Source organism: Tachyglossus aculeatus, chromosome 7, assembly GCF_015852505.1.
Source record: "Tachyglossus aculeatus isolate mTacAcu1 chromosome 7, mTacAcu1.pri, whole genome shotgun sequence".
NCBI lineage: Eukaryota > Metazoa > Chordata > Mammalia > Monotremata > Tachyglossidae > Tachyglossus > Tachyglossus aculeatus.
In genome coordinates this window covers 10,918,043-11,206,400 of record NC_052072.1, presented here as the reverse complement: position 1 = coordinate 11,206,400, position 288,358 = coordinate 10,918,043, and the positions used below count along the sequence as shown (strand labels likewise).

General features: G+C 45.8%; 1 protein-coding gene and 4 non-coding genes across 9 annotated transcripts; 3 read left to right on the top strand and 2 right to left on the bottom strand.

Annotated features, from left to right (window-relative positions):
• Positions 1 to 108,701: 108,701 nt before the first annotated feature.
• Positions 108,702 to 253,117, bottom strand: NRP2 (neuropilin 2). 5 transcript variants are annotated; one of them, XM_038748683.1, is made up of 17 exons: positions 252,377 to 253,117; positions 231,955 to 232,132; positions 204,545 to 204,726; positions 195,792 to 196,022; positions 194,438 to 194,593; positions 193,932 to 194,101; positions 191,110 to 191,265; positions 177,023 to 177,167; positions 173,802 to 174,151; positions 169,401 to 169,545; positions 166,296 to 166,412; positions 163,237 to 163,359; positions 152,365 to 152,627; positions 150,773 to 150,869; positions 148,671 to 148,691; positions 114,645 to 114,704; positions 108,702 to 112,133 (listed from the first exon to the last, which is right to left on the bottom strand). In XM_038748683.1, the coding sequence occupies exons 1-17, from the start codon at positions 252,447 to 252,449 to the stop codon at positions 111,832 to 111,834; spliced, it is 2,769 nt and encodes a 922-aa protein (XP_038604611.1). In that variant the 5' UTR covers positions 252,450 to 253,117; the 3' UTR covers positions 108,702 to 111,831. The 5 variants fall into 5 exon arrangements, with proteins under 5 accessions (XP_038604611.1, XP_038604612.1, XP_038604613.1 ...); XM_038748684.1 differs by having other exon boundaries at positions 114,645 to 114,701; XM_038748685.1 differs by having other exon boundaries at positions 166,320 to 166,412.
• LOC119931023 lies at positions 135,036 to 135,173 on the bottom strand. Its single transcript, XR_005451893.1, has one exon. It is a non-coding gene; the product is annotated as a small nucleolar RNA SNORA7 (small nucleolar RNA).
• Positions 253,118 to 261,662: 8,545 nt separating the features above from the next.
• Positions 261,663 to 261,793, top strand: LOC119931257. The gene has a single exon (XR_005452107.1). It is a non-coding gene; the product is annotated as a small nucleolar RNA SNORA24 (small nucleolar RNA).
• A 4,542-nt stretch (positions 261,794 to 266,335) lies between these two features.
• On the top strand, positions 266,336 to 266,437 carry LOC119931241. The gene has a single exon (XR_005452093.1). It is a non-coding gene; the product is annotated as a U6 spliceosomal RNA (small nuclear RNA).
• A 13,691-nt stretch (positions 266,438 to 280,128) lies between these two features.
• LOC119931111 lies at positions 280,129 to 280,266 on the top strand. The gene has a single exon (XR_005451973.1). It is a non-coding gene; the product is annotated as a small nucleolar RNA SNORA7 (small nucleolar RNA).
• The last annotated feature ends 8,092 nt before the right edge of the window (positions 280,267 to 288,358 follow it).

Here is a 288,358-nt window from a genome sequence, read left to right as displayed (position 1 = left end):
AGGGGAATGGCAGGAATGGAAGTTTAAAATGCTGCTGGAAGGTGGGTAGATAGGGATGGCAGGCGGAGAATGTGTGATCGACAGTTGGGCCAGAGCAGGGCATGGAATACAGGGTGACGCATCATAGTTTCACCCAGAAGTGAAGTTCATAATGCTGTCAGGGAATGCAGGGTATAGTGGACAGAGCACAGGCCTGGGTGTCAGAGGGTCATAGGTTCCAAACCCGGCTCTGCCACTTGTCTGCTGTGTGATCTTGGGCAAGTCACTTCACTTCTCTGTGCCTCAGTTACCTCATCTGTAAACTGGGGATTGAGACTGTGAGTCCCATGTGGGACACAGACTGTGTCCAACCCGATTCACTTGTATCCACCCCAGGCCTAATACAGCGCCTGGCACATAGTAAGCATTTAACGAATTCCAGAATTACTCTTATTGCCAGCTGAAGGAGTAATGCTCTCCCCTCCCCACCACTGTCCGTCACCCTCCATATAGAGTGGTGGGTACCCGCTGCTGCCGCCTCCCCCCTGGCCCCAGGGAGACTCTGCGGTGATGACTCAGTTGAACAGTTTTGAAAAATGGAAAATTGATTTGCTCTTAACCCCTGTTGGCGCCTGCCAGAGTCCCGGGCAGCAGGGCCACAATGACAAACGTCCACGCTCCCTGTGAGCCGCCGCTCCGATCAACTTCCCACCCCCATCCCTGGCCAATGGGAAAACAACAGGATGGGCTGACTGGGCGACTTGTCACAGGCGAGACCGATGCCTCTGTCCGCCCGGCCTCTTCTCTCGAACCTGACGATTTCACAGCAGCTGCCTGCCAATGCTCCAAACCCCAAATTTGCCAGTAAGCAAAATAAATAAAGAAAAAAAGAAAATCCATGATCAGCTCATGGCCTGCTGACCCATCTTTAAAAATGTGCTGCAGATACGCTGACATTGGCGTTGCTGGTTGGTGATAGCTGCCCGCATCCAATTCTTGTGGGCCCTGGCCCATGCCTGTCTCCTCATTAATGCTCCTTCTTTCTTCACCAGGCCCCCAATCCCATGCCCAGACATTGGCAGCAAAAACCGACGTGAAGCCACCTCTCCCTTTCCCGTCGCCCTGCCGTCTTACTACAAAACCAGCCTTGACTCCGGGCTGCGGTGCTAATGATGGCAAGAAGAATATCCCTCTTTACCTGAGGATCTCAAAGGGGCTTCCAGTTGTGATTAGATCATTAATCATTCCGAAGTGATGGCAGAGAGGTGGGTGGCAAATATTATTATCCTTAATTTACAAGGGGAGAAGTCAAGGCGTAGAGAGGAGAAATGACTTCATTCGGGATGCTGAACGAGATCATTAGCTCGGGTTTAGATTTTATTACAGCCTTGCAGGTAAATTAAAACCATTTGACCAGCCCCGCCCTGCCCCCAATATTTATGGTGCTCCACCGCACTTAACTCCAGAGATGCCAATTTTTCCATTTGATCAGGGGGCAGGGCACTCAATGATCTATTCTGATTTATCCCAGTGTTTCATCCTGGAATATTTGCTTCTATTAATCAATCAATCAATCAATTGTTTTTATTGAGTGCTTACTGTGTGCAGAGCACTGTACTAAGCACTTGGGAAGTACAAGTTGGCAACATATAGAGACAGTCCCTACCCAACAGTGGGCTCACAGTCTAGAAAGGGGAGACAGAGAACAAAACCAAACATATTAACAAAATAAAATAAATAGAATAGATATGTACAAGTAAAATAAATAAATAAATAGAGTAATAAATATGTACAAACATATATACATATATACAGGTGCTGTGGGGAAGGGAAGGAGGTAAGACGGGGGGATGGAGAGGGGGACGAGGGGGAGAGGAAGGAAGGGGCTCAGTCTGGGAAGGCCTCCTGGAGGAGGTGAGCTCTCAGTAGGGCCTTGAAGGGAGGAAGAGAGCTAGCTTGGCGGATGGGCAGAGGGAGGGGCATTCCAGGCCCGGGGGATGACGTGGGCCAGGGGGTCGATGGCGGGACAGGCGAGAGCGAGGTACAGTGAGGAGATTAGTGGTGGAGGAGCGGAGGGTGCGGGCTGGGCTGGAGAAGGAGAGAAGGGAGGTGAGGTAGGAGGGGGCGAGGTGATGGACAGCCTTGAAGCCCAGGGTGAGGAGTTTCTGCCTGATGCGCAGATTGATCGGTAGCCATTGGAGGTTTTTGAGGAGGGGAGTAATATGTCCAGAGCGTTTCTGGACAAAGATAATCCGGGCAGCAGCATGAAGTATGGATTGAAGTGGAGAGAGACACGAGGATGGGAGATCCGAGAGAAGGCTAGTGCAGTAGTCCAGACGGGATAGGATGAGAGCTTGAATGAGCAGGGTAGCAGTTTGGATGGAGAGGAAAGGGCGGATCTTGGCAATGTTGCGGAGATCAGGTGATCAGGTTGTCCCATGTGGGGCTCACAGCATTAATCCCTATTTTACAGATGGGGTAACTGAGGCCCAGAGAAGTTAAGTGACTTGCCCAAAGTCACACAGCTGACAATTGGTGGAGCAGGGATTTGAACCCATGACCTCTGACTCCAAAGCCCAGGCTCTTTCCAATGAGCCACGCTGCTTCTCTGGAAGGGTATAGGTAGAGTTGAGGGTGTGTGCACAGGAAGGAAATTACCTGGTGAGAGGGAAAATGACCATCCTGAAATTGGCACACTCTCTCCAACGCCATGGTGGTGGGGCATATTGAGCTTCAGGAGCTGGAAGCAGTGTGGTCTAGTGGATAGCGCACGGGCCTAAACGTCTACAGACCACTACTCTCCCCCATGACAAAGATTACTAATAATTATGGAATTTGTAAAGTGCTTACTATGTGCCAGTTGGATACAAGGAAATCGGGTTGGTCACAGTCCCTGTCCTACATGGGGCTCACAGTCTCAATCCCCACTGTATAGATGAGGTAACTGAGGCGCAGAGAAGTGATGTGACTTGGCCAAGGTCACACAGCAGACAAGTGGTGGAGCCAGGATTAGAAGCCAGCTCCAGCATGCTCTATCCACTACGCCATGCTGCTTCACGTTATTGAATAAGCAATAAGATGTGCTTATTGAAGGCTCATCTCCGCCGAGAGGCCTTCCCTGATTAAGCCCTCCTTTCCTCTTCTCCCACTCCCTTCTTCATTCCCCTGGCTTGCTCCCTTTATTCACCCTCCCTCCCAGCCCCATAGTACTTATGTACATATCTGTAATTTATTTATATCAATGTCTGTCTCCCCCTCTAGACTGTAAACTCATTATGGGCTGGGAATGTATCTATTTATCATTGTATGGTACTCTCCCAAGCGCTTAGTACAGTGCTCTGCACACAGTACGCGCTAAATAAATACAATTGACTGACTGACTGCTCCCCCGGAGCTTGGCTCTCCTTGGATAAATTGGATCATTGCTCTCCCTGTTGGCCCAGAAGACCACCAAGTGACTTGGCCAAGGTCACACAGCAGACAAGTGGTGGAGCCAGGATTAGAAGCCAGCTCCTTCTGAATCCTGGGTCCACGCTCTATCCACTACGCCATGCTGCTTCACGTTATTGAATAAGCAATAAGATGTGCTTATTGAAGGCTCATCTCCTCCTCAGAGAAGCAGCGTGGCTCAGTGGAAAGAGCACAGGCTTTGAAGACAGAGGTCATGGGTTCAAATCCCGGCTCTGGCAATTGTCTGCTGTGTGACCTGGGGCAGGTCACTTCACTTCTCTGTGCCTCAGTTACCTCATCTGTAAAATAGGGGTTAAGACTGTGAGCCCCCTGTGGGACAACCTGATCGCCTTGTAAACTCCCCAGCACTTAGAACAGTGCTTTGCACATAGTAAGCGCTTAATAAATGTCGTCATCATCATCACCATCTAAAGAGCATTCCTGGCTCTCTTTCAAAGGGTCACAGAATCAGGGGAGCTGAGCTGCAAGGGGAAGGGGTTACTGCCCCCACCCAGTTTTCATTACCAGACCATCCCTCCTCAGGTCAGCTCAACTGGGCTGGGACTAAGTGAAGCATCTACACTCTACACTCTACACTCTAAATCTACACTCCACGAAGCAGCGTGGCTCAGTGGAAAGAGCCCGGGCTTTGGAGTCAGAGGTCATGGGTTCGAATCCCGGCTCCGCCACAGGTCTGCTGTGTGACCTTGGGCAAGTCACTTAACTTCTCTGAGCCTCAGTTACCTCATCTGTAAAATGGGGATTAAGACTGTGAGCCCCACATGGGACAACCTCATCACCTTGTATCTCCCCCAGCGCTTAGAACAGTGCTTTGCAAATAGTAAGCACTTAACAAATACCATCATCATCTACACTCCTCTGGGTGGGGCAGAGAATGACTGGCCCCCAAACTCCCTGGAAACCCAAGGTGGCTCTGCCTCCCCCAGTTCCTCTGAGAGAGCTGAGGTAAATTGGCCCCAGTTTTTAGCCTTAAATATAACTGGGTTCCTACAATGTCCCCGGTTCATGCAGAAGGCCCCAGGTACTGCCCTGGAGCCAAGAAGGAAGTTCAAAAGAAACAGGATTTCCGGAGCACTCAGGCCCAGGGTTCATGCAAATGGCCAATATCAGTGACAGACCCTGCGGGCACTGTGACAGACATGTGGCAGAAATGTACTTCTTAGTGTTCCTGGTTCAACTCCTGGTTCAACTGTCCCCCTTCTAGACTGTGAGCCCGTTGTTGGGTAGGGACTGTCTCTATATGTTGCCACCTTGTACTTCCCAAGCGCTTATTACAGTGCTCTGCACACAGTAAGCGCTCAATGAATATGACTGAAGGACTGAATGAACTCCTAATGGATGGGAAGGATTAAGTCCGTCAGCCAATTGTCAGTCAATCGTATTCATTGAGCGGTTACTGTGTACAGAGCATTGTACTATGCATTTGGGAGAGTACGATCCAACAATATAACAGACACTCTCCCTGCCCACAACGAACGTACAGTCTAAAGGGTGAAACAGACATTAATATAAATAAACAAATTAATAATACTACCGGAGTTTGGAGAGGACCTTGAAAAATTTCAGATTCCAGCCCCACCCAGCCTCCCAGCTGAGAGACGATGATCATTCTCTGAGAATGAAACCATTTCTGAAAGTGGAATTTCCCTGAAAAAATGCTCAAACAGAGGGAGGGTCTGGGTGAGGCGGTCTCCCAAGGAAGGAGCGGGCAGGCTTCCCATTGTGTTCTGCTGAGAGAAGCAGCCTCTGTTGAGCTATGAGCTCTGACAATATGTAATTAATGGTGACTTTCTCTGTAACAGATGATAGTCACAACATCTTGAAACCCATTCACAGGGACGACTTTGTAAGAAGCCTCTCCTGTCCACACACACACACTGAATATTGTCATTAAGCCTTCTTTGGGTGACAGCCTCTGTAATGCATTATCCCTGTTTTTTTTTTTTTTTTTTTTTTTTTGTGTGTGTGTGTGTGTGTGTTGGGGGGTGAGGGTGGGGGCTCCTGGATTATTTTAAAGCTTTTCATAATATTCATTTTCAAGTGAATTTTCAGCAGAGTCCAAGCAAATATGAAGGAGGGGAAGTAGTCGAGGGATTTGCGCAGAGAATGGAAGTGTCTGCTTTCCTGGACCTGATTCCCTGGATAAATCCTGGAAAATCCTGTGAACTCTTCCCTCACTATGTGCTTCCTCCTAATCGTGGAATCATCACGGCCTAGTGGAAAGAACATAGACCTGGGAGTTGGAGGACCTGGGTTCTAATTTCTGCTCTGACAATAACTTCCTGTGTGAACTTGGGCAAGTCAATGAACTTTTCGGTGACTCAGTTTTCTCATCTATCAAATGGGGATTAAATCCTTCTCCCTCTAATTTAGAGTGTGAGTCCCATGTGGGACAGGGATTGTGTAGGGTGGAGAACAGGTTATTGGATCTCCATTTTACTGTTGAGAAAACTGAGGCACAGAGAAGTTGTGGCTTTCTCAAAGTCACACAACAGGAAAGTGGCAGAGCCAGGATTAAAACTCAGGTCCTCTGACTCCCAGGACCAAGCTCTTTCCGCTAGACCACTCTGCTTCCCAGTAATACCATATGACACAGCTTTAGTATGGAAACTGATCTCCCGAAGGTCAAGGTGACCAGAGTGATTTTCTCAGTTGGAACCCCTAGCTCTGATCTGTTACCTCCTCTCCAATACTGGGGCAGCTGAGCCATCTTTGGCAGAGATCCAACTCCTGCTGATAACCATTTCCTCCTTCATGCTACAACCCTGCCTTTCACTAGCTAAAACAAGAGTCTTATTTCTCCCTGGTTGCTGAAACTCTAGGAATGCTTCACTCCAAATCCTGCCTTTGCAGAGGGAAAGTAATCAGACCAAGGACCCACCTCAGCTGACCAGGAGAAAGCAGTAGGAGTTGAGGACTGCCTTGTTCAGTTGGGTCTCAGACACAGCATTCCCAAAGGGGCTATGGTAGGGAAGCAGGACATGGCTCGTCCTGGACCCTGAGCCTGATGTCTGTGCACAAATTTTTTGTTTTGTTTAGTTTTGTTTCTTCTTTTGGTATTTGTTAAGCACTTACTATGTGCCAGGCACCGTATACATGCCGGAGTAGATACAAGCTAATCAGATGGACACGATCCCTGACCCACATGGGACTCACAGTCTTAATCCCCATTTTACAGATGAATTAACCAAGGTGTAGAGAATAAGAGTAAGAATAATAATGGTGGTATTTGTCGAGCGCTTACTATGTGCCAGGCACTGTACTAAGCTCTGGTAGATACAAGTAAATCGGGTTGGACACAGCTCCTGTCCCACTTGGGGCTCACAGTCTCAATCCCCATTTTACGGATGAATTAACCAAGGTGTAGAGAATAAGAATAAGAATAATAACGGTAGTATTTGTTGAGCGCATACTATGTGCCAGGTACTGTACTAAGCTCTGGTGAATACAAGTAAATCGAGTTGGACACAGTTCCTCTCCCACCTGGGGCTCACAGTCTCAATCCCCATTTTACGGATGAGGTAACTGAGGCACAGAGAAGTGAAGTGACTTGCCCAGGGTCACACAGCAGAGAAGTGGTGAAGCGGGATTAGAATGAGTGAGTTGAAGTGCGCCATTCTTTGAGAGAGAGCTCAAATTCCTGATCGCCCGTCAACCGTGGTGGTTGCTCAGTAAAATGTGGATTGTGTCCTGGTCTAACCCAAAGATGGTTGTAGCTTAGTCACCCCATCCTGCAGGGCCTGGCATGATAAAGGAATCCTTCCCAACCCTCCTTCTTCATTTTCTTTTTTTGTTTTTTCATTCCCAGAATCCTCCTAGGGGTGGAGTTTGGGGAAAGGGATCACAGCCAGGCATCCCAAAGGAATGACCAGGGGGCTCCTGTCTCAGGCATATTGTCACATGTTCAAACTGCTGCCTGCCTGGTTCGGGCCTCACTGCCGGAGTCTCGCCTCAACCTCCCCCACCCAGTCTTGCACCTCCAGAGCCGCCAGTGGGCCGGGTCCTTTGTGGGTTCCCCTGCTCTGCCAGGCCCCTCAGGGGCCGACGAAAAGAACAAGTAACCGGTAGCCCCAAACAATTCCTTTCCTTTGAGGAGACACTTCCTGCTGTGTCACCCTGGTTGGCAGGCCTCCACTGCTCTCTTCCGATGGGTGTTTCTGAAAGGTGTCTCGCTGCCGGGCAGAGCTGAATCACTTAACTGCTGGCATTACACTTTTCTAATAATGGTAATTAGGGTACTTGTTAAGTGCTTACCATGTGCCAAGCACTTACATCGTGTAATTTATTTTAGTGGCCGTCTCCCCAGGTAAACTATGAGCTCCTTAAATCAATGATATAAGTTAATCAGGTTGGACGTGGTCCTTGTCCCACATGGGATTCACACCCTTACCCCCATTTTACAGATGGGGTAAGTGAGGCACAGAGAAGTTGAGTGACTTGTCCACGGTCACACGGCAGAACTGTGGGAGAGTCAGGATTCCTTCTGATTCCCAGGCCCATGTGCTGCTGCTACTGCTGTTGGTGGAACTGTTGGTTCTGTGCTCCTTCCCCCCCACCCCCCACCTGTCCTCCCCTCCCTCTGAGATAACTGACCAGTCCTAGTCCAGGACATTCCCCCGGCTCCTTCCCTTGCATCCTCACCCTTTCCTCCCTCTCCCCCCACTCCCTCCCACCTCTCCTCCCTCACCCCTTCTGACTCACAGAAAGGCTTCCTGAAACCCCAGGGGCTTTTTTCCACTTCCTATTTGGAAAATGGCCCCAGGAAAAGCAGGGCAGTGGGGTGATCTGAACAGCTCTTGGGACCCGTGTAAGCGATGGGTATTTGAAGATTTGGCCCTTGACCTTGGATTTTTCCAAAATAGCAACGCTTGATGTCCTCATGCATTATCTAGGATATAATTCTCCAAGCAAGTACATATTATGTGTTTTAAACAAATTCCTCAGCGTTCCATTAACTCTTTCAGCCACAAATGCAACACAGCACTACAAAGTGCAGGGATATTGTCCATCTCACTTGTTGGATTGTTAGCTTCATGAGGGGAGGAAACATGTTTTGTAACTGTTTAAATACTCTGTCATTTAAGCAGTTACTCATGCACATATCCATCCGTCTATGCTCTTCTTTCTTCTCTGTGTAATTTATTTTAGTGGCTGTCTCCCCAGGTAAACTATGAGCTCCTTAAATCAATCAATCAATCAATCGTATTTATTGAGCACTTACTGTGTGCAGAGCACTGTACTAAGCGCTTGGGAAGTACAAGTTGGCAACATATAGAGACAGTCCCTACCCAACAGTGGGCTCACAGTCTAGAAGGCAGGGCTTAGGTCTTCAATCAGTAAATCAATCATATTTACTGAGTGCTTACTCTGTGCAGAGCACTGTACTACATGCTTGGGAGAATACAACAGAATTAGCAGACTCGTTCCCTGCCAACGCTATTATAGTTTCCCAAGGGTTTAGTCCAGTGTCCTGCACTCAGAATGTTGATTAATTGTTGATTAATTATATGTTGCCAACTTGTACTTCCCAAGTGCTTAGTACAGTGCTCTGCACACAGTAAGTGCTCAATAAATACAATTGATTGATTGATTAATTGACCTCATCATAAAGATATCTTCCTACGGTGTTGGGGGAGAGGAGAGGTGACTTTGAGAAGCAGCGTGGCCAGTGATAAGAGCATGGCATCAGAGAACTTGGATTCTAATTCCTGCTCCATCTTGTACCTCCTGTGTGACTTTTGTAAGTCACTTAACTTCTCTGGGGCTCATTTCCCTCCTCTGCAAAATGGGATCCAATACCCATTCTCCCTCCCTTAAGGTCAGTGCTTAGAACAGTGCTTCACACATAGTAAGCACTTGACAAATACCATTATAATAATAATAATGGGGAAGGAGATGAGGAGAGGGTATCCAGAACAAGCAGGAGACTGACAAATGGAACATCTGCTCCATATTTCCTCAACCTGTCAGAACCAATGTGCTCTGGAAGCACTTTAGAGAAACATAGCACTTCCTCCTTTGCCATCATTCGCCTCAGCTGTCTTACTATGAGCTCCACATCTGCCACATGGCAGAGCCTCTTTTAAATCTTCTTTTTCTTTGCCTTAATCACATCTCCCCGAGGAGGCCTTCCCTGATTAATTTCTCTTCTACCCACCTTATATCCCCCACAACTGCCACTTCAACACTTCCACACCACCTAATCACTTAAATACTCACAACCCCCTCCCAGCCTGCCATAGCATTTATGTGCATGTCTTGTAATCTTTACTACTTCCTAAATCTATATGAATTTAGCATCTGTCTCCCCTGAGAGACTATAAACTACCTGTGGGCAGGGATTGTGATTACTAATTCTATCATACAGTCTGTGCATGCAATGGATACGCGGCATTATTGATTGATTGAAGAAGTTTCAATCAGCTTGGAGTACTTTTCATTCATTGAATCATATTTATTGAGCACTTACTGTGTGCAGAGCACTGTACTAAGCACTTGGGAAGTACAAGTCGGCAACATATAGAGATGGTCCCTACCCAACAACGGGCTCACAGTCTAGAAGGGGATTTGAGCCTGTGGAGGTCTCCCACTGGAAATCCAGCCTCCGGTACCTCCCATGATCAGCTGCAAGCAAAGCGAGCAGCAAAAAAATGTCCCCCAGTAGAAAGAGCACAGGAATGGGAGTCAGAAGACCTGGGTTTTAATCCTGGCCCTTCCATTTTTCTCCTATGTGACTTTGGATAAGTCACTTAACTTACCTGTGCTTATCCTCATCTGTAAAACTGGGATGACATATCGCTTCTCCCCCTTCCTCTTAGACTGGAAGCCTTATTTGGCTAGTGTCTGTGCCTGATCTGATTGAATTGTAACTAGTGAGCCCAGTACTTGGCCCAAAATAAATTCTAAATATTGACCGCAATTATGATTATAATACGGCCCAAGAGCTGTAATCTCTTCCTGTTTTTTTCTGGAGGGATTTGAAGCCTTCAGCTTATCTGTCCCTATGATCAATCAGTCAACTGTATTTACTGAGCGTTCACCCTTACTGCGTGCAGAACACTGTACGAAGTGCTTGGGAGAGTACAATATAACAGAGTTGGCAAACACATTCCGTGCCCACAAGGAGCTTACAGTCCAGAGGGGGAGCCTATAGTCTAGAGGGAAAACTTACAGCCTAGAGGGGGTTCAAGCCCAAGGTTCATGCCCCAGCACTGGATTAGTTCAGGCCAGGGGCTGGGAGTGCTGTTTATTACTATTACTATTAATAATAATAATTGCATATTTGTTAAGTACTTACTATGTGAAAAGCACTGTTCTAAGCCCTGGGGTAGATGCAAGGTAATCAGGCTGGACACAGTCCCTGTCCCACACATGGGGCTCACAGTTGAAGCAGCGTGGCTCAGTGGAAAGAGCCCGGGCTTTGGAGTCAGAGGTCAGGTGTTCAAATCCCAGCTCTGCCAATTGTCAGCTGTGTGACTTTGGGCAAGTCACTTAACTTCTCTGGGCCTCAGTTACCTCATCTGTAAAATGGGGATTAAAACTGTGAGTCCCATATGGGACAACCTGATCACCTTGTAGCCTCCCCAGTGCTTAGAACAGTACTTGGCACATAGTAAGCGCTTAACAAATACCAACATTATTATTATTATTATGTGGGGGAGGCAGTAACCTGTGGCAGGATTCAGTAAGGGAGCTGTGTGTGGGGCACGCACGTCTCTCCCACTCATCGGAAGAGGCACAATCAGGCCCGACGGGTCTCCCAGAAAGACCTCCCGGAAGCCAGAACAGAGGCAGAAGCATCTCTGGAGGAAGAAGGAGCTACCCCTGCCTACTCAGACCAAGGTCTAGATTTACAGCTCAAATCAATCACCCAATCCTTAGTGCTTATTGTGTGCTGACTGGGTGCAGAGCCCAGTATTAAAGCACTTGAGGGAGTACAATAGAGTTAGTAGACCAGAACTTTGCCCTCAAGGAGTTTACCTCGAGGGGGAGGTGGAAGGATCTCCTGAGCTCAGCTGTGGCTTCTTTAGGGAACCAGGCTGGCGAGGGTGGGCAAGACAAACCCCTGAGTGATGTGGAAGAAGCATGTGTCTGTTTACTGTCATACTGTAATAATAATAATAATAATTTTGGCATTTGTTAAGCACTTACTATGTTCCAGGCACTGTTCTAAGCACTGGGGGAGGTACCAGGTAATCAGGTTGTCCCACATGGGGCTCACAGTCTTAATCCCCATTTTCCAGATGAAGTAACTGAGGCCCAGAGAAGTGAAGTGACTTGCCCTAAGTCACACAGCTGATAAATGGCAGGGCCGGGATTAGAACCTACGACCTCTGTCTCCCAAGCCCGTGCTCTTTCCACTGAGCCACACTGTACTCTCCCAAAAGTGTAGTACAGTGCTTTTCACATAGTAAGGTCTCAATAAATACAACTGAATGAATGAATGAATGAATGAATGAATGAATGAATGAATGAATGAATGAATTCCTTCTGGGCCAAGGGAGGGACCTGAGCAATTTTTCCAGGCCTGCGGATGCCAGGATTAAAATTCATCCTGCCGTTTGCATGTCACAGTGCAGACCCTGAGCCTCCTCCCACTCTCTTTCATTGACAGGCATGGCATTCTGGCAACCTTTACCCCTCTCCTCCCTCTCTTTTTCATTTTATTATTATTATTGTTGTATTTGTTAAGTGTTTACTATGTGACACCCACTGTGCTATGCACTGCGGTGGATACAAGTAAATCGGGTTGAACACAGTCCCTGTCCCTTATGGGTCTCACTGTAAAATTAAAATGTAAATTCCCATTTTACAGATGAGGTAACTGAGGCCCAGAGAAGTGAAGTGACTTGCTCTAGGTTACTCAGCAGACAAGTGGCAGAGCTGGGATTAGAACCCATGACCTTCTTACTCCCAGGCCATGCTGTATATATCTGGAATTTATCTGTTATTTATTTATACAGATGAATATCTCTCTCCCCCTCTAGACTGTAAGCTCACTGTGGGCAGAGAATATGTCTGTCTATTGTGATATTGTACTCTCCCAAGTGCTTAGTATAGTGCTTTACACGCAAAGTAAGCGCTCAACAAATATGGTTGAATTGAACCAAATTGAATTTTTTTGCCAGTTCTTCTTACACCCCCAGAGTATATGTTCACAACTGAGTACCCATTTCACACATGGCAGTTGGTCTGCCCAGCACACTGGCAGCATGGTCTCGGCTCTTTGATCCTGTCACAGACTCTGGATTTTGGGATGTCTCCCTCCCTTCCTAGACAAAACCCGGTGACTTGGTTGAACTGCAGCGGGTGAAAAGTGGAGAAGAAATGCATCTCCGATCAAGTATCTCTGAACTGAAGGCTCAGGTTAATACAGTTCACGCAGCCTCAGTCAGTCAATCAGTTGTATTCATTGAGCGTTTACTGTGTGCAGAGCACTCTACTACGGGATTGAGAGAGTACAATACAGCAATTAATGGAAGGGTTCAGGATTTCTGATTGTACTGAATCTATCCCAGCACTTTGCACAGTGCTTGGTATACAGTAAGCACTGGAGAAGCAGCTAGGCATAGTGGGTAGAGCAGTGGCTTGGGAATCAGCAGGTCATGGATTCTAATCTTGTCTCCACCACTTGTCTGCTATGTGACCTTGAGCAAGTCACTTCACTTCTCTGTGCCTCATCTGTAAAATGGGGATTGAGAATGTGAGCCCCATGCGGGACAGGGACTGTGTGTCCAACCTGATTAGCTTGTATCCACCCCTGTGCTTGGTACAGTGCCTGGAACATAGTAAGTGCTTAATAAATACCATCATTATTATTGCTAACAAATGCCATTATTACTATTATCATTATTATTTGTCTCCCTTAAAAACAAAGGGATAGGGATCTTGCTATGAGTCAGTGGCCAGGACCTCTCGGATGCTGTACAAATATCTTCTCTTCGCAGGATTCTTAGAACAACAGCAGTGAAGTCAACATCAGCTTGTATCCCCAAAGGGGCCTTATCATGATTCACCACATTCAATCCAGCTCCAGTCTGGAAACACACAGTTCGGCTGCTTATTATCAGATTGACCAAACAACGGGACTTCTACACCAGTCCCTGATTTGCTGTGCCAAGAAAATAGAAGAGCAAGGGCTTGGGTACGAAATGTGGGTTCTTATCCCAGCTTTGTCACATACCTGCTGTGTGACCTCGGGTAAATCGCTAAGTGCCCCAGGCCTCTGTTTCCTCAGTGGCAAAATGGGGATTAAATTCCTTTTTCTCCCTCCAATTTAGACTGTGAGCCCCATGTGGGACAGGGACTATATTGGATCTGATTTTCTTGTATTTACCTCAGTGCTTAGTATGGTGCTTGGCACCTAGTAGGAGCTAAACAGATACTACAGTTATTACTGTTAAATCTCCAAAGAGAATATGCTTCTTGGGAATTGGGCCTGCAGTGTTTTAGGATGTTACAATGACTAGCCCAGATTCACTACTGCTACTACTGCTGCTGCCACTACTGCTCTGTGGAAAGAGCCCGGGCTTGGGAGTCGGGGGTTGGGGGTTCTAATCCTGACCCCGCCACTTGTCAGCTGTGTGACCTTGGGCAAATCACTTCACTTCTCTGTGCCTCATTTACCTCATCTGTAAAATGGAGTTTAAGACTGTGAGCCCCACCTGATCACCTTGTAACCTCCCCAGCGCTTAGAACAGTGCTTGGCACATAGTAAGTGCTTAACAAATGCCATCATTATTATTACTGCTGCTGCGGCTACTGCTACTACTACAGATCTTGGGGCTCCCTCTTCCCACCCTAATGGGAACCTCTGGAGGCTACATGGGACAGGGTTAGGAAAAAACCCTAATATTCCTGACTTTCCTCTTTGATGCAGGTGTAGTGGTAGTAGTAATAGCATAGAAAGGAATAGAAGAGAAGCAGCATGGCTCAGTGGAAAGAGCCTGGGCTTTGGAGTCAGAGGTCATGGGTTCTAATCCTGCCTCTGCCACCTGTCAGCTGCGTGACTTTGGGTGAGTCACTTAATTTCTCTGTGCCTCAGTTACCTCATCTGTAAAATGGGGATTAAGACTGTGAGCCCCATGTGGAACAACCTGGTGACCTTGTACCTACCCCACACTTAGAACAGTGTTTCGCACATAGTAAGTGCTTAATAAATACCAGTATTATTATTGTTATTCATAAAGAGAAGCAGCCTGTATAGTGGATAAAGCACGGGCCTGGGAGTTAGAAGGTCATGTGTTCTAATCCCAGTTTTGCCACTTGTCTGCTGTGTGACCTTGGGCAAGTCATTTTACTTCTCTGTGCCTCAGTTACCTCATCTTTAAAATGGGGATTAAGATTGTGAACCCCATGTGGGACAGGGATTGTGTCCAACCCATCTTGATTGTATCTACCCCAGGTACAATGCCTGGCACATAGTAAGCGCATAACAAATACCATAAATATCTTTATGAAGTGCTTACTGTGTACAGAGCACTGTACTGAGCACTGGGAGAGATTAAACAGGTTGGAATTAGACACTGTCCCTTTCCCTTTGGGGGCTCACAATGAGAAGAATGGACACTCAAATTACTCCCAAATTCTTCAATTTATTAGGGAAATGAGGAGTGGAAGGATCTCTCTCTCTCTCTCTCTCTCTCTCTCTAGCATACAACTATGGAAATCTGCTAAAGGGTAACGGACGCTTGCTAATCAGAATTCTTAGCCCATATACTTATTGAGCATCTACTCTGCAGATCTCTGTTAACTGGTGCTTGGGGAACATATAAAGTATCAGATGTGACCTGTACCCTCGTCGAACTTATGATTGATGAATATAAAATAATTAAAATAACATGAACGACATCAATGATAAACTCACGTGGATAAATCAATCAACAACAGATAAATCAACTGATGTCCAGGTGAAATAACAGACAGACAAATGGCTGAGGGCTTGAGTAGATTATTTTTTATTTCTATCTTTACAAAGAAGATCAAAAGTGAATAGTTGACCAGGGCAAACCCCCTGAGGGACTGAAGGTTGGATAATCAAACCCGGAGAGAGGGGAGATCCTTTAAAGGGAATTTAAAAAAAAACCCTCTAGATGCATTTAAATCAGCAGAGCTTGAGGGAATGAATCTTGGGTCCCGGGGGAATTTGCTAGTTGTTATTGCAGAGCAATGAGCTGGTATTTCTGAGAACTCCTGGAGGGCAGAAAGTCTCTGAGGATCAGAAAAGGGCAAATGTTTTAGCTGTTTTTAAAGAGGAGAAAAAGATGACCCCCAGTAATTACAGATCAGTCAGGTTAACACCGCTACCTGGGAAGATTCTAGAACAAATTATCTAGCAATCGATTTGCAGCCACTTAGAAGAGCGTGAGGTTTGAGGAAGCCACCAATTTGGCTTTGTAAATGCCAGACCGATTTAATCCCTTTCAATGAGACAGTGAAAGACCATGAAGGCAGGAAACAAGCCTCAGATGGAATTTTATCTAGACTTTGGACAGGCTTGGGATTCCATTCTACAACACCTTGTCTTTGACATTTGGGAAAAGTCTTGTTCCATCCACACTAATTTGAGGTGGGTGTCCATCTAACATGAGGTTGGCACCCAAAGAGGTGTCATCTTGGGGCTGATGCTATTTAGAAATTTTGGGGTCTCAGGGCACTCCTGGAAAGCAGCGATCATGCTTTTGTTTTGCTCTTCCCAAATGCTTAGTACAGTGCTTTGCACTCAATAGGCATGGAATAAATACCGTTGACAATATTCAATAATTCTGTTCAGGGAAGCAGTGTTGCCTAGTGGAGAGAACATAAGGGCTGGGAGTCAGCAGGACCTGGTTTCTAATCCCGGGTCTGCCACTTGTCTGCTGTGTGATCTTTGGGCAAGTCATTTCACTTCTCTGTGCATCAGTTGCCTCATCTGTAAAATGGGGATGGAGACTGTGAGCCCCATGTGGGACAGGGACTGTGTCCAACCTGATTATCTTTTATCTACCCCAGGACTTAGTACAGTGCCTGGTACATAGTAAGCAATTAACAAATACCACAATTATTATAATTTAACATTACTCTATTGGTGACTTGTGTGACCCATAAGCTCACTTCTTCCAGGAAGCTTTCCCTGATTCCTTCAAGGTGGGTTATCCAAGTAGCCACCCTTGACACTTATGTATGTATATACAACCTTCTAAGCACTTATGTATGGAATAATCAGTGTATGCTACTTATTTCTAACTAGTCATAATTAAATATTATTCAATCAATCAATTTTTCGGAACACCTACTAAGTGCAGAGCCATATACTGTTTGGAAGAATATGCTAAAAATGAAACATATATTCCCTGTCCTCAATGAGTTTATGCTCTAAATGGGGAGTCAGAAAGGCATAAGTTCTGTCGGTCCCACCTTCACAACATCGCTAAAATCCACCTTTCTTCTCCAACCAAACTGCTAGCGTGTTAATACAATCACTCATCCTATCCCGCCTGGATTGTTGCATCAGCCACCTTACTGACCTTCCAGCCTCCTGCCTCTCCTCACTCCGGTCCATACTTCACGCTGCTGCCTGGATCAGTTTCCTTCAAAAATGTTCGGACAGTGTTTCCCCACTCATCAAGAACCTCCCTCCAGTGGTTGCTCACCCACCTCCGCATCAAACAAAAACTCTTCACCATTGGCTTTAAAGCACTCCATCACTTTGCCCTCCTCCTACCTCACCTCGCTACTCTCCTACTCCAACCCAGCCCACAGACTTCACTCCTCTGGTGCTAACCTTCCCACTGTGACTTTATCTCACCTATCTCATCGCTGACCCCTCACTCACGCTCTTCCTCTGGCCTGGAACACCCTCCCTCCTCAAATACGACAGACAATTATTCTCCCCTGTTTCAAAGCCTTATTGAAGGCACATCTCCTCCAAGAAGTCTTCCCAGATTAAGCCCCGCTTTTCCTCATCTCCCGCACCCTTCTGCATTGCCCCAATTTGCTCCCTTTGCTCTCCTCTGCCCCCACCCCAGCCCATACATTCCGATATACATATCTGTAATTTGTTTATTTACATTGATGTCTGTCTCTCCCCGCTAGACTGTGAGCTCACTGTGGGCAGAGAATGTGTGTTTATTATTGTATTGCCCTCTCCCAAGTGCTCAGTACAGTGATCTGCACACAGTAAGCACTCATTAAATACGATCGATTGAAGAACAAGGATATCATAGGTAATAGTATGAATGTGTCATGATCAAATAGCTTTTGAGGTCATTTAATACACAGCTGAGTAGCCAAAGGATGCGGGTAACTATAAATGCATAGTGCTTCGGGGGCTTATGAGTTAATAGACTCATTCATTCATTCAGTTGTATTTACTGCGAGGTTACAGTGTGCAAGGCACTGTACTAAGCACTTGGGAGAGTACACTATAACAACAAACAGATACTTTCCCTGCCCACAATGAGTTCACAGTCTAATGCAACTTGGGGGTTGGAAATAAATCAAAGAATCCTTTCTGGAGGAGGAGGGGCTTTTTGAAAGCTTTGAAGATGGGGAGATATATGGTCTGGTAGATTTAAAGGGTGAGGGAGTACGGGCAAGGATATATAAGTATAACCAACGTGTTGAAGTAAGGAACAGTAGGTGAGCTTGGGAGGAGTGAAACATGGGAGCAGGCATTGAAGAGAGCTAATACGTAAATTGAAACAGGCTGATGGGTGTAGAGCCTTGAAGTCAATGGTAAGGAGCTTTATAATAATAATAATGTTGGCATTTGTTAAGCGCTTACTATGTGCAAAGCACTGTTCTAGGCGCTGGGGGGGATACAAAGTGATCAGGTTGCCCCATGTGGGGTTCACAGTCTTAATCCCCATTTGACAGATGAGGGAACTGAGGCTCAGAGAAGTTAAGTGACTTGCCCAAGGTCACACAGCAGACATGTGGCAGAGTCGGGATTCGAACCCATGACCTCTGACTCCAAAGCCCGTGCTCTTTCCACTGAGCCACGCTGCTTCTTATCTTGATGTGAAGAGAAATGAGTAGCCTTTAATGAAAATAATAATGATGATGGCATTTGTTAAGTGCTTACTATGTGCAAAGCACTGTTCTAAGCGCTGGGGGGATACAAGGTGATCAGGTTGTCCCACGTGGGACTCACAGTCTTAGAGAAGCAGCGTGGCTCAGTGGAAAGAGCACAGGCTGTGGAATCAGAAGTCATGGGTTCAAATCCCGGCTCTGCCAATTGTCAGCTGTGTGACTTTGGGCAACTCACTTAACTTCTCTGTGCCTCAGTTCCCTAGTTCCCTCATTTATTCATTCATTCATTCAATCGTATTTATTGAGTGCTTACTGTGTGCAGAGTACTGTACTAAGCGCTTGGGAAGTCCAAGTTGGCAACATATAGAGACAGTCCCTACCCAACAGCGGGCTCACAGTCTAGAATGGGGAGAATAAAATGGGGATGAAGACTGTGAGCCCCCTGGGGGACAACCTGATCACCTTGTAACCTCCCCAGTGCTTAGAACAATGCTTTGCACATAGTAAATTCTTAATAAATGCCATTATTATTATTAATCTCCATTTTACAGATGAGGTAACTGAGGCCCAGTGAAGTTAAGTGACTGGCCCAAAGTCACACAGCTAAGTGACAGAGCCGGGATTAGAACCCATGACCTCTGGCTCCCAAGCCCGGGTTCTTTCCACTGAACCACACTGCTTCTGGAGCTCTTCTGTGGGCAGAGAACGAGTCTACCACCTCTGACTCTCCCACGCACTTAGTACAGGGCTCATAAAATAAGCACTCAATAAATACCATCGATGGATTGATTGAATGGAGAGACATGTGCCAATTGATAGTTCAGGAAGATGATCCAGGCAGCAGCATGTTGTGTAGATGAAGGTTTCACTCCCAATAATATCCGAATAATTTTTGAAAACAAGGGGCAGTTCTCTCTTTCTCCCCCCCACCCCCAATCTCTGTCTCTCTCTTTCTCACTCTTCAGTGCCTCTCTGTAATGACTACCATCCTTGAGCTTAGGTGATCAACTAGTATTGCATATATGGGAAGATTTGGAGGGGTCAGTCCCAAGCCCACAGGTTTTCGCTGAGGCGGGATGCCAGGTGGCATTTATCCCTGAAGGCAGGATGCAGAGCTTTGTGAGGAGTGACTGGGTACTTACTGTAACATAGTAAAAATTCCCTCTCTGCACAGTCTGTCTGAAACAGGATGGCGTTAGAGCTGGCTACCACTGAAAGAGACAGCAGAGTGAGGAAATCAGAAGCCTTTTAGGCTTCTGGGGCTAAATTCCAGTGGATGAGGTACTAATTTTGGGATTGGAGACAGAAAATATGGTTGCTTGGAGTACTGATGACAGGGAAAAGAGGCATATGAGAGGCGTGTAAGACTTTGTAGGGATAGAGGAGAGAGGGTTTATGTCAAACTGATCACATGGAATAGTGGATAGAGCAAGGGCCTGAGAGTCAGAAGGTCATGGGTTCTAATCCCTGCTCTGCCACTTGTCTGCTTTGTGACCTTGGACAAGTCACTTCACTTCTCTGTGCCTCAGTTACCACATGTGTTATATGGGGATTGAGACTGTGAGTTCCATGTGGGACAAGGATCTCTGTCCAACCAGTTTGCTTGTTTCCACCCCAGTGTTTGGTACAGTGCCTGACACATAGTCAGTGCTTAACAAATACCACAACTGGTATTTACTGAGCTGTTTGTGCAGAACACTGTACTAAGCACTAGAGAGACTATAATAGAGTTGGTAGATTCGCTCTCTGCCCACAAGGAGCTTATAATCTAGTATATTGTACCATATATGCTTTTATATTTTATGCATTATACGTTACATACAACTTATTCATTCATTCAATTGTATTTATTGAGCACTTACTGTGTGCTGAGCACTGTGCTAAGTGTTTGGAAAGTACAATTCAGTATTTACATTAATGTCTGTCTCCCCCTCTAGATTGTAAGCTTGTTGTGGGCAAGGAATGTGTAGTGTTGTGTAGTCATACTCTCCCAAGCAATTATAAAGTGTTCTGCATCCAGTAAGTGCTTAATAAATACCACCAGTTAATGGATTGATGTGTTGAAATTCTATTTTGTGATCTCACTGAGTTGAGACTGGAGTCAAAACAGCTTTAACTCTGCAAAGGTTTCCTTTTGGCTGCCAATTCTAATTAGGGATTAATTAGAATTTTTGGAGCCCCCAACAGTGAATATAAGCCACATATGCCTCTCCGTGGCACCTGGGAAATCCTTGGCTTCAGCTGGGGCATTATTGCATAGGACTCTACTCTGGGACCTAACCTCTACTAGTGAAGTGGGGAATTCAGGTCATTATCCATATAAATTCCCCTTTGGCCCAAACACCTGGGTGATTCAGGCAGCTGTATTTTTTCAATCTGAATTGTAAGTGCCTACTCTCCCACGGGATTAGTACAGTGCTCTGCATACAGTAAATACTCAATAAACTAAACAGGCTTGATTGATCTTATTTACTTACTCTATTGTAATGCTTCCAAGTGCTTAGTACCAAGCTCTACACATGGTAAGTGATCAATTAATATCACTGATTGATTGAATTTTGTGTATGATTACACAATTATGAAGAATTGTGAAACAGTGTGGCTCAGTGGAAAGAGCACAGGCTTTGAAGACAGAGGTCATGGGTTCAAATCCCTGCTCCGCCATTTGTCAGCTGTATGATTTTGGGCAAGTCACTTAACTTCTCTGTGTTTCAGTTACTTCATCTGTAAAATGGGGATTAAGACTGTGAGCCCCCCGTGGGACAACCTGATCACCTTGTAACCTCCCCAGTGCTTAGAACAGTGCTTTGCACATAGTAAGCACTTAATAAATGCCATCATTATTATCAATTTACCCTCCTTGAAATAGACTGGTCCTGAGCATGCCAGTTTACAACAATCTTAATAAATACCCATGCCAACCTTTAGTATTCCTAATACTATGTCATTTTATGGCTACCTTAATAAATATGCATGCCACCCTATAGCAGACTTATAGTAGAAGCAGCGTGGCTCAGTGGAAAAAGCCCGGGTTTTGGAGTCAGAGGTCATGGGTTTGAATCCTGACTCCACCACACATCTGCTGTGTGACTTTGGGCAAGTCACTTAACTCCTCTGGGCCTCAATTCCCTCATCTGTAAAATGGGGATTAAGACTGTGAGCCCCACGTGGGACAACCTGATAACCTTGTAGCCCCCCAGTGCTTAGAACAGTGCTTTGCACATAGTAAGTGCTTAACAAATGCCATCATTATTATTGTTATTATTATATGCATGTCCACCTAAGACATTCCCATTGGTTTTCCATTAATTCTATATATGGAATCTTGCTTGTTCAGTAACATGGAGTAAGAGAGCTTGCTTTTTTCTCACCTGTCTAAATCTGACAGTCTCCCAATCTGTTATCTCAGAGATAATTAACCATAGAAGACATAAAGTCCTATATGTCCTGAAGGCACACCTCCTCCAAGAAGACTTCCCTGACTAAGCCCTCCTCTCCTCTTCTGCCACTCCCTTCTGCACCACTCTTACCTGCTCCTTCATTCTTTCTCCCTCCCATCCCCACAGCACATATGTATATATCTGCATATAGCTGTAATTCATTTATTTAATCTATTTATTTATATTAATGTCTGTCTCCCCCTCTAGACTGTGAGCTCATTGTGGGCAGAGATGTGTCTGTTTGTTGCTCTGTTTTATTCTCCCAAGTGCTCAGTACAGTGCTTTGCACACAGCGCTCAAGAAATACAACTGAATGAATGAGTATGCCAGTTTATGATTACCTTGATAAATATAATAATAATGTTGGTATTTGTTAAGCACTTACTATGTGCCAAGCACTGTTCTAAGCGCAGGGGGGATACAAGGTAATCAGGTTGTCCCACAAGGGGCTCACAGTTTTAATCCCTGTTTTACAGATGAGGTAACTGAGGCACAGAGAAGTTAAGTGACTTGTCCAAAGTCACACAGCTGAAACGCCAACCTAGAACATCCCTCTGGTAAGCTAGTTTATGGCTACCTTAATAATAATGATGGTATTTGTTAAGCACTTACTATCTACCAAGCACTGTTCTAAGTACTGACCTTAATAAATACACTTGCCATCCTATGGTTTTGTTTTACCTCTCCGTGAATTGTAGGTACGGAATTTTGCTCATTCCATAACATGGACTAAGAGAGCTTGCTTCTGCCTCACCTGACTAAGCCTGCCATTGAGGCTTCCAATCTGTTATCTCAGAGGTAACTAACCATATAGGACATAAAGTGGATGACTGCACACTGCACCACCTGAATTTTATAGTGCAGTATTGACTTCCCTACTGATACCACTGACAGTGAACTAGTCAGTAAAGAGTAACAACTCCCCTTCGCATACACTCAGGGCCAGCTGTAGTCCAATTAAACTCAACAGTGAACAGGTGTTCACAGTAATGATTTCCACACAAAAGCTCGCTTTCATTTAATACTCTTTACATCCAGTATGCTAGCCCTACCAAATGAAAACAGGAAGCAGTAGAAGAGGCGATAAAACTCAACGGAGGGAGAAAGAAAAAAAAACCTTCACAATCAGCATTTGATGTCCCAATTAACCTCAACAGTTCTCAGGTGTCCACAGGAGAACGTTTAACTCAGAATCTTCCTAAATCAATTCTCTTTTAAGAACTTCCCGGAGAAATCTCCGCCGTAACCGCAAACCTAGCAGACAGGCCATTTTCCTACTATTTTTATCGCTGTCCATTAGCCTTAAAGGACCTACCCCTCAATTCAGTCCAGATTCTCATGAACAATTAAAGGCATTTAAGAGGACTCCCACATAAAAGCAAGGCAATTCTCTGAGTTTAGTGAATTTTTCCCTTAAATTCTTTAAATTTACTACAGTACAACCAACTTCTCAGAGAAGAGTCCAAGCTGACTCCGGTAGCTGAGCAGAGAGCTGGTCTTTGTTGTACTGAGAGTATATTATTTGATGTGCATTAATGGCTGAGGAGGAGTTGAGCATTGGAAATAGGGTGGTTGGCAGCACATGCTCTTCTGGAGTGATTGACTGGGTTGAAGGCATTATTCATTGTCACTGACAGCCTACCTGCTGGCTGGGATTATACCTAGCCGCTATCTGAATTCACCCTTAGGCAGAGCGAAAAATGCTTAATGTTCAACTGTTCCGAGTGGAAATGAGTTGGTGGCACTCTGATTTCTTGTTCTCTGGGGGTGGGCATTCACCTCTCTGGAGTTTCCATGGCAGCTGGTACTAGTGGCACCGTCCTGCCTAGCAATCCCTTCAACCCAGCCTTAGGTTATCATGATCATCATTACTATTAACAACTTACTATGTGCCAAGCACTGGGGTACAATCAATTTAATCAGCTCACATATTATCCCTACCCTACATAGTGCTCCCAGTATAAGAGGGAGAATGAGGATTTTACCCCCATTTCACAGCTTCATTCATTCACCAACTTGTGCTTCCCGAGTGCTTAGTACAGTGCTCTGCACACAGTAAGTGCTCAATAAATATGATTGAATGAATTAATTCAATCATTCAATCATATTTATTGAGCACTTACTGTGTGCAGAGCACTGTACTAAGTGCTTGGGAAGTACAAGTCAGCAGCATATAGAGATGTTCCCTACCCAACAACGGCTTTACAGTCTAGAAGGGAGAGACAGACAACAAAACAAAACAAGTAGACAGGTGTCATACCATCAGATGGGAAACTGAGGTAAGGATGATTAAATGACTTGTCCAAGGTCACCCAGCAGGCTAAGGAGACTAGAGCTTGAGACTCAACACTCCCAGTTCCATGCTGTTTCCCCCAGTCTGTTTGGATCATTCCTGTCAGAGGGCGTCAGGTAAACCCCAAAGGGCGGAACAGAGAGAGAGGAGCCGGGAAGTTGGGACTGAAACATCCTGCAGACTAATAGGTCTTAGATACAGACACATTAACAAGGCTGCGGTTGCCCCTGGAGTCTTACCCAGAATACAGTCCTGAAGAAGATTGCTGTGTGGCCAGTTTGAGGACTTTTGCCAAGTGAGAGAATCCTTTTAAAAAGCAACAAGTAGACCAAAAAGAATCCAGGCTTCCCGGTGCGGTGAGGAGACAAACATTTTGTGTTTTCAAAAATCTCGGGACAAAGCTAAGAGGCTGGGATGGTAAATTGAAGTAGGTCACTAAAATCAATCAATCAATCAATCGTATTTATTGAGCACTTACTGTGTGCAGAGCACTGTACTAAGTGCTTGGGAAGTACAAGTTGACAACACATAGAGACGGTCCCTACCCGACAGTGGGCTCACAGTCTAGAAGGGGGAGACAGAGAACAAAACGAAACATATTAACAAAATAAAATAAATAGAATAGATATGTACAAGTAAAATAGAGTAATAAATATGTACAAACATATATACATATATACAGGTTCTGTGGGGAAGGTAAGGAGGTAAGGCAGGGGGGATGGAAAGAGGGAGGAGGGGGAGAGGAAGGAGGGGGCTCAGTCTGGGAAGGCCTCCTGGAGGAGGTGAGCTCTCAGTAGGGCCTTGAGGGGAGGAAGAGAGCTAGCTTGGCAGATGTGTGGAGGGAGGGCATTCCAGGCCAGGGGGAGGACGTGGGCCAAGGGTCGACGGCGGGACAGGCGAGAACGAGGCCCGGTGAGGAGATTAGCGGGCAGAGGAGCGGAGGGTGCGGGCTGGGCTGGAGAAGGAGAGAAGGGAGGTGAGGTAAGAGGGGGCGAGGTGATGGACAGCCTTGAAGTCGAAGGTGCGTATCTTTCCCCTGGCCTGGAATCCCCTCCCTCCACACATCCACCAAGCTAGCTCTCTTCCTCCCTGCAAAGCCCTACTGAGAGCTCACCTCCTCCAGGAGGCCTTCCCACACTGAGCCCCCTCCTTTCTCTCCTCCTCCCCATCCCCCCACCCTACCTCCTTCCTCTCTCCACAGAACTTGTATATATTTGTACAGTTTTATTACTCTATTTATTTTACTTGTACATATTTACTATTCTATTTTGTTAATGATGTGCATATAGCTTTAATTCTATTTGTTCTGACGATTTTGACACCTGTCTACATGTTTTGTTTTGTTGTCTGTCTCCCCCTTCTAGACTGTGAGCCCATTGTTGGGTAGGGACCGTCTCAATATATTGCCGACTTGTACTTCCCAAGCGCTTAGTATAGTGCTCTGCACACAGTAAGCGCTCAGTGCTTACGATTGAATGAATGAATAAAACATACCCCAAACTGGGACCTGTTTTAAACCAATTTTTCCCTCAGTCTGCACTTAAAAACAGCATACGAAGAGTTGAACTTCTCTTTCTCAGCAACAAATCTCCACCAGCAATCAGTTGTGGGCTGCAAAATCCTGCTCTAGGGCTGCCTCCATTCAGTCACTTGTTAATCATATTTATTGAATGCTTACTGTGTGCAAAGCACTGTACTAATCGCTTGGGAAAGTACAATACAACAAACAGAACCATTCCTGCCCACAATGAGCTTACAGTCTAGAGGGGGAGACAGACATTAATATAAATAAATAATTAAAAAATAGATAAATAAATAAATTACATCCATTCATTCAATCGTATTTATTGAGCCCTTACTGTGTGCAGAGCACTGTACTAAGCCCTTGGGAAGTATTTATACAGATGTATACATATGTGCTATGGGGATGGGAGGGAGGATGAACGAAGTATTAAAGACTGTCCTCGGAGGATATTAATGATTGTGCCCCAAACTCCTTGAGGGCAGGGATGGTATCTAACTCTATTGTACTCCACCAAGTGCTTAGTACATTTCTCTGCACACGGTAAATGCTCAATAAATACCAGTGATTTATTGGATTCTGATTGCATTACACTTACCTCAGTTCCCAGCACAGAGCTGGATACCTAGCTCTTAACAAATGCATTTATTATCATTATTATTATTATTATTGTTATCATTTGACTGAAAAGGGCCTCGCTCAAGGAAAATCCACAAGCCATAACCCCACCCCTTTGAGGGTTACTCTGTTTATCACCGCACTTCTCCAGGGAGGTGGACTCAAAGAGAGGGAGAGGAATCAATCAGTGGTATTTGGTGAGTGCTTACTGTGTGCAGAGCACTGTACTAAGTGCTTGGGTCATTCATTCATTCATTTGCATTTACTGAGCACTTACTGTGTGCAGAGCACTGTACTAAGTGCTTGGGTCATTCATTCATTCATTTGCATTTACTGAGCACTTACTGTGTGCAGAGCACTGTACTAAGCACTTGGGAGAGTACAATATAATAATAAACTGACACATTCCCTTCCCACAATGAGCTTACAGTCTAGTGGGGGAGACAGACATAAGAGCTGGGGGGCTAGGAGGGGGGATGAATAAAGAGAGCAAGTCAGGGTGATGTAGGAGGGAGAAGGAAAGAGGAAAGGAGGGCTTAGTCAGGGAAGGCCTCTTGGAGGAGAGGGTGAGTATAATACAACCAAATTTATTTTTTAAATGGCATTTGTTAAGCACTTACTATGTACCAAACATTGTACTAAGCTCTGGGTTAGTTATAAGATCAAATTGAGTTAGTTCAAATCCCGGCCCTGCCACTTGTCAGCTGTGTGACTTTGGGCAAGTCACTTAACTTCTCTGGGCCTCAGTTACCTCATCTGTAAAATGGGGATTAAGACTGTGAGCCCCACGTGGGGCAATCTGTTCACCTTGTAACCTCCCCAGCGCTTAGAACAGTGCTTTGCACATAGTAAGCGCTTAATAAATGCTATTATTAAGATATTCAGGGGGGACAAAGTTCTTGACCCATGTGGGGCTTACAGTCTTACTCCCCATTTTCCAGATGAGGTAGCTGAGGCACAGAGAAGTAAAGGGACACGGCAGACAAGTGGCCGAGGCAGGCCACTCTGTGCTCTGTCGACTGGGCCAGGCTGCGGCCTAGAGAGGGAGGCAGACATTACGGATATGTACAGGAACACTTGTAAGAATCAGGGTGTTTAGAGTCAGGGTATCCCTCAAAGCTCAGACAGATGAGGCACACGTGTTCCTGTCACCGAAAGCCCTTGCTCGTTTCTCTTTCCCCGTTCTCCCCATGGAGGTCGGGCCTCCTGACTGTTCTGCCAGCTCGAGCTGTCATACAGATTCTCTCCCAGGCTTCACTGGCAATGGCAGCCTCTCTCAGCCATCATCAGATCTTCCTTCCCACAGTCTCTCAGCAGGAAGCCGAGCAAGCCCAGCAGGTGGCTGATTAGACTTTCATGTCATTTTGGTTCCATCATGCCCTGGCTCCACACAAATTGGTAGGGGAAAAAAAAAAACAACAGAGTGGAGAGTTCATTTTTCCAAAGTGTTTTCTTTTTGACAATGGGAGGATGAGGGAGGAGGAACGCCGACTCCCCCAGCGGGCTGTTTTCCCTTTATTTTGGCCGAAATGTTGTGAGAGACTGTCGGCGATTTTGATCCTTCTGCAGGACGGCACTGCCAAAGGGGTGAAGGGATTCTGGTGGTTTCTGGGAAAAGAAGCGGTGGGCGGAGGACCTCGTGCTGATAGATATGGTGTCTGGCTGCCTGCTAGCTCCCTTGATTAAGGATGTTTCCCATCCACCATTCCAAATAAATAATAATTACAGTATTTATTAAGCACTTGCTAGATGCCGATTACTGTCCTAGATGCTGGGGGAGGTACAAAGTAATCAGACTGGGCCTGGTTCCTATCCCACACAGGGCTCTCCATTTAAGAGATAAGTAGAGTGAGTATTTTACCCCCGTTATACAGCTGAGGAACTGAGGCCCAGCGAGGTTAAATAACTTACCCCAGGTCACACAGCAGGACCATTAGGACCAGATCTCCCATCTTCTCTCTGCTCTGGAGTTCTTTCCTTGAGGCCACAAGACCTTCTCATTGAGAGGAATGGGGATAGTTCATTTTGTCCCTTTGTTTGGTGCTGATATGGGCTGATTCACTGCACGATTGTCTTAAAGAGGTTTTGGGCCAAGAATCCCGTGATAGAGAGAAGGGTCACCATGGGGAGGGCTGAAAACATATGATTAGTTAAGGAAAACTTTGACTTTGCAGAAAACCAAAATAGTAGGAGGGTGGCAGCTGCCCGGCTGAGCTAAAGCCCCAGGAAAACCCTAAAGTTGTGGACTCCGCATGTTTTCGCTACCCCTGCTTTCAGGCCCAGCTCGGAGAAGTCATTACAGGCCTGTCCTTTAGGGCCTGCAGGCCTCAGGAAACTCCGCATGGTGATTTCTTTACATTTTTGCCAAATAGTTCAGAGGCTGCCAAACTGCACAGGCAGCTGTAGTTAGTTTTTTGTTTGCTTGTTTTTGTGGAATTTGTTAAACATTTACCATGCGTCAAACACTGTCTTAAGCGCTGGAGCAGGTACAAGTTAATTAGATCGGACCCAGTCCCTGTCCCAAATGGGGCTCACAGTCTAAGTAATAATAATAATAATTATGGGGATGGGAGGGAGGCAGAGAAGCAGCGTGGCTCAGTGGAAAGAGCCTGGGCTTTGGAGTCAGAGGTCATGGGTTCGTATCCCGACTCCGCCACATGTCTGCTGTGTGATCTTGGGCAAGTCACTTAGCTTCTCTGGGCCTCAGTTACCTCATCTATAAAATGGGGATTAAGACTGTGAGCCCCATGTGGGACAACCTGATCGCCTTGTAACCTCCCCAGAGCTTAGAACAGTGCTTTGCACATAGTAAGCACTTAACAAATGCCAATTATTATTATTAATATTATTATTATTATGGTATTTGTTAAGCACTTACTATGTGCCAGGCATTGTTCTAAGCACTGGGGTAGATCCCAGCTCTGCCAATTGTCAACTCTGTGACTTTGGGCAAGTCACTTAACTTCTCTGGGCCTCAGTTCCCTCATCTGTAAAATGGGGATGAAGACTGTGAGCCCCCCATGGGACAACTTGATCACCTCGTAAACTCCCCAGCGCTTAGAACAGTGCTTTGCACATAGTAAGTGCTTAATAAATGCCATTATTATTATTATACAAGACAATCAGGTTGGACACAGTCCCTGTCCCACATAAGGTCTGCCGTCTTAATCCCCATTTTACAGATGAGGGAACTGAGGCCCAGGGAAGTTAAATGACTTGGCCAAGGTAACACAGCAGACAAGTGGTGGAGCTGGGATTAGAACCCATGACCTTCTGATTCATTCGTTCATTCAATCATATTTATTGAGCGCTTACTGTGTGCAGAGCACTGTACTAAGCACTTGGGAAGTACAAGTTGGCAACATATAGAGACGGTCCCTACCCAACAATGGGCTCACAGTCTAGAAGACTCCCAGGCCCTTGCTCTATCTACTAAGTCATGCTGCTTCTAAGTAGAAGGAAGAACAGTTATTTCATTCCCATTTTACAGTTGAAGAAGCTGAGGTACAGAGAATCAAGTAACTTGCCCAAGGTCACACAGCAAGCAATTACGAGTCACGATTAGAGCCCAGGTCCTTCTGAATCCCAGGCCTGTGCTCTCTCCACTAATAATGATAATAATACTGGTATTTGTTAAGTGCTTACTATGTGCCAAGCACTGTTCTAAGCGCTGGGGGTGATACAAGGTAATTAGGTTGTCCCCCATGGGGCTCACAGTCTTAATCCCCATTTTACAGATGAGGTAACTGAGGCTCAGAGAAGCTAAATGACTTGCCCAAGGTCACACAGCTGACATACAAAGTAATCAGGTTGTCCCAAGTGGGGCTCACAGTCTTAATCCCCATTTTACAGATGAGGTAACTGAGGCACAGAGAAGTTAATTGACTGGCCCAAGACCCAGCAGACAAGTGGCGGAGCCAGGAGTAGAATCCACGTCCCCAGACTCCCAAGCCCGTGCTCTGCTTCTTTTCTCAGTTGCGCTGCTCAAGGTGCCTGGTCCAAGCCGAGCATTTTATCAGCCTTTTCTGGCCCCACCTTGCACGTCCTGGGGAAATTGTCATAACTTATTCCAGAGCCCAAGTCCTGCCTTCCTTCCATTCCTGCATTTGGGCTTTATATTTCTTTCCCAACAGTATCATTCTCCAAAGGCAAAGGGATTTACTATTTATTTCAGAAACCCTCCAGAACAATGGGCTATCTGCGGAGTTCTGCTCACTTCAAAATTGCCCCTCCCCGGGGAACTCGTAATCATCAGTGTGATGAAAAGAGCTCTGGTCATGTGATTGAAATCCTCCTGGAGATGGGGGTTGGAGGAGAAAGGTTTAAGAGGAACTGGAGGAAGATTAGCCTTGGCAATTTTTTTAGGAAACTCACGAGGCAGCTCCTCCACCATTTACTTCCCTATACAAGTAGCTCAGAATTAAATAGCTGAAGCATCGTGACCTAGGAGAAAGAAAATATACCTCGGAGTCAGAGGCCCTGACTTCTAATCCCTGCTCTGCCACTTGCCTGCTGGGGGACTTCTGTGTGCCTCAGTTTCCTCATTTGTAAAATGGGAATTCAATACCTATTCTCCTTCCTATTAGTGAGGTAAACCTCATATGGGACAGGGACTATCTGTGACCTGATTATCTTGGTTCTACTCCAGCACAGAGCACAGTGCTTGGCACATAGTAAATATTTAACAAATGCCAGTTATTATTATTGTCCCCCCTCCCTGCTTAGACTGTGAGCACCATGTGGGACTTGTAATATTTGTCTCACCTGATTCTCTCGTATTCACCTCACTGCTCAGTATAGTGCTTGGCACATAGTAAGTGCTTAACAAATACCATTATTATTATTAATGGTAATGACTAAGCCTCTCTTTCCTTTTCTCCCACTTCCTCCATCTGCATCAAACTGACTGGCTTCCTTTGTTCATGCCCCCTCCAAGCCCCACAACACTTGTGCACATACCTATAAATTATTTATTTATCTTAATGTCTGTCTCACCCCCTCTAGACTGTAAGTTCATTGTGGGCAGAGAATGTTTCTGTATATTGTAGTATTGTACTCTCCTAAGTGCACATAGTGAGCACTTAATAAATGTGATTGAATGAATGAAATAATAATAATTATTATTATTACTGTTGCCTCCTTTTGGAGGTTTGAGGAAGTTTACCTAGGACAGTTGATAGGGAGAACTTTGTCCTTGGGAAGTGGCAGAAACTGGTTGGGGGGAAGATGCCGGCTTGCCAGGGTTGGTAGAGGTCAGGATGGGGGCTCTCCCCCTGCAGAACTGCAATCTTTTCCTTTTTGGACTCATCTGCTCCCAGCCCCTCTTTGATGCGGTCAACCCCCCCCCAAACCTGTGTGGCCTTCATTTTGCTCTCCCAAGCCCTTAATGCAGTGTATTGAACCTGTTGAGAAGCAGCCTGGCAGATAAAGCACGATCCTGAGAGTCAGAAGGACCTGGGTTCTAATTCTGCCTCCACCACTTGTCTTCTCTGTGACCTTGGGCAAGTCATTTTAATTCTCTGGGCCTCATAGAGAAGCAGCGTGGCTCAGTGGAAAGAGCATGGGCTTTGGAGTCAGAGATCATGGGTTCAAATCCTGCTCCACCAATTGTCAGCTGTGTGGCTTTGGGCAAGTCACTCCACTTCTCTGGGCCTCAGTTCCCTCATCTGTAAAATGGGGATTAAGACTGTGAGCCCCCCAGTGGGACAAACTGATCACCTTGTAACCTCCCCAGAGCTTAGAACAGTGCTTTGCACATAGTAAGTGCTTAATAAATGCCATCATTATTATTATTTATTTACCTCATCTGTAAAATGGGGATTAAGACTGTGAGCCCCATATGGGACAGGGACTATGTTCAACCTGATTATTTTGTATCTACGCTAATTCTTAGAACAGCGCTTGACAATGAAGCAATGAACAAATATCATCATCATCATTATTATTATTCAGTGAATACCATTATTGCTACTACTGCTTCTACCCCCACCACCACTCTGGCATGATAGGGGGACATTGCAGCTTTCTGCAACTGGGTCAGTACTGACCAAGAAGTATGGTCCAGCTGCATGCCCTGGCCCACACCCTGTCATTCATTCATTCATTCATTTAATCTTATTTATTGAGTCCTTATGGTGTGCAGAGCACTGTACTAAGCACTTGGGAGAGTACACTACAACAATAAGCAGACACATTCCATGCCCATAACGAGCTTGCAGTCTAGCAGGGGAGACCCTTGAAGGGGTAAGCTCACCTGGGCACTAAGTGATGACATTAGCGGGACGTGGGCCAATTACAGGCAAAGTGGACGAAGGGGAGGGAAGAAAAAATTAAGGATTGACAGGCAACCACATTTCTCTCTCTCTTCCTGTTGGCCTCTGGACCTCTTTCTAGTTGTGCTTTGAAACTGAAGGTTATACCATGATCTCGTGGAGAGGTTGGAGGTAGTGGTGTGTTGTTGGAGGAATCTGCGCTGGAAAAAAAGGTAAGCGGGATGTTGTTAACTTTGGGGATAGCCCAAGTTAAGTTAAGGTTTAGAGCCAGAGTCAGGAGAGTCCGTGGTTAAACCTGGATTTTATTTTAAGTATCTTCTAATTGCTGTTGCTGAATTGTCTACTCTTCCCTGGCTAGGGAAGGCTAAAGATTGTACCTAAGTGGTTTCTGTATGTGGATTGAATTTTGGCTTATTTCATTTTCTCTAAAGAAAGGAGACTGTATTGTCTATGTGAACTCATGAACTCTGGGGAAGGGTGGAAGAAGGGCTGAGATCTTTGGCTACCTTTTCCAGCAGTTATTGAGTCTACAGGGGTGCAGAGCAGCAACTAAGCCCCCCCCAAAATCATCCAGACCACTTGGAGAAGGCAGAGATTATGTCTTTTAAATGTATGGTTCTCTCCCACATGTTTGGTAATAATAATAATGATGGTATTTAAGTGCTTACTATGTGCAAAGCACTGTTCTAAGCACTGGGAAGATACAAGGTGATCAGGTTATCCCATGGGGGGCTCACAGTCTTAATCCCCATTTTACAGATGCGGGAACTGAGGCACAGAGAAATCAAGTGACGTGCCCAAAGTCACACAGCTGACAATTGGAGTAGTGGGGATTTGAACCCATGACCTCTGACTCCAAAGCCCATGCTCTTTCCACTGAGCCACGCTGCTTCTCTTCCAGGTGTTTAGTACAGTGTTTTGCATGCAGTAGGCACTTAAATACCACTGATTGATTTGGAGTTCAAATCCATTAAGCCACACTGAGTGGCAGCTAATTATCCAGAAAATTTTTGGGGGGTGGGGGATTACCTGCAACTATTTGGAAGTTGAAAGTGAAGGAGTCACATCCTAACACACAGGGCAGATCTGGTCAGGGAAGGTTGCCTTAGGAGATATTTTCCAGACTGCCTCAGGTAAGTAATCAATCATTTATTGAGGGCATATTGTGCATGGATCACTGTATTAAGTGCTTGGGAGAGTACAATATCACTGAGTTGGTTGACTTGTTCAGGTAAGAGTCCAGGGAATTTGGGGGATCAAGCCCAGGTTTGCCCTGATTGAGCTCTGTACAAGCCTGGGACTGAAAGCAGCTTTGTCCTAGCGCTCCTCCTGCAATGTATGTAAAATGTCAGTTAAAGGCACCTCAGATTCATGTCCAGGGCTAATTCCCCTTTAAAAGGGATGGGGATGGTCTCCGCCTGGGTTCTTCACTCAGATTTCTAAAGGGGTTTAGAGTTCAACCAACAGACAGAAAATTTATGAGTCCGTTGCTTTGGCATCAAAAAGGAGTAGAGTCTGATTTAAAAAAAAAAAAAAAGCCAGGGGCTGGAAGTCAGAAGTCCTGGATTCTATTCATAGATCTGGACATGGCCTGCTGGGTGACTTCAGGCCAGCCACTTAACCTCTCAATATTATTTTCTTAATCTGTAAAATGGAAATAATAGTACTTGATTCTTCCTACATCCGGTGCTGTTGTGAGGATAAAAGGAGAAAGGAGAGGTGAAAGCTCTTTGGAGGGGGAAAAAAAAAGCACTCTACAAATTCAAACCACAATTATTATTGACTAGCTGAGGGAAGGCAATTGAGTTCCTTTGCATTTGTTGTGCCGGTGTGTTAAAAGGGGGTTTGTAATGGCCCTTTGAGATTTGGAGCATCACTAAGTTACCCAATGGTGAATCTGCTCAAGAGGGGGTAATGGCAGTGTGAGCCACAGCTGCTCCATCCCTCCTGCCCCTTCTTCTCCCTCTTCTGACTGGTTTCTCTCCAGGGGCTTCAATACGTGGGGTGCTTGTTCTGGGGCTGAGCCCACAGGGCAAATGAGTTGAAGACCTCTGACTGCTTCAACCCCACCCACCCAGCCCATATGCTAAACCATAATAATAATAATAATGATGGCATTTATTAAACACTTACTGTATGCAAAGCACTGTTCTAAGCACTGGGGAGGTTACAAGGTGATCAGGTTGTCCCACGGGGGGCTCACAGTCTTAATCTTCATTTTACAGATGAGGTAACTGAGGCCCAGAGAAGTTAAGTAACTTGCCCAAAGTCACACAGCTGACAACTGGCAGAGCTGGGATTTGAACCCATGATCTCTGACTCCAAAGCCCAGGCTCTTTCCACTGAGCCACGCTGCTTCTCTGGAAGTGAAACCATGGAAGCGATTGGTATGTGGCCTCGCCACAGTATTGAACCACCTTTTTTGAGGCTGGACACAAACTCAATTCCGCTATGTCATTCATTCAATCATATTTATTTAGCACTTACTGTGTGCAGAGCACTGTACCAAGTGCTTGGGAAGTACAAATTGGCAACATATAGAGACGGTCCCTACCCAACAACAGGCTCACAGTCTGGAAGGGGGAGACAGACCACAAAACAAGTAGTGTCAGTGGCAGGGGCTGGCACCCATGGCCTGGCTGGGATTTTTTGCCACAGCCGGCTGATCTCAGCCACAAAACATCATTCATTCAGTTGTGTTCATTGAGCACCATCTGTGTGTGCAGCATTGTACTAAGCACTTAGGAGAGTACAGTGCAACAATAAATAGGCAAATTCCCTGCCCACAACCAGCTTACAGTCTAACTCAAGACACAGGGCAATACATCAGCAAAACTCAACAATTGTTGGTTGTAGTAGAGATAGTAATATTAAGCCCTTAATGTTTGCAGAGCACTGTACTAAGCACTGGAGTTAGACATGGACCCTATGCCTTGAGGACTCACAAATGATGTGACTGTTTATTGGTATAGTGTACTCTCCTGAGTGCTTACTGTGTGCTCTGCTCACGGTAAGCACTCAATAAATAATAAATGAATGAATGATTGAAAAAAAGTGGGGGAGAGGATTGGAGACACACATTGGGACTAATGAAACAAACAAGATCAATCAGTCAATTAGAGAGAGGCTGCGTGGCTCAGTGGAAAAGAGCATGGGCTTTGGAGTCAGAGGTCATGGGTTCAAATCCCAGCTCCGCCAATTGTCAACTGTGTGACTTTGGGCAAGCCACTTCTCTTCTCTGTGCCTCAGTTCCCTCATCTGTAAAATGGGGATTAAGACTGTGAGCCCCCTGTGGGACAACCTGATCACCTTGTAACCTCCCCAGCACTTAGAACAGTACTTTGCACATAGTAAGTGCTAAATAAATGCCATTAAAAAAAAGGACAAATACACTCAGTGAAAACAAAAGTCAATAGTGCACTGTGGTTAGAGGAGCAGAATTTCTGGCTCCCTATGGTCCAAGGCATACCTTAGACATTGCAAGGGCTACCATGACCACTAGCTTTCCCAAGGTTATATGGGGCCTCATTCTGCAGGTGCTGTTCTCTTTCCCTTTGGGGTATTGGAAAGCTGGACAGGATAGGGTCTCCTTAATAGTGCAGAGGGGTGATCCGTGCAGGTCCTTGGCAGCCAATGGGGCTGGAGCAGGGATGCCAAAAGTTGTGTCTTTGTGAGGTGAATGAAGAGGTCAAAGTCTCTTTTCTCTCAGGTCATTTTCTGGTCCTTGTGCAGTATCAAAGGTGGACTCCCCCAAAGACAGGGGTAGTTAATCAACTTTGCCCCTGACCTTCCTGGGAGACAAACATTTATCTGCCATCTCAGTGGCATAGGTGACCGCCTTTTTTTTCTCACAGTCAAGTTGTTCAACTGGGATTTTTGCCCTGGACTAGCCACTTGCCAAATGTATCGGGAGATGGGTCAGGAGAGGCCAGTGACTGCCCTCTCTAGCTGCAGGATAACACTGCCTCTCCATGGGAGTCCCTGCCTAGCCTGGATCAATCAATCAGTCAATTAGTGGTAGTTGCTGAGGGCTTACTGTGTGCAGAGGACTATACTATGCTTTTGGGAAAATATAATACAATAGAGTTGGCAGGCATGATCCCTGCCCACAAGCGTTCTACAGATTACAATTTACCAGGGAGAGGGAGGAGGGATCATGATCCCCATTTTACAGTTGAGGACACTGAGGCTCAGAGAGGTTGAAGAAAGTCTGAGCGATCACATCTCCTTCCTTGGAACTAAGTTCTTTTCGGTGCTAACTCTGAAGTTGAACTCTTCTTCCCCTTTCAGAGGCATGTGAGTCTGATGATTTTCCATCAAGATGAAGCAGCGTGGCTCAGTGGAAAGAGCCCGGGCTTTGGAGTCAGAGGTCATGGGTTCAAATCCCTGCTCCGCCACCTGTCAGCTGTGTGACTTTGGGCAAGTCACTTAACTTCTCTCGGCCTTAGTTCCCTCATCTGTAAAATGGGGATTAAGACTGTGAGGACCCTGTGGGACAATCTGATCACCTTGTAACCTCCCCAGTGCTTAGAACAGTGCTTTGCACATAGTAAGCACTTAATAAATGCCATTAAAACAAAACAAAAAACAAAACAGGGAGTGCTGAATATAATTCTGGTGTCCAGCCTGGAGTATTGGAACACACTACAAAATACTAGAGGATACACTGAAGGAAGAAGGGAGGCATGGGAGTTCATGGGGGCTCTAATTTGCAGGGAATTTTATTTTTATCCCCGATCCCAACCACGTGGGTAGGTGTGCCCCCCGACCCCCAGCAGGTTTGCAGGTGAAACTCATTTGTTCTTTTCTGTTGCTTTTCTTTGGTTCTGAGTACTGCTTGATGCAGGGATAACAGAAAATCCTAATGTAGACAGAATACCAACTTTAACTTAAAGACCCGTGGGTCATGTCACTGCTGTTATTTGACCATTCCTATCTGAGCCACTGCAGCTGGGAAGGGAATTTTCAGAGCTCATAATAATAATTACTATGGTATTGGTTAAGTGCTTACTATGTGCCAGGCACTGTACTAAGCGCTGGGGTGAATACGAGCAAATCGGGTTGGACACAGTTCCTTACAGTCTCAATCCCCAGTTTACAGATGAGGTAACTGAGACCCAGAGAGGTGAAGTTCATTCAATCATATTCAGCTGTATTTATTGAGCACTTACTGTCTGCAAAGCACTATACTAAGTGACATACCCAAGGCCACATGGCAGACAAGTGGCGGAGCAGGGATTAGAACCCATGACCTTCTGACTCCAAGGCCTGTGCTATATCCACTATGCTATGCTGCATTTCATAATTTCTAGACTGTGAGCCCGTTGTTGGGTAGGGACCATCTCTATATGTTGCCAGCTTGTACTTCCAAGCACTTAGTACAGTGCTCAGCACACAGTAAGCGCTCAATAAATATGATTGAATGAATAATGGCAATGTGGGCTCATTGTGGACAGGGAACATGCCCTCAAACTGTTATCCTGAACTCTTCCAAATGCTTTGTACAGTGTTCTCCATGCAGTAAGTGCTCAATAAATACCAATGATTGACTACTAGAGAAGCAGCGTGGCTCAGTGGAAAGAGCGTGGGCTTGGGAGTCAGAGGTCATGGGTTCAAATCCTGCCTCTGCCACTTATCAGCTCTGTGACTTTGGGCAAGTCATTTAACTTCTCTGTGCCTCAGTTTCCTCATCTGGAAAATGGGGATTAAGACTGTGAGCCCTACGTGGGACAACCTAATTACCTTGTATATCCCCCAGTGCTTAGAACAGTGCTTGGCACATAGTAAGTGCTTAACAAATACTAAAATTATTGTTATTATTACTCCCAGTAAAATCTTGCAGTTCTCACCCATTCTTCTTGTTCTAGTTTGGGCAAGGAGCAAGACTCAGTTGTCTGTCACAACGTGAGCTGAGCGGCTCTTCCGTTGAGTGGGGTCTTCTGGGAGTGCCAGAAGCCTGATTATGCCAAAGCACGTCATCCCCTTGATCTATCTGAACCACCACAGATGCATCGGCTGCTCTCGTGTTCCCTCGAGTCCAATGTCTTTGAGGCAGAATTCCTCAAACTGACTCACCTGGTTTCAGAGGAAGAAATCTGTGGACTCTTTCGTCAAAGTGCCATTTTGATTTTTCATTTCTGGGGGCCTTTCATCCTCCTGATGGTCTCTCTTTTCCATTAACTGTGGGGCAGCCTGTCAACGACTAGTAAATTTAGAGTATTTCTCTTCTCCCCATTAGCAGCTGGCCTGGGAACCAACCATGGCCCAGCACTGGGCTAGGGCAAAGCCAGTAAAGCACAACACAAACACCCCACTCCCCTCCGTCTCATGCCAACTGCTCTCTTCACTGGGATCTTAATTGTCTGAATCCATCTTTCTACCCATCCATTTCATGGTGAATAATTAGGATGAGCTGTGCTCTGATGATAAGTCCCCAGACTGGCAAACTGTCTAAACTCTGAACTGGAAAACAGGTCTATTGTCACTGAAGGCGGCAGACTCTCTCTCCATCTCTCCCTCACTGACTTTCTGTTTGTACTGTGCGATATGCTCACTTATGGATTCAGAAAAAATTAAACTGAGATCCATCTTTGGGTTCCCAGCTTCTCCTATCCCCTGACTGGAACTGGTTGAAGTCTCAGTGGCCCCACCTGAGTGTGGAGTGGAAATTTCAAGCAGATGGAACTGTTTGAGGCTGAGTTGACAATGCCATGGTTGATCTGTGGTGATTAAATTTCATCTGGGATTTTTTTCTTGGTAATTTTTGAATCCTAATCAGCCATTTTTCATGGTATTTGTAAAACTCCTACTATGTGTCAAGCACTGTACTACATCCTGGATTAGCAATAAATTAATCAGATTGGACACAGTCCCTGTCCCACATGGTGTTCACAGTCTATGTGGTCCTTGTGGATCATTTCTTTGGAAAAGCTTCTCAGAATCTTTCTTCCTTGGAGAGTCACTCCTTTATCCAGTGTGGCTCAGTGGAAAGAGCCCGGGCTTGAAAGTCAGAGGTTATGGGTTCTAATCCCGTCTCTGCCACTTAGCTGCTATCGCATTCCCCTTCAAGATCCATATGATCAAATATGTCACTTCTGAGCCATGGAACTCAATGGCAGGAGCAGAACTAGAAGGCAGTTACACACCGCAACATGGGGAGGTTACAGGGTGATCAGGTTGTCCCACAGGGAGCTCACAGTTTTAATCCCCATTTTACAGATGAGGTAACAGGCACAGTGAAGTTAAGTGATTTGCCCAAAGTCATGCAGCTGACAATTGGCGGAGCTGGGATTGGAATCCATGACCTCTGACTCCAAAGCCCGGGCTCTTTCCACTGAGCCATGTTGCTTCTCATTCAGAAAGTCTGTGAAGGCTGGAGAGGGATTGTCTGTCAAATATGAGAAGAGAGGGTGTTCAAACAAGGGAACTGAGGAGCAGAGAATTTAAGTGACTTGTCCAGGGTCCTAAAGAAGGTACGTGGTGGAGCCAGGATTAGAACCCAGGTTTTCCAAGTCCCAGACCTGTCCACTTTCCACTAGTCCACACTGCTTCCCCATGTCAGCATCAGGCCCTGTCAGAGCCCTACTGAGAGCTCATCTCCTCCAGGAGGCCTTCCCAGACTGAGCCCCCCTTTTCTCCTCCTCCTCCCCACCCCCCCACCCTACCTCCTTCCCCTCCCCAAAGCACCTGTATATGTTTGTACAGATTTATTACTCTATTTTACTTGTACATATTTACTGTTCTACTTATTTTGTTAATGATTTGCATCTAGCTTTATTTCTATTTATTGTGATGACTTGACACCTGTCCACATGTTTTGTTTTATTGTCTGTGTTCCCCCTTCTAGACTGTGAGCCCATTGTTGGGTAGGGACCATCTCTGTATGTTGTCAACTTGTACTTCCCAAGCACTTAGTACAGTGCTCTGCACACAGTAAGCGCTCAGTAAGTATGATTGAATGAATGAATGAGCCCACTCAGGGCCATGGTAAGCCTGCCCCTCACCCTCCCCTTCGGTAATTGAGGCCCCAACATCACTTCCTTCACCTCCCCAGCAACAGACCCAAGGTGAGCATCTCTATTTGGTTCTTTTTTCCTCCTTCTTCTCTTTAGTTCCCTGTCTCTTTGCTGCTTCCCCTGTTGCCCCTCAGGTCTCTTCTCTCCTGTCCCTTCTCTCTTATTTAGTTCCTTCTTTATGTTTCTCCTTTCTGATTCTACCTTTTCAATGGTATTTGTCAAGCACTTATTATTTGCCACCTCTTATTATTTTCAACTCTCAGACCCATTTTCTATCTACTACTAGAGAAGCAGCATGGCTTCATGGAAAGAGCATGGGCTTGGGAATCAGAGGTCGTTGGTTCTAATCCCGCCTCTGCCACTTACCAGCTGTGTGACTTTGGGCACGCCACTTAACTTCTCTGTGCCTCAGTTACCTCATCTGGAAAATGGGGATTAAGATTGTGAGCCCCACATGGGACAAACTGATTATCTTGTATTTACCCCAGTGCTTAGAACAGTGCTTGGCACATAGTAAGCACTTAACAAATACCAACATTATTATTATTATTAATAAGCCATACTACTTCTTGGATCACCTCTGACCTTATCTCTTTCTGGTTTTTATTGCCCTTCCCCCTGGAAGCAGCTGCTCAAAAAATGAGTAATTGGCATCTATGACCGGGGCTTGTGTTCTGTTCCCATACAGATTTTCTGGTCATACTCAGTGGTTAATTTTGCACAGCAAACAAGATTCCCATTAGCGCCCTGGCAGTTTCCAATCTGATTTCTTCCTCAGCCGCTGATTTGGATGCATGAACCACAGGTTGCCAGAGATTATCGTGACTCTGTAAAATCACTGGTCCAAGCACAAACGTGCTGCTTCTGAAAACATTTTGGTGAACTTATTGGGGTCAAAGAATTTTGGTTCTGCTTCTGGCATCCACACTTGCTTCAAGGCATGTCATGTTTCTAATTACTCTTCACTAGAAGTCTCCTTTGGAGAATGCATTGGTGCATCTTAGAGGAGCAGCAGCGTTTACTGGGTACCTACTCTGGGCAGAGCATTATACGATATGGTTGGGGAACATTTAGAAAGATTCAATATTCTGATTGTTTGTAAATATCTTTTTTGTCTGCCCTTCCCCCTCCTGTCCATTAGAGTGTAAATTCATCGTGGTTAGGAAACACGTTTCATGCTTCTGTTGGGCACATAGTACAGACACTGCACTCACTGGATGCTCTATAAATACCATTATTACTACCACTACTACTACTATTACCCCTCTCAGGGTTGCACTCGGGGAGTTTCCAGTACTCCACCAGTCTCGACTATGGGAGGGAGAGTCAAGTGTTGGCCTACCCATTCCTAGCTTGGGCAGTGGCTAGCGAGTGGAAGGCAATCTGCTACAAGTCAAAACTCACCCTGCGGGGCAACAGCTGTATGGGGAGAGTTGAGGGCAGACACTCACATTTACTGGGCAGAAGGAGGCAGTGGTAAACCACTTCCATATTTTTACCAAGACAACTCTATGGATTCACTACCAGAACGATTGCAGATGGAGGTGGGGGGTTCTGGGAGAGATGTGTCCATGCCATCACTATGGGTCAGATATGACTCAACAGCAAAAGACAGACCAACTACTACTACTACTACTATTGTTACTATTACTATTAGTACTGTTACTATTACTGCTATTATTGCTACTATTATTACTGCTACTACTATTCCTACTACTATTATTACTCCAAGATGCCTGCCCTCCAGGAGTTTACAATCTAAGCACTTGGAGAATCATATCAGTGGCATGAACCACTTAACATCGTGGACATATTTGCTGCAAACATCACCTCAGCTACTTGGCAATCTAGGATTTGCTGCCTAATTTCAGCTTTGTAGTTCTTCCAGTACTTTCCTAGATCCCAGTCATGCCACCTTTTATTATTATCACCATATGATAATAGTGTTTTTTAAGCATTTACTAGTGCCAGACTGTAACTATGACAGGCGGGGTCAGTCGCGGGTCTCACCAGCTCAGAGGCCGAGTTCCACTAGCTAGGGCTATGGGTGGAGGACTCCCTCCATTCTACCCCACCCGAGAGATGTCCTCAGGAATCACGGATATGATTTTACAGTACCCTCAGGCAGCCTTGCAAACGGCAATCTCTCAAACAAGGCATCAGAGATTCCCGGTTTTGAGCTGTCAGCCGGGGCAGTTAAAAGTTTCAGCAAATGAGCTGCCTCTTTGGGATTTTATGTTTCAACTTGAGACATGACCTGTTCTCTAGAGACCGGTTTGAAATGCCGCTCTGTGATTGCCCGGTTGAGGTCTTTAGGAGTCGCCCACGTAAGCAGCTGGACATCGGACTGCCCCAGAGACCAGAGACAGCAAACGAACCTGCCGCTTCTGTCTGCTTGCTGGCTCAGCCTCACGTTTGTCATGGACAGCAGAAGGGAATTCTCGCCCAGGGACTTCATCACGGATGAGGATTTGTGCTCCCCCGAACAACGGCTCAATCCTGGACATAAATCCTGGTTTTTGGAAATGATTGCTTTGTATTCTAGGGCCTTCAGACCTTAGAGTGAGAATTCACCAGGCCCACCCACCCCTTCCCTCCTCCCATTGCTGGGGCACTGGCCCACAGGATCACTTTGATATTACCCCCTCCCCCCCAGCCCCACAAAACTTACATACATAGCCATCTAAAATTTATTTTAATGTTTGTCCTTGCCTCTGGTCTGTAAGCTCTTGGTGGACAAGGATCATCTATATCTACTCTTTTGTAAACTACTCTCCCAAAAACTTAGTACAGTGCTCTGCACATTAAGGGCTCAATGAATATCAATCAATAAGTGGTATTTTATCAATTAATGATATTTATTGAATGCTTACTGTATGCAGAGCACTGTGATAAGAGCTTGGGTGAGTGCAACAGAATGGGCAGACACATTCTTGTCCACCTTTTGCTTGATATAATAATAATAATAATGATTATGGTACTTGTTTATTCAGTCATTCATTCAATCATATTTATTGAGCGCTTACTGTGTGCAGAGCACTGTACTAAGCATTTAGGTAGTACAAGTTGGCAACATATAGAGACAGTCCCTACCCAACAGTGGGCTCACAGTCTAGAAGGGGGAGACAGATGACAAAACATGTGAACGTGTCAAAATCATCAGAACAAATAGAATTAAAGCTATATGCACCTCATTAACAAAATAAATAGAATAGTAAATATGTACAAGTAAAATAGAGTAATCTGTACAAATATATACGAGTGCTGTGGGGAGGGGAAGGAGGTAGGGCGGGGGGGATGGGGAGGAGGAGAGGAAAAGGGGGACTTAGTCTGGGAAGGCCTCCTGAAGGGTATATATTAAGTATATATATTAAGCGCTTACTGTGTCCAAAGCACTGTAATAAGCACTTGAGAGAGTACAATACAACAACAAAGTCCTGCCCACAACAAGTTCATAGTCTAAATGGGGAGAGCTTGTTAAGCTCTTACCATGTGCCAAGCACTGTTCTAAGTGCTGGGGTAGAAGCGAGTTAATTAGGTTGGACACAGTCTCTGTCCCACATGGGGCTCACCCTCTAAATCCCCATTTTAAAGATGAGGTAACTGAGGTGCAGAGAACTGAAGTGACTTGCCCGCAGTCACACAGCAGACAAATGATGATGATGATGATGACATTTATTAAGCGCTTACTATGTGCAAAGAACTGTTCTAAGCATTGGGGAGGCTACAAGGTGATCAGGTTGTCCCACATAGGGCTCACCGTCTTAATCCCCATTTTACAGATGAGGTAACTGAGACCCAGAGAAGTTAAGTGACTTGCCCAAAATCACACAGCTGACAATTGGCGAAGCCGGGATTTGAAACCCTGACCTCTGACTCCAAAGCCCGGGCTCTTTCCAGTAGGCCATGCTGCTTGATTGACTGGCCCACTGGGACAGTAGAGCATTGGAATGCTGGCCCATGTTGGCCACTAGCCTGACATCACTCTGGGGCACTGGTCTGCCCCAGTGGAGCAGAGCAAAATACTGGAGCACTGAGCACTGGCCTGATGGAAGCACTAGTGCACTGAAACCCCAACAAACTTCATATAATAATGATGACATTTGTTAAGCACTTACTATGTGTCAAGCACTCTTCTAAACATTGGGGTAAATAAACACTAATCAGGTTGGGTACAGTCCCTGTCCTCCATGGGGCTCACAGTCTTAATCCCCATTTTATAGATGAGGTGACTGAGGCACAGAGAAGTGAAGTGACTTGCTCAAGGTCACACAGTAAGCAAGTGGCAGAGCTGGGATCATTCATTCATTCAATCATTTTATTCATTCATTCAATCATATTTATTCATTCATTCAATTGTATTTATTGAGCGCTTACTGTGTGCAGAGCGCTGTACTAAGTTCTTGGGAAGTCCAAGTTGGCAACATATAGAGATGGTCCCTACCCAACAATGGGCTCACAGTCTAGAAGGGGGAGACAGACAACAAAACATGTGGACAGGTGTCAAGTTGTCAGAACAAATAGAATTAAAGCTAAAGGAACATCATTAACAAAATAAATAGAATAGTAAATATGTAAAAGTAAAATAGAGTGATAAATCTGTAGAAACATATATATAGGTGCTGTGGGGAGGGGGAGGAGGTAGGGCGGGGGGATGGGGAGGAGGCGAGGAAAAAGGGGGCTCAGTTTGGGTGCTTACTCTGTGCAGAGCACTGTAGTAAGCATTTGGGAGAGTACAATATGACAATAAGCAGACAGTCTCTGTACAGATTAGAACCCAGATCCTCTGACTCCCAGGCTTGTGCTCTATCCATTAAGCTACATTGTCTCATCGGTGGCACACTGGTGCACTAGAACCAGGTGGCATACTGATGATGATGATATTTGTTAAGTGCTTACTATGTGCCAAGCCCTGGGATAGATACAAGGTAATCCGGTTGGCCCATGTGGGGCTCACAGTCTTAATCTCCAATTTACAGATGAGGTAACTGAGGCACAGAGAATAATAATAATGATGGCATTTATTAAGTGCTTACTATGTGCTAAGAACTACTGTAAGTGCTGGGGAGGTTACAAGTTGATCAGGTTGTCCCGCAGGGGGCTCACAGTCTTAATCCCCATTTTACAGATAAAGTAACTGGGGCACAGAGAAGTTAAGTGACTTTCTCAAAGTCACACAGATAACAACTGGCGGAGACCGGATTAGACCCGACAGCCTCTGACTCCCAAGCCAGTGTTCTTTCCACTAAGCCACGCTGGAGTATTGACACATTAACACACAACTAACATACTGGGGCCCTGGAGCGCTGGTTTCCTGGGACACTCACCGACTCAAAAAGACAAGGCACCCCTTTCCCAGCCCTTCCCCCACCCCCCACCTACCTACCCATTTTTATTTAAATGATTTTCCTTGTTTTTAGTCCCTATTGTTTTAAAAGGCTTATAATAATAATAATAATAATGGCATTTATTAAGCGCTTACTATGTGCAAAGCACTGTTCTAAGCGCTAGGAAGGTTACAAGGTGATCAGGTTGTTCCACGGGGGGCTCACAGTCTTAATCCCCATTTTTCAGATGAGGTAACTGAGGCCCAGAGAAGTGAAGTGACTTGCCCAAAATCACACAGCTGACAATTGGCGGAGCCGGGATTTGAACCCATGAACTCTGACTCCAAAGCCCGGGCTCTTTCCATTGAGCCACGCTGCTTCTCTCTGAGCCTTATAAGGACTGTGAGCCCACTGTTGGGTAGGGACTGTCTCTATATGTTGCCAATTTGTACTTCCCAAGCGCTTAGTACAGTGCTCTGCACATAGTAAGCACTCAATAAATACGATTGATGATGATGACTCAGACCCCTTCAACAGGTAATAATAGTAACAACAATACTAATGATAACAATAATCACCCCTTCGGTAACATTTAATGCTTAGTGCAGGGTCTAGACTACAATAATTATTATATTTATTCTAACATTATTAATCAAGGACATTTACTGTGTGCAGAGCACTGTACTAAGGGGTTGGAAAAGTACCATATAACAGAGTTAGTAGATGTGATCCCTGCCCACAAGGGGTTTACAGTCTATTTTGGGACAGAGACATTAAAATAGGGGAAGCAGTAGCGTAAAAAGATAGGTATAGAAGTACCGTTGGAGGTGGGGTGAGTATAAAAATAGATTAAGGGGTACACAGCTGAGTGATGAGACGGAGGGGAGGGAAGATAGGGGAGTTGAGGGTTTAGCCCCGGAAGGCCTCTTGGAGGAAATGTGATTTTGAAGAGTGTGAAAGTGGTGGAGGGTGAGAGAGTTCCAGGATAATGCCACAGTTCCAGGTTTGTGAGGTAGGAAGGTTCGTGGTGCTGTCTACAGTGATGGGAAAATTGGGGGAGGACAGGTTTTGCATGGGATGTTTTGGACAAGTCAAGTTTGAGGTATCCACGGGATATCCAAGTAGACATGTCTTAAATAATAACAGTAATAATGATGGCATTTTTTAAGTGCTTACAGTGTGCCAGGAACTGTACTAAGAGCTGGGATGGATAACAAATAGGGTTGCATACAGTCCCTGTCCCGCACGGGGCTCACAGTCTCAATCCCCATTTTACAGATGAGGTAACAGAGGGCCGGGGAAGGGAAGTGACTTGCCCAAGATCACACAGCAGACAAGTGGCAGAGCCTGGATGAGAACTTTCTGACTCCCAGAACCTTCTGACTCCTGTGCTCTAAGCCACTACCTCAAAATGCAGGCGGAAATATGAGACTTCAGAAAAGGGGAGAGATCAGAGCTGGAGAGGTAGATTTGAGAATCATCCACGTAGTTGAAGCCATATAACTGAATGAGTTCTCCAAAGGAGTGGGTGTAGATGGAGAAGAGAAGGGGACCCATATCTGAACCTCGAGGCAGAGGGTGGGAGGCATAGGAGGAGTGTGTGAAGGAGACTGAACAGGAGCAGTCAGATTATTATGAGGATTATACAGTAACGATACTATTAAAATATATATAAAAAATGAAAACCAGCTTGAATTTTCCACATCGGCAAATCCACAGACTGGGGACTGGGCAAATTTGTTTGGAGACTGAGGGTGGTGGGGAGGGAGAATCCCATCTTCCTGATCTCCAGCTACTCAACATGGTCACGGGAAAGTCTGTTTGGTGAGAGCCCCCCACCCTCCTGTGGAGAGAGTAGTGGTCTGCTGGCTGGAAGAGGAAGGGAGTCTTGGATGGTTGGAGTCTGCAGCGTTTGCAAAGCATCCATTATGGCCACAGAGGGAACAGTGGTACTGAACTGCAGGCCGTTGTTTCATTTATTTATGTATTCATTTATTTATTCCACAGTATTTACTAAGTATCAGCTGTGTGGAGACCAGTGCAGTCAGCACTTGGGAGACTACAACCCAAGTAGAAATCCCTGTCCTACCCTAGCCTAACGGACATTGTTCTAGATGAGGGGTGGCCAAACCTCATGAACTCATGAAATTGGCAAATTATGTTGCCAATTTGTACTTCCCAAGCGCTTGGTACAGTGCTCTGCACATAGTAAGCGCTCAATAAAATACGATTGATAAATACGATTGATGAAGAGCTACAGACCAAAAACAAATAGAGCCGGAGACACAGTAGACAGGAGGAAGAGCTGAGTTCCAGGTGTGTGGGTGATAGAAAGGAGCAGATATCCCCTTGGGTGGGAAGGGGAGATCATGGATATGAAACCACCAGAGTAGAGTCTGGGGGTGAAGGTGGGCATCACACTTCTCCCTGGCCCAGGTTCACATGGGTGGGGGCACAGCCACTGCCAAAAGAGCAGGAACAGCCGGAGTGAGATACCTATGTGAGAAGGAGCTCAGCATAGTGGATAGAGCACAGACTTGGAAGTCAGATGGTCACGGATCTAATACCAGCTCTCCCACTTGTCTTCTGTGTGACCTTGGGCAAGTCACTTCACTTCTCTGAGCCTCAGTTACCTCATCTGTAAAATGGGGATTGAGACTTGAGTCCAATGTAGGACAGGGACTGCATCGAATCCAGTTTGCTTGTATCTACCCCAGTGCTTGGTTCAGTGCCTGGCACATAGTAAGTGCTTAACAAATACCACAATTATTATATGGGACGGCCCAGCTGGTGAAGCTGTTTGGCCACTCGGCCTAGGCCATGATGTATTCCACACCTGTTGCATTCTCATCTCTAAATGCTCCCTCCCTCCAGGCATTTGGGTATTTGTTAAGTGCTTACTATGTGCCAAGCATTCTACTAAGTGCTGGGGTAGATACCAGATAATCAGGTCAGGCATGATTCCTGACCCATTCTAGGCTTATAGTGCAAGTGGGAGGGAGAACGGATATCGAATCCCTATTTTACCTCTGAGAAAACTGAGGCACAGAAAAGTTAAGTGATTTGCCCAAGGTCACACAGCAGGCAAGAGGCAGAGCCAAGTGGAGTACCTAGGTCCCCTGACTCTTAGGCCCCTGATCTTTCCACTAGGCAACGCTGTCTCCGTGTTAGACTTTGTTGTTCCGACCTCTCCAGGTGGGCTCTTAGGTCCATATTCAATCAATCGGTCAATTGATGTTATTTATTGAGCTCTTACTCTGTGCAAAGCACTGTCTAAGTGCTTGCGAGAGTAGAGTAAAACAGAGTTGGCGAACGTATTCCCTGCTCACCAGGAACTTACAGTCTAGAAGGGGTGACAGACATTAAGTGCTGTGCTCTAAATCCTCTGGTCAGGTCTATTTAAGTCACAATCCAGCGACCCTGTGCATTTGTCGTTCTGCAGCTGTATTGGACATTAAGGAAGGTTGTGCCCTCTTCAGGCAGTTGCCTCTTTGTAGTGGCCCCTGTGATTTCACAAACAATCCTGCTGCTGCCGAGAGTCTGTAAAGCCCCAGAAGCATGGGCATTGCTCAACGTTTTCATTCTGATGCATATTATTATGGGCTTTCCCCTGGCTTTTGTACAAACATCATTACTTTATAATAATGATAATAATAACGGTATTTGTTGAGCACTGTTCTAAGCCCTGGGGTAGATACAGCAAATCAGGGTGGACACAGTCCCTGTTCCAGTCAAGTGGCTTCTTTTTTTGAGTGATTAACAAATACCATAAAAAAGTACTAATAATAATAATAATGGCATTTATTAAGCGCTTTCTATGTGCAGAGCACTGTTCTAAGCGCTGGGGAAGGTACAAGGTGATCAGGTTGTCCCACAGGGGCTCATAGTCAATCCCCATTTTACAGATGAGGTAACTGAGGCACAGAGAAGTTAAGTGACTTGCCCAAAGTCACACAGCTGGCAATTGGCAGAGCCGGGATTTGAACCCCTGAGCACTGATTCCAAAGCCCATGCTCTTTCCATTGAGCCATGCTGCTTCTAACTACTATACTTCTAGTAGTATTTATTGGACACCCACTTCATGTAGTACACTGTTCTAGGTACTTGAAGTACAGAATACAGAATTGACATGTCCCCTGACCATATATAGTTTATACTCTCACAGGAGAGACAAGCTGAATGTACAATTTTGATGTACAATTAATCCTTCATTGTGGGCAATATTTTCTTGAAGTCCATTATGCTTTCCTTGGTTTGAAACGTTTGTGCATGTCCTCATGACATTGAAAAAGATGGGGGATTTTACCTCCTCACTCAGATCTTGTCTGTGGTTATGAGGAATAGCTGGTTTTAATAATAATAATTGTAGTATTTAAGTGCTTACTATGTGCCAGGCACTGTAGTAAGCTCTGTGGTGGATACAAGCAAATAGGGCACAGTCCCTGTTCCACGTGGGGCTTACAGTCTCAAACCCCATTTTAATTGAGGCCCAGAGAAGTGAAGTGGCTTGCCAGCAGACAAGTGGTCACACAGCAGACAAGTGGCGGAGCGGAGATTAGAACCCATGACCTCCCGACTCTCAGGCCTGTGCTCTATTCATTATGCCATCTTAGAGTTGGGCAAACTGGGCAGAGGGCTTGGGTCACAATTTAGGGGTTGGAGCCTCCCTAGAGGAGCAGATTGGGGGGGTCTTGGAGCCCATCCTTTATGTCTTTGTATTGAAGTAGTGAGAAGTATGTGGTTTAGTGGCTAGAGCCCAAGCCTAGGAGTCAGAAGAACCTGGGTTCTAGTCCTGGCTCTGCCTCTTGTCAGCTTGTGTGACCTTGGAGAAGTCACTTAATTTCTCTGCACCTCAGTTACCTCATCTGTGAAATGGGGATTAAAACTGTGACCCCCCTGTGAGACATGGACTGTGTCTTCCTGATTACCTTGTATCTACCCCCAGGCTTAGAACAGTGCTTGGAACATAGTGAGCGAATAACAAATACCATAAGAAAGTAGTAGTATTTATTGGGCACCCACTTTGTGTAGTACACTGTTCTAGGTACTTGGGAAGTACAGAATAGAGAATTGACATGTTTCCTGACCACATATAGTTTACACTGTAACAGGAGAGACAAGCTGAATATTTAGTTGTCCAAATAAAAACTGAATGTACAGTTGGAAAAAAAAACCAGGAGTGCTGAGAATTGATATAAAGAAATTACTAAGGGCCTAGAGGTGGTTGAAGTGTTTATACAGCTTAAGATGCTGGAAAATTTATTGGGGAAAGCTTGGTGGCGGAGGAAGGATTTTAGGAGAGCTTTGAATGCAGAGAGAACTGTGGTCTGTCTGATGTGGGAAGGGAGTGAGTTCCAACTGAGAGAACAGGGTGAGTAGAGGATAATGCTAAGGTTATGAGCTTGTGAGACAAGGATGATAGTGGTGGTGTCTTCAGTGATGGGAAAGATGGGGGTGGACAGGTTTTGGGTGGGGCGTTTGGGTGTTATTTAGATGGCAATAATAGTAATAATTAAGGTATTTGTTTAGTGTTTACTACGCGCAGACACTTTACTAAATACTGGGGTTGGATACGAGGAAATCGGGATGGACCCAATGCGTGTCCCACGTGGGGCTCACAGTCTCGATCCCCATTTGATGAAGAGTTCTGTTTTGGACATGGAACTGAAGGCACTATAAGAGGCACTGAACAGCGCTTAGCCAAACCACAAGCAACTGGCATTGTTCTATAGATTACGTAGTATCACGGGGTCATATATAGGGCCTAGTGTGAAGAACATAGGGCCTGGGAATCAGGACACCTGAGTTCTAATCCCAGATCTTTCACTTACCTGCTATGTGATCTCAATTTCCTCATCTATAAATGGGGGGACTCAATACCTGTTTTCCCTCCCCCTTAGTCTATGAGCCCCATGTGGGACAGGGATTGTGGCTGATCTGATTGTATGATATCTACCCTAGGCCTTAACACAGTGCTTACCACATAGTAAGCAGTTAACAAATGCCTTAGTTAGTTTTATTAGTATAAGGACACACCAAGGGTTCTCTGTGGAAATTCTCAAGTAATAGACCAGATGTGAACCAGACAGAGTTTCATCTTATTCTCTAGACTACAAGCCACAAGTGATGCAGGGACTGTGTCCAACCCAATTAACTTTTATCTGCCTCAGCACTTAGTACACATTCAGTCTGCAGTTTTTTTTCAGAGGTCACTCTAGCTTTTCAAGTAATTCAGTGCTTCTGACTCGAGGCAATGATTATTGGGGTTCAGGAGTCACTCTCCCAAATATAAGAAAGAACCCCAGCCTTTATTATAGAAAGCAGAAGCAGTGTGGCCTATTGGCTACAGCATGGCGCTGGGAGTCAGAAGGGCCTGGGTTCTAATCCCAGGTCTGCCGCTTGTTTGCTATGTGACCTTGGGGAAGTCACTTCACTTCTCCGTGCCTCAGTTCCCTCATCTGTAAAATGGGGATTATGACTGTGTGTCCCATGTAGGACAGGGACTGTGTCCAACCTGATTAGAGGTGCATCTGCCCCAGCACTTAGTATAGGGCCTGGCACAGAGTAAGTGCTTAACAAATACCACACACAAAAAAAGAGCTACAGGAAAGGGGTCCTCATTCATTCAACCATATTTATTGAGCACTTCTTGTGTGCAGAGCACTGTACAAAGCGTTTGGGAAGTACAAATTGACCATTATAAGCAGATTGGAGGTGCCTCTCTAGTTAGGGACTGTCTCCCAGTTCCATGACAGGAAGTGTCTGCAAATATCAGGTCGCTCCTGGGAAGGGTGAGGAAGGGCCAAAGAGGGAGCGGCTGAATGAAAACAAGATGGAGAGCAGGTGAAGGGACTGGATAGGGCAGGGTTTGGGGAAGACACTGGAGTGAAAGAAAACCTATAGGGTCTGGCCCTAACCCCCAGCCCACATCTAGATTCTGGGGAGGGGTTAGTTGTTCTCAGTGTACTTTTGTACAGATCCTTAATTTATGTATTTATATTAATGTCTGTCTCCCCTTCTAGTCTGTAAGCTTGTTGTGGGCAGGGAATGTGTCTACCAACTCTGTTATATAGTACTCTCCCAAGCGCTTAAATAGCATAGCCCAGTGGCAAGAGTATGGACTTGAGAGTCAGAGGCTGTGGGTTCTAATTCCAGCTCTGCCACTTGTCTACTTTGTGACCTTGGGCAAGCCACTTAACGTCTTTTTGCCTCAGTTACCTCATCTGTAAAAATGTAAGACTGTGAGCCCCACATGGGACAAATTGATTACCTTGTATTTACCCCAGTGCTTAGTACAGTGCTTGGCGTATAATAACTGCTTAACAAATACCACTAATCATTCTTCTTCTTATTATTTTTACAGTGCTCTAGCTCCTCCTTTAGACCATAAGCTCGTTGTGGTCAGGGAATGTAACTGTTTATTGTTGTATTGTACTCTCCCAAGTGATTAGTTCAGTGCTCTGCACACAGTAAGCACTCAGTAAATATAATTGATGAACAAATGAATGCTCTGCACACAGTACCTACTCAAAAGATACCAATGATTGATGGATTGATTGTCCAGAGGGTTTGACAGCCACTCTCTTCCTCTACTTGGGCTATCTTTTCGCTGGGGCTTGCTTGTGAAGTTCTCCCTTGGTTTGCATGCTGAGACAAGGGAACATTCGGGGGAGGAGAATGTAGACTGGAAACGCAAAAACATCCAGACTTTTGGTGGGTGGTTTGTACCATTTTGCATCTCTCCTTCAAGAGGCTCTTGGGTCCAAACCATTCAAGCAGAGACAGTTTAATGGAGTTCAGAGGGGTGAAGGTTATTTCAAAGGGCTTTTGGGACTCCTGGCTATTAGCGATTCCCGGAACAGCCCAACTGAAAGGCAAAATGAGTTTGGCCCAGATGTGCAGACATTAGCACATCTGCCTGGCTAAGTACATGGTCGAACCACATCAAGGGTGGGGCGGGGGAGAGAGGAGTGACCACCCAAAGTGCCAGCCTACAGGGGCTGCGAGGAGCAGAGATCAAAGATCACATCCGAGATCAGAGACCTGCCCATGTGTTTGCTGCCCGCCGGCCATAAGCTCTCCGAAAGTCTCTGCTTTTGGTTAATAAAACTGGGTTAGCTTTGCTCTTATTTGTTCTTGCCTGTCACTACATGAGGAGTGCCAAATGCCAGGGAGGTTAGTCGGAGATTTACACATCCCTTAAGACTGCCGTAGCCCATCCGGTCATGAATGCCGAGAATCAATCACAGAGTTTCTGCTTGTCATTACCAAGCCCTGCTTCAGTGGGCTGGCTGCTCGCCGATGGCTCGCTCTCACTGCCGCCTGGAGGGGTAATGATTGGAGAAGAGGAAAATTCCACAAAATGAACTCGAAAGCGAGACTTCACCTGGTTTGGAAAGCCCCAGAGGGCAGAGGTCAATCAGTCGTTCAGTGGTACGTATTGAGCGCTTTATGCATGCAGAGCACTGTACTAGATGCTTGAGAGAGTACAATACAGTAGAGTTTATCAACAGGATCCCTGCTCTCAAGGGAAGCAGCTTAAGCGGCTAGAGCACAGGCATGGGAATCAGAAGGACCTGGGTTCTAATCCCTGCTGTGCCGCTTGTCTGCTATGTGGGACCTTGGGCAAGTCACTTCACTTCTCTGGGCCTCAATTACCTTTAGACTGTGAGCCCACTGTTGGGTAGGGACTGTCTATGTTGCCAACTTGTACTTACCAAGCACTTAGTACAGTGCTCTGCACACAGTAAGCGCTCAATTAATACGATTGATTGATTGATTCTCTGGAAAAGGGAGATTAAGACTGTGAGCCCTATATGAGACAGGAATTGTGTCCAACTTGATTAGTTTGTATCTATCCTAGCATGTAGTACTGTTTCTGGCCCATAGTAAGAGCTTGACTGATGCCATAGTCGTATTTAGTCAATATTTTGTAGCGTCCGGCACAGGACAAAGGGGCTCAAAAAATGGTCCTGGGTGACCAGAATTGTGAAATTTTACTACCCACTACGGGCCCAGTCTGGGCTGTTTTGTAAACCACTATAATCCACTAATTCTGGAGCCCTCCACTCTGGAATGGCATCATCAGGACTCAGGGGAGAGTTGCTTATTGTGCTGACTTTTCCCTTATCCCGGCACCTAACCTGATGTCTCCTCACCTCCCTTCTCGGGAGTGGCAGATCTTGAAGGATGAATCAGTGTCTCTTCAGCATCTCCCAGTCCCAGAGGCCTGTGTTAGACACTTGGGAGGTATAGAACTGACGTAGAAACTTGGTCCCTGTTCTTGAGTAACTTCCTAGTAGGGCTCTCTAGAAGTATGGAAAAGTTTATAAATTCCAGGTGGAATAATAGAGAAGCAGCATGGCTCAGTGGAAAGAGCATGGGCTTTGGAATCAGATGTCATGGGTTCAAATCCCAGCTCCGCCAATTGTCAGCTGTGTGACTTTGGACAAGTCACTTAACTTCTCTGGGCCTCAGTTACCTCATCTATAAAATGGGGATTAAGACTGAGAGCCCTCCATGGGACAACCTGATCACCTTGTAATCTCCCCAGTGCTTAGAACAGTGCTTTGCACATTGTAAGAGGTTAATACCATCATCATTATTATCATTATTATTGATAAAAAAGGCTCTCAGGGGTGACTCTTTTTTATTTTACACCTGGCAAATTTTAGGGGAAAGGAGCCCAGAAATTGTCTCCCTGCTGGCATGATGATGAGAGGGCAATTGAATTCCTTCCCCTTTTTATCATTAATTATAAGTGATAATTACAATATTTGTTAAACACTTACTTCGTGCCAAACACTGTGGAAGATACAATATAAACAGACCCTGTCCCTCAAGGGACTCACAGTCTAAGGGGGATGGAGAACAGCCATTTCATCCCCATTTTACCGATGAGGAAACTGAGGAACAGAGAAGTGAAGTGATTTCCTCACAGCAGGAAAGGGACAGAGCTGGGGTTAGAACCCGGGTCTCCTTACTCCCAGCCATGTTCACTTTCCATTAGGGCCTTGTTGCCTCTCATTAAAACCTGCCAGCCATTCAGCAGCCAGCCAGCCTAACAACTCTGCTAAATAGAGTCATTTAGCTGAATTTTGGACACGGAAGCAGCATGGCCTAGTGGAAAGTACATGGGCCTTGGAGTCCTGGGACCTGGGTTCTAATCCCAGCTCCACCTATGTGCCCGCAGTATGACCTTGGGCAAGTGACTTCACTTACATCCTCAACTGTAAAATGGGGATGAAATAACCGTTTTCCCTCCTATTTAGACCGGAAGTCCCATGTGGGACAGGCTCTTTGTCTGACAAGATTAATTTGTATCTACCCCAGCACTTAGAACGGTGCTTCACACATAGTAAGTGCTTAACAAATACCAGAAAAATAACTAAACCCCCTCAAGCCACCAACTCTTGTTAGAAGCTGTGCATGGAACATTCAGGGTGGCTCTGCACATGTTCTCAGCTCCCAAGAGGCTGCCCTGTGCTCGGAGCTGTGTCAGCTGCAGGATGCAATGCTTGCACTTGTTTTTGATTTTTAACTCATTGAAAGCCAGAGGCCTGGGGAGGGGCATCCAGAAAGCAGGGCATGTCACTCTAGACTGGGTAATTTTCATTTCCAAATAAACAATAATGGCTAGATGGCCCGGCGGGAGCCAGAAGGAGCTGCCCTTGGCTAGTGCCCTCCCTTTCTTCGGGGGTTTTTCTGCCAGCCTTGACAGACAGGATGGACTGGGAGGGAAATGGTCAGTGCCCAACATCTGTGACCTGTGGCCCCCAATCATTGACCCAACTGCTGCTCTGACCCACGCAGCCACCTCCGCATTGCACAAGAACTAGTCTCCAATTAGGGCATCAGACGAATGGAAAGCAGATGGCTCGAATCCCGGCAAGAAAACAAAACAAGAATGTCTCTGTCTCCTCACCCCCAGCTGCCTCTCATTTTCCAGCAGTGGGCATGGACACTGGCAAGAAGGCAGGCTGGGAAATAGGGAGAGAGGCGGCAAGAAAACAGACAGGTGGCAAAGGAAAGGGAGGCAGGAAAGTAGGCTAGGAGGCAGGAATGCGAGCAGGAAGGGAGGCAGGAAGACGGGCAGGGAGGCAGGAAGGGAAGTGGAAAGACAGACAGAGAACAGGAAGACAGGCAGGACTCACTCTCCTATCTATCCTCACCCTCTCCCACCACGTTCCAGCCCTCACACTTTCCTCCTTTAATACCAGCTTACTCTGCCTGCTTCACCAAATCATATAAAATTAGAACAAGAGGTTATCCAGTGAAACTTAAAGGTGGTAGATAAAATAAAAAAAAAAAACAAATTTTAAAGCACATTGTTTAGTGATGCGAGCCATTGCCACAGAACATATCACTAGGCTCAGGAAGGGTTTGCGTAGTTGGGAGGCCCAGAGTGGGTTGTTAGAGGGAAAGGTTTGGGATGGAACAGTAGACACAACCCCATGTGGTGGATGGCTCATGGAGGGACACCTACAACCCTTTTCTACATGCGTCTGGCAGAAACAGAATTCTACAGAGGTTTGCTGGTGATCTGCAGTGTGGCTTAGTGGAAAGAGCACAGGCTTGGAAGTCAGAGGGCATGGGTTCTAATCCTGACTCCGCCACTTGTCAGCTGTGTGACTTTGGGCAAGTCACTTAACTTCTCTGTGCCTCAGTTATCTCATCTGTAAAATGGGGATTAGGACTGTGAGCCCCACTTGGGATGACCTGATAATCTTGTACCTACCCCAGCGTTTAGAACAGTGCTTGGCACATAGTAAGCACTTAACAAATACCATCATCATCATTATTATTATTATCTGGCCCAAGAGGGCATTCGTTATGCTTAGACTTAAATGCTTCTTCAGCAAAATTCAGTAAAACTAAAACACAAACAGAAAATGACCTGGCAGCACTGACTGTTGCTAGAAAAAGTGGAGCGCAACGGATTTCCTTCACTCATTCATTCTTTCCTCTATCTGTAATTTATTGAATGTCTGTCTCCCCCTATAGACTACAAGCTTCTTGTGGGCAGGGATCAGTTTTATCAATTCTATTGTATTGTTCTCTCCCTAGCACTTAGTACAGAGCTCTGTACATAGTAAGTACTCAATAAATCCCATTGCTTGTGTGTCTGTGTATACTTACATGCAATAGAGTGTTTGAGAAAGGGAAGAGCAACCAACTATAGGCTGTTAGCTCACTGTGGACAAGGAACATGTCTACCAGCTGTTATATTGTTCTCTCCCAAGCACTTAGTATAGTGCACATGTTGTTGATGGCTTACACTAGGCCAGATTGTCAGCTCCTTGAGGGCAGGGACTAATAATAATAATTATGGTATTTGTTAAGTGCTTACTCTGTGCCAGGAACTGCGCTAAGTGACTATTAACTCTATTGTCCTCTGCTAACGAAATGCTATTGGTTGATTTACTGGGTGGCCTGAGAGGGCCTGGGGCTTGGAGGAACTAGATGCCAAATGGGAAAGCGTGCACAAAAGATGAGTTCTGCCTTCCAGAACCCCTTACTTCCTGTGGGCAAAGACTCTACTGCCAATGCTTTGTTGAGAAGATATTGTGAGGGCATTATGAGGCATGAATACAGTGCCCCACCCTGCCAGAGATGACACAGTGGAACTTAGAGATCTTCTCCTCACCATGCCTCGTTTTCGCATGTCCCACCCGTCGACCCCCGTCCCACGTCCTCCCCCTGGCCTGGAATGCCCTCCCTCCCCACATCCGCCAAGCTAGCGCTCTTCCTCCCTTCAAGGCCTTACTGAGAGCTCACCTCCTCCAGGAGGCCTTCCCACACTGAGCCCCCTCCTTCCTCTCCCCCTCGTCCCCTTTTCCATCCCCCCCGTCTTACCTCCTTCCCTTCCCCACAGCACCTGTATATATGTATATATGTTTGTACATATTTATTACTCTATTTATTTATTTATTTTACTAGTACATTTCTATTCTATTTATTTTATTTTGTTACTATGTTTTGTTTTGTTCTCTGTCTCCCCCTTCTAGTCTGTGAGCCCATGGTTGGGTAGGGACTGTCTCTATATGTTGCCAACTTGTATTCCCAAGCGCTTAGTATAGTGCTCTGCACACAGTAAGCACTCAACAAATACAATTGATTGATTGATTCTCCTTCAAGCGTTTGGAAATCCAGGCCCAGGAGGGTTGAACATGTGAGGCTACGCTTTTTCTGAGACACAGCAGCACATAGCATTGTCACGTTCTCATTAATCCCCTCACTCCTGTGCCCCGATCCCCTGGCAGCTAGCAAACTGGGCTAAGATAGCTGCTTCGAGTTAGACCTCCCCTCCTCCCTGGTGGAGACAAGAACCGGTGTTTTGCGAGGGGCAGATTTGGAGATCTGCAGGCACATTTCTGTCTCCAGGACTCTGCTGACTTCTCCAGTGATGGGGCCACTTCTCCTCAGCCCTGACACCCTGGGACCATAGCCTCTAGAGTAGACAGTTTCTGCAGGTAACATGCGTTTTCATCATTCCCCAAATCCACTGGGTGAATGTCAGGACCCAGAAGGAGGCCGGTGGCCACTGAACAGATCATTTGCATTGCTCATTAATTCAGGCTAGACGTTTGTTCAAGTGCCTGCCCTAATCTAGTCCAAGCCATTCCAAAATTTGACTTTGTTTTGGTTGAGTTTAATGTGGTTTCTGCATAGCTCTCTCTTTGCTGGTAATCAAATGTTCTGCCAACATTTCTTCTGCTATGTACACCAGCTCAGGGGACCAGATGCTTCTTGTTTGCCTTTTAAAAGTATCAGACTGTTGTTTTTGTTTAGCATTTCAGGGGGCTGGAGATGAGGCAATGTTTCGCAAACCTGAACCTTGGCGGGTTCCACCTTCCCGTGTTGGAAAAAATCGAGTTGGCTGCTGCTTTACACCTCCTCCTCCTCCTCCTCTCCCTCCCTCTCTCTTTCCCTCCCCCATTCATGGAAAGACAGACCTGCTTCATTTATCTTGGTTGATTTCCTTAATTGTCCTCTAGAGTCATTTATTCCATTTTAAAGGGCAAAGAGGTGGAGGAGGGAAAGGGAGGGGCAGGGGGACAGTTAACGCTCCAGGCCTGCCATCACACCCTTTATTGTCGCTCAACCAATCCACTCTGTGGGTGGAACATATTTTGATGTGGTTTCCCCCCTCACGCCCTCAGTGTGGGAAGGAAACTAGCCAACCTTCGTGGGAGAGTTGGCATGTAATATCAGACTGCAGCATTGCAAAAAAACAAAACAAAAAAAACCCTAAAAACAATCCCCAAGCCCTCCAAATTGGCATCTCATCAAGCCAGTAAATGGGGCAGTTTGTTTATAGGATGCGAAGAAGCCTTGCTAAAACCTGAAGAATGTGTTTGTGAGGGAGATGAAAAGGAAGAGGAGGAAGAGAGAGGGCTGGTGTGAAAAAACAATCACGGAAGGCAAGTCTGGAGAATGGGAAGCTTACCTAGGAAGGGCCTGCAGGAGGGGAGACTCTGGAGGCAAAAGGAAGGGGATAATAATAATAATAATGATGGTATTTGTTAAGCACTTACTATGTTCAAAGCACTGTTCTAAGTGCTGGGGAGGTTACAAGGTGATCAAGTTGTCCCATGGGGGGCTCACAGTTTTAATCCCCATTTTACAGAGGAGGTAACTGAGGCCCGGAGAAGTGAAGTGACTTGCCCAAAGTCACACAGCTGGCAATTGGAAGAGCCAGAATTTGAACCCCTGACCTCTGACTCCAAAGCCCATGCTCTTTCCACCGAGCCACGCTGCTTCCTAATCAATCAACTGATCAATCAGTGGATTTATGGAGCACTTACTGTGTGCCAAGCACTGTACTAAATGCTTGGGTGGGTACAATACAATAGAGTTGGTAGACATGATCCCCGTCCACAAGGAGCCTACAATCTAGATAGAGGGGAGATTCCAGCTAAGGTGACCAAGACATCCTGATTTTAGTGGGACAACCCCAGAAAGGAGAGAAAAAATAGGGGTCACAGAGAGCAGGAGGTGCATGCTTGCTGTATAGAGAAGCAGTGTGGTCTAGGGCCTAGAGCCCGGTCCTGGAAGTCAGAAGGACCTGAGTTCTAATCCTGACTCCTCCACTTGTCTGCTGTGTGACCTTGGGTAAGTCACTTCTCTGTGCCTCAGTTCTCTCATCTGTAAAGTGGGGATTAAGACTGAGTCCCATGAGGGACAGGGACTGTGTTCAACTCAATTTGCTTGTATCCACCCAGCACTTATTACAGTGCCTGGCACATTGTAAGTGCTTAGCAGATATCATAATTATTATTATTATCATTACTAGAGAGCATGTAAAAGCAGTAGTAATCTTCTTTATTGAGCACCCATTGGGTGGGCTGCACTGTATTCAGTACTTGGGAAAATACAGCAGAAGAATAAGACGTGTCCCTTGCCCTCAAGGAACTTGCACGCCTAATGGGAGAAATAGCTATTAAAATGTTTACAAATAGAGGAATCAGAATGAATGATTGACCGGACCATTAAGTAGATATATACACAAGTGCTGAGGATGGGGTTAAATGAATATATAGTGCTAGAAGTGGCAGTCCACTGGGGAAAGCTTGTTGGAATAGGGAGGAGGAATTGAATGGAAAAACAGGGGAGGGACTGCAACTTCCTGGACCCATGGAGTTTGGGACTCCTGGAGTCGGTGGGAACCTAGCGCCGTGGCTCTCTGACTGATGGAGGCCCTGGGCCTGTGGTCCAGAGCCCCTGGACAGGACCTCCGCTGCCCAGACTATGGCAACCCATCTCAACTGCTGGGAAAAGAGTAAGAGAACCTGTGTTCTAATCCCTTGCCTGCTGTGGGATCTTCTCTGTGCCTCAGGGAAGGCTAGCTATGAAGACCCTGGAAAAAGTCATGAAATGTGCTGATGTAACGATTGCCACAACAATACATATTGTCAACTCTGTGGTATTTCCAGTGACAATGTATGGATCCTGAAGCTGGGCTGTGAAAAAGCAGGCTAGAAAGTACTTCGATTCATTTGAAATGTGGTGTTGGAGAAGACTTTTGTGAATACCATGGACTGCTCGAAAGGCAAACAAATGGATTTTAGAGCAAATTAAACCAAAGTGGTTTTAGGAAGGCCAAATGACTCGACTTAGATTAGCATACTTTGGACACATAATCAGGAGGACTAATTCTCTGGAGAAGACACTAATGCTAGGAAAAAGTCCAGGGAAAATATGGAAGAGGCAGACCAGTAGCTAGATGGTTAGAGACCATACAACCATTAATGGAAGAACCATCAGAAAGGTTGTGGATTATGGCAGAGGACAGGACATTCTGGAGAAGTAAATCCAATGAGTCACTATGAATTGGAAATGACTAGACAGCACTTAATAATAATAACAATGAGGGTGAAATACCTATTCTCCCTCCCACTTAGACTCTGAGCCCTCTGTGGGACAGGGACTGTGTCCAATCTAGTTATCTTGTATCTATCCTGATCCGTTTTTTTTAAGGTATTTGTTAAGCACCTACTATGTGCCAGGCACTGAACTCAGCACTGGGCTACAAGCAAGTTAATCAAGTTGGACACAGTCCCTGTCCCACATGGGGCTCAGAATCTTAATCCCCATTTTACAGATGAGGGAACTCAGACACAGAGAAGTGAAGTGACTTGCCCAAGCTCACACAGCAGACAAGTGGCGGAGCCGGGATTAGAACCCAGGTCCTTCTGACTCCTAGGCCCCTGCTCTATCCACTAGACCACCCTGCTTCTCTTCATACAGTGCTTGGCACACAGTAAGTGCTTAACAAATAATAATAATAATAATAATGATGGCATTTATTAAGCACTTACTATGTGCAAAGCACTGTTCTAAGCGCTGGGAAGGTTACAAGGTGATCAGGTTGTCCCACGGGGGGCTCACAGTCTTAATCCCCATTTTACAGATGAGGTAACTGAGGCACAGAGAAGTGAAGTGACTTGCCCAAAGTCACACAGCCGACAATTGGCAGAGCCGGGATCTGAACCCATGACCTCTGACTCCAAAGCCCAGGCTCTTTCCACTGAGCCATGCTGCTTCTCTAAATAAATAAATAGCACAATTATTATTATTATTTATCATTCCTGAAAGGTGGTAATAGGACTGGACAATGGGAGATGAACACATTCCTTTAGACTGTAAGCTTGTTGTAGGCAGGCAAAGTGTCTGTTTATTGTTATATTGTACTCTCCCAAGAGCTTAGTACAGTTCATTCATTCATTAAATCATATTTTTTGAGTGGTTACTGTGTGCAGAGCACTGTACTAAGCGCTTGGGAGAGTACAATTCAACAAACAGACTCATTCTTTGCCCACAGTGAGTATAGAATTCGAGGGGTGGGGGGCAATACAGATACTAATATAAATAAATTAGATATGTATGCACCTGCTGTGGGGCTTCCTCTGGCAACACAAAGTAAGCCAGTTGATCTCACTTGTGAAATGTGGTTGATCGATGATTCCATCCTTTGTAGTGGAACACCTGCATGTCCAGCATCTGGAGAACAATGTTGGCCAAGGTATTGATCAGATAGGCTACACTTACTAAGGACTGTGTCATATAAGCTTTGGTTTCTTCAAGGGCTGGCTGCTTATCCGCTGACTGGACAGTGCTCTGCACACAGTAAGTGCTCAATAAATATGAGTGAATGAATGAACAGAGCATCAGTGGGTCTCCCATTGCCCCACCCCCATTTTCTTTCCCCCTTTGCTCCTCTATTCCTTTTTCTGTCTCTCCCCTTTTTCCTTCTCCCCCCTCAGTTTCCTTTCCTCTCATCTCTGGACTTTAAGCTCATTGTGGGCAGGGACTGGGTCTGTTAATTGTTGTATTGCACTCTTCCAAGCACTTAGTACAGTGCTCTGGACACTGTAATTGCTCACTAAATACAATTGAATGAATGACGATTGAGTGAATCCCTTTCCACCTTTTCCCTCTCCTTCCTCTTTGCTTTCCCTTCCTGCTCTTTTCTATCCCATTTTTCCTTCTACCCCTTCCTCCCCTCTCTCCCACTCTCCTTTTTGGCCTCAGTTTCCCACTTCCTTTCGACTTTTACTGGCTCAGTGCTTGATGTTGGGGCTGGGTGTCTGGGTGTCAAGGTCTGAGCTGTTAGAAAAGAGGCTAGGGACAGGTTCCCTTGCATGTAAATGGGAAAGATGACATGGCTGGGGAAAGCATAGAAGAGAGGCATTCTAAGCTCAGAGGCAGGGAAAGGGAGCTCTCTCTGCTCCAGAATCTGCATCCCTTTCATGTCTGCCCTGATAGCAGAAAATTCAGCATTACAGAGCCACTGCCATGTGGGAGCTAGAGAAGGACCTGACAGAGAAGGGAGGCAATTGCTAGTGCTCCATGGAGAATTACAGACTAGGAGCAGAAGGAGCAGCAGACTTCAATTCTGAGGAACAATAGCTGTAGCCTCACACAAACAAAATCAAAAGCTCAAACAAATGTCCAGGAAACCATCCTCAGTCCAGAGTCTCGACAGTTATTCCAGATGTTTAAAAAAGAGCCCAGTAAATTCACTCCCAGAGGGTACGTCTTTGGGAAGACAGTTAGCAAAGGGGTGGTCCGTTTCAAATGGCACCAGATTTTCAGAATAAACAATTTCTCTTGGGCACCCCTGGGCTAGGCACTATGGAGGGGGAAGGCCACAGAATACAAAGGGTGCAATCTAAATGGGAGTCAATAAAGACAGACTGAGAGAACTGACCAAGATTCAGGTAGAGTGAAAACAGATGGGGTCTGGCAGTTCTTAAGTAAGTTTGCCTGCCCCTGAAGGTTCTTCAAGACCCTGAGGTTACTCCATGGTGGGTTGGCATGCAAAAAATTCAGATAAATATACTATCTTCTGTCACCCTCATCACTAAGATGCTCACTGTCACCCCTTGCCGATACTGGACACAGGTGAAGTCCAACATGTTATGCTGGGCATGCAGCAAAATAATATTAATGATGGTATTTGTTAACCTCTATGTTTTGAGCACTGAGGTAGGCAATTCAGACACAGTCCCTTGAGTATTCAAACCTAGGACATTCCTCTTGGGGGTCTCCTGACCCTCTCCATTGCTGGAGAGCTATTGAACTCCTCCAAGACCCCCATGCAGACAATACCACTTCTGATCCTGGAACTTGATGTCAGAACCCAAGGCAGGGAATCATAAAATACCAGGCACACAAGCCTGTATATCTGTGCTGGACTGGGGACAGACATGCTGAGAACAGGATTGTTGGACAAATGGTTATCCTATTTCCCCTACAATGGCTTAGTTGACTCTCCTAAGGAACTCTTTCACCCACTATTCATGGTTCTGTCAGAACTTTTTTTTTTTTAATGATCTGGCAACAGAGTGAAATAAAGACTGGAGTTGGGAGAGACAGGTGGCAGGGAGGTCAGCAAGGAGGTAGATGTGGTAGTTGAGGTGAGATATCAGTACTTAGATCAGCATAGTAGCAGTCTAGATGGAGAGGAGAGGGAAGATTTTAGCGGTTTTGTGAAAGTAGAACCAACAGGATTTGGTGACAGATGATTGAATATGTGGGTTGAATGAGATAAATGAGTTGAGGATAATGCCCAGATTACAGTCTAAAGAAAGAGAGGATAGTGTTGTTGTCTACAGGGATGGGAAATACAGGGGAATGACAGGGTTTGGGTAGGAAGATGAGGAGTTCTGTTTTGGAACATCCTCCTGTCTCTCCCCACTTCAATCCATACTTCACACCGTTGCCCGGATTATCTTTGTCCAGAAATGCTCTGGGCATGTTACTCCCCTCCTCAAAAATCTCCAGTGGCTACCAATCAACCTAGGCATCAGGTAGAAACTCTTCACCCTCGGCTTTAAGGCTGTCCATCGCCTCGCCCCCTCCTATATCTCACCTCCCTTCTCTCCTTCTACAGCCCAGCTCGAACCCTCCGCTCCTCTGCCGCTAATCTCCTCACCGTGCCTCATTCTCACCTGTCCTGCCATCGACCCCTGGGCCACGTCATCCCCCTGGCCTGAAATGCCCTCCCTCCACACATCCGCCAAGCTAACTCTCTTCCTCCCTTCAAGGCCCTACTGAGAGCTCACCTCCTCCAGGAGGCCTTCCCAGACTGAACGCCCTCCTTCCTCTCCCCCTCTTTCACCTCTTCATCCCCCACCGCCTTACCTCCTTCCCTTCCCCACAGCACCTGTATATATGTATATATGTTTGTACGTATTTATTGCTCTATTTATTTTACTTGTACATATTCTATTTATTTTATTTTGTTAATATGTTTTGTTTTGTTCTCCATCTCCCCCTTCTAGACTGTGAGCCCACTGTTGGGTAGGGACCGTCTCTATATGCTGCCGACTTGTACTTCCCAAGCGCTTAGTACAGTGCTCTGCACACAGTAAGCACTCAATAAATATGATTGAATGAATGAATGAATGAATGGAAATTTGAGGTATCGGTGGGACATCTAAGTTGTTATGTTCTGAACGCAGGAGGAAATGCTAGACTGCTGAGAAGGAGCAAGGCCAGGGCTGGAGATGTAGATTTAGGAATCATCTGTGTAGAGGTGGTAGTTGCAGCCAAGGGAGTGAATGAGTTCTCCCAGAGAGTGGGTGTAGATGGGGAATAGAAGGGGATCCAGAACTTGAGGGGCTCCCACAGTTAGAGGGTGGGAGGTAGAGAAGAAGTCCACCAAAGAGACTGAGTGGCCAGAGAGATAGGAGGAGAACCAGAAGAGGACAGTGTCAGTGAAATCAAGGTTTGAGAATGTTTCCAGGAGAAGCAGGTGGTCCAAAGTGTCATAGACAAGTGAGAGGTGGAGGAGGATTAGGATGGAGTAGGGGCTTTTGGATTTGGCAAGAAGGAGATCATTGGTGACCTTTCAGAGGGTAGTTTCTATGGAGTGGAAGCTAGATTGGAGGGGTTCAAGGAGAGAATTGGAGGAGAGACAGGATTAGGATCATTTGTTTCCTAGGCAACATGTCTTCCATTTCTTTTCTCTCCAGTTTTCCAGAAATTTTATCTTCTGGCTACCCAGTTTTTAAGTTTTGTGGGGGATGAAAATGGAGGGAGAGAGAGGGAACTTACTCTGTCTGGACCAGTCATTGGAACTGGTCATCTTCACTTCCTCCCTGTAAAAAAAAAAAAAATGGAGATCGCCTTCATTCAGGAAGAACTTCTCTGTCTTTAATTCCCCAGGCCAACTCTCAAATCACTGTGATTTCTTTTTTCCTGTCAGTAACCTTCTTGGACATAACCAATGCTTGCCATGAAGAAGAAAAGGGAAATGGGATGATTTCTGTAGCAATTTAATTGGTGAAACAAGGAGATGCATTCATTCATTCATTGTCATATTTATTGAGTGCTCACTGTGTGCAGAGCACAGTGAAGATGTTAGCACCAGAGGAGTGGAGTGTGCATGTTGGGATGTAGAAGGAGAGAAAGGAGGTGAGGTAGGAGGGGGCGAGGTTCGGGAGAGCTTTAAAGGCATTAGTAGTATGCAGCAGTAGAGAGAGAAAATCCCTGCCCACAATGGGCTCACAGCCTGGGGGGTTGGGGGAGATAGACAACAATATAAGTAAGCAGAAGTCAATCTAAATAAACAGAATTATAGATATATACATATATACATAAGTGCCGAGGGGCGGGGAGAAGGGGGAAGAGCAAAGGGAGTGATTCATGGTGATGCGGAAGGGAGTGGGGGCTGAGGAAAAGTGGGGCTTAGGCTGGGAAGGCTTCTTGGAAGAGGTGCACCTTCAGTAGGGCTTTGAAGGAGGGGGAAGAATGTTTGGTGGATTTGAAGAGGGAGGGCGTTCCAGGCCAGAGGTAGGACACGGGCCAGGGGTTGGCGGTGAGACAGGTGAGATCGAGGCACAGTGAAGATGTTAGCACCAGAGGAGTGGAGTGTGCATGTTGGGATGTAGAAGGAGAGAAAGGAGGTGACGTAGGAGGGGGCGAGGTTCGGGAGAGCTTTAAAGCCATTAGTGAGGCTTCAGAGAGGCCATGGTTTATCCCTGGGAACTGATTAACCCTCCCCCCAAGCCCCCTCCTCCCCTCCCCTCCTCACCTGTTGCCCAAAAGTTGCAAGATCAGTAAGGGCCTGAACTGTCCCAGCTTTGAGAGGGAGGACAGGGACCACTTGTCTGCTGTGGGAATTTGGGCAAGTCAAGTCACTTCTCTGTGTCTGTTATCTGCAAAATGGGAATTAAGACTGTGAGCCCCCTGTGGGACATGGACTGTGTCCAACCTGATTAGCTTGTAACTACACCAGCACTTAGTACAGTACCTGGCACTTAGTGAGCACTTAAACACCGTAAAATGTAAAAAAAAAAAACCAAACAGAAAGAGAAGAAAGGAGAGGTTGGCAGGGGTGGGGTGAGGTATGAAGGAAGAAGTGTGAAAAAGAAGTGTGGTGGACACTGTACTAAACCCTGGGGTGGATACAAGCAAATCACATCATCGTCCTCCACCACAGCATTGATTGGGCACCTGTTGTTCACTGAAAACTGTATTGGTGTTTGGGGATATCCAACAGCAGTCGGTCTTAGACTGTGAGTTCCATATGGGACAGAAACTGAGCCCAACTTAATTATCTTGTATCAATCCCCATACTTGGCACATAGTAAGCACTTAAATATTATTATTATTATTGGTAATGATAATATCATTAATATTAATAATAAAGTCATGGTTTCTGCCCTCCCGGGACTGACAGAGACTCGGGCAAAGACTGCTTTGTGCAACTTGATCTCGGCATTTTAACGTGATTTTATGATATGTGGTTCTCAGCTGCAGCAGGTTTATGTAGTTTAATTAGTGTTTTAGGTGATTTGACTCGGGTCCTGAGGGCATCATTTGAAGACAGGGAGTGGAATGAATGAAACCAAAAATAAACAAACTCAGGAGTTCTTGGCTGCCAGTCCTCTGCCCCAGCCATTAAGCGATCATACCTGTGCCACTGCTGTGGCCCTGGGCTCTTTTCGCTCACAAGTTTGTTCTGGTCGATTTCAAGGTTACTTTGCATTCCACCTCAAACCTCAGTGCAAAGCAACCGTACTCTCTTCTTTCAACTCAGGATCGGTTTCAAAGCCTCCATGGGCTTCCTCACTCCTTCCCCCACCGCAGTCCCCTCTTCACCTCCCCGTCCCTGCAAGTCAAACCTATGGTGGTCCGATGAGGGAAACCTCACTTGATCTTTTCCTCCCCGTCCCCACTCGTCTCGGCCCTTCTGCTTTCTATTTTCCATGAGATATCTGGCATCTTCTGCCAAGCGCTGTTCTTCACTTTCTTTGCTTCACTTTCAACTTCAGGTTGAACGTTTCATCATCCGGCCTTGGTCTGATTGGCTTCCAATGCATTCCTCCCGTTCCAGATTGATAGCCCTTGTCGGGCGTTCCTGCCGGGGCCTCTTCCCGCCTCTGCCTTCCCCGGTGGGAGATTCATGGCCATTCCTAAGGTCCGCTAAGAATTTAATGCTCGGTCCGTAAATCTAGTTTCCTTTCTGCGTTAACCTTTCCCTGGACCTTCCCCGGGCACTGTTTCGATGTTCCTCCATCGCCTCTGCAGGGAGCGGGTTGGCAGTGGTGAATGGGGATGTGGAAAAAAATCAAGAGCATTGGTGATGGATTTAGTTCCGTTGGCTAAAACGATTCTTCAGGGTGTGATGGGGATTGACGGTTTTCCTTCCGAGCCATGATTTACTGTGGACTTGAAGGGGCTTTTCATTAATATAGTTTCTGAGCACTGTGAAGGTTGGGTTGTACAGATACCAACTCACCTCCTTTATAAATGCACCCTGGCCCTAGCTTTCTTCCTCTACTAGTGTACTGGGGGATGGCGGATAAGAGGCAGGGGGAACAGGGGAGGTCATCCAGCTCCCAGAATTGTGGATACCACCGCTTCAATCATTCTGCTTCCTTCTGCCATAGGAACTCCATCATCTGACAGAGATAAAGCCGCCAACTGAGAAGGGTACAAATGCCGTCTTACTTTAAATTTCAGGGGAGAGTGCAGAATCCAGCCAGAGAAATAAAGAACTCACCCGCTCAGTGGGGAACACAGAAAGTCTTTTGGAAAAGTGTGGCCTAGTGGAAAGAGCACAGGATTGGGAATCAGGAATCCCAAGTGACAGCGACGTCACTGGCCTATTGCGTTATCTTGGCCAAGCCGCTTCACTCCACTTTCCTCATCTGTACAATGGGGAGAGAAGAGATCCTGAACCCTGTATTATGGGATAATAATAATAAAAATAATAATGATAGCATTTATTAAGTGCTTACTATGTGCAAAGCACTGTTCTAAGTGCTGAATAGGGACTGTGTCCAATCTTGTAGCTACTTCAATCAATCAATCAATCAATCGCATTTATTGAGCGCTTACTATGTGCAGAGCACTGTACTAAGCGCTTGGGAAGTACAAATTGGCAACACATAGAGGCAGTCCCTACCCAACAGTGGGCTCACAGTCTAAAAGGGGGAGACAGAGAACAGAACCAAACATACCAACAAAATAAAATAAATAGGATAGAAATGTACAAGTAAAATAAATAAATAAATAAATAAATAAATAGAGTAATAAATATGTACAACCATATATACATATATACAGGTGCTGTGGGGAAGGGAAGGAGGTAAGATGGGGGGATGGAGAGGGGGACGAGGTGGAGAGGAGGGAAGGGGCTCAGTCTGGGAAGGCCTCCTGGAGGAGGTGAGCTCTCAGCAGGGCCTTGAAGGGAGGAAGAGAGCTAGCTTGGCAGAGGGGCAGAGGGAGGGCATTCCAGGCCCGGGGGATGACGTGGGCCGGGGGTCGACGGCGGGACAGGCGAGAACGAGGTACAGTGAGGAGATTAGCGGTGGAGGAGCGGAGGTTGCGGGCTGGGCAGTAGAAGGAGAGAAGGGAGGTGAGGTAGGAGGGGGCGAGGTGATGGAGAGCCTTGAAGCCCAGGGTGAGGAGTTTCTGCCTGATGCGCAGATTGATTGGTAGCCACTGGAGATTTTTGAGGAGGGGAGTAATATGCCCAGAGCGTTTCTGGACAAAGATAATCCGGGCAGCAGCATGAAGTATGGATTGCACTTAGCATAAAATAAATCCTTAATAAATGTCTTCATTGCAATTAATAATAATTATGGTATTTGTTAAGCACTTACTATGTGCCAAACACTGTACTCACTGTACTAAGCACGGGGATAGGTACAAGGTTATCAGGTTATCCCACATGGGGCTCGCAGTCTTAATCCCCATTTTACTGATGAGGTAACTGACACAGAGAAGTTAAGTGGCTTGCCCAAGGTGAGACATCAGACAAGTGGAGGATCCAGCATTAGAACCCATTTCCTCTGACTCCAAAGCCTGTGTTCTTTCCACTGGGTCACACTGTTTCTCATGCTGCTGCTGGGAAGAGGGATGGAATTGATGAGAGCTTCCCTCCCTGTCCTCTCCCTGTCCAAATAAACCTGCCTGCTGAGACTTGTTAGGGGTTGGGTGAGTACTTTTGAGTGGCCTCTTCCACAGCAAGTTTGAGGGAGTCACAAATGGGCAGGATCAGGAGCAAAGCATGTTCTCACAGTAATGAGACTGGAGACTGTAAGCTCCTTGCAGGCAGGGATGGTGTCATCTACCAACTAGATTGTATTGTACTCTCCTAAGCGCTCTGCACAGGTGAGCACTGAATAAATACCATCGATTGATTGAGAAGGACCATGGAAAAGGCATCAGCTGGCCTGAGGTGGGGGAGACCACGAGATGCTTTAGAGGAATATCGTGGCTTAGCGGATAGAGCATGGGCCTCAGAGTCAGAACAACCTGGGTTCTAATTCTGACTCATGTCTGCTGTGCGACCTGGGGTAAGTCGCTTCACTTCTCTGTGCCTCAGTTACCTCATCTGTAAAATGTGGATGAGTGTGAGCCCCATGTGGGGTAGGGACTGTGTCCAACCTGATTAACTTGTATCTACCCCAGTGCTTAGAACAGTGTCACTAATCTATAGGATTCTCCGATTCAGTGTTTGATACCAGTAAGTAGTAGGACCACCAAAACTCGTTGTGGGCAGGGAATGTGTCTGTTTACTGTTGTATTGTACTCTCCCAAGCACTTAGTATAGTGCTCCGCACATAGTAAGTGCTCAAAAAATACAACTGAATGAATGTGTGCTTGGAACATAGTAAGTGCTTAACAAGTACCATTAGTATTATTAATATTGTTATTGTTTAGGAATCCTTCTCGTAAGGGAAAGGTGGGAAAGTCTTTCGCAAGATATCAGATGAAGTCAATGTGCAACTGGCTCATTACGTAGTCTGGTCAAAGTGCCACCGGGAAGGAAAACAAATGTTTCATCCCCTCTTTTTTCCATTCAGTTTTATCGTTGAAGTTTAATACAGCTACTTTGCTTTCCTATTCTAGCGTTGGCATCTGATAACGGCTCAGCTGATTTATGGAGGGAGAGTCTAAAGGTGAATTATTCATTTTCTCGGGTTACGGATTAGCTCTTCTCCTTTTTAATGGATTTTAGTTGCTGTGTGTTTATGTTTTCTGAGATGGATGTGAAGTCACCCAAACCCTAATATCCTCACACACCAAGCCATGAGCAAATCACATTAAATGTCTGGCTTGAAACCTAGAGAAGCCCAGAAATCATCATTGTCATCATTTATTGAACAACTACTGGGTAGAGGCCACAGTACTAGGCACTTGGGATTATGCAATAGGAAAATGGACTGTCCTTGCCCTTGAGGAGCTTATGAAGAGCTTATAATACTGAGCTCCTAACCCAATAAATGCCTCCTGAAGCATCCCAATACGGTATGGTGGATTTCAAGCTAGTCCAGCATCTCAGAGACTAGAGATGTCTCGGAGAATGCAGCCAGATGGGGGAAACCCAGCCTAAGCCTGATCGTCGAGGTCAGAGGAATAGGGGACGGGATGATGGTGGTGACGGCAATGCAGTCATATTTATTGAGTGCTTACCGTGTGCAAAGCACTGTCCTAAGCGGTGAGAGTACAATACGAAAATAAACAGACACATTCGGGTGGGGAGATCTGGCATAGTGGGAGGGGGAGAAATGAGGAGCCCTAGGGTAGGACTGTCCTCTCAAAGCAGGCCAGGAAAAATTTTAGAATGTCATTCAAAGATATTAATCGAGCACTGCTGTGTGTGTGTATAGTTCAATAGAGTTGGTAGACATGCTCCCTGCCCACAAGGAGCTCACAGTTAAGCTCCTTCAGCTGAACGTTGAGAGGTGGGAGCTTCACAAATCCAACCTTGTCATTCTTCCTGGAATGCCCTCCCTCCGCACGTGTGCCAAGCTAGCTCTCTTCCTCCCTTCAAGGCCCTACTGAGGGCTCACCTCCTCCAGGAGGCCTTCCCAGACTGAGCCCTCTCCTTCCTCTCCCCCTCCTCCCCCTCTCCATCCCCCCCGCCTTACCTCCTTCCCTTCCCCACAGCACCTGTATATATGTATATATGTTTGTACGTATTTATTACTCTATTTTACTTGTACATATTTATTCTACTTATTTTATTTTGTTAATATGTTTGGTTTTGTTCTCTGTCTCCCCCTTCTAGACTGTGAGCCCACTGCTGGGTAGGGACCATCTCTATATGTTGCCAACTTGTACTTCCCAAGCACTTAGTACAGTGCTCTGCACACAGTAAGCGCTCAATAAATATGATTGAATGAATGAATTCTTCCTAAACATCCTTCCCTCTTGCAGTCCTTCTTAACTAACATTAGTCCTTCCAGAGTGTAATATAAACTGGTATTTGTTAAGCACTTACCAAGCTCTGGGGTAGATCCAATAATCAGGATGGAGTCAGTACCTGTCCAACACAGGTTGGCTCACAGTTTAAGAGGGAGGAAGAACAGCTGTTTGATCACCTTTATAAACTGAAGTTGTGGCACAGAGAAGTTGAGTGACTTGCCCAAGATAATAATAATAATAATTGTGGTATTTGTTCAGTGCTTCCTATGTCCAGGCCCTATACTAAGCCCTGGGGTAGATACAAGGTAATTGGGTTGGGCACAGTCCCTGCCCCACACTCACAGTCTTAATCCCCATTTTCCAAGTGAGGTAACTGAGGCACAGAGAAGTGAAGTGACTGCCCAAGGTCACACAACAGACAAATGGTGGAGGCTAGATTAGAACCCAGGTCCTTCTGACTCTGAGGTCCATGCTCTATTCACTAGGCCACACTGATGACACAGCAGGAAAATGGCAGAGCCGGGATTAGAACCTGGGTCCTTGGACTCTCAGGCCTGTGCTCTTTCCAGTAGGCCATGCTCCCTCCCAGTTGTAGTGTGAAACCATGGCCCACATCTAATTCTCCCTGTGTATTTTTCTCAACTCTTAGCACAGTGCTCTGCACACAGTAAGTGCTTAATAAATACTATTACTACTAGTATTTCTGCTCTCCTTCAACATCTCTCCCGTACTTCTACCTAATCACACAAATGAACATCGTTTTGTTTTTAATGGTATTTGTCGAGGGCTTACTATGTGCTAGGCACTGTACTGAGTTCTGGGGTAGATACATGGTAATCAGAATGGACACAGTCTCTGTCCCACCTAGGGCTCCCAGTCTTAATCCCCATTTTCCAGGTGAAGTAACTGAGGTATAGAGAAGAGAAGTTACTTACCCCAGGTCACACAGCATACAAATGGTTGAGCTGGATTAGAACTTAGGTCCTTCTGACTCCCAAGCCTGTGCTCTAGCCACTGGGCCATGTTGCTTCCCAGCTTGATACCAGGTAAGGAGATCCATCATAGTCCCTGCCCCATGCAGCTCACCATCTAATTTAGCCCCATTTTACGGATGAGAAAGCTAGGACCCGAACAAGTTAAGTGACTTGCCTAAGGTCACATAGCAGACCAGTGGTAGAGCTGAGCCTCAACTTCAGGTTGCCTGATTTCCGATTCCTTCCTCTTTGACTAGACCATACTGCTTCACCAGTGACTCCTCAAAGTGGGGCCCTATAGCCCTTCCCTAAGGAGTTGTGGGATGACTCATTGTTTTCCCCACATTTTCAATTTCCTCAACCAGGGTCCTCCTGGGAGAACTGGTACCTTCCAGGATGCCGGCTCCTGGACTGGAAGCCGAGGATGCCTTTTAGCTCCTTGAGATACGTAGAGGACAGGAACTATCCTCGTTTGTGATGATCTATGAGCATGATTTCTGTGCTTGGCTGAAGTTTGCTGAACCTGAGCTCCGACGGGAATTTTGGAGACAAGATCCTACCTCTGGTAGGTTTCAGCGGAAAACAGTGCCAGACTTTCAACTCCAAACTGTTGCAGGTGTTAGTGATGTAGTGCCCCCTCACAGGGTGATACCTTGCTGGGCAGAAGAAGTGGCATGCTCTGAGTTATCACAGCACAGTCAGAGGTGGGAGGAAACCCAAGTTGCCACGGGGTTCATTTCATCCCATTTGAGGATGCTATTAGATGGGGAAAAACATGTTGCTTTCTGTGGGAGAGAACAGCTAGAAAATAAATCCATCTTAAAGAAGGGAAAGAAACATTCCATTCTGTTGATAAGTAGCTGTTGGTGTGAAGCATTAATGAAGAGAAATGACAAACAGGCAAAAAGATGGCTTGAAAGGAAATGAAGCCGCTGACAGAGCTCAGATGTAAAAATCACTGGGCAGAGGGTGAGACTGTCAGGTGGAGGTTTTTCCCCTGTCCCTGCCCCTCTGGCCTATTCAATCAGTCATTCACACCGTCTGCACACAGTAAGTGCTCAATTAATACGATTGATTGATTGATTCAAACAACTGTCTTTATTGAATGCCTAGTGTGAGCAGAATACTGCAGTAAGCACTCTGGAGAGGTACAATAGAGTCAATAATGATGGCATTTACTAAGTGCTTATTATGTACAAAGCACTGTTCTAAGTGCTGGGGAGGTTACAAGGAGATCAGGTTGTCCCACATGGGGCTCATGGTCTTAATCCCCATTTTACAGATGAGGGAACTGAGGCACAGATAAGTGAAGTGACTTGCCCAAAGTCACATAGCTGACAATTGGCAGAGCTGGGATTTGAACCCATAACCCCTGACTCCAAAGCCCATGCTCTTTCCACTGAGCCATGCGTGATCCCTGCCCTCAGGGAGCTAAACACTAGATTGGGAAGCAGCACGGCCTAGAGGAAAATTCAATTCAATCGTATTTATTGAGTGTCCACTACTACTACTAATAATAATAGTGGTATTTGTTAAGCACTTACTATGTGCCCAACACTGTTCTAAGTGCAAGGGTAGATACAAGGTAATCAGGTTGTCCAACGTGGGGCTCACAGTCTTAATCCCCATTTTACAGATGAGGGAACTGAGGCCCAGAGAAGTTAAGCGACTTGCCCAAAGTCACACAGCTGACAAGTGGTGAAGCTGGGATTAGAACCCATGACCTCTGACTCCCAAGCCTGGGCTTTTTCCTCTAAGCCATGCTGCTTACTGTGCACAGAGCACTGTACTAAGCACTTTGCCAGTGTCTGGAAGTTAGAGGACATGAGTTCTGATCCTGGCTCTACCATTTGCTTGCTCTGTAGCCTTGGACAAGTCATTTAATTTCTCTGTGCCTCAGGTTCCTCATCTGCAAAATGGGGGTTCAATACCCGTTCTCCCTTTCCACTTAGACTGTGAGACTCAGGGACTCTGTCTGAACTGATTAATTTGTATCTACCCCAGTACTTAGAACAGTGCTTGATACATAGTTAGTGATTAACAGATATTCATTCATTCATTCAATCGTATTTATTGAGCACTTACGGTGTGCAGAGCACTGTACTAAGAGCTTGGGAAGTACAAGTTGGTAACATGTAGAGACGGTCCCTACCCAACAGCGGGCTCACAGTCTAGAAGGGGGAGACGGACAACAAAATAAAATAAATAGAATAGTAAATATGTACAAGTAAAATAAATAGAGTAATAAATATGTGCAAACGTATATACAGGTGCTGTGGGGAGGGGAATACCATAATTATTATTACCAGCTCCTTGAGGGTAAAAACTCCTCACCCTCGGCTTCAAGGCTGTCCATCACCTCGCCCCCTCCTACCTCACCTCCCTTCTCTCCTTCTACAGCCCACCCCGCACCCTCCGCTCCTCTGCCGCTAATCTCCTCACCATGCCTCGTTCTCACCTGTCCCGCCGTCGACCCCCAGCCCACGTCATCCCCCTGGCCTGGAATGCCCTCCCTCTGCCCATCCACCAAGCTAGCTCTCTTCCTCCCTTCAAAGCCCTACTGAGAGCTCACCACCTCCAGGAGGCCTTCCCATACTGAACCCCCTTCTTCCTCTTCCCCTCCTCCCCCTCCCCATCCCCCCGCCTTACCTCCTTCCCCTCCCCACAGCACCTGTATTTATGTATATATGTTTGCACATATTTATTACTCTATTTTATTTGCACATATTTATTCTATTTATTTTACTTTGTTAATGTTTTGTTTTGTTCTCTGTCTCCCCCTTCTAGACTGTGAGCCTATTGTTGGGTAGGGACCATCTCTATATGTTGCCAACTTGTACCTCCCAAGCGCTTAGTACAGTGCTCTGCACACAGTAAGCACTCAATAAATACGATTGAATGAATGAATGAATGAGGGCATGGACCATGTCTACCAACTCTGTTATACTCTCCCAAGCACTTAGTGAAGTGCTCTACACCCATTAAGTGCTCAATAAGTACCATTGGTTGACTGATTGACTGCTGTCTTTCAGGAGAGACAGGCACTAAAATCCCCTAGTCCCCTTCCCACAGGCCATGGAACCGCCCAAAGATGGCCTAGTGGTGTTTGTGTCTGTCAACACTGAGCCTCAATCATGTTTGCTCTGCGCTCCTCCTCACTGCAGCAAGGCCTGGGGTCTCAAAGGCTCTCTTCGCCTTCACGGATCCTCCTTTGTCTCTCATTTCTATCCCATATTGAAATAGCTAAGACAATTGAGGGAGAGAATGGGAGCTCACAGGGACTGGAAATTATTGGGGGATATTTTTCTTTCCCCATAAATCTTGTCAGGCAATGAAAGATGAATCACGCTTGGTTAGTTTTAGAGCCTTGGGAGGTCGAGTGTGGGAATCGACATTACATAGCTAGAAACCGTCCCGTTAGCAGTGCATTTAGGCCTCAGAAGGCAGTTTGGAGGTTGATGCCACTAGAAGCGTTGTGTGTGTGGAAGGTGTAGGAGGATCAGGTTAAGATAGGGAAGGAAGACAGGTGACCGTGAAAATGGGAGGGAAAACTGCTCTGTGTTTGGACCATTTGAAATAATAAGTTGTGTTTCACTGCACTAGTTTCATGGCTGATTGAGGGATGTTTGCGTTGTTGGTCAGAATCACTTTGGAATGAATGTCGTGATGTTTTGTTTTTCAGTGGTTTGATCATTGCTAGCAATAATGATGAAGATAAAAATAATGACTGTGGCATTTAAGCACTTACCTATGCTAAGCCATTTATTCCCCCTCTCTACCCTCCCCCTGCATTGACTATGCATTTGGTTATGTACCCCTTAAGCACTTTGATACTCACCCCAATCCCACAATACTTATATAAATATTCTTATATTCGACTATTTCCCCTATCCTTAATCTACTTTAATGTCTCTCCCCCTGTACACTGTAAACTCCTTGTGAGCAGGGACCACACCTTCCCTGATTAAGGCCTCCTCTCATCTCACTCCCTTCTGCGCTGCTCTTACTTGCTCCTTCATTCATCCCCCTCCCAGCCCCATAGCACATGTGTATATATTAATAATAATGGTATTTGTTAAGCGCTTACTGTGTGACAAGCACTGGGGTAGATACAGGATAATCAGGTTGTTCCACGTGGGGCTCACACTTTTAAACTCCATTTTACAGATGAGGTAACTGAGGCACAGAGAAGTTAAGTGATTTGCCCAAGGTCACACGGCAGACAAGTGGTGGAGCTGGGATTAGAACCCACATCCCTCGGACTCCAAAGCCCCTGCTCTTTTCCACTAAGCCATGGCTTATTTATTAATCTATCTATTTATTTATATTAATGTTTGCCTCCCCCTCTAGACTGTGAGCTCACCATGGGCAAGAACGTGTCTATTGTTATATTGTACTCTACCAAGCACTTAGTACAGTGCTTTGCACACAGTAAGCGCTCAATAAATACGATTGAATGAATGAATGAATCATGTCTACCAAATCGTTTGTATTGTACTCACCCAACAGCTTTGTACAATGCTCTGGACACATAATAAATACCGTTGATTGACAATGGAATAGATACAGTGAAATCAGATCATTGAGATCTAATTTCAAGCCTCTATAGTAGCATATCCTGTTGGCTTGATCTCTGAACAAACGAACAGAAGTCAGGTATTTGGTCCCATCTGACCTTCAGGGGAAAGAAGGGAGAAATTTACAAAGAAGTGATCTGGGTAAATCTTCTTAACTCAGTTTGCAGGCCTGAAGGGTCTCAAGTGGGACCAGAGCAGAAATAGGTTCAACTGAGGGATCAGAGCCAGGGAATGGGCTGGGAATCTCAAAAGCTGTCTTCTGTCTTGTGGTTTTGCTGCTCACCTGGCTTTGTTCCTCAGCAGTGTTGGGCCTTAGTTTACCCAGCTGCAAAATGGATCTATTATCTTGCTGTCCTTGCATTCATTCATTCAATCGCAGAGCACTGTACTAAACACTTGAAAAATCCTATGAGATTCTAAGACTGAATTGTTAGTCATTCAAATTTATTTGAGTGATTACTGTGTGCAGAGCACTGTACTAAGCACTTGGGAGAGTACGATATAACGGACACATTCCCTGCTTGCTTTTTGCCTGCTGGACACATCCTGCGATGTGGTCTCAAATCGATGCCTTCTCATGAAAAGACCAAGGATCCAGACCTTGAAGAGTATCCCAGATTCAGCATGGGAAGTGGCTGGTTTACAGCGGAAACCACTACAGAGGAGTTTTCCCTGCTGTTCTTCCTGCTCCTGTTGGGGCGGGAGGAGAGTAAAATATGCAGGGAGGGTAATGTGCATAATAAGTCACAACGTGGGAGCTTATTATATTGGCTGCTTGCTCAGCAGGGGCCCTCCTTGGCTAATCACAGCCCTCTTCTGCACAGCTCATTTGTTGGTTCTGCTAATACGGCCCGAGCCCAGGTATGTGGCGAGGCAAGAGGGCTGAGGATGAGACAGCTGATAATCACCATTTACCCAGGCACTGTTCCATGAAAAGCATTACATGATAGGTATGAATCCCTTTTCTATCACCCCAGGGGACCTCCGATTGTCTCCACCTAGGAGCCTCATTACATTCTGCTACGTCCCGTTCTTATTTATAGGAAGGTTTCTTCGGGTCCTCCCGCTCTCGTGCCTCACAGCCAGCTCTCTCATGCCATCCTCAAACAGTCCCTGCTTCTCCTCCCCCATTAATATGCCACCGCCTCTTTAATTCCCCTATTGCTTGCTCTCTCTCCCTCCCCCAACCACCTGATTCCTCCTCCATCCCTACATACTCTGAAGCGTTGGATGTATACACACATATCAGTAGACCACTGCTCTCTCCACCTTCAGTCAATCAATCATATTTATTGAGCACTTACTCTGGACAGAATCAGTCAGTTGTATTTACTGAGCCCTTACTGTGTGCAGAGCACTGTACTAAGCCCTTGGGAGAGTACAATATAACAGACACATTCCCTGCTACACACTTGGGTGAGTGCAGTAGAATTCATAGAGGACAATCTTTGCCCTCAAGGAGTTTGGAATCTAGCAGGGGAGGCAGACACTGAAACATGTTACAGAGTGTGAAGATTTGTACATAAATGCTGTGGGGAGAGGGGTCTGAGTGAGTAACTAAGCATAAAGGGGGTAAGGATTCAAGTGTCAAAGTGATGCTGTGGAGAGGTAAATAGGGAGGGGAAGGTGAGTTTAGTCAGGGAAGGCTTCCTGGAAGAGAAAATGTGTCACTCATAATGCTTAGGGCCATATTCAGGGTTTCCTGTATATCCTAAATCTTTTGTTCTTATGTTGGGGAGGTAAAGGGAAAGGTTAGGGATGTTAGATGGTACATACCTGACCATTAGGCTAGCGGTCCAGGTGGACTGCCAATTATCACACTGCTCACCAAATCACCTCTTGTTGCCTCTATCTGACTCTATGTGCTTTTATATTTCATGTTCTTGCTCTGGATAATAATAATTATAACAATAAATATGGTGTTCATTAAGCACTTGCTATGTACCAGGCACTGTATTAAGTACTGGGGTGGATTCAAGCCAATCTGGTTGGTCACAGTCCCTGTCCCATGTGGGGCTCACAGTCTCAACCCCCATTTTTCAGATGAGGAAACTGAGGCAAAGAGAAGTGAAGCAACTTGCCCAAGGTCACACAGCGGACAAGTGGTGGAGATGCAATAGCCGGTCAACATGGATTTGGGGAGCATTCTTGGGGTGCAGAACACTGTAGTAGATGATTGGTAAATAGAAAGATTAGGCAAGATTTTTGTCCTGAGGGAGTTTATAATCTAAAAGGGAAGCAAATGATGGAAAGGGGAAGAGAAGACAGACTCCAAATTAAGTCTGGATAAACACAGTATTAACTAAAGTGCAGTAACAGGAAGGTTGGGCCAGTGAAAGATATGGGATGGAGAACAGATGGCCTTAGCTGGAGAAAACTTCCTCAAGGCAGTGAGATTTGAGTAATGTCACTCCTCTCCATTGACCTCATAGGTAGAATAAGGCACTCCCCATCTTCAAAGGCCTTCTGAAAACATACCTTCTCCAGGAGGCCTCCCTATTTACAATAATAATAATAATAATAGCATTTATTAAGCGCTTACTATGCACAAAGCACTGTTCTAAGCACTGGGGAGGTTATAAGGTGATCAGATTGTCCCACCAGGGGCTCACAGTCTTAATCCCCATTTTACAGATGAAGTAACTGAGGCAAAGAGAAGTTAAGTGACTTGCCCAAAGTCGCACAGCTGACAATTGGCGGAGCCGGGATTTGAACCCATGACTTCTGACTCCAAAGTCCGTGCTCTTTCCACTGAGCCACTCTGCTTTTCTAATCTTTAATTTCCTCTTTCCCAGCCTGATTGAACCCCCCAACCTTCCTGCCCAAACACTTATATTTATATACTTATCCCTAGGACTTAAGCATTTTTCATTCATTTATTTAAACTTGTGGATTTTTTAAAAATTCTGTCATTGTTTTGCCACCAACAGTTTCAGCATTATTCTTTCTCCTGCTTCACACTATTTGGAAATTATTCGTACCTTATGTCTCCTCCACTAGATTGTAAGCTCCCTAAGGACAGGAACCTTGCCTTCTATTCTGATTTTACTCTCATCCACTCAATTATCATCATCATCATCAATCGCATTTATTGAGCGCTTACTGTGTGCAGAGCACTGTACTAAGCGCTTGGGAAGTTCAAGTTGGCAACATATAGAGACAGTCCCTACCCAATAGTGGGCTCACAGTCTAAAAGGGGGAGACAGAGAACAAAACCAAACATACTAACAAAATAAAATAAATGGAATAGATATGTACAAGTAAAATAAATAAATAAATAGAGTAATAAATATGTACAAACATATATACATATATACAGGTGCTGTGGGGAAGGGAAGGAGGTAAGATGGGGGATGGAGAGGGGGACGAGGGGGAGAGGAAGGAAGGGGCTCAGTCTGGGAAGGCCTCCTGGAGGAGGTGAGCTCTCAGTAGGGCCTTGAAGGGAGGAAGAGAGCTAGCTTGGCAAATGGGCAGAGGGAGGGCATTCCAGGCCCGGGGGATGACGTAAATCATCGTAAATATGATGTAAATCATATTTATCGAACTCTTACTGTTTGCAGAGCACTGTACTAAGTGGTTGGAAAGTACAACTCAGCAACAAAGAGAGACAGTCCCTGCCCACAACGGGCTCACAGTCTAGAAGGGGGAAGACAGACATCAAAACAAGTAAACAGGCATCAACAGCATCAATATAAATAAATATAATTATATATATATATGTGTATATATATATATACACATACACACATCGGAACAAGTAAACAGGCACTAATATAAATACATAGAATTATAGATATGTACATATATGCAAAAGTGCTGTGGGATGGGGAGCGGGGCATAGAGCAAAGGGGGCTAGTTGAGGTGATGGGGAGTGGAGGGGGAGCTGAGGAAAAGGGGGGGCTCTCCCAGACACCTAATTAATGCAACAGATGTTCAATAACTACCACTGATTGATGGATTGATTTTCCTGTAAAATCATCATCATCACTACTTTTATTTACTGAGCACTCTGCTAAGTAATAATAGTAATTATGGTATTTGTTAAGCACTTACTATGAGCCAGGCACCATACTAACCTCTAAGTGTTTAGGAGAATACAACAGAGTTGATAAAATCCCTGTCCACAATATGCTTACAGTCTAGAGGGGGAGACAGACATTAACATAAAGAAATAATTTATAAATCCCCCCACATAAACTCTTGGGTTATGAAAGCAATGTTCTCTCAGTAAAGTTGAAAAACAACACAAGGATATCTCAGTATCGAAATAGGTGCACATTTCTAAGATGCATAGTGAGCTCCAGCTACCAGACTGACATTATACAAATAGTGTGGAGAGAGCAGGATGGGGAATAATTTAGGCAGATCCAATCAACTCCACTGAAACAAAATTCATTTTATGACAATCTTGAGAAAAGCGCTTTTGGAGCGGCTGAGTTCAAAGCGGCTCCAGGAGTCCCAAACTCGGCATTATTTTCAGGGTAGAACCTAACCCCGAAGGCATCGCTTGCTGACCCGCCTTTCAGAGCTCTTCCACGCACATCCTGAACATAATGATGATGGGTAGGGTGGGGAGGATAACCCAGTCTACTGATTTTTTCCACTTCGGATGATGAATCCACTGTCGGTACCACCTAAATTAAGCTGTGAACGAAAGGTCGCGTCGAATCTTCCCCTTTCATTTGTCCCAGTTATTAACGATCAAAGGCTCCCGCGCGCCTCGGGTGACAGTTCGTGTCCCCAGCCAGTCTCATCCAGAGCTGTGGGCACTAGGAAATTGTGGCTAGTTTAGCTACGGTTGGGCATAGGGCCAGGAGAAGCAGTGTGGCTCTATGGAAAGAGCCCGGGCTTTGGAGTCAGAGGTCATGGGTTCAAATCACGGCTCCTCCAATTGTCAGCTGTGTGACTTCGGGCAAGTCCCTTCACTTCTCCGGGCCTCAGTTCCCTCATCTGTAAAATGGGGATGAACCCTGTGAGCCCGCCGTGGGACAACCTGATTACCTTGTACCCCCTCCCCAGCGCTTAGAACGGTGCTTTGCACATAGTAAGTGCTTAATAAATGCCATTGTTATTATTATTACTGGCCACTTCCGATGTGGGGCAGAATAAGGCAGAAGTCAGAAAGAAGGGGTTTTAATAATGATGATGATAACAATAATGGTGATATTTAAGTGCTTACCATGTGCCAAGTAATAATAATGATGGCATTTGTTAAACGCTTACTATGTGCCCAGCACTGTTCTAAGCACTGGGGTGGATAAAGGCAAATCAGCTGGAAACGGTCCCTGTCCCACGTGGGGCTCACAGTCTCAGTCCCCATTTTCCAGCTGAGGTAACTGAGGCCCAGAGAAGTGAAGTGATTTGCCCAAGGTCACCCAGCAGACAAGTGGCTGAGACAGGATTAGAATCCATGACCTTCTGACTCACAGGCCCGTGCTCTATGCGCTACTTTCATTCATTCAGTCGTATTTATTGAGCACTTACTGTGTGCAGAGCACTGTACTAAGTGTTTGGGAAGTACAAGTTGGCAACATATATAGTCCCTACCCGACAGTGGGCTCACAGTTTAGAAGGAGGAGACTTATGAGAAGTAGCGTGGCTCAGTGGAAAAAGCCCAGGCTTTGGAGTCAGAGGTCATGGGTTCAAATCCTGGCTCTGCTGACTGTCAGCTATGTGATCTTGGGCAAGTCACTTAACTTCTCTGGGCCTCAGTTACCTTATCTGTAAAATGGGGATGAAGACTGTGAGCCCCATGTGGGACAACCTGATCACCTTGTATTTACCCCAGCACTTAGAACAGTGCTTTGCACATAGTAAGTGCTTAACAAATGCCATTATTATTATTATTATTATTATGCCATGCTGCTTCTCATAAGTACTGTACTGAGTGCTGGGTTAGATACAAGTTAATCAGGTTGGACATAGTCCCTGTTCCACATGGTGTTCACAGTCTAAGTGGGAGGGAAGATAGGTATTAAATCCCCATTTACACTTGAGGAAACTGAGGCCCAGAGAACTGAAGTGACTTGCCCAAGGTCACACAGAAGGAAAATGGCTGAGCTGGGGTTAGAACCCAGGTCCTCTGACTCCTAGGCCTATCCTCTTTCCACTAGGTCATGCTGGCTCTCAGCTTTAGCCAAGAGGAAGCAGAGTGGTGCAACTGAAGGAGCATGAGCCTTCTAGACTGTGAGCCCACTGTTGGGTAGGGACCGTCTGTGTATATGTTGCCAACTTGTACTTCCCAAGCGCTTAGTACAGTGCTCTGCACACAGTAAGAGCTCAATAAATATGATTGATTCTTTGGGCCTCAGCTCACTCATCTGTAAAATAATAATAATAATGATGGCATTTGGTAAGCACTTACTACATGCAAAGCACTGTTCTAAGCACTGGAGGGAATACAAGGTGATCAGGTTGTCCCATGTGGGGCTCACAGTCTTCATCCCCATTTTACAGATGAGGTAACTGAGGCCCAGAGAAGTGAAGTGAAGACATTGCCAAGATCCGCCCTTTCCTCTCCATCCCAACCGCTACCCTGCTCATTCAAGCTCTCATCCTATCCCGTCTGGACTACTGCATCAGCCTTCTCTCTGATCTCCCATCCTCGTGTCTCTCTCCACTCCAATCCATACTTCATGCTGCTGCCCGGATTATCTTTGTCCAGAAACGCTCTGGGCATATCACTCCCCTCCTCAAAAACCTCCAGTGGCTACCAATCAATCTGCGCATCAGGCAGAAACTCCTCACCCTGGGCTTCAAGGCTGTCCATCCCCTCGCCCCCTCCTAACTCACCTCCCTCCTCTCCTTCTACAGCCCAGTCCGCACCCTCCGCTCCTCCACCGCTGATCTCCTCACCGTACCTCGCTCTCGCCTGTCCCGCCATCGACCCCCGGCCCACGTCATCCCCCGGGCCTGGAATGCCCTCCCTCTGCCCATCCGCCAAGCTAGCTCTCTTCCTCCCTTCAAGGCCCTGCTGAGAGCTCACCTCCTCCAGGAGGCCTTCCCAGACTGAGCCCCTTCCTTCCTCTCCCCCTCGTCCCCCTCTCCATCCCCCCCATCTTACCTCCTTCCCTTCCCCACAGCACCTGTATATATGTATATATGTTTGTACATATTTTTTTTACTCTATTTATTTATTTTATTTGTACATATCTATTCTATTTATTTTATTTTGTTAGTATGTTTTGTTTTGTTCTCTGTCTCCCCCTTTTAGACTGTGAGCCCACTGTTGGGTAGGGACTGTCTCTATATGTTGCCAATTTGTACTTCCCAAGCGCTTAGTACAGTGCTCTGCACATAGTAAGTGCTCAATAAATACGATTGATGATGATGATGATGATGAAGGGACTTGCCCAAAGTCTCATAGCTGACAAGTAATAATAATCATAATAATAATATTGATAGCATTTATTAAGTGCTTACTATGTGCAAAGCACTGTTCTAAGCGCTGGGGGGATACAAGGTGATCAGGTTGTCCCACGGGGGGCTCACAGTCTTAATCCTCATTTTACAGATGAGGTAACTGAGGCCCAGAGAAGTGAAGTGACTTGCCCAAGGTCACACAACTGACAAGTGGCAGAGCAGGGATTAGAACCCATGACCTCTGACTCCCAAGCCCGTGCTCTTTCCACAGAGCCATGCTGCTTCTCATAAGTACTGGACTGAGTACAGTACAGTTAAATAGGGATTTAACACTGTGAGCCCCATGTGGAACAGGGACCGTGACCAACTTGATTTGCTTACATTCACCCCAGCACTTGGTATAGTTTCTGGCTTACAGTAAGCACTTAACAAATACCATAAAGACAAAAAAAAAATCTTTGCTGGTTCTGGGAGTTCATGGGGGTTTGACTTCACCCAAGACAGACCTGGGGAATTGAGAGAGAATCCAGAGAGGAACAGCAGAGGAAAAGAAAAACAAGATTTGGGGAAAGAGGCCCGAAGAATAAAGATGAAAAGAAATGTTTGAGAAAGGAGAAGGCAGATGAGGGGAGAGCAGGGAGAAGAGGATGTGGTTGGGAAGGAGGAACAGGAATAGACAATTACTCTCCCCAACTTCAAAGCTTTATTGAAGGCGCATCTCCTCCAAGAGGCCATCCCTGACTTAATAATAATGATAGCATTTATTAAGCTCTTACTATGTGCAAAGCACTGTTCTAAGTGCTGGAGAGGTTACAAGGTGATCAGGTTGTCCCACGTGGGGCTCACAGTCTCAATCCCCATTTTACAGATGAGGTAACAGGCCCAGAGAAGTTGTGACTTGCCCAAAGTCACACAGCTGACAATTGGCAGAGCTGGGATTCGAACCCATGACCTCTGACTCCAAAGCCCGTGCTCTTTCCACTGAGTCACTCCTTTCCTCTTCTCCCAATCCCTTTTTGTCATCACCCTGATTTAGTCCCTTTATTAATCCCCCTCTCAGCCCCACAGCACTTAGGTACGTATCTGACATTTATTTACTTATGTTAATGTCTGTCTCATCAATCGTCATCATCAATCGTATTTATTGAGTGCTTACTGTGTGCAGAGCACTGTACTAAGCGCTTGGGAACTACAAGTTGGCAACATATAGAGACAGTCCCTACCCAGCAGTGGGCTCACAGTCTAAAAGGGGGAGACAGAGAACAAAACCAAACATACTAACAAAATAAAATAAATAGAATAGATATGTACAAGTAAAATAAACAAAAAAAATAAATAGAGTAATAAATATGTACAAACATATATACATATACACAGGTGCTTTGGGGAAGGGAAGCAGGTAAGATGGGGGGGATGGAGAGGGGGACGAGGGGGAGAGGAAGGAAGGGAGTCTCCCCACTCTGGGCAGGGACTGTGTCTGTTTATTGTTGTATTCTCCCAAGTACCTAGTTCAGTGCTCTGCACAGAGTAAGTGCTCAGTAAATATGATTGACCTACTGACTGAATTGGAAGCTTTAACTGAGTTATCTCTGCCTTCTGTGACCTGAAGAGGGACTGTGTGAAAGGAAGCTGAACCTGGAGACCTATGTGTGAGAGAGTGGGATTGGCTGGCAGGGCGAGAAGGATAGATTGAGTGGTGAATACCCTGGGCTATCAACATGCTGCCAAACGATCAATCAGTAAATCCAACTGAAAATGCTCCTTCGCGATCATGATTGAGATGGACTCAGTCTGGGCTGCTTTCTAGACCAGTTTGACCAGCCAGTTCCAGTGGCCCCTTGCCTCTCGGCCTCCATTCTGGAATGACGCCATCAGGACTCAGGGGAGAGATGCTTACTGTGGTGATTTTTTTTCCCTTGTACCAGCGCCTTATCCGTTATCCCCTTGTCATTCATTCATTCATTCGTATTTATTGAGTGCTTACTGTGTGCAGACCACTCTACTAAGTGCTTGGGAAGTACAAATCAGCAACATATAGAGACGGTCCCTACCCAACAACGGGCTCACAGTCTAGAAGGCGGGAGACAGACAAAAGAAACCAAGAAGTAGACAGGTGTCAATACCATTCGAATAAATAGAATTATAGCTATATACACATCATTAATAAAATAAATTTAGTAAATATGTACAAATAAAATAGAGTAATAAATATGTGCAAATATATACAAGTGCTGTGAGGAGGGGAAGGGGGCAGGGCAGAGGGAGGGATTGTTGTTGTCAATCAAACAAGAGTATTGAGTTCAGAGCACTATGATAATAATAATTGCAATCGTGATGGTATTTGTTAAGCGCTTGCTGTGCATCAAGCACTGTTCTAAGTGCTGCGGTAGATCCCAGCTCCGCCACTTGTCTGCTGTGTGTCCTTGGGTGAGTCATGTAACTTCTCTGGGCCTCAGTTTCCTCACCTGTAAAATAGGGATTAAGACTGTGGTTAGTGCTAACCTTCTCACTGTGACTCGATCTCACCACTGATCCCTAGCCCACAACCTGCCTCTGGCCTGGAATATCTTCCCTCTTCTAATCAGACAGACAACCACTCTCCCTCACTTCAAAGGCTTATTGAAGACACATCTCCTCCAAGAAGCCTTCCCAGACTAAGCCCCACTTTTCCTCATCCCCAACTCCTTGACTTGCTTTCTTTGCTCTTCCCCCCTCCCAGCCCCATAGCACTTATGTACATTTCTGTAATTTTATTTACTTGTATTGATGTCTTTCTCTCCAACTCTAGACTGTGAACTCATTGCGGGCAGGGAATGTCGCTATTCATTGTTGTATTGTGCTTTCCCAAGCACTTAGTATAGTGCTCTGCACAATAGTAAGCTCTCAGTAAATACGATTGAATGAATGAATGACTGTGAGCCCCACATGGGCCAGGGACTGTATCCAACCCAATTCACTTTTATCTACCCCAGCACTTAGTACAGTGCCAGGTACATAGTAAGCGCTTAACAAACACTATTCATTCATTCATTCAGTCATATTTATTGAGCAGTTACTGTGTGCAGAGCACTTTACTAAGCGCTTGGGAAGTACAAGTTGGCAAGATATAGAGACAGTCCCTACCCAACAGCAGGGTCACAGTCTAGAAGGGGGAGACAGACAACAAAACATATTAACAAAATAAAATAGAATAAATATGTACAAGTAAAATGAATAGAGTAATAAATATGTACAAACATATATACAGGTGCTGTGGGGAGGGGAAGGTGGTAAGGCGGGGGGAATGGTGAGGGGGAGGAGGGGGAGAGGAAGGAGGGGCTCAGTCTGGGAAGGCCTCCTGGAGGAGGTGAGCTCTCAGTAGGGCTTTGAAGGGAGGAAGAGAGCGAGCTTGGCGGATGTGTGGAGGGAGGGCATTCCAGGCCAGGGGGAGGACGTGGGCCGGGGGTCGACGGCGGGACAGACGAGAACGAGGCACAGTGAGGAGATGGCACAGTGAGGAGATTAGTGGTAGAGGAGCTGAGGGTGCGGGCTGGGCTAGAGAAGGAGAGAAGGGAGGTGAGGTAGGAGGGGGCGAGGTGATGGACAGCCTTGAAGCTGAGGGTGAGGAGTTTTTGCCTGATGCATTGGTTGATTGGTAGCCACTGGAGATTTTTGAGAAGGGGAGTAACATGCCCAGAGTGTTTCTGGACAAAGAGGATCTGGACAGCGGCGTGAAGTATGGATTGAAGTGGGGAGAGACAGGAGGATGGGAGATCGGAGAGGAGGCTGATGCAGTAATCCAGTTGGGATATGATGAGAGATACTATTACTACTATTACTATTATTACTACTACTATTACTATATTACTAATATTACTAATTACTATTACTATATTACTACTATTACTACTACTATCACTATTACTGATACTACTATTATTATTATTAGAATGTCCAGTGAAATATAACTCCAGAGGAATTCTAGAAGCCTGGAGGGCCAAACTCAGTGTTTTTGTTGGTTCAGAGGAGGAGAAGCAGAAGGAAAAGAAGAGAAGGAGCATGGGCCTGGGAGTTAGAGGACCTGGGTTCTAATCCTGCCTCTGACAATTGTTCTGCCAATTTCTCCTCTGTGGGACCTTGGGCAAGTCACATAACGTCTCTGTGTCTCAGTTTCCTCAACTATAAAATGGGGATTCAGTACCTGTTCTCCCTCCGACTTAAGACTGTGAGCACCCCTGTGCAAGACAGGGACTGTTTCTGACTTAACTTGTACCTACCCCAGGGTTTAGAACAGTGTTTGACACATAGTAAGCACTTAACATGTACCATAAAACAAAAAAACAAATCAGCACCTCACCATCCATACCAATGATGCATGGATGGGAAGAGAAGAATTGCCCGGTATAGAATGCCTTCTGCCTCTATCTAGCCATGGTCTTTGTCATCCTATTGTTTAGCAAAAAATAGCTGGGTCCTACATTTAATAAATGAGATGAATGAGAATCTAACCCTTATTCCTGTTGAATCCACACTAGCTGTCTGGGCTCAGAATACAATAAAACCACATTAATTCAGACCCCATTAATCCAGAAATTGGGGTAATCCAGGTCAGCAGAAATCACCTCATTTCCCTCTTTGCCTTCTCTACTTTGATAAATACATTTTTCCCCAATTCAGACCGATTCATCCGCATTTTAGCCTAATCTAGTGAGGTTTCACTGTTCTTTGTGCACCAACATCTGCAAGGCACTCTATTAGATGCTCTGACAAATAAAAAGTATATATCAATTGAAGACAGTCCTTTCCCACAAGATTTTACAGGGGACAGAAAGGCTTCAAAAACAGAAACATAACTATGTTTTAAAGATCAAAACTGACCCTTTCTACAACTTCAATCTTTGGAATACCATTCCTCTCTCTTCCTCTCCCACTCACCTCCCAACTCCCATTCATTAAAATCCTTGACAAGGAATAATCCAGGCTCAGTCCCAGAAAAATAATTTAGCTTTTACTTCAACACAGGGAAAATATTTTTGGCTGAATACATAGTGGCCACAAGAGACAAGATTTCAAAACTCCATTTAGGTTTTCCTCCAACTCCTCCCTAAATGCTTCTCAGGTTCAATTTATGGCCCCTGACCTGCTTTTCAGCTCTTTTTCAGAAGATGGCATGGGTCTGTCATCTCTCAGAGCCTCAGACTACAAGAAATCAACAAAGAAAGGTCCCATAGCCAATAATTCTTTTTTTTTTTTTCAGATAGCCTGTGACACTTCCCCTCTACATGTACAAGTCCCCAAAGCTCTATCTGAGTTGCATGGGAATGTAAATTCATCCCAAACTCGGCCCCACCTATAAATGAGCTCATTGGATGACAGTAATCCCTGAGCAGCTGTCCCACTGGCAACAAATGAACTAAATCTAAACTCCAGTGAGAGTTTTGTTCTGGTCCTCCCAAATATAAGAATATTTTATGCCTACCAACCCTTCCTTAGCTTCTAGGTGGGTTGTAGAAGTGGAGCACTCAGCAGAATGATAGCTGCCAAACAGAAAGGCCCTGTCAGCAGGAGGCATGTATTTCCCTGCAGACTGGAGACTGATGAAATGGGGAACAGGAACTATTTCTTACTACAGAGGAGATGCTCATGAAGTGCATGAGAAGCAGAATAGCCTAGTGGATAGAGCACGGGCCCGGTAGTAGGAAGGATCTGCGTTCTAATCACATTTCGGCCACCTCTCTGCTTTGTGATCTTGGGCAAGTCCCTTCACTTCTCTGGGCCTCAGTTACGTCAGCTGTAAAATGGGGATTAAGATTGTGAGCCCCATGTGGGAAAGCCCCATGTATCTGACCTGATTAATTTGTATCTATCCCAGCACTTAGAACAGTGCTTGGCACATTGTCAGTGCTTAACAAATACCATAAATTTAAAAAATACAAGGAGGAAAATGCCCAGTTTACAAAGCCTCTTCTTGATTGGGAAGAGTCAGGTCTGGACACTCTCTCTGCTTATTCCTGGGTGGAGGTTTTAGTTAGTAAGTCAGTTGTATTTATTGAGTGCTTACTTTGTGCAGAGAACTGTACTAAGCCCTAGGGAGAGTACGATATAACAATATAACAGGCACATTCCCTGCCCAAAATGAAGTTACAGTCTAGAGGGGGAGACAGACATTCATATAAATAAGCATATTACAATAAACAAATCACATCATCAGAGAACTGGTTCATATTCAATTGAATTTATTGAGTGCTTACTATGTGCAGAGTACTGTACTAAGCACTTGTACAATTCAGCAACAGAGACAATAATAATAATAATGGTGGTATTTAAGTGCTTACTACGTGCCAAGTACTGTTCTAAGTGCTGGGATAGATACAAGGTAATCAGGTTGTCCCATATGGGGCTCACAGTCTTAATCCCCATTTTACAGATGAAGTAACTGAGGCACGGAAAACTTAAGTGACTTGCCCAAAGTCACATAGCAGACAAGTGGTGGAGGTAGAATTAGAACCCACAACCTCTGACTCCCAAGCCTGTACTCTTTCCACTGAGCCATGCTGCTTCTTGTAGCTCTGCCTACAATGGGCTCACAGTTTAGAAAGGGGGAGACAGACATCGAAAACAAGTAAACTGGCATCAATAGCATCAATGTAAATAAATAGGATTATAGACATATGCACATCATTAATGAAATACATAGAATTATGAATATGTACATATATACTCACAAGTGCTGTGAGGCAGGGAGGGGGGTAGAACAGAGGGAGGGAGTGGGGTTGATAGAGAGGAGAGGGGAGTAGAGGAAAAGGGGGGCTTAGTCTGGGAAGGCCTCCTGGAGGAGGCGAGCTTTCAGTAAGGCTTTGAAGGGGGGAAGTGTGCCAGTTTGGTGGATTTGAAGAGGTTGGGCATTCCAGGCCAGAGGTAGGACGTGGGCTAGGGGTCGACAGCAGGACAGGAGAGAATGAGGCACAGTGAGAAGATTGGCACCAGCTCGGTGTGGGCAGGGAACGTGCCTACCAACTCTCTTATATTGTACTGTCCCAAGCACTGAGTACATTGCTCTGCAAACAGTAAGTGCTCAATAAATACCATTGGTTGATTGTTTAGTCAGAGGGCTCTGATGGTTGGAGAGCTTTCCTCACCCTCTCAGATCTTGGGCCAAAAGAATTGTTGCCATTGCTGTTGCCAGCATCTTTTCTGCGATAGCTCTGGATGGGGAGGTGTGGATTGAGTGGGGGTGTGATGGGGTGCAGTGGGGTGAGGTGGTACTACTACTAATAATAATATAATGATGGTATTAAGCGCTTACTATGTGCAAAGCACTGTTCTAAATTCTGGGGAGGATGCAAGGTGAGCAGGTTGTCCCACGTGGGGCTCATCATTTTAATCCCCATTTTCCAGATCAGGTAGCTGAGGCACAGAGAAGTCGTGACTTGCCGAAAGTCACACAGCTGACAAGTGGCGGAGCTGTGATTTGAAACCATGACCTCTGACTCCCAAGCCCATGTTCTTTCCACTGAGCCACGCTGCTTGGTGCTGTGACCAAACAGTAGCCATCGAGGTTTCAATGCTTTAAAGATAAAGTTTTCCCTCCCTGAGCCTGGGAAGCTAAATCCAGCAATTCTACATGGCAGATAGGGTTACCGATCATCTCGAAGCAGCATGGCCTAGTGGATAGAGCATGGTCCTGGGAGTTAGGAGGTCATGGGTTCTAATTCTGGTTCTGCTGCTTGTCTTCTGTGGGGTGTTGGGCAAGTCACTTCACTTCTCTGTGCCTCAGTTACCTCATCTATAAAATGGGGATGAAGACTGTGATCCCTACGCAGATTGCGTCCAATCCAATTTGCTTGTATCCATCCTAGCACTTAGTACAGTGCCTGGCACAGAGTAAGTGCTTAACAATACCACAGTTATTATTATTATTATCATTACTGAACACCAAACCCATTTCTGAGGTTGCTTTTGAATATGGTTCTAATAGGCATTAAAAAATATCGATCTGTTTACTCCCCACCCCCCACTGCCCGGGGCTGGAGGGGAATGTGCTTATGTTGGAAATAAGGAATGGATTAGTAATTAATTAATTGCAGGCAGGTGTAGGTAGAGCTGCCTCTTGTTCCTTGCTCCCTTTCCTTCCCCCTCTGAAGATCTCTTTCCTATTTTAATTAATGTCTTGTCACCCTGGCTCTTCTCTTTATCAATCACTCAACTAAATTAAATATAGAGTGCACACCCAGTTCAAAGGGCCCAATGAGAGGCTTGATTGGAAGTCCAGGCCTGCCTTTGCCCAAGGGACTTTCCAGGTGGCTTCTTCCCAAACTTTTCACTGTGCCTGGCTCTTCCCACTCCCACTTCCAACTACCAGACTCCCAGCTCCCTCCCCTTCCAATCCACCAAACCAGGGCACTTCCCAACTTCAAAGACCTCCTGAAAACCACCTCCTCCTGGAGGCTTTTGAATCGGAGTAATGGCTTTCTTTGATCATCCACTGGGAGCCATGCTCACGTGGGGCTCACAGTCTTAAGGAAGAAGGACAACAGGTTTTGGATCCCCATTTTACAGTTGAAGAAACTGAGGCGCAATGAACTTATACGATTTGCCCAGGGTCACATACAGCAGGCAAGTAGCAGAGTCAGGATTAGAACTCAGTTCCTCTGATTCCCAGGTCCCTGATCTTTCCAGGAGGCCACGCTGCTTCTGTGAGTCACAGGGTCACAAGCCCATCTATTAAGCTGTAAATGGGGCCAGCTGCTTTCCTTCCCGTTTTTCTATTACCCGTTTCCCCACCCCCTCTACTCCCGCAGTCCGGAATCTCTAACCAAAGTGATTTGCAGGTGGTTATGGCAGGACAGGTCTGACACTGATTGAGTCGCTTATCTCCCTTCCTGGTCCTGCTTGCTGACAGCCTCTCCCGCAGGTATCCATCAGGGCATCGGCTCTTTATTCCTAGGTGAGAGAGGAGCTGTCAGGGAAGCATCCAGACTGTCATCTTCATCTAAACTGCCACCTGCCCTTCATGGTTTAAAGAGCCTCTTTAACCCATGCTGGGGAGAAGGGGCTCTTAAAAATGTCAGAATTTCAGGTAAATTCCAGAAGCAGCAGGGCCTAGTGGAAAGAGCCCCGCTCTGGGAGTCTGAGGACCTGGGTTCTAATCACAGCTCCTCTAATTGCCTGCTGTGTGAGCTTGGGCAAGTCATTTTGCTTTTCAGGGACTCAGTTACCTCTTCTGTAAAATGGGGATCGACTACCTGCCCCCTTCTATTCGAACTGGGAGCCTCATGGGGGACAGGGATTGTGTTCCAACTGATTGACTTGTATCGTCCCCAGTGCTTGGGACACCGCTTGACACGTAGTAAGCGCTTAACAAATACCATAAAAATAAAGTGGAAGATGCCTGGGACTTGTGAGTTCTATTTCTGGATACTACTGGGAGGAAGCGAATGGGTGGTTTAGTAAACTGCAGCTCCTTTGGCACAGCTCAAATTCTCTGGGCAGTGCAAGGAAAATCAATGCGGCATCATTATCATGGGGATGCGGGCCACCAAGAAAGCTCCAGTGGGCATGGAAACATCTTGGAAAGGGACAGAAAGACCCTCTGGGGCTGGGGATGATTTACAAGTGCCAAAAGGAAGAGCAGACAAGGTTTTCCATCACCGAAGAGGCCAGATGAGATAAAAGCACCGGCGAGGAAAAAAAAAAACCCACCAGCTCTGTCTAAGCCAGGTTTCTGAGTTGGCCCCAGTTGCGGTGACATTTTCATTTTGCTGCTTTGAAAAGCAAGAAGAGAAGAAAATGTAGACTATGGCATTAAAGACGGATGGGATTTAGACAAACCGAACAGGTTTGCAGGCTTCCTTCGTGCTGGAGAGGTTGATCGCAAATCTCTGCAGTTCGCTTCTCAAACAGATACGATCTCTTTCTTTCAAACCCAGAGAAAAGTGCATCATGAAACGGCTGAATCCCATGTAGGCAGGTGGCTGAAAAGTTTAATATTTAACGTTATATTGACTGACAGTGTGTGCAGGGTGAGTTTATCCTCCATTTGGATTTGAAAGCAAGAGCTTAGTGGGCAGAGTGTCTCTCAGGAAAGGACTGGGGCTGGTTGGGTTGATGGAAGTGGGCCAGGATTTTGGGGAAAGGGCAGTAAGCACCTGGGAAAGACTCTCCTTGGTTGCTGAAAGAGTCCTGATGTCAATAAAGCTTGCCCTCCAACTGGGATTTGCATTTCACTTTAAAAGCAGATTCAGCTGACTGACCCCCCAGCGTGTGAATGGCATCTTGAAGGAGCTGAGAGTGAAAGAAATCCCATTAAGCGAGAACTATTGACCCATCTGTCTGTACACTGTTGACTCGCTGCTAACCTTCCATTTAGGGCGAGTGATTCTTTAATGTGGGAAGCAGTAATTGGGGAAGAAAGATGAGAGACCAAAAAAACCCAACAAAATCCAACCCATAATCACCTAAAACGTTAAAGAGCAGGAAAGTGAAGGCTTCTGGGCCAGGGGTAGAATTCTCCATCACCAAAAAGAGCCATCTCAACGAGAAGTTGGTGATCCCTCTACCTCCCCAAACATTATGAACAAGGAGGGCTGTGCTGTATTTGGTGGAAATTCAGTGGGCTTTCAATCCCAAAGTGAGGGACTCAGAACTTGTTGTTGTTTGACGGTTGCTAATTTGAGGGAGATGAGAGAAAAGAGGAATTCACTTTTTAAAAGAAGTATGAGACCTCAAGTGATTGATATAGAATTAATCAATTAAGGGTATTTGTTGAGTGCTCACCATGTGCAGAGCACTGTAGAGAAGCAGCGTGGCTCAGTGGAAAGAGCACGGGCTTGGGAGTCAGAGGTCATATGTTCTAATCCCAGCTCCGCCACATGTCTACTGTGTGACCTTGGGCAAGTCACTTAACTTCTCTGAGCCTGTTACCTCATCTGTAAAATGGGGATTAAGACTGTGAGCCCCATGTGGGACAACCTGATCACCTTGTATCTCCCCCAGTGCTTAGAACAGTGCTTCGCACATAGTCAGCACTTAACAAATGCCATCATTATGATTATTATTATTATTATTGAGTGCTAGGGAGAGTACTATACAACAGAAGCAGCAGACTTGTTCCCTGCCCACAGCGAGCTCAGAGTCTAGAGGGGGAGACAGGCACCAATATGAATAAGTAATTTGTAATGGGGTTGGGGCAAATATTAAATAATAATGATGGTATTTAAGTGCTTACTATGTGCCAAGCACCGTTCTAAGCACTGAGTCCTAAGGTCACAGATCCAAGTGTATAGATGAGATGGGACCTCGGGCTCAGGTGAGCTTGGGAACAAAAATCCTCACCTGTGGCTTTGAAGCACTCTACCACCTTGCCCCTTCCTACCTTACCCCACAACTCTCCTTCTACAACCCAACCCTCATACTTCGCTCCTCTACTGCTAACCTTCTCTCTGTGCCTCAATCTCACCTATTTCGCCCCCGCCCCCCACTCCACATCCTGCTTCTGGCCTGAAAATATCCTCCCTCCTCAAATCCGACAGACAATTACTCTCCCCTGCCTTCAAAGCCTTATTGAAGGCACATCTCTTCCAAGAGGCCTTCCCTTTCATTCATTCATTCAATCATACTTATTGAGCGCTTACTGTGTGCAGAACACTGTACTAAGCTCTTGAGGAGTACAAGTTGGCAACATATAGAGACGGTCCCTATCATTGACATTGACAAAATAAATAGTAAATATGTACAAGTAAAATAAATAGAGTAATCTGTACAAACGTATTCATTAATTCAATCGTATTTATTGAGCGCTTACTGTGTGCACAGAACTGTACTAAGCGCTTGGGAAGTACAAGTTGGCAACATATAGAGACAGTCCGTACCCAATAGCGGGTTCACAGTCTAGAAGGGGAAGACAGACAACAAAACAAAACATGTGGTCAGGTGTCAAGTCATCAGGATAAATAGAAGTAAAGCTAGAAGCACATCATTGACAAAATAAATAGTAAATATGTACAAGTAAAATAGAGTAATTAATCTGTACAAAATGCAAGGATGATGCAGGACGGGGTGGGAGAACAGAAAATGAGGGCTGAAGCGGGGAAGTGCAAAGAAGAAACAACAAGATTCAGAATAATAGACCTAACAAAAGCATTTGACAATATCAGTAGACTTGTAATAATAATAATGGCATTTATTGCCCTGATTAAGCCCTTCCTTTCCTTTTCTCCCAGTCTCTTCTGCATTGCCCTGACTTGCTCCCTTTGTTCCCCCTCCCAGCCCCACAGCACCTAGGAGGTACATATCTGCAATTTATTTATTTGTGTTGATGTCTTTCACCCCCTCTCTAGACTGGAAGCTCACTGTGGGCAGGGAATGTGTCTGTTTTTTGTTGTATTGTTCTCTCCCAAGCGCTTAGTACAGTACTCTGCACAAAGTAAGCACTCAATAAATACGATTGAATGAATGAACGAGAGCCTGTCTCCAGCACTTAGAACAGTGCTTCGCACATAGTAAGTGCTTAACAAATGCCATTATCATTTATTATATTTATTTACCCCTGAAATGAGTGCCAGAAATGTTTGCAAGTGACAACTTTTTTGCCCACAGCAGAGGAAAACTGTCTCATTTTAGTTTATTAAATATTAGTATCAAATCAATATCAATATTTGACAGCTTTTAACATCAAATTCTGGTGTCCAAATACTGGCAGTGAGGTAAATGGGCACTAGTAATGGACAGGTTAGTAGGCATGGTATTTAGAGAAGCAGCATGACCTAGTGGATGGCATATGGGTCTAGGAGCCAGGAGGACCTGGTTTCTAATCCCAGCTCCACCACTTGTCTGCTGCGTGACCTTGGGCAAGTCACTTCATTTCTCTGTGCCTCAGTTACCTCTTCTGTAAATTGGGGATTAAGACTGCGGGTTCCATGTGGGACAGGGACTGGGTCCAACCTGATTTACTTGCATCCACCCTAGCACTTAGTACAGTGCCCGGCACTTAGTAAGCACTTAACGGATACCACAATTATTATTATTATTATTATTATTGTTAAGCACCTCCTGAGTGCAATGCATTTATTAAGTTGCCACTAGATTGTAAACTCCCTGTGGGCAGGTGATTGCCAACTCTATTGTACTCTGCCAAGTTTTCAATGCAGTGTCTTGTACACAGTAAGTGCCCAGTAAATGCTATTGATTGGTTGGTTGGTGAACTGACTAAGCACTGGAGAAAGTATAGCACAAGCACAAAGTATGTTCCCCGCCGGCAAGAATTTTACAATCGACTAGGGGAGGCAGTCATAAAAATCACTCAAGCAGAATTAGCAAGGAAGAACTTTGTGCAAAGTTTTACCCTTCAATTGCTGCCAAGTCGTTCTGCTGCTACATCTCCTTTTTGTATAAAAATTTGGAAGTCTCTGTCGGGACTACTTTGCATTGGCCCCAGATCACTGTTATTATTTTTATTATACTTGTTAAGCACTTACTATGTGCCGAACGCTGTACTAAGTGCTGGGTTAGAAACAAGATCACCAGGTTGGATACAGTCCCTGGTCCACATGGGGCTTTCAGCCCAAGTAGTAGGGAGTAGGCTTTGATTCTACCAGTGCTTAGAACAGTGCCTGGCGCATAGTAAGTGCTTAATAAATGCTATTATTATTATTATTATTCGCATTTTACAGATGAGGTAACTGAGAACCAAAGAACTTGAGTGACTTGCCCAAGGTCACATAACAGTGTCATGGCAGATCTGAGACTAGAATCCAGATCATCTGAGCAGCATGGCTCAATGGAAAGAACCCGGGCTTGGGAGTCAGAGGTTACAGGTTCAAATCCCAGCTCCGCCAATTGTCAGCTGTGTGACTTTGGGCAAGTCACTTCTCTGTGCCTCAGTTCCCTCATCTGTAAAATGGGGATTAAGACTGCGAGCTCCATTTGGGACAACCTGATCACCTTGTATCCTCCAGAGAGCTTAGAACAGTGCTTTGCACATAGTAAGTGCTTAACAAATGCCATTATTATTATTATTATTTTCCACTAGGCCACGCTGCTTCTCCAGATTGGTTGATTGACCTATGCAGGCCCTGAGAATACTGGACCTCTGGAAAAAGGCAGTTTACCTGGGAGGGTGAAGCCCTCTGAGATTATGACTTAATAATAATAATAATGGTGGTTTTTGTTAAGCGCTTACTATGTGCAAAGCACTGTTCAAAGCGCTGGGGAGGATACAAGGTGATTAGGTTGTCCCATGTGGGGGCTCACACTTTTAATCCCCATTTTACAGATGCAATAACTGAGGCACAGAGAAATTAAGTGCCTTGCCCAAGGTCACACAGCTGACAAGAGGCAGAGCCAGGATTTGAGCCCATGACCTCTGACTCCCAAGCCCATGGTCTTTCCACTGAGCCATGCTGCTTCCCCCCACCAGCTTCATGTTCCTAAAGCCAGTGCTGATGCACGAGGAGAAGTTTCCTTTGCTTACAGTGCCGTGAAAACCCAACTTCCATACAACTTTGGGGCACACACCTGGAACCCATGGCTTCCTGCCACAGGAGAGAAGCCTGTCCTATAATGTCTGCCTGTTGTAGCCTGTCTGCTTTAGGCTGTTGGCTAAAGTCAATCTGCTCTAGACTGCCTGCTAACATCTGTCTGCTGTAGCCTGTCTGTTGTAGCCTGCCAGCCAACGGCGGTCTACAGTAGCCCGTCGGCTAATGTCTGCCTCCTAAAGCCTATTTGCTGTAGTCTGTCCACTGATCATCATCATCAATCATATTTATTGAGCGCTTACTATGTGCAGAGCACTGTACTAAGCGCTTAGCACTGATGTCTGCCTGCCATGGCCTGTCTGCTGTAGTTTGTTATAGTGTGCCTAACAATGGCTTGGGGCAGAGTAAAAGAGTAAAACAGGAAAGTGAGGCATGTCTGGGGCATTCCTGCCTCCCCTCACTAACCTCAACTGTGACCTTCACTGCTAGCTCCCTAACCCCTGAGGGCAGGATGTAAAATAACCAGGAAGCAGCAGCTCCCTGAGGGCAGAGAATGTGTCAGGTTATTGTTATTGTGTACTCTCCCAAGCACTTAGTACAGTGCTTTGCACACAGTAGGTGCTCAATAAATATGACTGATTGACTGACAGCCCAGGGTAGCCAGAAAAATAGAAGTGGGATCCTCACCAGTTTGGAGAGAAACAGCAACTTGAAAAGAAGTCCCACCAGCCCACAGAAAGAACTCTTGTAAACCCCAGGAGAAAAAGAGAAGCAGCGTGGCTCAGTGGAAAGAGCACAGGCTTTGGAGGTCAGGGGTTCAAATCCCGGCTCTGCCACTTGTCAGCTGTGTGACTTTGGGCAAGTCACTTACCTTCTCTGGGCCTCTGTTCCCTCATCTGTAAAATGGGGATTAAGACTGTGAGCCCCACGTGGGACAACATGATCACCTTGTAACCTCCCCAGTGCTTAGAACAGTGCTTTGCACATAGTAAGTGCTTAATAAATGCCATTATTATTATTATTATTAAAAAGAGGGGAGGGGGATCTATGGAAAATGATGGCTGAGGAGAAAGTTCTCATGGAAGGTTTAAAAAAGGCTGAGATTCAGAGTAAGAAAACATCCCCCTCACACATAAACACAGATGGTTGGGTCCAGCCCAGGGCCCAATGCTGGCAGGGACAATCGTGTCCACCACCGCAGGCCCTTCCAATGGGCAGGCCTAGAACAGGAATGTGAGGAGTCCAGTCAGCTTTGGGCTCTTAGGTTTCATCTAGGGAACCAATGGCTGCTCACCAGTAGCGATGAGGATGCCACATCCACAGGAAAGGACATATGGATGCTGAACTTGGGTGTCCCTGAGAGCTCTCTTCAACGTTGGGACTTTGAGGTCTTCCTTTGGTTGGACAATGACCAGATAGGAAGAGGTACCCTCTGTTAATAATAACTGGTAATTGTGGTATTTTTTAAGAGCTTATTGTGTGCCAGGCATTGCACTAAGCATTGAAGCGGATACAAGCAAATTCGGTTGGACACAGTCCCTGTCCCTCATAATAATAATGATTGCATTTGTTAAGTGCATACTATGTGCGAAGCACTGTTCTAAGCTCTGGGGGGATACAAGGTGATCAGGTTGTCCCACGTGGGCTCACAGTCTTAATCCCCATTTTACAGATGAGGTAACTGAGGCACAGAGAACTTGTGACTTGCCCAAAGTCACACAGCAGACAAGTGGCGGAGCCGGGATCAGAACCCATGACCTCTGACTCCCAAGCCCGTGCTCTTTCCACTGAGCCATGCTGCTCATGGGGCTCAGAGTTTCATTCCCCCTTTTACAGATGAGGTAACTGAGGCACAGAGAGTGAAGTGACTTTCCTAAGTTCACACAGCAGACAAGTCGTGGAGCCGGGACGACCAGATAGAAAGAGGTATACTCTTTAGATTCCTCTACCTGTCTGTCCCCAGCACTGTTTTGTAAACTCCTTGAGGGAAAGGATTGTAGTTAAGCAACTAAACCACTTAATACAATATCGGGCACATAGTGTTCAGTAAACACCTTTGATTGATTGGCAGAATGAAAGTATGGAAAAGGATGATAGGTGCAGGGGAAGAGGGATAAGAAAGAGAAGATTCAAGGCAGGTTATAGAACAAAAGAGAAGAGAATCACAGAGAGAGAGATACTGGCAGGTACAGAGGAACAGAAAGAGAAGGAATTAGAGTGCAAAGAAAAACGAAGAGAGAGACAGCTAAACAAAAAGTCAAATTAGTCAAACCAAGATCTGATGGACAAAGTGAGACAGGAGGAGAATGGCAAGGGAAAAGAGCATAATGGGAAAGAATCCAGGAAGAAAGAAAAGGAGAAGGGTCTCAGAGAGGGGAAAGCTCAGAGCCGGTCTCACCTGGGAAAGATAGGGCATTCTGCTAGTCATGAATAAAATTGCGTTAATTCCCCCCATATTTTTTCTCGGCTCTCACTATACCACACAAATTGAAATAGCGTGGAGGCTGGCAGCCCTGGTGACCTTCCATCTTGCTAATATAACACTTCCTTTATGTGAGAAGGGCTGGGAGCCAGTCTGTAATGAATTCCTTCTCCGGTAATCATTTACAGGCGCATTGTGATCTGGGCTACTGGGGCAATGCTACACATTTCCGGATTCTAACAATCACCTGTCAGTGCCTGGTCAGATTGACTCGGAGCACCAATCATGTCATCATCTGAGGCCTGATTTTTTCCTCCTACCTTGACTTCAGGGGAGGAGGCTGTGGGAGCCATCTCTTTTTCTGTGCAGAAGAGGTTAATCCGATAAACTAATAATCAGGGAAGGTTCAGAACACCAACCAAAATGTTTGGTGTCGCCACTATAAGAAAGCATGCTATGCCTCAGCTGAAACTCTGAGGGCAGTTGTGGTCATTATACCTCAGGAAGGACTTGAGAAAACTGGAGAAGGTACAGAGAAGGACAAGGACAAGCAAGCTGATCAATGGATGGAGGATAGATCATCATCAATCATATTTATTGAGCGCTTACTGTGTGCAGAGCACTGTACTAAGCGCTTGGGAAGTACAAGTTTGCAACATATAGAGACAGTCCCTACCCAACAGTGGGCTCACAGTCTAAAAGGGGGAGACAGAGAACAAAACCAAACATACCAACAAAATAAAATAAATAGAATAGATATGTACACATAAAATAAATGAATAGAGCAATAAATATGTACAAATATATATACATATATACAGGTGCTGTGGGGAAGGGAAGGAGGTAAGATGGGGGGATGGAGAGGGGAACGAGGGGGAGAGGAAGGAAGGGGCTCAGTCTGGGAAGGCTTCCTGGAGGAGGTGAGCTCTCAGTAGGGCCTTGAAGGGAGGAAGAGAGCTAGCTTGGCGGATGGGCAGAGGGAGGGCATTCCAGGCCAGGGGGATGATGTGGGCTTGGGGTCGATGGCAGGACAGGTGAGAACGAGGCCCGGTGAGGAGATTAAGCAGTTAGTACATGTTACTGAACACTAAAGGTGCTCAATACATGCAGTTGCTTGAGGGGGCACCCACTGAAGCATAAAGGAGGCAGGTAAAAAAAATCTTCAGGAAACACTTCCTTACAAAGCTAGTTTTGTCTCACCCTCTATAATATAAACTCACTGTGGACAAGGAACATGTCTACCAACTCTTTTAGATTGCGCTCTTCCAAATGCTTAGTACAGCATTCTGCACACTGTAAACATTCCATAAATATAAAATCAGTCATATTTATTGACTGATTAAAATTAGAGGGGAAAAATAGTTGGTTCAAGATGGGTGGGGATTCGTTCTTGGCTGAGTGATCCACCTTGGGCGATTTCAGGGAAAGTTCGAGGTGTCAGGAGATGTACCCCTTACCATTGTTGGAGGCAGAATCGTACAAGGGATAGATCATTGCTCTTTCCAGGTAATAGCCCCGCTTCCCACTTTTTGTTTGTAATTGTGAGGTTTAGAGGCACTCCCAGTTCTGCTTAAAGGAAGATCAAGTTTGAAGAAGGCCTGTTTCCTGACATTGTTCAATTGAATGATATCTTTTGGCTCTTATACTTCAAGAGTAGCCTCTAAATTTTACAGCTGCCGTCTCTGCTTGTACAATGAGTTGAAGATTCAATGTTTCCTGGGGAAATGTGTGGGTGCCAAGCCTTAAGAGGATGGCTTCGGCAATCACAAACACCCACCCGCAAGCACTGAATTTTCATAGATGACAATGCTTAAGTAAGTGACCGGAAACTTAGATCAGGAGTTCTGATCTCTGCTTCCCCGCCTATTGGTCAGTCATTTGTTCAAGTAGGCGATGGGCCGCAGAGCACAGAAGCTGGATGACCAGCGTGGTCGAGCTGGCAGGCAGGAGCCCCGAAGCGGCAGTTTCCTCTGACAGGGAGAGATTTGTTCTTGAATCTTTTTCCCTACTCCAACTGCAACAGCCATGAAATTAAAAAATAAGGCCCCCTAGGAATCCATGCCAAGTGACTCCCACAGGGTCAAGGCCAGGCGGGCTTGTCAGGAGGGAGGGAAAATTCAGACACTCAGATGAGGAGGATGATAGGGGAGGTTAGGGGTTGGGCAGTTTGGCAGGGATGTGAAGAGGATTTTCTGTGCTTTGTTCAGCCTGTTGGTTTATGTAACTGTTCTCTCAGAGGAAATTGAACAATCACACCGATGGGAAGAAGGGACTGGGTAGAGACATGTGCCCTCAACTTCCTCAGGTTGCTAAGACCCCGCTGTGACCCAGACCTCTCCTGTGCTGCTGGAAACCAGGATAGCAACCACATGATAATGTGTTCGTCTGCAAAGTGCAAACGTAGGAGCCAGCAGGGATTATGTGCACAGGGAGGAGGCCCTCTGGTTCCGAATGGGGGTGGTCCAGGGCCCCAGAGTGAGGGGAGTTTATTAGCCGAGGGTCTTCTCCACACCACCTCACACTGGCTTAGCTGGCCACTGCTCTGAGCCAGAGGAGTTGTTGAGGAGAGGCGCGAACTGCAGAGAACTACTACCTTGCTAATATAACGGTCCCTTCTGGGATGATAACAGCTGGAACGGTCCGGCCCTAAATAGTTTCTCCCGGAGCTGTCGCTGAGGCAGATCCGCAGCTGTGGAATGTTCCCCTAGCTCTTGTATGGAAGAGGCCTCTGTCAATCGGAACCAGGCTTCACCCAGAGGTCGGGCAGAGTGATTGGAGGAGATCCCTGGTATGGGGCTGAGGGGAGGCTTAAATGAATGATAATAATTATGGAATTTCTTAAGCACCAACAAGGTGGCAAGCACCGGACTAAGCGCTGAAGTAGATACTAGATAATCAGGTCAGACACAGTCCCCAGCCCACTTGGGACTCACAGAAAACAGCAGCAGCAGAACAAGTATTTAAACCCCGTTTTACAGATGAGGAATTTTACGGATGAAGAAACTAACTGAGGTGCAGAGTAGTTAAGTGACTTGTTGAAGGTCGCACATCAGGCAAATGGGGGAAGTGGGAGTAGAATGATGTCCTCTGACTCCCGGGGCTGTGCTTTATTCACTAGGCCATGCGGCTTCTCAGTTGAGGATTGCTCTTCCTGGGTATCCTCACACTTCGCCGATGGGAAGGGACATTCCTGTCAGAATGGCTGGGCAGGAATAGCAGGCTCATGGTTGGAGAACTCTGCTTCTTTAGTGAGTCCCTGTTTGCGAAAGGGGAGTGGGCCACCATCAGGCAACTGCAGTGCAGATGCAGGGTCAGAAGGCAGCGAAGGGTAAATGTATCAGAACAATGTGGAAGGACTTCCAAGTTTGGCCCAATCCCAGGAACTGGGGGCCATTTCCAACTCTGGAAAAGTCTCCCACAATTCTGTGCAAGGCGCTGCTCAAAATGAGCCACCTGCTCTGAGAAGAAGCCACAGGAGAAAGGTCACAGAAGCACAACCCTGGGCTTGAGACTCCACATAACTATGCCCCTAAACTCCACTTCACTCCCCTGACCTCAAAGGGTGTTAATGGGAGAGTATCATCTTTGCGGGGTCATTGGCAGGAGGAGAAGGATGAAGACCAGCAGGTGTTAGGAGGGCGCTGAGGTATTCTATCATGGCTTGGCCTGGTTTCACAGGACCCCAGTCTCTCTGCTTACAAAATAGATGCCAAATCCCAATTCAGAAAATGCTTTAGCTTGCAGAGGTGAAAGGGAATGGACCCCGGCCTAAAAAATACTTCCCATCAGAGATGTAAGCTCTCTTCTGTTTTGTTTAGCCCTGGCTGAGAGAAGCAGCCTGAAATATGTGAGAACAGAAAGCCAGTATCACCTTGAGTTGTTCATTGAGGGCCATCTCTGCGTCCCCACGGCCGGCCCCAGGGTCAAACTGGCCCCCCAATCCAGATGCGCTCTGTTTTCCTCAGGGAGACTCCTGCTCTAGCTTCAAATCCTGGTCCTTCCCCTCAACTGGCTTGGACTGTAGCCCAGGATCCCATAAACACTTCCAGAGAATGCAGATAAGAGAAGAAAGAACCCAGTAAACACTGCGTGGGAGATATTGTGTGTGAATTAAAAATGCCAGAAGGCCTGAACTAGGACAATAATAAGAATAATAAGTGTCGTATCTGTTAAGCGCTATGTGCTAAGGACTGTACTCAGTGCTGGAAAAGATACAGGATAGTCGGGGTGGACATAGTGCCTGTCCCATAAGGGGGTCAGAGCCCACTTGCCCTTACTGTGTATAGAGCACTGCACTAAACGCTTGGAAGAGTACAATATGACAGAGTTGGTAGACATGTTCCCTGATGACAGTGAGCTTACAAGGGGCTCACAGTCTTAATCCCCATTTGACAGAGGAATGAACTGAGGCCCAGAGAAGTTAAGTGACTTGTTCAGGGTCACACACAGCGGACATTTGGCAGAGTCGGGATGAGAACCCGGGTCTTTCTGACTCCCGGGCCTGTGTTCTATCCACTACACCATGCTGCTTAATAATAATAATAATGGTGGCATGTGCTAAGTGCTTACTATGTGCAGAGCACTGTTCTAAGCACTGGGGAGGTTACAAGGTAACCATGGTTGTCCCACGGGGGGCTCACAGTTTTAATCCCCATTTTACAGATGAGGTAACTGAAGCACAGAGAAGTTAGGTGACTTGCCCAAAGTCACACAGCTGACAGTTGGCGGGGCTGGGATTTGAACCCATGACCTCTGACTCCAAAGCCCCGTCCTCTTTCCACTGAGCCACACCGTTTCTCTAAGTAGATTACAGACTGCTGGTGTGAGGACTTTGAAGGCAATAGTAGGAATTCGACTTCAACCGAAGGATTGTGGGGGAACCCTGGGCCCTCTTAGCAGGGCCTGGACTTTGATGACCAATGATCTAGCAACTAATTAAAAAATGTTCCAGCATGGCGTAGTGGACAGAGCACAGGCCTGGAAACCAGAAGGTCATGGGTTCTAATCCTGCCTTCACCACTTGTCTGCTTTGTGACCTTGGGCAAGTCGCTTCACTTCTCTGTGCCTCAGTTACCTCATCTGATAGAGACTGTGAGCCCCATGTGGGACAGGGACTGTGTCCAACCCGATTTGTTTGTATCCACCCCAGCACTTAGTACAGTGCTTGGCACATAGTAAGCGCTTAACAGATACGATTATTATTATTATGGGTCATCACTAGCTCTCCTTCTTGCACCCCATCCCACCTGCACTTCACCCTCTCGGAAATAACAACAGCGGGAAAGAAACTTCTGGTATAATGTTTATTAAATAGTAATTTAAAAATGTTTTATACAAATCATATAAACACAGTCTTGTTTGTCTTTACATTAGGGAAATCACAGTAAAAGCTCTCAAGCCCGCATGATCTGGCTCAGCCAGTGAAAGATCGAATACCTTGAACAGCAAACCTCGGGAAAGTTAAGCTTCCGTATTACGGTTTCTTACCTGTTTCTTTTCCTTTGCTCACCCCTCCCTTGCCCTCCCACCCCCTCCCCATGAAAGAGAGAAAGCAACAGCAGGACACTTCCGACAATCAGTCTGAGAGCGCGTGGAGGTAATGTGTCATTCGTTAAAAGGCATAAAATCGTATCAATACTGCGGTTGGGTTTCACAGAGGGAAATGCTCACCAGCACAGAAAAGCAAGTGTAACTACAGATAAAGAGAACGATGAATTGAATGCCCCAATGTTCTGGGATTTTCGTTTTTCTTTGACTGTTTCCTGTTTTTTTGTTTTGTTTTGTTTTGTTTTTTCTTTCTTTCCAGAATAGGACAGCAAAGCACCCAGCAGAGGGGAGGATTCAGCCATGTAAGCCCACTCGGTCTGCTTTCGCTTAGTACACTTGGCTTGCTTTGGCTCAGCATCACAAGCACAGTTAGGGCCCGGTCCTAGCTGACATGGAATAGGAATGTGGGATTCTAAAGGAGGGGGTGTTCTACTGATTCCAAGCTGGAGGTGATCTGTAAGTCGGAATGTTCCTAGAGCTTCATGAGTTACCTAATGCCCCATTAACCAGGGCCTGGGGGAGGAGGGTGGGCAGTTGGAGGGAAACCCGTTTGTAAACTCAACTTGGAAAAGGCTCCAGGAAGATCCTATGGGCCCCCGCCCGCAAGGAGAGCATAATGCCAAAAGCTTCAGGACTCACCCGTGATTACCTAGGCTCTGTGCTGTCTCCACGGAGCGTGGGAGAGGTGCCAGGAAGCGACGGAGAAGGGGAAGCGGAAGAAGAATCGAAGTTTGACTTCCTCCCACGTTATCTAATGAGTGGCATTCCGCTCTGCCTTGTTGAGTTCCCGGTTTTACATTCACTACGAATGCACTCTGTGCTAAAATAGGGCCAAGACCAGCAGTGCTCTCCTGCCTTCGATCAGAGTCACAATAACACAATTTAGTCCCACGTGACCTTCACAAACACGATAACATACAGAGAACTCACATGCGCACGCAGACACACACACCCACACGCACACGCGCACACACACACACATATATAAATATATGCACTGTATACAGGAACTCTCACTCTCTGTATGCGGACAACACACCGTCACATTACCATTTTCACTAGCACTTCCATAAGTTAACATTTGTAGGAATGGTCAGTTCACTTTCACCCTTCCCCTTTCATCCGGTTATGAGACAATGAAAGCGTAGATGACAGTAGCAGCAAAAATGGTCTGATGAGTCTTACTATTCATAGGAGATGTGATAGACTGGATACGGTGTCAGGTTTGGTTCGAGACGAGTTATATCGGCCTACTGGTGATCCATACGCAAGTCGACAGGCTTTGCTTTTGGCGCTCGATAGGGACGATCATTTCCATCCCACGTTGTAGTCCTGGTCCCAACATCCCTCCTTGGTGGCCAGGAGAGAAGCAACTAGGGTTCAGACTGAGTATCGATTCCTATTTCGACAGGGCCGAGTCCAACGATCAAGACTCAATGGAGGATCTGGAAGAGGAGGAGGGGTGGAGGCAGGAGAGTATGGAACACTGCTATTGAGCTAGAAGAAAAATACTTGCTTTCTTTTTTCAAGGCACTTGATAACAAAGATTCATAAATCACTGCTGGGGAGATGAGGTGACAATGGGGAACCTCCAGTCAGAGGGTGAGAGGAGGAAGTTTGATCCTGTTGGTCCTCCCTGCTTGCTGACCTCCAGCTGAGGCCGAGGATCTACGTGCTCCTTGTCGGCAATGCCGTGAGCAAAGGAGTTGGCTGCGATCCAAAGAGGAAGCCCAGGTTTCCTCGCCTTTTAGAGAAACTCATGAATCAAAATGTCCCCCTCTCAAATTTGCCACTTGACATGGGGACCTCAGGGGCTGCACTTTTACTTTGCTTTCTTCTCCACTTCATCCAGGGGTCACCAGAGAAGATACTTCAGCAATGGAGGAGATTCAGTAATGGCCTGTATTCTCCCCCTAGCCTTCCTCCAAGAATATCAAACAAAGATCTCTCCCCTCCTCTTAGAACCCTTAGACACTGTCTTTTGTTGGGGGGAGAGGATTTTATTTTGACAAGAACAAGGGAGGAGAATGGAAAGAAAACAAAAAGAAAAAACAACCCAGTGAATGGGGCCTCCTCGTCGGGCAGGCCTCTGCTGCCTCCAACCAAACTCACGATCTGGATTTCACAAATGGCTCCAATTCACAAGCACTTTAAGGCTCTTCAGTGTCACACAAAGAGAGGTTTCTAAGTGAAGTTTCCTTTTGAATCTCACATTCGAAAGAGCTGTTTCCATTGACCCTAAACCAGCATCTTTTCCCCCTGGATAAGAAAAGTTAAAGGTGACAACATCCTCCTTTCATCGCAGGAAGAAATCGCAGGTGGGGAGTGGGTGGGAGGGGTGGCAGCCAATCACAAATCCCTTATACACAAGACTATCTGAGAAGGGGTTAATAAGGATGGGCTTTAGGTGTATCTTTCTTAAGGTGGGCTGCAAACGCTTCAGCTCCTTAACCATTGTTGGGGGAAAGGAGGTGGAGAATAATGATCAACATTCTGCTTCTCACACCCTATAGGTCATTTTCTTCTACGCCGTCAAGTCTCTCAAGGACAAAAACCACCCCCCTCAAAACGACAACAACAACAACAAAAATCCCAAAGCAGTTGAGCTCCAGTCCCAGCAGAGAGCGAGGTTTCATTCAAGCAACCATCCGTTCACCTCAGTCCTTGGCAGTTCGAAATCTTCTTCACGGGTGGCCGAAGCCAGGGCCGCTCCGCCCTCTCCCCATCCTCCTCCCCGGTCCATCACGCCCACATCTTCACGATTCTGGATTGGTTTGTTGGAGATTATGGCATTCAGTTCCCAGAGCGAAAAAAGTAATCTTCACCAGCCACTCCTGCTGGAATGAAATGTCGAATGTGATCCTGGGGCAATCAGTCACGCCTCCGAGCAGCACTTCTGGTGGTTCATTTTGACCTTGTGTTTGATGCCGTCGTAGAGCTCGAAGTTGTAGTTCTCCAGCGTGGTGCAGCTGCGGGAAGACAGTCCCGTGTAGGAGCACGTGCAGTAGAGAAGCAGGCCGGCGCAGATGGCCCCTAAGAGGACACCCAGGGAGCTCATGGCGATAATGGTGACCAGGATGGGGTCCAGCGTGTACAGCCAGCTCTTCTCCTTGTCCTCCTTCGGGGAGGCGGGGGCGGTGGTCGGAAAGGTGCTGTTCCAATCCCCGTCATACTCATCTACGACAGGAAAGACCCATCGCGTCATTTTACTACTGTGGGGAATTGAGAGCGATTGAGAGCATCCCCCTCCCCCTCAGGCGATGGTTTTCAACAGCTTCCAGATCATGGATCTCATGTGGAGATGGCCCTAACGTCTGTAACGAGGAAGCAGTGTGGCCTAGTGGATACAGCAGTTGTACATATTTATTACTCTATTTATTTATTTTACTTGTACATATCTATCCTATTTATTTTATTTTGTTAGTATGTTTGGTTTTGTTCTCTGTCTCCCCCTTTTAGACTGTGAGCCCACTGTTGGGTAGGGACTGTCTCTATATGTTGCCAATTTGTACTTCCCAAGCGCTTAGTACAGCGCTCTGCACATAGTAAGCGCTCAATAAATACGATTGATGATGATGATGATGATACAGCACAGGCCTGGGAGTCAGAAGGATCTGGGTTCTAATCCTGGCTCTACCCCTCACCTGCAGTGTGACCTTGGGCAGGCCACTTCACTTCTCTGTGGCCTCAGTTACCTCATCTAATGGAGATTAAGACTGAGACACCCATGTGGGGCAGGGACTGTGTCCAACCTGGTCAGCTTGGATCTGAGAAGCAGATCCAAGAAGCAGCATGGCTAAGTGGAAAGAGCCCGTGCTCTGGAGTCAGAGGTCATGGGTTCAAATCCCGGCTCTGCCAATTGTCAGCTGTGTGACTTTGGGCAAGTCACTTCACTTCTCTAGGCCTCAATTCCCTCATCTGTAAAATGGGAATTAAGACTGTGAGCCCCCCCATGAGACAACCTGATCACTTTGTAACCTCCCCAGTGCTTAGAACAGCGCTTTGCACATAGTAAGCTCTTAAATGCCATTATTATTATTATCTACCCCTAGTGCTTAGTACAGTGCCTGGTACATAGTAAGCGCTTAACAATTTGTTTTGGTGGTATTTGTTAAGTGCTTACTACGTGCCAGACACTTTTTTTTAAAAAAAGCAAGAAAACGAATACACCCCCATCCTCTTCTCCTTCCAGAAGTCCAGTTGTCTCCCTCCTCTTCAACATTATTATTATGGTATTTGTTAAGCGCTTACTATTTGTTAAGCACTAAGTCATGGAAGTAGCATGGCCTAATGAAAGGAACATGGGTCTGGGAATCAGACTAGTCCCGACTCCACCACTTACCTGCTGTGTGACCTTGGGCTAGTCACTTAACTTCTCCGTGCAACAGTTTCCTCATCCGCAAAAATGGGGATTCAATACCTGTTCTCCCTCTGGCTTTGACTGTGATCCCCATGTGGGACTGATTATCTTGTATCTACCCCAGTGCTTAGTTGAGTGCATAGCACATGGAAAGCAGTGCACAAATTCCACTATTATTGCTATTGTTGTTATTATTGCTATAAGATAATCAGGTCAGACAGAGTGCCTGTCCCACCTGAGGCTCACAGTCTACATAGGAGAGAGAACAGGTACTGAATTCCCAATTTACAGATGAGAAAATTGAGGCACAGAGACTTTAAGCAACTTCCTCAAGGTCACACCAAAGGCAAGGGGCAGAGGCAGGATTCCAGATTCACCCAAGGGAAACCAGAAGACAGGTATCCGCCCGGAAGGTAGTTGCCTAAAGAGACTTTGTGTTCCTGATGGAGGCACTTTTGGTTAGAAACACAGGGTCCTCGGGGAACTAGCCTTACCTTGGAAGAACCCAAGACTAAATCTCTACTAGACATCCCTGTTGGAAGCACTAGAAGTTTTGCTTAAACAAGGAATGCTGAACTGGGTTTAGAGTAAGAATCAGTCTTCCGCTCTCCAGTGAAATTTCTGGTAAGCACTCATTTCTAAAACCGTGCTTGAAATCATCTAACAGGGTTAGGTTCGGAGCAGCTGCTCTGTAAACTACTCTTCTTGAGTAAGAAAATCAATCATGGTCAAAAGCTATTTCTGCCACATAAATATAAGTGCTGAGTTTCTTGGACATTGAGGTTGGGACCCAAAGGACTACAGGGATACCTGTGATTCCCCTACTCTAGTGTGAAAAAATAGTCACACATACGTTTGCTCAACTCTCCACACTTAAACTTAGCGGCGGGCTCTAGAAATGTGTCTGAAGTGGAAATACTGGCAAAAAAAACCATGGAAAAGAAGTTCCTTGTTATACATGCATGCTCTGCCTACAGTAGGTGTTCAAATGATACCATTGATTAATAATAATAATAATAATAATAATAAGACTATGGTATTTATTAAGTGCTTGCTATGCAACAAGCACTGTTCTAAGAACTGGGTTAGATACAAGGTAATCAGGTTGTTCCACATGGGGCTCACAGTCTTCATCACCATTTTACAGATGAGGTAATGGAGGCACAGAGAAGTTAAGTGACTTGCCCAAGATCACACAGCAGACAAGTGATGGAGCCGGGATTAGAACCTACATCCTCTGACTCCCAAGCCCATCCTCTTTCCACTAAGCCACGCTCCAGGCCAATTTACCATCAGAAAGTTGAAACACAAATTACATGAGTACTCACCATCATCTTCATCATCTTCATCTCCCATTTTTGGAATTCTGGGTATTTCTGGGATGCCTACTTGAAAAAAAAAGAGATGATTTTATAAAAAGTCCTGGAAATTATTGTTTGAAAGATGGATGAAGCCCCTGCAAGGTTTGCTCCATAGATATTTTCCTTCAGAGTGGCTTGGCAAATCATGTGTCACTTGTGTCTACATAATGGTTGTCATTGACTATCAACACCATCCTGGACCTCATCCTTAGAGCTTTCAGTAGCATCTTAGTGCTCATTACTCATCTCCATTATAACAGGCCCCACTTAGTCCAGGGCATTTCATCACCCCACATGTCTATGTCTTAGTGGATGTCAAGCATAAAGGCCTCCTTTCATTTGGATTTCAGACCAATTTAACCTAATTTAAGGAAGTTGTGCATCATCATTGTATGCTTTAATGTAAGAACTGACTTGGGAAGAAACTCTTATTGTCCATCCCTACCCACTCATTTCAGACTTACAGCTCTCATGTCTCTTGCTCAAGCTTGATTGGGGTTGATTTAATTCCCCCCAAGTAGAACCTATCTTTTTCATTTTAATGATAGCTTTTGAGTCTTTCTATTTACCATGCTACCTCTCATGTAAAGCATCACCCAGGAAAAGAAAGAGATCCAATGAAAATGACCTGCCCCAAATGGTGAAATGTTAAGAGTTTAAATCTGAGCCAGAAAAGAACACAACCCTATTTTCTCCAAATCTGGCAAGCTAATTACCTGAGCACTGGTGTTTCATTGGTGTCACCTCTGGGGATAAATGTTTGTGTGCACCTTTAAGAATTCAGTTCCATTTAGAATGTTTTTTTAGAATTTCTGCTTAGCTTTGTGAATGAGTGCCAGAGATTCAGGATTCCTTTTCTCTCAAAAAAGTTCAATTTCCCACAAGAGGAAAGAACACCACAGTTCCCCAGAGGAGCCTAAACTTCTATCGCCTCTTCACTATCAACAGAGAAAAATCTTAGCCACAAAAAAGCCAAATCGATGTTCAGTCCATCACTGCTGCAGCCCACAGCCTGGTCTTATCTCACAAGCTGTCCGGTTTATTACCAGTGCAAGACCATCTGTGTCTCTCACAGAAACTCCAAAAATTCCACCAAACTGTTTTTTCTGTTGGAGAGAGAGTAACGACCATCATCTTATCACTCAAGGGATCTCTCTTCTGAATCTCTATGACCACAAGTCAGTGAGTCCTTGCCACACCAATTCAAACCAATGGTCTATCCAGTTCGGTACTCTAACAGTGGCATCAAGGAACAGTTCAAAGAACAGTGTAATAACTGCCCTCGTGGCTGGAGATCTAACTTTTCCCTCTAATAATCCATCACTGAACCACTGTCCATGACTAGCTAGCCTTTTTGAGCATCTGAGATTTCCTAACTTCCCCCTGGTTGGCAGGGATTTGTTAGGAAAAGCAGGAAATTGTTTAAACCTTAAGGGGAACGAGCATCCATCTAGCACCTGTTGTGTGCAGAGCACTGTACTGTGCGCGCAGGAGAGTACAATAGATGGTAGACATGATCTCTGTCTTCAAGGAGCTTACAATCTAGCAAGAGAGAGAGAAGCTAAAATAATTTACATAGAGGACACAGGAAAAGGAATACGTACATAAGTGTTTTAACTGTAGGAGAGGTAAGTTGGTTTGCACGGAAGTATCACAGATGATTGGGCGTGCACAGGTCTATATGTTGTTTAGGAAGCAGTGTTTTCAGCAACACACTATTACTATTGTTTCATTAATTAAATGCTTACTATGTGTCAAACATTGTTTCCTGAAGTAGATACAAGTTAAGCAGGTCGAAAACAATCCCTGCTCCAGATGGGGCTCACGATCTAAGTAGGAGGGAGAACAGACATTGAACCTCCATTTTACAGATGAGGAAGTTGAGGCTCAGAAGTTAAATGACTTGCCCAAGGTGATCAGCAGACAAGTGGCAGACTCAGGGTTAGAACTCAGGTCCTCTGACTCCCAGGTTCGGTGCTCTTCCCATTAGGTCATGCTGCTTCTACTGCTTGGGGATCATGATGCCAGGAAACAGGACTTTTCTACTACCGTCCCCGAGCCCAAGAATCACTTTACAAATGGCCGGTCAGTCAGTCAACCACAGTTGTTGAGCACTTGCTGTGTGCTCGTTGTGGGCAGGGATTGTTTCTCTCTTTATATTACTGTACTGTACTTTCCCCAGTGCTTAGTACAGTGCTGTGCACACAGTAAGTGCTCAATAAATATGACTGAATGAATCATCACAGCCAATTTCCAACCCTGATGACCTGCATCTCCTGACTGTTTCAGGTAGATTGATAACCAAGGTTCCAACACTTCCTGTAGTAAACCAAAACCCTCCACTGCAGTGCCCTTCACCTTCATAATTCTTCATTCGGTTGCAAAGCAGATTGTTTACTTGGAATGAAGACATGAATGCAAGCAGACAAGAGGCAGGTGGTGTCTGTCATAAGACTCATAAACTGAATCGTGGGATCCAGTTTTCGAATCTGTTTTCATGCTAAATGATCAAACAGCTCTTTAGTTTGGAAAAAAAAAGGGAAAAGGAAAAAAACACAGCACAAAACATTTTCAGTAATCATTTTGGTAAAATATTCCCATTTCCTAATGCCTTCAGGGCTGACAGACATAGAACCCTGGCTGGGAATATGGACAGGAGTTGAACGATGAATGTCTTGCCAATGTAGTCTGGGCCAAATTCTGCTCCAGGTACTAAGCAGGCATTCACCATCAAAGTAAATGTGGGAGAAGGGAGATTGCTGGATTGCTGGACAATCAGGATTCCAGCAATAATAAATGATAAATGAACAACATTTATTAAGTGCTACTGTGTGTAGAGCACTGTACCTTAGTACCTTAGCACTGGGAAAGAATGAACAGGTGGGAATTAGACACAGTCCCTGTCCCACGGGGAGGCTCACAATCTAAAAATGAAATGGGGGAGACAGGACTAGTGACAGATACATAAGGATAGTGAATTAGATAATGTTATTGGAAGACTGCTCATTAAATCTGCTGGTTATGCAAAGTCACTGTTGGCCAGATACTTGGGAAAACTGGATTAAATTCAAAATTATTATTATTTTGGTTTTTGTTAAGCACTTACTATGTGCCAAGCACTGTTCTAAGCTCTGGGGTAAATACAAGGTAATAAGGTTGTCCCACATGGGGCTCACAGTCTTAATCCCCATTTTACAGATGAGGTAACGGAGGCACAGAGAAGTTGAGTTGCTTGCCCAAGGTTACACAGCATGCAAGTGGATGAGCCGGGATTAGAACCTTTGACCCCCTTTGACTCCCAAGTCCATGCTCTCTCCACTAAGCCACGCTGCTTCTCCTTGGCTAGAGAATAGATATTCAATAAGGAAAAGTTCCAATCACTTAGTAAAACAAACTGTGAATATTAGATAGAGCAGAACCGCCTTTGGGTAAGCGTGGCATAAAGGAACCTGGGGGAGTCATAGTCAACCTCGGGTTAAATAATGTTATCAACGGTAGCAGCAGAACATGTTTTGGAGATGGAGGCTCTTAAGGAGGGCTTTGAAGGGAACACCAGCAATGAATAATGGTTTTAAAAGTTACTGAAAAAAGCAGCACACCTAAAATCAGGGTGCATAAATAAAAGATTGAAAGCTCCTGAAAATAGGGATCATACCTCCCACCTCTACTGCACTCTCCCAATCACTTACCACAGTGTTCTGCGCAGAACAGGTGCTAAATAGATAATATTGACTGACTGAAAATATATTAGAGCTGTTGGATAATGTTCCTTAGGGGCCTGTACTGCTCCTACCTCAGTGAGAGCTCAGGATTCCATATGAGATCATGAGGTTGGAAGTGGGCTATAGAGAAGGTAGGTCAGTCCAAGGAAGAGTCACCAAAATAGCTCAAGAGTTTGGGATCTCAGCCCCATGAAGAAGGTCCCGCAGGCTTAGCGGAGACCAGAGAGGCCTGAAGGCCCTCTAAACAAGAGTCTTCTCAATGGTAAGGAGCAATGTTGCTCAATTTCCACTGAGAGACAATGGGTGGGACTGGTTTTTTCATTCATTCATTCATTCATTCATTCAATCGTATTTTTTGAGCGCTTACTGTGTACTAAGCGCTTGGGAAGTACAAGTTGGCAACATATAGAGACGGTCCCTACCCAACAACGGGCTCACAGTCTAGAAGGGGGAGACGGACAACAAAACAAAACCTATTAACAAAATAAAATAAATAGAATAGTAAATATGTACAAGTTAAATAGAGTAATAAATCTGTACAAACATATATACAGGTGCTGTAGGCAGGGGAAGGAGGTAGGGCGGGGGGGATGGGGAGGGGGAGAGGAAGGAGGGGGTTCATTCTAGGAAGGTCTCCTGGAGGAGGTGAGCTCTCAGTAGGGCTTTGAAGGGAGGAAGAGAGCTAGCTTGGCAGATGTGCAGAGGGAGGCCATTCCAGGCCCAGGAGATGACGTGGGCCGGGGGTCAATGGTGGGACAGGCGAGAACGAGGCACGGTGAGGAGGTGAGTGGTGGCAGAGGAGCAGAGGGTGCGGGCTGGGCTGTAGAAGGAAAGAAGGGAGGTGAGGTAGGAGGGGGCGAGGTGATGGACAGCCTTGAAGCCGAGAGTGAGGAGTTTTTGCCTGATGCGTAGGTTGACTGGTAGCCACTGGAGATTTTTGAGGAGGAGAGTAACATTTCTGTGGTAGGAGGACGGATTAATGAGGATGGGTCATCCCAGACACACACACAATCTCAATATCCAGCTGTTTTAAAGAAAAGAAGAGATGGATCTCCTTTTGGGTTGTCTAGGGGCAGGGAGATGGACAAATTGACCTTCTGAGGCCCCCTTAGTGAGTAGTGGCTCAATGGAAAGAGCACGGGCTTTGGAGTCAGAAGTCATGGGTTCAAATCCTGGCTCCGCCACTTGTCAGCTGTGTGACTGTGGGCAAGTCAGTTCACTTCTCTGGGCCTCAGTGACCTCATCTGGAAAATGGGGATTCGGACTGTGAGCCCCATGTGGGACAACCTGATTACCTTGTATCTACCCTAGCGCTTAGAACAGTGCTTGGCACATAGTAAGTGCTTAATAAATACCACTATTATTATTATTATTAAAGAGAGTCAACGCTCTGTTGTGTTGGGTGTGAGCGGTGCCACTAAGATTCTTGCTCTGGAGAAAGTCAAAGGCCATTTTCAGGGAAAGAAGTAAGAGCTAAAATCTTGACTTTGTTTTTCTCATAATCTCTTATCCCAGTAGTTTTGTTTCAATGAGTGAGAAGAGGAATAAAAAAGTATCAGTCTATCAACATTTTCAAAAGAGCACCTGTTCACTAAACCTTGAAGAAAGAATTGAAAACTGGAGGAGCCTTGCAAAAGAGAACTGTTATGCAGAAAGCAATTTACTAACCTTTTTCTCATTTCCCCTTGTTTGTTCAAGAGCTCTCTCATTCAATAGCCACTTGGCTGTATTTTCTATCAATCCTTAATACGTATTAAGAATCTTCTGGTGTGTTTCTAGTGGCTTCTAGTTGAAGCCACTGGAGTGAATGAGTTCTCCAAGGGAATGGGTGTAGACGAAGAATAGAAGGGGACTCAGAACTGAGCCTTGAAGGACCCCCAAAGTTAGGGGGTGGGAGGCAGAGGAGGGGCCTGCTGCGTGAACTTGGGCGAGTCATTTAATTTATCTGGGCCTCAGTAGCTTAATCTCTAAAACAGGGATTCAGTACCTGTTCTCCCCGCTACTTAACCTGTGAACTCCATGTGGGGTAATCTGTCTGTCAGATCTGATTAACTTGTATCTATCATAGCACCTAGAAATCACTTAAAAAATACCATAATGATGTTAATACCATATGCAGAGCACTGAACTAAGGCTGGGATTATACACAGACCCTGTACCTCAATGGGATCACAAACTATGAATGTAAGTGGTAGGGGAGGGGAGACCGGAGATGGAAACATTGGGAGCAGTAAAACACTAAAACATTAAAACAGCATAAGGGACAAGGACAAATACACAATACATAAGATAAAAACAAAAGTCAGGAGGAAGCTATGTTTGGAGGAGCAGAATTTCTCCTTGTGTTTCTGGGTCCATAGCGATTACTACACAGCCACTACCTAGATCAAGCTTGGGACCTGTTGCTGCTAGGGGCCCTGTGACTGGATCTGCTTGCTGTTTCTTCACACACACACACACACACACACACTCACACATGCTTTATCCCTTCCATCACCGTGACTGAGTGGTGATTATGACCACCGTGGTAGCCACATAATAATAATGATGGCATTTATTAAGCACTTACTATGTGCAAAGCACTGTTCTAAGCACTGGGGAGGTTACAAGGTGATCAGGTTGTCCCACGGGGGGCTCACAGTCTTCATCCCCATTTTACAGATGAGGGAACTGAGGCCCAGAGAAGTGAAGTGACTTGCCCAAAGTCACACAGCTGACAAGTGCAGAGCTGGGATTTGAACCCATTACCTCTGACTCCAAAGCCCGGGCTCTTTCCACTGAGCCACCTCATACTCATTCTGTGCCATAGTGGGGTCAGCAACAGAGGCAGCAGTAGTAGCCACATGGACTGAGCATGTATCATCATCAATCGTATTTATTGAGTGCTTACTGTGTGCAGAGCACTGTACTAAGCACTTGAACATGTACTACTTGCAGAGCACCATACTTGGGCACTCGAGAATATGCAAGACAAGTCAAAGATGCCATCCCTGCCCTCTAGGGGCTTCCAATCAAATGAAGCCCATACAGGGCAGCAAACCTGCCAACCCCGCCATCCTCATCACAGGAACTGTGGCTGTACCAGGGGCCCACTGGTCTTTGATTGTGACAGTATCCTGAAGCCTCAGTCAATCAATCTCTCAGCGTGAGAGTGTGGGAGCAGAAAAATTGACACCATGTCAAATTATTAAGAGTTTGAGTCCCATGTGGGACAGGGACTGTGTCCAACCTGATTAACTTGTATCTACCCCAATACTTAGAACAGTTCTTGGCACATAGTAAGTGTTTAACAAGTATCACAAGTATTATTTATTGAGAGCTTCCTGTGGGCAGAGCATTGTACTAAACATTTGGGAAACTACAATACAATTGAGTTGGTAGATGTGCCCTCCACCCCACAAGTCAGACTATCTTCCACTTATGTAACTGGGAACCAGTCAATCAATCAGGTTTCTGTCTGGAGCAAAGGGAAATCCAGAAAATCAATCAAAATCAAAATCAATCGATTCCAATCAATCAATAAAATCGATTAAGTGCTTAAACCATGCAGGATGCTGCACTAAGTGCTTGGTAGAGTATGCGAGTTAGTAGATAAAATACCATCCCTTAAGCATTTTATAATCTGGTTCTCTATTCTCTGTTTCATGAAGGTTGACTTTTCCTCCACTGGTCTTTCACTGTCAGGGGTTTGAACAGAAGAATAATAACTTGAGTCTACATCATTTTGTTTTGGCTTGTAGCATCAGTCTTTGTGGACTTGCCCTGACACTGTTTCATTTCCTTTCAGCGCTGTGATGTCTCCAAAGACATCATCACAAAATCGTCAGGAGAGTGGGAAGCCCCAGTACGAGTAAAGGGGAAAGCAAATTTACCACAAAATAGTATTTTTTTAAAAAAGTCCCCAGAAAGGTTATGATCAGTAGCAGTTTCAAACCCAGATGACTGGCTCATTTCAAAACATGAGGCAGGTTTGTTTACATTAAAGCATCACTTCCCTGCCAACTTGGGATCTTTCAATCAAAGGTGTGCTTTGGACAAGGAAAGGATAAAGAAGAAAAGACTCTAGCAGCCTGACAGTCAGGAATGGCAGGAACATCCAGGGAGCAGACTGTTTTTCCAGGAATGGCCCAGAATACTCAGGCAAGGGGATCAAGATGTAAACTGTAGGGCTTTTTCCAGAAAAAAACCCCCCAAAACTAAGCTCCTTGAGGGCAGGGTTCTTATCTACCAACTCTGTTGTATTATATTCTCCTAAGTACTTAGTACAGTGCTCTACACACAATAAGCAAATAACAGTAATAATAAATTGTGGTATTTGTTAAGTGCTTATTATATGTCAAGCACTGGGGAAAATACAAGATAATCATGTCAGACATAGTCTCTGTCTCCATAGGACTCACAATTTAATTAAGAAGGAGAATAGGTATTGAATCCCCATTTTACAGATGAGGTAAGAGGCACAGAGAAATTAAAAGTAGCTTGCCAAGGTCACATACGAGGCATATGGCAGTCCTGGGATTAGCAGAGAAGCAGCGTGGTTTAGCAGCAAGAGCACAGATTTAGGAGTCAGAGGACGTGGGTTCTAGTCCCGGCTCCACCTCTTGTCTGCTGTGTGATCTTGGGCAAGCCACTTAACTTCTCTGTGCATCAGTGACTTCATCTGTAAAGTGGGGATTAAGACTGTGAACCCCATGTGGGACAACCTGATTACCTTGTATCTACCCCAGTGCTTAGAACAGTGCTTGGCACATAGCACTTAACAAATACCATTATTACTGTTATTATCATTAGAACACAGGTCCTCTGACCCCAAGCTCACCTCACACTCTTTTGCTTTACCATGCTGCTTCTAAAAATACCACTGACTGACAGACTGATTGATTGTCTCCCCTAGACTTTAGGGGAAACAATTCTATAATGCTTAGGGCAGAGCTGACATTATCATCAGGGTTGAAAATAGCCAAAGCATTAGTATATGCATGTGCAGCAAACCTCTCCCCACCACCCTCCAAAAAAGCTGAAACATCAACCCTAACCAGTCCATTTAACACCAAGGACAAGAATGTCAAAGAGGGAAAACACCACACCATTCCACTCAGCATCCTCTGGGAATGTAAAAGCCTAAAAATTTCTGCCTGTCCATCTTCCCTTTTAGACCAAAAGTTCCTTTCAGGCAGGATCTGTGTCTTTTCATTCTATTATAGTCCCTCAAGTGTCTTGTAATAAAATAAATTTAAATTTGGTATTTGTCAAGGGCTTACTATGTGCAAAGCACTGTTCTAAGTGCTGGGGAGGATACAAGGTGATCAGGTTGTCCCATGTGGGGCTCACAATCTTAATTCCCATTTTACAGATGAGGTAACTGGGGCACAGAGAAATTAAGTGACTTGCCCAAAGTCACACAGCTGACAAACAGCAGATTCAGGATTTGAACCCATGACCTCTGACTCCCAAGCCCGGGCTCTTTCCACACTGCTTCTCAATGCCAGTGTTCTTGATATAGTAGGCTCTCAATCAATACTACTAAATGAGTGAATGAAATTGCCCATTTTAAAGATGTCAACCAAGACAAAGGGAGGTTCAGTGTCCTGTCAGCAAAATACACCAAAAATCAGAACCCAAATGTCCTAGATGTCTTTGCAGAATGCACTAATCAATACAGGAAATAATTAGCCAGTGATTTGAGTGGTGGGACGAGCCCTCGACCATCTGGTTACATTAATGAACTATTCGAAGAAAATTTTCCAGAATATATCCAGAGAAGCAGCATGGCTTAGTGGAAAGAGCATGGGCTTGGGAGGTGGAGAATGTGGGTTCTAATCCCAGTTCCGTCACTTGTCTGCCATGTGACCTTGGAGAGTCACTTAACTTCTCTGGGCCTCAGTTCCCTCCTCTGTAAAATGAGGATTAAGACTGTGAGCCCCACGTGGGACAACCTGATTACTTTGTATCTACCCCAGTGCTTAGAACAGCGCTTGGCACATAGTAAGCACTTAACAAATACCATTATTATTATCATTATATCTTTTTTTCTGAATTTCCCTTTGCTCCAGAAAGCAACCTGATGGATTTCAGTGCTGTTTTATCTGCCCTCTGCTCCTGTTGATGCCAGCTGCCTGTGCCTGGAGTGAAAGACATGGCATCCAAAGGTACTTGATGGCTACATGGGCCATGCACCTGAGCTCATTAGATTGAAAACTCCTCATGACTTTTACTTCTTTCTACTTTCCCAAGTGCTTAGGACAGACTAGACCACAAGTTCATTATGGCAGGGCTAATTTTGCTGAAATGTACTCTTCCAAGCACTTAGCACAGTGTTCTGCACATAGTAAATGCCCGATAAATACTAATGATTGATTAATTGATTGGCAGTGTGTTGCTCTTAGTAGATGCACAGTAAATGCTATTACTACTATTACTCAGAATGGGATGTGTGGTTTTTGGCCCCTTTGACAAAATACTCCCTCCTTCACACGACCCCTCCCCAACCCCTGCAAAGTCTCTGGAGGTGAATCTACATGTAATTCCAGTACTCCAGAAAAATCTCATCAAATCCAAATAGAGCTCAGTCCCAACGTATTCTGGATGCTGTCCAACTTTCCAATCTTTACTCAAATCCCCAGGTTCACACAGGGCCATTTCCTCAGCAGGGATTTGGAGCTTCGTGGTACCCCAAAATGAGGGATGACTGAGGGTGTGGGGAGCTGTTCCTCAGAGTCTCCAACTATTGAACGAGCCAGAAGTTCATTTGAGAATCAAAACTTGGCCAAATCTTCTCTGTCAGAACGTTAGGTCACTGTGGGAACCCCTAGCTGAGTTTGGCTCCGATTTACACGATTCTACTGGGAAACCCTTTATCATCATTTCCAATCTCCTGGTTTCTAGCCACGGCTTCGCAGGGTCAGAACTGGAGGATGAGAGATGCAAGGAGCCAGAGAGTTCCTACAGGGGCCGAGGAGGCCACACCAACACAGATCATCTCTTGACCCAAGGAGGACCCGGTCACCAGCCCCAGTAACAGCTCTGTTAAGGCCAGGAGTTCCTGCTAAAAGGCAGAATTGGAGGCTTCAGACTGTCCTCTTCAGGCCTCTCTGGGATGTCCTCCCCTGCTGCCTACCTTTTTGGGGCCCTGGGCCCTGGTGATGGGCAGCCAGGGATAGAAGCCGGACTCAGCCCTTGCTTGAGTCCACCCAGCGACCCAAGTCCTGCACCCCATCTAGCTAACATGATCTGTCCAGTTCCAAGTGTTTTCAAATGCAAGAAAGCTTGACCTGGGTTCAAGATTGGCTTTGAATCACTCGATTTGACTTTAAGACACTCAATCAGCTCTCCCTCTCCTACTTAAACCTTGTTCACCCCCCACTACAACCCAGCTTGTATACTTGGCTTCTCTAACAACAACCTATTCACTGTCCCTCCATCTTCTCTCTCACCACTGACTCCTTGCCCACATCCTCCCTCTGGCCTGGAACTCTCTCCCACTTCATATCAGACAGACCCCCCTTCCACTTTCCCCATCTTCAAAGCCCTACTAAAATCATATTTTCTCCAAAAAGCCTTCCCCGGTTAACCTCTCATTTCCCCACCCTTTTTTCCCTCCCTTCTTTGTCACCTATGCACTTGGGTCTATGCCCTTTAAGCACTTTGATACTCAGACAACCCCCAGCCCCACAGTATTTATGCACATTTCCTTATACTCTGCTGCTTCCCCTTCTGTAGTTCATTTTAATGTTTATCTCTCCCTCAAGACTGTAAACTCCTACTGGCCTCAAAGCTCTCCATCACCTTGCCCCTTCCTACCTCACCTCCCTTCTCTCATTCTACAGCTCAGCCCACACCCTCTGCTCCTCTGGTGCCGCTGATCAATCAATCAATCAATCATATTTATTGAGCACTTACTGTGAGCAGAGCACTGTACTAAGCGCTTGGGAAGTACAAGTTGGCAACATATAGAGACAGTCCCTACCCAACAGTGGGCTCACAGTCTTCTCACGGCCTCGTCCTCACCTGTCCCACCATCGACCCCCGGCCCACGTCCTACCTCTGGCCTGGAATGCCCTCCCTCCTCACATCCGCCAAACTAGCCCACTTCCCCCCTTCAAAACCCTACTGAAAGCTCACCTCCCCCAGGAGGCCTTCCCAGACTAAGCCCCTCTTTTCCTCTGCTCCTCCTCCCCTCCCCATCGGGCCCTGACTCACTCCCTCTGCTCTACTCCCTCACCGCCCACAGCACTTGCATATATGTACATGTTTATTATTCTATTTATTTTATTAATGATGCATATATAGCTATAATTATATTTATATTGATGCTATTGATGCCTGTTTACTTGTTTTGCTGTCTGTCTCCCCTCTTCTGGACTGTGAGCCCGTTGTTGGGCAGGGATTATCTCTGTTGCTGAATTGTACTTTCCAAGTGTTTAGTACAGTGCTCAGCACACAGAAAGTGCTCAATAAATATGCTTGAATGAATAAATGAATATTCTCTCAACTGCTTGGTACATTACTTTGCATGCAGTAAACACTGTAGCTCAGTGGAAAGAGCCTGGGCTTTGGAGTCAGAGGTCATGGGTTCAAATCCAGGCCTCACCACTTGTCAGCTGTGTGACTTTGGGCAAGCCACTTCACTTCTCTGTGCCTCAGTTCCCTCATCTGTAAAATGGGGATTAAGACTGTGAGCCCCCTGTGGGACAACCTGATCACCTTGTAACCTCCCCAGCACTTAGAACAGTGCTTTGCACGTAGTAAGCACTTAATAAATGCCAGCATTATTATTATTGTTATTATTACTATTGATTACATGATTCATTATGGTTGAGAGCTGAGGCATTATTACCAGTTAGTTTTACTCGAATCCCTACGAGGATGAAGCTAGGGAAGAGTGTTCACTTTTGTCTCAAAAAGTAGAGGCAGTGAGCCAAGGTAATGTCATCTTCATTCTTAAAGAGGTGACCGACTGTCTTCCATTTCTCCTGAGGAAGGATTTTGGGAGGCATTACGGTCTAGACGAAAGATCATGGGACTGGGAGTCTGAATATGGGGATTCTAATCCTGGCTCTGCCTCTGCCTGCTGTGTTACCCTGGGCAGGCCAACTTCTCTGTGCCTCATTTTCCTCATCTGTAAAATGGGGACTCATCGTCTGTTCTCCTTCCTACTTAGGTTGTGAGCCCCAGGTGGGACAAGGACAGTGACCAGTTTGATCATTTCGTACTTGCCACTGAGCTTAGCATGGGGCTTGCCACATAGATTGAGGGCAGGGAATATGTCTACCAACTCTATTGGACTGTACTTAAGAAGCAGCACGGCCTAGTGGAAAGATCATGGACCTGGAAATCGGAGGACCTGGGTCCAAATCCCAGCTTCACCACTTGTCTGCTGTGTGACCTTCGGTAAGTGACTTCACTTCTCTGTGCCTCCGTTCTCTCATCTGCAAAACAGGGATTCAATATCTTCTAGACTGTGAGCCTGATGTGAGCAGGGATTGTCTCTATTTGTTGCTGAATTGTACTCTCCAAACACTTAATACAGTGCTCTGCACACAGTAAACGCTCAATAAATACATGTCCCTCCTGCGCAGACTGTGACCTGATTATCTTGAATTTGCCCCCGCACTTAGTGCAGTGCTTAACACCCACAGCAAGTGCTTAACAAATACCCCAATTGTTATTATTACTTTCCTCAGCGCTTAGTTCAGTGCTCTGTGCACAACAAATGCTCAATAAATATCATGAATTGATTGATAGTAAGCATTTAACAAATATCAATACCATTATTTTGGAGAGAAAGGCTGACTTCAGCAGGAAGAATTTAAGTCAGATTGAAAAATGAACTGCCAGGCAGTGAGGGTGGTTCAACTCCGGGAAGGGTTCCAGGAGGAAGTTGTGCAATTTCTTTTCCTTTAAAGGAATTCCTGATCACAGGGCTGAGGTTCACTGTCTGGGTGGTCTAGGCAGATCTCCAGAGAGAAGCAAAAGACCTCTTCAAGCCCGACCCGATCCGGTTACCAGGTGACCCAGTAGCTACTCTCCCGGCAGACCCAGTACCCAAAAGGAGGAATTCAAAATGGAGAAGTCTCGCTGACAGCGGGAGATCCTCACAATCAGTGGTTGGGACTTCAGGCCCATTTCCCCTTAGGGTTTTGCTTCCCCCATAAGAAAGAAGCCTCTAGAGAACCATGGCTCTGAAAGATGTTTTCACAGGACCCCACTCCAGGTAGCAGCCTGGTTGTGTCTTGGAGGCCACAAGTATCCCCTGGATTTCTAAAGCTTTGGACCAATTGGTGCGAAGTGATGGGCAGCAGCAGCTTCAACTCAGAGAAGGGAGAGTTGGTATTTGCCTGTTGGCCTATTATGGGCAGTCTATGCCACTTCCTCACCGTACCTCGTTCTCGCCTGTCCCGCCATCGACCCCCGGCCCACGTCATCCCCTGGGCCTGGAATGCCCTCCCTCTGCCCATCCACCAAGCTAGCTCTCTTCCTCCCTTCAAGGCCCTACTGAGAGCTCACCACCTCCAGGAGGCCTTCCCAGACTGAGCCCCTTCTTTCCTCCCCCCCTCGTCCCCCTCTCCATCCCCCCATCTTACCTCCTTCCCTTCCCCACAGCACCTGTATGTATGTATATATGTTTGTACATATTTATTACTCTATTTATTTATTTATTTATTTTGCTTGTACATATCTATTCTATTTATTTTATTTTGTTAGTATGTTTGGTTTTGTCTCCCCCTTTTAGACTGTGAGCCCACTGTTGGGTAGGGACTGTCTCTATATGTTGCCAATTTGTACTTCCCAAGCGCTTAGTACAGTGCTCTGCACACAGTAAGCGCTCAATAAATATGATTGATTGATTGATTGATTCCTCCCTGGAGGGAATCTTTGAAGGAGGAAGAGGGCATATTTAAGCCCCTGTTCTCTTCTCCCCAGGCACACTCTGGCCAGGGACAAACCCTATCCTTTCACAGAGCACTGGATTTTACTGACACTGAAAGACTAGCTTTATTGTGACACTTTCTGAGGCACCTGGGAAATGGAAGGCCTCCTCACTCAAGGGACAAGTCAAGGGCTCCCAAAATGAGTCGACTCCAACTCCTTTACTTGCTTTCTTCTCTGCCAGGCGCCAGTTAACATGGCCTAGTGGATATAGCATGGGCCTACTAGTCAGAAGGATCTGGGTTCTAATTCTAGCTCCTCCACTTGTCTGCCTCATTTGTAAAAGGGGATTTAGGCTGTGAGCCCCACGTGGGACCGGGACTGTGTCCAATCTCATTTATTTGTATCTACCCCAGCACTCAAAACAGTGCTTGGCACATAGTAAGCACTTAATGAGTTCCATAATTATTCTTATTACCAACCGTTCCCAAAGCTGGCTTCAGGCTTTTGGCCACGGGACAAAAAATTACCTCTCTCCATTAAGCAGTGTTTGATGATAACATCATTCATCAGCCTAAATCCCCCAAAGTACAGCATTTCTCCAGGGGAGACCCCCGACTCCCCCCTCCTTGGTCCAGAGCCATGGCGGACCGCTCTGGAGCCCCTGTTGACACAGGCGAAGCTCCCGACTTGGGTGGAGAGAGGCTGGTGGATTTTGAAGATTCAATTAGCACCTCACCCTTTGACTTTGCACCCTGAGATGCCTGCCTCATTTTCTTTCTGTTTGAAGCTGGCTCTGCCAATCTCCCAGAAAGGATGGGAATTTCTGGACTGGCACTGCCTGAAAAGTCAAAAACATTCCCCCTTACCCTTTTTTTTTCAGCCTTTCTAAAGATGTGAAGGAATAGCAGAAGCAACAGCAGCAGCAGTAAAAGCTTCTGTTGTAGACAGGCTAAAGCTGTACCGCTCCAGCTATAAAACACAGCTTGAGGAGCAGAGGCAGCAGGGGAACAGGCTGCTAATCCAGAAACTTCTCCAGCTGCTGAATATACTACTTTGGAAGAGGTAACCAGACACTCAGTTTGCTCCCTGTGTCTGCCTCATAATTATTATCAAAATCAATTGTACCGGGGCGAACGATGACATTTTATGCTAAGTGGGCACTTTTGCAGTGGCTCCTGTATGTAGCTGGGAAATGTGTCATCGCTTAGGAAAATAAGATACCTTATTATTTCAATATTAGTCCCTGCCCAGAATCCTTCCTTGTGGAGCTTGGTTAGCCCAGGACAAGAGATGACTTTCAACCCTTTAGAGCTTAGCAGGCAAAATCAGAGTAAACTCTACAAAGACAGCACATTTCCAAGTAACACCCTCTCAGACAGTCTTCCCCTAAACTATGCCCCTAGAGTCCTGGTCAGCAGCTTAGACATTCTGAGTGCTTGGCAGAAACTCTGAAATGCAGATAGGTAGATGTGCCCACATGTTGAGAGCGAGAGGGCTCACGGCTGGTTAGCTCCGCTTTTGTCTGAGTGTAAAATGTGACAAGAGATCGACATGGAGGTGAACAATTGAAATAACAGCTTTGCCTCTTGTTGCCTTGCCTCCATCTCTGTAGGTAATTTCACACAATAAAGGCTTTGCACATCACCCTAATCAATTAATCAATCAACTGTTGGCATTTATTGAGTGTCGGATGAGTGCAAAGCACTGTATTAAACACTTGGAGAGCGCAGCAGAAGCAAGACATGGTTTCCCTGCCCTCGGGGAGCTTACCATGTGGTGGGAGCGAACTCCCTAAGCAGTGGATCCTATCCACCTATGGCCTTCAGGTCCCCAGGTGAGGGCCTGAAGAGCAAAGCAGCTCACCAAGGCCAGACCCCTCTCCTCAGTTCCTGAAAGTCACAGTCCTCCAGACCTGGGATAGGAAACGGTGGGCACAAGCCCAAGGAATCTTGTTTGGGCCCTGAGGAAGCTCAAGAGTCTCTCTGACTCACCGGAATATTGAAGCTGCAGCAAAACACTCTGACCTACCTTCAAAGAATGTTTTATATGAAATGATTAGTAGAAAACATAAATGAATAACAGAGAGACAGCATGATTCCCCTCAGCCTCCCCTTGCCCCTTCTCCAACCCCGTACAGTGCCTGGCACCTAGTAAGCGCCAGTTGTCAGCTGTGTGACTTTGGGCAAGTCACTTGACTTCTCTGTGCCTCAGTCACCTCATCTGTAAAATGGGGATTGAGACTGTGAGCCCCATGTTGGACAACCTGATCACCTTGTATCCTCCCCAGCGCTTAGAACAGTGCTTTGCACATAGTAAGCGCTTAACAAATGCCATCATTATTATTATTATTATTATGACCCCTCTCTGAAGAAAGCCAAATGGAAATCATTCTTTATCAATCTATCCTGTAGTAGTAACAATAACTATGGAATGTGTGAAGTATTTTGTGCCAAGTATTGTACTAAGTCTGGGGTAGATACAAGATAAGCAGCCTGAACACAGTCTCTATCTCACATGGGGCTCACAGTCTCGGTGGGAGGGAGAACAGGTACTGAATCCTCATTTTAGGGAGGAGAAAATGGAGGCACAGAGTAGTTATGTGACTTGCCCAGAGTCACACAGCAGGCACATGGAAGAGCTGGGATTAGAACGCATTTGCTCTTTCCACTAGGCCCCATTACCTCTCAGTATTAATTGAGCACTTCTCTCTGCAGACATTGTCAAACACAAGCTCTGAGGAATTGGCATTCAAATCTAAGTAAGCATTAAGACAGGAATATTAACTGTCATTCACTTCTGAGGGAGGGGACTGATTGTGATTCTCTCACACCAAAAGAAGGAAGGGCTTCAGTCTGGTCACAAAAACACGGGGACTAAGAACTTGCAAAAAGAAATTGATACTAGTGCCAGGGGTTTGCTCAATGTCCTCTGTACTCTCTTGTCCCTGCCAATCATGTTCTCTCCAGGGCAGCAATGAGGAAGTAGATGAGAAGGAGGTGGAGGAGCTGAAAGGAGACTAAGCCCCACTTTTCCTCATCTCCCACTCCCTTCTGTATCACCCTGACTCACTCCCTTTACTCTTTCCCCCCTCCCCATCCCTCAGCACTTATGTATATATCTGCAATTGTATGTATTTATATTGATGCCTTGTTTACTTGTATTGATGTCTGCCTCCCCCCACCTCTAGACTATGAGTTTGTTATGGGCAGGGATTGCCTCTCTTTATTGCTGTATTGTACTTTCTCAAGCGCTTAGTACTGTGCTCTGCACACAATAAGTACTCAATAAATACAACTGAATGAATTAATGAATGATATGTGGAAGCCTGATTCATGGCTGTTTGTTGGATCCTGAAAAGCATTCTGCTCTCTCCATCTCCCGACATTTCAGACTCCCTCTGGCCCTTGTGGTTAGCAGCCAAGCACCCCACAGACGTGCACTATTTCTGGCAATAGTGAGTTACTTTTCACTTCCACCCAATGTGACTTAGTGATCTCATCCACACATTGCACCCGATTCTCGGGTTCAGGCTTAATTAAATCCCAAATTATTCTTTGCTTTCTATTTATTTACTTAGGACAGATACTTTTTCTTTCTGTCAACTGCTGGTGCCTTTTTCCATTTGGATTTGTTTTGTGTTTTGCTTGGACAGTCACTGAAAGGAATGAAAGGCAAATTACAGCTGTGAGAGCCCCACTGATCTACACAATTAAGGAAAAAAAAAACCCACGTCCTCAGATCCTCAGCTCGGCTTAGATTTGAACAGCCACAGAGTACAGCAAGTCCAAATGAAATGGCAGCTCCTTTATATCCCAGCTTACAACAGAGCCAGTCGTCTGTGCGAAACAATATAAAACATCAAGGGACTGGGAGGTAGAGAAAACAAATATGATAAAACAAGCCAACTGGACCTTTAGTCCCCTCGCTTAGAGGACCAATCCAAGGGCATTCTGGGGGAAAAGGGGGAGAGAGTGGCTCAGCTATCTTTTCCAGCCAGCTTGGTTCGGCCAGTAGAAGGCTCAGAGCTGGGACTTCAGAGTCGAATTGCATAATCATCCGAAACAACAGCTGGATGTTTCTACTTGGCGAGCCTTACAGGCTGCACACTTCAGAGGGCTTTACCTACAACAGAACCAGTATCTGGGATGGCAGCACCTGATGATTTCTCTTTTTCAGGATGGGACACGGAAACCTTATGAATGGGCCCTGGAAAGCCAGAATCCGCTCTGCTCTGAAGCTCTTTCAAGTGCTCTTCATGAGGGCTTATCCCTTCTTCTGATACCTGAGATGGAAGACAATGAATGTCCCACTCATCAGCTTAAAGAGCCCACTCACTGTCCTTTCACAGACCATTTTTTCTGAGATTTTTTTAAGCACGTTCTAAGTGCCAGGCATTGAATTAAGCACTGGGGTAGAAACAAGCTAATCGGGTTGGGCAAAGTCCGTGCCCAACATGGGTTCACAGTCTTAATCTCCATTTAAAAGATGAGGTAACTGAGGCACAGAGAAGTGAAGTGACTTGCCCATGGTCACATAACAGATAAGCGACAGAAGTGGGATTAGAACCCAAGTCCTTCTCAATCCCAGGTCCAGGCTCTATCCACTAGGCCATATTGCTTCTCTAATTCCCAGATCCCCAAACCCCCACCCGCAGCACCAAGTCTACTGACTGCCCATCTTCCTCTAGGTGGATCTTGCTCATCTCCTTGGCTAGATAATTCAGGTGACCATTGCCTTGGAGATCCCAAGGGGAAATAAGAGACTGACAAAGTAAGCCTTTCAATCAATAACAATAATAATAATTATGGTACTTAAGTGCTCACTATGTGCCAAGCACTATTCTAAGCACTAGGGAAGATACAAGACTTGACTTTCTGCAAAAATGTCCAGCCATTAATCAGGAGCTAATAAAGAGAATGTATTTCTCTAGACTGTAAGACCCTTGTTCGCAGGGAATGTGTCTACCAACTCGATTGTATTGTACTCTCCCAAGCATGTAACACATACAGTAAGTCCTCAATAAGTAGCACTAATTGATTCATTTTCCTGATTGCAGTGAGGGAACTAAGCAAAGCTGATTGCCTTCAGTTGAAGAATCACATAGTCCTAATAATAATCATAATTTTGGTATCTGGAAGCTCTTTTTATGTGCCAAGCACAGTGCTAAGCACTGGGGTGTGTACAATGCAATCAAATCAGACACAGACCCTGTCCCACATCGGGCTCACACTCTAAGGGGAATAGTAGGCAGAGGAGGGGACAGAAAAGTAGAAGATTTTCATCCCTGCAGTCCATCTCTTTGGGTTGCTTCACTCTGAGGTGAAACTCTAGATTGCTCTGGTTACAGATATTTTTCTGTTTCTCTCCCCTGGTAGAGGGCAGGTTCCTTTTGGACAGGGAACATGACACTTCTTCATTTTGCACTTCTCAAGCACTTAGTATAGGGCACTGCACCAGGAGGGTACTAACAAATACTGCTGCTGCTGCTGCAACCACTACTACTACTTCTACTGCTACTACTGCTACCATTGCTACTTGTCTTCTCTTACGCCACCGAGTCATTTCCGACCCACAGAGACAGCTCCGACACATCTCTCCCCAAAAGCCCTGCTCTCCATCTGCAATTGTTCTGGTAGTGCATCCATAGAGTTTTCTTGGTAAAAATACGGAAGTGGTTTACCATTACCGCCTTCCGCGCAGTGAACTCGAGTCTCCGCCCTCGACTCTCTCCCGTGCCGCTGCTGCCCAGCATGGGTGAGTTTTGATTTGTAGCAGATTGTCTGCCACTCGCTAGCCACTGCCCAAGCTAGGAATGGAATGGGTAGGCCTCTGTTTGACTCTCCCTCCCATACCCGAGACTGGTAGGGTACTGGAAACTCTCCAGGTGCGACCCTGAGAGGTTAACTATTGCTACTGCTACTACTACTACTAACAAATCCCAGGTATTATATCATCTTATATTTTATGATTATTATAATTATTATTAGCACTGCTACTTCTACAAATACTACTACTACTACTACTACTGCTGCTACTACTACTACACTATAACTACTACTACTATTGCTGTGGTTACTACTGCTGCTATTACCGCTATTCTGCTACTCCTACTGCTCTTACTATTATTCATTTAAGAAAAAGACATTGAGCCGATTTAGCAATAATAATGATATTTACGGTTTTTAAGCACTTACTATGTGTCTAGCACTGTTCTCATTACCCACTTGTAGATGAAATCCAGTCTTCTTTAAACCCTGCTCTAATGGTAGCCAAGAGCAGTGTCCTTTGTAGAGGTTAGTTTTTTTTTTTACTGGGGACCAGTGATAACCCCCCACTACGTGTCAGTCTTCTAAGAAGGTGGGAACTCTGCTATGCTGTACTCTCCAAAGTCTTAGTACAGTGCTCTGCACATGGTAAGTACTCAATCGACAGGATAGATTGACTGATTGGGTCTAAACGATGCCATTTCTTTTCCAACCAAACCCCTGAATTGCAAATAGAACTGCATTCTTTATTTAGCTAAGCTAACACCTCCCCCAGCGACCCTAGGAAATTATAAGTCCAACCTCCAGGGTGTTTGCCATCCAGAGAAATTTTGTACAATCACAGTTAGCAATTTAGCACTTAGCAACTTTTGCAAAAATCCCACACCGATCATAAAAGTTGGCTCAGCTGCACAAATTGGATAAAACTCCTAACATGGATTTATAAAAATAAAAGAACTAAAGCTGGCAGGCATTCAGCTGCAAGGGGGGAACCCACCCACTTCTCTCCTCCCCCTCCCCACAAATCCCCTACAGCTCAGAAGGAAACATGGAAACTTGGGAAACATCAATTTGTTCAAAGCCTCCACTTTGACTCTCTTCTCCAAAGCAAGAAAAAAACCAGCTGTTTGTATAAAAATATCATCATTTTATTACATTCCACACAATACATCTTCAAATAGTTCCAATTTCCACAAGATATTTCACACACAGGCAATTGGGTAATGCGGAGGGCGTCACAGATTTGGGAGTAAAAATCTTTACGTGATCTCGGGTTTTGTTTTTTTTTGTTTTTGTTTTTTTTTTGTCTTTGGTGATTTTAGGCGGGTTCTTTTTATGTTGGCTTGTTAGCTTTGTTTTAAAGATAGGATAGCTATACCCGCCTCTGAAATGTTACCAGCTGTTTTCCTCCCTACTTCTGGCTTTCATTCAAAAAGAGGCACAGGCAGCATTTCACCTCATTTCTGAAATCTTGATTTTAGCAAGGGAAGCTTCATGAATTTTCATTTGGGGCCAACCGTAGCATGAATGCCTCTGCCAGTATAACCTCAAGGAACAGGACTGAACCCCAGAGACTAGGCTTTCTCATCTCGCCAGTGTTCAAGGGCTTGAGGTGCTCACCAGTAACTGCCACGTGGGAAAATGCTTCACGAGTCTCAGAGGGGCCATTTCATCAGCGCTTAGAACAGTGCTTTGCACATAGTAAGCGCTTAACAAATGCCATCATTATTATTATATTATTATTATTATTGGCAGATCTCCCATCTCTCCCTTCCCCGATGTACCTGGGCTACACAACTGCCCGGACGCACCGGCATAAATTATCATCCTGCACAACATGCTGCCACCTCCAAAGAAAACTCCAAATTGTCACTCCCTCAAAACAGCCTGATCTGACCTGGGGGAGACATCTCTAAGCAACATGTCCCGACTATTGCAGAATACCTGGATGATATGAGGACAGCACCTAACACCGCTACCTGTAGCCATCTGGAGAAAGATGGCATCATCTACTACAGGGAGTAGAGGAGACAGACCGCTAAAGGTCCCCCTGCTTTTAAAGAAGGGAGAAAGTCAAATGGTTTCCAGTCTCCGAGCCACTCCAGGCAAAGTCGGCTGGGGGAGTTTCACGGCTGAGCTCTTTTTGGGGTCCCTCCCAGGGCAACAGATGCCCCCTGGGGAGTGTTCAGGGCCAAATACCATGAGGGTGGAGCCCGAGGTGCCACTGATGCCACCTTGCCTAATGTGGCTCCTCTCTGGAACTGCCTGGGGAAGAAAGGGCCTTTTGGCCTGGATCTTGTCCCAGGCAACGTTAGGGTCAAAGGTGGCACTGCCAGGGAATTCTGGAGGCCCGCTGACACCAAGTGTCCTTAAACTCTCGATCCGATAAGGAACGGCTGGTATCAGGGCTTTGGAAAATCCCTTGCCACCCACCCAGACGCTACAGTGCTGAGTCGCCCAGCTGGCTGGGAGAGCAGCCCAGAGTACCCCCGGGCGGAAGTGTAGCACCGCCTAGGAGACAGAGGACGCGATGCTCAGAACCTGATTCCAACCTGATTCCAACCGAAAAGCCTCTGGCTTGGGGAAAAGCAACCACCAAATTTAATTATTTAAACCCCCTCTCACCGCCTTGCCTGTATTACCATCAGGCCCTTTTCCCCCATTACACTTCCTTTGGAGCTGATCGATAGCTCAAGGTGGATTTGCCCTCTCTTAAGCCCGCTCCTTTCAGCCGAAGCAACAATTGGAACGAACCAGGTCTGCCTGTTCGGTTGATTTGCCAGATGCCACTGCTGCTTTAGGGGGAACACGCTGGTAAACAAAAAATGATTACTTTCTCCTCTCTCATAATATTTAGGAAAGTCAGGTGGACAGTTTTATAATTCAGTGGTTATGAATTCTAACGCTCAGCTACCTCTGTGGAAGAGAAAACAAATGATCCCTTGTTTTTGTTTTGGTAAGGAGAGAGTTTGCTGTCACAATTTGCAATACCAAAGAAACGGCTGCCCTCTGTTTCTCCCCATCACATGCAGAAATACAGAACCCAAGAATCCCCACCCCCCCACCCCCGCCGCCCTTCCCCGGTCTGGGTGATGTTCTTTAAAATGGCGCTCTCCCTGCTCACCTCCCTCCACCCCCAGTGCCCCTGAATTTCACGAAACTACTGTACGGTCAACAATAGTCTTCCATTTGTTTAAGTCAATGAACATTCCTCTCCCATTTGTTTTAGTCTATGACTTAGTCCAAGGCTGGATTTAACTGGTGAAGGCTAAACATTCATTATGAGCTTTTCTGGGGTAAGGCAACTTGACACAGATTCGTTTCGGGATTAGGGGTTGGGTGGGGGACAGAGGGTCGGGGGAGGCAGAGAGGGAAGGTCCACTAACACACAATGGCCGTATTTTCTCATCGCTACGAGACACGATGCAATAGAAAAAGATGATGTCAGCGAGCCCACGGAGGGGAATCGTCCCCTGCAACCAGGAAGAGGAGTAGGGCACCTGCCAGTCAGTGACGGTCTCTTTATTTCATTAAGTCCCCAGAGATTGCGAGGCTATCCAACAGAAACCCAGTCAGAACCAGATAAGGCAACAAAAAGCTTCAGTCTCTTCCCCAAGTAAACAAACTGGTAGATTCTTTTCTGGTAAAAGGTTCTCTGGATCTTTTGCAAGAGGAATAGAAGTAAAACAAAAGACAGTTCAAAAAAGGTGTTTCCCCCAAATACACACACACACACACACACACACACACACACACACACACACACACTCTATCAATCACCCTCATGCACTCTCTCAAATGTGGAGACAGACAGACACACTCTTCCAGCCTTCCCACTGATATTCCAGGCAAGCTTCCCGAAAAGGGGAGGTTAAAGGAATAGGGGAGGTGAAACAAGTCTCTGGACACAATCGAAGAAAGGAAAAAAAAAAAAAACAAGCAAAGAGGCACGTTCAGTTCTAAATGACATGGGATTACATGTCTCCTCGCGTAATCCAAGATGCAGCATTACTTTTAAGGGTTTCTTTTTGGTAAGGAAAAGTAACAAAAATCAAAAGAGAACCAAGGTGAGGGTGGGGAGGGGGAGGATAGATACACACAGAGACACCCACAGACGCACACACACGCGCTCACACGCAGGGAGCAGGGGCCGGAGAGGAGAGAGATGTCGAAAGAGTCACACAGAGACTAGGCGAAGAGAAAAGTGCAAAATCGAGGCAGAGTAGTGAAGTCTCTCTCGTGTGTTTGGTTTTGTGTCCTCGTCCTTGACTCCTCGCTCAACGGGGCGGGCTGCGACTCTGCTCTACTTTAATGGTTAGGGTGGGCTCCACGGCCAGGGGGCCCCCGTTGGTGTAGTGGGAGGTTTTGTAGGTGATGGAGTGATCGGTCTTCTTGGCCGCATAGCGGAACCGGTGGTAGTGAAGGACCAGGGCCAAGGCGACGGAGACCAGAACCAGAACAGCACCGCCAGCGGCCAGAACGTAATACCAGTAGGCTGGGATGGGCTGGACTGACACGGTGTCCGCTGTGGGCTCGGTCCCTGGTAAGAGCGTGCCTCCTGGTGGAGAGACACAGAACAGTGTTGCTGGGTGGGAAGCATGCAGACTCATCCAACAAGGCACACGCATGCCAGCTGAACACGCGGGGCCGACCAGGCCCGGCCCTAGCCCACTACAGCGCTCCCAGTTAGGTGATCTGGGTGGTGTGCCAGTTCTAGAGCAGTTCTGGAGACACACACACACACAGTACTGATGGTATGTTTGAAGTGCTCCCTGTGTACCAAACCCTGCGATAGGATCGGACACAGCCCCTGCCCCAGTCGGGATTCACAGTCTTAAAAATAGGAAGAACCAGGTATTTCATCTATATGTTGCCGATTTGTACTGCCCAAGCGCTTAGTACAGTGCTCTGCACACAGTAAGCGCTCAATAAATACGATTGATGATGATGATGATTTCATCCCGTTTTTCCGTGTGAGGAAACTGAAGCGCATAAAAATGAAGTGACTCGCCCAAGATCGTTCACCGGGCAAATGGCAGAGACAAGAGTAGAACCCAGGTCTCCTGACTCTAAATTCTGAGCTCTTTCCACTAGGCCAAGCTGCTTCTACACATCTGTTTTAGGGCGCCTAAAATGAGCACAAGTAGCCTGCTGCTACAGCTGTGGTTTAGTCCCACTCTCCACCCCTGTCTTTTAAATAAATCTTTGGTCACCTCCTTTTGATTCCTTTTTTGGACATCCTCTATTTCCTGACCCCTCCATATCCATGCTGAAGATTTCAGTTGTGATGAAGCCATGAATTAGGGTGTGTGTGTGTGTGTCTGTTTTGTTTTGTTGTCTGTCTCCCCCTTCTAGACTGTGAGCCCATTGTTGGGTAGGGATCGTCTCTATATGTTGCCAACTTGTACTTCCCAAGCGCTTAGTACAGTGCTCTGCACACAGTAAGCGTTTAATAAATACGATTGAATGAATGAATGAATGAATCCGTCTGGGGCTCGCATGCACGCGTTCTCCAAGGTGCCTTATTAAGCTGGAGAGACTCGAAGGTAGACTCCACCTTCCCCTGCCAAGTCCACAACCCCCATCCGAATTGGCCCGGTCTTGTCTAAGCGAAACAAACAAGGCTGTCGGACAGACACCGCTGCAGCCTAAGGTTTTGTTTTGTTTTTAATTGGCGGCAGGAGTTTCACGGTGTGTTGAGGCGGGGGTGGAACGGGGCTGAGGTTGTAACAGAAAAACAAGAACGAACCGCAGTGAGAAAACAACACAGAGAGACAGAGGAAAGCCTGCCTCCTGGAAAAGAGCCGAGCTTAACTAGGCAGAGGACTCGTTTCCGAGAAAGGTCACTGGCTGAACTCAAGTTGCCATAGAGATGAGGTGCTAGATTCCCACTCGAAGTTACTCTTCGCTGGGGGGAATTGGACAGAGTCCAACAGAGCATCGAGGCTCTCTCATGGTGTCACTGGGGGATCCCTGGCTGGGGGTCGAGTCGGGAATGCTCTATCCCGCGCTCGCTCGAACCGCTGAAAAGTCACCTGCTACTTATCTCTGTAGGATGCTCAGGTTTGGGAGTGAAATCTGGTTGCCCTTTGACCCTTGGTGGGACTCCAAGATGGCACCGGCTAGAAGGGCAATGGACATCAATAGCTCCAGCCTAGGACAAGTCGTGCTCTGGGGCTCCATCTGGAAATATTCTCCAGTCTCCTGCTACTCCCACTCATAAATGGATGATTCCTGGGACCCAGGAGACTCTGGCCTTAATCTCAGCTCTGTCGTGTACCAGCTGTGTGACCTTGGGCAAGTCAGTTAACTTTTCTATGCCTCAATTTCCTCAACTGTAAATACCTGTTCTCTCTCCCCCTTAGACTATGAGCCCCATGAGGGTTGGGGACTGTGTCCAATCTGAATCTATCTCAGTACTTAGCACATAGATGGCACTTAACAAATACTGTTATTATTATTTATTGTGGATCCAAGAAAGCACTTTGATCGTCTGATTGCTTATTTGGGGTCTTCTCTACAGTGGGTCTGGCTTTTGACCCTTCTCTCCAGCCATTATGGAGTCTTCCTGTTTCAAGGTCTCCTCCAAGAAACAGGAAATTCCTGGCTGGGGAGGTGCCTGCCCTCTTGGAATAAAGGCCAAGAGGTAGGTGGAAAACCAGCTCTATTCTAGCTCTCTTACTCTCTCTCCTCCACATTCCCTCTCATTCCCCCACCCTACCTCCTACCCTGAGATAACTCGATCACCTCTGCCAGGGAAGGGCTCAGTTATCCTGGAGGTAATAACCCAGGAAAACCAAGAGGCAGAGGGGAGCTGAAAAAGACTCCAAATAATGGCTAGCCTGCAAGTCACAGTAAGCTGGTGCCAGTTCATTATTCAGGTCACCAGGAGTATCTGCTGCCTGGCAACATCTCTGCCGCTGCGTTCTTCACTGGCTCAGAAGAAATCAAGGGAAAAACAAAATGCTGAATGATAGCCACTGAAATTTCCTGGAAGATCCCCCTCAACGAAATGCTCCTGGAGGAAACTGTTTTTCTTGTATGCGATGTTTGACTCTGCATCAACCTTCATGTGGCCCAATGAGAATGCGATTTGCCTGTCAGGGAAGAGGATAATGGCAAAGAACCAGGGACCGACCCCATCTCCCAAGCAGCCAAACAACAACTGGTCACGGGACAAATTTCCACTGAATCAGAGGACAGGTAGTAATCCCTCCCCAACATCCACCTCATGCTGCCCAAGCCTCCCTGTTATAACCACCAACAAATATTTCATTAGAAACTTTCAATTTTTCAGGCAAAATGCCACTGAGGAGGAGAAGCATGGCCCAGTGGAAAGGGGTCAGGCCTGGGAGTGAGTGGACCTAGGTCCTAATCCTGGTTCTCTCACTTGCCTTCTGTGTGACCTTGGACAAGTCACTTAACTGCTCTGGACCTCAGCTTCATCATCTGTAAAATGGGGATTCAATACCTCATCTCCCTACTACTCAGACTGAGGGCCCGATGTTGGACAGGGACCGTGTTCAGCCTGATTAACTCGCGTCTATTTACCCCAGCACTTAGAACAATGCTGACCAACAGTAAGGACTTTTAACAGACTTAAAACACACCATCTTGTCTCAGCAGGGCCGCCTCAGGGGAAGTGAGGCGGCTGTCCTGGGCACAAGGGACCCATCCCTCCACCACTCAGTATGGGACCAAATGGTTTCAGAACCAGAGGCTTGAGTGGCTCCATCTGAGGAGGGAGGAAGAAAGAGGATAAGAAGGGAAATAAGGGCAGTGATATACAGGTGTCCCAGCTTTGGCTCCCCTTCCACTAGGCACTCAACGGACGCTTGACAATGATAATGCCACAATTGCTCATGAAAAATTGTTTAATTTGCAAAGAGCCTTAAACTCCTAACTCTTGCCGGTTAAAGTAATTTGCTCCCAATCCTATCTACATCATAGGAAACAGAGCAAGACCAACCTTAAGGACCAGGTGAATGGGATCCTATTTGAAATGGACTTTGAGGTCTAGAGAGAAAGGCGTAAGCTCATTGGTACATAATCATAAGTGAAGGAGAGAGAAACTGAGGTGAGTAGCAGTGGTCAAGAAGTCCTTTAACTAAACAATGAAACCCTGTATATAAAGCTCTCCTCTTAGTTCTTGGTACTGGGATTACTCCTTTCATTTTATATTCTCTTCAACTCTCAGGTTTCACTATTTTCCCACTGAATCACCTACAACGAGAAAATTAATTGTTCTCTACAGCTAGACACATGACAAGAGACGAAGGACAGAGAAAGTTAGTGTGGCATAGGGGAAAGAGGCTGTTACTGGAATTGGGAGACTGGGTTTCTAATCCTAGCTCTGCCACTGGCCTGCTGCTTGACCTTTGACAAGTCACTTAACCTTTCTGTAAAATGAGAATAAAATACCTGCTCTCCCTGCATCTTAGGTTTGGAGCCCCATATGGAACAGAAAGCAGAGACCTCGTCTGCCTTGATTATCTTGTATGTAAAGCACATAGAAGTGCTTATTACAAACCATTGTTTTTATTACTATGAATTTCCAATTGGAAGTACTTTGGGAAGGGAGCAAGAGTGATATTTATCTTTTAAAAAAAAAACAGAAATAGTTTTAATTCTGGAAGGAGAGTCCAGAGTATAAAGAGGATGGGCAGACAATCTTTGGAACAAATAAAAAAGAACCGGCTGGAAAAACAGACTCAAACTGAATGTTTAATTGTCTGGATTAAACAATGGATTTTTTTTATGGGGCACAAAGTTTACAAATGGTGGTGGAAAAGCAAGGACAGTAACAATTCACTGATCTCTTCTGAGAGAATGCAAAAGTACAAACTGTCCTTAAAAGTGACTAATGATGCAAATATCTCCCTTAGATCTCTGTTTGCTGCTTGAGAAGGGCGGGAATGAGAATGTTACAGTTCTAATCACAGCCACCGGAAGCTAGCCTGTTCTTCCAAGTCTACATCGTCCCTAAATTCAGATCAATGGCTAGATGAGTAATTTGTCTCTCCTCCATCCATGAGCTAACTTTGTTTTTGTTTTTTTTTTAAAAAAAAAAAACAAACCCACAGTGGATTGCTCTTTCTGCTCATGAAAATGGAGAAGTCCATGAAAAAAAATTTCCCCTGCCTCAGACAAACTGACCTTGGCAGCTGTTTAGATTAATGGTAAACTAAAGGGAATTTACCAACCGTCTTTGAGGGGGCACCATGTACAAATGAATCTCACACATAACCCACCAGTGTCTCCAAAGCAAACAATGTCAGTCAAGTAGTTATCCAGTTTATACATATCTGCTCTCCATGCTTCTTTGCTCAGCAACACCTATTCTTAATCAGGCAGCTGGAGAAGTGGGGGGAGAGAATTCTCTCTCTCTCCCTCTCTTGCTCTCATTCTTTCTCCCCCTTACACACACAAACACACCTATCTGAAACACTGACCTATATCAGTAATACTTTGTGGCACTTAGCGCCTTTCATCAAAGGATCACTTTAGAACATTAATTAATCCTCCCATCATTCTTGGAAGCCTTGCAAATGTTATACAGTTCACTTTCAGATGATAAGACAATAAGTTGCTGGAAGGAAAATTTGATGTCTGCACAGTAAATCACTGGAAGAGCCTGATTAGCTAGCGTTCCCAACTGTTTCTGCTCTCCTCCACCTCCCTTTTCCTTCTTCTCCCACAGCCTCTCTATCATCTCCACTCTAATAATCATCCCATTTTCTTCAAGTGAAGATTTTAAGTCTGGAGAACACACAGCCTGGATGGCCAAAGAAGGGAGCACATTCCTATTCCACTACAACGTTTAAACAAACCCAGGCTAAAACATGAACAATAGTTCTCACTTACACAGTCGACTGCTAAAAATAACCCGAGTCCTCTAATTACAGCACTGCTACCACCTTACACCTTTTCACTTTATTGTTATCCTTCTTTAATTCCTTCATTTGTTCATTTTTCTATTAGCTGAGGGGTAATCATTCCTCACTTTAATACATTACTTTCATCTTCTACCTCCCAGTTTTTTTCCTGCATACAGACCTATTTTCATCCTTTAGAGATAGTTTCATAAAATAGGTACTTATTTGATGGAACTATCCTTTTGTGGGTTCAATTACTGTATTGCATAATCCAAGACAACTGCGAGTTCACATGTGATTCACGCCAAAAACACACAGTAGATGGAAAAAATACTTTTGCCATTTTATGGTCTCTCTGCTGACCCATCCCATCACATTCTCTACCACTCACACCCTTCCACCAGTCCACCCCCGCCCCCTCCCCCTTCCCCATGTGCAAACCCCCTCATACTGGTCCATAGTCACACATGGAATTTCAGGACAATTTCAACAAAAAGCTAATAATCATTCGGGGGTGCTTGGGGGCAGGATGGGTGAGCAAAATTCTGAAAATCTAGTCAGAAAGACTCCAAATTTCCAAAAAAAACAAAAAAAGTCTCTTCATATTGGGACCCAAGGACACTGAGTGGTTCAATATTTACCTCCCATCCAGCTCCCACAAGACTTAGAGGAGGGGAAATTTTGTGATTTAAATGTGGACCAGAGGTAGCCTCAGTGCTCTCTCACTTGAATAGCCTCATGGAACCATCCACCACTTGGCAGCCACAAATCAGCTATTGCCCCAGGGCTATGACCTTTCACCTCCACAGGTCAGTATTTCTACTGTGTTTGTTTTGTGAGTAAACGTCACTGGGTTTTCGTTGCTCTTCCCTTTCATGATTCACCTCGGTTCTCCAATCTCCCCAGATCTGAGGGCTGCCCTGTTTTCTTGACCCAGAACGCTGGGGGTGGGGGCAACCACATGTGCATAAATTAAAACATTTTCCTAGGGGACCTCCTTTGACACAGCAGAGGCTGCCATCAGTAACATGCAAGGCTCCTCTCGCAGCGGAGCAGTTCTCCCCGGAAATTCAACCTCAGCATCACACGCTGGGACTTAAGAGAGTGCTGAATGTAACATCAGGTTCATCCCTGTGTGGGTGTGGAAAGGTCGGGGAGAGGAGTGGGTTGCAAATCCTGGCTCCAAGTTTCCTTAATGTTTCAAGGGTGGTGAGCGAGATGTTAAAAGCAGAGCCCATTCCTCCCCCCAAGGTGCCAGAGTACAATCACTGACCTCAAACGGTAAGCCATAATGCCATCCCCATTTACAACCACCACCATATTTATTGAGCGCTTGCTAATTGCCCGCCCTTAACTAGGTGCTTGGGAACATACAATGGAAGCAACCCGATTTGCTTGTATCCACCCCAGTGTTTAGTACAGTGCCTGGCACATAGTAAGTGCTTAATAAATACCAAAATAATAAAAAAATAAAGCAAGAGATCAACCCCCTCCTGCCTTTGTTTCCCTCTTTCAAAATCACTCATCCTGGCAAAGAGACAGGGCGGACCTAAGTTAAAAGTAGTGAGCTTCCCAAACTGCTCTGGCTCCTTGAGAGCCCTCGTACTTCCCTCAAACGAGGCCAGTCCGCCTAGACAATTCGGCCACACTGAAACCCGACCTTTGAGTGGCCAAGCCATGTATTACTTTTGGCAAAAGAAGCACCGCTGCTGCCGCTGAAAATATTTATTTATTTTTTTTTTAAAAAGGGAACATGACTGAACTGCTAAGTCTCATGTAAACACACCGACACGCGCGTGCCCCAGTTTGTTTATTCGCTTAGAAAAGTAAAGCACTTACTAGAGCACTTGTCAGTCATGGTCCAGGGCACTTGAGAGTACAACAGTGCCATGTTTGGGGGCCACTACTGGAAAGTACTGTACCATCTTTTCATAGAGGCTTGGTGACTCAAAGGCTAAATGATTGCCAGGTGAATTGATCAACAGATAAAGAAGTCAGTTTTTCCAAGAAAGCCTTAACTGTGAATCCTGAAGGTGAGAACTAAAATATAACCATCATCAGAATTGGACAATCTTAAATTCGGAGAAATTCTTGTCACCATTTAGAAGTCACAATTACAACGACCTTGCCACCCAAAGGATCTCCAAGCACTTAACCATTCTACCTTGCGTCCTGGCAGGGAGAGAGAGAGGGAGTTTAGAAGAAACTGGCATGTTCTGCCTGGGAGTATTATTGCTCAGTCTTCCTCTTTGGAGTCACCATCGGAATGCTACAATTTTGCAAGTTAAACAGCACCCAGAGGTGACAAATCAGGAGGAACCTTTGTATTTCTTGTCTACTCATGAGTTTGGCAGTCTAGCGGGAGTCACGATAACTGGTCTAGACTATAAATGTAGCAGTGACTTTCTCTTTACGAAAGGCTATCCATCTCTTAATATTCAGGAAGCTTCAACAATGCACGGCAACATTAAGCAACTGTTCTCACGCAACAGGAAACTAATAAAGACTGAAACTAGAGAGGAGGGGGTTGGTATGGTTTATACATTGAAATCAGCACCAGAGCCAGAGAGTAAATGTGATAGCTTAGTGGGCCTCAACTGCTTATCTGTATCTACGCCCTACACTTAGCTCAGTGCTCAGCACCCAGCAGCCGCTTGATCTTTACCGTAATTATCACAGGCAGATTCTGTACCTTGGTAAGAATTCTTGTGGCTGGGCTGCTCTTCATTTCTTCTCACAGGAGTGACCTAGAGGAGGGCTTTCCAAGCCCCATAAGGGACAGGGCCTGGCTCCAACCCAATTTGCTTGTATCCACCGAGCACTGAGCACAGTGCCTGACACATAGTAAGCGTTTACCAAATACCACAATTATTATTAGTAGCATCAACTAAATGGATCATCAAAAACTCCAAACAATCTGTCCCAAAATGAGAAGGGCCTGGAATCCTGCTAGATTGTGAACTCTTTGAGGATCGGGATTGTGTTCTCTCCCTAGCTCTCGGTACAGTGCGATGCATGCAATGTCATTCAATAAATTTGACTGATTGATTATTCTACCTAGGATTAGTGTCCTTTTGATAAACACTTTTGCCATTGCTTTACTGTCTCTCGGCTTCAACAAGGACAAAAATGCCACTTCCTTTTTTCCAATCCTGACTTTAAATCTCCTGCTTTGAGACCTTAAAAGTACCCTTTCTCCTCCATTCTCTTCACTAAATGGCTGTTCCGGAATCTGTACCTGCCCCTTGAATTGTCCTCAATCTACATATTTAATCTTCCCGGTTCACAAAATCACCTGTCATTGGACCTTACTCTCTCAGCTAATTGAGACCACAGACTTGGCACTCTGGAACTAGAAAGAAACCACTGTCAGACTAAAATAAATCACTACCACCTTTTTTCACTTTTAATTTGCTCACGCTTTTTTTGGCTGTTGTTGTTCAAGCTGCTCCCAGCCCCTCCTCCCTCACCACTCATAAATTTTAAGGCTTGTGGCTCCCTGTTGGGCAGTGAAAGACTGAGAGGTTTATCTACTACCTATTTGTCTCTATTATGTGCTTCTAAACTTTAATTATAGAAGGCCGTGTAGACCCTAATGCCCTCTACGGCCCGGGAAGCAGGGCCGTCACTAGTGTCGTCCGCTGTTGAGGTTCCCACACCTGTTTTCCCAACCTAGTGACCGCACACCTTGACAAGACTTTCTCCCGCTCATATAGAAAGTTAAACCCCAAAATGTGGTGTTACCTGGAAAAGTCTCACCTGGAAAAGCTGCAATGGGTTCTGCAAAAGAAAAACAAAAAAAGAAGAGGCCACAATTTAGAGAGGGCTGCAGGAGTGGGAAAGAGAAAGGGTCAGTCAGTCAGTACTATTTCTTGAGCACCTAATCAATCAGTGGTATTTATTGTGCACTTATTATGTGCAGAGAACTGTTTTAAGTGCTTGGGAGAGTACAGTACAAGAGAGGTAGCAGGCGTGTTCCCTATCCATAATGAATTTACCTACGTAATGGTAACTTCATTTCGGAGAACTCTCCTGTGCCATAATAATAAATAATAATAATGACGGTATTTGTTAAGTGCTTACTATGTGCCAAGCACTGTTCTAAGTACTGGGTAGATACAAGGTAAACAGGTTGTCCCACGTGGGACTCACAGTCTTAATCCCCATTTTACAAATGAGGTAACAGGCACAGAGAAGTTAAGTGACTTGCCCCAAGTCACACAGCTGATAAGCCACGGTTCTCAAGTGTCATGGTAGTGAGAGCGGGGGTGGTGGGGATGGGACTGTGTCTTCTCTCTGTTCATTACAGAACCTAACACCTCATCAGATACTCAAAGTCTCTTTAGAATGCAGCCTCCCTCATCGATGGACAGATGCCTCAGTGAACTGTCAGTGGTTCTTCACGACTGATCCCTTCCTCAGAGCTTGGATCGCTTTAGGCACCGGATGCCTGGAATGAGCCCAAAGGGACCACCTAATCCCAGGTGTTGCTGACCTCACGGTCACATCGGGACAGACATGCCGAGAAAATCACTTAGAGAGTGACTGACTTCTCAGGAGGAATAGGGATTCTCATCCCTTCTCAAGGCAACCTAGCTTTCCCTCAACATTGTAATTTTATCACAATCAGTTGGTTTTACGGCTCTGACATCAGAGTATTAGGCAGGACAAGGGTAGGGTACCCAAGGTAGGAGCATTATACAATATATTGTACCGGGCCCCTGAGGACTATAATAAGGGTTCTGATTTCTCCTTATTTCCTGCTGAATTTGGACTCAGTCTTCCTGGCTGACCCAGTAGCACACTTGTGCAATCTTACAACATTTCTATTTACCTCTTCATTAGTGGACAAAATGCATATTTTCAGGATCTGCTCAGACACCCTCTTCATGCTAAAATAAATCATCGTCACTTGAAATTGCACTGTAATTAATTTGGGCAAAAGAATCTCTTGAGTAATTGTGTTATCATTCTTTTCTAACATGCAAACTCCTTTTTGCCTGCTAGCGAAGGCTTCCATTAAATCCATCAGTTCCTCTGAGCATGTAATCCTGATTGGCAGTCCTCTAGAATTTTCCTTGCTAAAAGCTAGCATTGAATAATGTGGTCTGGACCACCTGAAGTCCCATAAGCTTAGTGTAATGCCCGTTTTGGCTTGGGTTCAGCTTCCATTCAGCCACCCACTGCCTATCCCAAACCGTAATGAAGAGAGAAGATCCCTCACCTGCAGTTTCAGACACAAACTTCTGGGGTCCTTCCTAAACTGGGGTTTAGAAAGAGGTTTAGTGGAAAGAGCATGGCAGTCAGAGGACCTGGGTTCTAGTCCCAGTTCCTCCACTTGTCTGCTGTGTGACCTTGGACAAGTCACTTAACTTTTCTGGGTCTCGGTCACCTCATCTGAAAAATGGTGATTAAATCCTACTCCTTCCTACTTAGACTGTGAACTAACCAGATTATCTTGTATCTACCCCAGCACTTAGTACAGTGCTCGGCACATAGTAAACACTCGACTACCCTAATGGGAAGTTACCATTCAATAGAGCCACTTCTCCAACCTTTTTCCTTTAACTTCCTCTGATTCTGCTGTGAATTTTTCTCTTTCTCTCATTAGAACACGAACTCCTTGTGTGCAGAGAAGGTGCTGACTTCTTCTCAATTGCTAGCACAGTGCTTTCATTTAGTGGGCACTCAATAAATGCAAGTACTCCTAATGCTCCCCCAAACCCCTTAAACACGTGCAACATATCTAAGAACCCGGGAGGCGAAGCATCCAATTGGCTTCTGGGCATATTTCTACTGTGGAGAACAGTGACAGCCCACCTGGTTTCAAGCATTCCAGGGCAAGGCAGGTGTTTACTTACCCATGCAATTCTCCAAGGGGATATCAGCGTCTACCCGGATATCGTCGATGGCGATCTCTCCCGAGTGGTCCTTCCCTACGATTCCCTCAAATGCAATCTAGGAAGCGAGCAGAACGAATGCCAGGGTGAGTTTAGACTTCTGTACCCAAACAACCAAACGCTTCCCAGCTTCCTACGGAGCCCCGGCTCACGAGTGAGGTTTTTGCACCTGGTTCACATCTGCAGGCCACATGGCAAAGAACTCGGAATCTTAATTGGAAAAGAATTTGTTCAACTCAAATACGTACTTAAGGGAATAAGAAAAACAAGGTGACTGATTTTGATGTCCGGGAACTAGGACCTGTTTAGTAAAAGAGGATTGTAAGTGTGTCATGGAAAAGAAAAGGGAAGATGATCGAGAGCAAGTTTTCTCATAAATTATACATTAATCAAGTTGGGCGCTGGAAGCTTATTTGCAAGTTAAGTCTCTTCTAGTCAGAGAAAAGGAATGGACCAGGGGAATATGTGAATGTGGAGCACAGTCTGCTTTGCTTCAGGGAGATTTTCCTCCTGGTTGTACCATTTCAACCAGGTGGAAAACACCCTCCAAAGCACCCCAGAGATGAGCACTCTCGCTCGATTTCTCTCCCTCCACAGGTTCTATGCAAAATAGCACATGTCCTCTGGCAAGCCAAGGAAGTAGTTGGCTGTCATACCGACCATCTGTTGCTGCTCCTTGGTTGGGAAGGAGAAGGTTAATCCTTTGAATGGTCTTTCATCATTTAGTCCACACGGTGTCTACTTTTGTCTGGCTTTCAGCTACAGTCACTTATGCTGCCTTGGGCCTCAGTTTCCCACTCTGAGGTGTTTATTCTGCTTTGTGACTGGAAGTTTTGTTTGTGTTTATTTCACGGGCTTTTGTGTCCCCTTTGTCAGACTACCTGAAGATAATCTAAAATAAAATGGGATTTTTGGCTAGAGTTACTTATGCTGCCTTGGGTCTCAGTTTCCCACTCTGTGGAATGGAGTGTGAGAAAGGGCTGATTAAGTTACTGCAGCCTTGGGGATGCGTTCACACATGCGCACATGTTCACACACACACACACACACACACACACACACACACACACACACACACACACACACACACACACACAGCTTCCACTCCTTCCCGCTATTTGTCTTCATTAAGCCAGAGTGGAATGGGCCGTTTGGGTTTCCTCTTCAAAACCTTAAGAATGAGGCATTTATTCTGCTTTGTGAATGGAAGTTTTGTTTGTGTTTATTTCACGGGCTTTTGTGTCCCCTTTGTCAGACACCTGAAGATAATCTAAAATAAGATGGAGAGGAAAATGCATCTGTTGGAGGAGATCTCATCGATATGAAAGGCAATAGGGGGAACAAAGAACCAGGCTGGGTATACCGATGGGCACATTCTGAATAACAAATAAGAGTGTCATTTGGTTACCACGGCAACACGCAAAGCACAATGAAAACAGCGGCGCTTAACAGCGTTCCCTAATGATGAATGGGCACGGCCCTTTGAAACGTTGAAATAAGGATCACAAAAATTCCCTCGAATTTCGCACACAAATCTGCCTTTATCACCTCACCTGAAACTCCATCTCATAACTGGGCAGGATGATCCGTCCTTGTCTCCACTGACTGCCTTGGTCGTCCCGGACAATCCACAGGAGTTTGTTTTCCTGGCTCGCCTCCCTCACCACCTGCAGGGTGGTCCCGCTCCCACCTGTGGCGCGGTACTGGAATTCCATGCAGACGGGGATTCTGGGCAAGTGGAGCGGGGGGCTGACGAGCCGGCCAGACTGGCTCTCTCTCCTTCCACCACTCTGCAGCTTCAAATAATGGTTGCCGTCTGTCAGAAACAAACCCGGACCCCAAATCTCACATTAGCATCTGTCCTGACCCTGGATTTCAGTTCCAAAGCCAGTCAAACAGGGCGGGGGATGGACAGAGGGGAGGGACAGAAGAAGGGCCGGGACACAGGGTGGATGATCTGCCTTTCCCCAGGAAACATCTTGCAGGAGGGAGGTGGTTACTAAATAGGAAATTGTCATCCTCCCCTTACCTACCCCAAGACTGTCTGTGCTTCTAGCCTTGACTAGTTTGTTGGACTCTGACCTTTCATATTGTTTTGTATTTATATCATTTCATCTTTCCTAACTGTGTCTGTGGCCAAACCCTTTCCCACCTTCTTTACAGATTCTGAGCCCCTGGAAGGTTGGGGGCTACATCTAATTCCCTCTAACTATTCCCAGTGTTTAGTGCAGTGCTCTGCACCCAGTGAGTGATGAATAAATCCTATCACCATCACTCCTACTACCAGCAGAATGTCATCTCTGCGGTGGTTCTGTCCAAACGAAACCCATCGGATCGACCCCACATCCACAAAACGTTGTTGTATCTCACTGAAGACAATCGGAAACAATGTATGGTGCTCTGCACACAGTAAGCACTCGATAAATAAAACCATCGATCGATTGCTTGACAGAGTATATTGACAACCATGTTCATCTCCCACCCACTTCCTCAGCAAGTCCAGGGAGCCGGGCACTCATTTGCCTCAGTTGGAGATGCAGACCACCCACCCACGGCTCCAATGATAACAATAACCCCATCATTATTACTAATGAGCACTGGGGGTTGGGGACTCTAGAGCTGAGCTTCCTAAGGTTCACCATGCAGAATAAAAATATCTTAGAAAATTAGGGATTTTCCTTTCCAAATATTTTTTGGAGAATGGCTTTAATTGCTGTTTGATTCCAAATAGAAACCAAATACCAAGTAGGATCTCGCATTCCAAATATTGTGGGAGGCTACATCACCCGGGCCGGCTAAGAAACAGGTGCTAGCGGCTCTCTGGAAGTGGCAAATCCCAACTCGCGGGGCATCTGACTGATCGTACAAGGGGCACACTGGCAGCTGGGAATGGATGTAAATCAATGGCGTGGCTTAGTGGATAGAGCACGGGCCTGGGGGTCAGAAGGACCTGGGTTCTAATCCTAGCTCAGCCACGTGTCTGCTGTGTGACCTTGGGAAAGTCACTTCACTTCTCTGGGCCTCAGTTACCTCATCTGTAAAATGGGGATTAGGAGTACACAAGCCCCATATAGGACAGAGGCTGTGTCTAACTCAATTTCCTTGTATCCACATCAGTGCTTAGTACAGTGTCCAGCACAGAGTAAGCACTTAACAAATACCATTATTATTATTAGTATTACTATCAGTATAATAAGTATACCGATGCTCAGGCTTTAAGCATTATTGTGTTGCTACCCTAATTAAAAACTCCCAATACAATCAGCGTACCAGTACTGGGACTATTAGCACTACTGTGCTGCTACCCTCACTACCAACATCAGCTCTTGTCCACCCAAGGAATCAGAGGATACAGATGAAGCAGGTCATTAGGATGGACTGCCCCCATATTTCTATGGTCCAGTGTATTCTGGTGTTAGTCACTGCCCCTCCACCTATGAAAGTGTGCTAAGCAGCTGTGGGGAAGAGGGAACTGGACCTCTAACAAGCACTTTGTGTAGTGCTCTGCACATAATAGGAGTTCAATAAATGCCTTTGATTGATTGATTCATTGACAGACTGACCCTAGGGAGATTTCAGGCTCACATCTTCTTTCTGTGGTTCATGTCCAGCCTTTCTGACCAACTGATTTTTCAGAAGGAGATCAATGATGGCAGCCCAGTATCATAGCCACTTAATGGTAAGTGGGGAAAATGGGCAAGGAGGCTGCTAGAAAAGACAACACTGATCCTGGGGTGGAGCAGCAGGCTTAAGTCTAACTGGCCCTGAAAGGCTAATACCCCACTTCTCTTGTTATAATAATGATAATAATAATCATAATAATCATAATAAAAGGCTATTCATTGATAACATGTTGGGTTACCATCTTGTAAAATCTTGCATTTTGGGAAAATGGCACTTCAAGACAAAGCCCCCCATACCCACGTCCTTCTGCATCATCTTTGCACTTGGATCTGCTCTCTTTATTCACTTATGTACATAAGTACGTACATGTATTTATATCAGTGTCTGTCTCCCCCTCTAGACTGTAATCTACTTGTGGGCCAGGAATGTTTCAACCAACTCTGTTATATTGTCCTCTCCCAAGCACTTACTACGGTGCCCTCCACAAGGTGAGAGCTCAATAAATGTGATTAATGGAACGATTGCAGGTGGCTTCCAGCAAAGGGAGCAGCACTGAAAGGGAATAGATTCGGGGACTAAAATGCCATGGAAGGTAGAACCAGAGCCACTTCCGCGGCACTGTGCTGAGTCCTCACTGTCGACCATGAGCCGGAGGAAATGATCGCAGGGGAGTGTTTCAGATTGTCAGAGAGGTCACTTAAAGGACAGCTCTGCCCGGGCGTCGTAGCCCCGTGCACGGCTCTGTCTCTGAAGGAGGCTCTGTTAGCAGGTTACCTGAAGATTTATGTCTGCATCTGGATTCAGTTGAACGAGAGCAGCAGGAACGTGTGACTACCGCTAGCCACATAGGAATGGAATTGATTGTATCTGCACCTTACCAAATCTCAAAATAAATCATCAGTCTCACCCTCCTGGCTATTGGAAACCCAAACACACCATCTGTCCAGCACACACATCTCCTGGCTAGCGTCCTGCCCTCCTACTGGTGCAGCCATCTGAAAGAACATTTAGTGCCACAGAAGAGGTAGCCTTGCCCTGCAGGTCATGCTTAAAACATGAGTCAGGCCTCATTTGGTCTCTCAAGGTCAATCGACTTGGCTCGACTCCCCAAATTAGCATCCAGAGAAGGTAAACATTAACTCTGAACAATCCCAACAGTGCATCCCCAGGGCTCCCCGATACCCTAACTCATGGAGTGTGAACAGCCCTTAGTCCCAGAGGATTTTGGGGGTCTTCTTTCCCCGCAAACAATCGCTTCTCATTGAGCCTCTGCATATCTCTGCTTTCCTGTCTCTCTGTCTCTCTCACCATCACGGAGCTCTGTCCACCACTTTTCAGGGAAAGTAAGATCGTCCAATCATTTCTGCTGTCTCTCCTGCAAAGCCAGTGATTTTTCATTGTCATTCTATAGTAGATCAACAGCTTCAACGACAGCCTCCCGACCTTCCACAACTTTCACCACTCAATCCCAGATAGATGCTTCTATTAGTAAGCGCTAGTTTCACTTTGCTTAACTAATATATTAAGGTATTTATTAAGTGCTTTCGATGTGCCAGGCACTGTACTAAGCCCTGAGGTAGATACAAGCAAGTCGGGATGGATACGGTCCCTGTCCCACGTGGGGCTCACAGTCTTGATCCCCATTTTACAGATGAGGTAACTGAGGCACAGAGAAGTGAAGTGACTTGCTCAAGGTCACACAGGAGATGAGTGATGGAGCCAGAATTAGAACTCATGACCTTCTGACTCCCAAGCTCATGCTCTATCCACTAAGCCATGCTGCTTCTCTAATATATAGTCCATCGCTTTCAAAGCAGCACCAAACTGATTTTTAAGGGCTGTTACCCTGGTCTTCCCTAGTCTCTACTCAAAGGCAACTCCATCCACCTGAAATCCAGTCTTTGACTGCCTGCCTCGTCGCCCATCAAAATCAAATCAATCAAAAAATCAAATCCACCCACAAATTACTTTCCTTGCCTTGCTTGCAAACTTCCCACCCTAATATCCACCTACATCCACCTACACTCACGGAAACCCGAGGAAATCTTCTGGTGCAATTCCCATGAGGGCTCACTGACTCTACCTTTCAGTTTGGTGGAACTTAACCAGAAGCTCAACCTGCTGCTTGCTACTCAAAATCCACCTCTAGAAGAGGAGTCAAAGAGCTTATTGCTCCTACTCTACAGACCATATGTAAAGCACATGTAAGGTTCACCTGAAAAGCTGTAGAATGTAAAACTGCCAGATGCACTTAGGATCTGAACTCCAAGCAAAGGTTTTGACTCTTCTGACACCTAACAGGTAACCTCCTCACCAAACATGCGTATCCTTTCATAACGAAACACCATTCTGAACAGCTCCATCTTGGGTCCCTAGACTATGCCCGACTTGACTACCTTGTAATTCCCCCCACACACAGTGCAATCAGTCAATCAGCCAATGGTATTTATTGAGCACTTACTGTGTACAGAGCACTGTACCAAGCGCTTGGGAGAGTAAAATACAACAGAATCAGCAGGCATGTTCCCTGCCCACAATAAGTTTATAGTCTTGAGGGGCAGACAGATATTAACAGGGCTTGGCACAAAATAAACACTTAACAAATACCACAATTATTATTATTATCATTATTGTATCTTCTCCTTTCTTGATCTGAAGCAATCCAAAAGGGAACATTCATTCTGCCACAGCTCAGAAATGTATCTCCACTACCATACATGGGGTCCTTAATTTTCACTTCCAAGGAACTTGTCCTAAGCCCCTTGTGGACTTTGGATAACCCATATGAGTTGAATGGGGCTTCAGTCCTCTTGCCATTCAATCAACAAATGGTATCTAATGAGCACTTACTGTGTGCCAAGCACTCTGCTAGATGCTTGGGAAAGAACAATGCGGTAGAGTTGTTGTTTTTCTTTTTCATGGTATTTCTTAAGCACTTACTACGTGCCAGGTTCTGTATTAAGTACTGTGGTAGATTTTTTTTTATAAGTGCTTACTATATGTCAAACACTGTTCTAAGCACCGGGGTAGGTACAAGTTAATTAGGTTGGATACGGTCCCTGACCCTTATGGGGCTCATGGTCTAAGTAGGAGAGAGAACAGGTTCTTAATTCCCATTTTACAGTTGAGGGAACTGAGGCACAGAGAAGTGAAGTGACTTGACCAAGGCTACACAACAAGCAACTGGCAGAACTGGGATTAGAACCCAGGTTCCCTGACTCCTAGGCCTGAGCTTTTTCCACTAGGCCATGCCAGCTCGCAGTTCCCATATTGGTTCCTGCTCTGCACCTGAGGAGTTCCTGGGTTAGCGCACTGTCTCTTTTAGAACGTGGACATATCCAGCACAGAAAATACCACCTCACTGTTTATTAAATCCAGCACGCAGTTGACTGTGTGTGCTCAATAATGGATGATAACAACGGAAAACACACTCCCCCAAACTCCACGTGGTCTAGTGACCATGTGGTCTCCTTTTAGACTGTGAGCCCACTGTTGGGTAGGGACTGTCTCTATATGTTGCCAATTTGTACTTCCCAAGCACTTAGTACATTGCACATAGTAAGCGCTCAATAAATATGATTGATGATGAAAGAGCACGGGACTGCAAGTCAGGAGACCTAGGCTTGAGTCCCAGCTCTGCCCCTGGTAGAATGAAGGTTTCACAGCTCTCCACACATTCCTCCCCTCCTAAAATCCCACCTCCTCCTTTTCTTCCTCCTCCTCCAACAAGCTTACCCTTGTTATGTTGCCAACTTGTACTTCCCAAGCGCTTAGTACAGTGCTCTGCACACAGTAAGCGCTCAATAAATACGATTGATGATGATGATGATGATACCCTGATTAATTTCCCAGCACCCTGAGACACATCATCCCTTCAGTCAATTCCAGCACTTATGAACTTATTAACACCCTCCTTAGCATGTAAAGATGTTACCTTAATTTTTTTATTTTTGAGCTCTCTAGTTCTATAGGTTTTTATATTTGTCTCCCCCATTAAGGAGCGTAAGCTCCTTGTGGGCAGGGAATGTGTCACCCAAGCACTGCATCAAGTGGGTTGCTTTAAAAGTACTATTACTGTTCTCCTTTGAGTTGTTAATAATGATAGTGGTATTAATTGTGTTTTTTGTTAAGTGCCTTCTGGGTGCCAAGCACAGTATTTAGCACTGGGGTAGGTACAAGAAAATCGACAGGCAGGACCGGTCTCATATGGGACTCACTGTCTAGGTAGGAGGTCAGAATAGGAATTTTATCCCCATTTTAAAGATGAGGAAACTGAGGCACAGAGAAGTTAAATAACTTGCCTGAGGTCACACAGCGCATTAGTGACAGATTTGGGATTAGAACGCAGATCTTCTGGCTCTCAGGCCTGTGTTCTTTAAACTCTCCATGCTCAATTTCCTCACCTATGAAATTGGGGATAAGATATCTGCTCTTCCTACCACCCCATGTGGGACAAGGACTCTGATCTGATCTTCTTATATCTAACGCAGTGCCTACCACAGAAGTTGGCACATAGTATTGAGAAGCAGTGTGGTTCAGTGGAAAGAGCACGGGCTTTGGAGTCAGAGGTCATGGGTTCTAATCCTGGCTCCGCCAATTGTCAGCTGTGTGACTTTGGGCAAGTCACTTCACTTCTCTGTGCTCAGTTACCTCATCTGTAAAATGGGGATTAAGACTGTGAGCCACCTGTGGGACAACCTGATCACCTTGTACCCTCCCCAGCGCTTAGAACAGTGCTTTGTACATAGTAAGCACTTAATAAATGCCATTATTATTATTATATTGTGCTCTTCCAAGTGCTTAGTACCGTGCTCTGCACACAGTAAGCACTCAATAAATAGATCCACTGACTAACTGATATAGTAAGCATTTAATAATTAACTGCAATATTTGTTAAGCACTTACTTCATGCCCAGGGCTGTATTAAGTACTGGGGTCGGACACAGTCCCTGATCCAACCAGGCTTCATATTCTATGTAATAATAATAATAATGATTGTGGTACTTGTCAAAGCACTTACTATGTGCCAAGCACTGTACTTAGCACTGGGGTAGATACAAGATAATCAGGTTGGACACAGTCTACATGGGGCTCACTGTCTTAATCTGAATTTTGCAGATGAGGTAACTGAGGTACAAAGAAGTTAAGTGACTAGCCCAAGGTCATTCAGCAGACAAGTGGCAGAGCTGGGATTAGAACCCAAGTCCACTGTTTCTCAGGCCCATGCTTCTTCCACTAGGTTATGCTGCTTCATTCATTCATTCAATTTTGAGCACTTACTGTGTGCAGAGCATTGTACTAAGCGCTTGGGAAGTACAAGTTGGCAACATATAGAGACGGTCCCTACCCAACAACGGGTTCACAGTCAAGAAGGGGGAAACAGACAACAAAACGAAACAACAAAAGTCACTCAAGAGACAGTCATCCTCCCACTTTCTTGCTCTGTGATTTGCACCAAGCCATACAAGAGGCTGTCTGGATCTAAGCAGCAGCAGAGACCCCTTCTGCAGGCTGACATGGTTATGCCCACTGGCCTCCAGAACCAGACCTCATCTCTGATCTCTTTTCTGATCTCGCCGAGGCCAGGAGTCTGACCTCGTCAGAAGTATCATAAACTTCCTCCCGGGAGCTGAGGAGAAGCCCTGCTCCGGCATGGGGAGCCGAAGAAAGTCTACAGGAAAAGCCCGTCGTGACTCCCCTCCGAGGGACCTGGCTGAGAGAGCTGCAGTTACCATTACCACTCCAAAAGCGGGAAAACAGCTGGATCCGCGATGGGTTTCTGGGGAGTTTTGGAGATGGGCGGATGTGCTGCCCTTACTGGCAGGAGTCACTGAACCTCTAGTGGGTGTATTGGGAGGGCTGGGGGGATAGGGGGACCCGGGATGGGAAGGAGGATTCAAGAGGATGCTGGAAAGGCAAATCTCTGCTGCTAACCGCAAGGGCTAAAAAAAGAAATTGGGATCGGCCCGGAGCATGTTTGGAAAACAGAGTAGTGGAATGAAATCAGTGGGTGTCTTGTCAGCCTCAAGCAGGCCTTACGGGTGCCAAAAGAACAGAAATAATTGTATGCTTAAAGAGAAAATAAAACACACACACTCTAAAACAGAAAATATCTAAGGAATTTGGGTTGTTCGTACAGACACTTCTAATCAACTGTCCCCTGGATGCTATTTCAAAATGGCTATTTCCGTTCTCTCTCTCCTTTATTGTTTTTCTCTGTTTTTCGGCTTCCTCCTCTCCCTCTCTCTAACATTTGACTCAAGGAGGGTGGCTTTCTTCAAATTTAATCATTTTTGTTTTTCTATCTAATATGGGGGGATGGTGAAATATGGCCCACGGCCTTCAAAGGGTATTTCAATTCCTCCTTTTGCGAAATGGCATCATGCTGGGTAACACCGACAAACTTCGAGGCTGGGTTTAGAAGTTGCCAGCAACGCTGAACCCCATTAGCATTTGCCCTGCCCCTAAACTAAGCACAGCTGTTTCCTTTCTCCCAACTGCTTACCCTCAGGGCCTGATTTTGCTGAAGAAAAGACCACCCTGAACAGAAGGGCCTTTTTCCATCATCTCTTGCTTGAGGCCTGACGGTGAGCTTCATAAGGAAAAGTCAAATTCAGGGGCGATCAGAAAATCATCAGAGGGAAGGAGGCGTGAACACGTGAACAATACAGCTATTTTGTTTCCCATTTAGCAGGTTAGAAGAGCGTCTTTCTAACCTCCAGGGATTTCTTTAAAGGGATGGGAAAGGAAAAGGAGCTGTGTTCTGTCTTAAAGGAAGAGTGAAATGAGACTTCATGATAGCTATGGTATTTGTTCCATGCTTACTATGTGCCAAGCACTATTCTAAGCGCTGAGGTAGACACTAGGTAATCAGGTTTTTTGGATTTTTTTCTTAATGGAATTTGTTCAACGCTTCCTATCTGCCAGACACTGTATTAAGGTCTGGGATAGATACGAAAGATAATCAGGTTGGTATCCTCTAGATTCGTTCCCCTGCTGTCCCTTCCATACAACAAATGTTGGCTTCTCATCCAATCTGAAGTGCCTCAGTAATCAACTAGGGGAAGGCAAAGCCTGAATGAATGAGTGAATCAATCATTCAGTCAATCACTGGTATTTCTTGAGTGCTTACTGTGTGCAGAGTACTGTATTAAGCGCTCAGGAAAATGCAGACCTCTCAAGCCCCAGCTAGAAGTTGATTTGACTGGAGAGCTACAGGTGAAAAAACTAAAAGGAAGAGGAGAAACAGGAGGTGGAAAAGGGGAGTGGAGAAGGTGGGGAGGGGAGTAGTAGTAGCAGTTATATTTGTTGAGCAGCCACCTGGTGCCATGCACCTAATTAAAAATCTGGGAAGAAATGGAAGTTGTATTAGACAAGTTCCTTACCCACAAGGAGCTGAAAGTCAAAGGAAGGAGAGGAGGATGAGAAGCAGTAGGGGGTTGGGGAGAGAAAGCAGCCAGATTCAATATCTGCTCAGAATAGCTTCTCGCTTCTACAGGTTTAGTTGAGATGCAGAAGACAGAGAAACTGTTCAGGAAAAATTGCTGGGGGTACCACTCTTGGGAAGAGAATAATAATGATGGCATTTAGTAAGTGCTTACTATGTGCAAAGCATTGTTCTAAGCGCTGGGGAGGTTACAAGGTGATCAGGTTGTCCCACAGGGGGCTCACAGTCTTAATCCCCATTTTACAGATGAGGTAACTGAGGCACAGAGAAGTGAAGTGACTTGCCCAAAGTCACACAGCTGACAAGTGGCAGAGCTGGGATTTGAACCCATTTGACTCCGAAGCCTGTGCTCTTTCCACTGAGCCACAAGTGAGGCCCTGAATAAGAATGACCGGAAAAACCTCTTCAGAGCCTCCACAATCCAGGCTTTCCCTTCTTCCTTTCCCACGCCAGCCCAAATTTCTGCCAAATTGCCCTCAAGCTCCCCCAGTTCCCTCATTGCCCCTCTTTCCCTCTCCTAACCAAGTTTTGCTTGCATTAGTTTAAGACGGCCAATTAATTGGAGAAAATCTCAAGGGACAGGAATGAAATGAAAAATCCAGACTGGTCTATAAAAATAAGAATGTTTTCCTCCTTGCACAAGCCTTATTATATTAATTAAACTTTATTACAGCAAGCAAGATAGGGGGAAGGTTGCTAAGACTGGGACAGGGGTAAGTGTTTTCTCCTGCTGCCTGAGGCCCTGGTTATCTTCAGATATTCATCTTTCAAAACACTCAAATGCTGAAGAGATAAACACTTGAAATATGAAATGTTTTTTTTCTCCAGTGCAGGGCAGGGCAGGCCAAGCACTGGAATTTCACTGAAAAGCAGGCCCAGGATCCATTTGGTACCTCCACAATAGCACCGGGTTTGGGAGAATTATCCTTCAGAAGGGCAGAGTGTCTGCTTGGTGGTGAGGTATTTACTGAGCGCATCCTGTGGGCAGAGCACTTTACTGGGCACTTGGGACCAAACAGTCAGAGCAGAGACACAGTGGTACCCTTAGTCATCTTTCATTTTCAGAGACGCTAACAGAACTACATACATGCGACGCCGTGCTGCGATGGACTCACTGATTCTCCAACGGTTGTGGAGGTTACAACTTATAATTTATTTTCCCTCTTTCCAACTCCTTCCCAGTCACAATGAGCAGGTCTATGTACATCGTTCTATGCCTATTCTCAAGCTATCATACACACAGCAATGTAACTGATCCAGTTAGATACTACCAACCCCTCCAAAAGCTTGACAGCCATAGGATGCCCCTCATCCCGCTCCCATGTCCCTCTCCCATGTCCCTCTCCTGGCTTACCGGGAGCCAGGTTGGAGCTTCCGGGCCAGGGGCTCCTGAATGAGGTCTCCCGGTCGTACATCCAACCACAGGCCTCGTCAATGACATCAAAGTTGCAGTTGAATCCTGGAGGGAGTTGAAAATCTTTATGGGAGAGAGAACGGAGACAAAACAGCAAAATGAAATGGGGCTCAAAATGACATCAATCAATTGATTAGTCGTATTTAATGAACACATACAGTTTGCAGAGCCTGGTACTAAGCGCTCACTTAACTTTTCTGTGCCTCAGTTTCCTCAGCTGGAAAATGGTGATTTAACACCTGTTCTCCCTCCTATTTACACTGGGACCCTGACGAGGGACAAGAACTGTGATCAACGTGATTATCTTGTATCCATCCCATCACTTAGTGCAGGGCTTGGCACATTGCAAGTGCTTAACAAATACCACAATTATTATTATTATTACGAGGCACTGGTGCCATTTTAACAGCTGGACTGCCCTAAGGAGCAAGGAGATGGAGGTATTTCCCTGGTTTATTCATTTAACTCTTCATTAATCAATTTTTTTACGTCAGTTAATTGAAGGTATTTATTGAGCAGTTACTGTGTGCCAAGCGCCATACTAAGTGCTCGGGAAAGTGCAGTACAATAGAGTTGGTAGATGCTTCATGACCATCACGCACTCCCTAGCTCAGCCTGCCGTTCAACCCGATCTCGGTCCTGGGTGCCTCGGCCCTGCCAGGAGTTTCCATCATCAGCAAATAAGAGAGAGGGTACCAAGGCCTGCCAGCTTCTAATCAGTACCTTCTATCTCTCTCTCAAAGCAGAAAAATGCTAAAAAACTCGCTTGAACGGCAAAGAAGAATGTCTCCCAAGTGCTCCAGATGCAGTCTGACTCTCCCCAAAAGAGTATTAGCTCTCTTTCTGCCAACTTCACACTTGCATGTGATGGAATGGGCCACTGGCACAGAAGTGAGCAGTGAAGAATAAGTGATCTCGATGAACGAGTGAATGGTAAAGTTAAAGTTTGGCTTACCGGGAGATCGATCTTACTGCAGAAGAACTTGGCCGGCCTGTCCCTGCGGGAAAGGGTGACTCGGCACAGTGAGGTAAATGCAAATCGCAGAACCCAAACCACAGTGGTCAGAAAACGGTTGCCATTATTGATAGGGAAGTGACGGATGACCCGGCAGCAGGGCTGAGGGCCAGATCTTCTCTGGCTGCAGAAATTAAAGCCATGTGGCCCCAAGTTCTAAAGCGAAGGAAACTGAAGGGAAAATGGGAAGGGTCCCAGAGGATCGGTGGGAGAGCATGAACCAAAAAGGAAGCTCTTGTCTGGGCCAGTGCTGTTGTTGGTGAAAATGGAGAAAGGTATCGTGTGGGGCTGGGAGTGGGGAGGAAATGGAGGGAAGGAAGTCAGAGGGGCCGAGGGGAAGCTATCAGGCCCTAGCAGGAAGATGGTAATTGGTGAGCGAGGTGCAGGCTGACCACACTTGCTTAAAAAATCTTCTGCCTCAGGAGGAGGGATGGGAGAGCTCTTAACAGAGGAAAGGTCACCCTCACCCACAACGACCACACTGCGACTCTCTTGGCTTTAGTCTCCAAAGGACAGATGCTGTGCATGCCAACCCCTACCCCATGTCCATTTCGGTCCGGGAATGTGAGTCAGGGAGGGACATGTGGAAACAATTAGGGAACATAACCTGGAAGCTTGGAAAAGGCCATCCTCACCTCCACCTCCCCACATCCCCCCGTTCATTTCAGAATGTGCTTCTGGTTTTCAAAACATAAAGCAATTCAAAGACATCATTTTCCCTCCAATGTCTACAGGCATACAATAGCTAAAGAACAACAAAACTTCGGACCAGACATTTTGTGGAGAGGAAAGGAAACTTACACGTGAACAAACCAGCTAGAGAGCAGTGAAACTAGGTTAATCACAGGCCTCTGAAAGTTGGCTACCAGGCTCCAGAAACTTCCTCTTGATTCTCATTTAGAAAAAAACTCCTGCTCAAAACAAGCTAACTCTATTCATCCAATACAGTATATCAATTCACGATGCTTTTCTCTTTTGGCTAGCAAGTTATCCCAAACATATCCTGGAAGGTTCTTTACATTCCCATTCCCCTCCCCTCCCTGCCCCCACCACCCTCTTCCTTCAATAAAGTAAGAGCCTCAAGTTCATTAAAATGTCAGAACCCTGGATTAAACTAATTCTGACCAATAGGTTTTTCCCTAGATCATAAACAAAAGTACATTCCCCAAAGCATGTGCATTAAATTATCATTTTCAGTCACACAGCTTCAGCATTTATTTCTGGCTTTCCTCCCAACCCTCTCTGTTGATTTAGTTTGGATTCTTTTTTTTTAATTATATTTTATTATTTTTTTTGGAGAGGTCCAATGTGAGCCGTGTGGTATCTGTTGCGACCGAAGTCTGAGCTGGCAGAATTGGTGGATTTCACAATCCTCCTAGTGAGCCCGCCTTACATTTTTATATTTCTCTCACTTCACAGGTCCCTATTTCAATCTTCCCTCATTCCATCTAATGAACATTTAGTAATGATCAGTAATTTACTGTAAATTGAGGCTGCCAGGCTTTAATTTCTTGCCAAAAACACCAGATGTTCCAAAATTCAGGGTTTATTAGGAATGTCCTCAAGCTTAGTGAACCTAACTGTATGATTTAAAATGTGTCTCATGTGTGAGTTCTGCCAATTATTGCCTATCGAACATAGACAGCCTTCTGAGATTCAAAACCAGACATAAATTTCCCATTGGAAGCTACTGATCCAAAGCGATGCTCTCCTTCCTTGTTTTCTGAGGCAAAGTTGTGGTGCTTCCCTCTCCAAACGCACACCCTCGCCCACACCCAATCGATACGCAAAGTCCCACATCTCTCCTAGTGACCGCTCGCCCCAGTCTCCCGAGGAGACGTATTGTAGCTATTATATGCTTCCGTATGTCTGGAAGGAAAACCATTTGGGATGTTTGTGGAACTGGAGAGGGAAAGTGGCACTGCTTCAAGCAATAGCAATATTTAAGTCTGAGCTACCGGTTCAAGGGGTCTCAAGGGCTCACCATAGTCAACTAGGCAGCTCTCACCACATTCTGTGGTCTCGTCCTCAGTGGGGAACTGAGTGGTGGTCTCCTCGTTCTTCACGGTCGGCTTCAGTGTCTCTGCAGTGGGCTTCACATCTGCACAAGGCAAGGCATGCAGAGGGGATTGATGATTGCTCGTAACCAGCTGTTTCCCAAAGCCAGACAAAATAGTTCCCATTTCACCATGGATTTTTACAGGGATAGCTCATGTCTCTGCAGATTATGAACGTGTTTTACTCTCTTTTTTTTCTGTTTTATGCCTCTGTTATTTGCCCTCTAGACCAACTTGGATGTCTGGGAATTGGTGTTTATCTACCATTAGATTGTAAGCTCCTCAAGAATCTTCTTTTGTAGCTTGCCAGAAAACAGAGCCTGGTGCAAGGCTCACAGGAATCTGTGCACAGTACAATCTGTTGAGAAACAGGATGGCCTTAGAACCCAGGTTCTCTGACTCCCAGACTCGTGTTAATAATAATTATTATTAACAGGAGTCAGTGATCCAGGGTACCATGAGCGGAACTGGTAGCTAGGATGGAAGTAACAGTGGAATATGAGGAAATACATCGATGAAGAACCTCCTTTTAAACTCACTGCCCACCTTCCAAAGTCATAACCCTTACGATGACTTAATTACCACCACAAATACTGAAGCCACAAGCAGCCCTAGGGAGCCTCTGGCATAATCCAAATCGGTCTGACAGGGTCAAGTTTTTATCCCAGAAATGTAGGGCCCAGACTGTTATTTTACAGAGGATCATCTCCATCAATCTCTACACCCCATCCGCAAACTGGGAACGTATAATAATGCCCTGTGTTGAGAAAGGATGCATGCTGCCCACAGGAAAAGATGAGCCACTCAGAACTGCATCTTTGCATGCAAGTAGTGTGGGAGGTGGAGAGCTGAGAGACTTGGCTCCTCCCATTTCTAGAAGAGAGCTTTTCCTCCATTATATGAGATTAAGCTCCTTTGTCAAACACCCTTCCGGACCCCATTTAATAAAGGGGGAAGGCAAAGGAAACGGCTAAACAGCCTGAATAGCTTTTTTCACACTCGACTTCTCCCCTTTCCGTTATTAAATATCATTCACATACATTCTCATATCATCCTTTCCAGTGCCTGCCTTGTGCTCCCAGGAAATACCAAATACCCTCCGAGCTGCCCAATTTGTAAGTTCAAATTGGCTACTCGGTCATAAAACCTTAAACTCCGTTGAGATGCAGATTGCAGGCAGCAAGGCAAGAAATAATCATTAAAAACCTCCTGCACCAGGTGAAAGCAAGGTGTCAAAAAGCTCTGCGTAATTTAGAGGCAGCACAATCTGTCTTTTCTCTCAATTTTTTTTTAAATCATGATTGGTGTGGAGGCTGGAATCCAGGGGAAAGGAGGTGGGGAAAAAGCCGCCTGGCAGGATAAACCAGCAGCGGGTCCAGAGAGCAGGGAGGGATGGAGTGGGGGTGTGAAAGGGAAAGTGAGGAGGCACAAGACTCTCCTGCCCTCCGGGGCTGGTCCTGACCGACCAGAGGTAACTGCCCGTCAAACTGAGGCGTTGGCCGAGCAATTGAAACCAGATGTTTGCCACTTCAAAGGAGAGGAGAGCGGACCATGGGCTAATGGGCTTCCAGCTCTGATCTTTGGAGAAGGGGCCAGAGAGGGCTTTGAAATGAGAAGCCAGCTGCTTCCCAGTCACTAGGGCAACTGGGGTGGGGGTGGGGGGCAGAGATGGGAGTGGTGGGGAGGGGTCGGGGGGTGGGGAGGGAGAAGATAGATGTTTGCCACTGGCCAACAGCATTGCAAAGGCAGACTCTGAGGTTAGGGGCTATTAGTGCTCTCTGCCTGGTTCTGCAAATGAAGTCATCATGTGTCATTGTCAGAGGTTATATTGAAAACACATGTGGAGGAACGGATCCGCCAGGGAGCAGAGAACTGAGGGGCAGCTGTTGAATCCCATCACCCAGGCCACACGGGGTCAGGCGTGGTGTCTCTCTCCAAGTGAAATTGTTCTGTGAGCTTTCCCTCTCATCAGAGGGCAAGGAACCGTGTGAAGAAGCCTGGTTTGCTTCCAAGGTCCCCGGTCGGGGATCGTCCTTTGAGAATTCCTCCCGCAAACCCACCCCGGACGCAGCTCCATCATTGAAAAACTACAACATGTGCTCCTACAGCACTTTTCTCCTTGGGAACTTAGACATTTCCTCATCATCCTCACAATCCCTGAATGAAATGCCAGGCTGAGGCAATACTACCCATTTCACAGATGGAGAAACTAAGTCTCCACAGGCATTCGACCAGCCACCCAGCACGACGCATGAGGGCTCTAGGGAGAGACGTGGAGTGGCCTCTGCACTTAGGGTGCCCTGATGGAGTGGCAATCTGGGACTTCTTCCTTCCCCTGCCCTCCCTCTGTGATCCTGAGCCAGAGTGACCATAAGTAATGCCAGGCAGCTGGCACAAGGAAAAGCTAAAGGGAAGGCTGTTCCCCGAAACAGAAAGGCCTCGTCTCCGAACCAGGTGACTGGAGGGGAATTATCGACGGGCTTCATTGCCAATAGAAATCCCACTGGATTCGGATCAGAGGGATGGTCCAGCTGAGGGCTCCCCTGGAGCTCCCGGCCGTGGGAACACGTACAAGTAAATGCCGTTGCCAGACGAGGCTCCTAGGTGAAAGCAAAACCTCTCCACCGCTCACATCTGGAGGCCAGAAAAAGCTATAAGCAGATTGCTTTCTGTTATGAGGGGTGTTACTGTTTTTTTGAAAGCCACAGGAATAGCCCCCTGGCTTCTCGATCCAGGGCCTAATTGAATTTGGGTGGGTGGGAGGCTGCTTCCCTGAGCTCCTCCTTGGATGGAAAACAAAACTATTCCTGAGAACCATTTCAGAAATGTTTTTGGAGCTCAGGAACACGTTGGACCAAGGCCACCACCCTCTCTGGGTGACTCCGATCCAACAGTCTGCGTGGAAGGTGGAGTCTCCCAGTATTCCAGATGTGTTAGCATGCCTGATGTGTGCGAGTAGTCGGTAGGAAGGCGAAAACCCGGTTCCCTGGGATTTGTGATGCCTTTCTCTGTGAAACCACAGGGAGCTTTACCTGTCCATTCACAGCCCAGAACCTCCAGCCGCATCCCAATCCCAGCCGGGGACCACCTTTCTGGATACACGCGGACATACTGGGCGGGAACGGGGTCGAACCTTCGGACGTCTGGAGTGTCGTAGTGCATGTTTCCTTCAAATAGCTGCAGGAAAGATAGGCCATATTATCAATTTCCTAAACTGCTCTACAATCAACCCAACAATCAATGAGATGATCCATCAGCGGATAGTATCTATTGAGTGTTTACTTGTTCAGAACACTGTACTAAGTGCTTGGGAAAATAAAGCACAATTGGCAGACATGATCCCTGTCCTCAGGAAGCTTCCAGTTAGAGAAAAGCACAGAGGCCTAGTGGAAAGAGCACAGGCCCAGGAGGAGTCAGGAGACAGGAGTTTTCATTAATTAATTTCCTAATGATGGTAATTTCTCAGTGCCTCAGTTTCCTCCTCTGTAAAGTGGGGATTCAATACATGTTCATCTTCCCTCTTAGATTGTGAGCCCCTGGTGGGACTGGGACAATGTCTGACATGATTATCTTGTATTCATTCAATCGTATTTATTGAGTGCTCTAAGCCAGCGCTTAGTACAGTGCAGTGCTTGGCACAAAGTAAATGCTTAACAAATACAATAATACAACACAATACAATAATTATTATTATCATTATTATTCCTACTGGTGGAAGTAAGTTCCTGGAAGGCAGGGAAGGGGAGGAGCCTGAAGCTGAGATGGGCCTGCCAGAAGGCAGGTATCCACACAATTCTGATGGCTGAATACTCAATCCAGGGACACAAATCAGTATCTCTGCATTTCTTTCTCCAAATTGAGTGCCTCCCTTTGCCCAGGCTCTCAATATACACTTTGGTCTGGACTGTGACTTTATTGGATGGGTCACTCAGAGCACTGGGGATGGGTCCGAGAGCAAGGGTTTCTTTCCCAAATGCTCAAACTCCATGCTGTAGACATCAACCCCTCGTGAGGAGAACAGCCTATTTTAAATCAAAAGAACGATTGCAAATCTTCAGTTGTTAATACCCTGAGTCAGCTTCCCTCCAGTCTCTCTAGCAAATTTCAGCCCTGGCTTATCCAGCTGGCCATGTTACCCAGCTTGCTGAGATTTATTTCCAGTCCTGGGACCTCAAGTAAAAGAAAGAGGAAGAGAGAGGGTGGGGGGAAGGAGAGAGAGAGAGAGAGAGCAAAAGCATGTGCCTCTATTTTACCCCATCCTATCTTTCTTTCCACTTTTCCATTCACTTCCCTCCAAATTCCCACCACTCCCTCTCAAATGAAAGGGGAGGTGACCTCTCCATAACCTCTTCAAGTTATTCAAATGGAAAATGCTTTTTGTTCCATGGAACATAAAGCTCAAGTGTTCATCAGCAGGCTGCCTCACCTGCAGGTTTGTTCATTCATTCATTCATTCAATCGTATTTACTGAGCGCTTACTGTGTGCAGAGCACTGTACTAAGCGCTTGGGAAGTACAAGTTGGCAACCTATAGAGACGGTCCCCACCCAACAGTGGGTTCACAGTCTAGAAGGGGGAGACAGAGAACAAAACAAAACATATTAAGGGAATAAAATAAATAGAATAAGTATGTACAAGTAAAATAAATAAATAAATAATGTAACAAATGCGTACAAACATATATGCCTATATACAGGTGCTGTGGGGAAGGGGAGGAGGGAGGAGAGGGAGAGGAAGGAGGGGCTCAGTCTGGGAAGGCCTCCTGGAGGAGGTGAGCTCTCAGTAGGGCCTTGAAGGGAGGAAGAGAGCTAGCTTGGTGCATGTGGGGAGGGAGGGCATTCCAGGCCAGGGGGATGACGTGGGCCGGGGGTCATCATCATCAATCATATTTATTGAGCGCTTACTGTGTGCAGAGCACTATACTAAGCACTTAGTATTAATAGTATTAGTATTACTTAGTAGGGTCGACGGCGGGACAGGTGAGAACGAGGCATGGTGAGGAGATTAGAGGCAGAGGAGCGGAGGGTGCGGGCTGGGTTGGAGAAGGAGAGCTGTTCAAGAGCTTCTTCTCAAAATATTTGTCCTCTTTCTCTCACTGTTTGTAAGTCATTTCTGTTTGCTTCCCCCATCGGATGTAGGCTCTTTGAGGACAGGGAACAATATTTTTTAATGATATTTACTAAGCTTTTATGATGCACCAGGCACTTTACTAAGTGTTGGGGTAAATACAAGCTAATCAGGTTGGACACAGTTCCTGTCAAATATGGGGCTCACAGTCTTAATCCTTATTTTGTATATGAGATAACTGAGGCACAGAGAAGTTAAGTGACTTGCCCAAGATCACACAGTAGAAAAATGGTGGAGACAAGGTTAGAACCCAGGTCCTCTGAATCCCAGACCCATGCTCTTTCCACTAATAATGATGGCATTTATTAAGTGCTTACTATTTGCAAAGCACTGTTCTAAGCGCTGGACCCATGCTACTTCTCAATATGTGGCTTGCTGTGCTTGTTCTCTCCCAAGCACTTAAAACAGTAAAGCACTCAGCAGGGGCTCAGTGAATATAAATAATGATAATAATAACAATAATAATTGACAGTATTTGTTAAGAATTTCCTATGTGCCAAGCATTCTGACAATAATAATAATTTGTGGAATTCGATAAGTGCTTACTCTGTGCCAAGCACTGGGGTAGATATAATCAATCAACTGTGTTTCTTGAGCACTTACTAAGGCAGAGCACTGTACTAAGTTACAGTAAGTACAAGAAATTACAATGTTACAGAGCTGATACACATGTTCTCTGCCCACAACGAGCTTACAACTCAATCAGATCACACACAGTCTTTGCCCCATATGGGGTTCACAGTCAAAGGAGGCAAGAGAATGGGTATTATATTTCATAATGATAATAATTGTGGTATTAAGCATTTACTATGTGCCAAGCACAGTACTAAGTGCTAGGGCAGATTCAAGATAATCAGGTTGGAACCAGTCCCTGTCCCACACACGGCTGACAGTCAAATAGGAGGCAGGACAGGTATCTTATCATCCTTTGTACATACAAACTAAGGCACAGGGCAGTTAAATAACTTGCCCGAGTTCACACAGCAGGCAAGTGGCAGATCTGAGAATCCAGGTCCTCTGACTCCCAAGCTGGTACTCTGTCCACTAAGCTTCTCCCTCTCTGTCCCCAAGAGACTCTGACCGCAGCCAGGCGCAGCTCAGTTCTCAACATCTCAAGTATGTCCCAGGAGGGATTTCCGGCCAGCCACTGTGGTCAGCCTTCCCTGGCCTCGCCTGGAATAGCAAGCTCTGGGCCGGGCAGACGGCTGTGGGTTCAGGTTACTGAAGCCATGAGCCCCGCCAACTTCGCAGTGGGCAGCTTGGAATTTGTCAGCCTTGCAAAGCTTCAGGCCCTATTCCCAGAACCTGAGAAGAAACACTCAGCAAACCAAGCTGGAGCCCGGGCAGCAGGAGATGGGTCTCTTCCAAGACCTACAAGGGGCTGATCTCACAGAAGTATAGCTTGAGGTCCAGAGTGGGCTGAGCTTTCCAGACTCCCTGATGGGTCATGACAGGAACTCTGGAGAGGCTGGTCTTTCCTGAGGGGGTCTTAAGGAAGCAATACTGCATAGTGGATACAGCATGGCCTGGGAGTCTAAAGGTCATGGGTTCCAATTGAGGCTCTGCCACTTGTCTCCTATGTGGCCTTGAAAAGTCACTTCACTTTTCTGGTCCTCAGTTACCTCAATTACAAAATGGGGATTAAGACTGTGAGCCCTATGCAGAACAAGGACTGTGTCTAACCTGATTTGCTTGTCTCCACTCCAGTGCTTAGTACAGTGTCTGGCACATAGTAAGTATTTAACAAATATTATTATTATTATTATTCATTCATTCAATCGTATTTATTGGGCGCTTACTGTGTGCAAAGCACTGTACTATGCGCTTGAGAAGTACAAGTTGGCAACATATAGAGACGGTCTCTACCCAACAATGGGCTCACAGTCTAGGTTTCCAAGGGCCAGGTCTCCCTATCACACTGGTCTCTCTTCCATCAAATGGCTCATTAATGATAAGAACGGTACTTGTTAAGTGCTTACTATGAGCTGAGCCCTTACTGAGTGCTGGGGTAGACATGAGATAATAAGGTCGGACACATAAGGTGAACTCGCGTAGGGCTCACAGTCTGAGTGTAAGGGAGAACAGAGGTTGAATCTCCACTGTAAATATGAGGAAACTGAGGCACTGAGAAGTTAAGATGACCCAGCAGGCAAGTGGTGGAGACGGGATTGGAACCCAGATCCCTTGATTCCCAGACCTGGGTTCTTTCCCCCAGGCCACGCTTATTCTCATCGCCCTCTTCACTCACAAATCCCACCCCCAGGCCAATTGAGGTGCCCCACCCCCGTTCCTCTGGAGGCCTCCTACCTTGGGCTGCAGGGTCCTCGGGTCCTGGATGTACTCCCAATCCTCACCGTTCAAGCTGTAGGCCACCTTGAACTTGCGCACGAAGGCTCGGGCCTCCACGGCCGAGACGCTGTCCCCTCCTCGAGCCCCCTGGATGACCACTCCTTTGACGGTCTTGGGCACCCCCAGGTCCACCTGCAGCCACTCCTCCCCGGCCAGGGCCTGGGGGATGCGGGGGAACCAGCCGGACCGGCTGCTCACCAGGCGGGCCACGCTGGGGCTCCAGAGGTACTCCCGGGTGGAGGAGGCAGTGATCTGCGAGTCGGAGATCAGGCCCGAGAGCATCCCCAGCATGTTGGAACATGGAGAATCTGCAGGGAGGGAGAGGGCGGAGCGGGAAGGATGAGCAGAGGGAAGACGAAACACAGGAAGACTTCAAGTTATCGGCACGGCAGTTGTCCCACGGTAACATCTCTGGGGGTGAAACAGTGAGGTACCCAAATGCCAGGGTGCTTACTCCAGCTGAACTCTCCTAACTGAGGGGCTCACAGGCACCTAAGAGGTGTGTTGTAACGAGTCTTGAGCCCGGGGCCAGGTTGGGATCGCCTCCCTCCAAGTTGTAGAGTAAAGGCTGCAGGGCCCAGGCTACTCAGCCTTCTCCCTGGGGATACCCACAAGCACGCCTCCTTTTGAGCTTGCCAAGAGACCCCACTTCATGACTGCTCCTGGGGTTGGCAATGGCTGGAGGGAGGAAGGAGGCGACCTCGGAGGGAGGATGCGGTGTCTGTCCTCCGCTTTGCCGGCCAAGGACCGGGGCCCAGCTCGTGGTCCCCAAAAATGACGTTGCCAGGTGAGGCTGGTAAGATGCACCCCCCATCTCCATGCAGTGAGCTGCCCCATTCCCAGAGGAGGGATCCAAAGACTGGGGGAGATGAGCGGGGAGCTGATGCAATATGGAAGCAAGCCTGGCGGGATATGGGACAGAGGAGAGCTCATTGTGGGCAGGGGACATGTCTACCAACTCTGCAACATCAAAAGCTCCCAAATGCTTTGTATAGTGCTCTGCACACTGTAAGCACTCAATAATAATAATTATTGTATTTATTAAGTACTTACTATGTCGCATACACTGTACTAAGCACTGGGGTGGAGACAAGCAAATTGGATTGGACACAGTCCCGGTTCCACATGTGGGCTCAGAGTCTCAATCCCCATTTTATAGATGAGGTAACTGAGGCACAGAGAAGTTAAGTGATTTGCCTAAGGTCACACAGCAGACAAGCAGTGGAGCTGTAAATTCCATTGATTTATTGGTTGACAGAGGCAGATACCCTGTGACATCTGCCCACATCAAGAGCATCCGGTTGCGGTATCAGTCACTCAGAATGGAACTTTCATTTTCTCTATGTAATAAAAATTATAATAATGATAATGGTATTTATTAAGTGCTTACTATTTACCAAGCACTGTTCTAGGCATCGGGTTAGATACAAGGTAATCAGCTTGTCCCGTGTGGGGCTTGTAGTCTTAATGCCCATTTTACAGATGAGGTAACTGAAGTTCAGAGAAGTGAGGTGGCTTGTCCAAGGTCTCACAGCAGACAAGTGGCAGAACCAGGATTAGAACCCACATCCTCTGACTCCCAAGCCCTAGCTCCTTCCACTAAGCCATGCTGCTTCTCTATGTCTTAGGAATAGTGTGAACCTGGGAAGGGTTACCCTATTTCGGTGTCTTTCCATGCAGGCCAGACACTGAGGCACTGTGAGGCTTTGGCAGGGTGGTCCAAATTAGAACTGGGAGATAGTGTGTGGGCTAGTGGAAAGAGCAAGAGCAAAGGATCTGAAATCAATCAATCAATCAATAGAGAAGCAACATGGAAAGAGCCCGGGCTTTGGAGTCAGAGGTCACGGGTTCAAATCCCAACTCCGCCAATTGTCAGCTGTGTGACTTTGGGCAAGTCACTTCACTTCTCTGGGCCTCAGTTACCTCATCTGTAAAATGGGGGTGAAGACTGTGAGCCCCCCGTGGGACAATCTGATCACCTTGTTACCTCACCAGTGCTTAGAACAGTGCTTTGCACATAGTAATGCCATCATTATTATTATTATTAATCAATAATAATAATTGACCTTCTAGACCTTCTAGACTGTGAGCCCACTGTTGGGTAGGGACCATCTCTATATGTTGCCAACTTGTACTCCCCAAGTGCTTAGTACAGTGCTCTGCACACAGTAAGCGCTCAATAAATATGATTGAATGAATGAATGTGCAGAACACTGTACTAAGCACTTGGGAGAGTATGCTACAACAGAATTAGGGACGCATTCCCTGCCCTTAATGAACTCATAGTCTAGAGGGAAAGACAGGCAGACAGATTGAGTGTCAGGAGATGCAGATTCTAGCTCCAGTTTCACCACTTGCTTGTTTTGTGACCTTGGACAAGTCACTTAACTGCTCTGTGCCTCAGTTTCCTCATTTATGAAATGAAGATTAAATACCTGGTATCCTTCCCTCATAGACTGTGAGCCCCATGTGCAACAAGGACTGAATTTGATCTGATTATGGTGAATCTAAACCAGAGTGCTTGGCATGTAGGAACCACTTAATAAATACCATCATTAGCATCATTGTGGTTATTGTTGTTGATGATGATTATTGTTGAAGATTTCATTATTAGTAAGACTTGTTTTTGCTTATCTTCATTGTGTTCTGAACTTTTAAGAGTATGCTAACTTGGATAGCCTAACCAGTTTAATATTAAATAGGCTTTCAAGAACGTATAATTAAAAGAAAAGAAAAAGAATGCTTGTTCTTTCAAGGCTGCGAAGAAATAAATGTGTGTATGATATGCTTTAAAATAGTGTAAATAATGCTGATAATGCTTTCAAAGGGGACAGCATGCTGTACTGACTCAGTTTTCTCATCTGTAAAATCGGTATTAAATTCCTGTTCTCCATCTCCTCTCAGCTGGGATCCTCATGCGGGATAGGGACTGTTTCTGATCTGATTAGCCTGTTTCTGCCCCAGTGCTTAGGACAGTCTTTGACACATAGTAGGTGCTTAGCAAACATAATCATCATGCAGGGGAAGTATAAAAGAATGAAGATATTCTGGTAGAAAAGGAGCTGCTTTTGCTGTAAGGGAAGGAGTTTCCTTTTTGATATGAATTCAGCAAACTGCACCTTGGAAAGAGAACTGGGCATCAGGGAAGACAAAAGGAAGAGGAAACGAAGGGATCGAACCTGTAATCCGACAGCCAAAGAGCTCCAGCCTCAGGGCAATGCCTGTGTGCCAGGTTTGAGGACGGATTCGGATGAAACGAGTCAGCACCGGAGTCGGAATCTTGTTCAGAACCACTTCTGTCGCGTCAGTGTTGGCTTGAAAGATCTGAAGGAAGGCAGAGAAAGGGTGCTGCTGAGATCCCATCTAAACATAGCCAAGTCCTTCTGGAGGAAAGACTGAAGTTGAAAAATTCTGCACAGATTGATTTTTCTTAACTTTAAAGAAGAGTCCATTTTTTTCAAGATTATAGGAAACATGCCTGCTTTTCCCCACTGCCCTTTACTTGAGACTGGCAAATGGTATCCACTGACAACTTCCAGTGGTAAGTACAATTTTGCATCTGGGCTGAGCCCAAGCCCAGAGAACACTAGTTCTAGAGAAAGGCACTTTGGAAGTCACAAACACCTGAAAGCGAGAGGGAGAAAATACTGAATATTCTGGACCCGAGGACAGGATTCAGTCTTCCAGGTGTCCCTCACAAACCCTGGACTCACCTTTGAGGACCTGAAAATCACAGAAGTGTGTTAGATGATGAGCATGCCTCAGGCTATGTAGTCCTCACCTCACGCAGAAACTTTAATGGAAAGCCGCAGTCCCCAGAACTGGTTCTGGGTGAGGATGGCCCCCCTGAACCCTTCCCTTTCTCCAGAGCCATTGTGTTCCCCTTCTAGGTCTCTGCAAACTGGGGTGCTGCTTCCAAGCCTCAGAACTAGGCAGCAGAAGTCACATCTGCACCAGACTGGCTGAACAACCAGACTGTCCACTATTCCCCTAAACAAGCAGCCACCTCCACCTGCAGTTTTTATCTCAACCTCTACCCCAGATGTGTTGAGCGGCCATAGAAATTCTATCACCTGCTCTGGGCCTCAGTTTCCTAATCTGTAAAATGGGGTATTCATTCATTCATTCATTCAATCATATTTATTGAGCCCTTACTGTGTGCAGAGCGCTGTACTAAGCGCTTGGGAAGTACAAGTTGGCGACATATAGAGACGGTCCCTACCCAACAACAGGCCCACAATCTAGAAGGGGGAGACAGACAACAAAGCAAAACATGTGGACAGGTGTCAAGTCATCAGAATAAATAGAATTAAAGCTAAATGCACATCATTAACAAAATAAATAGAATAGTAAATATGTACAAGTAAAATAGAGTAATGAATCTGTACAAACATATATACAGGTGCTGTGTGGAGGGGAAGGAGGTAGGGTGGGGGGGATGGGGAGATGGAGAGGAAAAAGGGGGCTCAGTCTGTGAAGGCCTCTTGGAGGAGGTGAGCTCTCAGTAGGGCTTTGAAGGGAGGAAGAGAGCTAGCTTGGCAGATGTGTGGAGGGAAACCTCTGTTCCTCTATTTTTTACAGGGAGACCCAAATAAGATCATTGAAGAGAAAGTTCACAAAGTCAACTGATTTCTGTGAACTCTTGACTCTCATCTGAACACACACACACACACACACACACACACACACACACACATTATAAACTTCTTATGAGCAAGGAATGTGTCTCTTGGTTCTTTTGTACTTTCCCAAACATATGACTCAATCAGTCAATGGTATACATTGTGTGCATACTGGATGCATAGCACTGTACTAATGCTACATACTTGGGAGAGTACAATACAGTTCGTTGACATGATCCCTGCCCACAAGGAGTTTCCATGCTCCATAGATCCTATTACTACTACTACTATTACTATGCTAGGGTAATGAAAAATTTGCTAAACACTTTATATGTTCAAAGCGCTCCACAACCTTCCTATTAGTTATTATACAAAACTTCAATAAACTGATATTCCATAATATGAAGAGTGATATGAAGATGATATTGGTTTATTCAAAAGAGCATATTCTCATAGCATCCACTCTTCCGAGCTAAGGAGGCACCCTGTTCATTAACCAAACATTGCAGAATCTTTACCCGGCTAATTAAAAGTTCATGTTTTCCAGCCTCTGGTATTTCAAACTAATAAGGCTTTCTGTCCATCTCACACAAGTATTCACGTGCGTGTAGGTCCCTAAACAAAGCATGCAAATACATTCCAAGTTCTACTTATCCATTCTTGTAGACTGCCCAGACAACCCCAAAAGCCCCCTTGGACTTCCTTTCAGAACAGTTCCCTCAATCCAGTGAAATCCATCCTCACCGGGACCAACCAATGGGGCCCCTCAATGGGGAGAAAGGTTTCCAGGGCATCTTCTGAATCGACATGGCAGAAACAAGCTGCTCACTCTCCAGATGGCCAGAATCAATAGGTACCATATGGACCTTATGCTTTTTTTCTGCTCCTCATTTTTTTTTAATAGTTGGAGTCAGCAGACTCATGTTTCTGTTTTGGTTTTCAGGGTCACAGGGTATAGAATAGAAAAGAAATCCCAACTTTGTAATTTTATACTGAACAGTACAGTGATCCAAGTTGGGGCCTTGAAGAAAGGCATTCCTTCTGGAGAGGCAAGGTGGGTCTTCTAGTTCAGTAGCATGGCTTAGTAGCACGGGCCTGGGAGCCGGAAGGTCATGGGTTCCAATCCCGGCTCCACCACTTGTCTGCTGTGTGGCCTTGGGCAAGTCACTTAACCTCCCTGTGCCTCAGTTCCCTCATCTGTAAAATGGGGGTTGAAACTGTGAGCCCCATGTGGGACAGGGACTGTGTCCAAACCAAGTTGCTTGTATCCACCCCAGCATTTAGTACAGTTCCTGGCACATAGTGAGTGCTTAACATAAATCACAGTGATTATTATTATAATTAATGGTCCTGGAGAAGGGCAGGTTAACCTCAGGACACCTGTCGGGGGGAGCAACATCAAGGCCCCCACCCTACTGGACACCAATGTTTCAATGGACATACTGAGAAGAGAGGGCGGGCATGGAGTCAGAGGCTGGGCCTGCAGGAGGGAGGGAGAAAGTGCCAGGGCAACAAAGTAGGAGGACCCCAAAATCAAAATGAGAATTGGGCCACAAGAGGCTGAGGGCTGGCAGGAGGGAGAATAAATACTTCATCTGCACCCCGCCTCCACCACTGAGCCCACTCCTCATCAAGCTGAAACGAGGAGACGCGGAGTGCAAGCGTAGATCAGGGAATCAGAAGACCTGGGTTCTAATCCCAGCTCTGTCACTTGTCTGCCAGTGTGAACTTGGGCAAGTCATTTCATTGATAAATATAGTAACAATAATAATAATTGTGGAATCTGTTAAGTATTTACCAGGCGCCAAACAGAGAGAGGTGTTAATGCTCCTCTTGGCTCCAAGAATGGGACTTTTTGCCTCCCTCCTTGTGAGGATTGTGGGGCAGGGAAGGAAAAAAAAATAGAACCAGAAGCTCGAGATGGTGAGGGAAGATGATCACGGCAATAGTAAGGGCTGGAACAAAAGGTGAGGGGAGAGGTGGGTGGGAGGAACAAGGTCTCCAGGGAGCTTCAGTTGATTACTATACACTGATGCTAATGGCACTGGAGGAGGAGATGGCGGTATTGATGGAGGAGATGAATGGTGGTGGAGTGGAGATGTTGGTAATGTTGGAAGAGATGGTGATGAGAAGATGATGGAGATGCAGGAGATGGGGGAGAAGATGATGGTGGCGGAGAAAATGGTGGGGGAGAAGATGATGGTGGCCGAGAAGATGGTGGGGGAGAAAATGATGGTGGAAGAGAAGATGACGGTAATGAAAAAGTGGTGGTGGAAAAGACGGTACTGGTGGAGAAGATAGTGGTGGTGAAGAACATGGTGGTGGAAGAGATAGGGGTTGCGGAGGAGATGGGGGTGATGGAAGAGATGGGGCTGGAGATAAGTGTGGTGGAAGAAACAGGTGGTGGGAGGAGATGAATAGTGGATCGTGGTTTGTGATGAAGGGTGAGGAGGAAAGGGTGATGGAGGAGGTGGTAGCGGTGGCGAAGGTAGTCTTCCTATTGAAGATGGTAGTAGTGGGGCGGTGGTAGGGGCAAGGTGAAGGGGTCAATCCTGACCCAACTCTGAGGCCTCCATTAACTCGCTTTCATTCCTGCCGGCTGTTGTGCCTTGCAGGTTGAAGAAGAGAAATGGAAGGATTTAACCGCAGGAGAGCACCATTACCGCAGCTCTTCTCCACTCTAACCTGCTGAGGCATAGAAGGTTTTGGCAGGGAGGGAGGGCATTCAGCAATACATCCAACACAGACACAGTCAGCAGTCAGTGGCACACCGAGAACTCCACTCTATGTGGGCTCCACCAGGCCTCCTCTGTGCCCGTGGCTTTCATTAGCGGGTGCTAAGCAGCTGATTTGCGAAAGAGCTTTATTTGCAAATGTGAGTATTTAATTGGGGTTTTGAGTGCATTTGAACTTTAACATAGCCACTAATCTGCAGCCTATAGATCATGCTGGGACCATTTAGAAACCCAGCACGTCTTATGTGTTTTTAATATCCTATTTTATCCTCTGACCCACCCCCTTATCCTTTCTCAGCCTTGGCAGTTAATACCAAAAACCGTTTTTTTCCTCCCTCAGTGATAGGCAGAGTGTGTCTGTAGACTGCCTTACAGAAGGTGTGTATGGTGTGTATGTGCGTGCTTGTGTGTGTATGTGCATTCACACACACATGTTTGCTCTTGGGTCTGCCTCTAATTTGTGGGTGGGTTGATGGGTTTGTTGTGGAGGGGAAGTGAAAAAGGCATCCTTCCCTATGTGAAGTCTCTGGCCTTAGATGCTTCCCCTCCCCTGCTCAAGACATTCCTACTGCTACCTCAGAACCTGAGGGAGACTGTGAAGTGGTCTACCTGACCCCCGCCATCTTAGCCTGGCCTGGTTATGTTCACCTTAAATCTGTCTTCCTACTTGGTTCACACAGTAGCTCAAGCCACATCTCCTCCAGGAGCATATCCCAGGTGAGGAGCCAACTGTGGCGGCTTACCCGGCCCTAACGCTGTGGGAGCAAAGTTGATGGCTTCCCCAAGCTCCAGGGCTCAATCCATGGAGTGGATGAATCCCCTGACCCCCATGGAGCCTGCAGGCCCACTGAGCAGATCCGTGCCAATTTCATCCTCAAATAGATCTTCAGGAAGGGAAAGTCCTTAAGATACCCATTCCACTGGCTCCCGACCTACAGACGAAAGCTTTTCCTGTCAAAACCAAATCTCTCCTGAACAAATCATCATCATTGTCATGAAATATTTACTGATGTCCTTGAGATGATGGCACTGCAGAAGATTCTATGGTCCTCAACCTGCTTCAGGGAGGTGAGAATTTACGGCACATGACGTCAGCTTGTATATAATAATAAAAATGAGGAGAATAAGAAGGCCTTATTTTATGATTAGTGATTTCATTGTTCTAAAGGACTTTTACACCATTTACCTCATTTTATCCTCACAATAGCTCTGTGAGGCAAGGGTTATTATTTTACAAATGAGGAAATTGAGGTCCAAAGAAGTAAAGTGACTTGTCCGAAGTCTCATAGCAGGACATGGGCAGAAGTGGAACTAGAAGCCAGGTCTCTAGCTTCATGCCCTTTCCACCAAACCAGGACTCTAAACTCCCTAAATAAGTAAATAATAATCAGTCCTTTTGAATCTGGATTCATGGCTTCTCATTATTTGTACTACCTCCAATTTAAATAGACTAGCTGCATTACCGATCTTCAGCTGATTCTTTCTACACTGCAACTATCTGAACATGGCCAGATCACTGTTCTGAGAGAAACAAGGAAATCTTTTAAGGCAACCTTCTTTAATCTGGAAACCAAGCTAGAAACTGTATATGTGATATTGTTTTTTAATAACTCTTTCCCTCCACAAATAAATGTTTTACTGCCTTAGTGTTTCTCAGTTTAAATCTTTTTGGCACAGTTTGCTTGCTATAGAGGAAGAAAGGAGGGCAGGCTTGTGGCAGAATCTGGAAAGCCATTAACAGATTTTAGAAAACATCCAAGAAACAGAAGCCATTCATCTTTTCTGAGCTAGCGAGAGGCTGTCGGCTCTCCACCCTTTCCTTATGTTTACGTTGAACCCAGTCATACACGTAAAAATGAATCATTAATCAATGAATGCCATCCTGCTTAATTAATACATACTGTAGAACTAGTGGAGGGGGAGCATGTGATCAGGTTGATGACATCTCCCTTAAAACTTCTCCTTAAGAGTTGGGAGAAATTCTTTACCGAAGCTGCTTTCATTCCAGAGAGTGTGGGAACCTTGCCAGATTCACAGTCAGAAGTGAAACAGAGCAGTCATCACAGTAGTCATTTATGGCCACAGTGACCCCTGCCTCTATTTTAAGGCTGGTTTTTTTTGTCAGGTGGTTCCTCTGGACACAAAGAGGGAGCGGGAGAGAGCTATCTGAGTGTGCTTCATCCCATCTGTGTCTCTGAATGTTTGTGACTGCCTTGCCGGACCTACTAGATTTACTGCAGGATTATGTTACCCCCACAGAGACACTGAGCCCTGGAACAATGCTTACTAATAGGATTAGGGTTTCAGGGTTTGAGAGGGAAACGCCAAAGGGAGTAAGAAGTAGGAGCATCCTCTAGATAATTTGGGGTGCATGGGAGGTGAGGAGGAAGAAGAAGGAGAGACCAAAGAAAAACAGAATTTTGGAACTAAGGATCTTGGGAGTAGTTCTGGATGGCTACTTTGGTGTTTGAGATTGAAACGTGGCTTCTGCTCAGATTAGTGAGAAGCAGTATGGCCTAATGGAAAGAGCACAGGGCTGGGAGTCAAAGGATCTGCGTTCTAATTCCGCTGCCATTTTCCTGCTATGTGACCTCGGGCAAGTCCCTTAACTTCTCTGTGTCTGTTTTCTTATCTGTAAAATGGGGATTCAATACCTGTCTTCCCTCCTATTTAGACTGTGAGCTCCAAGTGGGACAGGACCTGGGTCCAACTTGATTAGGGTGTATCTACTCCAGAGTTTAGAACAGTTCTTGTCACCTAGTAGGTGCTTAACAAATACCACATTCATTATTATTCTAATTACTGAGGAGCTGCAGAAAGAGTCCTCCACACACAAGAATGAGCTTCCACTGAAATAAAGACATCTCCCCTAAATCCTGGAGAAATCATTGCTACACACTTTCTTCTCTTCCCTCACTGGTTTCTATTTACTAAGAACCCACTCAGTCTGCCCAGGACCTTCAGAAATGTTGGATCTGAAAGAGACTTGCATTTATCTAAAGGAGGTGATTCAACACCCAAAGACCTGTGATGTAATAGACCTGACTTTCCCTGACTTTCCCATCACTGTAGATGGCACTATTCATTCATTCAATTGTATTAATTGAGCACTTACTGTGTGCAGATCACTATACTAAGCGCTTGGGAATTACAAGTCAGCAACATACAGAGACAGTCCCTACCCAACAATGGGCTACTATTCTTCCTGTCTCACAAGCCCGCAACCTTGGTGTCATCCTTGACTCCACTCTCTCATTCACCCCACATATCCAATCTGTCACCAAAACCTGCCGGTCTCACCTCCACAACATCGTCAAGATCAGCCCTTTCCTCTCCATCCAAACCGTTACCTTGCTGGTTCAATCTCTCATCCTATCCTGACTGCATTACTGCATCAGCCTCCTTTCGGATCTCCTATCCTCCTGTCTCTCCCCACTTCAGTCTATAGTTCACTCTGCTGCCTGGATTATCTTTGTACAGAAATGCTCTGGGCATGTCACTCCCCTCCTCAAAAATCTCCAGTGGCTGCCTGTCAACCTCTGAATCAAGCAAAAACTCCTCACCCTCAGCTTCAAGGCTCTCCATCACCTCGGTCCCTCCTACTTCACCTCCCTTCTCTCCTTCTATAGCCCGGCCCATATACTCCGCTTCTCTGCTGCTAACCTCCTCACTGTGCCTCGTTCTCGCCTGTCCCACCGTCGACCCCTGGCTCACATCCTTCCCCTGGCCTGGAATGCCCTCCCTCCACACATCTGCCAAAGTAGCTCTCTTCCTCCCTGCAAAGCCCTACTGAGAGCTCACCTCCTCCAGGAGGCCTTCCCAGACTGAGCCCCCCAATTTTTCCTCTCCTCCTCCTCCTCCCCTCCCCATTGCCCCCTCCCTCCCTCTGCTCTATCCCTTTCCCTTCCCCATAGCACTCGTATATATTTGTACGCATTTATTACTCTATTTTATTTGTACATATTTACTATATTTATTTTATTAATGATGTGTATATAGCTATAATTCTATTTATTCTGATGGTATTGACACCTATCTACTTGTTTTGTTTTTTTGTCTGTCTCCCCCTTCTAGACTGTGAGCCTGTTGTTGGGTAGGAACCATCTCTATATGTTGCCGATTTGTACTTCCCAAACACTTAATACAGTGCTCTGCACACAGTAAGCGATCAATAAACATGGTTCAATGAACGAATGAATGAATGAAATACCAGATTATTTTGCTGTAGAAAGCTGGTTGCTAATTAGGTCTTCCCTTAAGCTTCCTAAAAGCAGAGACAAGTGGATAAAGGAAAACTCAATTGCCTGCAAAGAGGGCCCTAAATGTTTTTTCAGATATCGTAATTGAAGCATTCACTAAACAAGAGATACATCATTAAATAGGGCTGATAGCAGAAACATAAGCCCATTTTGGTAAGCGAATGATAACTTGACTTTCCTGGGTGTATTTGGGATCATATTTAAAACTTCCAAAAGCTGATAGCCATCACCAAGTGCTGGTTTAGGGGGTGAGTCACCATCCTAATCTTATTTACAATAAATGACATTACAAAAACGAATTGAGGAAAGCAAGTCATGACTAGAAAATTAGTCGCCTTTTTACTGCGTTCAAATTATTCCACATTAATTCCATTTTAAGCTGAGCCTTCCTCCTGCCTATTACCCCAAAGTCAAGAGATTCTATACAAGCATAATTCAATGGCAAAACTTGCACTTCCCCTTTAGCAGAAAAAAGTTGTTCTACAGTCAGCAGGGGATTCCAACATCACATGATAGATTTCTAAGTGGAACTAGAGTAAAAAATCCCCTGTTCTTTCCCTTTCTCTCTCACTGGGGAGAGATGACTGTGAAAAGTTACAACGTGGGGAAGACTGTCAATCGCATGGCAAGTTGTTTGTGTCCACTGGAGCAACAGTCTGGATTCTGGTGGTTAAGTCACTGACCCGAGAATTGGGAGCCTAAGGGTCTGGTTCCAGTTCCCCCATTAACTTCCTGTGCCCATGGACAAGTGACTAAGCTAGTTTGGGTTTGCGTTACTGCATTAAGAAAAAGGCCCCTGGATTCCCTTATGGGCTACAAATGAAGGCCGATGAGAAATTGCCTGGGAAGCTCTCTGGGGGCTTCTTGGTGTGAGGCTTAGTGGAAAGCCTGGAAGGAATGGCTTGTGTGTGAGTCAGAAGACCTGGGTTCTAATTCCTGCTCCGCCACTTGCCTCCTGTGTGACCTTGGGCAAGCCCTTTAACCTTAGTCTCGGTTTCCTCATCTGTAAAACAGAGGTTAAATACCTGTTCCCCCGCCCTTAGACTGGGAGCCCTATGTGAGTGAGGGACTGTGTCTGGTCTGATTATCATTTACCTACCTCAGAGCTGAATATAGTGTCTGATATACAATATGCCCTTGAGAAATGCCTCAGTTATTATTATTCTTGGTGGCACACCTCCATCCCACTCCTAATCCAGGGATAGTATTTTGATATCAAGCTTAATTTCCCCATCACTGCCCCCTCTGTTTTCTACCTCGGAAAGCTGTCATCCACTCAGAGCAGTGCTGTGCAGTTTCAATAAAAATCACAAATAAGAATGACAGTGACACTAATGATTAAAGAAATCGATGCTACTTCTAGGCCCCTCTCTTTACCTTCCAGCCACCCCTCCACTCTCCCCTGACCCCCCTTCTGCTCCACCCTGGTCACCCCACATCTGCTGCTCTGGTCTCTGACCTCAGTCAGTAACCAATCTGGAAGGAGTCCAACCTCTCAGCTACCTTCAAAGCACAACTCCCTCATTCAGACTGGGCCGGATCTGATTATCTTCAATCTACCCGACTGCTTAGTACAATGTTTGACACATAGTAACCACTTAACAAATACCACTATTATTACAATCATTTATATTATCATCATACAATTATTCATAAGAATAAACACTAGTTATTGTTTACCATGAGCCTAAACTAGTTGCTTAACAATAATAATAATAAGAAGAAGAATTATGGTACTTTGTTAAGCACCATGGGACTCACTGTCTAAGGGAGGGAGAAGAATTTAATCGTCATTTCACAGATAAGTAAACTGAGACATAAAGACATTAAGCGCTTAGTACAGTGCTCTGCATGCAGTAAGCACTCAATAAATATGACTGAATTAATGAATTAATTAAATAAATCACCCAAAGTTATATAACAGTTAAGTGGCAGAGCTGGGATTAGGACTCAGGTCCTCTGACTCACACGCAAGCCTGCACTGTTTCCACTAGGCCATGCTGCTTTGGGGTGGGAAGTCTACCTGGCAAAGACAGAGGCATCAGTAGACTGTGAGCCCATTGTTGGGTAGGGATTGTCTCTATTTATTGCCCAATTGTACTTTCCAAGCTCTTAGTACAGTGCTCTGCACATAGTAAGTGCTCAATAAATACAACTGAATGCATGAATGAAAGTGACTGTGTTTGGAGGATGTGAAGGGGATGCATCTGAAATGATTTGTCCACCCAGAGGGTTCCCTCCACGGTGATAGTTTTCTACTTTCTGGTTTCACTGCAAAACTACTGTGGTTTCACTCTCTTACTACAACCAAGCTCTCTCACTATAATCCAGCCAGAACACTTCACTCCTCTAATGGTAATCAATCAATCAATCGTATTTATTGAGCGCTTACTATGTGCAGAGCACTGTACTAAGCGCTTGGGAAGTACAAACTGGCAACACATAGAGACAGTCCCTACCCAACAGTGGGCTCACAGTCTAAAAAGTGGGCTCACAGTCTAAATGGTAACCATCTCACTATACCTCGATCTCATCTACCTCGCTGCTGTCCGCTCACCCACGTCCTGCCTCTTGCCTGGAACGTCCTCCCTCCTCATATCTAATAGACAGTTACTCTCCAAAGCCTTACTGAAGGCACATCTACTCCAAGAGGCCTTCCCTGATTAAGTCCTCCTTTCCTCTTCTCCCACTTCCTTCTGCGTCACCCTAACTTGCTCCCTTTATTCATCCCCCTTCCCAGCCCCACAGCACTTAGGTACATTTCTGTGATTTATTTATTTATATTAATGTCTGTCTCCCCTTCTAGACTGTAAGCTCATGGTGGGCAGGGAGTATATCTGTTTATTGGTATATCGTACTCTCCCAAGTGCGTAGTAGAGCGCTCTGCACATGGTAAGCGCTCACTAAATATGACTGACTGATTGACTGTATATGGATGAGGAGGGCCTGGCCCGAGGGATAATCATGGCTGTCACATTTTCTGCACGTGTACTTGGGCCTGGATCTGGGTAGAGGTCAGAGGTCTCACACACACACACACACACACACACACACACACACACACACACACACACACTCTGCAACAAAGCTCCACCTCGCCAAAAGGATGCTTGACGTGTCCCTGGCCGAAAAGTAATCACCGTTCCCTTCGGAGAGCCTGCTGACACCTGTTGAATGTGATAAGACAACAAGGGCAGGTTGCCTGGAAAAGGAGGGCTTGGAAGGGATTTGATTAGTCCTGATGGCCTGGCAGCCAGGGAACAGTTCCACTCCTGGCCTCTGCCTCTCTGTCCCCTCCCTGGGCCAAAACCAGTCGGTTTGCAAGGAAAAGTCTCCAGCCATCCCCTGCTGCTCTGAGCTCTCATTAATCTTGTTTCCCTCCCAGTTTCCCTACTCCCTTCCCTTTGGTGCACTGTATTAATGCTGACAGCGGTTGGGGAGTTTCAGGCTTATTTCCCCAGTTCTACAGAGAGCAACTCATCCTTTTCTTCACCTCTTTCCTTGCACCGTAAGCCACGGAGAGCATATCATTCCCGCTTTCCACCCGCTCCGGTCCACAGGCTGCCCCACACCCAGCTTGCTGCTCTACTAAGTCTCGCTTTCTGAATCTCCGTTTTTGAAACCCACCACTTAGCACCAGTCAGCCTGGCACCAGGCCACCTTACCCAGGCAGTGGGAAGGAACCCAGAGGTTGCTGTAATGGGCTGACACGTCGAGACGCACGCGGGCATGGCGAGGCAGCCACCCATCCCCAGCTTCCCTCGGCCCCACCCCGTCTGGTCCTCCCTCCCGCCTCCAACTCATGGCAGGAAATCAAACTGCGGCAGACTTGACAAATCTATTTGGCACGGTATGTGCAACGATTTCAGTCTGAACCGGGCTCAGTGCTGCACTGATGCACCATGAACAGTGTGGAATCTGCACATTAAATACAGACATCTGGGAGTTTTGCTAGTGAAAAAACAGCAGAGATGAGCGACGAAGGGGTAGCTCTTCTGCTTGATGCTTTGGACGATGGAGTTTGTGGAGTAAATTCCTGGCTGGAGGCTTGGGGAAGGATGTAGGAGGCTCAAGGGACTTGCGTGTCCATTATCTATCTTCCAGGCATCCAGAGGAAGCATCAAAAGTTGGAAAGAAGAGAGAGACTGAGGGGCAGATTAAACTTGGGTTTAGTCTAAAAGGACATGGGGGAAGAAATGCAACTGAAGGAGATCCAGTGTTGACTGAATAATACAGAGAAAACCAGAGAGGACAGATATCCAATCAAATTTCCAAAAGCAAATGGGGTTTCAATACGTATTCTCCCTTCTACTTAGACTTGTGAGTCCCAAGAGGAATAGGGAGTGTGTCCAACCTGATCATTTTGTGTCTAATCCAGTGCACATAGAAAGCGCTTAACAAATGCCACAATTATTATCATTACAAATTTCATTTTAAATGGCATCTAGGTTCATCTGCAGGTTATTAAAATAACTTCAGTAGATGGTATTCCTCTAGTCAGGCCTAATTACTGAGCTGTGGATGGGGCTTCACGTTCTAGTCTTCCAAATTTTGCTACCCTGTACCACAACACCCCTGCCCATCCATTCCCTTCCCGTCTTTGCTGCCCCCTGCTCAGGTTTGGAACAGAAGAGAGAACTTGCCCAACAATGGCTACCAACCTGGCTCCTCGTCAGATTCCCCCAACACGGTCCAAGTCACAGATCCAAGGTCCACGTCTACCTAGCCGACTCTTCCAGACCCACTCCTCTAAATGGCACATTCGCCAACAGGACACCCAAAACAAACGGTTACTTCAACTATCTGCTGCTTAATTCTCCTCCAGCGCACCTCCATCCTGACTCTACCCAAGGCCCAGACCCATGGAGACTCCTCCTGGTCTCCCACCAGCCCGACGCAAGCTGAGGGTATCGGACATCACCCGAGTGGCTCACCGACAGCATGGAGGAGATCCTAAGGAAGTAACTGTTAGGCAGCGATACGCACTATTAGAGAAGAGACATTCTCAGACCACACCCCCGAAGGCCTACAGATGTAGCAGGCCCAAGCAGAGAGGAGCCCATGCATCACCGGCAGGTGTGATTGAGATTAGATCCCATCTCTCTGACACACTGACTCTCTCCTCATTATTTATTGTTCTCTTTATTCTCTGAGACATTGCGATACCCTCTTAGGATGTTTGCCCTTTCATTCCCAGGCCTCGCTAACTCCTGAACTGCGGTTTCATGTGGTTTTGTGATTGTTAACCCAGCATGTGGATGGGACTCCAGCTATAAATGCTCAATGAATCTTGTAGGGTGAAACATGGGCTGTAAAAGCATTTTCTTCTTCATTTGCAGTCAAAGAACATACTGTAGGCTCTCGCCGCTCTGCAAGATGCAGCACCAGGCATGTTGATGGAGAGACTGTGTTCTTTCTTATGCTAAAGTGATCGGAAAACATTTTCAGCACAAGATTACCCCCCTCCCTCTGCCATCAATTATTTGAGCTTCATTAAACATCTTGCGCTCAGTTGAATCTGTCTTTGCCACTTTCTCCTCCCAACCTTTTGTCTTCCCCCTCCCCCCACCCGCACACCCCGCCATCTTGGCCCTCCACCTTGAGCGACATTCCCCAACACTGTGCCATGAACACAGGAGGAGTCACTTACTTTGTGGTTTTTGCCATGTCGGTACATCATCCAGTCTTCGCCATTTGTACTGAGTTCCAGTTTGTAAGATTTGACGTAGTAGCCGTTCTGGGTCTCCCGGGAAATGGCTCCCTGGGTTGCGATGGCCGTGAGTACGGTCAGAAAGCGCAGGTCCACCTGGAGGGAAGTTAAAAGAAGGAGATGAGGTGGAGACCAAAATACTGAACAGAAGAGGACAACCCCCTGAAGACTGTAAGTTCCTTATGGGCAGGGACCATGTCTACCAACTGTACCAAGAGTACAAAGCATTGTACTTTTCTAAGTGCTTAGTACACAGTAAACAAGAAATACTACCGATTGAATGATGGATCGTCCTTTCAACACCATCAACAGCACTTACCGAGTCCCTACTGTGTGCTTTTCCTGCACTCGGCTTCTCAGCCCATTGTGGTTTTGTGAGTTTCAGGAAAAAAAATTACTCTTGAGAATTAGGATTCTGCTCCATCCCCTCACATGCCCACTTAAATTGTGCGAGCTTGAAAATCCACAGCAGGTGCCAATCTTCTATGCCCAACTCTTTTAGAAAACGGCTATATCAACATCCCACCTTTAACCCCCATTTATTCCTGAACGGAAAGTCTGTAAGTAAAATGGACTTGGGCCATGGCCTACTCCATTTCGAACCGAGTGGCCTCCCAGCCATCCTTCAATGGCAGAAGTTGGAACTCCAGCTGAGGCAGAAGCATTTCAGAATCCAGGGCCTTCTGCGGCGCCTTCCTCACCCTTGTTTCTTTCTCTCCTTTCCGTGCTCTATAAACATGCATCTTGGTCCGGCTTATGTGGTACATCACTGTGCCAGAAGGGCGGGCATGAGCCATAAGGGCAGGAAACGTTTTCTTGAGGGCAGAAAACGTGTCTACCAACTCTGTTCTACTGCATTCACCCAGGAGCTTAGTACAGTGCTCTGCACACCGTGAGCACTCAATAAATACAATTGATTAACTGAGGATTGAAAAGCAAGAGTTAGTTGTCCATGTTTGAGGCTGATAGCTCCTCCCTACCAGAGGGACAAAAGAGAAGCAGGGTGGCTCAGTGGAAAGAGCCTGGGCTTTGGAGTCAGAGATCATGGGTTCAAATCCCAGCTCTGCCAAATGCCAGCTGTGTGACTTTGGGCAAGTCACTTCACTTCTCTGGGCCTCAGTTACCTCATCTTTAAAATGGGGATTAAGACTATATGCCCCCCGTGGGACAACCTGATCACCTTGTAACCTCCCCAGCGCTCAGAACAGTGCTTTGCACATAGTAAGTGCTTAATAAATGCAATTATTATTATTATTATGATTATTATCATTATTATTATTATGGTTCATGGTGTATTTTCCGGGTCAACTACATGGTACCAGTTGCCGGGTTTGTTCAGAAGGAAAGAAGATGACCCTCTAAATAATGGCAGTGGGGAGCCAGCCTACTCCATCTTCATCTCCAGTAGAGAGATTTTCCTACTGAGTGGCTCCAGAGCATCTTCAGGGAGGCATCCTGTGGCCCTGGCTCATTATCCTTGTGAGGGACATCCTTGTGGGCAGGGATCACATCTACCAACTCCGTGGTATTCTACTTTCCCAGTGCTCTGCACACAGCAGGTGCTCAATAAATACCACCGATTGATTGAAGGAATCAATCAATGGTATTTATTGAGGGCTTATTATGTGTGGAGCATTGTCGCTTGGGAGAGTACAATACAACAGAGTGAGTAGACGCATTCCCTGCCAAAATCAAGCTTACAGTCTAGATGGGGAGACAGCCATTAATTTCTATAATTTATAATATATAATTTAAAGATATGTACGTAAGTGTTGTGGGGCTGGGGACAGGGCAAATTCCAAATGCGCAAAGGTCACAGAACCAAGTGCATAAATGAAGTGAAAGGGAGAGCGAGCCCAGGAAAAAAGAGCTTAACCAGGGGAATGCCTCTTGGATAATAATATTAATAATGAGGATGGCATTTATTGAGCGCTTACTATGTGCTGTTCTAAGCGCTGGGGGCGATAAAAGGTGATCAGGTTGTCCCACGTGGGGCTCACAGTCTTAATCCCCATTTTACAGATGAGGGAACTGAGGCACAGAGAAGTTAAGTGACTTGCCCAGTGTCACATAATAGACATGTAGCAGAGCCGGGATTAGAATCCATGACCTCTGACTCCCAAGCCCGGGCTATTTCCACTGAGCCACGCTGCTTCTCACTAGAAGAGGTAACCTTAACAGTGCTTTGAAGGTGGGAGAAGAAAAGAAGAAGGGTGATTGCCACAGGCTACCAAAGTCTCTTCCATTTTTCCCCCTGCAGCCGGTCAGCCACTACACATCCACCAAACTAGCTCTCTTCCTCCCTTCAAAGCCCTACTGAGAACTCACCTCCTCCAGGAGGCCTTCCCAGACTGAGCCTCCTTTTCCTCTCCTCCTCCTCCCTTCCCCATCCCCCCCCCCACCCCCGGGCCCCCTTCCCCTCCCCACAGCACTTGTGTATATTTGTACATATTTATTACTCTATTTTTTTTAGCTATAATTCTATTTATTCTGATGGTATTGACACCTGTCTACTTGTTTTGTTTTTTTTGTCTGTTTCCCCCTTCTAGACTGTGAGCCCGTTGTTGGGTAGGGACCGTCTCTATATGTTGCCAATTTGTACTTCCCAAGCACTTAGTACAGTGCTCTGCACACAGTAAGTGCTCAATAAATACGATTGAATGAATGAATGAATATACCAGGAAAAGGAATCTCTCCTGCCACAGTCCTGTCCCCCAGCCACTATCCAGAAAACTTCCACCCATTGGGATCAAGGGAAGTACCTGGAGATACTCCTTGTTGGAGTCCAAGTTTGGGGTCCAGCCATTGTCATCACTGTGGAGCCGGCTCTGCTGAGGAGTCCATCTCCCATCGGAGTAGGAGGAGGAGGCGCTGATCTGCTCACTAGAAATCCGGCCAGATTCCATTCCCAAAGGAACATTGCACTGGAAGTCTAAGGCAGAGTCAAGATTAAGCGATAACACTACCAACTGCCACCTCAAATCCCTGTTCCGTTCTTCCAAAAGTCTCACGGCTGCTAGACCCAGGATATCCCAGAGTGCAGGGCTCGGAAATATGGGCCCGAGGGACTTCTGTGAGAAAAAACAGAGACCCTGTTGTCCTCTCCACCTTCTGGTTTCCAGGTTCCTCTCCCGAGGGGCTCCCAGGACAGAACTGAGGCCTGTGAGCCGGGGGAGGTCAACCAGGTGACCTCTTTGATTAGGAAGGGCCCATCCCCTCTCCTTTCCCCAGGCCCAGGGCTAGAATGGGTTGAAGGTTCCCAACTCACTTTCTGGGGGATCCTGATGCACCAGGTAGTAACGTGCAGAGAATCCATCCTTGGCCACTGCCATGTCCGTGTGAAAGGTGAGCGAGAGGATCCCTGTAGATGAGCGGATCTCCGAAGGGGTTTTAGTGCCACAGTACTTGCCGATCAGAGGGCCAACTGGGAAGGACAAAGGTCAAGCCAATGACCCGGAAACATGAGCTATTTGGCCCATCATGATACATTATTCCTTTCTTCACCCATCCAACTCCGTACATCCAACTCAAATAACGTAGGAACCAAAGGGCAGGTTTTAAGAAAGCTGTTTCTATTGCTTAGCAACCAACCTTTCATAGGTTTTTTTGAGCTGAGAGAGACTGATAGCTAGAAGAAATGAAAGAGTTGGTTTCACCCATTACATCGGCTGAACTCTGGCCCCGTTTATCTCCATTTCTGGATCCCTGTGCCTTCCCGGGGGGAGGGGCTTTGCTTCCCCAACACTCTGAGGGAAGCACCAGCTCGAGATACATGGCAATTGGGTAGAACTGCAGAGTCCCATCTGGGTCTCCTGCTGGGGAAACAATAATTTCAAAACCTAGAAATGGCATGGCCCAATAATAATAATAATAATAATGGCATTTGTTAAGTGCTTACTATGTGCTTCACACATGGCGGGGAGGGAATACAAGGTGTCCCATGTGGGGTTCACAGTCTTCATTCCCATTTTACAGATGAGGTAACTGAGGCTCAGAGAAGTTAAGTGATTTGCCCAGTGGAAAGGGCACAGACCTGAGAGTCAGAGGACCTGGGTTCAAATCCCAGCTCTCTCACTCGCCTGCTGTGTGACCATAGGCAAGGAACTTCCTTTCTCTGGGCCTCGGTTTCCTCATCTGTAAAATGGGGATTCAATAACCGTTCTCCCTCTCCCTTAGACTGTGAGTCCTATGTGGGTAGGGACTCTGTCTGATTTCATTTTCTTGTACCTATCCGAGTGTTTAGTTCAGTGCTTGGCATGTAGCAAACGCTAACAAATACTATTATTATCATCGTCATCCTAAGCCAACCCCCTGCCTCCAAGTTTGCTGAAGCAAACCCAGAGATCTCCAGGGCTTTAAATGTCCTCACTGTCAGGAAGTGCTTCCTGATATCAATCAACCGATGGCATTTACTGAGCATTTACTGTGTGCAGAGCACTGTACTAGGCACTTATATCCATCCCATATTCCCTGTGCTACAATTTAAGGCAATTTCCTCTAGTCCATCCTCAACTGGTGCATCTCCCAAGTAAGCACGCTCCAAATCCTCAAAACCATTGTCCCCTGTTCTGCTGCGAGAGAATGGTTCCTGAGAAATGCCTCTGAGAACTACCAGTACCCACCATGAGGGATGCCATCCCAGATATCCAGCCAGTCGTACTTGCAGTCTCCCTCTCCAACTTGCAAGGGGTCATGCTCGAGGTCAAAGGTCAGAAACTGAAGGATGATCTCCATCTTGGGTTTGGCTAAGATGGTGAAAGTGCAGTCCAAGTTGTGGGGGTATTTATCTGGGAACCCAGGGGATTCGATGGTGCCGTTGAGGCTGGTGAAGTTCCTAGAACAATCTTCAGAGCCTGCAAGAGAACACAAAAACGCAGTGTGACGGACAGAGGAGGGAAGAAACCTTTACGACTCTCAACTGTGAAAGTCCTTTCGCTGTTGCCAGTCAAGTGCTCCTGAGCTGCTGGCTCTTATTTTCGGTCGAAGAGGCCCTCGAGAGAACAGCCTCTCTGCTCTTACGCCTCACGTTTCTGAGGTAGCGGTCTGCCATCGTAAAGGAAGGAACGCACGCTACCCAATCCACATTTCTGGAAAGCAGCTCCTGAAACATTTGAGGGGTAGAGAGAAGTATGTGTTGGATTCTGCTGAAGAGAGGAACAGAGTCCTCTTTCTCACTTATTCAGCTGCCTGTTCTAGAAATGTAAGTTATTTCAATCCTTAAGGAAGGCTTTCTGATTGCCAGCCGGGAAAACAATGTTACCACTTATTGATGGCTGACCTCAACACTGGCCTCCATTGTACTGAGGGCAAGTAAGGGTCTCCCTTTGCCTCAAAGATCCAAGGTGCCTCAGGGGAGGGGAAAAGGGGAGCTGGGGTCCCATTCATGTCATGACTATATTAAAACGAGTTGCTCTGTACAGTCCAGACAATTAACAATGGAAGTTTTTAGCCTCTGGGTCATGAGAGGGGAGCGTCTAGGGCATATTAAAAGGGCCCTGGAGCTCCAAACTTGAAGAACTGCATCAGTGGATTCACATTTGGGAAGATTCTCATTTCTGTTGATCAGGGATACTTTTAGGGAGCTCACAGGCCTGATTGATAACACACTGCGCTCCTCCACCACCAAGAGAGAAGCAGTGGTTCTATTGACCCTCTACATAGGCCTTTGGAGTGACTGAATGGCAAACAATCAGGTCTGCCAGTCTGCCACCGCTGCAGGAGAAAACACACACACACTCAAACACACACACACACACACACACTCACTCTCACACACACACACTCATATAGACACACTGCTGTGCAATTACAATTGATTTCCTTCTGATATAAAGGAAGGAGGATTTATGAGGAGAATAATACACACTCTAAGCATGGAAAAAACACAGAAATACTCAATAAACCAGGTGTTTACTGGCAGGAAGGCTCCTCTGGGGATTGCCCTGAAATATAACTGTGTGATGTCAATAAACTGATCTTAGCTGGCAACAATGTCTTTATCCGGCAACAAGGTTCCCGGAGCAGATTGGGCTCTTTTCTGATGATGAGCCTCCAGGCGGCAGCTATGACTGATTGTAAAGGTGGCATGCAAATAAACAAAGAGGAAAACACATCTGTTTCTTTGATTGCCATAAAGAAAATGTCCCCAAATGAGACTGGTGGCTGGGGAAAGCTACTGGGACCGGGCACAGTCCAGGACTGACATCACAATTCCTACAGGCCCCCGTGACGTCTCTGCCCTTCACCTCCTTATTCAGGGGCTGTCAAGCCCAAACTGGGGGTTCAGGAGAGTCAATCCGAACCAAAAAGAGCCCAGTGGAGACATCCTCCACCCAGTCTTCATTTTCTCTTGGGCCCCGAATTCTTGCAGGGATCAACTGGTGGCGGCCGACGTCCCAGAGTGACGCAATCTGGGATAGCACAGCAGAGCGGGGCCAGCTGGCGTGTCTTCAGGGGGCCCAAGAGGAATTTTGAAAAGGTTAGAGTTTAGCTCTGCTGGGCTGCCTTTCTCTTGCAGCATGGCTAGCGGGCCTACAACCTATGTAGCCTGGAAGAAAATGAATGCTCCTTTTCCAGCTTGCAGGTCAGATTTGAGGAGGGTGAGAGAAGCATTGGTCTTTTCTGCTAGCGGGAGCTCTACTGGAATTCTCTTTGTGGAGTCTGGAGCTTCCCTAGTAAGCAGAGATATCTGAGCTAAATATTGGTTTCGGTCAGTCAGTAGATCATATTTATTGAGCGCTTACTTTGTACAGAGCACTGTAATAACAATTATAATAATAAGTGATTGGTAGAGTACAGTATAACAAAAAAAGTCACATTCCCTGCCCAATCCATTCCTAGCAAAGTGGGGGCAGAGGGGGAGAAGGAGCTGGGGTGCTCTGTGTGAACACTCAGTTTTTCCACATTTCCAAAGATTTTGTTGCACGACCTTGGGCAAATCACTTAACTTCTCTGTGCTTCACATTCCTCGTCTGTAAAATGGGGATTAAATACCTGTTCTTTGCCCTTCGGCTGTGTGTCCCATGTGGGACTGTGTCTGATCTGATTATTTTGTATCTACCCCAGTGCTTAGCATAGTGCTTGATAGACAGTAAAAGCCTTAAATACAACAATTAGTGTTACTAGATGCATTACACATTCAGTGAGTCAAATCATCCTCCTGGGGTGGGAGGAGGTGCATAGCATGACCTGTCTGGCTGTTAGGACTGTGTGGTGTTAGAGTTTAGAAATTGCTGGAAACAAGACAGCCTTGCTGCAGTGCTTTCTTCTCCCCTGCACACCTGCTTGGTGAGCACTATGAAGGCATGTCCAGACAGATGTTTAGAAAAAGGATCGGTGTTTCTCTGAATTCCCAGCAAGGGGCCAGATCCTGAAAGCACAGTTCATTCTTGTTCCTTTCCTCTTTCTGTTTCCCATGGAGTGCTCAGACAAGCGATTCTGAACAGTACACAGTTCTAAGCAGCCTAGGTTCCCTTGCGTGTCCAATACCAAAGGCAGAAATCATCTGTATCTGTCTTGGAACTGGGGTCATCTGGGCCTGCAGGGTGGGAACGAGGAAGCAGCTGTTCTAGCCAGGTGGAAGCTGGGTAAAAAAAGCAAGTCAATCCAGACTGGTTTCAGACCGTGTCTCCCTCTCTCGCGGCACCATGAATTTAAACCTTGGTCTGAATTCCGGACAAGAAAGCACGTTGACTTTTAAATGCTAACAGAAGAACTCAACCAAGTGTGACCAGCCTAAGAAAACAGAAAACTGCCTAAGATCTTTCTCTACCAAGTGTTAAGAGGACGAAAGGTTTCAAAGGGCCATCGGGAGTTTTGTTAAAAATAATTGTGGTATTTCTAAAGTAATTACTACATACCAAGCAGAGTGCTAAGCACTGGGGTTGATCAATACTATCTGATCAGAAACAGTCCCTGCCCACATAAGGATCACAGTCTTAGGGAAGGGACAAGATGCATTGAAATCCCATTTTACAGATGAGGAAACTGAGCCCCAGAGAATTTAAGTGACTTGCCCAAGGTCATTCAGCAGACACGTGGGGGAGTCGACATTAGAACCCAGGTCTTGACTCTCAGTCCTGTGACAATAATAATAATAATAATGGTATTTGTTAAGTGCTTACTACATGCCAATCAATCAATCAATCAATCAATCAATCGTATTTATTGAGTGCTTACTATGTGCAGAGCACTGTACTAAGCGCTTGGGAAGTACAAATTAGCATCACATAGAGACAGTCCCTACCCAACAGTGGGCTCACAGTCTAAAAGGGGGAGACAGAGAACAGAACCAAACATACCAACAAAATAAAATAAGTAGGATAGAAATGTACAAGTAAAATAAATAAATAAATAAATAAATAGAGTAGTAAATATGTACAACCATATATACATATATACAGGTGCTGTGGGGAAGGGAAGGAGGTAAGACGGGGGGATGGAGAGGGGGACGAGGGGGAGAGGAAAGAAGGGGCTCAGTCTGGGAAGGCCTCCTGGAGGAGGTGAGCTCTCAGCAGGGCCTTGAAGCCCTGTTGAAGCCCAGCAAGCACTGTTCTAAGCACTGGAATAGATACAGGGTAATCAGGTTGTCCCACATGGGGCTCACACTTTTAATCCCCATTTTACAGATGAGGTAACTGAGACACAGAGAAATGAAGTGACTTGCCCAAAGTCACACAGCAGACAAGTGGCAGAGGCCATGAGGCACTCATCTAGAGCCCAGAGCTTCCAGGGAGACCTGGGGGTTCTTTTACCTAATAGACAGTGTTGTCCTGAAGAGGAAAATAATTTGCCCCCATCTCATAGGTCATCATGAGAGCACGCATAAATCGGCTGAAACCCCTGAGCCTAGAAAATTTCTTAGGGGTCCCTTGACCCTCTCTCTTTGTCTTAGAACCACCACCCTCCCTTCCCAGATCCCTGCTAAGACAGGTGCTGCTTCTAACTTGGACAAAGAGAGGATGGTCCCTTTTACATTTTAAACCGCTGCCACTCCTCCGACAGTGGGTCCTGAGGTGCTTCCCTGCTTCCTTTCAGCCTGAAACCAGCCCCTATTATAAAAGAATTTCAGACCCAAGAATTTCTCACACCCCTTCTTCACCAGATCCTCCCACTTTGCAAGTCTCTCACACAGTCCTAGGGCAGGGGGCTATGTCTGGGGAGCAGCATGGCCTAGACCACGGGCTTGGGAGTCAGAAGTTGTGGGCTCTAATCTGGGTTTCGCCACCTATCTGCTGTGTGACCTTGGGAAAGTCACTTAACTTTTCTGTGCCTCAGTTACCTCATCTGTAAAATGGGGATTGAGACTGTGAGCCCCACGTGGGACAATCTGATTACTTTGTATTTACCCCAGAGCTTAAAACAGTGCTTGACACATAGTAAGCGCTTAACAAATACCATAATTATTATTATTATTATTTCAGAAGGGTCAGGAGGTACAGTCTTGCAATTTGCTGGTGCCAAATAACAAATAAAAGCTTCCCTAAGTGCCGGCAAACCCCTTATCTACATAGCATTGGTCTTTCCCCAGCTACGAGGAAAGACGAAAATTCCACTTCTAGGGACGTCACAGGCCACCAGAAGAGAAATTCAAGCTCGGGTCACAGCAGATGTGCCAAAGAGGAACGGCTTTTTCCACTGTTTCAGTTTTGAATGACTATTTTTGGAAGAGAGACGTTATTAAGCTTCCCCAACCGTTCTGCTCATGATTGGGCATCTTAAATGGTCTGCCCTTTCAACTTGAAGTTTATGAGATTCTTTGGCCTACCTTCTTTCACGTAGTCAGCATGTCTGATAACTTAACCATGGGTCTTTAGGAAGCCACTTCAATCAGAATCAGGCATGGAAGTCTCAGCCCAACCGCAACCCACACTGTCTGCTTCTGAATTGGGAGTTTATGTCTCGCTGTATAATTTTGCAGCGGTTCTCTGTGGCGAAATACACTATCACTATGCTGCAAAGCCCTCTGTTCAGTTATTTGTGTATCTATGTTTACAGTTCCTCCCTCCCACTCTTCTTTGAAGATTCTGGAACTGAACATAGCTGGGTTTGTTTAGATTTCTTCAGCATATTCATGCAATTCTTTCAAGTTGTTGATGACGTAAAACCTGTATACTTTCTCCCAGAATATCAGTGGGAAGAGTATGGGCCCAGGGCCCAGCATGGGGAGAATAAATTACTTTCGCTGTTTTGTTCAGGGCATATTCGTGTATGCATATTCCGGCTCCTTCTAACTAAAATGTTCCTACTGAAGGAGCGGGGTTGGCAATCCTTAGTGGTGGCAGTCCTTTCCGTACTGTACTCTTGGGGATTTTCTTCTCTTACTTGCAGCTAGAACTTGTCACTGTTGACAGCGCTAAATACCTGCCCTTTGTTTTTGACGATGACACTTCACTCCTCCACTGCCCAGATTACACAATTCTTTGCCACAGAAACTTCCCCATCTCTGACTGCTTTGGGACAGGTTGGTCTGCCTTCTGCCGCTGCTTCCCAGAATCCCACAGCCACACTACATCATTAGATATGGTGCTTTGATTGGTCATTATAGCACTTCTTTTGCCCACCTGACTTATGACTCCCCCACTTCATTTCCCAATAACAAAATAATAATAATAATAATAGTATTTGTTAAGAACTTACTATGTGCAAAGCACTGTTCTAAGCGCTGCGGGGATACAAGGTGATCAGGTTGTCCCACGTGGGGCTCACAGTCTTAATCCCCATTTTACAGATGAGGGAACTGAGGCACAGAGAAGTTAAGTGACTTGCCCAAAGTCACACAGCTGACAATTGGCAGAGTAGGGATTTGAACCCATGACCTCTGACTCCAAAGCCTGGGCTTTTTCCACTGAGCCACGCTGCTTATCTATGGTGAGCATATATGCCCGCATCTGCTTAGCAGGAGTAAAAGTATTTACTGAGCACCCACCTGGCCCATCGCACTGTACCAAGTGCTCTGGAAAGTAGCTCAAGAAGCAGTGTGGCCTAGTGGAAAGAGCATCGGCCTAGGAGTCAGAGAGGCCCTGGGTTCTAATCTTGGCTCCACCATTCACCTGTTTTGATGTTGGGCAGATCTATGTGCTTCAGTTTTCTCATCTGTAAAATGGGGGTTCAATATCTGTTCTCCCTCATATTTCGAACATGAGCCCCGTGTGAAACAAGGGACTGTGTTAGACCTGATTAACTTATATCTATCCCAGTGCTCATACAGTGCGTGGCACATAGTAAGTACATACTACCACAATTTATTATTATTACCGTTATTATTATTACAATACAGAGAAATCAACCAATCAATCAAGTGTATTTATTGAACACTTACCATGTGCAGAGCACTGTACTAAGCACTTGGAAAAGTACAACATAATACAACCTAGTTGGTAGACACATTTCCTACCCAAAATGAGCTCACAGTCTAGAGGGGGAAACTGGCATTAATATAAATAAGTTATGGATAATTCCCTGCCCACAGGGAGCAAGTGGAGTTATGTTGAAAGCAAACACTGATGTGAGGCTCGAAGAATCCTTGAGCCCTCCACTTCTCCGCCTGAGCCATTCATTAATTCATTCATTCAACTGTATTTATTGAGCACATACTGTGTGCAGAGCACCGTACTAAGCACTTGGGAAGTACAAGTCGGCAACATGTAGAGATGGTCCCTACCCAACAACGGGCTCACAGTCTAGAAGGGGGAGACAGACAACAAAATAAAACATGTAGACAGGTGTCAAAATCGTCAGAACAAATAGAATTAAAGCTCTATGCACATCATTAACAAAATAAATAGAATAGTAAATTTAAGGATACGAATGGCCAGCCTGGATCGAGACAATGGATGTGACCTAGAAACTTATCACCGTGTGGAGACTGGGCCCAGCCTCTGACCAGGATGTTTTAATTTGATCTGGATCTTGATGCTGTATTAGCATCACACAAGGCTGTCAGCCTCGGAAAGGATGTAGATCCTCAGCCTCTTGGATACACATAGCCACTGAACAACCACACTCTCACGCTCACACTTTTTTTTTCTTGTTTTGTTGTAATTTCTTGTCCTCGCACAGACAAATCTGACAAATATTTAGACAGAGAGGATATAAAAAGTACTTTCAGCAGCTACCATTTCCTTTCAAGAACTGTTTGGTGAAAAAGAAAATATATATGAATAGTTCCCTCACACTGAACTCAAGAGGTGCCTGTCTCGTTCCCTTGATGACAAAGGCTGACAGCACAGCAGCCCCTTTAACTAGCACTCCACCAGTTACAGAACCCGAGGCAGGCAGAAAAAGAAAACACAAAGTCAATGAGCAGTGCTTGAATGGCACGGCCTCAGGACTGGGAGGGGGAGGGGGGTGGGCTGAGGGCTCGGAGGAGGGACAGCCCCGATTTAACAAGATCCATGCCTGCCATGCAGAAAAGCCTCCAGCTTGTACAGTTTAGACATGAGAGTTCAGCTAATCAGGACAGCTTCTGATGCTAGTCTGGGAAATGGAAACATCTGCCTCCCTAGTCCTGAAAATAAACACTGGCATACACTCACCCGGGCCCTAGAAGAAATGACGGTTGGGGTGGAGGGGCACTGGAAATCAGGGAGGAGACCTAAAAGAAACCTGTGTTCTCCATCCATCTCTCTTCTGGTCCCTTCCGTTTGCCTTTTGCAAGAACGTAGGTTTGGAAAAGGGGGGAATGGGGGAGGGAAAGGCAGAGGAACCGCCTGGAGCAGGAAACTGAACAAGGGCCAATGCAGATTTTGCGGGTGGAATTGAACAACAAAACACTATTTAAACTCCTCGTGCTTTTGTTATACTTTCCCAAGCACTTAATACAGGGCAATGCACTCAGTGCATGATTAACAAATACTGTCACTGAGTTCCCCGTAGGACAGGGCCTGGGTCCCACCTCATCATCTTACACTAAGGCACGTGTAAGCTCCTTGTAGGCAGGTAATGGGGTTTCATGCTTCAGCTGAACCTTTCCAAGCACTGTACATAGTGCTTTGCACCCAGCTGACGTTCAACAAATACCTTTACTACAACTCAATGCCCCTACGAATTATTAAATTCAATGCTTCTGGGTGGCCCCATGATAAAACCTCCCATTCAAAATCAACCAATCGTACTTATTGAGCACCTACTATGTGCAGAGCACTGTTCTAAGCATTTGGGAGAGTACAACACAACATCCAAAGTGCCTCTTGGGCTACAAGCTCCTGATAGGCCACAGTCCCGTCTGCTGGGTTAGGCCATCATCGCCCTCATCAACGATATTGACCGAACACTAATGAGCACTCAAGGAGCACCCATCTATTGGAGGAGCTTCCGATCTCCCCCGTCATTGGATGATCTCCCCCCTCCCCTCCAGCTACATACCCCTACTGACCTGTCTTGAAGATTTCATAGCGTAGAGAGAAACCAGCCCCTTGTCGGGCATAGTCAGAGGTGAACTTGATGTACAGCAATGAGCCGGAGGAGATAATGGTGGGAGGAGCTATGTTGCCACAGTGCTTCCCCAGCAGGTCAGCGGACTCACTGTCCCCGTCCCGGATCTCTATGAAGTCATACCTGGTCAAGGATGGAGGGAAGAAGAGAAACAATTAGGTTAAGGGGAGCTGGTCTTTGAATGGCTCTTAGCGGCTGACGTCAAAGCCTCTAGCCTATAGGTATCCAATTCCTTCCCTCGATGAAGGTGACAAGCAATGGATGGACCACTTTAAGCATTGGGCAACCTGGGAAATTGCCCAGGGCCCACTGTCCTCTGGACTACCCTGTCAAAAGGCCCACTTGTTGCCGATCAAAAAGACCACTCCCCACAGGCCTAGCTCTGCTCCTTGGGCTGAAGGGGACTCCAGTGTGGGATGGAGACTAGGCCCAGCCTGATTATATTTATATTTTTTACCCCAAAACTTAGAACAGTACTAGGCACAAAGTAAGTGCTTAACAAATACCACAAATATCATTAGTAGTAGTAGTAGTAGTAGTAGTAGTAGTAGTAGTAGTAGTAGTAGTGACAAACATAGCAGCATGGCTAAGTGGAAAGAGCACGGGCTTGGGAGTCAGAGGTCATGCATTCAAATCCCGGCTCAGCTGCTTGTCGCTGTGTGACTTTGGGCAAGTCACTAAACTTCTCTGTGCCTCAGTTACCTCATCTGTAAAATGGAGTTTAAGACTATGAGACAACCTGATTATTTTGGATCTACCCCAGAGTTTAAAACAGTGCTTGGCACATAGTAAGCGTTTAACAAATGCCATCATCATCATCATGGAGTTTAAGACTATGAGACAACCTGATTATTTTGTATCTACCCCAGAGCTTAAACCAGTGCTTGGCACATAGTAAGTGCTTAACAAATGCCATCATCATCAAAAGATCTGAGTTCTTTTGCCAGCTGTGGGAACTTAGGCAAGTCATTTAAATTTTCGGGGCATCAGTTTCCTTATGTGTAAAATGGGGACTCAATACCTGGTCTTCCTCCTAATTAATCTATGAGCCCTAGGTGGAACAGGTACTTGTGTCCATCCTGATTATCTTGAATCTACCCCTGCCCTTAGTACAGTGCTTGGCACATGGTAAGTGTTTAACAAACACCACTATCATTATTATTAGTGGTAATGCTATCATTATTATTATTATTGAACTGCAGGTGTGGGTGAACTCTAGAGAGGGCAAGGAAATGGGGAAAGGTGAGAAAAGTCTGGACTTCCACTGCTGTAGGGACACCAGAAACTTTAATCAGTTAACAGTAATAATAAATAATACTAGTACTTAGTAAGAGCTTACTGTATATCAGTTACTGAGCCAAGAACTGAGGTAGATAGAAGGTAGTCAGATTAGACCCAGTCCCTGTCCCTTATGGGACTCACAGCCTACCCGGGACGGAGAGCAGATACTTAATCTCCATTTCACAGATGTGGAAGTTGAGATCCAAAGATATTGTGATTTGCCCAAGGTCACCCAGCAGGCAAGGGATGGAGTCAAGGCTAAAAACAGGGTCTCCTGAGTCCCAGCACTGTGCTTTTTCCACCAGGAAACACTGAGCATGTACTGTGTGCAAAGCATTGTACTCAGGGCTCAGGAGAGTAAAATAGGAGTTAGGAGACACGATTGTTAATCCTCAAGGCATTACAGTCCAGGAGGAGAGATGAATACAAAATCATTTACAGATACAAGTAAAAGGAAAAATAGCTTTGTTGATGAGTATGTGCTTAAATAGAGTGAGTCGATGAATACAGAAGTGTTAAAAGTGGGTAAGAGTCTTAAATTAGTTCCAGTAATGAGTACCATTGAGCCCACTTTATAAATGGGAAAACCGAGGGAAGTGAAGTGGCTCAGAATCACAGAGAAACAACTACAGAGTTAAGAACAAAATAGTGGAAACCTCTAAGACTATAAGCTCACTGTGGGCAGGAAATGTGTCTACCAACTATGTTGCACTGTACCCTCCCAAATGCTTTAAGACAGTGCTCAGCACACTGTAAGCACTCAATAAATACCACTGATGGATTGATTCATACATTGAGACTTAGCCTTGTCACTGTGCCATCCAACAGGGTTACACCAACTACATCAAGACCAAAAATGCTGTGAATGCTTTTCAGCAGACTCATTTTTACTTCAGCCAGTACCTCCTTAACACCTGGTCTCTCTCCTTCCCCACTTTCCTGTATTTCAGTCTCTGCTCCCTCTCTTCCTTCTTAGTGACACCTTGCTGAACATATGACAATTAGCTTCCTCGACACGGAGATGAATGTTGAGAGTTCAGAACCACAATTGTCAGCTTTTAAGTCAACAGTGTTTTCAAGGGAATCAGCGTCATAATTCAACTATTAAGTAAAGTGATAAAACTCCTGCCTCCAAAGAACCGAACGAGGCCCTGGGGACCCAGCCTGATCCATCTCCGATTAGCATCAGCAGGAGGAGCGAGTGGGCGTAGACTGGTGTTTCATTAATAATCCCGGATAGAGCGATCTCCGGGCCCGCTTCAGCCGCGCCCTGTTGGTGCTCTGGGTCAGCAGGGGAAGGAGTTGGGGAGGTCACATGATCCAGCATCTTGTCTTGTTAACGGACACACATTTTTCCAGCCTGTCATACTCCTGGGGAACCTTCCAACACGCTATCTTTTTCTAGTTTCCTTCCTTTCTCTCCCCAGTGTCCCCTGCTCCCGGTTAATACTCCTGTCACAGATGCTTATCTGAGAAGGCTCTCCGCAAAGCAGCTACCTTTAAATTGCTAGCCCTGGGAACGTTATTTACAGAAAACCTTCCCTTGCTCTCCTTTTCTCGGTTTATTTCCTTTTGCATCAGCCAATTTTTTAACGGCAATTGTTAAATGTCCGTTACTTGTCAGGCACTGTACTAAGCACTGGGGTTGATACAAGCTAATCAGGTTGGACACAGTCCCCGTCCCACATAGGGCTCACAATCTTAATCCCCATTGTACAGATGAGGGAACTGAGGCACAGAGAAGTGACGTGACTTGCCCAAGATCATGCAGCAGACAAGTGGCAGAGAGGGGATTAGAACCTAGGGCTTCTGACTCTCAGGTATGTGTTCTTTCCTTAGGCCACGGCGCTTAGAACAACACACAACAAATGTCTTCCTCGAGCGGACGGAGGAGGTTTGGCAACATCTCACCCGACCAGGACAATGCCTCTCTGCTTGGTCAAGAAGAGCCCGTTGGCTTGGGAACTGAGAGCTGAGAGGAGAAATGATGTCATAACTGGGGACCAGGGCCATCCTCAGTTGTGGATGGTCTTAATAGCCAGGCGGATCAGCAAAACAAGTGTCAGTGAGGAGCTGGGAATTGCTTCTGCCCTGGAGCAGAGAGCATTTGGATCAGGTAGAAAGGCAGAAGAGCCGCTACCAGGAGGCAGCAGTCAACGGCTGAGACTTGAGTGCAGGTGTTTTGGTTTTGAAATGCATGTCTTTCTGAGGCAGGGCACAGCCAATTGTCTGTTCTCTTCTGAAAGTGAAAACTAGCAAAATGCACTCCCAAGGAAACCCCCAAAGCTAAAACTAAGAAAGTCCCTATTTGGTGTTATTACATATCATGTTTGGGATAGTCTATGTGTGCGGGAGAGTTGGAGAATACAGTAAGGGGAAGAAGGATGGGGTGGGAAACTTACTGACAGTAACTTACAGTCCCTCTAGACTGTAAGCTCGATGTGGACAGGGAATGTGTTTACCAACTCTGTTATATTGTACTTTCCCAAATGCTTAATGTGGTGTTCTGCACATAGTCAGTGCTCAATAACTACGATTGCTTGATTGATTGATAGTAGCTCAAATGGCAGGATTATGGGACCAGGGCAGGTACCGGTAACACCAAGATAGTAAATAGAAAACCAAAAGGATGACAGGATCAGGGCATTTACAAAAGGACAATAAATCTGCAACAAGAATAGGTAATTCCATCATCACCAAGAAGAGTGTTGATAACAGTAATATTAAAGGGGCAGGAAAACATCCCTTTTTCTGGGCAATCAGAAGTTTACTTGGAGTAAACTTCTGATTGTCAGGAGAAGGGGGAAAGTTCTCCAAGTACAGAGGCCACGCTGGCAGCTCTGACCAGGACCTTTCAATCAATCAAATGATTTTATTGAGTGCTTACTGTGTGCAGAGAACTGTACTACACACTTTCACAAGAACTGGGCAGACTCCTAACCAGCGGACACCCTGAAATACAAGGACACACTTCAGGAATACCCAGACTACCAAGAATGATATCAGAGATGAGGAAGCCCACCTTCAGGGAACAATAGGGGAGGGTGGGAGTGGGTAAAAGGGAGTTTGGGAGGCAGTGATCTTTGCTCTTTGGGCAGGAGTCCATTGGTCTGCACACCAGAGTAAAGGAGAGCCAGAAATCAATCCATAAATGGTATTTATTGAGCACTTACTGAGTGCAGAGTACTGTGCTAAGCATTTGGGAGAGTCCAGTATAGCAGAGTTGGTAGACATGTTACCGTCTACTTAGCCCTTGGGACAGTGCAATACAATAGCATCCGTAGACATGATGCCTGCCTAGAAGCATTGCTGTGGACGTCTTGACATTTCTTTTAATTCCTGCATTGGTAATTATACCAGGCCCCTTTCAGGGTCGCACCTGTAGAATTTCCAATACTCTACCAGTCTTGGCTAAGGGAGTGAGTGTCAAGAATAGGCCTAACCATTCCATTCCTAGCTTGGGCAGTGGCTAGCAAGTGACAGGCAATTTGCTACAAGTTAAAACTCACCTATGCTGAGCAGCAGCGGCATGGGAAAGAATCGAGGGCAGAGACGTGAGTTTACTGCGCGGAAGGCAGTAAACCTGACTGTCCTCCAGCCCCACACAGGCATACCCTCCCTCCTCTCCTCAAGCAGGAATCTGGTTAAAATGGCATCAATGAGTCCCAGAAGTGAAGAGCACATGAATGCCCTTGCTACCATTTTATAAATTTCCCAGCATTCACATGAGGGAGTCCAGCCTAGGGTCCAAGGTTACAAGAAGTGTAAAAATACCACTTCTGTATTTTTACCAAGAAAACTCTATGGACCCACTACCAGGATGATTGCAGATGGAGAGTGGGGCGTTCTGGGAGAGATGTGTCCCTGGTGTAGCTTTGAGTCAGAAATGACTCAACAGCATAAGACAAGACAATTATACCATGGCAATTATCAGGTCCTTTACCCTTAAAGAAGGCGTTATCTTATAGGAACCCTGGTACACTGTTGAGGAGAGGCAGTTGCCAGCAACACTTGGTATTACCACACTGATAAAAACCTTTTTTTACATAGGCCTTTAATAATCCCTTGAATTCGTAGAGTACTTTCATTTTCCCAAAGCACTTCGTATCAATTATCCCATTTGGTCCTTACCACAAACTGTGTGATAGAGAGAGGTGGGTTATTAGCCCTATTTTACAGATGAGAAACTGAGGCCCAGTGAGGTTGAGTAACCCACCTGAGGTCCCACAGCAGGCCAGGGTTAGAGCTGGAGCTATAACCAAGTCTCCTGATTTGCAGACTTGGGCTCTCACTGAATCATCCCTGATGGTGGCAGGTTGAGGAGAAGGAGGAGACACCCCCCAACCCCCCCCCCCCCTTCCCCTGTCCCCTGCCCCAGGCGCCTAGGAGATTGGCATTGTGCCTGCCCAGAAGCAGAGAAACAGACTCTTCCCTTCCTCTCCCCAACTCTCCATTTAATCTAAGATTAGGACACGGCTACAAATGGGAAAAGAAATGATTACCCCAGGAAGCTATAGTTCAGGCAGGGTCTGCACAACATAGGCATATTTTTGGGAAATCATTTCATTGAAGAATGTTTCCATTTCTGAATTCACAACAAGCTAATGCTAGCAGGGACTGCTCTATGCTGACAAGGCTTATGTTTCTGGAGCCACATTCCTTAAGGTCAGGAGGTCAACGCATCATCTTGGAATCGCCATCACTGGTTCTATTTGATGACTGTAAGCAAACCACCTAACTCATGAAATGTTCTGGGTCTTAGAGACACTTTTTAAATTCTCTACCTTCGGGATGGCCATAATGTGTGTTCACATTAAACATTTTGACTGAAATGTTGGTAGGGAATTAGGGACTGTTCATCTGACAAGATGTGCTTGTGTGGATATAGCCCGCCACGGTATCAGAACAACTTGAGTTGTGTGCATGTGGAGGGGACAGTTAATGACTACAGTACTAATTTTCCTTCACATGAGGTTCTTCCAGAATGCCACCTTTGTGCTCTAGGAAAACTGGATGTTCTTGAATATTAACTAAAGTCTGTGCCTCTGTTTCTATTTAGTAGTATTAGTATTTATTGAGCACTGTACTAAGCACTTGGGAAGTATAAAACAAAGAAGTGTCGTGTTCCTAACCATAAGGAGTTTACACTCTATTTCACCTTGAGTGCTTCTTTTCCCTTTCTTTGAGGGTATGTGCTTTTCTTTCATTCAGTTTCAATGGATGTTTGTCCTTTCCTTGGTTTAAAAAGACGTCCCTTCACTTCCTTTACTTTAAACATATTTCTACCTCTGATTCACCTTGGGTAACTTTCAAATCCAGAAGCAAGAAGCCCCTAGAGTCCAGCCTCTAGGCTCTAAATCACCTCCAGAGAATGGTGGTGTCCACTCCAGAGATCACTGGCTTCCATGACTGTCCTCCAGCCCCACACAGGCATACCCTCCCTCCCCTCCTCAGGCAGGGATCTGGTTAAAATGGCATCAATGAGTCCCGGAAGTGAAGAGCACATGAATGCCCTTGCTACCATTTTATAAATTTCCCAGCATTCACATGAGGGAGTCCAGCCTAGGGTCCAAGGTTACAAGTCACCCTAGGGTCCACCAGCCTCCTTTAAACCATCTACTGCAGTAATCAATATCCTGCTGCCTTATCAGAAACTCCTGCAGACGGGTAGAGATTGGTCAGAAACCCAATCCAATCAATCAGCATCTTGCTGCTCAGAGCTGCCCCAGGGAAGCTTCAGAAAAGAAGAATAACATGAGGACCTCTGCCTGACTCATATTGCTATAACTCTCTCTCGCTCGCTCTCTCACTCTCGCTCTCCAGAAATTTAGGGAGACGCTTTCAGGTACAGAGTCCCCTACATCTGGCTCTTTCACCCGCCCACACCTCTCTCTCTTCTACTTATCATTGCTCCCTCCCTAACACCCACACACACCACCAGTCACCTCTCCCCCTCTTCACCCCCTGCCATTTGCTGAGGACATTCACTTTGTGCTACTTTGAAACCATTAAGGAGGAAGGCCCATGACTTCTCTCCCCAGATGTATACATTTCAGATGAGGGAAAATGATTGTTTGTTGTGCTTGGCACAGTTGTGTTTTAAGACTCCTGGGGCAACATTCAAAAAGGAAAGCACCAATTTACTCTGAACTCATATTTACTGCACAAACCTTTAAGGGAAAGTTTCAGACTTCCAGAAGAAGCCAATCTCCCCATAAGACCCCAAGGGATAATTAATCAATAGAGCACATCAGAACAGTGACATCATCGGCTGATCCTTCCCCAAGGACAAAGATTTCTAACTTATTCCAAAAGATCCTTTCAAGGGTGCCAAATAGACTCTCACTCTCTCCCCTCTCTCCTCTATCTTTCTTCCCTATCTCTCTCTCTCTAACTCTCTCTTCCCCCACCTCTGTATCTGTAGGAAATTTAGAAGGAGACCAAAACAGTACTGATAATGCCAGAGGATCTTCAGTGACAGTACCACAGATCTCTGAGAATACAGCTGTACCAGTACAGTCTCCCCTTCCCGACACCTAGTATGTCCTTGCTTATCCTATGAAATCTTAAGGCCTCACTTCACTTTTTGTTCCACGTTAAGAAATCCTCATTTTATGGCACTGGCAGCTGAGGTATCTGCTCTGTCCATTTTATGCTAATTGATCCAGTCAACTCAGTGGTCCCTGGGCATAATTAAGTTACTCCATATCTTTCTTGAAATCAAAACGTCACTTCATGACTCAAAAACATGAAGCATAACATTTTGAGTGGAAGAAACATCTCAAATCACTTTGACAGCATTTGAACTATTAGTAGCAAACAAATCAACTATAATTAAAAGGCTGTCAAAGTGATTTGAGATTTCTCTCACACTTCCAAAATGCCATATTTTATGGGTATATTTTCTAACCCCTGGAATGTATCATATCATATGGTGTCTTTCTTCCCAGGGAGACGAAGAGTTTAAAAAACCCTGTCTCGTTAATCCTCCCAGTAACCCTAGGAAGGTGGTGGGTGGCAAAGACTAATTTCTTTTTCACAGATGTAGAGATGGGCAAGGGCCTAAAGAGACTGAGTGACAAGCCCAAAATCCCACAGAACATCCCTAATTTGAAACATACAGGGAGCACAGATTTCTTCCACACAACCAATCCGTCATCAAAACCTGTCGGTCTCACCTCCACAACATTGCCAAGATCTGCCCTTTCCCTTCCATCCAAACCGCTACCTTGCTGGTTCAATCTCTCATCCTATTCCGACTGGATTACTGCATCAGCCTCCTTTCTGATCTCCCATTCTCCTGTCTTTCCCTGCTTCAGTCTATCCTTCACCCTACTGCCCGGATTATCTTCGTACAGAAACACTCAGGGCATGTCACTCCCCTCCTTAAAAATCTCCAGTGGTTGCCTATCAACCTTCAAATCAAGCAAAAACTCCTCACTCTCAGCTTCAAAGCTCTCCATCACCTCCCCCCTTCCTACCTCACCCCCCTGCTCTCCTTCTCCAGCCCAGCCCGCACCCTCCGCTCCTCTGTCGCTAATCTCCTCACTGTGCCTCATTCTCTCCTGTCCCGCAGTCGACCCCCGGCCCACGACCTTCCCCCGGACTGGAATGCCCTCACTCCGCACATCCACCAAACTAGCTCTCTTCCTCCCTTCAAAGCCCTACTGAGAGCTCACCTCCTCCAGGAGGCCTTCCCAGACTGAGCCCCCCTTTTTTCCTCTCCTCCTCCTCCTCTTCCCATCACCCCCTGCCCTCCCTCTACCCTACCCCCTTCCCCTCCCCACAGCACTTGGGTATATTTGTACATATTTATTACTCTATTTTATTAATGATGTGTATATAGCTACAATTCCATTTATTCTGATGGTACTGACACCTGTCTACTTGTTTTGTTGTCCATCTCCCCCTTCTAGACTGTGAGCCCGCTGTTGGGTAGGGACCATCTCTATATGTTGCTGATTTGTACTTCCCAAGCACTTAGTACAGTGCTCTGCACACAGTAAGCACTCAATAAATACAATTGAATGAATGAAGAGCACTACATTAAGCATTTGGGAGAGGATTAAAGAGCTAATAAGCATGATCCCCACATAATACAATAATAAGGATACATAGTAAGTGCTTAATGAATACGATCACTGTAATTAACATTGGCTAAATAGAACCTTAAGTATTATAAAGATGTCATCATTCAAAAAAGAAGCAGTGTGGCCTAGTGGAAAGAGCCCGGCCTTGGGAATCAGAGGTTGTGGGTTCTCTGCCACTTATCAGCTGTGTGACTTTGGGCAAGTCACTTAATTTCTCTGGGCCTCAGTTACCTCATCTCTAAAATGGGGATTATGACTGTGAGCCCCACGTGGGACAACCTGATTACCTTGTATCCACCCTAGCACTTAGAACAGTGCTTGGTACATAGTAAGTGCTTAACAAATACCATGATTATTATGATTATGAAGTGATATTTATGAAGGAATCATAGACATGACATTGCACTGTGCTTTTCAAAACAAAGAGGTATGAGTTATGAGCAGTTGTATTTATGGATACATGGACATCAACTTTATAGATGTAAATATACTTGAGTCCATATTGAGGGCATTTTTAATCGCAGCTATTTCCTCTTTATTGCTTCCCACTGTAATTCTTCAATATTTTCAGCTACTCTGCCTCCATTCTCTCTCAGCCGTGGCTACAGAGAATCGTTTAAGAAGGAAGAAAATCTGTCCATCTAGCCATGGAAGTATGCAGAGAGAATAACCCCAATCAAACTGAAGAAATGAGTCCAAAAGACCTTGAAACCAAGAGAAAAAATGGGGATGTGAAACTAACTTCTCTATAGGATTGTATTCCTTGGTTTTCCATAGAAGCTCTGAAACAATAAAAAAGAAACCTCCATTCTCTGGCAATATGAGCACAGTACATATATTTCAGAAAATATCTCTTCAAACAACAGGTCTGATGTGTTTCGCTGTGGACTATGTGAGAACGTAGCCAACCTCAAAACTGCCCACACTGCTGAAAAACCCCGGGAACACTTTTTTCGGAGAGCTGTATTTCTGGGTGGAGCTGCCAGGCACAAAGGGAAGAGAGAATTTCACTCACATGGGGCACGTCTGGAAAATCATTTGTTATGAAATAAAGCAAGAAATACTAATGTGCCCTTTAAGGATTTTCTGCAGGCTGTTTATTCAGAAATTGCAAACTGCATCGGGCTGCTCAGTTTTAATTCTGTCTCCAGTACTAATTCTAACATAAAAGGGTCCTTTCTAGTGTCATGTAGCCTAACCACAGAACAAAGCAGAGTATTTCAAGGCATTTCCTCCAGCTTGTTTTACACTTGGCTAGTGCAAGCGGCAACAGCTTGGGGGGCGGGTGGGGTGGGGGGGGGCATAAAGGAAACTGGAAACTTGGACTGTGAGTTTTCCCCTTGGCCCAGCAGTAAATGACTTTTTTTTAATGCTATTGGTTAAGTGCTTTCTAAGAGTCAAGCACTACACTAAGGACTGGAGTAGTTGCAAGATAATCAGGTTGGACTCAGTCCCTGCCCCACATGGACCTCACAGTCTTGGGTGCAGAATCAATCACCAACCTCTCTGTGTCTCAGTTTCATGCCCTGAAAGGTGGGACTGTCAGAATACGTTTCTACCTCATGAGGCTATTGAAAGGGGAAATTAAATAATGGGGGGAAGAATCAGTTTTTGAGATTGTGAAAGCACTGACTAGCAATGGCATAAATGGCTAGATCTTAGGATAAGCTAAAGGGAAAGCAGGGTCATTTTTCAGATTACTTTCCTAATGCAGTAAATGAAACTTGGGCTAGGCACAGAGGCATGAGAATGCCAACATTGCCACTACTGCTTCTACTCCATGGTCCATTCATTCCTGTGTTCTGTCCCTTCTGGATTGTAAGCTCATTGTAGGCAGGGAATACGTCTGTTTATTGTTACATTGTACAAGTGCTTAGTACAGTGCTCTGCACACATTAAGTGCTCAATAAATACGATTGAATGAGTGAATGAATGAACAAGATGCTTGGAGAAACCATGTGGCAGTTGACGTTCCTGATATCCCATTTAGTTTGCTGGGATGTACCATCACTTAGCCCCTGCAACTCCCCATCCACAATGCCTTAATTTCCCTTAGTAACCCATTAAGGACATAATGAACTGGGTGAAGAATTCATTCACTTCCTCCAATAACCTGCTCATTCCCTAGCAGCTATGGACCACTCTTCCCTCCCCAGGGATCCAACTGTCCAAGCAAAGCATGACCCATCTGGAAAGCCAGATGCCTACTGAGAACAGGAGGGGCACATCCTGCCAAGTGCCGTGTTTGAAAGTGCCCATCCCGCAAGAATTTTAGCTCCCTCTGCACTGTAAATTCACTGTGGGCAGGGAATTCTACTAATTCTGTTGTACTCTCTCCCAAGTGCTTAGTACAGTGTTTTGCACACAGGGAGCACTCAGTAAATACCACTGTTTCACTGGTTGATTGATTCCAGGTACAGCATTCAGGGCGGGCTTGGGTCTCTCAGTCATCTTCCTAATGCCATTTGCTACAAAAACAAAGCTGCTGAAAAAGATAAATGTTCCCCACAAAAGCACAAGGAGGGTATTTATTGAGTACTCACTATGTGCAGAGCACTGCACTGAGCACTTGAGGGAGTACTACACAACAGTAAAATGTAAAATGGGGATTAAGACTGCGAGCCCCAGGTGGGACAACCTGATCACCTTGTAATCTCCCCAGCACTTAGAACAGTGCTTTGCACATAGTAAGTGCTTAATAAATGCCATTAAAAAAAATTAGCAGATACGCTCCCTGCCCATAAAAATCTTACAGTCTAGAGACATGAAGAGAAGCAGGGTGGCTCAGTGGAAAGAGCATGGGCTTGGGAGCCAGAGGTCATGGGTTCTAATTCCGGCTCTGCTACTTGTCAGCTATGTGACTCTGGGCAAGGCACTTAACTTCTCTGGGCCTCAGTTACCTCATCCGTAAAATGGGGATTAAGACTGTAAGCCCCACGTGGGACAAGCTGATCACCTTGTATCCCTCCTCCCAAGTGCTTAAAACAATGCCTTGCACATAGTAAGCACTCAACAAATGCCAACATTATTATGAAGGACTGAAGATATAATAATAATAATGATAGCATTTATTAAGCGCTTACTATGTGCAAAGCACTGTTCTAAGCACTGGGGAGGTTACATGGTGATCAGGATGTCCCATGGGGGACTCACATTCTTAATCCCCATTTTACAGATGAGGTAACAGGCACAGAGAAGTGAAGTGCCTTGCCCAAAGTCACACAGCTGACAGTTGGCGGAGCCGGGATTTGAACCCATGACCTCTGACTCCAAAGCCCGTGCTTTTGAAGATGAAAGAGGAGCAGTGTTGCCTAGTGGAATATCATTCATTTGTTCATTCAATCATATTTATTGAGAACTTACTGTGTGCAGAGCACTGTACTAAGCGCTTGGGAAGTACAAGTTGGCAACATATAGAGATGGCCGTTACCCAACAATGGACTCACAGTCTAGAAGACGGGCTCACAGTCTAGATGACGGGCTCACAGTCTATCATGACCTCACTCTGTCCAAGGGCAAATCCTCATCCCTCTTCGTGCCTCAGTTTGTCAGTCAGTAAAACAAGTGTAATAATACTTGCTCTCTACCTCCCAACAACATAACCAAAATAAAGTGGGTAGAAATGTTTTGAACTCTCTGGATGAAAGCTATCATATAAACTTAAGCTATAACCAGCGACATACATAATTACTATAATAATAAGAGTTCTAGAGAGACGTCATTACCTTGCAAGATAGATAATAATAATAATAATAATTCTGATATTTAATGAGTGCTTTCTATGTGCCAAGCACGGTACTAAGTGCTGGGGTAGATACAAGATAATCAGATCAGACACAGTCCCTGTTCCACATGGAGCTCGCAGTCTAAGTGGGAGGGAGAACAAATATTGAATCTCCATTTTACAGATGAGGAAACTGAGGTACAGAGATAAGTGACTTGCCCAAGGTCACACTGAAGACAAGGTCATGCGCTACAATCCCAGCTCTACTACTTGTCCGTGGTGTGACCTTGACAAGTCATTTCATTTCTCTATGACTGTTACCTCATCTGTAAAATGGGGATTGAGACTGTGAGCCCCATATGGGACTGGGACTGTGTCCAACCCTATTTGCTTGTATCCACTCCAGCTCTTAGTGCAGTGCCTGGCATAGAATAAGTGTTTAACAAATACCACAATTATTATTATTATTTTCATGTTGTAGAGTCAGGATTAGAATCCAGGTCTTCTGACTCCCGGGTCCATGCTCTAGCCACTAGACTACGTTGCTTCTCCCTAAACCAAATAGGATTAAATGATTATGTTGATCCCCCAGTTTCTTGTCTCCCCCGCCCCCCCCACTGCCCCATTTCTCTCCTCCTTCAAACTACCAATTCTTTAATGGACATGTTACTTACTCTGATCCTTTCCAATAAAACAATAATATAATAATAATAATAATGATAGCATTTATTAAGCGCTTACTATGTACAAAGCACTGTTCTAAGCACTGTGGAGGTTACATGGTGATCAGATTGTCCCACGGGGGGCTCACAGTCTTAACCCCCATTTTACAGATGAGGGAACTGAGGCACAGAGAAGTTAAGTGACTTGCCCAAAGTCACACAGCTGGTAATTGGCAGAGCTGGGATTTGAACCCATGACCTCTGACTCAAAAGCCCGTGCTCTTTCCACTGAGCCATGCTGCCCAAGCCAGGCTCTTTCCACTGAGCTATGCTGCTTCTCCCACCATCTTCCGCCCTTCCCTCAGTCGCTCTCTGGGGTGCCTTGTTTTGCCCTGTCAGCTCAGCCGCTGAGCATTTACACCTCTTGCTCACTCTCCAAAGCTGTAGTTCAGCTCCATTGACAGTAAAGGCAAGAGAATTCTCTCTGCGTGAGAAATCAATTACTTCCTCCAACACTCTGTTACTAGGCCTCGCATCTCCTGATTCCAGATGTTGCCAATTTGTACTTCCCAAGCGCTTAGTACAGTGCTCTGCACATAGTAAGCGCTCAATAAATACGATTGATGATGATGATGAGATGTAGAATGAATGCATTGGCAGCGGTTGGGAGGATGGCCAGGAACTCCGTCCCCCTCTACCACTCTACCCACCTTCAAAACCCTCCTAAAAATCACATTGCCTCCAAGAGGCCTTCCCTAAGTCCTCATTTCTCTTATCACCCTCCATTCTGCATTGACTATGTACCCAGTTGTGTACTCCTTGAGGACTTTGATATCCTTATACTCTACTATTTACCCTGTCTGTCTGCCCTTATAGACTGTAAGCTCCTCGTGGGGAGGGATGGTATCTAGTAAGTTTATTACAGTGTACTTTCCCCAACACTTAATACAGTGCTCTGTACACAGTGAGCCCTCAGTAAACATGATTAACTGAGGATTTGGGGGAGTCTAAGAAGAGGGAAATGTTCTTACCGTTGATTGAGAGCCAGACAGCCCAAAATGTCTGTTGAAAGAGAAAAAGAGGCAACACTTTCCTTGACTCCCTAGCTGGAATCTGGAGATTACTGAATCTGAGAAGCAGTGTTGCTTAGTGGTTAGAGCAGGATCCTGGGAGTTAAAAGGATCTGGGTTCTAATCCCAGCTCTGCCACATGTCTTCTGTGTTACCTTGGGCATTTCACTTAACTTTTCTAACCTCCAGTTACCTCATCTGTGAAATGGGGATTAAGAGCGTGAGCTCCGTGTGGGTCAGGGACTATGTCCAACCTGATTAACTTGTATCTATCCCAGTGCCTAGAAGCTTAGAACAGTGCTTAGCACATAGTAAGTGCTTAACAAGTACTATTATTATTATTATTGCCTAGCACTGTCAATCAATCATAGTTACTAAGTGCTTACTGTGTGCAGAACACCATACTAAGCACTTGGGAAGTACAATATAATACTATAACAGAGTTGGTAGGCACATTCCCTGCCCACAGTGAGCTTACAGTCTAGAGGAGGAGACAGACATTAATAGAAATAAAAATAAATTACAGATATTTATGTAAGTGCTGGGGGTTAAGGGTGGGGTGAACAAAGGGAGCAAATCCAAGTGCAAGAGTGATGCAGAAGGGAGTGGGAGAAGAGAAAACGAGGGCCTAGTCAGGGAAAGAGAAGAAACAGAGCATAGAAGAGGGTCTCTTAAAAACTCAGACTCCTAGGCACTGGAGCAGTGGAAAATAAAGAAGGGAGAAGTAATGTGGCCTAGAGGAAAGAGCACAGGTATGAGAATCCGAGGATCTGCGTTCATCCCAGCTCCACCACTTGTCTGTTATGTGACAAGTCACAATTTCTCTGTGCCTCAGTTTTCTCATCAATCATATTTTCTGAGCACTTACTATGTGTACAGCACTGTACTAAACACTTGGAAGAGTACAGTACAAAAGAATTAGCAGACATGTTCCCTGCCCATAACGAGTTTACAGTCTAGAGGAGTCACCTCCCTTGGATTGTGAGCCCCTGTGGGACCAGGACTATGGCTGACCTGGTCATCTTGGATCCTTCCTGGTGCTTAGTACAGTGCTTGGAACATAGTAAATGCTTAACATTACTACTATTTACTCCATGCTTACTGTGTGCAGTGCAAATGGTCCAATTATTATTAAAATGGAATCTGGTGTGAAACCCCACATTCAGCATCCCTCATACCTGCAGACCAGCAAAAAACACTGAGATGGAAAGATCCATTTGAAAAGGAAAGTAGCCGAAATGGGCCACTAAATCCCAGAAAAACAGCACAGTTCAGGTGAGAAAAGTATCTGCAATGAATAGTACTCAATGAGAATTTAGTCTGTGCTGAGCACTCTTCTAAGTGTTTGTAAAAGGATAATAGAGCTCCTTAGTAAAACCCCTGCCTTCAAGGAGTGGACACTAAAATAAATTACAGGAAGGAGGAAGCAATAGAGTGTACAGATTTGGCCATAAAGTACAACAGAGTAACAACCTCATTGTCCTCGGTTGGGACTTTCTGGTTTTCTACTGTTACATTTCTGAAGCTACTAGAATTAGGTCATCTTGGGGGAATTTGGGCCAGAAACATTGACACCCCATATGTGATGAGGCTGTGTCTGAAAGTCCCTAAGGTGGAAATGGTGTTTTTGGTTTGGGTCGTCACATGTGACGCAGCACAGCATGGCTCAGTGGAAAGAGGAGTGAGAGGTCATGGGTTCAAATCCCAGCTCTGCCTATTGTCAGCTGTGTGACTTTGGGCAAGTCACTTAACTTCTCTGGGCCTCAGTTACCTCATCTGTAAAATGGGGATTAAGACTGTGAGCCCCCCGTGGGACAACCTGATCACCTTGTAAACCCCTCAGCACTTAGAACAGTGCTTTGCACATAGTAAGTGCTTAATAAATGCCATTATTAAATGTGCCTTGGTGAAGAGACGCACCAAGGGATGGGACACTCAGCTGGAATGTGGGCTGAATAAGATGTATTTGCAATTACGCTAGTCGTCAGCAATGCTGACAGAAAATAGAGTTATCAAGTTAGCAAATCTCTGAGTGCACAGTGCATGGATTTCCTCTTTCTTTCCTTCTTACAGCCTTTCTCCTTGCCTTCCCCCTAAGGAGTAATTAACATACAACCAGCAACCAGCACCTTCTCTAACTTGTGTTACTGCTCTGAGGCTTTTCAAAAGGTGCGGAAAAAAGAAAAAAAGGTCACCCAATTAATATTCTCCAGGGGGCTTCCTCAGTCATAAAAACAATGCTTCCCCTCAAATCAAGAAAAACCATCTCCTCACAGGGAAACAATGCCCTGGCTTGGGAGAATCCAGAGCACACGACCAAGAAGGTAGTGGTGTTCCGTGTCTACGGCTCCTTTAGGAAAGGGTCAACCTCTAACTTCCTGAGACGGTCATACCAGGGGGCTAGATGAGATAACCCCTTCAAATTTCTCTGAATTTGATCCTGGAAGAAAAACTCAGTAGGAAACACAAGTTCTCTTTTCCCCATACTCGTGCCCATTTTCAGTTTCCTCTTCTTTTGTTAGGCCTGTCCCTTCTCCTTATTTCCATACCCTGTGTTCTCTTTGAACTTCACAAAACATTCTCCCCAAATGTAACTTGACGGGAGAATTTCACCAAGTTACATCGGGTGAACGGGTGCCCTCTTGGGAGCTCTAGATACAGAGGAGGTGCCAGTTCTGAGAGCTGGAACGAGGCGTTTGGGAAGTCTCTGGTGGTTTTCCCAGTCCTATTGTTGAGAGGGCAATCTACAGAAAAACTTGCATTTGGGTAGGCACTATTACAACATAGCCTATTTGAAAGAGAAATATAACTCGGCAGGAGGCCAAGTGTGAGAGGGTCAGGGGGGATATTCAAAGGACATTCAAAGTCCTCTGGGAATTGTAGTTCCAGGGAGATTGCATGAATCAGGAGTCACCCACAGTACATACTCCAACCCCTTAATGCAGAAGTGTCTTATTTTCTAACTCCTTGGAAAATCAGACCATTTTTCTCTCCACTATGAACTGTACTAATAATTGTAGTGATTACATTCCCTTACATTCTTCTCTAACCCACTTCCAAGTGGTTTAATCAATGATAATGATAATAATAATAATACTAATGGCATTTATTAAGCACTTACTACGTGCAAAGCACTGTTCTAAGCGCTGGGGAGGTTACAAGGTGATCAGGTAGTCCCACGGGAGGCTCACAGTCTTCATCCTCATTTTACAGATGAGAGAACTGAGGCCCAGGGAAGTGAAGTGACTTGCCCAAAGTCACACAGCTGACAAGTGGCGGAGGGGGGATTTGAACCCATAACCTCTAACACCAAAGCCCATGCTCTTTCCACTGAGCCATGCACATAACACGAATTTCTTTATTTGTATAAGGCTGTATCTGATAAGCACAGAAGTCATTTGTCCCCATTTCTCTGATGGGCAAGCTGTAACAAGGAGGTTATGCACTTTGCATCCAGCAAAGTCATCCAGCAAATAAGCTGCAAAGTTGGAGTGAAAATTCAGACCTCCTGATGGCCCGTCCTTTACTCTCTGTCACTAGTCTGCTGGGAGATGGAGACAAGTCACTTAACCTCTCTGTGCTTCTGTTTCCATATCTGTAAAATGGGGATAATAATAATTGCCTCTCTCTACTTCCCGGAGATGCTGTGAAGCTAAGATTTGACATCTGACGTGAAAGCAATTTGGTAACAAATAAAAGTGCTTTTCAAAATCAAAAGAAGTATGACTGGTGGGGGAAGGTGTGGACAGAGAAACCACTGTCGCTCCAACACAGTCAAAAAAATAATAATAAAGCAAGGTGGGTGAGAAATAAGTCTCGGTAAAGGATAGAGAGGGAAATTCAGACATCTACAGAGAAAGCAGAATTGTTATTATGCTACAACCCACACTGGCCATTTAGAATGAGCTGGATCATTGAGCAGGAGGACCGCCCCACCCTTCGCACACCCAAAGGTCCATGTCAGTTCAATCACGCAGCGGAATAACTCCACCACCTCCAAGGGGCCTGCTAGCCTGTGTCATTAACACTGTCTCACCACACTGGGAAGCCGAGAATCAGAGGCCAGTTTGGAAGGAACAATAAGGCAAGCGGCATTTTAATATGAATTAAAATCACTGGTCTTTCTGCTTTGGAAATGGCTCTTAAAAAGTCTTCCTGGCATAAGAGTGAGGTGGGTAAGAGTTCCCGTCATGCCCAGCACCGTTTGAAAATTAAAGGATTTCCAGACATTCAACTGACATTCAACTCTCCATGGAAGAACAAACCTTCCCTAAGATTTGAGTCTTATTTGGAATTGTACCAGCAGAGGGGGCTACAAACAACCTTAGATAAAATGTGCATTTAAAAGGAGCACCAGTTGACATGGAAAATATGTTGGGATACTTACTCATCCTGAGTTAGTGGAGTATCCTAAGTAGGTCTGGGATTTGGGTTGTATTTTTTCTCCAGTGTGGAAAAAAAATAAGACTGGTGGGTGAGTGAGTGAGTGAGTGAGTGAGTGTGTGTGTGTGTGTGTGTGTGTGTGTGTGTGCGCGCTTTTCCCTGTTTGACTGGTTGGGCACTGACTCAAACGAAAGGCATTTGTCTACAGAAAGCGTAAGCCTCTTCCCACTACCACAGGGAATGAGGCTGCTTCTCTGTTTACCCAGAGCGGTGGCTGGGACTCAGCCACATGCTATATTTCCTTTCTCTCATCCCTCAGCCTCTGTACCCTGGCAGATCAGTGGATCGATTTTGGTTTCTGCCCTCTGGCCAATTCATCGGTTAAGTAGAAACCCGAGGATTTTCAGGGGACTTTTTTTAAGGGGGTAAATAAATGCGATGAAAGGAAACCAGAGATGGGAGCTCCAAACTGCAAGGGCTCATGCAAGGCTGTGGTTTTGGAGCTGAAATTTCCAAGGAGAGAGAGTGGGCCTGCCCAGGCCAGTGGACAAGTTGTGGGTTCAGGTCCACTCGGAATTCATTCATTCAATCCTATTGAGCGCTTACTGTGTGCAGAGCACTGTAGTAAACGCTTGGGAAGTACAAGTCGGCAACATATAGAGACAGTCCCTACCCAACAACGGGCTCACAGTCTAGAAGGCGGAGACAGACAACAAAACATGTAGACAGGTGTCAAAACTGTCAGAATAAATAGAATTATAGCTATATGCACATCATTAACAAAATATAGTAAATATGTGCAAGTATAACAGAATAATAAATCTGTGCAAATATATACAAGTGTTGTGGGGCGAGGAAGGAGGTAGGGTAGGGGGGATGGAGAGGAGAAGAGGAAAAAGGGGGCTCAGTCTGGGAAGGCCTCCTGGAGGAGGTGAGCTCTCCGTAGGGCTTTGAAGGGAGGAAGAGAGCTAGTTTGGAGGATGTGTGGAGGGAGGGCATTCCAGGCCAGGGGAAGGACGTGGGCCGGGGGTCGACAGCGGGACAGGCGAGAGCGAGGCACAGTGAGGAAGTTAGCGGCAGAGGAGCAGAATGTGCTGGCTGGGCTGGAGAAGGAGAGAAGGGAGGTGAAGTAGGAGGGGGCGAGGTGATGGACAGCCTTGAAGCCGAGAGTGAAGAGTTTGTGCTTGATTCGTAGGTTGACAGGTAACCACTGGAGATCAAGGAAGCCTCAGCCCTGACATCTGGGGACTCGATTCAGAGCCTCAAGCTGAGTGTGAACCAAGGTGGGGAAGATTTGGACTCAGTAGCAACTTCCATAACAAAGATAGGATGCTTCTCTTCAGCCAGAAAGCCACTTCCATTTACGATGGGCAGTTATCCAGTTCAGGCTTGTAGGCCTGAGCAGCACGGGAGAAACCTGGGGGCAAGTAGGCTATTATGGCCACTTCCACCCTGTTGGACCGGGCTTCTTCCTTCCCTCCATCGCTTCTGTTCCTTAGTTGCTGAGTCAAGTCACCCGGAACAGTCCAGGCAATTTCTGGTTCCAAGTTTTATTTCAGAAAAGTGCTGAGGTCCAGCTTAGCCTGGAGCATGTGCCCAAAGAGAAAAGACAGATTTCTTTTGGGCTCAACAACTTGCCAAACTAAGGTATTCTTGGAATATGAGGAGCACAACTGGACACAGGGGGAAACAATTAGAGCATGCCCCCTTCCAAGATTTCAAGGATAAAGAGGTATTCCTTTCAAAATAAAGAAAAAGAGGTATGGGAGAGAAGGGGGTGTAGGGAAACCACTTGTTCCTTAATGCAGTCAGCAAAAAAATAAAGCAAGGTTTGCAAGAAATGTGACTCTGAAAAGGGTAGAGAGAAAAATACAAAACTGTTTGGGGAAGAGAGGGAGAATTGGTGGGATGAAGAGTTTAGTAGTAATTGAGGTATTTTGTTAAGTGCTTACTATGTGCCAAGTGCTGTACTAAGATTCAAGGTAATTAGGTAATAATAATAATAATAATTTTGGTATTCGTTAAGCACTTACTATGTGCCAAGCACTGTTCTAAGCACTGGGGGAGGTACAAGGTAATCAGGTTGTCCCACATGGGGTTCACAGTCTTAATCCCCATTTTCCAGATGAGGTAACTGAGGCACAGAGAAGTTTAGTGACTTGCCCAAAGTCACACAGCTGACAAGTGGTGGAGCCGGGATTAAAACCCATGACCTCTGACTCCCAAACCCATGCTCTTTCCACTGAGTCACGCTCAAACAGGTAATTAATCCCCATTTTCCGATGGGGAAACTGGGACACGGAAAAGTGACTTGCCCAAGGTCAGCGAGTGGCAGAATTAAGATTAAAACCTAGGCTTCCGGGCCTATGTTCTTTCGGGAGGCCATAGCCATATCATTCTCACCCATTTTAGTGCCCCAAAAGACAAATGGCCCAAGATGGCTGCCTCACGATCTCAGGTGGAGAGGGCAGAGACCAGCCCGGGGAAAGAGAAGCAGCAGGGCCCCGTGGATAGAGCACAGGAGCAGGAATCAGAAGGACCCGGGTTCTAATGTCGGCTCTGCCACTTGTTGGCTGTGTGACCCTGGGCAAGTCACTTAACTGCTCTGTGCCTCAGTTACCTAATCTGTAAAGTGGGGATTAAGACTGTGAGCCCTATGTGGGACAGGGACTATGTCCAACCTGATTAGCTTGTATCTACCCCAGTGCTTGGTTCAATGCCTGGCCCATAGTAAGTGCTTAAATACCATAAAAAAAAGTAGCCAGGGCCAGACAGATTCCAAAATCATTCCTGGCAAATCCCAGGGTATCATTAAAGGGTGGGCAAGGAGAGCATTTGAGGAACGGAAGCTCCATCTCCTCCTCGTTGCTGCTCTCCTTCCTGACTCCAAGTGCCATCTTTACCCAAGCAAGGCAGACATGATCCAGGCCAGCCCAGATCGGTCCATAAGGGTTTTCCCAGAATCCTGGTGGACCAGTCCAACCCTAAAAGTGCCAATCTATGGCCTCCATCTTAACATCTGTAGGAGAGAACTGAAGAATCTGGCACACAACTTCTTTCCCTCATCTCTTTCTCTCTCCCACTCCTGCCCCAGACCACCCTCCCCATGGGCAACATAGAGCAGAGCAACCCCAAGCCATGACAAATATTTGCCTAGCCTCTCCACCACCCAGAATTATTGTCAGTCAGTCAACCGCATTTTTTTGAGCACTTACTATATGTAGAGCACTGTACTAAGCACTTGGGAGAGTACAATATAACAGTGAACAGATACATTCTCTGCCCACAATGAACTTCCAGTCTAGAGGGGGAGACAGACATTAATAGAAATAAATAAATTACAGGTATGTACATAAGTGCTGTGGAGCTGGGAGAGGGATGAATAAAGGGAGCAAGTGAGCCCTGCTGATTAACTCTGGGCTTCTCCAGGCCTGGAATGCCCTCCCTCTGCCCATCCGCCAATCTAGCTCTCTTCCTCCCTTCAAGGCCCTACTGAGAGCTCACCTCCTCCAGGAGGCCTTCCCAGACTGAGCCCCCTCCTTCCTCTCCCCCTCCTCCCCCTCTCCATCCCCCCCATCTTACCTCCTTCCCTTCCCCACAGCACCTGTATATATGTTTGTACATATTTATTACTCTATTTATTTATTTATTTTACATGTACATATCTATTCCATTTATTTTATTAGTATGTTTGATTTTGTTCTCTGTCTCCCCCTTCTAGACTGTGAGCCCACTGTTGGGTAGGGACTGTCTCTATATGTTGCCAACTTGTACTTCCCAAGTGCTTAGTACAGTGTTCTGCACACAGCGCTCAATAAATACGATTGATTGACTGATTGATTGATTGATTGACCCCCGATCTGCCACTAATCCATATACATAAAACTCCCTCCTGGTGATTTCACTGAGAGATGCTGGCATCAGCACAGAAGAATTTGGCTCTTTGTAGAGAAGGGTGCTTTGTCAAATTTATCTGAGCTCAGTCCCAAACTCAAGTGTCTCTGAATCTGGGTTTCACTTTGTGCCAGAAACCTGCAGTTTGGTCGAAGGAGGAAAAATATCCGCATCGCCTTCTACAAGAGACTCTTACAGGACCATATTTGACTGAGCTGAGTGTTAATGAACTGCATACCATAGATGGCTGCTAAAATTCCTACAGTGCATGGAATTAGCTGGGTAGCAGAGTAATTGAATAAACTGCCCCAAATCCCCTGTCCTGTATATGGTAAAATCTGGGTTCGGATCCACTAAGGTCTCCTAGTTCATTCATTCAATCATATTTTTTGAGTGCTTACTGTGTGCAAAACACTGTACTAAGCATCACTCCTATTAATGTCCATTCTGCTGCTTTTCCTTCTGTGAACTGCTTGGGGGTGGGGAACAGTACTCAGATAATAATAATAATGGCGTTTATTAAGTGCTTACTATGTGCAAAGCACTGTTCTAAGTGCTGGGGAGGTTACAAGGTGATCAGGTGGTCCCATGGGGGGCTCACAGTCTTAATCCCCATTATACAGATGAGGTAACTGAGGCCCAGAGAAGTTAAGTGACTTGCCCAGAGTCACACAGCTGACAAGTGGCAGAGCCGGAATTTGAACCCATGACCTCTGACTCCAAAGCCAAGCCAGCTGCCAAGTGTCTCGACAACAACTGCACCCAGTTCACTCTCCTGGACTCAGGAGGACTCAGCATTCCCAGCTCACCAACAGCAAAGAGACAAGAGCCTCAATCCCGCTCAGATTCTCCCCTCAGAATCATGGGCCAGTCGCTACCCGGAGCCACATTCCCCAGTGTGCAGCTTCATGCAGTAGCTGATCAGTCAATCAATGGTACAGACTGGAAGCTCCTGGGGGCAGGGAAGGTGACTGTTTATTGTTGCATTGTACTCTCCCAAGCTTAGTACAGTGCTCGGCACACAGAAAGCGTTCAACAAATACAACCGGATGAATGAATGAATGACTATTAAGTGCTGCGTGCAGAACACTATACTAAGCACTTGGGAAAGTACAATATAGTAGGTAGGTCTGGGCCCTGCTTCAAACAGTTCATTTATTCATTCGGCTGCATTTATTGAGCGCTTACTGTGTGCAGAGCACTGTACTAAACGCTTGGAAAGTACATTTCCGCAATAGAGACAATCCCTGCTCACAACGGGCTTACAGTCTAGAGGGGGGAAGACAGACATCAAAACAAGTAAACAGGCACCAATATAAATAAATGGAATTATAGATCTATACAGCATCATAAAATGGTTCCCATCACCTAAAAAAAGGTGAAGGGCAGCCAGTAAACCCACCCTGCAGTATCTTGGGGTGGGGAGGAAAGGGGAGAGGAGAGGGATGCACTCATTGACTCCAACCACTCCCTGCCCCTTCCCTCCTTTATCATCCCCCACTTAGTGCACCCCCTCACCTGGGCTGGGGTTTTCTCCCCATCTGCAGATTTTTCATTTTCCATCCTCACGCCCTACCTTTCAAAACAACCAATAAGCACAAACACACAGGAAGTGCTCAAGAACCAAGTCGACAGTGATGCTAATCCACACTCTCATTTTCTTAAATGCGGGATCTGGATCTGATTCTGTCTTGTTTCCTAATGAATTGTAGTATTTATTATGGCATTTATTAAGTGCTTACTATGTGCTAGCCACTATAGTAAGCGTTGGGGTGGATACGAGCAAATTGGATTGGACACAGTCCCTGTCCTACATGGGGCTCACTGTCTCAATCCCCATTTTCCAGATGGGGTGCCTGAGGCCCGGAGAAGTGAAGTGACTTGCCCAAGGTCACACAGACGACACTTGGTGGAGCCGGCTTGACAGGGCTCTCCCACTTTGGTTATGAGATGGTGTGCAGAAGGGAAGATGTGGGTGAAAAGCATTCTCCACATCCCAACTGGGTGCTCTCCTGCTCTCTTGTACTCTCCCGTGCACTTAGTACAGTGCTCTGCACTCAGGAGTGCTCAGTGAATACAACTGAATAACTGATTGTTTGATTCTTCTAGAATAGGCTGTTGGTGGCTTCAGGGACCCAGTAGCAACTCTCGATATCCAGAGTGCTTCCTGAGGCTGATAACTATTCCTCAGTAGATCCTAACTGCCCCTCCTCATACCCATCCCACCTCATCATCCTGCCTTCAAAAATCCAAGTTCTATGGGGGGGCAGATCGGGCTGTGAGGAAAAGGCAGGATGACTTAGTGGAATGAAGAGTGCGCGACTGGAAGAAAGTAATCTCCGGTCTTAAACCCAGCTCAACTACTGGTCTGCTATGTGCCCCTGGACAAGTCACTTAACCTTTTGGAAAGAGCATGGGCTTGAAGGTCAGAGGTTGTGGGTTCTAATCTGAGCTCCATCACTTAATGATAATAATAATAGTATTTGTTAAGCACTTACTATGTGCAAAGCACTGTTCTTAGTGCTGGGGAGGTTACAAGGTGACCAGGTTGTCCCACGGGGGGGCTCACAGTTTTAATCCCCATTTTCCAGATGAGGTAACTGAGGCCCAGAGAAGTTAAGTGACTTGCCCAAAGTCACACAGCTGACAGTTGGCAGAGCCGGGATTTGAACCCATGACCTCTGACTCCAAAGCCTCGGTTCTTTCCATTGAGCCACGCTGCTTCTCTAGTCACACACTTGTCAGCTGTGTGACTTTGGGCAAGTCACTTAACTTCTCTGTGCCTCAGTTACCTCACCTGTAAAATGGGGATTAAGACTGTGAGCCCCATTTGGGACAACCTGATTACCTTGTATCTCACCCAGCGCTTAGAACAGTGCTTGGCACATAGCGCTTAACAAATACCATCATTATTATTTTTTATCTGCAAAATGGGGATAAGATACTTCTCCCTACCTCTTCGATTATATGGCATTTAATAAATACTGAGACGGATCAATCAATCAATGGTATTTACTGAGTGCTTACTGTGCGCAGAGCACTCTACTAAGCATTTGGGAAGTTTAAAATACAATAGAGCTGATAGATACATTCTCGACCCACAAACTTACAGACTAGAGGGTTGATACATGTTAACTGAATCAGAAGCACTCTCTGTTCCACAAGCTATAATTCTATTTATTCTGATGGTATTGACACCTATCTACTTGTTTTGTTTGGTTGTCTGTCTCCCCCTTCTAGACTGTGAGCCCGTTGTTGGGTAGGGACCGTCTCTATATGTTGCTGATTTGTACTTCCCAAGCGTTTAGTACAGTGCTCTGCACACAGTAAGTGCTCAATAAATACGATTGAATGAATTGAATGAAGGTAGGGAACTAACACCCCAACACGGTGCTTGGCATTTAGTAATCTCTTAGCAAACACCAGTTCATTGTGGGATTGAATACATGGAATACACCAGCCAACTCTGTTGTATTCATACCCTCCCAAGTGCTTAGGACAGTGCTCTGTACACAATAGTCAGTAAATACGACTGATTGATAACCAAGATGTGTGAATGAACTATTTACCCCCCATCCAGTCCTGGGGACTCTTTGATTTTAAAGTGTCTGTCTCTCCCCCATGAACTTTAAAGCTCCCTGAAGGCAGGGATCATGTCTACTAATTCTCTCGTACTCTCCCAATTGCTAAGTACAGTACAATGCACACAGTAGGTGCTCGATGAATGCCATTAATAATAATAATAATAATAATAATTGTGGTATTTGTTAAGTACTCGCTATGTGCTAGGCACTGAACTAAGCGCTGGGGTGGATACAAGCAAATAGGGTTGGACCTAGTCCCCGTCCCACATGGGGTTCACAGTCTAAATCCCCATTTTACAGATGAGCTAACTGAGGCCCAGAGAAGTGAGGCTACTTGCCCAAGGCCACAGAGCAGACAAGTGGTGGAGCCGGGATTAGAACTCAGGTCCTGCTGATGCCCGGGCCCATGCTCTAACCATAAGGCAATGCTGCTTCTCTATATCATTGATCGATTGGGAATACAACTTGGAGTCCCTGGGCCCCCGAAAGGCAGCGCCCACCAAGGCTTCCGTTTGCCACGAGGGAGAATGATCTAATGAGGTTCACTCTGGGGCCTGGAGCGACCCTTTGGGATCATGTTTCTAGAGCTATCGATCCTTGAATTCTGAGATGAAAGCAGGGGATGGCACTCGATTTTCTAAAAGGGAACAGGAGGGTGCTTACTTGCAGTCGTGTTTTTCGATTTCAAAGTGAGGGTTGAAGTTGAGGACAATCTTCTGGTTGGGTTCCGGGGCGTAGATGACCCACTCGCAGTTCTGGTGGGAGGGGTAGTCCTGAGGGTAGCCAGGGGAGGTGATATAACCAGCATCTTTGGAATTCAACCGTCCTCCACAGGGCGGAGCTGAAAAAGAAATGAAACAGCCCGTCAAATATGTAACAGCTTTCCCCCCCACACTGCTTGCTACCAGAGACTGATTAAAAGTATTTTACAGACCTTTTATGGCAGTGCAGAAGACTAATCTACTTAGTCATTCAACAGGGAAGTTACAACTCTCTCTCTCCAAACACACACTCACTCATGAAAGTATGCCAGAAGAGGACCTTAAATACTGTACTCCCAAATAAACAGTCACACATTAGGGATGAGAAACTGACAAACCTCAGCTGCCTCAACACCTTTTGGAGGTATTTCCCTTTAAGTCTTTTTTTCTTCCCCTCCCTCCATCCTCTCCAATCCCCCATTTAATACCTCTGGAATCCTTGATCCCCTAAAGGACTTTCCAGAACAACTCAAAGCCACTGGGGTGGAGGGCCTGAGTAATGGACAATAGTGGTTTCTGTGGTGCTGCTGCACGAACAGCCTGGTAACAATTACATGTGGTGCAAAGGGAGCACTTTCAGCTTTGGTTGTAATGAACCCTGGAGGGTGATTTCAACTTCAAAACAAACAAACAAAAACATTTAATCTCACAAACACCGCAAATCTGATTTATTATTTCATTATCCACCAAGTAGGGCAATCCGCCTCGGAGAGTCGATTCACTGCATATCCAGAATTTCCACAACTTGCTTTCTTCTTAATTTATTCCTGTGTTTTTCCACTCTTCCATCTCCCAAGTCCTTCCTGAAGGGTCACTTCCACCACCACCAGAGTGTGCTACAGCTTCATTCCAGCTTTTCCTAATCACTGGCAATGAGGCTGCAGTTCAACTAATCTACTCTTCCCAGCTGCACCCGTTGGAAAACCACAGCTTCAAGTCTGCAAGGGGTGAGGCCAGAAGATCTTCAAAGGCAGAGTGGACGGTGCTTGTCACCTTTTCGAAGTTGGGATGGTGACATTTTATAGAGTTTAACAACCGGCCCCAAAATTTTGAAGCAGTAGGGGATTCCCTTGAAATGTGGGGTTTTCATTTACTATCCAGAGTAAAACGGGAGGGAGACAGGAAAGCATGGGAGTGACTAAAATATAACGAACTGTCTTCGAGACTTTGCTTCTCTTTGCATCAATCACCCTCTAATATTGCCATCTGCATGAGCCAGCATGGTCCTGTGAATTAGGTATTACGTCTCAGCACCCAATCAACGGGACAAAATATCTCTCTTGGTTTCTCTCTCACAGAGAGGGCCAAGCATTTCTTTAACTCTGCAGGTGCAGTTTATTATTCTGCTACCATTACTACCTCCACACTTCTGCTTTAGACAATCAGTCTGGCATGTTTCCAGTAATAATAATAATGTTGGTATTTGTTAAGTACTTACTATGTGCCAAGCACTGTTTTAAGCACTAGGGTAGATACAAGGTCATAAAAGAAGTACAGTACATATGCTACATAAAAGAAGGTGTCTGTTGAAACATTTGAAACACCAGTCAAGACAAATAGTCTTCTAGCTCTTTCACTCTGACAAATTCAAATTGTGCCAGTGTTACACTGGAGCATGACTATGCACTTGGATAGACTTGAGTGGATCCCCCTATAGGAGTGAAAGATGAAAGTTGGCCATTTCTTTTAACTAGCAAGAATCCAGCAACAAAGCTCCCTCACCCCGCCAAAAAGCACAACAGCACCACTTATAATAATGGTGTTTATAAGTGCTTACTATGTGCCAAATACTGTACTAACCAGTGGGGCAGATACAAGGTGTGTATCTGTGCCTCGTTCGCACCTGTCCCACCATCGACCCCCGGCCCACGTCCTACCTCTGGCCTGGAATGCCCTCCCTCCACACATCCGCCAAACTAGCTCTCTTCCTCCCTTCAAAGTCCTACTGAGAGCTCACCTCCTCCAGGAGGCCTTCCCAGACTAAGCCCCCATCCTCTGCTCCTCCTCCGTCTGCCCTACCCCCTTCCCCTCCCCACAGCTTTAGTGTATATTTGTACATATTTGTTATTATATTTATTTTATTAATGATGTGTATATATCTATAATTCTATTCATTTGGATGGTATTGACACCTGTCTACTTGTTCTGTTTTGCTGTCTCCCCATTCTAGACTGTGAGCCCATTGTTGGATAGGGACTGTCTCTATATGTTGCCGAATTGTACTTTCCACGCTCTTAAAACAGTGCTCTGAACACAGTAAGCACTCAATAAATACGATTGAATGAATGAGTGAATGAAGATGATCAGGTCAGACACAGTCCCTGCCTCATGTGAGGCTCACAGTAGAAAGGAGAACAGGTAATGACTCACCATTTTGCAGATGAGGGAAATGAATCATAGAAAAGTTAAATGACTTCCCCAAATTCACACAGCAGACAGGGGGAAGAGCTGAGGTTTTTCTTAATTGTTCTTGTGACGGGTTTACTGTGGTCCAGGCGCCATACTAAGCACTGGCGTAGATCCAAGCTAATCAGGTCAGACACAGTCCCTGTCCCTCGTGGGGCTCACAGTTTTAATCCCCATATTACAGATGAGGGAAATGAGGCACAGAGAGGTTAAGTAATTTAAGGTCACACAGCAGACAAGAGGCGCAGCTGGATTAGAACCCAGGTCCTTCTGACTCCCAGGCCCAACTCTATCCATCACCTCGCCCCCTCCTACCTCACCTCCCTTCTCTCCTTCTCCAACCCAGCCCACACCCTCCGCTCCTCTGCCGCTAATCTCCTCACCGTGCCTCGTTCTCGCCTGTCCCGCCGTCGACCCCCAGCCCACGTCATCTCCCTGGCCTGGAATGCCCTCCCTCCCCACATCCTCCAAGCTAGATCTCTTCCTCCCTTCAAGGCCCTACTGAGAGCTCACCTCCTCCAGGAGGCCTTCCCAGACTGAGCCCCCTCCTTCCTTTCCCCCTCCTTCCTCTCCCCCTCCATCCCCCCGCCTTACCTCCTTCCCTTCCCCACAGCACCTGTATATATGTATATATGTTTGTACATATTTATTACTCTATTTATTTTACTTGTACATATCTATTCTATTTATTTCATATTGTTAATATGTTTGGTTTTGTTCTCTTTCTCCCCCTTCTAGACTGTCAGCCCACTGTTGGGTAGGGACCGTCTCTATATGTTGCCAACTTGTACTTCCCAAGCACTTAGTACAGTGCTCTGCACACAGTAAGCGCTCAATAAATACGATTGATTGATTGATTGATTGGTACTAGTTCATGCTGCTTCTCTGATTAGAACCCAGGTCCCCTAACTCCCAGACCCACACTCCTTCCAATAGGCCAAGCGAGACAGAGACAATGTAAATCATTTTGGCTGTTCTTCTACGGCCAATTCCTTGAAGTATTCCAGATGCCATGAACCAGATTTTCAAGCAGGACACCCGGTATTATTCAGCACCAGGACAGACTATATCCCACTGCTCCCGGCCAAAGAGGAAAGAGCCCTTTCTTTTGGGAAAGACTGAGTTATGGGAACATAGTCCACTGACTACTCAGTAAGTAGCTGAGGAAGTAATTTTTGTGAGTGGGGATTCTTTCGCCAGGAGCTCTAGTTCTGCTCTCAGCTCACTCAACACCAAACTCCCTGCAAAAATGAATCTTTCAACCAGGTACTTGGTCTGGCCCGCTGCTCAGATCAGGAGATCCTTCCACAACGTGCTCTCTCTTCATCTAGAAAAAGACTCTTCCTCCCCCAAGCTGTGCCCCTTCCTCCTCTCTCCCTTCCCTATCCCCACCCCACAGGAGTTAGCAATAATGACAGGAAGTTTCCTCACAGAAGGGATTTCTTTCTCATCCACACTGGAGAGGAATCATTTCCTCAACTTTGAATTTGGCCACCAGAAAACATGCTATTTTTATCTTGAACTCTGCATTTTTTTTTCCAAAAGCACATTACTTAATAAAAACAGAACACTTCAGATATTTCCTGCCTTCTTTTTTTTTTTGAATGATATAAAGGTCCAAACTCCATTAACTCAGAAATCGTAAATATCTGCAAACATGTGAAAATCTACATTCTTGTACATATACCACTCACTATCTGAAGCACTCATGCACACACAAACAAGTGTAGCTACTGGGCATGTCTTGATTACACATACATATTAGTAATGCACAAGTCAATTATGTAAACCCTTTCGTACTCCCTTGGGAAATATCACACATCATTTGCACACATATACATCCTTCCGAGGTAAATACTGTAGTTTCAGTCTCTATTTTTCTTTGAGCATTGAGCTCCTAAAATACAGAAGTAAGAGAAAACATGCTTGATCCTCCTAGGTCTCATCTTCAGACACCCTTTTCTTCCAAGTTTCCCAGTGTTTACTTCTAAAATATGTAAGCACTCCTGGTAGAATCTTTATATTTCTTCTCAAAATCTCCACCAACTGGGTTAACTTCCACCATTTCTATAATGGCCCCTATAAATACTTGATCCAAAGGCTCGAAAACATGTCCTTTTCCCGTTAACCACAGTCAGCGTGGAGACAGCAAAGATGAATCTCTTTCAGGGAGATTTGGACCTATTTCTCAACCAGAGGTAGGTCAGGCCAGAGCTAGCTATAACATGACTTCTGAACAAGGTCGGTAATTGGGGAGTCAAATATCCCCGAGGCCATGTTCAAGCGCTACTGAGTTTGAAAACAGAGTATAGGTCTCAATGAAGCAACCTATTCTTTGTCCTGCCATAGCAATGCATTCCTTGGCCTCTGAAAAATTGACTGTGATCAAGAAAACCCCTTCGAGCAGGTCCTGAGCCACCTCTTGCCCCCAGCGACCCCTAGGAAATCAGCGTGTGCTCTTCGTCCACTTCTAACAGGTATCCATCATTTCCAAACCAGTCTAGCCCCACTGGTATTGATTGGCCTCAACTCCAGTTGTCTGCTAGAAGAGTCACAAATGAAGTCGGCCAAAGAGACTCAACTGCTTCTCACCCTGAAAGGTCAGTGTGAGACGGGGGAAGCTGGCCCCGGTGGAAAGGCCATTCAGAAGCCTGGTCAATAAGCATGCCATCTTCCAACACGTCTGTGAATGCCTGTCCCCTGAGGCCAATACGTTTCCCAAGCAAAATTGATCTGGGTTGACCAGAGAGCTCATGATTCTCATCACTCTGGAGTGTTTAAGTGGGTCTGGCCTGAAGGCAAGGGAATGGACTCCATGACCCACAAGTTCCTTTCCAGGTGCATGGAGCAAAATGCAATTTATTTGGAAGCAACCTCAGGAAGACATTGTATCCCTTGTTCGACGACTTGAGTCCTGGGAAGTACTGAGTTTTAAAACTGGTTTATGGTGGGAAGCAGGGGCAGAGGAAGAATGAGAGGGGAATAGCTCAGTGTGGCCTAGTATCATGGGCCTGGAAATCAGAGGACCTGGGTTCTACTCCCAGCTCCACCACTTGTCTGCTGTGTGACTTTGGACAAATCACTTAACTTCTCTGTGCCTCGGTTATCTCACCTGTAAAATGGGGATTAAAACTGTGAGCCCCCCGTGGGACAACCTGTTCACCTTGTAACTTCCCCAGCGCTTAGAACAGTGCTTTGCATGTAGTAAGCGCTTAATAAATACCATTATTATTATTATTATAGTAAGTGCTTAACAAATACCATTTTAAAAAAATGTAGAGGGAAGAATTGGTTAAAGGGGGAATGAGATGGAGAAAAACAATAGAAACGACCAAAAACAATAACCCAGTCACCACGGTGGAACTCTCACTTGAGGAAAACCCTATCAACCCTTTCCTGAAAATTAATATGGTATTTCCCTCAGCATCAAAACAAATCACTACAGTGAAAATTTACGGTGATTATAAGCTCAAGAACAGCAACTAGAAATGACAGACAATAGACCCAGTCCTTCAGCTGGGGGTTCCAAACAATAAATTACTAACCAGTGTTTGCTCTGGCCCTTAGTGAAAGGGGCACTAGTCGTCTGAAAGGATAGGTGAGTCCGTGGTTTAGCGGAAAGAGCCTGGGCTTGGGAGTCACAGGTCATGGGTTCTAATCCTGGCTCTGCCACTTGTCATCTGTGTGACATTGAGCAAGTCACTTAACTTCAGTTCCCTCATCTGTAAAATGGGGATTAAGACTGTGAGCCCCAGATGGGACAACCTGATTACCTTGCATCTACCCCAGCATTTAGAACATAGTAAGTGCTTAACAAATACTATTATTATTATTATTATTATTATTATTATTATTATTATTATTATTATTATTAGTCCAGTTCACACTAACCCCAGAAAAGGATGGAAGAGGGTGTACTCCCTCCTGCTTAGACTGTGATCCCCATGTTGCCTAGGGATTGTGTCTGAGCTGATTTACTTGTATTGACCTCAGGGCTTAGAACAGCACTTGGCACATAGTAAGTGCTTAACCAATACCAGAAAAAAAAATTAGATGGTGGGAAATCCCAGGCCCTGGACTTTCCCTGAGTTATTTGGTTGCAGTTACTGTTCATAGTTTTAGGGCAAGTCCAGCTCTGAACATTTGTGAAACATGAAAACCACCCAGGTCTGGAATTGGAACTTGCCGCTGTCTAGCATAGGATGGTTGTCTTCTGAACCTAAAGAAAAGAAGCTTTTGTCTTCTGTGTTGGAAGTATTGCTGGTTTGTTATAATTCAGAGCAAATGCAAAAGAAGCAGTGGGAGCCAGTGTGGTTTAGTGGAAAGAACAAGAGACTAAGAGTGAGGAGACCTGGATTTGAGTTCCTGCTCTACCACTGGTAAACTATGAGATCTTAACCTCCCTGGGCCTCAGTTTACTCAGTTATAAAATGGGAATAAGATATCTGCTCTCCCTCCATCTGAGACTGGGAATCATGTGGGACAGGAACTGCATCTGATCTAATTATCTTGTATCTATCTCAGAGCTTGGCACATAATAAGCAGCTTAAAACATGGCATAATTGTGATTAAGAAGCCAGGTTCCTGGTAACAAGGGCAAAGAAGAAAAAAAAGAGTAGGGATGATGAGAGAGAGAACTGACAAAGTCAATCTGATTCTGTGGAAATAACAGCCTGATGGGGAAGTGGCCAGTTCAATACCAAGTAATCAATCAATCAAATGTATTTATTGGGTGCTGACTGTGTACAGAACACTGTAGTATGCACTTAGGAGAGTACATTAAAGTAGGTAAGCAGGATCCCTGCCCTTGAGGAACTTAAAATCTTGTAGGAGAGCTTATGACATTATTCTTTACTTACTTTGTGGGGGGTGATAAACCCAATATACATTTTTTCCTCTACTTACAAAATGACTTTCTCCCCGTCTATGGGAGGAGTAATTAATTAAGGGGTAAATAAACATAAGAAGTTTTCTTTACATATAAAAATAAGAAGCAGGACAAGTTGGCTCTCTTTTGTCCTAAGGAAAAGTAGCCTGGTAGAGGAAAGTAATTGGGTCAATAAAACTAATAAAGTTAAAACAGATAGATCAGCCCTCAATTATCTGAGGAATCACACTCGTTTGACTTGTGCTCGTGTGATACAATTTCCAGGACTCCTTTGACAAATACATCTGCCCTGCATTAACGGAGCTCAGACAATTTTAAAAATCTCATTAGGTTTACTGACGTGAGTTTCTTTCCTCAATTTTGTATGTGGTTACAGGTTAGCAGAAATTACACATATGTATTTCTTTGAGTGTGATATGTGTACCTCGCAAACAGGGGCACACCAAAAGAACTCTTCTTCAGATTGCAGTCCATCTCATGCAAAGCCTTCCACTAGGGTTTAACCAAATTTCACACCAGGACCCTAGAAAAGCTAATTTTAAGAGGTATTTTATCTGAAACAGGATTTTGTTTTATTCAAAGTGACTTCAGCCTGTCACAAGACAAGTCTCATAAAATCTGTGCTTTGGTTTAAGCCAGAAAGAAATGAGTCAATCCATCAGCTCAGGAATGCAGCCGTTTGACCACTTCCTAAGGCAATTGGGAAGGGGTGCAATATATTCACTTTATAGTACCGAATGGCAGTGAATAATGAACTCCTGGAAACTCAGCAAATGGAAAGCCTTGTGAACTTTTGCAAGGATAAAGTTCAAAATCTAAATAAGGGGATTTTAGGGCAGGGAAAGGGGTTTGAAGGGAAGACCAGTGCATGTGCACAAGTGTGGGGAGATAGGAGGGGAGAGAGTAGAAAACTAATGGAGGAAATTCTCCATTCTAAGACCTCCAAGCTGAATTCACCCAGAAAAGCACTGGAAATGGAGCCTGAACAGGGGCTATTAAAAGCCTATTTTCCCTTGGTCACAACTCTAAAAAAAATCTTCATTTAATTTTTAAAATGTAACTTTGATGAGATTTCCCATCCTGACCTCACATAATGCCACCTGCGGTAACTTTGTTATTTGTCATCTTATATCATAAACAAATACAATTCCAATAGGGCAGATGATATAATACCATTAGTTTATATTTATGTCCATTCTTTCCCATCCCTTACTGCAAATGTAATTCCAGTGCCATTGATGATGGGTCTGGAATTACAATTTGTGGCCACTTCAATAAATATTTGTATGGGGGAAAGTATTGCTAAGTTTGAGACAACCTAAATAACAATACTTTCCCATTCAGTTAAGGCCCATAATCTGAAATAACAGAAAGCTAAGTATATTTTAACTAAGGATCTCAAAGCACTTCGAAAATACTGATGAAACCTGGGGATGCTATTCAAGTAAAGTGATTGAGCCTATATTTAAATTGGTGTTCATATATCTTACATTCACATAGGTAGTCATCCTTGGTATTCAGAGCTGGTTCACTTAATGGTGAACATGCATTTGGATAGAGGTGACACAGTGTGTATTTCCATTGGTGTAATAATAAAAATAATAATAATAATAACACTCATTAAGTGCTTTATCATGTGCTAAGTGATGCGGTAGATACAAAGTACCCTATCCGCATTCTACCCCTATTTCTAAAAAATCCTGCTGTTAAATAATTTTAACAAAATTACCCATCAATCAATCAATTTGATTTATTGAACACTTACCGTGTGCAGAGCACTCTACCAAGCACTTGGGAGAGTACAATGCGACTGTAGACACAATCTCTGTCCACAAGGATTTTATAATCTAGAAGGGCAGACAGATATTAAAACACATTACAGGGAGGGTAAATGGCAGCGTATAAGGATATGTACCTAAAGTGCTGTGGAACTGGAGGTAGAGTGATTATCCAAGTGCTTAAGGTATAATAGACCCAGGTGCTTAGGTGATGCAGAAAGGAAGGTGAACAAGGTGGAGGAGTGAGACGTTAAGATTAAGGATTAATTAAGAATTAAGAAGGTAGTCTACTGGACCAATGACAAGTAGAAGAAGGTATTTGATGAGACCGCTTCTATTCACATGTGTGTGTGTGTGTGTGTGTGTTTGTGCGTGTGAAGAAATAGAGAGAGAACTGTCCTTTGTATTTGAAAATGACTATTGATGATGAACTTTAAGCATGCTAGTAGTATGATTGAAAGAGTCAATGTTTGATTGACAATCCCTTCACCCCTGTTCAAATGATTGAAAAAAAAAAAAGATTGTCCTTTGCCGTGCTTTTTCATTTGCCATTTGCAGTGCCCGGTGTTGTTTTTGATTCTGTCTTTTAGTGTGACAGTCTTCCCAAAACTCTTTCTGCGAAAGAGCCATTTCATTCCTGATTGCCACATACCAAGCTGGTCTGTCTGCTGCTGCTATCTCCCAGCAAGTAGGCTTCATGGTATCTTGGAGGTTGTGCTTCGCTGTACCTTTAAGGTGCTTCTTCAATAGATGGAAAGGTTAAATGACTTGTCCAAGGTCAGACATAAAGTCAATGGCAGAGGTGGGAATGGGTTCTTTGCTCTAACCAGTATACCTCACTCTCCCCAAAGGACTGAAGAGGAGCTAACCTAAAAACTCTCTCCCCAAGAAAGACTGACTCTTAAAGGAAAAACAATGACAAAATCCAGCAGACATTTACATTTTGGATTTTATTAATAAAATGAAAGGACTAAATCAATCTTTGATTTGCAAAAGATAAAAAATAAAAAGCTTTAAGTTCCTTTTAGTGCTATCTAAAATGTCATATAGGTGCAAATATTATTTCAACCACATCAGGAAAAGGATATGTTTGCAATTGATTTCTTCTTGCTTTGTCCCCACTCCCACCTCCCTCTAATTTTCTCCCTCCCTGCCTGATGCCTTTCAGGAACATCTGTTTTGTTTTCTCCTCTACCCAAACAATTGTTGTTACAATTTCATCCAGAAAATTTCAGTTCCTTTTATTCTCTCCAGAGGGCAAGTGACTAGAAGTATCCAGACTCTCAAATGAGCAGAATTATTAGCTAGTAAAAGATCTTTTGAAGCAATGAGCAGGTTATAGGGCCTTAAACTAAGCATTTGGCATTTTGCTGTCCAGTAACCCTACCAACTTCATGCCACACTGGAGACATTTCCTATTGTCATTTTCCCCATTTTTTTTCTGGATTAGATCATGACTCTTTTATGAAGACCCAGGGGGAGATGGGATTATTATGAGCCTTGCTGGGTAAAAGCTATTTTGTCTTTATGATTTTTTTTTAGTTCAGCTGCTAGGAGGCCTTTGTACCAGAGCAGAAGTTATTACATATTCTGGAAAATGCCTTAAATATAGTGTTCCCCGCTGAGCATACTTTCCGTGATGAAGGAGAAAAAGAAAAAGAGAAAAGGGAAATAAATGAAGACAGGAGAGAGAAAGAACAGAAGGAAGAGGGAAAAAAGGAAGAGTGGAGATGGGCCAGGAAGCAAAAGAGAAAAGACAACAAGCAGACGGTATAGCTAGAAAAGTGTCAAATTAGAGCTGGGGGCTAATGAAACTCCCTGAGGAACAACCGGACTAGGAAGAGGTTGTTTGAAAATGACAGGGTATAGAAAAGTGTTTCCTAGGGAGAGAGCCGAGTTACTATCTGGTTTGACCTCTCACCAAACCTGATGAAAAAGTAGAAGTGTTAGAGTATGGCACCTGAGGTTACCGAAATTTCTGCACCTGAGGTGCTGCTGGGGGAAAAAAAAAACCTTTTACAAAACAAAAAAACTAAAAGGTATGAACAGACACCAAAATAGCCTCTGAGCAGAGGCTAGAGACACCCCATCATGTTCCTGGTAATTAGTCCCCTGGATCTCTTATTAGGCATCAAGACTGTTTGGATTAAGGCTGAGAAAAGATAATGGCTCTGCCTTTTTAAAAATTCCCTCCTACTGATCCTCATGCCTGGAATCTGTTTCTGAGGACATTGAGAGATATGCCCAGAATCTTGGGTTTGGATAACAGGGAAGCATTTATTCCTTTTCCCTACCCTGGGAACACACTTTCACTGCGGAGTAAATCTGCCCTGCTTTCCTGTGTACCAAAAATCCAGAAGGGAATAAGATGTCTGTCAGCAGCCGCCTGTCGCAATAGATAGAGGTTTTAGTAACTGCCATTTTCCTTTCTTGTGGCAGCAACCCACTCCGCTCTCCATCTAATAAACGTCGATTTAGTTATTGTTACATGGGAAAAGATCACCGTTTTCAAAAACGTGGGATTTATTGTTATAGCCTAGCTGATCAGTCAAAGGTCATATAATTTGGCAACCATCCCAGCGGTTAAAAATTAATTTTTCCTTATTAATACTACCAAGGTCTCCTAGGATAGGATCCCAGCCTTATCTGAACCTGACAGCTTCCTAAGCCCTGAGAAGGATGCTTTTTCCTTCGGGCCTTCTGGGATACAAGGCCAACGTTTCCCAGAACTCAACCACCCTGAATCCTATTAGGAAACCAACGCAGCCAGAACTGAGCACTTCCCAGTGGGGGTTGACAAAACCCTGAAAATACCGAACCGTCTCCAGAGCACTCTTTTCTCCACCACTGGGCTGGGAGAAGGGGAGTCCAAACAGAATGAGTTTAGTCTCTAAATCTAAACTTGGCCCTGCGCTAGGGGGCCTAAATGAGAAGCAGTGCGGCTTTGGGCAAGTCACTTAACTTCTCTGTGCCTCAGTTCCCTCATTTGTAAAATGGGAATTGTGACTGTGAGCCCCACATAGGACAACCTTGATTACCTTGTATCCCCCCCAGCGCTTAGAACAGTGCTTGGCATGTAGTAAGCGCTTAACAAATATCAACATTATTATTATTACTATTAGTGGATAGAGCACAGACCTGAGAGTCAGAAGGATCTGGGTTCTAATCCCACCTCTGCCACTTGCCTGCTATGTGACATTGGGTAAGTCATTTCACTTCCCCGTGTCTCAGTTTCCTCATCTGTAAACTAGGGATAAGACTGCACTAGATTAGCTTGAGGACAGTGCCTAGTACACAGTGAGTGCCTAACACAGGGAATGCCTAGCAAATACCATTAAAAAAAATGGTGACTCTATGGAAAAAAACAACTGTCTGCCAGTGAAGATGCCACAGTATTTTTCTAGGGGAGACAAGTGCTGTTTTATTTGTAAAAGGATTAGAGTCTCTTCCCTCTCTGCTCCAGTGGAAAATTTTAGTGGTGACACTTAAAATTGCCTGGGTCTTGCCTTAACTATCCCTTATTGGCAGAAAGTGAACATCAAACATGATTTTAGAGAAATGTGGAGTGGGTTTTTCTTTCACCCAGCCTTTTAGATGGGGGAAAAAATGGTCTTTTTCTAGATTACAGAAATTATTTTTTAAAGGCTGGCTCTTGGGGGGAAGTGTTTTAAGTATTTATTAGGGAACATTGTTCAGCATTCTGTCAAGTTTGTTGGAATGACTGCACATGCTGGGTCACTAGAAGCCACTCCTTATTTGCTTGATTGCTTTTGTGAGCAGAAGGGCGAGCTGAAAAATACTGAGGTCCAGTCATCCTGATGAGCATCCTGGGGTCTCCCCTTCCCCTAACCTGTGAACTTGCCTCCACCCCCCTCCCAATCCCCTACCAACCTCCAACCAATCACCCCCAACAACTGTTATCTTAATTAGTGTTTCACTGCACAGCACCTTCCCTGCCTTTTACAATGTGATAGCATTAACCTGTCCTCCCCTGCTGCAGGGTACTCAGTTGTGTGGATTTATCATGCCATAGTGGCTTTAAAAGCTATCTCCCAAAGAGTAAGCCTCAGTTTAACTCTCCGGACAGCACAGATTCAGAGCCCAGCAGAGGCAAACTCCATCTCTCTTTTTTCCAAGGTGGCTTCATGGAGTGCCAGGTGGCTTCATAGCTAAAGGACCATTGGATAAGATCTTAAAAAGAAAACAAAAGCCCCCCCAAAAAGTCCCTCCATGCTGCCTGGGCATTAATAATTCTTTGTAGCTTATTCTGTAACAAGTGAGGGCCTGTCCCCTACACCTCCCTCCTCCTTGCAAAGTTCTTCAGTGCCTCCTGTTGCCAAGCTGGCTGGCTGCCGCTCTCCTGCCCATAGGCCCGGGCACGGGCCGGTGTTGGAGGAGTGCCCACGGATGTGGGTGGGAGCTCGGGGAACAGAGCCCCCCTGCCCATTTACAATACGGATCCAGAAGGTTTACTCCCACTGCTCTCGGGAGTTGTGGCAGGGCCGAGGGTGCTGGAGAAACTCGGATGCACCCGGAGGAATCTCAGGAAACTTTCCCCACATCTCAATTTCCTTTCTGTGTTTGCAGATTCCTCGAGCTGTTGGTGCTGGCACCAGAGCCCGTTCTCTCATCTTAGCACGTCCGCCGGCCCAGCCCGAAGGCAAGACGTGAGCCATCCCCACGGTGGAGCCGGGGCCGGGGGCTGCCCTGGCCTGGGAGATCACAAAACTCCGGACTTGAGATTCTTGCAGGGTCTCCGAGGCCTGGCCCCCTGATGACTGCCTTGGAGAGAAGCTGCTCCTGGGCGGGACCCCTGGCCCTGGGGCCACGGTGAGCCAGGAACTGACCAGAGCACTTTGGGTGGTGTAGTGGATACAGCACGGGCCTCACGGTCATGGCTCTGTGACCTTAGCAAAGTCACTTCACTTCTCTGGGCCTCAGTGACCTCATCTATAAAATGGGGATTGAGACTGTGAGCCCCAGGTGGGACAGGGACTATGTCCAGCCTGATTTCCTTATATCCACCCCAGTGCATAGTACAGTGCCTGGCACATAGTAAGTGCTTAACAAATGCCATTATCATCATCATCACCTGGGGCTGGCTGGCACGGACCTGCCCCCAATGCCGTAGGTGATCTCCGTCGACAACCTGAAGCCAAGTCCTCTAGGCCACTTGGTAGTCTCAGGAGAAGGGGCAAGAACTGAAAGAAAATGGTTGGGAAGGGATGGGGCAAGGGAAGGAAGGGAGGGCAGAGGGAAGGAAGAGGGAAGAGGATAATAATTGCGGTACTTGTTAAGAGCATACTGGGGGCCACGCACTGAGAGGATGGGGGGAAGGAGGGAAAGGGGTGGTGAGAATCAGACAGAGGGGAAGGGAGAATGGAGGGGGCATGAAGAAGGCGAGGAGGCAAACAGTCAATCAGCCAATGACATGTATTAAGTACTTAGTCTGTGCAGAGCTCTGTACTAAGCAGAAGGGAAAGAACCATAGAACAAGTAATAATAATAATAATGGCATTTATTAAGCACTTACTATGTGCAATGCACTCTTCTAAGTAGCCACAATCCCTGCCCCCAAGGAGTTCAGTCTCAATCAGTAGTATTCACTGAGCCCTGACTGTTTGCAGAGCACTGTATTAAGCACTTGCGCTGCACTTTCTGCCCTCAAGTTTTCAATCTATCTGAGGAGACATTCTATAATAAACCACAGATGAGAGAAAGTAATAGAATACGAGGCACATACTAAAGTGCTATGAAGGTGTAAGAGGGCAGCGTGATCTGGCGGAAAGAGCTCAGGCCCGGGGATCAGATGAAGTGAGTTCTTTCTAATCCTGGCTCGGCCACTTGTCTGCTGTGTGACCCCAGGCGCATCACTTAACTGCTCTGTGCATTGGTTTCCTCATCTGTACAATGGGGATTGAACACTTGTTCACCCTCTTACTTAGACTGGGAGACCTATGTGGAGCAGAAACTGTGTCTGACATGATTATCTTATGTCTACCCCAGTGCTTGGCACATAGTAAATGCTTAATAAAAGCCACAAAGATCATTTTAACGACAGTGATTAAAAAGACACAATAATAATAATTAATAACTGTGGTATTCATTAGGTGTTTCTTACAGGTCAAGCACCGTACTAATTGCTGCTGTAGAAATGAGATTTGAGTCCCAAATGGGGACTCATGGTCCAAGCAGGAGGGAGAACAGGTTGTACGGAATTGTACTTTCCAAGTGCTTACTACAGGGCTCTGCACAGTCAGCGCTCAATAATTACGATTGCATGAATGAACAGGTATTGAATCCCCGTTTTGCAGACGAGGGAACTGAGGCCCTGAAAAGGTAAGTGACACCCGTGGACACACAGCAGACAAATGGCAGAGCTGGCATAAGCAGGTGGACGAGAGCCACTTGAGTTTCCCGGATTCTTTGGGAGACCCGGGAAGGGCTAGCCAGGGCTTGCCCAGAAATGAACCCATCAGGAGGAAGTACCTTTAACTCCTCGGTAGCCCCTCGGAGAGATGGACTGGGACCCCCCCGGAACAATCTCATGCCCAAGCGTTGGCGGAGACCTCGGGACGGTCAGGCCAAGGGCGGTGGTGGTGGGCAACCCCTTAATAACAATAAAGATGACATTTTTTAAGTGCTTACTCTGTGACAAGCACTGGCGTCGCTTCTATTAGCACACACTGGCATTAAAAAGAAATCAATCCGTTCAAATGAAGCATTAGCCCGGAATTTATCGCTCATGCGAAAAAGCAGGAGGGGAAAGAGCGGGAGTCGTTGGAGGGGAGTCAGAGTGGGCAAGGCTCATTTGTAATTGAGATGACACCTCTTGGAGAAGAGGGCAAAATGGAGACGCGGCGGGCTTCACCCCGGGGAGGCTCCTGCCTTCGCCCCCACCAAGGGTGGCTGGTAATAATAAGTGCTTACTCTGTGCCAAGCACTGTGCTGAGGACTGGGGTGGATACGAGGTAATCAGGTGTGTCCCACTTGGGGCTCACAGTCTTCAGCCCCTTTTTCTTCACCCCCATTTTACAGATGAGGTCATTGAGGCCCAGAGAAGTGAAGTGCCTTGCCCAAGGCCACACAGCAGACAAGTGGCAGACCTGGGATCTGGGTGGTCCCCGGCTGGGAGGCTGGGGAGGGGGTGGGGGGCTGGCTGGTGGTCGCCCAACTCCCTGGGGTTGAAGGGAGGGGAGGGGGGTAGTCTCCTCTGGGTCTGTGCTGGCGCTCCGTTCTTGCGCCAATCTTTTTGCCTGCAGCATGGCACGAGAAGCAGCCTGGTTTAGTGGATTAGAGCACAGCCCTGGGAGTAAGGTAGTGGGTTCTAATCCCAGCTTCTCCACCTGTCTGCTGGGTGACCTTGGGTAAGTCACTTCTCTGGGCCTCAGTTCCCTCACCTTTAAAATTCATTCATTCATTTATTCATTCAATCGTATTTATTGAGCGCTTCATCATCATCATCATCATCAATCATACTTATTGAGCACTTACTGTGTGCAGAGCACTGTACTAAGCGCTTGGGAAGTACAAGTTGGCAACATATACTGACAGTCCCTACCCAACAGTGGGCTCACAGTCTAAAAGGGGGAATGCAGAGCACCGTACTAGGCGCTTGGAAAGTACAATTCAGTAAAACCCCACTGTTGGGTAGGGACCGTCTCCATGTGGCCAACTTGTACTTCTCAAGCGCTTAGCACAGTGCACTGCACACAGTAAGCGCTCAATAAAGACGATTGAATGAATGAATGAATGAATGAATAAAACGGGGATTGAGACTGTGAGCTCCACGTGGGACAGGGACTGTGCTCCACCCGATTGGTTGGTATCCACCCCGGCGCTTAGTACGGTGCCTGGCACCTAGTAAGCTCTTAGGGGTAAGGACCGTCTCTAGATGTTGCCAACTTGTCCTTCCCAAGCGCTTAGTACAGTGCTCTGCACACAGTAAGCGCTCAATACGTACGATTGAATGGATGAATGAAATAGCATCATCACTATTATTATTATTATTATTATTATTATTATCAACGGATCGCCCTGCTCTGCCTCTCCGGCGCGGCCCCACCGAATCGAGGCGGAGTCTGGGGGTCGGGGGTTGGGGTGGGGGGCTCCGCACGTTAACGCAAGGTGCGGGCCGCTCGTGCCCGCCGCTTTATTCACCTGTTGGGGTGGACTCCTCCTCTGTCCTCCCCGCTCCCAGGACTCGGGTGGCGCCTAGTGCAGTGCGGCGCGCAGTGTGGGGCGCAGTGTGGGGCGCAGCACGGGGGGTGAGGGGTGCTCCCCGACTCCGGGCAGCCCCGAAACCCGCCTTCCTTCCTCCTCTGGGCAAACCCATTTCCCCGTGGCCACCGCCGCCAGGCTGGCCCCCAGGCTCTCCCTCCCGCCCCTCCGTCCCTGTGTGCTTGCACTTCCCAAGCGCTTAGTACAGTGCTCTGCACACAGTAAGCGCTCAAGAAATACGACTGAATGGGCGCCCCGGTGGGCTGTAGAGAAGCAGCGGGGCTCAGTGGAAGGAACCCGGGCTTTGGAGTCAGAGGTCATGGGTTCGAATCCCGCCTCCGCCACATGTCTGCTGTGTGACTTTGGGCAAGTCACTTAACTTCTCAGAGCCTCAGTTACCTCATCTGTAAAATGGGGATGATGACTGTGAGCCCCACGCGGGACAACCTGATCACCTTGTATCCCCCCCAGCGCTTAGAACAGTGCTTGGCACATAGTAAGCGCTTAACAAATGCCATCATTATCTTCTAGACTGTGAGCCCACTGTTGGGTAGGGACCGTCTCTATATGTTGCCAACTTGTACTTCCCAAGCGCTTAGTGCAGTGCTCTGCACACAGTAAGCGCTCAATAAATACGATTGAATGAATGAATGGAAAGAGCCCGGGCTTGGGAGTCAGAGGTCGTGGGTTCCAATCCCGGCTCCGCCACGTGTCTGCTGGGTGACCTTGGGCCAGTCACTTCACTTCTCTGAGCCTCAGTTCCCTCATCTGTAAAATGGGGATGAAGACTGGGAGCCCCCCCTTGGGACAAGCTGATCACCTTGTAACCTCCCCAGCGCTTAGAACAGTGCTTCGCGCATAGTAAGCGCTTAATAAATGCCGTCCTTATCATTATTATTATTTGGAAAGGGACGGGGGAGAAGGGGGCACGGAAACCGACACCGAGCCACAAGCCTCTGTGTGCCCATTCGTGTGTGTGTGTGTGTGTGTGTGTGTGTGTGCCTCCTCTGGAGGTGTCACAGACCCTGCAAACAACACACACACACACACACACACACACACACACACACACAGGTAGGAACGGTCAGGTGGTGAAAACGCTTGGAAAAACGTCCCTTTTTTTCTCAAGCCCCCTCCCCTTAATGCATCCACAGAAACCCGGAGTGTGTGTGTGTGTTGTGTGTGTGTGTGTGTGTGTCCTGGCAGGTCCTACGCGACAACGTGGGCATGAATGCGTAATGCGCCTTCGACACCCACAACGCACCAACCCAGCGAGTGAATGACATAAACATTCATAATTGATGAAACCTCCAGATCTGGGGGAGATGATTTAATTCCTCTCCGCGCTGGCCCCTCAGGAAAACAAATAATAATAAAGAAAAGAGAGGGAAGGAGGGATGAGGAGGAAGGAGGAGGAGAGGGAGCCTGCAGGTCCCGGCAATCTCCGTCCCTCTGTTGGCCGCACTCGGAGGAGCCTCGCTCATGGCGGGGATGTCCTGGGTGCGAATCCCGGGAGGAGCGAGGATGCGCTCTCGCCCCCACCCCCCACCCTCTTCCCGAGGCTCCCTTTCCTCCCCTGCCGGTGTCACGGGCTTGGGAGTCGGAGATCGCGGGTTCCAATCCCACCTCCGCCAATTGTCAGCTGGGTGACTCTGGGCAAGTCACTTCACATCTTTACGTCTCAGTTCCCTCGTCTGTAAAATGGGGATGAAGACTGTGAGCCCCATGTGGGACAACCTGATCACCTTGTATCCTCCCCAGCGCTTAGAGCAGTGCTTTGCGCATAGTAAGCGCTTCGCAAATCCCGTCATCACCATCACCCGGGAAGGAAATGGATAACGGGATCTCCGCATCCCCAGAGCCCCTCCCGGGGCCGGTCCTCTGCCAGCCGAGGCGGGCCGCCCTGCTAGGAGGTGGGCGAGGGCTGGAGAAAGGGTCTGCCAAGGGGCATCTCCCTCTTCCCTCCCCGGGCCCCAGAGCTGGACAGGGAGATCCACTACCCAGCCATCGCCTCTCCCGGGGAAGGACTCTCCCCGCATCCACTTCTTTCTCGGAAGAAACCGGCGGGTCTGGCTTAATCCCATCCTCGCCTTCCCTTCCCTCCCTCAGCTAAACACCAACCTCTGGGCCGCCACCCCCACACCCATTCCGACAATTCACAGGGACCTCGAACCGGACCGTGGCCACTTCACTTTTCTTTTCTGGGCGCAGGGCTGCCCGCATTCCCTTTTGGCAACTGGGTGGGAGAGGATGCCATTAAGAAAAGTTTCTAAGCCACTTCACAAGAGCAGGAGACCCTTGAGGTTTAGACTGTTTAATCTAATAAACGTGCATCCGCGTATATATACACACACACACACGCACACACAAACACAGACACACACACATACACACACACACGAGCTTGCAGTTGCCTAGGAAAACCGGGCACGCAGACACTTCACCAGGCCCCAGTTTTCAGCACCGCTCGCTAGACTTGCTCCATCAACCTTAGCCGTATGATCTTCTCTGCCTAGTCCTAAAAGGAGCAACGGCTGAAAACCAAAACTACATTCCCTCCTCCCCAAACCTTTCAGATAACATTGCCAAATTAATTGGAGGCAAATGATTTATGTTTTTCTGGCTGGATTGAGGAAACTCAGGGGAGATGGGTTCTACTTCAAGACATGAAAAAAAAATCCCCAAAACTGTAATGCAAAGTCTTTGTAGTATTTTTAAACCTTTGATTTATTCCATATGCGACATCTGAACACAGCCAAAGACTGACTCTGTTTCAAAACACACACTCACACACGCATTCTACGGCTGCTAGCGGGGAAAAGTTAGATGTGAAAAGACGGGAGTGGAGAGGTGAGGTGAGGATCTGGATTTATAGTAAGAGTGAGAGTCTGGGTCTGTGCTGAGAACATCTCCCATACAAACACACACACACACACACACACACACACACACAAACACACGCACCAGCAATTGTTTTTAAAATTGAAAAGAAAAAAAAAAGAGGCATAGAAAACAACTTTCAGGGGTCTTACCTGCTTGTCCTATCACTTCGGATCCTGATAAGCACAGAGCTAAAAAACCCCAGACCAGAGGAAGCGTATCCATTTCTGGGAAGGGGGTTCTTCCAGAGTTGGATTTGTAGGATTTCCCGGGTAAGTCACTTTCTGCGCCTTTTTTTTTCCTCCCCCCTTTGATTTTTCTCTGCAAATGTTCCTAATTGTCTTTTTTGGGGGGGAGGGTCTTGGCTTCCCGTCTTCGCCCTTAGCCTGCACCTCAGAACGGCTCCTGAATTCAGAAGAGGGGGTGCGAAAAAGAAGAGGGGATGGGGAAATCGGCTTCCCTTCTTTGGAAAAGGAAAAAAAAAAGGGGGAAACAACCCCAAACGTGTCTATGTTCTCTGCAGTTCCTCAAAGTGTCATTTCCTTTATCCTAACATCGCGGGCATTTCCCGAAAGCCGAGGGTGGGGAAAACACGAGAGCCCAATCGCCGACTCGCCTCTGGCATGACCCAAAGCCCCGGCAGATGTGGGCTCTCCGGCGGGCGTTGGGAGGGACCCGGGAGTCCGAGGGGATGCGGGGAAGGGTCTCCGAGGTCCGCGTTGGTCCCCTCAGCCTCCCCGGGGGAGGCCCAGGGTGGAGGCCGCCCGCAGCTGGGGGCGGGAAGGGTTAGGACGAGGAGGCGGCAGATGCTGCTGAAGCTGCCGCAGTTGCCTCGGGCTGGGAGAGCTCCGACTTGGTGTCCGCTGCCCCTTCTCCCCGCCTGGCCTGCTGTCCGGACGCCTGGGAGGGCAGCTGGGGAGGGCTGGGCCGGACGGGGGGCTGCAGGGGGGGTGGGGGGCTGCTGCGGGGGTGGGCTTCCCTTTCTCTGCCGCCCGCTCTGCCGCTGCCAGGCTTTTGAGGGCGAGCAGCATGTGTGTATGCGTGCGGGAGGTTGGAGGCAGAGCTGTGGGCTGGTTGGGCTGGGCTGGGCTGGGAATGGGCTGGGAATGGGCTGGCTGGCTGGCTGGCTGGCGGGCTGGAGGGCTGGAGGATGACAGGCCGGCCCAGCCCGGGGCCCGCCCCTGCCCGGGACCCGCCCCTTCCCCGGTGCCCGTTAAAGAGGCAGCAGGCGGCCGAGGCGGAGGCGGCGGGGCCCGGCCCGGGCGCGGGGCGGCCGGCCCGCATGCTGGGCAGCAGCCAGGCGGGGGCAAAGGCGGGGCCACGGACAGGAGCTGGGCAGGGGAAGGGGCGGCGGCATCAGGGGCAGCAGCATTGGCAGGGGCAGGGACAGGGACAGGGACCGGAGCGGGGCAGGGACAGCGGCATGGGCAGCATCAGGGGCAGGGGCAGCGGCATTGGCAGCATCAGGGGCAGGGGCAGCATCAGGGGCAGGGACAGGAGCTGGGCAGGGGCGGGGCAGCGTCAAGGGTAGCAACATGGGCAGGGGCAGGGGCCGGAGAGGGGCAGGGGCTACGCCATTGGCAGGGGCAGGGGCAGCGGCATAGGCAGCATCAGGGCCAGGGGCAGCGGCAGGGACAGGAGCTGGGCATGGGCAGCGTCAAGGGCAGCAGCATTGGCAGGGGTAGGGGCAGGGGCAGGGGCCGGAGCGGGGCAGGGGCAGCGGCATGGGCAGCATTAGGGGCAGCGGCAGGGACAGGAGCTGGGCAGGGGCAGCGGCCTGGGCAGGGGCAGCCTCAAGGGAAGCAGCTTTGGCAGTGTCAGGGGCAGCGGCAGGAGCCGGAGCGGGGCAGGGGCAGCGGCATGGGCAGCATCAGGGGCAGGGGGAGCGGCAGGGACAGGAGCTGGGCAGGGGCAGCGTTTAGGGCAGCAGCACTGGCAGGGGCAGCGGCAGGGACAGGAGCTGGGCAGGGGCAGGAGCAGCAGCATTGGCAGGGACGGGGCATCGGCATGGGCAGCAGCATTGGCAGTGTCAGGGGCAGCGGCAGGAGCGGGGCAGGGGCAGCCGCGTGGGCAGGGACATTGGCAGGGATAGGAGCAGGGGCAGCTGCAGGGGCATCGGCATTGGCAGCTTTAAGGGCAGCAGCATTGGCAGGAGCAGGGGGAGGGGCAGGGGCAGCAGCAGTGTTGGGAGTGGCGGTGACCGCAGCTGCAAAAATCAAAATTAATCCTTCTCCCACCCAGACACGCTTTCCCACCTCCTCTCTCCCCCCACCGGCCAGGAGCAAAGCCGAGACCCCCGAGATCCGGCGCGGACACGGCGCCCTCCTCACCACGGGCCCTTCCCGTTTGCAAATGATGATGATGATGATGATGGTATCTGTTGAGCGCTTACTATGGGCCAGGCGCTGTACTAAGCCCTGGAATGGAGACAAGCAAATCTGGTTGGACACAGTCCCTGTCCCTCCCTGTCCCTGTCTCAATCCCCATTTTACAGATGTGGAAACTGAGGCCCAGAGAATAATAATAATGATGATGACGTTGTTTGTTAAGTGCTTACTAGGTGCCAAGCAGTGTTCTAAGCCCTGGGAATAGATACAAGGTTATCGGGTTGTCCCATGTGGGGCTCACAGTCTTAATCCCCATATTACAGATGAGGGAACTGAGTCCCAGAGAAGTAAAGTGACTTGTCCAAAGTCACAAGTCGGGGAGTCGGATTAGAACCCATGACCTTCTGACACCCAGGTCCATGCTCTAGCCACAACGCCACCCGTTTCTCCGATTCCTTCTCCCCAAGCACCAGGCACCTCCCAACGGCCCTCATCCATCCATCAATCAGTCAGTCAGTTGGATTTATGGAGCGCTTACTGTGTGCAGAGCACTGCACTAAGCGCCTGGGAGAGTGCAAATAAATATAAATACATGAATAATAAATATCCATCATCCCGCTCCCGTCTCCCACCCGCACTTCCGCCCAGGGCTGCAGTGAAGCTCTGTTTTCTTCCAATTCAAAACAAATGCCCAACTCATCTCTCCAACCCTCCCCACCGGCCTCCCTCCTTCTCTTCCTCTTTCACACACACCGATATACACACTCACACGCTTCAGACAGGATACAGAGTCTAGAAATGATTTCAAGAGAGCAGACACAGGAAAAGGGCCCTGCCCCTGTCTCAGAGGGGAGAAGGATGGTGTTGCGAGGCTGGGACACGCATAGCTCTTTGTCAGCGCTGTACTAATACCAAATCCCACCCAGTTTTGACTAGTCAGATCCTTGGAATGCCTTGAACATATTCCTCTCCTTTTCCTAAGGGAATCCCTTCCCAACTCTCCTTCTCTCCCCTCATTTTCCCACCATTTTCCGTCCTAAAATGATCGAGGGGGAAATAATTTTTTGAAAAAAAAGGATGTACCTGCAGGCATTCTTTCTTGGCATATTCCGCAACTCCCGTACTCTACTTTTGGCTCATGTTGTTCTTAAGATAATGTGGTCACAAATGCTTTCAGAAACCAAACAGTATTATGCCAGGTATTTTTAAACCGTGTTGGGAAAACCATTTAGAGGGAGCCACGAGCTAACAGTTTTAGGAACACTTGTACTTTTGTTTTCTAGAATGGTCGTGTGGCTTCCGCACTGCCTTACTTCACTAAGCACGTATTACCGCCTTATCATACAGGCTGTAGCAGGAAGAGTCAAGATAATATCGCACAAAACATAACTGAGCAAACTCTACAGGGCCAGAATAATGCGCCGTCCCATAGCTGAGTTTCTCCTGTACCTCCATGCAGGTAGCTGTGTCTTCTTCTGGGTGGGTTGCTGCCTTATCTTAACTTGCCATTAGCTTTGTTTATCACATTTTGTGTTTGGAAATCTCCAACTCCCACTTCAATGTTATTTACACTTAGATAACTTTAAAAAAAATAAAGTCAGGAGTGATTTGCACATAGTTGACCCAAACCATAACACGGATTTTACAGTGTCATGTAAATCTGCTGGATGAACCATCACACTGTTAATCCGAGATACGTGGTCTGAAAGGGCTTGAAACAGAAGGTTATTTGAGTTCTTCCAGAGGCCCTAAATCCTCAGTTTGGCCTAAAGGCAAAACCGACTCTTCCAACAATGTGGCTATTTGCAGTTGTTATAACAGGAGGAAGAGAGGACTCCAAATACGAAAAATATTAAACTTGCATTTTCCACTTTAGAAGTACGGGGTTCTTTTCCATGGTTTTAGAAAGAAATTTCCAAATTTCATCCATAAAATTAGTTATTCTATGAAAACATGGTTACAGTGAACCCTGAGTGACATGTCGCTGAAATAGAGAATCCTTTCCCTCTGGAGGGTGGGGAGGGAGCATCAGAGCACCTCAGCCTCAGCCCATTCAAGCCTGTTTCAGGGTATCCCCATCCGGAAGAGTGCGGCATCATTTGGAAGTGACCCTCTGGTCTATACTCAATCTTTGGACGTCCATGGCCTCTGCCCTATCCCATTTCTGGACTGTGGGTGTGAATACTGGGATGCGCATCTCCAGGTTGTGTTCCACGTCTACTCCCAGTAGTCTTGGCTGGTTCTGGGAGCCTCGGAGCCCATCGGGATTGAGGAAACAGCCTGCCCTGGACACAGGTGTAGTCCAACCTATCCCTCAGATCTGGTGGGCCCTACGACAACCACTTCTGGGGTTTCCAAAGGGAGGAGAAGGCCCCGAAATTAACCCCCCCACCCCCTGGTTCATAGTTCATTCCGATATACTTAGTTCTGCCGTAACATGTTTTTTCACCACACATTTTGGTTATAGAAGAAGAAGGTTTGTCCAACAACCTGTTGGTTACAACAAATGATGTCGGAAGAGATGGCTTGACTGTGGGTGCATTTGAGCAGTGTGTGGCATCAGACACGGTGAATTATGCAATGGGAGTTTTCCTGAAGGTGGGGTTCTGCAAGGAGTTCCCCCCCACCCCCATTATAGAATAACTAAGTGCATCCAGATCTGAATCCATGGAGCAGCTCCAAGGGCCTAGGACCAGCTCAGCAAATGTTAAATGTCCGGACTCTTTTGTGGTCCCCGGGGGAAGGTGCCATAATTATGCATTGCTGAATAAAGATGTAACAATACCATAAACAATAGTAATTATAGTGGCAATAACTCCTCCAACGGTAAAATATTGCTTAATGTCTACCAACTGAGCATCATCAACAACAGCATTAACTATGTGTTTACTGTACAGAAAGCTTGGGAACCTACAAAAGGAGTCTTTTACCCTCAAGAAATTTATAATCCATTGAGCAGATCGAAACACTGCCTCACTATCAAGAGAACTGTTATCTGTATTCAACATTAAGGGAAACTGACTCAAACAATCCAAATGCAAATCCTTCTGTCCTTCTCCACCCTCTTCTTAATTTCTTTTAATGGTATTTGCTAAGCACTTATTATGTGCCAAGCACTGCAGGAAGCAGTGGGATAGACAAGATCAATGGATTGGACACAGGCCATGTCTCACATGGGGCTCACAATCTTAATTCCCATTTTACAGGTGAAGTAGCTGAGGCACAGAGAAGTTAAGTGACTTGTCCCAGGTTACCCAGCAGACGAGACTTGGAGCCGCAATTAGAACCGAGGTCCTCTGACTCCCAGACTTTTTTTTATTAGACCACGCTGCTTCTCTAATTAAGAAGTTCCAACTAAATTCTGATGCACAGTGTGGTGGTTCACAAAGTCTTCCCTCTCTTGGATCATTTAAGGGATTTACCATTTGGAAGAGCTTCCCCTTGACATCTTTTCTCTTCAAATAGCTCTCTTTCCCCCGGCAAGGCCCCATGTAGTTCCAACTAACTTCTGAACTGAAGCATAGTTGCAGTGGTTTGCAAAGTCTTCTTTTTCTTGGATCATCTGAGGGTCTTTCCATTTGGAAGAGCCTCCCCCTGAATTATTTCTCTTTCAAATAGCTCTCTTTCTCACAGGGGAGGCCCCATGTTGAAACTCACTCAGAAAAACAGCTGCATTGGGCTCATACTGCCTTGCCTTCCCAACCTGAGAAACTGGCCCACTGTCCACGGCAAGCAAGCCCACTCCTGAGTGGTCAGGAAAAATCTGGTCTGACTGCAGCTCAGCCCCTTAGAGGACTCTGTAGGTCCCCATAGTCTTTCATTGCTGTTCATGGTGGTCCCAGGGTGGGCTGAACCCCTGAGATCTGCCGTGCGATGGCTCCAACTCCAGAACCAGCCTGGTCTCTAGGGTTGGATGCTATTCCTGGCTCTGGCAGACCACCCAAAGCTTCCACAGGCTGGATGGGTCCTTCCCCAGGCTGGATGGGTTCTTCCCCAGGGCCTGGGTCAGAGGCAGAAAAACCTCAGGGGATGGACACCTGGGCAAGGCATCATTCCCTCAGGCCTCTACCCAGTGTGTGTGGGCCGGAGCCAGGTCACCCCCAGGGGCCTTAGACAAGGTGCTTACAGGCCACTTGCTGGGTGTGGCTCACATCTGGACTACAGCTGGCTTAGTAGTGAGCGTCTTACCCTGGGCTTCAGATGTACCCTTGATCTCTCATCCATCCTTCTCTGCCAATTCATATAACTTGTCTGAACTTCATTTTTCTTGAACTAAAAGCCAAGTTCCATAAACGAATAAAATGTGCTCTTCAACCAGCCAGACTCTCCTGGTGCACCAATGTATTTTCGCTGTAAAATAATTGAGGAGATTCACCCAGCTCTTTGGGCTACTAAGGTACCGTTTGGTTTACTGCTGCAACAGTGTACTAAATGGTCCTCTCTAGGGATCCAAAAGAGTTCATTGGTCCCTCTCACTGGTAATTAACCAATCTATCAGTCGTATTTATTGAGCGCTTCCTGTGTTCAGAACACTGTTCCAACCTACTGGGAGAATACAGTATAACAGAGATGGTACTTATTCCCTGCCCACAATGAGCTTACAGTGTAGAGAGGCTAGTTTACAGTCTATCTTTCTCCCAAGGAGGCCCTCAAGAACAAAGAAAAACTGGTGTAATCTATCAATCAATAACGTTTTTTGAGTGCCTCTGTGTGCAGAGCACTGTACTAAGCACTTGGAAGTGCACAATAAAGTTAATGGACATGGTCCCTGTCCTCAAGAAATTTAGGATGCAATTTAGAAAGTACTGCTGGGCCGGTGCTGCCCCCAGTTACTTATACCAGTAATGGCCACCCAGGTTCTTGTAGCTCTTTTTGGAAGCAGTGTGGCCTAGTGGATAGAGCCTGGGCCTGGACCCAGAAAGATCTGGGTTCTAATCCTGACTCCACCACTTGTCTGCTGTGTGAGCTTGGGCAAGACACTTCACTTCTCTGTGCCTCAGGTACCTCATCTGTAAAATGGAGATTAAGACCGTGCACTCCATGAGGGACACGGACTGTGTCCAGCCTGATTTCCTTGTACGTACCCCAGCACTTGGAACAGCGAGTGGGCACTCAGTAAGTGCTTAACAAATGCCATTTAAAAAAAAGTGTTAGCTGAAAATGCTGCTGGGGAGAAACCTGGAGACTGAAAAGGCTACAGCAGGGCCACTGGTGCCATTTTGGCCAAAGCAGGAGTCCTTTGGGTGAAGCTGGCTCAGTCTTATGGCCAGAAGTTTAGAGGTGTCTAATTTGGGTACAAGTTGAATGATTCTACTGGCCCGGAAACTGCCCCTTCTCCAGAGGCAATCACCATCATCTTCCCTCAGCAATCATTAAACATTTCCAGCATATGGCGGAAGTGCTGGAGATTGTATTAACAAGTAAAAACAAATCAGGCCCTTTCCCTGAGAGTTTACAATCTAAAAGTTAAAGTCTCAACTCTCAACTAGGGTTAAGCTGATGTCATCATCTGTATGATGCTTTTCCTTATCTGTCTGTGCACTAATGTCAACAAGGTCACCTCTGATGGAGAGGGACAGATGAGGTGTAATTGCAGTGTAATCTTGTATTAAGTAGACCACCTGGGTAATGTTTAGCTAAGGCAGTCTCAGAGGCGAAGCTTTGGCAAAGATGTGAAGGACATTCGGTTCTCATTCTCTCACTTTGGCTGAAGCAGAGGGATCAGCTACTTAGAACATAAGTCTGTTACCTACCTAGTCCTGTGGGCGCCCTAACTGACTGTTTCTTCTCTTAATCTTTAAAGATTTTTTTTTCTACAGTGTGTTTTGCATTTCTATGGTGTTTTCCCAAACATGTTAGCGTAGTGCATTGCACCCAGTGGCTACTCCACTTGTCAGCTGTGTGACCTTGGGCAAGCCACTTAACTTCTCTGTGCCTCAGTGACCTCATCTGTAAAATGGGGATTAAGATTGTGAGCCCCACGTAGGACAACCCAATCACCTTGTATCCCCCCCAGCACCTAGAACAGTGCTTCGCACATAGTAAGCGCTTAACAAATACCACCATTATTATTACTCAGTAAAAAATACCATCACTACTACCACCATCACCTCTACCTCTCTTTTCCTCATCCCAAAAGCTGCACTTCAAAATGGAGTACCAAACTATCTATTCACTTGCCTTTCCTTGTACTCTAGAGATGGACTGTAGTCTCACTGATGAATGAAAAATTGAGTGAATGAATCAAGCATCGATCACCTATTGTGTGTCCAGCACTGTACAAAGCACTTGGGAAAGTACAGTACGTTAAAGTTGGTAGAAATACTCCTTGCCCACAAGGAGTTTATAGTCTCAGGGGAAGGCGGGCATTAAAATACATTATCAATAGGGGAAAGAGTAGATTATAAGGCTACACGTAAGTATAAGTGCTATGAGGCGGGAGTGAGCATCAAAGTGCTCAAAGTATCATAGTTGATGCAGAGGAGAGGGTGGGGAGGGGAAATGTGGGCTTAGCCAGGGAAGACCTCTTGGAGGATCTGTGATTTTAGGAGGGTTTTGAAGGTGGAAAGAGTGGGAACTAGCAGATGTGAAGGGGAAGAGAGTTTCAGACCCCAAGTAGGACAAGGACAAGGGGTTGCTGGGGACATAGACGAGCTAGAGATACATAGAATAGGTTAACATTGAGGAGTGGAGTGTTTGAACTGGGTTGTAATAGGATATCAACGAAGTAAAGAAAGTGGGAGTCAGCTGATTGAGTGCCTTTAAGTTGATGGTAAGGAGTTTCCGCTTCATGTGGATGTGGAAAGGTAACCACTGGAGGTTCTTGAGGAGTGGGAAAATATGGTCTCAACGTTTTTTCAGAAAAGTGATCTGGGCCACAGAATGAAGTACTGACTGGAGAGGGGAGAGACAGGAGGCAGAAAGGTCAGCAAGCAGTTTGATGCTGTCAAGGAAAGATAGGATAAGAGCTTCAATCAATTTGGAAGCTGTTTGGATGGAGAGGAAAGGGTGGATTCTAGAGATGTTTACCGTGTGTAGAGCACTGTACTAAATGCCCAGAGCACTGTACTAAATGCCTGGTGAAGGGAGTGGGGAGAGGGAGCGCGGGCTGCTCCATGAAACCTTGGGACCTGCCTCCTGAGGCAGCCTCCCTTCATAGCCATGGAAGAGCATACCCTTGTTTTATGGCAAAGCTAGCACCATCTCATTGGTATCAGATTCTGACTTGGGCAAGTGACATGGGCAGACACTTGGGCAAAGAAGCAATGTGGCCCACTGGAAAGAGCCCGGTCTTGGGAGCCAGACATCATGAGTTCGTTCATTCATTCATTCAATCGTACTTATTGAGCGCTTACTGTGTGCATTCATTCATTCAATCATATTTATCCCCCTCCCCATCTCCCCTGCCTTACCTCCTTCCCACAGCACCTGTATATATGTTTGTCCATATTTATTACTCTATTTTATTTGTACATATTCATTCTATTTATTTTATTTTGTTAATATGTTTAGTTTTGTTGTCTGTCTCCCCCTTCTAGACTGTGAGCCCGCTTTTGGGTAGGGACCATCTCTATATGTTGCCAACTTGTACTTCCCAAATGCTTAGTACAGTGCTCTGCACATAGTAAGTGCTCACTAAATATGATTGAATGAATGAATGAAAAGATAGAACTGACAGGCTTTGGTGACAGACGGAATGTGTGAGAGAGATGAGTCGAGAATAATACCACAGTTACAGGCTTGTGAGACAAGGAGGACGGTAGTGTTTTCTACAGTGATAGGAAAATCAGGTGGAAGACAGGGTTTATGTGGGAAGGTGAGGAGTTCTGATTTGGACATGTTTAGCTTAAGGTATCAGTGGGACATCCAAATAGAGTTGTCCTGAAGGCGGGAGGAAATGCAGGTCTGCTGAGAAGGATGGAGGTCAGAGCTGGAGAGGTAGCTTTGTGAATCATCCTCCTAGAGATGCTAGTTGCAGCCATGGGAGCGAATGAGTTCTCTAAGGGAGTGAGTGGAGTTGGAGGGAAAAAAAGGGGATCCAGAACTGAGCCTTGAGGGAATGCAAAACTGCAGAGAAGGATGTCTCCCCCTTCTAGACTGTGAGCCCACTGTTGGGTAGGGACTGTCTCTATTTGTTGCCAACTTGTACTTCCCAAGCGCTTAGTACAGTGCTCTGTACCCAGCAAGCGCTCAATAAATACGATTAAATGAATGAATGAATGAATTAGAGGGGTCTCAGCTGGAATCAATCCGTGGTATTTATTGAGCATTTGCTATGTGCAGGAGCCGTCTGGCCTAGTGGATATAGCATGGGCTTGGGAGTCAGAGGACAAGGGTCCTAATCCCTACTCCGCCACCTGTCAGCTATGTGACCTTGGGCAAGTCACTTAACTTCTCTATGCCTCAGTTACCTCATCTGTAAAATGGGGATTAAGACTGTGAGCCCCGTGTGGGATAACCTGATTACCTTGTATCTACCCCAGCACTTAGAACAGTGCTTGGTACATGGTAAGCACTTAACAAATACCATAATAATAATAATAATGATGAGTGCACAGAGGGTACAGACTCAAGTGCAACTTGTACTTCCCAAGCATTTAGTACAGTGCTCTGCACACAGTAAGCGCTCAATAAATACGATTGAATGAATGAATGAAGTGCATGGGTGATGCAGTAGGGAGGGAAACTAGAATCGGGAGATAGTTTAATCAGGGAAGGCCTTCTGGAAAAGATGTGACTTCAGAAGGGTGTTGAAGATGGGGAGAGCAGTGATCTACAGGGGTCAATCAATCAATCGCATTTATTGAGCTCTTACAGAGTGCAGGGAACTGTACTAAGCGCTTGGGAGAGTACAATATAACAGAGTTGGTAGACACATTTCCTGTCCACAAGGGGAAGGAGTTCTAGTTGACAACTTGTACTTCCCAAGCGCTTAGTACAGTGCTCTGCACACAGGAAGAGCTCAATAAACACGATTGAATGAATGAATGAATGAATGAAGAAAAGGGTCCAAGTGTCACTAATTGCCAAAGGGGTTCATGGGTGACAAAAATTGATATGTGCTGCTATTAGCCAACTCAACTCTAGTTCCCACCCTCACCTTCCATCTTACAGATCTAATGCCCCTTCTCTGTAAACCACCAAACCAAACACAGAGAACCGAAAGGCCTCAGCTTTCCTAACCCATCAAGAAATGAACTGGATATTTATAAATCTTTATAAATATATTTTTACACACTTTCTACAAAGTCTCTGAAAGAAGCTTGTCTTTCCAAGAAGGGGTAGCAACAGGGGGAGCATTTTTGATTACAGACACCTCAACTGTATAATTTAGTAAATACATGCCCGTTGCGAAGGTTTTGAGAAGAAATAACCATAGAGGCTGAATACTTACATATGAAGGATGTTAATATTTGTACCCTAATAAGTTGGAGTTCAAATTAAATTAAATGTAAAATCTTTTTTTACATTTTGAAACTTTAAAACTGAATCCTCCTGACTACCAATACTTTCCATGCTTTGACTAAGGCCAAAGGCTTTGATTCTTATAGTTTAATCTGTCCACACATTTTCCCATCTCTTTGCTACATATCGGTATACGCATACGCTAACATAAATTTCTGAAACTTACCATTTAGTTTGCAGCTTGTGAATAATGATGCCTTAATTAGAAATCCTGATGTCAGGTTATTGTTCGGCGATGATGGCAATAGCTGCTAATTTGAGCTTGAAAGTCATGATTGAAAGGGGAGAGTGGGGGAGTTGACCTTTTGCTACTGAAGATGCTTCAGGCTGGGTCAATTCACACCCACCATAGTCATTAGTTTCCAATCTCCTTCCTAATATTTACTCCCACGCAGTTTACCAAGATGCCAATCAGACTCCAACACACACAGCAGTGTTTAGGCCCCTCGCTTTCTTCAGTAATCAAGTTATCATTTAGAGCGGCGTTTCCCCTTCAGCTTCCTTGACTATATTTAAAGTTAAAAGCAAATATGTTTATTTTTCAACCCTCCTCCCAATCACACTTCTTTCCAGTTCTCCCTCGCTTTTCCGGCAGAGAGGCAATGTACCAGGGGACCATAAGGGGGCAGCTGCGACCAAAAAAGAAAATGTAGGAGGGAAAAATAATAATAAAAAAAGCCAACCAGTGGAAGAGATGAAGCAGGAAAGGAAGAGCTACGGAGAACAACGGCCAATGAACGAGGAAGGAAAAAGGAAGGGGAAACCAATAAAAGCAGACAACCCCAGGAAAAAATAAAGAGAATGAAGGAATGGAAAAAAGAGACAAAGGGAAGGTAAAAGACTAAAAAGAGAGTCCAGTGAATTTGCGATTTTTTTTTTTTGGCAAAAAGAAAGCCCACTGAATTCACATAGGCTCAGTGGCCGCAGAGAAGGTATTTTTTCCTTCCCTGAACTGAAGGGCATTTTTATCTCTCTGCCTTTTATCTTTAAGTCCTTAAATTCTGCTGCAAGCTGGGGCGTTCAGAGCATGCTCTATGCATTTGGGCTTGTGATGTCTGGGGGAAAAAAATCGCATCTTCAGAATGCATAAAAAAGCTTTCAGCCTTGAGTGAGCTAAGTAAATTAGGCGGAATATAAAGGGGGCTGCCCTGTTTCTCAATGCAGCAGCCCTCAGAAATGAAGCTGCAGTCTTTTGAAGCTACGGTCATAATCCAATGCTTTCAGGTGTACTTCAACCCAATGCTCTTTTGGTTTCAGCGGGTTAAGTTCATTAAAGAACCTCCCTTCTCGCTTTCATGTTTTCTAGTCTCTCCTGTCGGGTGCATTAGGAAGAAACCAGCCCTAAGGAGTTACAGTTTGGTGATGTTTCGCATTGTGAATGGAACGCAGGAACAACACTTAGTCTGGGATATTTGAAATGGAAAATACTTATACAGTACTTGTAATGCCTTTTAGTCAAGTTTTCTTCTCCTTCTTTCTTCACTTTCCAATTACCGTTGACAAGCCCAATTCAGTGTTTATTAAGCACCCAAATGTGCATGACACTATTCTGGGCCCAGACTGGGCCTACAGTCTGGGTGTTTAGGATATAAAATAGGAATTTATGCACTATACGGTTCTCTTCTCTATGTTAAAAGGCATAAGGAGTGGAGAGTTTGAGAGACAGGTTGGTTTATCCTTGCTTCCCTTTTATCCCCTGTAGTTCAGAACCCAATGTGCTGATTCAGGTCACCTCTCCCTACCCTGATATGCTGATCCCTGCTTAGGGTACTGCAGGATTGGATAACCTGCATGGGTATTCCACTGTGGAGGTGTATCTGACTCCACTTCCTTCTGCGTCACCCTGACTTGCTCCCTTTATTCATCCTCCCTCCCAGCCCCACAACACCTGTGTACATATCTGTAATTTTATTTGTTTACATTAGTGTCTGCCTCCCCTTCTAGACTGTAAGCTTATTGTGGGGAGGGAATGCTTCTGTTGTATTGTTATAGTGCGCTCTCCCAAGGGTTTAGTACAGTGCTCTGCATGCAATAAGCGCTCAATAAATACAACTGACTGACTGATTGGCTGACCTGACCTGTATATGTCCCATACCACTAGATTTTAAGCTCTCTGTGGGCAAGGATCAGTTTTACTCTCCCAAGGACTTAACACACTGCTCTACACACAGTGAATGCTCGATAAATTCATTCATTCATTCAATCGTATTTATTGAGAGCTTACTGTGTGCAGAGCACTGTACTAAGCGCTTGGGAAGTACAAGTTGGCATTCATTGATGGATTCCCCCCAGAGAAAGTCAATTTAACTGACTCGCCCTCAGCACATCAGCAGATATACTAAAGTTGGAATGATAGAGAGAAGATTAGCATGGCCCCTGCGCAAGGATGACATGCAAATTCATGAAGCATTCCATATATTTTTTCCTCAAATACCCCAATCACACTTCCTCCCTTCAAAACCCTACTGAAGGCTCACCTCCTCCAGGAGGCCTTCCCAGACTAAGCCTCCCTTTTCCTCAGCTCCCCTTCCCTCCCCATTGCCCCAACTCGCTCCTTTTACCCTCCCCCATCCCCACAGCAATTGTGTGTATATGTACATATCTATAATTCTATTTACTTGTATTAATGCCTCTTTACTTGTCTTGGTACGTATATATATCTATATATATCTAGTTCATTCTAGACTGTGCGCCCGTTGTTGGGTAGGGACCGTCTCTATATGTTGCCAACTTGTACTTCCCAAGCCCTTAGTACAGTGCTCTGCACACAGTAAGCACTAAATAAATACGATTAAATGAATGAATCTATAATTCTATTTATTTATATTGATGCTATTGATGCCTGTTTACTTGTTTTGATGTCTGTCTCCCCCCCCTTCTAGACTGTGAGCCCGTTGTGAGCAGGGATTGTCTCTTTTTGTTGCTGAACTGTACTTTCCTAGAGCTTAGTACAATGCTCTGCACACAGTAAGCCCTCAGTAAATATGATTGAATGAATGAATGATTCCTGCTGTGTTTATTCAGGGGTTGGGTTGGGCTGGGTACAATGCGGCTACTGCAGGTCTCTGGGGGGTGGGCAGGAAATAGGGAGGAAAGAGGGTTTTCTAATATCAGCAGCACATGGTATCAAACAGAGTTGTGATAATGGGTATTTCTGTATGTTACTTTTAGGGGCCTGGAGCGCAAAGCTGAAGAAGCAGCATGGCTTAGGGGAGACAGCACAGACTTCCCAATTGCTTGCTGTGTGACCTTGTTCAACTTCTCTGTACCTTGGTTTCCTCAGCTGTAAAATGGGGGGAATACCTGTTTTCCCTCCTACCTTAGAATGTGAACTTCATGTGGGACAAGAACTGTGACCAAATTAATCAACTTGTACCTACGCAAGTGCTTAGAACAGTCTTTGACACATAGTAATAGTAAGTGCTTAACAAATGCCACTAAAAAAAAAGGAAAAAAAAAGGGCTGGATGGGGGATGGTGAAAAGGAAGAAAAACGATAGAGTGACTGGCCTTATAGCAGAATCCTGGTCATGGCTTGCACTGGGCATGCTGTTACTGGTGCTGGTAGCCAACAGGTGCCCCAACTGAATTTACCCTCACATGATCTGTGCCTGCCTCCTAACGCTAGTCAGCTGACCCGCCTAGCAACTTTCCTAAAGGTACTGAGGAGTCAGGTAAATCAGAAGAGTGTGGGTCTTTCTGAGGACTGTCCTCGCCCTCGCTTCAAAGCCTTATTGAAGGCTCATCTCCTCCACCAGGCCTTCCCTGACTAAGCCTTCCTTTCCTCTTTTCCCACTCCCTTCTGCGTCACCCTGACTTGCTCTCTTTATTCATCTCCCCTCCCAGCCCCGCAGCACTTATATGCATATCTGTGATTTATTTATTTATATTAATGTCTATCTCCCCATCTAGACTGTAAACTCATTGTGAGCAGGGACTGTATCTGTTTATTGGTCTGTTGTACTCTCCCAAGTGCTTAGTACAGTGCTCTGCACTCAATAAGCGCTCAATAAATATGATTGAATGAATGAATACAATCCACCGACTGAATGACTGACATTAAGCCCTCCAGACTCCTCCACACAATAAGGAGCGGGGCTGATGTGAGGAAACCACAGGCCTCCCGTCCAATGTGATAGACGATGCCCTAGCTGGGAGCTGTTGTTTTGGTGGACTGTAGTGGCAAATCTGAATAACTAATAATAATAATAATAGTGGTATTTGTGATACTGCATGCTAAGCACTATACTAAGCACTGGGGTAGATACAAGATAATCAGGTCCCACATGGGGCTCACAGTTAAAGTAGAAGGGAGAACAGGTATTGAATCCCCATTTTGCAGTTGAGGGAGCTGAGGCGCAGAGAAGAGAACTTGCTCAAGGTTACAGTGGGGACAGGTAGTAGAGCTGGGATTAAAAACTAAGTTATCTGACTTCGAGGCCCATGCTCTTTCTACTAGACCACAGTGCTCCCTAAAAAGAGAAGAGTAGCCTTCTCAATAGCCCACAGTAGCCCACTGAGAAGAGTGGCCTGTGATTTCCCAATGGGCTTTGGGCCAGAAGCTTCTCTTGCCTACAAGTCACCCGTTTCCTCCTCTCTTGTCCTCCCCTTTAACCGTCCTATTTTCTTTTGTTGCTGTCCAATGGATTTATTCCTAGAGTGAATTCTTTGAGAGAGATTTAAATAGCCCACAGTAGCCCACTGAGAAGAGTAGCCTGTGGTTTCCCAGTGGGCTTTTGGCAAGAAGCTTCTTTCGCCTACAAGTCACCTGTTTCCTCCTCTATTGTCCTCCCCTTTAAACGTCCTATTTTCTTTTGTTGCTGTCCAATGGATTTATTCCTAGAGTGCATTCTTTGAGAGAGATTTAAATTCCTACCTGACACATGGCAAAAAAACCACAACAATTCTCAATCCCCATAAAAGCTCCCCCATGGTTTAATTATGAACATTTTGGCCGCTTGCTTCCTTGTGAAAACTTGGCAACGAGCTAGTACACGAATGTGCTTTCAGCCACTGGGTTTGGTCGCAATTTAAACATGCTTCGTGTTCAGCCTCCTGAGCCAATTTTCCTTCTGCTTTAATCTCAGTGACTCCATTATCACTAATAAAATGGATGCTCCCAGCACCTGTCTCCCTTTTGCCCCGGGAGAACAAGAGTGCTGCACCTAATGGGGAGATGGTCTCTGGGAAAAATTCAGTTTTCCGATGCTAATGATGATAACATTAATATCGAGGGCCATGTGGCTCGGTAGATAGAGCATTGGATAGCGGGGATCCGGAGACCATCATCCTCTGATCTTCTGTGTAACCTTGGGGAAGCCATTTAACCTCTGTTGGCCCCAACTTCCTCAACTGCGAAAAATGAACAAAGAACTGCTTACCTTCTATTTATTATTATTGTAAATAGAATAAACATTAAGAACATTTATTAAGCCTCCGCATTATGCTTGGCCTGAGTCAGAACTTGAAAAAATGAGGTACACAATTTCAAAAAGTTAACATATTCAAGATATAATACAAAAAAATTGATTTTCTTTTCCCAAAGATCAGCCAGTGCCATCCAAATCATGCCTGGAATTTCATTTTTTTTAGTTCCCCTAATACTCTTATTATGATGGAAAAAGCTGGAAATGATCCTTGCTGAAGAAGGGCCAAATTGCCTCCTGCCCAGTTTTAGCCGTAATTCAATAAACCTTTAGGCTATTTTTAAAGAAAGAGAGGAGGTAGTCTGAAAAATTTCCTCTTGCTGATCTCCAAAGACTTGTTAATCCAGGGACCTCAAAAATTCCCAGGATCTGAAGGTTTCAGTTTCTTAAGCACATTCTCCAGAGCTTTGATATTTTCACTCTAACACAGAATTTTCCTCAGTTAAGGCTACTGTAGAAGGCTCCTAAATTGGGGCATTTGGTGGGGATTATTTTGAATTAAAATAACTGACCTACCTCCATGTGTGACACTTGTCCAAGTCCTATGGAAAGAGAGAAGGACTGAAAAAGTTCCACTGTAGAATGCATGATACATCATTCCTTTCTTTAAAAAAATAAAGAGTTAATGAGCCCATCTTCCAAGCTAAAGCATATGTCCATGAGTTAATTTTCAAGTCCATTTCCTTAATTGCCTGAAAAACCATAGTTAGAGAAATTGGCTCAGAGGCCCCCGCCTTTGCCCCTACCACCTCTTTCAGGATAGAGAGGATGAATAATCCACTTTTACCTGCTGCTGAGACCTTGTCTCCAGTGGAACTACCGTTAAAGCTGGTCTCTGAGTTTGGCCCAACCACCAAAGCTCAGGCCATCATTTGCAAAGTTCAGACAGTCATTCTCTTCATCGGCCCCTTAACTCTCCATCTCTCTTTCTAGGGAGAGAAAGAGACTGAGAGAGAGAATGAATTAAAGCCACACAGGTGAGTGAAATGAGATCTAGGTTAATTTATGGACAGGGAATGCATCTACTAATTCTCTTGTATTTTCCCAAGCACTTAAAACAGTGCTCTGCATTTAGTAAGTGCTCGGTGAATACCAGTGATTGATTAATTGATCGATTTTCTTTGCATTTCTGGTCATATTACTTGTAACAATTTAAAGATACTTTTTTTTCAAAAAAACAGTGGTATGTGTTAAGCATTTACTCTATACCAGGCACTGTCCTAAGCACTGGGGTAGATACAAGATAATCAGGTCGGGTACAGCCCCTGTCTCATATAGAGCTTGCGGTCTTAATCCCCATTTTACAGATGAGATAACTGAGGCATAGAGAAGTTAAGTGACTTGTCCAAGGTTACACAGCGGACAAGTGGCAGAACCAGGATTACCGATGTCCTCTGACTCCCAGGACCCTGATCTTTCCACTAGGCACGCTGCTTGTGAAGCACAACCTCAAACAATGAAATACAGTTGAGGGCAGACAATCAGGAAGAGGAAGGCTCCTTCTGAGTGGGAGCTTCCAATGGATTGTTCATCTCATCGGCAGAAAAGGGCCAGTGGTTGCACAGGTGCAGAAGTTGGAAATCTATATGTGTGTGGCGTGGAAGGGAATAAAAATAATAACTATGTGTCAAACCTTGTACTATTTTTAAAAATGGTATTTGTTATGCACTTTCTATGTTTCAGGCACGGTACTAGGCTCTGAGGTAGATTCAAGATCATCAGGTTGGACACAGTACCTGTCCTACAAGAAGCTCACAGTCTTAATCCCAATTTTACAGACGAAGTAACTGAGGCACCCCCTCTCAGTGTCGCACTTGAAGAATTTCCAGTACTCTACCAATCTCGACTCCGGGAGGGAGAGTCAAGCAGAGGCCTACCCATTCCATTCCTAGCTTGGCCAGTGGCTAGCGAGTGGAAGGCAATATGATACAAGTTAAAATTCACTTGTGCTGGGCAGCAGCGGCACGGGAGAGAATCAAGGGCGGAGACTCAAGTTTACTGTATGGAAGGTGACAACAGTAAACCGCTTCTGTATTTTTACCAAGAAGATTCTGTGGACACACTACAGGAAATCGTTCTGGTGCAATCTGCAATCGTGCAGATGGAGGTTGGGTATTCTGGGAGAGATGTGTCCCTGGTGTTGCTATAGGTTGGAGATGGACTCTTAATGGCATAAGACAAGACAAGAACTGAGGCACAGAGAAGTGAAGTGACTTGCTCAAGGTCACACGGCAGACAAGCGGCAGAGCTGGGGAATGTGGGACCTGTACTAAATGCCAGAATAGACAGATCCAAGATAATAATAATAATAATGTTGGTATTTGTTAAGCACTTACTTTGTGCCAAGCACTGTTCTAACACTGAGGGAGATACAAGGTAACCAGGTTGTCCCACGTGGGGCTCACAGTCTTCATCCCCATTTTACAGATGAGGTAACTGAGGCCCAGAGAAGTTAAGTGACTTGCCCAAGGTCACACCGCTGACAAGTGGCAGAGGCGGGATAATCAGGCTAGATGCAATCCCTGACCCACACAGGGCTTCCAGTTGAAGTGTTGGTGGGGAATGGGTTTTTCCAAAGCTAGTGACCCTGACCATTAGCAGCATCTTTGCCAGCAGGTTCATGGGGCTGGCTTCCTACCCTTGGCGGAAAAAAACTGTTGCCCTCTCCTGTTATAAGTGACCTTATTTGCATTATGCCAAGCCTGCGCCAAACCATAATGAGGACATATGCCCTCATTATATGTCCTCATATATGAGGACATATGTGAAAATATGCCCGAGTGCCCCCAAAAGTATGTCAAGAATATAATAGTCAATCAGTCGATCAATGGAATTTATTGAACACTTACTCTCTGAGAGTACAATAGACTATGCATGATCCCCTCCTCAAGGATCTCACAGTCTAGCAGGGGAGACAGACATTAAAATAAATTACAGGCAGGAGAAACGATTGAATATAAAGACAATTTCATCGGTATTGCGGGGATGGCGTGATAGTAAACATAAATGATAGATCCAATCTACTGACAATTTTAGCTGAAGTAAAAACTTCTGTCCTTCAAGTTGTGAATAGAAAATATTCACAGTCATGACGCTGCCCCTCTGCGGCCTTCTGCCCCACCACCTGCCACCCCTTTGCTTGTGAACCCTGAAACAGCCGCCTTCCTTGCTTACCGCCTGATGCCAGTCCCACCAGGGTGGCAGGATTTATGGAACAAGAATTCATTCAGTGTGTTCCTCTTAGAAATTTTGAGGTTTCCCCATTTTACGGAATTCTCAGGAACCTTTTTAAGATGTGTTTAGAAATGACACAGACGCTGAGTTGCGATGAGATTCCAATTTTTTTTTTTGGTGGTTGATGGCAACTATTGTAACTTCATCATTCTGAGACATGACACGGGGAAATGGCAGCTTTCAGTTAAACAAATGCAAAGCTGTATTTAGGTTCTTTTGCAACATTGTGATGGGAATGAATAAAAGTTTTTACAGCTGCTATTTTTTATGTGAACCATTGCCACTTCTTCTGAAATAGTGTTACGACAGCTTTTGTGTTTTGATCTTTTCCTTCGAAGGTAACCTGTTAGAATGAGCCCTAATCAGTGGCAGTTGAAACCAACACTCTTAAATCCATACAGGATTGAGTTATTACAGGTATTCCAGATTGCTGGTTTCATTCGTTTGCCTGAAGCAACCAGATAATTCAGGTCAAAGCACATTTTTTGGCCTCATTTATCTGCACAAGTTTTGTGTGGGGGTGGTTAAAACATATCCACGGGCAGCCACTCTGCAATCTTTAATTATTTTGTCTTAGAGGCCTGGCACCTTCGGTACACCCAACTGGTCAGAACCAAAGCATCCCTGTCTCCACTAGAAACCGGAGCCAAGGAAAGCTCTGAGGCAAAGTGTACCCCTTTCTTTTTATTTTTTCTTTCATTCATTCAATCGTATTTATTGAGCGCTTACTGTGTGCAGAGCACTGTACTAAGCGCTTGTTTCGGTATTTGTTAAGCCCTGTACTACATGCCAGGCACTATAGTAAGCACTGGGATAGATACAAGATAATCGGTTTGGACACAGTTCCTGTCCCACACAGGGCTCACAGTTTTAATCCCCATTTTACAGATGAGGGAACTGAGACAAAGACAAGTAAAGTGACTTGTCCAAGGTCACACAGCAGACAAGTGACGAGCAGGAATTAGAATCCAGGTCCTTCTGACTACAGGTTTGTGCTCTATCCTTTAGGCCATTCTGTTTCCCTGGCTCCATCTGGGTAGGGAAAGATATCCCTTACCTTCTTGTGCAATACACGGTTTTCTTCCTCCGGAGTTTACTTTCTCAGAAATGGGTGTTTGACAATGGAGCTGTGGGTGGTCCAGTAAGTCTTTTTGTTCTGCATGGGACTGCTCCAACAGTGACTCAGATTGCCTTACGGGGCCACAGTTTTCACCAAGGAGGCAGAATTCAAGGACTGGGAGAGAGTACACATTGCCTCAGGACATGAATCACTTAATCAGTAGTATTGACTGAGGACTTGCTCTGTGCAGAGCACTGCACTGAGAATACACTAGAGTTAGAATACATGACTCCTGCCTTCAAGAAGCTTAGAGGAGCAGCGTGGCTTAGTGGAAAGAGCCGGGGCTTGGGAGTCAGAGGTTGTGGGTTCGAATTCCAACTCTGCCACTTATCAGCTGCGTGACTTTGGGCAAGACACACTTCACTCCTCTAGCACTAACCTTCTCACTGTGCCTCATTCTCTCCTGTCCTGCCTCGACCCCTGGCCCACATCCTACCCCTGGCCTGGAACACCCTCCCTCCTCAAATCCGCCAAACTAGCACACTTTTCCCCTTCAAAGCCCTACTGAAAGCTCACCTCCTCCAGAAGGCCTTCCAAGACTAAGGCCCCCTTTTCTTCTGCTCCCCCTCCCCTCCTCATCACCCCGACTTGTTCCCTTTGCTTTACCCCCTCCCCACCCCACAGCACTTGTGCACATATGTATGTATTTATAATAATAATGATAATAATAATGATGGTATCTGTTAAGCACTAACTATGTGCCAAGCACTGTTCTAGGTGCTGGGATAGATACAAGGTTATCAGGTTGTCCCACATGGGGCTCACAGTCTTAATAATTCTATTTATTTCTATTAATGATGTGTATTTATATATAATTCTTATTTATAATGATGCTACTGATTCCTGTTTACTTATTTTGATGTCTGTCTCCCCCCTTCTAGGCTATGAGCCTGTTGTGGGAAGGGATTGTCTCTATTTGTTGCTGAATTGTACTTCCCAAGAACTTAGTACAGTCCTCTGCACACAGTAAGTGTTCAATAAATATGACAGTGAATGAATGAATGAATGAAGTCACTTTGCTTCTCTGTGCTTCAGTTACCTCATCTGTAAAATGAGGATCAAGACTGTGAGCCACAGGTGGGACAACCTGATTACATTGTATCTACCCCAGCACTTAGAACAGTGCTTGGAACATAGTAAGCGCTTAACAAATATCATCATTATTATTATTAGAATAAAGATAGAGCAATAGCCATTTTCTAGACTCATTCCAAGTTCAGATTGAAGGAAATGGAATGAAAAACCTTAACAATAGACAATGTACCAGGATTCAATTTTCCCACTTCACAATGAGGAAAATGCCACAGACAAGTCCTGCAACAAAATATTATCACAGTATGAGTGCACTCCTCATCTTCCCAACCAAAACCAGGTTCACCCCCTGACTTTTCCATCACTATAGACAATACTACCATCCTCCCTTTGTCTATAACCTTGGCATTTTCCTTGACTCATCTCTCTCATTCAACCTACATATTCAATCTGTCACCAAATCCTGTTGGTTCTACCTTCACAACATTTCTAGTCTGTCCATTCCCCCTCCATCCAAACTGCTACCACTCTGATCCAAGCACTTACATCCCACCTTAACTACTACATCAGCCCCCTCACTGACCTCCCTGCCTCCATTCCAGGCCATACTTCACTCTGCTGCCTGAATTATTTTCCTAAAATATTTCAACTCACATCTCACCTCTCCTCAAAGCCCTCCAATAGTTACACTTGCACCTCCACATCGAACAGAAGCTCCTTGCCATCGGCTTCAAGGCACTCCATCAGCTTTCCCCTCTCAATGTACCTCATTGGTATTCTACTAAAATTCAGCCAGCACACTTATGCTGCTCTAAGGTCAGCCCACTCACTGTACTTGGATCTTACCGCCGACCCCTTGCCCATATCCTCCCTTCGGCCTGAAACTCTCTTCTGCTTCACATCTGACTGTGAGCCTGTTGTTGGGTAGGGACCGTCTCTATATGTTGCCTATTTGTACTTCCCAAGCTCTTAGTACAGTGCTCTGCACACAGTAAGCACTCAATCAATCAATCAATCAAGAGGCCTTCCCCGACTAAACCAACATTTCTTCTATTTGCCCTCCCTTCTGCATTGCCTGTGCATTTGGATCTTTACCCTTTAAGCACGTGATAGTCACCCCACACAGCTCTTGTATACACATACCTCTACTCTGTCATTTCCCCTGTCTGAATTTATTTTAATATCCATTTCCCTCTCTAGACTGTAAACTCCTTGTGGGCAGGGAACGGGTTTAACAACTCTATTTTATTATACTCTCCCAAACGCTTAATAAAGTACTCTGCACTCAATAAGTGCTCAGTAAATCGACTAATTGAAAATACAGGCCTAGGGAGATAGATTAGAACTTGTAGCTGTTTCTCACCGCCAACCTCTTGAACACATCCTGCCTCTGCCCTGCAACTCCCTCCCTTTTCATATCCTACAGACAACTACTCTCCCCACCTTCAAAGTCTTATTGAAGGCACACCTCCTGCAGGAGGCCTTCCCTGACTAAGCCTTCATTTCCTCTATTCCCACTCAATCAATCAATCAATCAATCAATCGTATTTATAGAGCGCTTACTGTGCGCAGAGCACTGTACTAAGCACTTGGGAAGTACAAGTTGGCAACATATAGAGACAGTCCCTACCCAACAGTGGGCTCACAGTCTAAAAGGGGGAGACAGAGAACAAAACCAATCATACTCACTCCCTTCTGTGTCACCCAGACCCATGGCACTTATGAACATATCCACAATTTCTTTGTTTATATCAATGTCCGTCTCTCCCTTTAGACTGTAAGCTCGTTGTGGGCAGGGAATGAGTCTGTTATGCTGTGGTACTGTTGTGTTGTACTCTCCCAAGAGCTTAGAGTGCTCTGCACACAGTAAGTGTTCAATACATTCAATTGACTGACCGACTATAGTGCCCTGCACACAGTAAGTGCTCAATAAATTTGACTGATTGATTGACTGATTAATTGATCGATTGGGGAGACAAGCCTGGCCCAGAGAGGCAGGTGGAAAGACAGACCTGGACCTGGAGAGATCAGGGGACGAGAGGGTGGGTTGGGAAGCGGGAGGGAGAGAGACGAAGGACGCAGGGGCAGAGACAATCTGTGGATGCCTGCTGGCTACAGCAGAGATAGAGGCCAGAGGCTCTTTCATTAGAGAAGCAGCATGGCTCAGTGATAGAAAATGGGCATGGGAGTCAAAAGTTCAAGGTTTCTAATCTCACTCCACCACGTGTCTGCTAGGTGACAATGGGCAAGTCGCTTCTCTTCTCTGGGCCTCAGTTACCTCATCTGTAAAATGGGGATTAAGACTGTGAGCCCCAAATGAGACAGAGACTGTGTCCAACTCGATTTGCTTGTATCCTCCCCACCACTTAGTACAGTGCCTAGTACATACTAGGTGCTTAACAAATACCATTATTATTATAATTATAATTATTATTATTCATTCAATCATATTTATTGAGAGCTTACTGTGTGCAAAGCACTGTACTAAGCATTTAGGAGAGAATAATATTACAAGAAACAGACACAATCCCTGTGCACAATGAGCTCACAGTCTAGAGGGGGAGACAGACATTAGTCAATTAATTAATTAATTAATTAATTCAATAGTATTTATTGAGTGCTTACTGTGTGCAGAGCACTGTAGTAAGCACTTGGGAAGTACAAATTGGCAACATATAGAGACAGTACCTACCTAACAACGGGCTCACAATCTAGAAGGGGGAGACAGACAACAAAACAAAACAAGCAGACAACTGTCAGTACCATCAGAATAAATAGAATTGTAGCTATATACACAAAATTAATAATTTATGCATAAGTGCCGTGGGTCTGCCGTGAGTGCTGTGGGGCTACTATAAATGCCGTGGGGCTCTGCTGGATCTTGGAGAAGGGGATATGGTAACTGAAGAGAGAAAAGTAGATTGCAGTGGGAGAATGGGAAGAAAAGAATTTAGTCCAGTGTTTTGCTTTCAGTAAGAATTCAATAAATGCCATTGATTGGCTGGTTGATTGATTGGCTGGGGCAGTGGTTCCAGGGCTTGCCCAGGAAGTGCCAGCTGAGTCTGAGTCTCTGTTATTTGTGCTGTAGCAAAAGGCTGGTGATGTGATGCCAGACCCAGGAAGAGGCATGGAAACTTGAACGACTGCCACAGTGATGCTGAATGGTTCTTCATCAAGGGCTCTGGGCCCAGGGTAGTTTCTGGGCCTGGATCTGCATCTCACTAAGGATACCTTGAACCCCACAGATGCTGGGACTTGTCTAGAGATTGTGTCCGGCCCATAGGAGGGAAGAGCTGGAGCTGACATTTTCCTTCCCATGCTGCCAAGCCCATGGGGGCAATGGTTCCCCTCACCCTCATTCATTCATTCAATTGTACTGACTGAGTGCTTACTGTGTGCAGAGCACTGTACTAAGCACTTGGGAAGTACAAGTTGGCAACATATAGAGACGGTCCCTACCCAACAGCAGGCTCACAGTCTATTACCCTCATGTAATAATACTTGTGGTAATTTGTCCCTAGGTGCCAAGCACTGGACTAAGCCTTGGGGGTAGAAATAAGATGATCGGGTCAGACACAGTCCCTGCCCCAAATGGGCTTCACAGTTTAAGGGAGAGGGAGAACTGGCACTCAATCCCCATTTTACAGATGAGGAAATGGAGGCACAAAGAAATTAAGTGATTTGCCCAAGTCACACAGCAGGTAAGCAGCGGAGCTGAGATTAGAACCCAGGTCCTCTTACTGCCTGGCCCATGCTCTTTCCACTAGGCAAAGCTGCTTCCCTAAGGTCAGTATCCTTTCTGCAAGTGAGGGACATGTATTCACCCCATGGTCACACACAAAATAAAGCCCAGTCACACATCAAATATCCCTCAAGGTTGGCAGGAGGCCCACATCTTCTGCCTCAATATTCTGTATCTCATGACCTTATTCACATAGCTGGTCTCCCTACAACTGAGTTAATTGTTACACACTACAACTTTTACCAGTCCAATAAAGTTCACACCCCACCAAAAGGTGAGTTCTTCCTTCCTCCCTCCTCCATAGTAAATTTAAGCGTAACGTTTGTGAGCACTTAAGGGCTCTTAAATGGTTCCTTAGATGTTTGGAATGATTATCAGTTCTACTGAATTAATACTGATACCAATCACCCTGTCTTGAATATTTCAGTGTGCTTTATAAAGATGAACTAATTGGCCTCCTCTAATTGTAAGGAGGATGTAAATCAATTTTGTTACAGGTCAAATAGACTCCTTATTTGAGGTTTTTATTTTACTATTTTTTTCAGGAAAAATAATAGTTTATTACAACTAAAATTGATGGAAAAAATGTGATATTACTATTTAAGTTTTCAGATGACATTAAGTATTTCTGGGTAGATGCTTTTGGTGATGCTATGATTGTAATCCCAAGGTCTCAGTGCTGCTCTCTGCACTTGTCCTGTAATTTGCCTTCCTGCAATGATCACGTTTACAGTTCTGTGTTTTGGTCTAAAGCCATATCGTGATACAGGAAACACAAACCCTTTTATTTAGTAGCTTGTCCAGAAGGTTCCTGGCTCAAATTTTGCCAGCAATGGAGAACAGTGAAATACCGAGGGAATTTCCAGGCAGCTCTTTTTCCTTTCTTCTCAAAGTTGTCAGTGTTCCATCTATTGAGAGGAAGCCAGTGCAGATGTCTAAGCATTAAGTCCCATCCTTGTCTACAGATTTCTTCTGGAATGTATCAGTTCTGGGTAGTTGGTCATTTTTCATGACCCTATCTTCAGTAGTCATTTCTTTAAAATTGAAGCCACGGCCTGACTTTTCTTACTTTGTAGAGTCTTACACTCTGTAATGTGAGGTACCTGAAGAAGGTTATTGAAGAATTGGTGCCATCTCTGTCAGATTCCTCTCCCTTCTCTCTGTTGAGGGTGGAATCAACCACACTTTTTGGCAGCGCTGTAGTAGTAGTTCTGGGACCATAATGTTTCTGTAGTGATGAGTAAATACCCTGGTTGGCATTAGATCTGAATCTTACTAGCCTTTTCATCCTATCTATGGTCACGGAATGAGACTGGAGGCCCCTTTTTGTTTATGCTTTTGAGGGACTGAAAAAGGTAGGGAATGTGGGCAGAGAATGTGTCTATTGTTATGTTATATTCTCCCAAGGGCTAAGTACAGTGCTCTGCAAACAGTAACCTCTCAATAAATATAGTTGACTTACTGACAGACTAGCATTATTTGCTTTGCTGCAAGGAATTTTATTCACCTTAGGCTCAAATTTATTAAAATTTATTTTGGTGGTGTAGCCTTTTCCCCTTCCCCTCTCAGGGTCGCACCTGGAGAGTTTACAGTACTCTACCAGTCTTGGCTATGGGAGGGAGAGTCAAACAGAGACGTGTCTATTCCATTCCTAGCTTGGCCAGTGTCTAGCAAGTGGAAGGCAATCTGCTACAAGTAAAAACTCCCCTGTGCTGGGCAGCATTCATTCATTCATTCAATCATATTTTTTGAGCGCTTACTGTGTGCAGAGCACTGTACTGAGCACTTGGGAAGTACAAGTTGGCAACATATAGAGACGGTCCCTACCCAACAGCGGGCTCACAGTCTAGAAGGGGGAGACAGACAACGAAACAAAACATATTCACAAAATAAAATAAATAGAATAGTAAATATGTACAAGTAAAATAAATAGAGTAATAAATCTGTACAAACATATATACAGCAGCAGCATGGGAGAGAGTTGAAGGCGGAGACTCAAGTTTACCATGTGAAAGGAGGCAATGGTAAACCACTTCCGTATTTTTAAAGAAGAAAACTCTAGGGGTACACTACCAGAATGATTGCATACGGAGGTGGGGTGTTCTGGGAGAGATGTGCACCTGGCATCACTATGGTCGGAGATGACTCGACAGCATAAAACAAGACAAGACAAGTCTTTCCCTTTGTCAGTCTTGATGGCTTCCTGGTAGGTGGTAGACTGGTGGACAGCTATCTCCATTGGGCACATAATGGGTCGCTTGCTCCAATAACTCTGCTGGGCCAACGTACCAGAGTGCCTTGCAGGACTCCTCAATCTCCAGGAGCTTGACATTGAGCCATTTGGGTGGTTTGGAGGCTGCTTTTTTGACCCGTTGTTGTAATCCTAGCAGAAGTAAGGAGCCGATCAGATGCTGGTCATTCCAGCCTTTGGCATCTGACACCTCTAGACGGTAAACTCATCTCCTAGACTCTAAGCTCATCCCCTAGACTCTAAGCTCCTTGTGGGTAGGGAATGTGTCTGTTTATTGTTATAATGGACTCTCCAAAGTGCTTAGTACAGTTCTCTGCACCTAGTAAGTGCGCAATAAATACAACTGACTGACTGACCCACTTGCAGTGACTAAATGATTTGTTTCTCATGGTATTTATTAAGTGCTTATGGGGTAGATCTATGCCCTGTCAAACCTGAGGCTTACAGTCAATTCTATCCCTATTTTATAGATGAGATCCAGAGATCTCATAAGTAAGGGGGATATGATCAAAGTTCACAGAAACATGATGGGGCACCAACTGAAGCTTGAAGTGATAAGTTCTTCTCTGGGCCCAAGTTACCTCATCTGTAAAATGTGGTTTAAGAGTGTGAGCCCCATGTGGGACAGTGACTGTGTCCAACCTGATTAACTTGTATCTACCCCCAAGTTTGGAACAGTGCTTGGAACACAGTGAGTGCTTAACAAGTACCATAATTATTACTATAATTATTAAATTAACCAAAGGAAGCACTTCATCCCTCAGTGGGTGGTGAGCATATGGAATTCATTACCACTATAACAAGTGCAGACAGAATATAGCAATAGGTTCAAGAAAAATGTGGATAAATTAATGGATGAGATGGGCTGTTTGGGGAAAAATGTTAGGAAAGTTAGAAGGTACAGTAGATCTTATTCAAGAGGAAAGATATCAATCAAGGCATCCACCTCAGTGTTTCCCGATCATTTTTTGGTTCCACTGTGAAGTTAATGAAATACTGAACTTCATAACGGAGTAGTCTGACTTGGTATGTCCTGGTTTATGTTCTTCTAGGGAACATTCCATCTTGGTGGGAAATGTCTTGGATAGAAATGTTCTTCTGGGAATGTTCTGCCTTCGAAAGAAAACTGGTGGAAACAAAGGGCTGTGGTAAGGTCATTGTTCTGGATGTTGAAGTAAATTAGTGGGATGTTCCAGGTATCAGCAATAGGACCAACTTTATTTTTTATGTTTATAAATAATCTGTTAGAGGAGTGTCCAGTAAAACTGTGGAATTTATTTTTGTGGATAAAAAGACAGTTTGGCTGAAAATATAGTTTGGCAGGGAAAGAGACTCCTGGATATTCTTTCCCACCCAGAAACAGGGTCCAGGATACCTCTCTTAACTCCACTTCTGGATCAGAAATGGCATTCCCTTCCAATCAAAACATTTCATCTTTTAGAAAGTTTGGTAGCTATTTCTCCCAATGTATTCTATTTTCATCTTCTTAATAAAATATTTTAAAAAGCACTTGGCTAATGCAAAATGCAGGTGAAAGTCAGAAAAATAAATGATACTTATGGGGTAAAACCTGGGCATTTTAAGGAAAATAAGTTTAAACTGCAAACAAACCGCCCTCAGCACAAGTAAGCAGAGGGAGATCCGAAGTGCTTAAAGGGGTTTGTCTCAAGTCCCAAGATGAGTTCATTCATGAGACAAGACTAGACTTGACACTTGTCCCTAATGCCCAACTACTGATCTATAAATCTTGTGATGAAAGACTGCCGTTTTAGAACCTGCCCAGAAGCACCTCTAAATAGTGGTTAATTTCTAATGCATTGGAAAACTTCATATGATTTTTTTATGGTTAGGCATCCTTCAAAAATAGCAATTGCATGGAGATCTGCACTTGTGATTTATTTATTTGTTGCTGAAAAAAAGCACTACAAGCATAGTTTAGACACCCAATGGGTTAGTAGCACTTTTGCAATTCCCGGGTCACTGACAGGCTCCATTTTTGTTGTTCACCCCATTAATATTTCCATTAAGAATAGTGCTTAATGTAAGTTAATCTCTTTGGTTGGGGGGCGGGGAGGAAGGGAGAATGCAATTTGTTTCCTCAATTACAGTTGCTAAGGATTTGGAATTGAAGTTGTAGTCATATTACTGTAACTCATTACAGCTACTAATTGGACACTCATCTGACAAGCACCTTATTGCTGAACAGAAAAAAAGATCCCCGGCAATTAGGAACCAAACAAAATTAAACAACTCCTTATGGCCATAGGTATGGGCTTAAAATGCTTTGCCTTGCATTGTTGTAGGCCTGTGTATTACGAAGCACTTAAGGGATGATCAGCTAATGGAATCTCTCAAGCCTCCTGGAGGGCAACTTGAGCATTAGAGTCTGTGGCTCAGGTGCAGCCTTAGAGAAGGGAGAATGATTCTTTTCCACCTCACAGGGGTGTTGTGAGGCTTAATTAATTGTTGGGAAAGCACTTTGAGATCCTGGGATGAAAGACACTATATAATGATAATAATTTGCATCGACTCAGTGGCTTTCTTCTGTGAAATTCAAAGTGCTTTACAAACATTAATTAATCCTCACAACACCCCAGTGAAGTGGGTTAGTTTTCCTGGGGTAGGTTATATAAATCCACCACATTACAAGTAGGAGGAACAATTCGGTTCAGAGTTGACATCTCTACTCTTACAATTGGTAAGAGCTCATTTGTTTCAGAACTTCTAGAAAGGCAGATCCCCACCTCACTTCCAGTAGAGTGAGAATGCCTTGCTATTTCAGTTTTTTTAAATGGTATTTGTTAAGTGCTTACTATGTGTCAAACATTGTCCAAAGTGCTGGGTTAGGTACAAATTAATTAGGTAGGACACAATCCCTGTCCATGCAATCCCTAGATTGCATCCAGTCTAAGTAGGAGGGAGAACAGGTATCACCATTTTATGGTTGGGGAAATTGAGGCCCAGAGAAGTTAAGTGACTTGCCCAAGGTCACATCGCAAGTAATGGGCAGAGCCAGGATGAGACCCCAAGTTCTTCTGATTCCCAGGCTGGTGCTCTTTACACTAGGCCATGCTGCTTCTCGGTTACATATAGTAATAATAATAATAATAATGATGGCATTTGTTAAGCACTATGTGCAAAGCACTGTTCTAAGCACTGGGGAGGACAAAGGTGATCAGGCTGTCCCATGTGGGGCTCACAGCCTTCATCCCCATTTTACAGATGAGGTAACTGAGGCACAGAGCAGTGAAGTTACTTGCCCAAAGTCACACAGCTGACAATTGGCAGAGCTGGGATTTGAAACCATGATTGTATCCACTGGCATGCTTCAGAACTCCTCATTGTGCTTAGAGGACATGTCCTGAACAACTAACTGTACCACAAATAGCTGCCAATCTAATGGATATTAATGCTTATTGTCTCCCATTCTGGAACTCCATGCCACCATTCCATGAAGAGAACAGAGTGAGAGCAGGGTGACATCCGTTTTGGAAGACAGGGAGCAGCCATGGTAGTAAGGCCACACCTTGGCTTCCACTTTGGCACCAGTGGCTCTTGGTCCTGCTTTGAAAAAGCCATGTTTTACATTTCACTTTACATGTCCATCCATCATGAGATTATGATGTGCAAGGGAGGGAGAGGGAGTTCTGGGCCAGGGTAAACAGAACTGCCAGCCTACCCCGGCCACACGGGTCTGTTAGAAATCAAGAGCAACGGAGGGGAGGCCCTAACAGCTTCCCTCGAGCCCACCACCAAAATAAACCAAAACCAACCCCCTCAGTCCCACAAATGGCTTCAACATGTTGCCTGCATTGATGTGCCAGTCTGGAATACGCCAAAGATTACAGCCTCCGTTCCTACACTCCTGGCTTTAATTCCGCACATACCCATTTACTGCAATTTTCCAGATTGAAAATGAAAAGAGCAAAGAAACTCGCTTGCTCTGTCTCTGTAAACACACCCCACACGTACAGACAGCTCTCTCCCTCCCTCATGCGGCATCAGCAGCTCTACCAGAGTGGTACCGAGGCCTGCTGTTCAATATGCTGTCCAAAACACCAGGAGTGAAGGGCCACAAGAGAACCCAGTGTTGTTTTTTTCCCAGCAGCTCTCCTACTCAAAAGTGTTTAAGTAGCAGAGTCAGATTTTTTACTTAGTTCAGAGATAGTTTCTTGTAAGGCTCTAAAGGATGTGGGAAAGGGGTGATCCTGCCGGGGGCCCATTTGTCAGAAGAAGGAAGGAGCAGAGGAGAGGTGAGAAAAAAAGAGTGTTCTATGCCAGTCCTGGGCTCTCCTCCAAGTGCTCAGAGCCACGAAGTTTAGATTCTTGAGAAGGCTTTCACGACTGGTGTCTGTTCAGCAACACTCTTTCTTCAGGCGGTTGGAGCACAATCAGATTTTTAATCTGATGCCTTTGTGGCCTCCATCTTCATTCATCCTAGAGATGGAGACGGTAGGACCCTCCGAAATGTCAAGGCTGAAAAATACACACTGCTCCAGCCTGGGAAAACACTGCGGCTAGTAGGGTGGGATTTTTGTTTTTGTTTTGATTTTTGCAGCCTTTCTCTGACAGTTGAGTGTGTGCCAACACACGTTTGCCTGCTCTTGTGAAGTTGAAGGTGAAAAATATGATTGATTGCATTCAGCAAAGCGTTTTACCATCGTGATACACTGGCAAATATCATCTACAGTTTACAGTGGGAGAAAACGAGACCCAGAGTGATTAAGGCTAAGTCCACATAACACACAGTGGTGAGAAAGCAATTATTCAGGGAATTCAGCCAGTGTAGACTGCCGAACGGCATAGCTTCAGCAAGAAAAAAAGCTTTTCATTCAATCGTATTTTTTGAGTGCTTACTATGTGCAGAGCACTGTACTAAATGCTTGGAAAGTGCAATTCAGCAATAAAGAGAGACAGTCTCTGCCCACACCGGGCTTACAGTCTAGAAAAGGGGGAGACAGACATCAAAACAAGTAAACGGGCGTCAATAAAAATAAATAGAATTATAGATATGTACATATTTAAACAAGTGCTGTGGGGCGAGGAGAGGGGGTAGAGGAATAGGAGCGAATTGGGGTGACGCAGAGAGGAGGGGGAGCTGAGGAAAATGGAGATTTAGTCTGGGAAGACCTCTTGGAGAAGGTGATCTTTGAAGGGGAGAAGTGTGATTGTTTGGCAGATTGGAGGAGGGAGGGCGTTCTAGGCCAGAGGTAAGACTTGGGCCAGGGGTTGATGGTGGGATGGGCGAGAACAAGGCACAGTGAGAAGGTTAGCACCAGAGTGGTGGAGTGTGTGGTCTGGGTTGTAGAAGGAGAGAAGGGAGATGAGATAAGAACGAGCAAGGTGACGGAGAGCATTGAAGTCAATAGTGAGGAGGTTTTGTTTGATATGGAGGTTGATAGGCAACCACTGGAGATTTATTTTGGGGCGGGGGGTGACATGCTCAGAATGTTTCTGGAGAAAGATAATCTGGGCAGCAGAGTTAAATATGGACTGAAATGTGTAGAGATAGAAGGTTGGGAGGTCAGAAAGGAAGCTGATGCAGTAATCCAGTCGGGATAGGATGAGTGATTGTACTAACATGGTAGCAGTTTCGATGGAGAGGAAAGTGCGGATCTTGGTGATGATGTGAAGTTGAGACCGGCAGGCTTTGGTGATGGATTGGATATGTGGGGTGAATGAGAGAGAGGAGTCAAGGATGACACCAAGGTTGAGGGCTTGTGAGATGGGAAGGATGGTAGTGCTGTCCACAGTGATGGGAAAGTCAGGCAGAAGACAGGATTTGGGAGGAAAGATAAGGAGTTCTGTCTTGGACATGTTGAGTTTTAGGTGGCAGGAGAACATCCAGGTAGAGATGTCCTGAAAGCAGAAGGAGATGCGAGCCTGGAGGAAGGGAAAGAGAACAGGTGAGGAGATATAGATTTGGATGTCATACACATAGAGATGATACTTGAAGTTGTGGGAGCAAATGAATTCTCAAAGGGAGTGAGTGTGCTAGGGAAGACTGTAACACGTTTAAATAAGACCCTAACTCTCAGGGGACTCACAAACTATAAAGGAGGGAGGGGGAGAGGGGAAAGGTTTGCAAGGTAAAAGCTTTTGTTATAAGTTCAAGAGAAGCTGACAAGCAAAAACTCCTCACTCTCAGCTTCAAGGCTCTCCATCACCTCACCCCCTCTTATCATACCTCCCTTCTCTCCTTCTACAGTGCAGCCCGCATCCTCCACTCCTCTGCTTCTAATCTCTTCACTGCACCTCATTCTCCCCTGCTCCGCCATCGACGCCCCGCCCACGTCATCATCATCATCATCAATCGTATTTATTGAGCGGTTACTATGTGCAGAGCACTGTACTAAGCGCTTGGGAAGTACAAATTGGCAACATATAGAGACAGTCCCTACCCAACAGTGGGCTCACAGTCTCGTCCTTCCCCTGGCCTGGAATGCCCTCCCTCCACATATCCACCAAGCTAGCTCTCTTCCTCCCTTCAAAGCCCTACTGAGAGCTCACCTCCTCCAGGAGGCCTTCCCAGACTGAGCCCCCTTTTTCCTCTCCTCCTCCCCATTCCCCCTGCCCTACCTCCTTCCCCTCCCCACAGCACTTGTATATATATTTGTACAGATTTATTACTCTATTTATTTTACTTGTACATATTTACTATTCTATTTATTTTGTTAATGTTGTGCATATAGGTTTAATTCTATTGGTTCTGACAACTTTGACACCTGTCTACATGTTTTGTTTTGTTGTCTGTATTCCCGTTCTAGACTCTGAGCCCATTGTTGGGCAGGGTACTATTCTCTTTATTTTATTTTGTTAATATATTTTGTTTTGTTGTCTGTCTCCCCCTTCTAGACTGTGAGCCCATTGTTGGGTAGGGACTGTCTCTATATGTTGCCAACTTGTACTTCCCAAGTGCTTAGTACAGTGCTCTGCACATAGTAAGTGCTCAATAAATACGGTTGAATGACTCCCATCCTACAATTTCTATTTATTACCCACAGAAGTACCCATTTTTTTGTCCTGACTCATCAGGATTGACTGTCTCTAGTCCAAATTATCTGAAATTAGACTTTGGTTTGGAACTCAGTACAGCCTTCTGGTTCTGAGGGTTTTATGTAGTAAGTAGTAGACCATGCGTGGAGTGTGAATGTGAGCAGATCCCAATACCACGGGGAGCTGAATAAATGGAGTTGAATGACCATTTGACTCTCCATTTTGGAGGCCGGCCTGGTTCCAGCTAGTTTTGTGGTGGGGACACTGGGCAGACTAGTTCTAATTCTAAGCCAAAGATTTCTCTGGAACTGTATCAGCCCTGGGAATGTAGCAAGTTGAATGTCCATTTGACTCTAGGCATTTGGCTCTATGTCCATCAGTGTCTGTGCATAGGGACTTAGAAGAGGTATCTGGCCATTGGAAGAAGACTGGGGACATGAAAAGAGTTACTGTAGGAAGATGTGACCTGCAGCTTTCTGCCAGAAGGCATTAATTAAAGTTAGGTCCTAAATGGGAGATGTCTTGGCTGCTTTTTAAACAAA

What these genes read in the sequence shown, in the direction of transcription:
- NRP2 (XM_038748683.1), bottom strand. Translation starts at nt 252,449, where the DNA reads ATGGATACGCTTCCTCTGGTCTGGGGTTTTTTAGCTCTGTGCTTATCA. An exon ending in CGAAGTGATAGGACAAGCAG is followed by an intron (nt 232,133 to 252,376) that starts GTAAGACCCCTG and finishes TTTCTTTTTCAG; the next exon opens with CTCCGCCCTGTGGAGGACGG. An exon ending in CTGGGATGGCATCCCTCATG is followed by an intron (nt 194,594 to 195,791) that starts GTGGGTACTGGT and finishes TGTCCTTCCCAG; the next exon opens with TTGGCCCTCTGATCGGCAAG.